Source organism: Gobius niger, assembly GCF_951799975.1.
Source record: "Gobius niger genome assembly, chromosome: 16".
NCBI lineage: Eukaryota > Metazoa > Chordata > Actinopteri > Gobiiformes > Gobiidae > Gobius > Gobius niger.
Genome location: NC_136867.1, coordinates 18,343,371 through 18,631,728, shown reverse-complemented (window position 1 = coordinate 18,631,728; position 288,358 = coordinate 18,343,371). Strand labels below are relative to the sequence as shown.

The 288,358-nt window shown below is 40.4% G+C and overlaps 14 protein-coding genes, 2 long non-coding RNA genes and 1 gene segment (V, D, J or C); 5 read left to right on the top strand and 12 right to left on the bottom strand.

The window, feature by feature from the left end:
* Positions 1-8,486: 8,486 nt before the first annotated feature.
* LOC306975545 lies at positions 8,487-10,168 on the bottom strand. The gene is made up of 3 exons (XR_013793712.1): positions 10,031-10,168; positions 8,834-8,940; positions 8,487-8,748 (listed from the first exon to the last, which is right to left on the bottom strand). It is a non-coding gene; the product is annotated as an uncharacterized lncRNA (long non-coding RNA).
* A 50,317-nt stretch (positions 10,169-60,485) lies between these two features.
* On the bottom strand, positions 60,486-60,867 carry LOC306975547. Its single transcript, XR_013793713.1, has 2 exons — positions 60,754-60,867; positions 60,486-60,655 (listed from the first exon to the last, which is right to left on the bottom strand). It is a non-coding gene; the product is annotated as an uncharacterized lncRNA (long non-coding RNA).
* A 123-nt stretch (positions 60,868-60,990) lies between these two features.
* LOC306975541 (M1-specific T cell receptor beta chain) lies at positions 60,991-76,553 on the bottom strand. 3 transcript variants are annotated; one of them, XM_079573114.1, is made up of 4 exons: positions 71,030-71,093; positions 70,665-70,955; positions 62,674-62,730; positions 61,025-61,411 (listed from the first exon to the last, which is right to left on the bottom strand). In XM_079573114.1, the coding sequence occupies exons 1-4, from the start codon at positions 71,067-71,069 to the stop codon at positions 61,050-61,052; spliced, it is 750 nt and encodes a 249-aa protein (XP_079429240.1). In that variant the 5' UTR covers positions 71,070-71,093; the 3' UTR covers positions 61,025-61,049. The 3 variants fall into 3 exon arrangements, 1 of the variants encoding a protein (XP_079429240.1); XR_013793710.1 differs by lacking the exons at positions 62,674-62,730; positions 70,665-70,955; positions 71,030-71,093 and adding exons at positions 63,573-63,619; positions 76,308-76,553 and having other exon boundaries at positions 61,031-61,411; XR_013793711.1 differs by lacking the exons at positions 62,674-62,730; positions 70,665-70,955; positions 71,030-71,093 and adding an exon at positions 63,093-63,149 and having other exon boundaries at positions 60,991-61,411.
* Positions 76,554-81,638: 5,085 nt separating this feature from the next.
* On the bottom strand, positions 81,639-81,995 carry LOC306976375 (Ig kappa chain V-VI region NQ2-48.2.2-like). The segment is given in 1 exon: positions 81,639-81,995.
* A 4,174-nt stretch (positions 81,996-86,169) lies between these two features.
* On the bottom strand, positions 86,170-91,831 carry slc2a1c (solute carrier family 2 member 1c; the record flags this gene model as incomplete). Its single annotated transcript, XM_079573102.1, has 9 exons — positions 86,170-86,349; positions 86,439-86,642; positions 88,441-88,542; positions 88,633-88,734; positions 89,342-89,526; positions 89,701-89,863; positions 90,101-90,341; positions 90,453-90,613; positions 91,739-91,831. 9 exons carry the CDS (start codon positions 91,829-91,831, stop codon positions 86,170-86,172), a joined length of 1,431 nt encoding a protein of 476 aa, XP_079429228.1.
* A 5,402-nt stretch (positions 91,832-97,233) lies between these two features.
* On the bottom strand, positions 97,234-148,079 carry smoc1 (SPARC related modular calcium binding 1). 3 transcript variants are annotated; one of them, XM_079573098.1, is made up of 15 exons: positions 147,699-148,079; positions 127,885-128,050; positions 127,731-127,808; positions 122,707-122,819; positions 122,439-122,538; positions 119,542-119,589; positions 119,225-119,251; positions 117,321-117,410; positions 115,475-115,555; positions 109,538-109,730; positions 109,287-109,375; positions 107,274-107,379; positions 105,645-105,889; positions 105,268-105,309; positions 97,234-97,745 (listed from the first exon to the last, which is right to left on the bottom strand). In XM_079573098.1, the coding sequence occupies exons 1-15, from the start codon at positions 147,798-147,800 to the stop codon at positions 97,729-97,731; spliced, it is 1,497 nt and encodes a 498-aa protein (XP_079429224.1). In that variant the 5' UTR covers positions 147,801-148,079; the 3' UTR covers positions 97,234-97,728. The 3 variants fall into 3 exon arrangements, with proteins under 3 accessions (XP_079429224.1, XP_079429225.1, XP_079429226.1); XM_079573099.1 differs by lacking the exon at positions 119,225-119,251 and having other exon boundaries at positions 97,234-97,766; positions 109,293-109,375; XM_079573100.1 differs by lacking the exon at positions 119,225-119,251 and having other exon boundaries at positions 97,234-97,766; positions 109,293-109,375; positions 117,321-117,377.
* A 6,196-nt stretch (positions 148,080-154,275) lies between these two features.
* On the top strand, positions 154,276-158,657 carry ccdc177 (coiled-coil domain containing 177). The gene is made up of 2 exons (XM_079573092.1): positions 154,276-154,678; positions 155,501-158,657. The coding sequence occupies exon 2, from the start codon at positions 155,507-155,509 to the stop codon at positions 157,961-157,963; it is 2,457 nt and encodes an 818-aa protein (XP_079429218.1). The 5' UTR covers positions 154,276-154,678; positions 155,501-155,506; the 3' UTR covers positions 157,964-158,657.
* Positions 158,658-162,096: 3,439 nt separating this feature from the next.
* plekhd1 (pleckstrin homology domain containing, family D (with coiled-coil domains) member 1) lies at positions 162,097-170,947 on the bottom strand. Its single transcript, XM_079573097.1, has 14 exons — positions 170,872-170,947; positions 170,129-170,309; positions 168,905-168,998; positions 168,748-168,837; positions 167,345-167,421; positions 166,218-166,309; positions 166,091-166,143; positions 165,722-165,816; positions 165,273-165,366; positions 164,824-165,050; positions 163,997-164,129; positions 163,304-163,448; positions 162,484-162,627; positions 162,097-162,320 (listed from the first exon to the last, which is right to left on the bottom strand). Exons 2-14 carry the CDS (start codon positions 170,281-170,283, stop codon positions 162,163-162,165), a joined length of 1,557 nt encoding a protein of 518 aa, XP_079429223.1. The 5' UTR covers positions 170,284-170,309; positions 170,872-170,947; the 3' UTR covers positions 162,097-162,162.
* Positions 170,948-172,281: 1,334 nt separating this feature from the next.
* slc39a9 (solute carrier family 39 member 9) lies at positions 172,282-176,241 on the bottom strand. Its single transcript, XM_079573113.1, has 7 exons — positions 175,694-176,241; positions 175,358-175,466; positions 174,837-175,037; positions 174,675-174,743; positions 174,486-174,571; positions 174,270-174,404; positions 172,282-173,908 (listed from the first exon to the last, which is right to left on the bottom strand). The coding sequence occupies exons 1-7, from the start codon at positions 175,787-175,789 to the stop codon at positions 173,672-173,674; spliced, it is 933 nt and encodes a 310-aa protein (XP_079429239.1). The 5' UTR covers positions 175,790-176,241; the 3' UTR covers positions 172,282-173,671.
* A 716-nt stretch (positions 176,242-176,957) lies between these two features.
* On the bottom strand, positions 176,958-186,639 carry rbm25a (RNA binding motif protein 25a). Of its 2 annotated transcripts, none has more exons than XM_079573088.1 (18): positions 186,502-186,639; positions 186,220-186,314; positions 185,578-185,627; positions 185,149-185,316; positions 184,903-184,960; positions 184,648-184,808; positions 184,264-184,449; positions 184,074-184,157; positions 181,477-181,820; positions 179,715-179,826; positions 179,547-179,636; positions 179,400-179,473; positions 179,169-179,319; positions 178,512-178,920; positions 177,957-178,258; positions 177,777-177,875; positions 177,657-177,704; positions 176,958-177,322 (listed from the first exon to the last, which is right to left on the bottom strand). In XM_079573088.1, the coding sequence occupies exons 2-18, from the start codon at positions 186,311-186,313 to the stop codon at positions 177,230-177,232; spliced, it is 2,523 nt and encodes an 840-aa protein (XP_079429214.1). In that variant the 5' UTR covers position 186,314; positions 186,502-186,639; the 3' UTR covers positions 176,958-177,229. The 2 variants fall into 2 exon arrangements, with proteins under 2 accessions (XP_079429214.1, XP_079429215.1); XM_079573089.1 differs by having other exon boundaries at positions 186,498-186,626.
* A 426-nt stretch (positions 186,640-187,065) lies between these two features.
* Positions 187,066-189,142, top strand: LOC306975528 (nucleolin-like). The gene has a single exon (XM_079573101.1). It carries the CDS (start codon positions 187,273-187,275, stop codon positions 188,758-188,760), a length of 1,488 nt encoding a protein of 495 aa, XP_079429227.1. The 5' UTR covers positions 187,066-187,272; the 3' UTR covers positions 188,761-189,142.
* Positions 189,143-190,265: 1,123 nt separating this feature from the next.
* Positions 190,266-197,250, top strand: arg2 (arginase 2). Its single transcript, XM_079574114.1, has 8 exons — positions 190,266-190,483; positions 190,563-190,635; positions 193,757-193,931; positions 194,765-194,924; positions 195,107-195,201; positions 195,274-195,378; positions 195,563-195,699; positions 196,186-197,250. The coding sequence occupies exons 1-8, from the start codon at positions 190,370-190,372 to the stop codon at positions 196,377-196,379; spliced, it is 1,053 nt and encodes a 350-aa protein (XP_079430240.1). The 5' UTR covers positions 190,266-190,369; the 3' UTR covers positions 196,380-197,250.
* Positions 197,251-199,441: 2,191 nt separating this feature from the next.
* vti1b (vesicle transport through interaction with t-SNAREs 1B) lies at positions 199,442-202,769 on the bottom strand. The gene is made up of 6 exons (XM_079573177.1): positions 202,539-202,769; positions 202,396-202,454; positions 201,815-201,997; positions 201,353-201,526; positions 200,535-200,596; positions 199,442-200,461 (listed from the first exon to the last, which is right to left on the bottom strand). The coding sequence occupies exons 1-6, from the start codon at positions 202,633-202,635 to the stop codon at positions 200,362-200,364; spliced, it is 675 nt and encodes a 224-aa protein (XP_079429303.1). The 5' UTR covers positions 202,636-202,769; the 3' UTR covers positions 199,442-200,361.
* A 545-nt stretch (positions 202,770-203,314) lies between these two features.
* rdh12 (retinol dehydrogenase 12) lies at positions 203,315-211,751 on the top strand. Its single transcript, XM_079573112.1, has 7 exons — positions 203,315-203,461; positions 204,671-204,789; positions 204,941-205,096; positions 205,180-205,284; positions 208,166-208,375; positions 208,725-208,914; positions 210,431-211,751. The coding sequence occupies exons 1-7, from the start codon at positions 203,388-203,390 to the stop codon at positions 210,531-210,533; spliced, it is 957 nt and encodes a 318-aa protein (XP_079429238.1). The 5' UTR covers positions 203,315-203,387; the 3' UTR covers positions 210,534-211,751.
* A 2,431-nt stretch (positions 211,752-214,182) lies between these two features.
* Positions 214,183-239,319, bottom strand: zfyve26 (zinc finger, FYVE domain containing 26). The gene is made up of 43 exons (XM_079573328.1): positions 239,147-239,319; positions 238,300-238,579; positions 238,107-238,182; positions 237,889-237,975; positions 237,639-237,788; positions 237,220-237,553; positions 236,378-236,502; positions 236,094-236,258; positions 235,715-235,803; positions 235,160-235,320; positions 234,866-235,069; positions 234,031-234,573; positions 233,369-233,533; positions 232,730-232,878; positions 232,327-232,570; positions 231,846-232,109; positions 231,419-231,538; positions 231,166-231,333; positions 230,701-230,934; positions 230,383-230,488; positions 229,288-230,099; positions 228,220-228,419; positions 227,698-227,802; positions 227,499-227,621; positions 226,891-227,067; positions 225,002-225,251; positions 224,686-224,784; positions 224,403-224,590; positions 221,988-222,124; positions 221,784-221,816; positions 221,548-221,677; positions 220,992-221,212; positions 220,734-220,881; positions 220,001-220,210; positions 218,659-218,874; positions 218,372-218,569; positions 218,211-218,291; positions 217,280-217,407; positions 217,026-217,197; positions 216,114-216,173; positions 215,696-215,878; positions 215,564-215,614; positions 214,183-215,409 (listed from the first exon to the last, which is right to left on the bottom strand). Exons 2-43 carry the CDS (start codon positions 238,485-238,487, stop codon positions 215,197-215,199), a joined length of 7,707 nt encoding a protein of 2,568 aa, XP_079429454.1. The 5' UTR covers positions 238,488-238,579; positions 239,147-239,319; the 3' UTR covers positions 214,183-215,196.
* A 587-nt stretch (positions 239,320-239,906) lies between these two features.
* On the top strand, positions 239,907-255,314 carry dnaaf9 (dynein axonemal assembly factor 9). The gene is made up of 37 exons (XM_079573262.1): positions 239,907-240,078; positions 240,846-240,922; positions 241,009-241,134; positions 241,215-241,339; positions 241,413-241,509; positions 241,632-241,738; positions 241,819-241,896; positions 241,977-242,078; positions 242,225-242,280; positions 242,358-242,493; positions 242,690-242,771; positions 242,918-242,954; positions 243,027-243,111; positions 243,191-243,267; positions 243,356-243,400; positions 243,484-243,529; positions 243,736-243,847; positions 244,087-244,157; positions 244,235-244,282; positions 244,378-244,468; positions 244,529-244,632; positions 244,719-244,862; positions 245,364-245,449; positions 245,570-245,671; positions 246,002-246,119; positions 246,207-246,295; positions 247,940-248,074; positions 248,557-248,682; positions 250,544-250,581; positions 250,758-250,893; positions 251,420-251,506; positions 252,306-252,412; positions 252,641-252,715; positions 253,125-253,315; positions 253,505-253,570; positions 253,663-253,756; positions 253,892-255,314. Exons 1-37 carry the CDS (start codon positions 240,023-240,025, stop codon positions 253,996-253,998), a joined length of 3,459 nt encoding a protein of 1,152 aa, XP_079429388.1. The 5' UTR covers positions 239,907-240,022; the 3' UTR covers positions 253,999-255,314.
* Positions 255,315-260,593: 5,279 nt separating this feature from the next.
* ky (kyphoscoliosis peptidase) lies at positions 260,594-272,819 on the bottom strand. The gene is made up of 7 exons (XM_079574063.1): positions 272,786-272,819; positions 269,414-269,958; positions 266,901-267,015; positions 266,235-266,352; positions 265,124-265,315; positions 264,624-264,814; positions 260,594-262,517 (listed from the first exon to the last, which is right to left on the bottom strand). The coding sequence occupies exons 2-7, from the start codon at positions 269,936-269,938 to the stop codon at positions 261,181-261,183; spliced, it is 2,478 nt and encodes an 825-aa protein (XP_079430189.1). The 5' UTR covers positions 269,939-269,958; positions 272,786-272,819; the 3' UTR covers positions 260,594-261,180.
* Positions 272,820-288,358: the final 15,539 nt, after the last annotated feature.

Below are 288,358 nucleotides of genomic sequence, written 5' to 3'. Positions count from 1 at the left end.
TATTCATAAGAGCAGAATAGAATCCAATTTGCTTTCATCCCTAATCTGTACAAAGTCTGCTTAGTCTAATATTTAAAAAAATGTGTTTATTGTGTTTATTGTGTTGTCCGATTGTCATGTCCAGATCTGACGAGGTGTGGGAGCTCGGGTGAGAACGCCCCGAGCCTGTATGGTCTCTAAATATGAAGGTCATAGTTGACTTAAATCATGCATAGAGACGTGTTTGACAAGCGTGGCGACTTGTGAAGCTGTTTTACGGAGCGTATGGGGTGGGGGCAGTCCCAGGTGCTGACGGGGCCCCCCCCTCCCGCTCCTCTCACTACTTTAATGGAGGTGAGAATTGGCGGGTTGGACTTTAACACTTGACCCATGTTTACACTTCCTGTGGATGTCAGGGCCTGCCCATAAAGCGCTTTTTTCGAGGTCCGAGCCGGTCCTGAATGCACCACTGCCCATTAGGACCAGGCCATTTCCTCTCCTCTGTTTGCTTATGTTACTGCCACTCTTCCTCCTCCCCCCGGGCGCTCGCTCTCTCCCCTTCGGAGGGTCTGTTATGGTGGAACGATGAGCCGGCTGCTTATTGGGTTTGTGTGGTAATGGAGACTAATGCAGGGGTTAGGGAGGAGGATGCAGTTTCACCTGAGAGAGAGAGAGGGAGAGACACCTGTGGCATCAAAGTACAATCTGGTCTACATATAGTGGCTGGATGACTGTGGACTTGTATAGAGGGCTCAACAGTCCAGACTCTCCCTGGAGCCAGAAGTAAAAATCCCACTCAAAATCATTTGAAGCCCATAAAGCAGAGAATAGGATTGAATAAGTTTGAGTGCAATAACAGGGTCAAAAATATTTTTTTGTCCCAAGGTATTTTACTTGTATAGACCCTGAATATTGAACAATGACTTGCTGATATCTGCGTAAACCCTGCTTGTATTTAATATTTTTGGTACAGTGGTGTTTGTTGCATAAACAACAGCTGCTAATCAGTATTTTCAAGTATTTGGTATTTTCTTTCTTGTAAAATATCTGCACTATTGTCAGAAGTTAGCACATAGGGGACACAAAAAAGCATATTTTATTGTTCAGCTTTTTCATTGATTTTTATTGTCGCCTCCCGCGGGAGGTGTTCCAGGCATGTCCTAGTGGGACAAGGCCTTGTGGAAGACCCAGGACACGGTGGTGGAACTATGTCTCCGAGCTGGCCTGGTGTCGCCTCGGGGTCCCCCCAGAACAGCTGGAGGAAGTGTGTGTGGACCGGGAAGTTTGGGCATCTCTGCTGAGACTGCTGCCCCGCGACCCGGCCCCGGATAAAGCGGAAGAAAATGGATGGATGGATGGATTGTTCAGCTTGCACTTGTCTTTGTAAATGACCCCCTAATTATTTTAATGTTTTGAAAAGTCTGTGCGGATATTAGATTGACTTGACCGCTGAGCTCCACATGCACTACGGCTCAAACAACTAATCGATTATTGAAATAGTTGACAACTTCTTTTTTTTAAAACTTTTTCTATTAATCGTTTTCTAGTAAACACAGACTCAAATGGAACAGAAATTATATGAACTTTTCATTTTTGATGGAAATGTACTTTTTTCCCCCCAAAGTTAGGGTATGTAGTGTCTTGTGCATTGTACATTTCACAAATATCTGTCTGTCTCATCCAATCAGAAAGCAGAATTGGCACCAAGAACCTCCAAAAACACACACTTAAAAGGAACAGGCCACCGTTTGTCCATACTGTTATATGTTCTTACCTGAGCTTAGACGAGTTGATACGTACCGGTCTGGTCTTTGTGCGGGCCCATGAAAAAGCATGGTTGCTTCTAACTTCACCCCCGTTTGGAGCTATAGGAATATACTGTGAGAGGCCAAACGCTAAGAACATCTTACGTCGTTTTGCGTGACTGAGCGCACACACGAAGACCAGACAGGTACACATCAACTCGTCTAAGCTCAGGCAAGAACATATCACAGTGAGTAAAAACAGTGGCCTGTTCCATTAAGTTTACTCCATCAACATGTCCTCAAGTGGTACCACTTTAGCTTTATGTGTAAGAAAAAGAAGAAAGAAATGCAATTTTCATACGCCTTTCACAGCCAAGGTATTGGATTAATCATAAAATTAACCGGAAGATTAATCGATTACCAAAATAATCGTTCTGGCTTCTGTTGCCATGGTTTTGCCGCTCTGCTTATCCCTTATTCAGTCAGTTTCACGTAATTTATTTTTGCACCTTTTGCTCAAACCCCTATTGTTGACTTTTGTTCAGTGAAAACCTGTTGGCCTTTCATAAATAAAGTTGCAAAACATTATACATTGCCATGTTCCCATTTTGGCAGTACACTTTTTATTGCAAACAAATCTCTGTATCTGCATCACTTTATCAACAATATGACTGTAAACCTGCACTGCTAATACTGACATTTTTTATTATAGTCTGTTTAATTTAATTTTTTACAGTGTATACTTTTTGCCCCCTTAAAGTTTTTGGTAGTCATTCACTATAAAATACCTCTATTTACTATTTAATTGTTGGCACATTTCCTGTCTAGTGTTTCTGAGAGCTTAATGTAACAAGTGAATTTCTCCATTGTGAGATCAATCAAGGCCAGCCTATCTTATCTTATCTTATCTTATCTTATCTTATATCTTGTAGTCCTATTCTGTAGTGTAGGACTCTTACAAACATGTATTTGTTTTGCACTCTATATTTCAGTCAATTAATGGGTCTGTGAACTGAATCTTACTTTTAAACACAAGTGCAAAATCTAATCGAAGGTATACTCTACACTCGTGTGGCTCTAGACTCTTCTAAAGCTTCTAAAACCCCAGCAATATGAACAGTGACAGTGAAAGTTTGTAGTCAAATTAAACCAGCTCTCTTTATCATCCAGCTGCAGCGGAGTCCAAACCGGAACAGCTCGGGACAGGGGACACCAGCAATTACCCCCCCAGCCGCTCGGACCGATCACCTGTGGAGCAGCGAAGGTAAAAGTCCCTCAGGTCTGAACACGCCTCACAATGTCTGCTGTCACTCACTCTGTCTGAGCCCGCGGGGTGGTGTTATTATTATGGGGGGTTTAAGGATGTCTATAAAAACAAGGGGCATTCTGGATTGGGAAACAGGCCACATCAATGAGAGCGTCTCTGATTCCTGTTTAAAAAGATACAGTATGTATATAGGAACTTCAGGTCTTTGTTTCCCGCCATCTCCATTTTATAGAGTCTGGTCTGGTGTGTTCAAACTTACCAACTCTCACCCCAAACCTCGCCTGATTTGTGTGGTGGCCCTATAGTCTGAGTATTTGAGGTGTATGTGTGACGTTTACTGTCGCTGGAGTTTATTGTGCGCTGGGGCCGCTCCAGCCGTGATCAAAGCGTCCGTTTCCCTGGAGAAAAGACAAACAAAGACACAGGCCACTGATGGACACATTAAAGCACATTATGGCTCACTTTCCTGTGCTTTAACTCGCCCAAAGACAAAGGCACACAATGGATAATTCACTGTTTTTACAAGAGGAGTGAGCCTGGGACAGACCACACACAGATGGAGCAGGGACGGGGGGGCTCTGCTGACCCCTTGTGGAGACAGAGGGAAGAGCTGCTGGCATAAAGCAAATGTGTATAGAACAATAAGCTGAGATAAAAATAAACCATCACTGATAAGAAACAGGGTGTAGAACAGGGGTGGGAAAGTTATCTTTCTTTCTTATCCACAGTCCAGGGGCCGAACCTCTCAATTGTGGCCCAAAGTATAAAACCAATGTCTCCAAATCCCAGTGTGGTTCATGATGAAATTGACAATATTTTCAGCATTTTTAGGGCACCTTAACTTGTAAATGATCCATGATTTGTGGTCAGATTTTGCCCCTACCCTGGTGTAGAATGTAGATCAATCAATCAATCAAAACTTTATTTATAAAGCGCTTTTCATACAGAGTTGTAACACAAAGTGCTTTACAGATTAAAAGCAGTTCCCGCCCACCCAACCACCCACTCTTCCAAACAGACAACAACACTGCTCACCCCACCCCCCTCCCCATAGCCACACACACAGCCACACGCACACACGCAGCCACACACATACACATACACGATGAGATAATGGACGTAATGCTGAGTCTGGGTACAGATGAACCAGGTAAGGAAATGCCATCAGAGGAGCCGTCTGCACCAGGAGCGGTACATCAGCCACAGCCACAGGGCACCACCACTGGACACCCAGCGGAGGTGCAGCAGAAGCACCACACCTCCATCCGGGCACCCAGAGGACAGTGCCCACACAGCCACAGCCGACCACCGCTCCCGGGGCAGAGGGCTCCCTCAGAGGAAACACTGGAAATTCTAAAAATGCAAAAATGCAATATACAAATATATACATAAAATAAATAAAAATAATAATAATAATAATAAATAAAATAAAATAAACATATATATAAAACTAACTAAAAACTAGTATAATAAGATAATTATAAACATAAATAATAATAAAAATAACTGAAAAAATAAGTAAGTAGAAATCAGCTAAAAGCTAAGCTAAAAAATGCTAGCATGTTAATTTCAATAATCTAAGAACAAAATAAAGCAGCACTTTCTTGTAAAAATATGCATTAAATTATTTGAAAGAAAATAAGTATTTACTTTGCATTTCAATAATTGTCCACCAGATGGCACTATTTTTTGCAACAATCAAAGTATTTTTTAGCAATGGGGCAGTCATTGTCTTTTTAAACTTGTAACCCCCGCCGTAACCGAGTGCATTGTCTTCAGTTCGGCTTTACCCAAATCGGAAAGCTTCTCGACTGAAGAGCAACAGTGTAATGCCTCATTTGTCAAAGTTTTTTTTGTCTCGTCACTGTGTTTTAGTCACATTTTTTGTCACTTTTTAGTTGGTCAGGTGGGGGTTGGGAGGTTAAGAGGTGACGTCCCAATAGTTTGCCTGTAGATCTATGACCTAGAGTCCGATCTCACAAGAAACTATTCTTGTGACTCAAACAAAAATAAGCAAATGATTTTGGGCTCGAACCAAAAGATTCTAAATATCTGTTGAGTTACGAGGTGTGTTCCTACAATCCAAAGTAATGCATATTATGTTATCATCGCTGTCCCCCACACACCCACTTGATGGCGCCAGTCATAATTCTATCACCAAGACACACCTACTGCTTCTATCAACCAGGCAACTGCGCATATTTCTATAGGTGATACACATTTTGAAATGTCTGAAAATCAATCTGTTTATGGAACATGAATAGTACTGTAGAAAGCTGTGTCCTAATGAAAATCATATGGTTCAAGAGCGACAAAAACTTGTGTATCACAGTGAAATATCAGAACAGAATAGTCAGCAAGCCTTTACCTTTAACCCAAGTTTTTTTTTTTTTTAAGAATAAACTGCTTCTCTCGGTACAGGCCATTTTAAGTAGAGGAGCTTGTTTCCTCTATCTGTCATTTATAAATTATATGTCTCTGCTTTGGAATCTGATAAAATATTCCGAGATGCACCATTTTGAGTGTTACCATACTAATGTACAGGCAATAACAAGGGGAACAACATACCCTCAAACTGACCCAGATTACCAAGGACATATTGGTCTCATCTGTAATTCTGCCACTAATTTCATATGAACTATTGTGCAGTCATTTATGGATGTTTATTATCAGCAATGGCCAGTGTAATTAATGCATGTAGTGATTTACCTTACTTTAAACTGATATTTAATCCAGTAAATCTGGACTCTCACTTGAGTAAAAATAATTGTTACTTTTTCCACTGTGAGTAAATATTTAAGTGGCAAATGCATCATTTTGATCAATAAATCGATCATCTCTTGAATTCTTATTCTTATTCTTTAGAATTATGTTGTTTTTTTATAATCTTGTAATTTTCTTTGTAAATATCATGATTTCCACATGATTTTATGTTTTGTTTCACATTTATGGCATCTTTGAGAATACAGCAGACTTTTTCACAGTTACTCAGCACTCACAGTTCTCAAGTAACATTTTCACTTTTTACTTTTTTACTTTTACTTGAGTAATTGTTTGGGTCAGTACTTTTTGCTTCTACTTGAGTAAAATTATTTATTTCATTTATTTGACAGGGACCTTGTACAGTAGCATTAATCAGCATATGAAAATGTCTTTTATACCACTAATTTCCATCTGCAGTCCCGGAGACGGACAATTACAAAACACTGTACAAAAAGCCCAAAATAATGCAGTTCATAATATTTACACACAGTGTTATTATACATTTTATGAAAAAGTACATTTCATCAACAGGAAAACTTGTTCCTCTATATTCTATACCCCCCTTACCCTTCTCTGATTTTTTTTTTTAATGCTGACATGTTTGAGGTCCCAAAAAATGTTTTTAAACATCCTTAGACTTAATCTTTTTCGGTCTTTGCATAGTTTTAGTGCAGTTGGAAGTTTGTTCCATTCTGAGACAGAGATTGTCCTATTGCTGTTTTCGTTTTGATACATTGACTGTTGACCTTGTTGTTCTTTCCATCTGATCAGAGGTTAATTGGAAAAAAAACCTTTTCAGGGGTGGAGGGGCCACATTATTAATAATCTTGAATTATAACTTCAGATTGGCTGACTTTATTTGTCTAGAATCTTAAATTATGCCAAGGTATCTGAACTCCTTTTGTACATTGGAAACTCAAACGTTTGTGGGGAAAATAGTGTGGATCAAGTTACAGAACATTTTTATCAATATTATGATATTTCAGGCTATTTTTGCAGCATTTTTGTGAAAGTGACCCTGAAAAGTGACCCCGCAAGTTGTGAAATGTGCCGATAAACTTGTCCCTGTAAAGGAAAGGAAAGTTAGGAAAGTTCCGAATGACTTTGGACCACAACTAACTTTATAATTTAGTGGCTTCCACTTTCATTATTTGCAATCAAAAAAACAGGTATAGGGCCTTTAAGGGGTACGTTTCAAAGTAATGTTGCTCTCGTGTTAATACTTTGGCTACTTTAACCACCTCTGAGTAAATGTTTCTGGCTGCTTCATCCATAATAACTAAGTGCTAAAATCCTCAGTGTCAAAGTAGCATAAGGGTAATGTAATGTTCATAGTCTCAGCCTCAGACGTGGCCCTCTTCTCATTACAAGTTGACTATTTAGACTCTTTAGATTGCTTATAAAGCTGTAAGCTCTGTATTCACTTGTCAGAAGTCGTGCTCATTTGATGCACGTTTCCCATCCATTTTGTTCTTGCTGAAAGTTGCACTAGATGCTTGCAGCGGTTGACGCATAAACGTCATATTTTCCAGATGTTTGTTCAGAAACCTGCTCTGAGCCGTAGTCCGCCTGCACAGACCGGGTTAATGCAGGTTAACGCGGGTGAGGCAGGTGGAGGCGGCTGAGTTTGTGGTCAGAGTCGAATGTCGTCTTTCGCAGCTGCTGTGACCACGTCCTGTCTCCTCTCACTTCAACGACCTGCTTCAAACGTTTGTTTCTTCACCGTGCAAGCTTTTCCTGTCAGTGCATGACACATTTTGCAATCATCTCTATGTTTACTTGACAGACAGTTTTTACATTTGTAGGCAGTAAAGTAAAGGAACGGGAAAGAACAATGTGCTCTGTATTTAACAGGATCCAGTGCACGATTACACAATTTACAATATCATTATGTTTGATATAGTTTACAAATAGATTTCTGCAAAAAAGAAACATCAGCTATAAATAACTGTTAGTGGAAAGTGGTGCCAAAGCAGATAGGATCATAGGGGATAATCATAGTGACTTGTGTGGTACGATATAACTGTCCGGACCCCAACTCTTCTTCAACAAATGTTTTCTTCATGTTCATAATATTTTAGTTTCTTCACCCCAAGCCTAAAGTAATATGATGTTTTTGATTTATTCTTGAACTGCACAGACATTATTTGTGATGGTAAAAAGGTGTTGCAGTAATAAGTGGTGGTGTTTTGTTGAAGTCTGGCCCATACGCCAACAATAAACTTAGCCCTATATTCAATAGCACTTTAAGATAGGATAAAAACATTGCTATTCTCCCCTTTATATCCCTTTTTCATATATTTTGTTCATGGTTATGACTTTGCTGCATTCTGCTATTTTGCAAAATATATAATTTTCCGCTTTTACACTAGCAGGGGTCTCCAACCTTTTTTAACCCGGTGACCTACTTTTACACAACAAGAAGGTTGGAGAGCTGCTTATGCTTATGGAGAATTATTAACCAAGATAGTATTTCAAAGAAAATGACTTGAGTTTAGTCCTTACACTTCACAATATTGACCCAACTGTTTGCAGATTGTGTTTAGCATGTTCAGAAACAAATAGAAAATCCATATAAAATTTGAGTTATCTGCCTATAGAGATGTAGAAAGTCTTTGGCGAGCCACCGAGACAGGCCTGGCGTGCTACTGCTTGGAGATCCCGGATCTAGAGCAATAAATATTATTTCACTCAAAATCATAACATCACAAGTAAGATAACAAGTGCCTTTATTGTAAGTTTATTTACATATAATCATTTTCAGGTATACACTGTTGACTAAATCTTTATACATCTAATCTCTCACCACATGAATAACTTTGGAGAGTAAGTATTTTTATTCTTTAAATCACACACACAAGAAGCAATATAACGACAAAACTTGAATAAACTCTAAATTTATGAAATAGACAGAACAAGAGACATTTAATTCTTCCATTTACATCCACGCGACCTGAACCTCCGTCTGACTCAGGTGTGCTTCCCATTTGTGCGCTGGAACAAAGCAAGACAAGGCAAAGTTACTCTCTCAAACACTTACAGAGTCGTGAATTATTTAACAATCCAATTTTACACCGACCTGGATCTTCCAGAGCAGGAAAGCCACAAAGAGCCCATAGACGACACCTTTGACGATGAAGACGACGTAGGAGAGTTTGGCATGTTGTGTTATCTTCACGTATTCCTCTGTGAAAACAACACTAACATTTGAGAAATTGTTCACCCTGTACTTTAGCATCCTTCTATATCCATACATTCTCTAGCCCTCCACTAGATTAATACAATCATTCCAATCAGGATCTCTCACTCAATCTGTGGAATAGCTGTCACTTACCGGCAAACATTTTGACATTACTGCTTTCTAATTTGGTGTATTATCCATTCACTCGAGTACTTAAGTCCTACTTTTTGTAGCATGTCCTGTCTAAGGATTGCCTTACACACAGATCGAATCCTAAACCTTTGGGTTAGTAGACAAAGGTATCACTGGTACATTGGCGCACTCTTTTATGAACTACTATATGCAATAATTGATGACTGTCTTTTCTTTCTTTCCTCTCATGAATTTGGTGCCAGTACAATCCTCTCATAACAAAAGTAATATAACAAAGGTTTATACAAAATATCAAGATTTCAGAGGGACATTATTTGACAACTGCGATGATAGAATGGACTTTGGAAGCTTAAGTTTTCAAATACTTTAACAACTCTCTTAAAACCTCTTACTCCCAGCCTGAACCGAGCGCATTTTCTCCAGTTCAGCTTGACCCAAATCTAAAAGCTTCTCGACTCACTCCGCTTTTGTCACATTTTGGAAGTGTTTTTATCGTGTTTTCGTCACGTTTTCGTCACGTTTTTGTGTATTATTTTATTTTTTATTTCATTTTTCATTGGTTTATTTGGTCGGGACAGTGTATGTTAATGAACCCACATGGGTCTCATGAAAACAAGCCACACTGAATTGTAGTGATAGTGTTTTTGTCACTTTTTTGTCGCGCTTTCGTCCTCGTTTTCATTGCTACTTTGATGCTTTTTTAAGCTTTTAGATTTGGGTAAAGCCAAACTGGTGAAAATGTGCTCGGTTCAGGTGGGGGTTAAGAGGTTATAAACATCTAGATTAATTATTTGAAACATTGCGTTCTTATACCACATCAGTCTCCCATAAAGCAAAATACATAATCTTTTTGATATTGTAATGACATTATGTCTATGACCATTTTCCAGCGTGATTAACACGACAGATACAATACAATACAAGATACAATGACATACGCACCTCGTGACATGCCGCCTTCCTCTTTGACTTTATCGCCTAAATATAACAAGACATAACATCAGATATGTTCTCTTTGACGATAGCCTTTTATAGATTTATAATGCACATACCTTCAATGCCACAGACTCTGTCACTGTGATCTGTTGTGGTTTTGTTCTCATGGTAGAAGCTGACTGTACAGTCGAAACAGTTATCTGAGTCGGTCCACTCGTCTTCATCCACCACGAGTCGGCTGCTGATGGTGTAGGTTTTATCAGTCTTCTGCTGAGCGATGAGGTCCGTGGATACGTGTTTGTTACGTTGTGCTCCATTGACCTTCCAGGACACTTTCACATGATCCGGGTAGAAACCACTGCCCACACACACCAGGGTCTTAAACTTGGTGTCACCTTTCTTCCTCGGACGCTCTTTTTTGGAGGGTGGATAGATTTTCACTGTCGGTGTCGTGATGGCATAACCGGGTTCTAGAAAGAAAAATGATAAATGGCCATAGTTTTGCATCACATTTCAAGAAGGTCACTTTTGCATCTTCTTTGTATTAGTTTTGTAATTTGCAATGTGTTTTTAACCAGATATGCAGTTCCTTTGTCACACACAGTTGGATTCTTTGTTTTGGCTTCTTATAATTTCACTGCAGTTTTAGATTTGTTTTTGTTTTTTATGTATCTGTGTTTATAGTATCTATATTTAATTACACTGCTTAATATCAGGCTATTTCAAGATACATTTTACACAATTATATTTCTAGGACCTCACATAAATATTTAGCTAATACATCAGCTTTTCTACATTACACACATGCACAGATTTACTCTTAAATGATCAAATTAATGCCAGTTTTTTAGACTTACCCAATACAGTCAGTTTGGTTCCCTCTCCAAAGTAAGCCTGATCCGTGGTTGTTCACACTGATACAACGCTACAGCCTAAACCTCAGCCTCTTTCCACATGTGCCTCGTGCTTGTTAACAAATAAGCCCACAGCCAGTACAATGTTCCCACCAAGTAATTCTTTATGAAATAGAAATTATAACACAATCCTACCTTCGAAAAAAGCCGAGAAGTTGAGCTACTTTCCTCCAAAAATTCTAACATCTGCCAAGATTTTGCCTAATGTTTCTTTTCACTGGTGAAATTTAATGGAAGTGCTATACAGGACTTACCCAATACAGTCAGTTTGGTCCCGTCACCAAAGTAAGCTTCGCTGTTGCTGTTCACACTGATACAACGCTACAGCCAAAACCTCTATCCACACATGCCTGATCTACTTGATAATAAATATGCCTATAACAGCACCATTCACCTACCTATTAATTATTATGCAACAGCAATAATGTCACAGTCCTACCTTTGAGCTTACAAGTTGAGCTACTTTCCTCCAAAAAAGGAAATGTCTTAAAGATTCTGCCTCATACGTCAGAAAGTTTGTCTTTAAGATTGTGACATTTAAAGGAAGTGCTATACAGGACTTACCCAGTACAGTCAGTTTGGTCCCTTCTCCAAAGTAAGCCGGCTCGTTGTAGTTCACACTGATACAACGCTACAACCAAAACCTCAACATCTTATAACTTAACACAAATGTCTTTACCCGTCAATAAGTAAATACTGCACACAATTGTTACCAAGTTATTATGCAAACACACATGAATATTTTTCTACTTTTTGACTTTTCTGCTGCTTTGATTCATTTTCAACATGTCTCATCTTTGAATCAAGCCTTTAGACCTTTGCATAGATATATTTACAAAACATTTGGACCTTAGCTACTTACCTAAAACAGTCAGTTTAGTTCCTTGTCCAAAGACAGCCGGATCGTAGTTGTTCACACTGATACAACGCTACTGTCTAAACCTCGGCCTCTCAAACTCAGCACTTAATTTCCTGCATAAAGCGAATTACCTCCACCAATAACTTTTATTCTGATTAAATACGGATCAGTGTCGCCAGATCTATGTCAATTCTGCACAACGAGATCAAGAATAAAAGACAATTTTTATTCTGAATGCAACTCTTTCCGTAGCTAATTACAAAGCATTCTGCCTCACAGCTTTTCAACACTAATTATTTAAGAATAAGTCACTTTCTTACCTAGAACAGTGAGTTTGGTGCCATCTCCAAAGTAAGCCTCGTTCTGGTTGCTCACAGTAATACACGGACATGATAAGAACCTATTGCTGTAACTCTAAATTTAGGCATAAAGCCACAAAGTTACCAACTTTTCTTCAAGCTATATTTTTCAGCAGTTTTTGAAATATTCAATTAAGTCTCATAAAAGTCTATCGTTCTTACCTAGAACAGTGAGTTTGGTGCCGTCTCCAAAGTAAGCCTCGGTCAGGCCGCTCACAGTAATACACGGACATGATAAGAACCTATTGCTGTAGCTCTAAATTTAGACATACAGCTACAAAGTTACCAACTTTCTTCAAACTGTATTTTTCAGCAGTTTTTGAAATCTCCAATTAAGTCTCGTACAAGTCTGTCGTTCTTACCTAAAACAGTGAGTTTAGTCCCAGCTCCAAAGTAAGCCTCGTTCTGGCCGCTCACAGTAATACACGGACATGATAAGAACCTATTGCCCTAAATTTAGACATACAGCTACAAAGTTACTGATTAGGTCCAACTTCTTTACAAACTATATTTTTTCCATCTTCAAACTACTCCATGTAGTTAGTACAGCCAGTTTTCTATTGTTATTTGTTGTTTGAGCTTGTAAAAGTCTATCTTTCTTACCTAAAACAGTGAGTTTAGTCCCAGCTCCAAAGTAAGCCTCGTACTGGCCGCTCACAGTAATACATGGACATGATAAGAACCTATTGCTCTAAATTCAGGCATACAGCTACAAAGTTACTAACTGGCTCCAGCTTCTTTACAAACTATATTCTTTCCAGCAGGTTTTTTTTTTCATCTTCAATCTACTCCATGTAGTTTGTACAGCCATTTCTCTACTCTTATTTGTTGTTTGAGCTTGTAAAAGTCTATCGTTCTTACCTAAAACAGTGAGTTTAGTCCCAGCTCCAAAGTAAGCTTCGTTGTACGAGCACAGAGCGGCAGAACTGCGCAAAAACGTCCTGCCTTTTCTGTCTCTCCTTCTGCTTTATCACATCTTCACAACCGTTGCACCTGCATGGGACCGATTTTTATCCAAGTACTGCGGTTATTTACTTTTTAATGCCACCATTATTCTACCTTAATGTCAAGAAGATGCCACGATGATCTCACTTTTTCTTCCCTGCATCAAATAACTTCATCCATACAAATGACTGTTCACTGCATACCATTTAAACACATTGTTATTCCTGCTAGTTTAAACACTTTCCAAAGGATTTCTTACCTAAAACAGTCAGCTTTGTCCCTCCGCCAAAGAAGGCTTCGTAGGTGCCAGTCACAGTGCGAACGTTCAGTGCTCAAACACACCTGCAGAACTTACCTCAACAGCTACTGCTTTTTAATACTATTGATGCGACTTCTGTCACCGCTGTTACTTCAAAATGTCTTACCCACAACAGTCAGTTTGGTTCCTTGGCCAAAGTAAGCTTCACGGTCGTTGGCACAGCATCACCACTTGGTATAATAACCCAACAACAAGCGAATACACAATACAGATGTGCTAAAATGGTGTGAATGTTTTGGTCTCTTACCTAAAACAGTGAGTTTAGTTCCCCCACCAAAGATAGCTTCAGTTGTAGAGTCACAGTGCACACGGTCAATGCTAAAATCAGCTTTGCACGATCTCTGCTGTACTCGGCAAACCTTTACCTCAATCCTCACCTTATAGTTTACAGCCAGTGTAGATACTTTTGAGAACACTTAAAGACACGCGGAGTCAATAGTTTTAAAACAGTGCTTACCCAAAACCGTTAACTTGGTTCCTCCACCAAAGAAAGCCTCGCTGCCAGTACCAGCACAGTGCAATTGAGCAGTGCCTTAACATCGAATGAGCTGCTTCTAACTAATGCTTTTACAAATAGTTTTTTTGTACATTTTCCACCAAAGACTAGTCCTTTCTCTCCATTGAAAATCTCTACATTTCATTGGTTTCGCTTACCCAGTACAGTGAGTTTGGTTCCTTGGCCGAAATATGCTTCATAGTTGGCACAGCGCTTGAGCTCGATATCAAAAAGTCCTCAACCTCAAACTTCAAATGCTGCAAGTGTGAGTTTTGTGCACCTGAGTACTTAAATATATACATTCATGTGTTATATTTACTTACCTAAAACAGTCAGCTTGGTTCCTGCTCCAAAGTAAGCTTCGTTCGCATTGTCACAGTGAACAATTACTCAGCAGAAAGGTGATGTGATATTGCCCACACATTACATGGACTTAAACTCTACTACGCTCTTAATATAACAACCTTGTCTGTCACTGTGAGACCGATTACCACCTCCAACGTGATTATTTACCTGTAACTGTGAGTCTGGTGCCTGGTCCAAAGACAGCAGGTTCAGTGTTGGTCACAGTGTTGTCGCTGCAGCTCAAAACTGACTCTTCAACTGTCAGTCTTTCACAGGACTTTTATAAAACATACCCGCAGACAGACTCAAAACTGTAGCTTTAGTCCCCGCTCTGCAAAAGGCTTTAACTCCAGTCACACGTCCATCTCAGCCAGTTACATTAAACCAGTTGTTAAAAGATATTTGATTTTTACAAATTAAATCTTAATGATGTCCTACTATCCTGAGTGAGGGGTGTCCCATGGAGAGAAAGAGGAGTGACAGATTTAGGCCTTGCTGTGCCCTGTCTCCTCAACTCCTGTCCTGGTACAGTCAGTGCAGCTCTTTGTGAGGCTCAGAGGTTTTTGTACGACGCCTCTATAGGAATGTATCACGGTGCCCCCTGTCCCCACGATGAAATGACTTCATACAAAAAGCTCAGCGAGAGAGAAGAGAGAGAGGAGCAGCTGCTGCTGCACTCATATCTGTTTATCTGTCTTTGACAGATCTACACTGACACTGAGAGAAAGAGTTTTTAAAGAACAGGAAGATGATTTAGGACATCACATGAACATCTGTGTGGTACATACATGATGTGTCATATGTGCGTCATATGACGTGTGTCAATGGATATAGTAGCCTACTGTATATAAGAAAGCATTCACAGTGAGTGCAGTACTGCTGATTGAAACCTTTGCAATATTGTCCATATTTTTTCATTTTTTCTAATATATTATTACTGACAATACAATACTAGTATAATGGATGCTAGTGATAGAAGTAATTCAGGAAATAATATATCAAATTAGTACTTGTAGTCTTACTTTAGGATGTAAACACAGACTTGAGTTTACACATTGTGGTATATTGTCCTGAGTGGTGGTTTTGGGCTTTAAATGTGTGGTAAATACAGCCCTGCACTACATGACATACATGTCTTTATCATTGTTACACCTTAAGCTGAATCATATGTTTATGATGAACATTGAACACACACAGGAGTCATTTACTAAACGTTTTCCCATGTGCAAAATGAAAAGCATAAGCAAAAGTGGATCATTTGAGCATTCTCTCATTTTCTTACTGTAATACTGTGATACAGGCCTTTTGGTGCAACATGCCCACAAATGTGCATATTTAATTCATCACTAACTAGAACCAGTCTTGATTAATGACTCTCACAGTGTGGTAAATAGGTGTTAAATGTGTAAATACATTAGAGAATTGTTTGTTGGGTTTAAGTCTGGATCTTTATGTGCAATGACACATGAGGCCTGTAGAGGTCAGTGTGGGACCGTATTATGTCTGAATAGTCCCTATTTGTTGATACTAACAAATCATTCATAGGAAAAGAAATTACTTTTTTTCTGCTCTCTTCTCAAACTGTAAACACAATAAGGAAGCACCAGTATCAGGGTTTTTGAACTGCGCTGTGGTTATAAGCTCCACTGTGAGAGGCGCAGTAGTACATGGCGGTATCCCGTACAGGGTCCACTTCACTGATTTGGAGTGAGAAGTTGTTCTTGGCGTTATCAATAAATGACAGTTGTGGCCCTGTATTATCAAACTCATCACTGATTGTGTCAAGCTCTGCTCCATAGGTTCTTTGTCTGATCCAAAACATCCAGACACTGCTCATTGAATATCCTTCAATACTGCAGTCAATCCTTATGGTTGAGCCAATGTCAGCAATGAGATCTCTTCTTGGCTGGATAACTTTAATGGAAAGGCCTAGAGCACAAAAAAAACATTAGGGTTTTTGTAAAATATATGATAGAAATGTTCTTAAGACTGACCTGAATGGAGCAGCAGAGACAGAGAGAGGAGCAGCATGTTGTTGATGGAGCATTGCTGGCGAATGGTGCTTAAAGTAAGATGTGGTCTCGTCATGATCAGAGGGTTGGGCATTGATGCAGGAAAAGAGTTTCATGATGGGCTTTAAACAAGGACTGGACAATATATATATAATACAAAAAATCCAACTTTATTCATAGAGTGCTTTAAGAACAACATAGTCGAACAAAGTGCTTTACACAAAACATAATACAATTACATGAGTAAATATAAGACAGTACAGTAAAAGTCAACTCCCCAGGGGGTCAAAAACCAAACGGAAAAAATGTGTTTTCAGGAGAGATTTAAAAGCAGGAAGCGAATCAGTCAGTCTGATATTCAAAGGCAGCTCATTCCAAAGTTTAGGACCAGCCACCGAAAAAACACAATCACCTCTCAGCTTTTTCTTAGTCTTAGGAACCACCAGTAGAGCCTGATCTGCTGACCTCAGTAAGCGAGAGGGGACATAGGGAACAAGGAGGTCACACAGGTACTGGGGGGCCAGGCCATGCAAACATTTAAAAACAAATGAAAGAATTTTAAAGTCAATACGGAAGCGCACAGGGAGCCAGTGAAGGGATCGGAGAATGGGAGTAATATAATCAAATTTCCGTGATCCAGTTAAAAGGCGAGCGGCGGCGTTCTGAACTAGTTGCAGTCTTGCCAGTGAAGTTGTGTTAAGTCCTGAATAGAGAGCATTCCAATAATCCAGACGGGTGGTGATAAAACCATGGATTAAAATATCAAAGATGTGACGAGTTAAAAAAGCCTTTACTTTGGCAAGTTGCCTCAGATGATAAAAGCTAGACTATTTGGGCGTCCAATTTAAAAACAGAGTCCATCGTTACGCCTAAATTAGTCACGACAGGGCTGACAGCTTGGGATAAGGAGCCTAGTTCAGATATCATAACATCAAGATATTTAATGGAGTCCCGGTCGGTTATCATGGACTTTGTGGACTGGTGTGAGCGCAACCACCTGTGCTTGAACACCAGTAAGACGAAGGAGATGGTGATAGACTTCAGGAGGAAGCCACAACCACACACACCACTGAACATCCAGGGGGAGGACATTAAGGAGGTGGACAATTTCAAGTACCTGGGTGTTCACCTCAACAATAAACTGGACTGGTCCCACAACACCAACGCCATGTACAAGAAGGGCCAAAGTTGCCTCCACCTTCTGAGGAGACTGAGCGTGAGCAGGCCTCTGCTCAGGTAGAGTGGGACAAGAACAGACTGAACAAGCTGGTCAGGAGGGCCAGCTCTGTCCTGGGCTGCCCCCTGGACTCTGTGGAGGAGGTGAGGAACAGGAGGGTGTTAGCCAAACTCACCTCCATCATGGACAACACCTCCCACCCACTGCACGTGACTGTAGAGCAGCTGAGCAGCTCTTTCAGTGGCAGACTGAGACACCTTCAGTGCAAGAAGGAGCGCTACCGCAAGGCCTTCATCCCCACTGCTGTTAGACTGTACAACAAGACTGTGAAGTAACATGTGACCCCTTTGCAAAACTAAGTGCAATAATCTATGTATCAGCTGCACTTTATTCCCTGTACCAGCATCACTTATTGACAACCTGCAGAAGTGTTCCCTGAATTCAACTGTAGCCTTGTTTTTGAATCAAGAAAGCTCTGAGCTCTGAATCAAGAAAGCTCTGAGCTCTGAGCACTGAACACTGAACACTGAATTGTTCTATTGTGACTGGGTTAAACGGCAAAAAAAGGTTTATAATAAGTGTGGGGTGGGGGTCATGGCTTGAACTCACCGGAACCTTGTGTTAAAATTTCACAACAGTTATTCTACCTCTTATGTGCATCATGTATGAGTGAGTGTGTACTTTTATGGTGTATAAGCAAAAGCTGCAGTGCTCTTTAATGGATGTTGTAGGAAAAAGGAAAAGTTCATATGTGTGTATTATATATACAGGCTTTATGGAGATACTATTGGTTGATTATCTGGAAATCAATATTCTAGATCATTTTTATTTATTTATTTATTTACGGTTTATTTGGTAGGGACAGTGCAAGTTAATGAACAAGCCACACCGGATTGTAGCCGTAGGCTAATTTTCATCCGTCGTCCCCCATGCACACTCTCAAACACACTCTCATACATCCTGGCCTATTGTACATGTTTTTAGTGGTAGGGGAAACCGGAGTACCCGGAGGAAACCTACGCAGACACGGGGAGAACATGCAAACTCCACACAGAAAGGCCCCGTCCTTGGTGGGAATCGAACCCGGACCTTCTAGCTGTGAAGCACGAGCTCTAACCGCTGTACTACCGTGCCGTATTTGGAGGAATAATATGATATTGTATGCTTTTATTTGACAGGGACAGTGCACAACAACACAAATCAAAGTCAGGAAAGATCTAGCTTTTGTGAAAGTATTTCTTTGGCTGCATCAACTGTGTGTCTTGTCTCGTTGCTGCACCAAAATACACTCCGCTGTCTGAGGTCGTCAGGTTTGAGATGTAAAGATGAGATACGTTCACTCTTTTCACCCAAAGAGAATTTTCCTTCAAAAACACCTTCGACTTTGACCATTGAGTAGTATGCACAACCTATTAGTTTGAGCGAAGAGTCTCGATTTAGCTGCAGGTACCACAAAATAATGTTGTAATTTGTGATGTTATGAGACTTAGTAAGTTTTAGTTTTTCTTCGGCGTGAAAAAACACATCTGCAGGCGATTGGACGACCCTTTGTTCATTTAGACTCACTGCTGCAAAAAGAAAGTATACAAAACATAATGCATAAGTGTAAGTCTTTTTGCTGTAGATATACTGTATTTTAGAATTGAAAATGTAGATCCATACTTGTAATAAACACTAAAGTGGTGATCCAGAGAATGAGAAGTTGAGTCGGTGTCATACTGAAAATATGACTCTAGGGAAAAGTAAAAATTAGCTAAGGACTGCAGTCAATCCGGTAGAGTTAAGGTCAGCACATCAATGTCTTCTCGGCTGGATAGCTACAATAGAGATACTAGAACAGAGAGGAACAGCATGTTGTTGCTCTTTGCGGCTGAATTATACAGTAGTGAGTAGTTTTCTCATGTAAAGCGCTTTGTGACCATGTCTGTGAAAGGCGCTCGACAACAAAGTTCTTCTTCTTCTAGTTAAAGGTGTGGTAGTGTCATCTCAATGGACCGCCTACGAATATAGAAATGACTGTGTATCTACAGATCACAGATTGTAGACATGCCCTTCAGTAATTAGGCACCTGAATTGTTACATGTGAACAGTTTGAGTCTATTTGTCAATGACTTGTCAGTGTTAGTGGGTGCACTATGAGAAATAGGGATAATTGCAGGGCTCAATTGCAAATACTATACATTGGACTGACAAAAATGACAGTGTTCAGTTTGTTTATTCAGGTTAGTTGAAGCTATATGGAGTTGTTTCCTTTTTTCTTATCACACAGATCATTTTGGAGGTTTTTGTGAAAGCGTTTCTTCGGTTACATCCACTGTGTGATTGTGTCGCTGCGCCAAAGTAAACTCCGCTGTCTGAGGTCGTCAAGTTTGAGGCGTGAAGATCAGCTGACTTTGTCCCATCTCCAGTCACTGAAAATTTGTTCTCAAATCCAATTTGAACAGTGTCAAATCCGTAGAACACAAAAGCTATAAGTCTGAGCGAGGCGTCTCCTTTTAGCTGCTGGTACCAAAGAATAGTGTCATAATTATGGATTTGGTGTGAAAGAGTCAGTTTTAGTTTATCCCCGGGATGAAAAAACACTTCAGCCGGAGACTGGAAGACCTTCTGTTCATTTAGACTCACTGCTGCAAAGAGAAAGTACAGAAAATAATATGCACAGTTAGTTCGGTTTAATTTATGTAAATTAGCGGTATTTTAGAATTGAAACAGATGTGTTTGAAATTAATCTATACCTGTAATCATTAAAGTAGTGATCAGGAGAATACAACGTTTTCTCAGCTCCATATTTCAAATATGAACAGACTACAATGTAGAGAAGTTAAGTATAGGTGATGACAGACAGGAAGTGACTGTGATGAGGGCTGTTCTTCACCAACCGCAGCTCCCACTCATTTGCATAAAATACAAATATCAGTCAATCAATTGTTTTGTATAGTCCAATATTATAACAGGAGTTGCCTCACAGAACTGCACCATCATTAAAACAAATAAACAAAGCAAAACGATGTCCGACAGAGGTAGTGTCCAAATAAGGCACCAGGTGGCAACAAGCCTCAGGGTCGCCCCCTGTTCTTAGATTCTCTAACAACCAGCCATCTGAAACAGAGGCACACCCATGGGCGAGTGGGACAGGGTAGACCATGTGAATAATGATGAACAGACTTCAGATCAATAATTGAGAATACTATGGACTATAATGCAATTTTTAGTAACAGTTTCATAGTGAATCTTTTGGCTATGGTTCCATCTAATTCCACTGTAGAGCTGAAGACTAAAACATTGAATATTCTGTACATTATAAATATATTAACCATAATTAAGCAAACCAAGAATTATGATGTTTCTGCCCATATTTCCAGACAATAAAAATGTATGAATTAAAATGTCAAATTAGATATTACTATATCATTGTAATGCTCATACATTGAATTCATGTCAAGCCTCTAAAAGATTGTGGTTTTCCTGGATAACAGATAATTGGCTGGTAATGCAGCTGCTTTTGAGCGGAGTATATTTCCTATATAAAGACTGTTATTTGTACAGTGATGTGGGTGAATTCTCTACTGTGAGAGGCGGCGCAGTAGTATATCCCTGTATCGTCTGGGATCACCTTACTTATCTGAAGCAAGAAGGTGTCCGTATTGCTGGTTTTCTTAAACTCTGACTGGAAACGGCCGTTACTTGTTTCATACTCTTTAGTGACCATCTCTATCTTGGCTCTAATGGCCTTCTGTCTGTACCAGTACATTGTGGCACTTGTCATTGAATATCCCGAGAGTCTGCAGTCCATCGTTACATTGGAGCCAGGGTCAGCAAAAAGGCCTGTTTGACTTCCTGACTGGTCAACTATTATCGACAGACCTACAGCACACAAAATGATTAGGTTTATAGTTGTCTAGGAGAAATGTTGAAAATGAAAGACCGACCTGAGTGGAGCAGCAGCGACAGAGAGAGGAACAGCATGTTGTTGATGCAGCTTTGGGGCTGAATTATGCAGAGTAGTTAAAGGTGTGGTCACGTGATCAATGGGCGTCACCGCCTACGAACGCACAGATCATTATGCAAATCCAGATTACAGATTATAGACGTGCTCTGAGTCTTCTGTAATTTTGCACCTGAATTGTTATAAGCAAACAGTTTGAGTCTATTTCCCCAAAATGTACTTGGGACAGTTACTTGGAGGATAGCACCAGTGAGTGGTGCTATGGGTTGTGCTATATCTAGAAAAGCATGTTGTTTGTTCAAGGTCAAGGTCAAAGTTTATTCATATAGCACATTTACATTTCAGCTGACACTGCCAAAAGTGCTGTACAAGCTTCAGATAAGAAAAAATATGGACAATATACATTACAAGGTACAAAATATATACATAAATAAGCTAAAAATGAGAGCAATAATGAGAAATATTATTGCTTAATAAAGCAGTTGTATTTTTGTCGAATTTGCCTCGGTTGGATTTGCATCGGAGCGCACAGTCAAGTACTTTTATCTGGATCTGCTGCCCACATCGGTCTAAATGGGATTTAACCGGAACATTTACTGTAATCACACTGGACTAACAAATTATGAACTTGTGTACGCGCTCAATCATTCAGGAATTTCACATAAGTTGTCATCTGGACTAGGTTGTTTATTAATGTTAGTTGTACATACAGCATTTACAGCACAGGCTTTAAGTTGATTCCCATAATGTTTTCTTATCACACAGATCATTTTGGAGGTTTTTGTGAAAGCGTTTCTTCGGTTACATCCACTGTGGGCTTGTGTCGCTGCGCCAAAGTAAACTCCGCTGTCTGAGGTTGTCAAGTTTGAGACGTGAAGATGAGCTGCCTTTGTCCCATCTCCAGTCACTGAAAATTTGTTCTTAAATCTAACTCGAACAGTATCATATCCGTAGTACACATGTGCTATAACCTGGAGAGAGGCGCCTCCTTTAAGCTGCTGGTACCAAAGAATAGTGTTATATTTCTGGATTTGGTGTGAAAGAGTCAGTTTTAGTTTATCCCCGGGATGAAAAAACACTTCAGCCGGAGACTGGAAGACCTTCTGTTTATTTAGACTCACCGCTGCAAAAACAAAGACAAGACAGACAATAATATACATAATTATTTGGGTTTCAAATATGGAGACTTTATTTTAGAATTAAAGATCCAGATGTGTTCAAAATTAATCCATACCTGTAATCATTAAAGTGGTGATGAAGACAATCGTCGACTTCATGTTTCAAATCTGAACAGACTTTATTGGAGAAATGTACATATGGTTTAGTTGATGACAAACAGGAAGTGACTGTGAGGAGGGCTGTTCTTCATCAACCACACACAGCTCTTATTTGTTCACTCATTTGCAAAATACAAATATCATTGACAATAATGTGGAATATAATGAAATGTTAAGTGACAGCTTCAAAGAGTTTGGAGCCTCTCTTGGTATTTGTAATTTCACACGACTACAAATACTGAATGGAGTTAGCCTACCCAGTTTAACCACATGTATATTTTTCATTGACAGACACAACATCCTTAGACAAACTTGAATTATACCTTTGATAAAGCCATCCCTAAACCAGAATAAACCCACAGTCGCAGGTGTATCGCCGTATGCTTCCCTTTCATTCATTGAAAACCACTAATATCTAACAGTGCTTTAGTTTTTGTTCACTTTGTCACTCTGTTTGTATTGCTGTGCTTGGCTGGCTGCACAATAGTAGACGCCGCTCTGCTCCACACTTTCTAACTTCATGGATAGTGACCCATTTTTGGCACCGGTTCCCCCCAAATCACCAGTAATGTTAAATAACCCTTCATAAGGCTTCTCCATTGTCGTGTCTTTATAATATAAGTATCCAAGTAAGTTCATGGCGGTTTCTCCGAATGGCTGCTTGTACCAGAGCATCAGCCTGTAGTCGGACCTGTCGTGAGTGCAATGGATGTGGACTACTTCTTTGGGGTTTTTGATCATATTTGTGTGAGACTGGTCGACTTGAAGACCGCGGCAGCAACCTGGAAAGACAAGAAAATCAGCAACAATGGCAGCCCTTTCATTGTATTTAAAAATTAAGACATATTTAACATCGCAAACCTCTTAACAACCAAATATTCAACCTCAATCAACTAATTATGAACCACAACAAATATCCGATTACCTGTCAAAATGCAAAGTAGGCAAAAGTAGATCATCCTAATGCTAATGTTAAACGTTGAATTCAAGTGAGGGCTCTATATGTGGTTTTCCTCAATACACACTGGAAGCCACGAGAAATGGTTGGCAATGCAGCTGCTTATGGGCGGAGTTTCTATAATGTATTTGCAACATGCTATAGTTTTGGATCTAAAGATAAAGCATGTGCGGTCAGTGTGTGTCTCGTGTTCGAGCTGCACAGTAGTACATCGCAGTATGCTGTAGACCTGCCTTTTTGATCAATAGTGTGGATTTCATCACGCCATCGCCGCTTAAATCCCCCTCTAGGCTAAATTGTTTTTCCTCAAATAGTCTATCCACAGAGACATAGCTGTAGCTGACATATCCTACATGCATCAGCCTATGCTGAGCATGTCAAATCTGGTACCACAGCATCACCCTGTATTCGCTTTTATTGTGGTGGCAAGAAATTCCCACTTTTTCTTCAGGGAGAGAGAAAACGTCTTGGGGTTGGTGGATCTCAAAACACACGCAGCAACCTGGAAAAACACATGATATAGTTATTACTATTGGCGAGAGAGGAAGAAAAAGTGGTTGAAATTACCTGCAATGCAAGACAAAATCATAAAGGATATCATTTTGGTTATGTTTGGGAAAGTAGAAAGGAGGTCTTCGTCTTGCACCTTATCGTGAGTGGAAATGTGAAATCTATGGGTGGAGCTTAGTTTAGACCCTGCCATAGCCCACTGGAATACTTTTTGATACAACACCACTTTTACTTTACTGTAGGATATCATCACCATCATGAAGTTATGGTGATGAGAGGAAACATTGTGTGCGTTACAGATACAGTATGTACAAATATGTTATTACATAAAAATAGTTGGAAGGAGAAGGAGAAGAAGGAGTAGAAGGAGGAAGAACAAGGAGAAGAAGGAGGAAGAAGGAGTAGGAGGAAGAAGAAGGAGAAGATGGAGAAGAAGGAGTAGAAGGAGGAAGAAAGAGAAAGAAGGAGGAAGAAGAAGTAGAAGGAGGAAGAAGGAGGAAGAAGGAGTAGGAGGAAGAAGGTGAAGAGGAAGTAAAAGGAAGAAGAAGAAGAGGAAAAAGGAGAAGAAGAAGGTGGAAGAGGGAGGAGAAGGTGGAAGAAAGTGGATGAAGGAGGAAGAATAAGAAGAAGGAGAAAGAAGGAGGAGAAAAAAGTAGTAGAAAGAAGAAATTCTGTCATGGGACCTGGATACAGTTTATTTTAGGGCTGCATGCGATAACAATATTATTTGACTATTTTTTCCATTAGATTTGATAGTAATTTGTTAAGCAAATTGTGCCAAAACAAGACTTCAAAAACACAGTAAATCAGCACCAAAACAAGGCTACTGTAACATATACCTACCTTATGTAAGAAAGCTATCATATACTGAGTTTGCTTGAGTTACAGCCCCATCTGCTGGCAAAGGCCATTACAAATATTAAGTGAATATCATCTGATAGACTCATTTTATTCATTCCAAGTTGATCATTGTTTAGCTTGTTGAACTTATGTTGTCTTTTTCCATGAAATAAACTCTCATAGGGTCTTGCTGTGTGACCTTTTGGTGTTAGCTGTTTTTGTTGCAATTATTGAGCAAATTATGCATCAATGACTGGACATTTTTTACCCAGAATAATGAAAACTGATACAACTACTACACAACCTTGACATTTCACTGATAATGTGATATTTTGCAGGTGTTAGACATTCCCACGTGTGTTTTTGGTTAAGTTTAATTCAATATTTCCTAAACTTTCTTTCATATCAGATTTGGCTGAGCTTGTCGTGCCTCAGGTGCAAATGGCTGTGAGCCCATTTTCATCATTGCATTTTTGCATTGAAACAGACCTCTTTCTGTCACTGTGCTACTAGCGGCGCAAAAATACTTGGCGCTTTCGATGTTGCTTTTCACAGTTAAATCACAGGTCTGGTCCTTCAGTGCTGACCCTTCGATCAGCACGTCCACTCCTTCCTCGGGATATCCATCGTTGACGTTCATGTATCCCAGAAACTGCAATTGGCCTGAGCCTTTGAGCTGCTTGTACCATAGTATACGGTTGTAGTCCTGGATCTTGTGAGAACAGTGGAGTTTACTTTGCTGGCCCATCTCGACGAACATTTCTGATGGAGTTTGTTGGACATTGGTAGAAGAGCCTTTAAAATAATGGAAACATCACAACCATCAAAAACATGTCATTTTGTGAGTGTGCATTGACAGTGTGTGCTGTTTCAAATATAAATACCTGAGGTCATTATAATTTTGATTGCTATAACAATAATATGGAGGCCCATGCTTTGGCATTAGCCCTACGCATTATGTTACATAAGATCAATCTCTGACCAATTTTATACAGGGGCTGAAATAGTGGGTGGCGACATACAGTCTGACTGTACTGTGCTGCTGTAGAGGGCGGGGGCTTGCAATTTACAATCATTCACCCTAGACTTGTCACAAGAGTTTGAATGCAAGACAAAGGTTAATCAGCAATGACGAACTTATGAGCAGACCATGATTCTTCTTTCATCCAAGAAAATACTAAAAACTTAGATCAAAATAACTTAAAGGTGTATTATGCAACTTTTTATGTGTGAAAAAGAAAGTTAATATTTGAGTGTATTTGACCATGTAGTGTCCCAGCGGCTGTATGAGTAGTAAGCGTGCCGCCTTTACTTTCAGTCACGTTGTTGTATCATTTATCTGAGCTGAAACAACCAAGTAACTTCTTTTAATGCTGTCCTTGGACCCAACAGGCATCAAAACTTTGTCTCTAAAGATATCTTTTTCGGGACCTCTTGCTTCTTTGCTCTCATACTGTAATATGTGGCCAAACAACGCCCCCCGATGGCCTGACTGCACACTACATTTCAGTGTTGTCACTTGAATGAGCCTCTTCCAGGTGTGTGAAAGCTGTTATAACTTATTAATCAGTTTTATGTGGTCGCTCCAATGTGAGAGTCAGGTTTTTGTTGAAGTTGTTTCCTTGTTCTGCTCACTGTGGCTACTGGCGGCACAGAAAAACACAGCGCTGTCTGAGGCGGCACCGGGCGTCAGAACGTGAAGAGACGATGGGCTGGAGCCACTTCCACTGACATTGAATGAGCTTTTGAATTTATCCTCCACAACTAAATTGGTGTATCTGGCGTATCCCACGAGGGCCATGTCGGTGTGTCCTGGAGTGCGTCTGTACCACAGGATCATGATAAAGTCTGAGTTTGAGTGTTTGCAGTCTATCGTCACCTCCTTATCCGGGTCTTTCACGATGATGTTTTTGGGACTTTGGTCAACAGTGTATTTGGATTGATCTGTAGGAACATACAACAAAAAGGCAAATTTAATTAAACTCAGCACTTAAAAAACAATGAATGACTGACTGTTATAGTAGTAATCTTACCTGAGAAGCACAAAGGCAGTGCTGTTAAATAAATAAGAATAGGTCTGAACATGGTGCGACCTGAGGAGGGAGTGAGGGACATTCTGACGTTGAGAGAAAGACACAGGAGGAGGATTGTGTCAGAGGATGTGTGGCCAAATTGTTTTGCTCTTTCCTGAGTCTGCTCTGTGTGCATGTGTCAAATTCCAGTTCACAAACTGTTCCACACATCGAACACAAGGGTCATACTGTATTTAGTGATTTTTTTCTTTTTCTAAGCTTTTGAATTCATGTAAATATACAAAAATACACATACATGTAAATATACAGACTGAGATCCAAAGTTGGATTAATATTCATTCAATACAAAAGAATTAATTTATTGATAGTTTGCTAAATGATGTACATTGATAAGCAAAAAGGCCAACAGGGTAAATGTTGTTGGTGAAAGGCAGACAGGGACATTTAGCAAACTGCAAAGACCCGGATTTGAACTCATGACGCTGGAGTGGGCTTGTCCCTCTTTCCTTGACCTCATCCAGAGCAGATAATCAAAACCTTGACACACAATACTTCAGTACTAGACTCATGTACTTTATTTTTTGGTAAAAGGTTTGAACTAGAAACATACAGTCGATGCACTGGTTGTATCTAATAATGCCAGATGTTTGAAGGAGCTCATTCGAACATGTGGTTTAATATCTCACCACCAGCCCTTGTGTTTTTGCCAAATGCAGCAGGTGCCGTTCACTCTCTGGGATCTTTTCTGTGGAGTTTTTGTTCATGTTTCAAATGAGTTTGTCTCACTGTGTTCACTGACAGCACAAAAGTACACTCCACTGTCTCCAGGCTCCAGCTTTCCCACCGTCAGTGTCCCACTCGCAGCATCTGGCTTTGTCGCTTTAAATCTCTCATTTTTAAAATCCGCCTCAAAATCAGGTGGACTTGAGATCCTTGTGAACACAATTTGTCTCATGTTTTCTCCAGGTCTCTGTCTGTACCAGTACATATAGAAGAAATTAGTGCCCTTTGTGTGGCTGCAGTGCATTGTGGCATTTTTTCCTTCAGATTCCCACAAAATGTCTTTCTGGTTCACACTGGCAAAGCTCACACCTGAAAGACAGAAAGAAACAATATATTCATTTTTCTGTCAAAATCAGTTTATTTATTTTTTTAATCCAGAAATAGTAACGAACTTAGATCATTCTTACCATTAAACAGAATTAAAACAAATAAGCTTCGTAAATCTCGTTTCATACAGTCCATGTTGTCAAAGCTGAGACTTTTGTTGCATCAAAGCAGTGAAGCATCCATATACTGTCTTTGCAGATGGGCGTGTCCTTTACTTTCAAACTCTATGGTTCATGAGTTCCCCCTACTGTTCAAGGTCTCATTAGGTTTTTGTTGAGGTTTTGCATGACTTTAATCCACTGTGTTGACTCACGGCGCAGAAATACACTCCACTGTCTCCAGGCTCCAGCTCTCTCACTGTTAAAGTCCCACTCTCAGTGTTCGGCTTCGCAGCTTCAAATCTCTTAGTTTTAAAGTCTGACTCAAAATCAATGTTGCTTGAAGTTGTAAAAACGATTTGTCTCATGTTTTCTCCAGGTCTCTGTCTGTACCAGTACATCTGGAAAAAAGTAGCGTCCTTTGTGTGGCTGCAGTGCATTGTGGCCTCGTCTCCTTCAGATTTCCACAAAATGTCTGTCTGGTTCACTCTGGCAAAACTCACACCTGGGAAAAATTAATAAGGTAAATAGACGTTATATTTCTGTCAAAAGTTTAGATTTTGTTCGTTTTATATTTAAATATGTGGACGCCTGAATTATTCTCATTTCAATTTAACATGTTCAATGATTAAATAAATCCTGCAATATCATTTCATTCTTACCATTAAAGAGAATAAGAATGAATAGGCTTCGTAAAACTCGTGTCAAACAGTCCATGTCGTCAAAACGTTTGTTGCATCAAAGAAGTGAAGCATCCATATACTGTCTTTGCAGATGGGCGTGTCTTTTATAGTGAAGCTCTGTGGTTCATGATCATTATTTAGCTTCTTGAACTTATGTTGTCTTTTTCCATAAAATAAACTCTCATAGGGTCTTGCTGTGTGACCTTTTGGCGTTGGCATTACTGAGCAAATTATGCATCAATGACTGGACATTTTTACCCAGGATAATGAAAACTGATACAACTACTACACAACCTTGACATTTCACTGATAATGTGATATTTTGCAGGTGTTAGACATTCCCACGTGTGTTTTTGGTTAAGTTTTAATTCAATATTTCCTAAACTTTCTTTCATATCAGATTTGGCTGAGCTTGTCGTGCCTCAGGTGCAAATGGCTGTGAGCCCATTTTCATCATTGCATTTTTGCATTGAAACAGACCTCTTTCTGTCACTGTGCTACTAGCGGCGCAAAAATACTTGGCGCTTTCAATGTTGCTTTTAACAGTTAAATCACAGGTTTTGTCCTTCAGTGCTGACCCTTCAATCTGCACGTCCACTCCTTCCTCGGGATATCCATCGTTGACGTTCATGTATCCCAGAAGCTGCAGTTGTCTTGAGCCTTTGAGCTGCTTGTACCATAGGATAAAGTTGTAGCCCTCTATTACGTGAGAACAGTGGAGTTTACTTTGCTGGCCCATCTCGACGAACATTTCTGATGGATCTTGTCGGACATTGGTAGAAGAGCCTTTAAAATAATGAAAACATCACAACCATCAAAAACATGTCATTTTGTGAGTGTGCATTGACAGTGTGTGATATTTCAAAAGAAATAAAAAATACCTGAGGCCAATATAATTTTGATTGCTTTAAAAAGCAATATGGAGGCCCATGCTTTGGTGTTGGTTCTACGCATTATGTCAAAATGGATGCATCTGAACTTGAACCACTTTTATATAAGGATTGAAATAGTGGGAGGTGCCGGACACTCTTACTGTGCTGCTGTAGGGGGTAGGGGCTTCTGGTTTAAAAAAAAAATTGCATTCACCCTAGACTTCTCAAAAGAGTTTAAATGCAAGACAAAGATTAATTATCCATCCATATATATTATAAACTTTCGCTTCGGCCCACTCCTTTTGAGCAGAATTTCTACTGCTCAAATCTCTTATAGAAAACGCTATCTCAATGGCCGCCGCCTGGGCGCCGCCATGTTTATTTCCCATACCGACTTTGAAGCTAAGCAGGGACGGGCCTGGTTAGGACTGGGATGGGAGACCGTTTGGGAACACCAGAAAGCCGCGGTGCTGCGGTGCTGCTGTCCGAGGACAACCCACCGTCACAAATACGCGAGTGCACGAGATCTGACTGCCGTGCGTGTGCGCGCCTTCAACCTGGGCGCTGTGTGTGTGCGCGCGCGTTTGTGTGTGTGCGCGTGTGAGCGGCCGTGCGTGTATGTGTGCGCGCGTGCATCCAAACAGGGCTGTGTGCGCGTGCGTGCGTGTGTGTGTGCGTGTGTGTGCGTGCGCAGGCGTGTATGTGTGTGCGCGCGCGCATCCAAACAGGCCGCTGTGTGCCATCGTCACTCACCCTAAACTGCAGCTGTAGACGCTCCGCACAGGTACAGGTACATCCTCCACAACACATCTGCGTGTCTTTGTTTAAGTCTCTCCTGCCCAAAACCTGCTCAAACACGAGCCTCTAATCAAACGCGCTGCTCCGACTGATTTCTCCTCCGTGTGAGTGAAAGCGAAAATGAAACTACTACTTAACGAGCGCATGGCCTGCACTGCGTAGTTTTTTTTCTTTTTTTTTACTTTGCTGCTGTACCATTTGTTTTCTATTTTGCTCTCACGTATTGTGAGCCCAGAGGTACATTTCATTCTAAAGCAGCTTTGAAAGCATTGCCAATTTTATTGTAAGGTTATAAATACTGTCTAACAACGATCATTAGGCTATTTCAGTTCAAAACCTACTCATTATTTTTCTTTTTGTACACTACCGTGATGCACCAAACCACGGGTCCTGCACCGTGAACCAAACCGTTAGAGCTGAACCCCTAATATTTATCCATAATTATTCCACTGTCTCTTGAATTCTATTCCCTGAGTTTAGCATATAACATAGCATATTGTCGTTGTAGTTAATAAGAAAGGAGTACGGGTGCATCAAACTCTCCAATTGCTGTTTGTTTGAAATTATTTTTTGCCTTCATTATTTTAAACATTTGTCGTGGCCATAGTTTTTGGAATGGGTTGGGAACCACTGGTCTACAGCTGAACTGTGTGACGGGTTGGACATTTCTTTGTAATCACTCATAATCTCAGAATATCAAATGTGGAGACTAGCGAGGCCCGGCCGAAGGCCGGGTCTCAGCTAGTAAACAAATAAACTAAACTAAACTAATATGTGGCAAAACAACGCCCCCCGATGGCCTGACTGCACACTACATTTCAGTATTGTCACATGAATGAGCCTCTTCCAGGTGTGTGAAAGCTGTTATTAATCAGTTTTTATGTGGTCGCTCCGATGTGAGAGTCAGGTTTTTGTTGAAGTTGTTTCCTTGTTCTTCTCACTGTGGCTACTGGCGGCACAGAAAAACACCGCGCTGTCTGAGGCGGCATCGGGCGTCAGAACGTGCAGAGACGATCCGCTGCCACTGGAGCCACTTCCACTCACATTGAATGAGCTTTTGAATTTCTCCTCCACAACTAAATTGGTGAAACTGGCGTATCCCACGAGGGCCATGTCGGTGTGTCCTGGAGTGCGTCTGTACCACAGGATCAGGTCAAAGGCCACGTTTGAGTGTTTGCAGTTTATCGTCACCTCCTTAACCGGGTCTTTCACGATGATGTCTCTGGCTCCAGTGGCATCGGGCGTCAGAACGTGCAGAGACGATCCGCTGCCACTGGAGCCACTTCCACTGACATTGAATGAGCTTTTGAATTTCTCCTCCACAACTAAATTGGTGAAACTGGCGTATCCCACGAGGGCCATGTCGGTGTGTCCTGGAGTGCGTCTGTACCACAGGATCAGGTCAAAGGCCACGTTTCAGTGTTTGCAGTTTATCGTCACCTCCTTAACCGGGTCTTTCACGATGATGTCTCTGGGAGTTTGGTCAACAGTGTATTGGGATTGATCTGTGGGAACATACAAAAAAAGACACATTTAGTTAAACTCAGCACAACAATGAATTCATGACTGACTGTTAGAGTAGTAATCTTACCTGAAAAGCACAAAGGCAGAGCTGTTAAATAAATAAGAATAGGTCTGAACATGGTGCGACCTGAGGAGGGAGTGAAGGACTTTCTGAGGTTGAGAGAAAGACACAGGAGGAGGATTGTGTCAGGGATGTGTGGCCAAATTGTATGAGTTGTTTTGCTCTTTCCTCAGTCTGCTCTGTGTGCATGTGTCAAATTACAGTTTTCCACACATTGAACATAAGGGTCATACTGTATTTAGTGATTTGTTTTATGTAAAACATAGTTATTTTTGTTTTGTTTTCGCACATTTTGTGTTTGCCCCCTATAGCTGTGGATTTCATTGGTTTGCTTCATTAGAATCATTTTTAATAATCATGCCTGGCCAGTAGAGAGCCGCTATTGCTTAAAGCCTGAATGATCTATAGTTACAATCAAGTTCATATACAGTACTGTTTGAATCGAGCTTTTAACTCTTTACCCCATACACTTGGTTAAGATGTTAATAATATACTGTAGATACTTAGAAGTAAATGTACATTGATAAGCAAAAAGGCCAACAGGCTTTACTTTTTGGTGAAAGGGACATTTAGCAAACTGCAAAGACCCGGATTTGAACTGATGACGCTGGAGGGGGCTTGTCCCTATTTCCTTGACCTCATCCAGGGCAGATAATCAAAACCTTGACACACAATACTTTAGTACTAGACTCATGTAGATTACTTAATTTTTGGGCAAAAAGTTTGAACATATACTGTCTTTGCAGATGGGCGTGTCCTTTACTTTCAGACTCTATGGTTCATAAGTTCCCCCTACTGTTCAAGGTCTCATTAGGTTTTTGTTGAGGTTTTGCATGACTTTGATCCACTGTGTTGACTCACGGAGCAGAAATACACTCCACTGTCTCCAGGCTCCAGCTCTCTCACTGTTAAAGTCCCACTCTCAGTGTTCGGCTTCGCAGCTTCAAATCTCTTAGTTTTAAAGTCCGACTCAAAATCAATGTTGCTTGAAGTTGTAAAGACGATTTGTCTCATGTTTTCTCCAGGTCTCTGTCTGTACCAGTACATATGATAGTAAGAAGCTCCATACGTGTGGCTGCAGTGCATTGTGGCCTCGTCTCCTTCAGATTTCCACAAAATGTCTGTCTGGTTCACTCTGGCAAAGCTCACACCTGGGAAAAATAAATAGGTCAATAGACGTTAGATTTCTGTCAAAAGTTTAGATTTTGTTCATTTTATATTTAAATGTGTGGACGCCTGAATTATTCTCATTTGGAAATGATGAGTGGAAATGTTCAACGATGAAATAAATCCTGCAGTATCAATTAATTCTTACCATTAAAGAGAATAAGAATGAATAGGCTTCTTAAACCTCGTGTCAAACAGTCCATGTCGTCAAAACGTTTGTTGCATCAAAGAAGTGAAGCATCCATATACTGTCTTTGCAGATGGGCGTGTCTTTTATAGTGAAGCTCTATGGTTCATGATCATTATTTAGCTTCTTGAACTTATGTTGTCTTTTTCCATAAAATGAACTCTCATAGGGTCTTGCTGTGTGACCTTTTGGCGTTAGCTGTTTTAGTTGCAATTATTGAGCAAATTATGTATCAATGACTGGACATTTTTTACCCAGAATAATGAAAACTGATACATCTACTACACAACCTTGACATTTCACTGATAATGTGATATTTTGCAGGTGTTAGACATTCCCACGTGTGTTTTTGGTTAAGTTTTAATTCAATATTTCCTAAACTTTCTTTCATATCAGATTTGGCTGAGCTTGTCGTGCCTCAGGTGCAAATGGCTGTGAGCCCATTTTCATCATTGCATTTTTGCATTGAAACAGACCTCTTTCTGTCACTGTGCTACTAGCGGCACAAAAATACTTGGCGCTTTCGATGTTGCTTTTCACAGTTAAATCACAGGTCTGGTCCTTCAGTGCTGACCCTTCGATCTGCACGTCCACTCCTTCCTCGGGATATCCATCGTTGACGTTCATGTATCCCAGAAGCTGCAGTTGTCTTGAGCCTTTGAGCTGTTTGTACCATAGTATAGTGGTGTAGCCCTCTATTACGTGAGAACAGTGGAGTTTACTTTGCTGACCCATCTCGACGAAAATTTCTGATGGAGTTTGTCGGACATTGGTAGAAGAGCCTTTAAAATAATGCAAACATCACAACCATCAAAAACATGTCATTTTGTGAGTGTGCATTGACAGTGTGTGCTGTTTAAAGAAAATACCTGAGGCCAATGTAATTTTGATTGCTATAAAAAATAATATGGAGGCCCATGCTTTGATGTTGGTTCTACGCATTATGTCAAAATGGATGCATCTGAACTTGAACCACTTTTATATAAGCATTAAAATAGTGGGAGGTGCCGTACACTCTGACTGTGCTGCTGTGGAGGGCGGGGTCTTCTGATGACGGATTTAAAATGAGCAAACATTCACCGTAGTTTTGTCAAAATTGAATAACATGATTTTTTTTTTCATCAAAGAAAATAGCAAAAAATTAAATCAAAATAACTTAAAGGTGCATAATGCAACTTTTTATGTGTGAAATAATAATGATAATATTTGGGCGAATTTGGAACTGAATAACTTCTCACTCTTTGAGGCATAATTGGATCTTTATTTGGATGTTAAATAGTATTTTTTTGTCGATGTTGATAATACTGAGGCGTGTTTTTGTTGTTTTTATGAAGCCGTATGGAAACAACAGGTGATTACATTGGATCCTTCACTTTCACCATTGTGCGATTTTTTAATGTACAATCAGTGCAGTTGCCTTTTCTCCCTTATGTTCCTCTGTGAAATGCCATTGCCTGAAATAAATTAATACACGGGAAAAGGAAAAATACATATTTCTATTCCCCGCATGCTGAAGTTCTTCTTTCTCTCATACTGTAATATGTGGCAAAACGACGCCCCCCGATGGCCTGACTGCACACTACATTTCAGTGTTGTCACATGAATGAGCCTCTTCCAGGTGTGTGAAAGCTGTTATTAATCAGTTTTTATGTGGTCGCTCCGATGTGAGAGTCAGGTTTTTGTTGAAGTTGTTGCCTTGTTCTTCTCACTGTGGCTACTGGCGGCACAGAAAAACACTGCGCTGTCTGAGGCGGCGCCGGGCGTCAGAACGTGCAGAGATGATCCGCTGCCACTGGAGCCACTTCCACTGACATCGAATGAGCTTTTGAATTTCTCCTCCACAACTAAACTGGTGTATCTGGCGTATCCCACGAGGGCCATGTCGGTGTGTCCTGGAGTGCGTCTGTACCACAGGATCATGTCAAAGTCTGAGTTTGAGTGGTTGCACTTTATCGTCACCTCCTTAACCGGCTCTTTCACGATGATGTCTCTGGGACTTTGGTCGACAGTGTATTTGGATTGATCTGTAGGAACATACAACAAAAAGACACATTTAATTCAACTCAGCACTTAAAAAACAATGAATGACTGGCTGTTGTAGCAGTAATCTTACCTGAAAAGCACAAAGGCAGTGCTGTTAAATAAATAATAATAGGTCTGAACATGGTGCGACCTGAGGAGGGAGTGAGGGACTTTCTGAGGCTGAGAGAAAGACACAGGAGGAGGATTGTGTCAGTGGGTGTGGTGGCTTTGACAGGCCAAATTGCGTGTGTTGTTTTGCTCTTTTCTGAGTCTGCTCTGTGTGCATGTGTACATTTGCACACATTGAACACAAGGGCCATATTTATTTTTGGTTTGTTTTCACGCATGTTGTGTTTGCCTCTAATAGCGGCTGATTTCTTTTGTTGACTTCAATCAGATACATTTTCAGAGTTTTAGCATTGCCTTCTTTTAAATCCCCCTATTAAGCATGCCTTGCCAGTAGAGCTGATATTGTTTTGAGCCTTATTCTTAATCTTAATCTTTATCTCTTTGCCAGGAGGTGTTCAAAAGGACTTTCTAAAGCCTGAATGATCTGTGGTTACAGTCATGTACAATAATGTTTGGATTGAGCTTTAATAATATAGATACTTTGATCCAAAGTTGGGATAGTGTTCATTCAATACAAAAGAATGAATCTATTGATAGTTTGGTAAATGTACATTGATGAGCAAAAAGGTCAACAGGCTTTATTTTTTGGTGAAAGGGACATTTAGCAAACTGCAAAGACCTGGATTTGAACTCATAATCAAAACCTTGACAACAACAATACTTCATTACTAGACTCATGGACTTTATTTTTTGGTAAAACATTTGAACAGGGCACTGGTTGTGTCTAATAATGTCAAATGTTTGAAGGAGCTCATTCGAACATGTGGGTTAAAGCTCACCACCAGCCCTTGTGTTTTTGCCAAATGCAGCAGGTGCCGTTCACTCTCTGGGATCTTTTCTGGGGAGTTTTTGTTCATGTTTCAAATGAGTTTGTCTCACTGTGGTCACTGCGGCACAAAAGTACACTCCACTGTCTCCCGGCTCCAGCTTTCCCACCGTCAGTGTCCCACTCGCAGGATCCGGCTTTGTCGCTTTAAATCTCTCATTTTTAAAATCCGCCTCAAAATCAAATTTGTCTGAAGTTGTAAAAGCGATTTGTCTCATGTTTTCTCCAGGTCTCTGTCTGTACCAGTACATTTGATAGTAACCATCTCCATACGTGTGGCTGCAGTTTATTGTGGCATCCGCTCCTTCAGATTTCCACAAAATGTCTGCCTGGTTGACTCTGGCAAAGCTCACACCTGACACAGAAACAAACACGTTACATTTGTGTTTGAAAACAGCGCTAATGAATGTGTCCAATGGCAAACGCTGTTCTGCAATCTCAGGTCATTCTTACCATTAAACAGAATTAGAAAGAATAAGCTTCGTAAACCCTTTGTCATACAGTCCATGCTGTCAAAGCTGAAGGCAGGCTCGTGTTGTTTTGAAGAGACATGCATGTCATCCATATACTGTCTTTGCAGATGGGCGTGTCCTTTACTTTCAGACTCTATGGTTCATGAGTTCCCCCTACTGTTCAAGATCTCATTAGGTTTTTGTTGAGGTTTTGAATGACTTTGATCCACTGTGTTGACTCACGGCGCAGAAATACACGGCTTTATCACCAGCTGTAACGCCGTTGACTGTAAATGTCCCGCTTTCAGCATCAGGCCGGTGAGCTGAGTACTTCTCCTTGCTGAAATCTCCAAAGTCGTGGTCTTTTATCCCAAACCGTGTCAAAACTACGAGTCTCATAGTTTCTCCAGGCAACTGTCGATAAAAGTACATTTGAGTGTAGCTCGCTCCTTTAGTGTGACTGCAGCTCAGCGTAGCATCTTCTCCTTGTTTTGTCTGAATCATTTCATTCTGTGTAACATCTGCACCATGACCTAAAAAGCAACAAAATAACCAAAATTAGTCAAATTATTCAATATTATTTGCTTGACAGTGAGTGAAGTGGATCTTACCTTTTCCGTTTAGCCAATATAAAACAACCAGAAAGCAGAGAGTGTGTTTGACCATGTTTCTGCCCTGTGTTAAAGACATGAATGTGAAGATGCTGAAATACTGTAGGTTGTAAAGCATCACTAAACAACCTTTCTTAAGCAAGGTTAGAGCGCCCCCTAATGTACATGCCATGATATTCAGGAGACAGGATATGAAGTTAAGCCTAAATGCAGGGCTTGAAAAGACGTTCAAATCATCATATTCGTTCTCCCACTGTTAACCTCTTAACCCCCGCCTGTTTTAGTCTTTTTAATCACCTTTCTTTCATCTCATTTTTGTCACATTTTTTGCACTTTTTTGCCTTGGGATTTGGGTAAAGCCGAACTGGAGAAAATGCACTTGGTTAAGAGGTTAATAATATAGAGACTTAGATCCAATGTTGGGATAATGTTTATTCAATACAAAATAATTTTTCTACTGATAGTTTGCTAAATGTACATTGATAAGTAAAAAAGCCAACAGGGTAAATGTTGTTGGTGAAAGGCAGACAGGGACATTTAGCAAACTGCAAAGACCCGGATTTGAAGTCATGACGCTGGAGTGTGCTTGTCCCTAATATCTTGACCGTGCAGGCCAGATAATCAAAACCTTTAAAAACAATACTTCAGGACTAGAGTCATGTACTTTATTTTTTGGTAAAAGGTTTGAACTAGAAACATACAGTTGATGCACTGGTTGTATCTAATAATGCCAGATGTTTGAAGGAGCTCATTCGAACATGTGGTTTAATATCTCACCACCAGCCCTTGTGTTTTTGCCAAATGCAGCAGGTGCCGTTCACTCTCTGGGATCTTTTCTGTGGAGTTTTTGTTCATGTTTCAAATGAGTTTGTCTCACTGTGTTCACTGACAGCACAAAAGTACACTCCACTGTCTCCAGGCTCCAGCTTTCCCACCGTCAGAGTCCCACTCGCAGCATCCGGCTTTGTCGCTTCAAATCTCTCATTTTTAAAATCCGCCTCAAAATCAAATTTGTCTGAAGTTGTAAAAACTATTTGTCTCATTTTTTCTCCAGGTCTCTGTCTGTACCAGTACATTTGGAAAAAAGAAGTGCCCTTTGTGTGGCTGCAGTGCATTGTGGCATTTTTCCCTTCAGATTCAAACAAAATGTCTTTCTGGTTCACACTGGCAAAGCTCACACCTGAAAGACAGCAAATATTAATATTTTTTCTGTCAAAATCTGTTTAGTTTTTTACAGAAATGAATCATAACTAACTTAGATCATTCTTACCATTAAACAGAATTAAAACAAATAAACTTCGTAAATCTCGTTTCATACAGTCCATGTTGTCAAAGCTGTGACTTTTGTTGCCTCAAAGCAGTGAAGCATCCATATACTGTCTTTGCAGATGGGCGTGTCCTTTACTTTCAGACTCTTTGGTTCATGAGTTCCTCCTGCTGTACAAGATCTCATTAGGTTTTTGTTGAGGTTTTGCATGACTTTGATCCACTGTGTTCACTCACGGCGCAGAAATACACGGCTTTATCACCAGCTGTAACGCTCTTAACTGTAAATGTCCCGCTTTCAGCATCGGGCCGGTGAGCTAAGTACTTCTCCTTGCTGAAATCTCCAAAGTCGTGGTCATCTTTGCCGTATAAAGTGAAGACTACGAGTCTCATAGTTTCTCCAGGCAACTGTCGATACCAGTACATTTGAAAGTAGCCCGCTCCTTTACTGTGACTGCAGTGCAATGTAGCATCTTCTCCTTGTTTTGTCCAAATTGTTTCATTTTGAGAAACATCTTTGCAGTTAACTTGACCTGCGAAACATAAAACAACAATAACAAGAAGTTAAACCATTAAGTGTGGGTAATAATAGGTGAAACTGACCCTACCTTGTTCCTGTAGCCAATATAAAATCACTAGAAAGATAATAATGTGTCTGACCATGTTCATGCCCTGAGTGATACACATGAGTGGGAAGAAGCTGGCAAAGCTGTGACCTAAAAAGATCTTCCTAGTGTGAGGTTAGAGCGCCCCCTGTTGTACATACCAGGAGTGGCCCTATTGAGATGGTTTGGACATGAACAGAGGAGAGGAAATACATTTTATTACCTATGAATTCATTTGATATAAGGATGCTGAGGGTTTTACACATTCATTTCTCACCATTAAACTCGATTAGAAAGAATACACTTGGTCAGCCTCATTTATGAAGTCCTTGATGTGTTAAAGCTGGAGTTAGTGATTTATGTTTGCTTTGTTTGTGGATCTTTCTTTCATATTGTGCAAGAGCTTCAATAATAATAATAATAATAATAATAATAATAATAATAATAATAATAATAATAATAATAATAATATTAATATAACATTGGTTTTGCATTATTTGTTCAATGGAAATTGTTACGGCAGCGGTTTTGACCTGTTCCCACAATCACACCAGTTCAAAAGTGTCCCTGGAGTTACGTACTTGCAAATCAAGCACTTAAGAGTTACTTAGCATCACAATTGCTGAGTTATTTCAGTTTATTTTATTAATGCATTTGTTTGTCAACTGCTCGATGTGTACTTTCTACTGCACTCTGCCACACTGTGTATTGAGCACTTGCCAAATGTAGGAGGTGTCTTTGAGCTGCTGTATTAGCTGAATTTTTGTTAATGTTTTAAATGAGTTTTTTTCACTGTGTTTCACTGACAGCACAAAAGTAAACTCCACTGTCTACAGGCTGCAGCTCTTCTACTGTCAAAGTCCCATTCTGAAAGTTTGGCTTTGTTGCTTTAAATCTCTTAGTTTTAAAGTCCGACTGAAAAGCAGGGCTGATGCTGGAAGTTGTAAAAACAATTTGCCTCATGTTTTCTCCAGGTCTCTGTCTGTACCAGTACATTTGATAGTACAAAGCTCCATACGTGTGGCTGCAGTGCATTGTGGCCTCGTCCCCTTCAGATTTCCACAAAATGTCTGTCTGGTTCACTCTGGCAAAACTGACACCTGGAAAAATAAATAAGGTAAATAGATGTTAGATTTCTGTCAAAAGTTTAGATTCTGTTCTTTTTATTTTGTTTTCTTTGAATGCCTGAATTATTCTCATTTGGAAACAAGATGTTCAATGATGAAATAAATCCTGCAATCTCAAGTCATTCTTACCATTTAACAGAATTAGAAAGAATAAGCTTCGTAAACCCTTTGTCATACAGTCCATGCTGTCAAAGCTGAAGGCAGGCTCTTGTTGTAAGAGACATGCATGTCATCCATATACTGTCTTTGCAGATGGGCGTGTCCTTTACTTTCAGACTCTATGGTTCATGAGTTCCTCCTGCTGTACAAGATCTCATTAGGTTTTTGTTGAGGTTTTGAATGACTTTGATCCACTGTGTTCACTCACGGCGCAGAAATACACGGCTTTATCACCAGCTGTAATGCTCTTGACTGTAAATGTCCCGCTTTCAGCATCGGGCCGGTGAGCTGAGTACTTCTCCTTGCTGAAATCTCCAAAGTCGTGGTCATCTTTGCCGTATAAAGTGAAAACTACAAGTCTCATGGTTTCTCCAGGCAACTGTCGATAAAAGTACATTTGAGTGTAGCCCCCTCCTTTAGTGTGACTGCAGCTCAGCGTAGCATCTTTTCCTTTTTTTGTCCAAATCATTTCATTCTGTGTAACATCTGCACCATGACCTAAAAGGCAACAAAATAACCAAAATCAGTCAAATTATTCCATATTATTTGCTTGACAGTGAGTGAAGTGGATCTTACCTTTTCCGTTTAGCCAATATAAAACAACCAGAAAGCAGAGAGTGTGTTTGAACATGTTTCTGCCCTGTGTTAAAGACATGAATGTGAAGATGCTGAAATACTGTAGGGTGGAAAGCATCACTAAACAACCTTTCTTAAGCAAGGCTAGAGCGCCCCCTAATGTACGTACCATGATATTCAGGAGACAGGAGATCTATAGGGAAACCCAAAGAGGACATTTGTGAAGGTAGAGATGGAGGACATGAAGTTAAGCCTAAATGCAGGGCTTGAAAAAGGTTCAAATCATCACATTCGCTCTCCCACTGTTAACCTCTTAACCCCCGCCTGAACTGAGCAGATTCCATCCTGTTCGGCTTCACTCAAGCCTACAAGCTTCTTGCCTTTAGAGTTTACAGCCTATTGCCCAGAGCAGTGGTTCTCAACCTGGGGGTCGGGACCCCCAAGGGGGTCGCGAGACAAATTTGGGGGGTCGCCAGATCATTTTGATAAAATATACATATTTTCATTAGCATATAATCAAATGTTTTATTGTAGCATGTGTTTGCTACTTTCCCTGAGTACCATTATTGAATCATACTTTGATGAATTTTGTTTCAGCCATTTGTTTTTTTTCTTTGTTTTTTAAGAATTATGTAGGCTAATGTAGGCTATTTTTCACGGTAAAACCTGTGCGGGGGGTCACAAACCCCTTTACGTGTTATAATGGGGGTCGCGGCTCCAAAAGGTTGAGAACCACTGGCCCAGAGTAACGCCTCATTTGAAAGCTAAGACCTACAAAACAGTTTGTAACTTTTTTGTTCCATTTTTTAAGGGTCTCTATTTTTTTGTACTTTTTTTAGTCACTATTTGGAAGTTTTTTGTTGTGTTTTCGTCTTTTTTAATCACTTTTTTGTCACATTTTTTGGCATTTTTTGCTTTAGGATTTGGGTAAAGCCAGACTGGAGAAAATGCACTTGGTTAAGAGGTTAATAATATAGAGACTTCGATCCAAAGTTGGGATAATGTTTGTTCAATACAAAATAATTCTTCTGTTGATAGTTTGCTAAATGTAGGCAGACAGGGACATATAGCAAACTGCAAAGACCCGGATTTGAACTCATGACTCTGGAGTGTGCTTGTCCCTATTTCCTTGACCGCACCCAAAACCTTGATAGACAATACTTCAGTACTAGACTCATGTACTTTATTTTTTGGTAAAAGATTTAAACAGGGAACATACAGTCGGTGCACTGGTTGTGTCTAATAATGCCAGATGTTTGAAGGAGCTCATTCGAACATGTGGTTTGATATCTCACCACCAGCCCTTGTGTTTTTGCCAAATGCAGCAGGTGCCGTTTACTCTCTGGGATCTTTTCTGTGGAGTTTTTGTTCATGTTTCAAATGAGTTTGTCTCACTGTGTTCACTGACAGCACAAAAGTACACTCCACTGTCTCCAGGCTCCAGCTTTCCCACCGTCAGTGTCCCACTCTCAGCATCCGGCTTTGTCGCTTCAAATCTCTCATTTTTAAAATCCGCCTCAAAATCAGGTGGACTTGTGATCCTTGTGAACACAATTTGTCTCATGTTTTCTCCAGGTCTCTGTCTGTACCAGTACATATAGATGAAAGTAGCTCCCTTTGTGTGGCTGCAGTGCATTGTGGCATTTTTTCCTTCAGATTCAAACAAAATGTCTTTCTGGGTCACACTGGCAAAGCTCACACCTGAAAGACAGAAATAAACAATATATTCATGTTTCTATCAAAATCAGTTGAGTTTTTTTTTTTTAATCAAGAAATCAATCATAAATAACTTAGATCATTCTTACCATTAAACAGAATTAAAACAAATAAGCTTCGTAAATCTCCTTTCATACAGTCCATGTTGTCTGTGACTTTTGTTGCATCAAAGCAGTGAAGCATCCATATACTGTCTTTGCAGATGGGCGTGTCCTTTACTTTCAGACTCTATGGTTCATGAGTTCCTCCTGCTGTACAAGATCTCATTAGGTTTTTGTTGAGGTTTTGCATGACTTTGATCCACTGTGTTCACTCACGGCGCAGAAATACACGGCTTTATCACCAGCTGTAACGCTCTTGACTGTAAATGTCCCACTTTCAGCATCGGGCCGGTGAGCTGAGTACTTCTCCTTGCTGAAATTTCCAAAGTCGTGGTCATCTTTTCCGTAAAAAGTATAAACTACGAGTCTCATAGTTTCTCCAGGCAACTGTCGATACCAGTACATTTGGGAGTAGCCCGCTCCTTTAGTGTGACTGCAGCTCAGCGTAGCATCTTCTCCTTGTTTTGTGCAAATCGGTTCAGTTTGAGTAACATCGTTGCCGTTAACTTGACCTGAGAAACATAAAACAACAATAACAAGAAGTTAAATCATTAAGTGTGTGTAATAATAGGTGAAATTGACCCTACCTTGTTCCTGTAGCCAATTTAAAATCACTAGAAAGCTAATAATATGTCTGACCATGTCCATGCCCTGAGTGATACACATGAGTGTGAAGAAGCTGGCAAAGCTGTCACCTAAAAAGATCTTCCTAGTGTGAGGTTAGAGCGCCCCCTGTTGTACATACCAGGAGAGGCCCTATTGAGATGGTTTGGACATGAACAGAGGAGAGGAAATACATTTTGTTAAATATGAATTCATTTGATATAAGGATGCTGAGGGTTTTACTCATTCATTTCTCACCATTAAACTAGAAAACTAGAAGAATACACTTGGTCAGCCTCATTTATGAAGTCCTTGATGTGTTAAAGCTGGAGTTAGTGATTTATGTTTGCTTTGTTTGTGGATCTTTCTTTCATATTGTGCAAGAGCTTCAATAATAATAATAATAATAATAATAATAATAATAATAATAATAATAATAATAATAATAATAATAATATTAATATTAACATTGGTTTTGCATTATTTGTTCAATGGAAATTGTTACGGCAGCGGTTTTGACCTGTTCCCACAATCACACCAGTTCAAAAGTGTCCCTGGAGTTACGTACTTGCAAATCAAGCACTTAAGAGTTACTTAGCATCACAATTGCTGGGTTATTTCAGTTTATTTCATTAATGCATTTGTTTGTCAACTGCTCGATGAGTACTTTCTACTGCACTCGGCCACACTGTGTATTGAGCACTTGCCAAATGTAGCAGGTGCCTCTGAGCTGCTGTATTAGCTGAATTTTTGTTCATGTTTTTAATGAGTTTGTTTCACTGTGTTTCACTGACAGCACAAAAGTAAACTCCACTGTCTCCAGGCTACAGCTCTCCCACTGTCAAAGTCCCATTCTCAGCGTTTGGCTTCGTAGCTCCAAATCTCTTAGCTTTAAAGTCTGACTCAAAATCAGGACTTGTGTTTAGAGTTGTAAAAACAATTTGCTTCATGTTTTCTCCAGGTCTCTGTCTGTACCAGTACATTTGATAGTACAAAGCTCCATACGTGTGGCTGCAGTGCATTGTGGCCTCGTCTCCTTCAGATTTCCACAAAATGTCTGTCTGGGTCACTCTGGCAAAACTCACACCTGGGAAAAATAAATAAGGTAAATAGATGTTAGATTTCTGTCAAAAGTTTAGATTTTGCTCTTTTTATTTTGTTTTCTGTGAAACAAAATAAAAAGAAACATGGTCAAACATGTTTCTTTTGAATTATTCTCATTTGGAAACAAGATGTTCGATGATGAAATAAATCCTGCAATCTCAAGTCATTCTTACCATTAAAGAGAATAACAATGAATAGGCTTCGTAAACCTTGTGTCAAACAGTCCATGTCGTCAAAACGTTTGTTGTGAACTGAAGCATCCATATACTGTCTTTGCAGATGGGCGTGTCCTTTACTTTCAGACTCTATGGTTCATGAGTTCCTCCTGCTGTACAAGATCTCATTAGGTTTTTGTTGAGGTTTTGCATGACTTTGATCCACTGTGTTCACTCACGGCGCAAAAATACACGGCTTTATCACCAGCTGTAATGCTCTTGACTGTAAATGTCCCGCTTTCAGCATCGGGCCGGTGAGCTGAGTACTTCTCCTTGCTGAAATCTCCAAAGTCGTGGTCATCTTTATGATATGAAGTGTAAACTACGAGTCTCATAGTTTCTCCAGGCAGCTGTTGATACCAGTACATTTGGTGGTAGCTCGCTCCTTTAGTGTGACTGCAGCTCAGCGTAGCATCTTCTCCTTGTTTTGTCCAAATTGTTTCATTTTGAGAAACATCTGCACCGTGACCTAAAACGCAATAAAATAACAAAATTAGACAAATTATTCCATATTATTTGCTTGGCAGTGAGTGAAGTGTATCTTACCTTTTTCGTTTAGCCAATATAAAACAACCAGAAAGCAGAGAGTGTGTTTGACCATGTTTCTGCCCTGTGTTAAAGACATGAATGTGAAGACGCTGAAATACTGTAGGTTGTAAAGCATCACTAAACAACCTTTCTTAAGCAAGGTTAGAGCGCCCCCTAATGTACATACCATGATATTCAGGAGACAGGATATGAAGTTAAGCCTAAATGCAGGGCTTGAAAAGACGTTAAAATCATCACATTCGTTCTCCCACTGTTAACCTCTTAACCCCCGCCTGTTTTAGTCTTTTTAATCACCTTTCTTTCATCTCATTTTTGTCACATTTTTTGCACTTTTTTGCCTTGGGATTTGGGTAAAGCCGAACTGGAGAAAATGCACTTGGTTAAGAGGTTAATAATATAGAGACTTAGATCCAATATTGGGATAATGTTTATTCAAAACAAAATAATTTTTCTACTGATAGTTTGCTAAATGTACATTGATAAGTAAAAAAGCCAACAGGGTAAATGTTGTTGGTGAAAGGCAGACAGGGACATTTAGCAAACTGCAAAGACCCGGATTTGAAGTCATGACGCTGGAGTGTGCTTGTCCCTAATATCTTGACCGTACCCAGGCCAGATAATCAAAACCTTTAAAAACAATACTTCAGGACTAGAGTCATGTACTTTATTTTTTGGTAAAAGGTTTGAACTAGAAACATACAGTCGATGCACTGGTTGTATCTAATAATGCCAGATGTTTGAAGGAGCTCATTCGAACATGTGGTTTAATATCTCACCACCAGCCCTTGTGTTTTTGCCAAATGCAGCAGGTGCCGTTCACTCTCTGGGATCTTTTGTGTGGAGTTTTTGTTCATGTTTCAAATGAGTTTTTCTCACTGTGTTCACTGACAGCACAAAAGTACACTCCACTGTCTCCAGGCTCCAGCTTTCCCACCGTCAGTGTCCCACTCTCAGCATCCGGCTTTGTCGCTTTAAATCTCTCATTTTTAAAATCCGCCTCAAAATCAATGTTGCTTGAAGTTGTAAAAACTATTTGTCTCATGTTTTCTCCTGGTCTCTGTCTGTACCAGTACATTTGGAAAAAAGAAGTGCCTTTGTGTGGCTGCAGTGCATTGTGGCATTTTTTCCTTCAGATTCAAACAAAATGTCTTTCTGGTTCACACTGGCAAAACTCACACCTGAAAGACAGAAAATATTAATATTTTTTCTGTCAAAATCTGTTTAGTTTTTTACAGAAATCAATAATAACTAACTTAGATCATTCTTACCATTAAACAGAATTAAAACAAATAAGCTTCGTAAATCTCGTTTCATAAAGTCCATGTTGTCAAAGCTGTGACTTTTGTTGCCTCAAAGAAGTGAAGCATCCATATACTGTCTTTGCAGATGGGCGTGTCCTTTACTTTCAGACTCTATGGTTCATGAGTTCCTCCTGCTGTACAAGATCTCATTAGGTTTTTGTTGAGGTTTTGCATGACTTTGATCCACTGTGTTCACTCACGGCGCAGAAATACACGGCTTTATCACCAGCTGCAACACTCTTGACTGTAAATGTCCCGCTTTCAGCATCGGGCCGGTGAGCTGAGTACTTCTCCTTGCTGAAATCTCCAAAGTCGTGGTCATCTTTATAATATGAAGTGTAAACTACGAGTCTCATAGTTTCTCCAGGCAGTTGTTGATACCAGTACATTTGAGAGTAGCTCGCTCCTTTAGTGTGACTGCAGTGCAATGTAGCATCTTCTCCGTCTTTTGTCCAAATTGTTTCATTTTGAGAAACATCTGCACCGTGACCTAAAACGCAATAAAATAACAAAATTGACAAAATCAGTCAAATTATTCAATATTATTTGCTTGACAGTGAGTGAAGTGTATCTTACCTTTTCCGTTTAGCCAATATAAAACAACCAGAAAGCAGAGAGTGTGTTTGACCATGTTTCTGCCCTGTGTTAAAGACATGAATGTGAAGATGCTGAAATACTGTAGGTTGTAAAGCATCACTAAACAACCTTTCTTAAGCAAGGCTAGAGCGCCCCCTAATGTACGTACCATGATATTCAGGAGACAGGAGATCTATAGGGAAACCCAAAGAGGACATTTGTGAAAGTAGAGGCTTAACTTCATCTCCAGGAGATGAAGTTAAGCCTAAATGCAGGGCTTGAAAAGAGGTTCAAATCATCACATTCGCTCTCCCACTGTTAACCTCTTAACCCCCGCCTGAACTGAGCAGATTCCATCCTGTTCGGCTTCACCCAAGCCTACAAGCTTCTTGCCTTTAGAGTTCACAGCCTATTGCCAAGAATAACGCCTCATTTGAAAGCTAACACCTACAAAACAGTTTGTAGCTTTTTTGTCGCATTTTTTAAGGGTCTCTATTTTTTCGTACTTTTTTTGTCACTATTTGGAAGTTTTTTGTTGTGTTTTCGTCTTTTTTAATCACTTTTTTGTCACATTTTTGGCATTTTTTGCTTTAGGATTTGGGTACAGCCAGACTGGAGAAAATGCACTTGGTTAAGAGGTTAATATAGAGACTTCGATCCAAAGTTGGGATAATGTTTGTTCAATACAAAATAATTCATCTAGTTTGCTAAATGATGTACATTGATAAGCAAAAAGGCCAACAGGGTTTATTATTTTGGTGAAAGGCAGAAAGGGACATTTAGCAAACTGCAAAGACCCGGATTTGAACTCATGACTCTGGAGTGTGCTTGTCCCTATTTCCTTGACCGCACCCAAAACCTTGATAGACAATACTTCAGTACTAGACTCATGTACTTTATTTTTTGGTAAAACATTTAAACAGGGAACATACAGTCGATGCACTGGTTGTGTCTAATAATGCCAGATGTTTGAAGGAGCTCATTCGAACATGTGGTTTGATATCTCACCACCAGCCCTTGTGTTTTTGCCAAATGCAGCAGGTGCCGTTTACTCTCTGGGATCTTTTCTGTGGAGTTTTTGTTCATGTTTCAAATGAGTTTGTCTCACTGTGTTCACTGACAGCACAAAAGTACACTCCACTGTCTCCAGGCTCCAGCTTTCCCACCGTCAGTGTCCCACTCTCAGCATCCGGCTTTGTCACTTCAAATCTCTCATTTTTAAAATCTGCCTCAAAATCAGGTGGAATTGTGATCCTCGTGAACACAATTTGTCTCATGTTTTCTCCAGGTCTCTGTCTGTACCAGTACATATCGTAGAAAGTACCTCCCTTTGTGTGGCTACAGTGCATTGTGGCATTTTTTCCTTCATATTCAAACAAAATGTCTTTCTGGTTCACACTGGCAAAGCTCACGCCTGAAAGACAGATAGAAAAAATATATTCATGTTTCTGTCAAAAACAGTTTAGTTTTTTTTAGAATCCAGAAATCATTAATAACTAACTTAGATCATTCTTACCATTAAACAGAATTAAAACAAATAAGCTTCGCAAATCTCGTTTCATACAGTCCATGTTGTCTGTGACTTTTGTTGCATCAAAGCAGTGAAGCATCCATATACTGTCTTTGCAGATGGGCGTGTCCTTTACTTTCAGACTCTATGGTTCATGAGTTCCTCCTGCTGTACAAGATCTCATTAGGTTTTTGTTGAGGTTTTGCATGACTTTGATCCACTGTGTTCACTCACGGCGCAGAAATACACGGCTTTATCACCAGCTGCAACACTCTTGACTGTAAATGTCCCGCTTTCAGCATCGGGCCGGTGAGATGAGTACTTCTCCTTGCTGAAATCTCCAAAGTCGTGGTCATCTTTGCCGTATAAAGTGTAAACTACGAGTCTCATGGTTTCTCCAGGCAACTGTCGATAAAAGTACATTTGGGAGTAGCCCGCTCCTTTACTGTGACTGCAGCTCAGCGTAGCATCTTCTCCTTGTTTTGTCCAAATTGTTTCATTTTGAGAAACATCTTTGCCGTTAACTTGACCTAAGAAACATAAAACAACAATAACAAGAAGTTAAATCATTAAGTGTGTGTAATAATAGGTGAAATTGACCCTACCTTGTTCCTGTAGCCAATATAAAATCACTAGAAAGATAATAATATGTCTGACCATGTTCATGCCCTGAGTGATACACATGAGTGTGAAGAAGCTGGCAAAGCTGTGACCTGAAAAGATCTTCCCAGTGTGAGGTTAGAGCGCCCCCTGTTGTACATACCAGGAGAGGCCCTATTGAGATGGTTTGGACATGAACAGAGGAGAGGAAATACATTTTATTACATATGAATTCATTTGATATAAGGATGCTGAGGGTTTTACTCATTCATTTCTCACCATTAAACTCGATTAGAAAGAATACACTTGGTCAGCCTCATTTATGAAGTCCTTGATGTGTTAAAGCTGGAGTTAGTGATATATGTTTGTTTTGTTTGTGGATCTGTCTTTCATATTGTGCAAGAGCCTCGATAATAATATTAATATTGTTGAGGTTTTGTATTATTTCTTCAATGGAATTTGTTATGATCGCGGTTTTGACCTGTTCCCACAATCACACCAGTTCAAAAGTGTCCCAGTAGTTACAGATTTGCAAATCAAGCACTTAAAGATTTACTTAACATCACAATAGCTGGGTTATTGAACTTTATTTTAGTGTGTTTATCAACTGCTCGATGTGTACTTTCTACTGCACTCGGCCACACTGTGTATTGAGCATTTGCCAAATGTAGCAGGTGCCTCTGAGCTGCTGTATTAGCTGAATTTTTGTTCATGTTTTTAATGAGTTTGTTTCACTGTGTTTCACTGACAGCACAAAAGTAAACTCCACTGTCTCCAGGCTGCAGCTCTTCTACTGTCAAAGTCCCATTCTCAGCGTTTGGCTTCGTAGCTCCAAATCTCTTAGTTTTAAAGTCCGACTCAAAAGCAGGGCTGATGCTGGAAGTTGTAAAAACAATTTGCCTCATGTTTTCTCCAGGTCTCTGTCTGTACCAGTACATTTGATAGTACAAAGCTCCATACGTGTGGCTGCAGTGCATTGTGGCCTCGTCCCCTTCAGATTTCCACAAAATGTCTGTCTGGGTCACTCTGGCAAAACTGACACCTGGAAAAATAAATAAGGTAAATAGATGTTAGATTTCTGTCAAAAGTTGAGATTCGGTTCTTTTTATTTTGTTTTCTTTGAATGCCTGAATTATTCTCATTTGGAAACAAGATGTTCAATGATGAAATAAATCCTGCAATATCATTTCCTTCTTACCATTAAAGAGAATAAGAATGAATAGGCTTCGTAAAACTCGTGTCAAACAGTCCATGTCGTCAAAACGTTTGTTGTGAAGTGAAGCATTCATATACTGTCTTTGCAGATGGGTGTGTCCTTTACTTTCAGACTCTATGGTTCATGAGTTCCTCATGCTGTTCAAGTTCTCATTAGGTTTTTGTTGAGGTTTTGCATGACTTTGATCCACTGTGTTCACTCACGGCGCAGAAATACACGGCTTTATCACCAGCTGCAACACTCTTAACTGTAAATGTCCCACTTTCAGCATCAGGCCGGTGAGCTGAGTACTTCTCCTTGCTGAAATCTCCAAAGTCGTGGTCTTTTATCCCAAACCATGTGAAAACTACGAGTCTCATGGTTTCTCCAGGCAACTGTCGATAAAAGTACATTTGAGTGTAGCTCGCTCCTTTAGTGTGACTGCAGCTCAGCGTAGCATCTTTTCCTTCTTTTCTCCAAATCGTTTCATCCTGTGTAACATCTGCACCATGACCTAAAAAGCAACAAAATAACCAAAATCACTCAAATTATTCAAAATTATTTGCTTGACAGTGAGTGAAGTGGATCTTACCTTTTCCGTTTAGCCAATATAAAACAACCAGAAAGCAGAGAGTGTGTTTGACCATGTTTCTGCCCTGTGTTAAAGACATGAATGTGAAGATGCTGAAATACTGTAGGTTGTAAAGCATCACTAAACAACCTTTCTTAAGCAAGGCTAGAGCGCCCCCTAATGTACATACCATGATATTCAGGAGACAGGATATGAAGTTAAGCCTAAATGCAGGGCTTGAAAAGACGTTCAAATCATCACATTCGCTCTCCCACTGTTAACCTCTTAACCCCCGCCTGTTTTAGTCTTTTTAATCACCTTTCTTTCATCTCATTTTTGTCACGTTTTTTGCACTTTTTTGCCTTGGGATTTGGGTAAAGCCGAACTGGAGAAAATGCACTTGGTTAAGAGGTTAATAATATAGAGACTTAGATCCAATATTGGGATAATGTTTATTCAATACAAAATATTTTTTCTACTGATAGTTTGCTAAATATACATTGATAAGTAAAAAAGCCAACAGGGTAAATGTTGTTGGTGAAAGGCAGACAGGGACATTTAGCAAACTGCAAAGACCCGGATTTGAAGTCATGACACTGGAGTGTGCTTGTCACTAATATCTTGACCGTTCAGGCCAGATAATCAAAACCTTTAAAAACAATACTTCAGGACTAGAGTCATGTACTTTATTTTTTGGTAAAAGGTTTGAACTAGAAACATACAGTCGGTGCACTGGTTGTGTCTAATAATGCCAGATGTTTGAAGGAGCTCATTCGCCTCATGTTTTCTCCAGGTCTCTGTCTGTACCAGTACATTTGATAGTACAAAGCTCCATACGTGTGGCTGCAGTGCATTGTGGCCTCGTCTCCTTCTGATTTCGACAAAATGTCTGTCTGGGTCACTCTGGCAAAACTCACACCTGGAAAAAAATAAATAAGGTAAATAGACGTTAGATTTCTGTCAAAAGTTTAGATTTTGTTCTTTTTATTTTGTTTTCTTTGAATGCCTGAATTATTCTCATTTGGAAACAAGATGTTCGATGATGAAATAAATCCTGCAATATCATTTTCTTCTTACCATTAAAGAGAATAAGAATGAATAGGCTTCGTAAACCTCGTGTCAAACAGTCCATGTCGTCAAAACGTTTGTTGTGAAGTGAAGCATCCATATACTGTCTTTGCAGATGGGCGTGTCCGTTACTTTCAGACTCTATGGTTCATGAGTTCCTCCTGCTGCTGTACAAGATCTCATTAGGTTTTTGTTGAGGTTTTGCATGACTTTGATCCACTGTGTTCACTCACGGCGCAGAAATACACGGCTTTATCACCAGCTGTAACGCTCTTGACTGTAAATGTCCCGCTTTCAGCATCGGGCCGGTGAGCTGAGTACTTCTCCTTGCTGAAATCTCCAAAGTCGTGGTCATCTTTATAATATAAGTGTAAACTACGAGTCTCATAGTTTCTCCAGGCAGCTGTTGATACCAGTACATTTGGTGGTAGCTCGCTCCTTTAGTGTGACTGCAGTACAATGTAGCATCTTCTCCGTGTTTTGTCCAAATTGTTTCATTTTGAGAAACATCTGCACCGTGACCTAAAACGCAATAAAATAACAAAATTGACAAAATTAGTCAAATTATTCCATATTATTTGCTTGACAGTGAGTGAAGTGTATCTTACCTTTTCCGTTTAGCCAATATGAAACAACCAGAAAGCAGAGAGTGTGTTTGACCATGTTTCTGCCCTGTGTTAAAGACATGAATGTGAAGATGCTGAAATACTGTACGTTGTAAAGCATCACTAAACAACCTTTCTTAAGCAAGGCTAGAGCGCCCCCTAATGTACATACCATGATATACAGGAGACAGGAGATCTATAGGGAAACCCAAAGAGGACGTTTGTGAAGGTAGAGATGGAGGACATGAAGTTAAACCTAAATGCAGGGCTTGAAAAGAGGTTCAAATCATCACATTCGCTCTCCCACTGTTAACCTCTTAACCCCCGCCTGAACTGAGCAGATTCCATCCTGTTCGGCTTCACCCAAGCCTAAAAGCTTCTTGCCTTTAGAGTTTACAGCCTATTGCCCAGAGAATCGCCTCATTTGAAAGCTAAGACCTACAAAACAGTTTGTAGCTTTTTTGTCGCATTTTTTAAGGGCCTCTATTTTTTCGTACTTTTTTTGTCACTATTTGGAAGTTTTTTGTTGTGTTTTCGTCTTTTTTAATCACTTTTTTGTCACATTTTTGACATTTTTTGCTTTAGGATTTGGGTACAGCCAGACTGGAGAAAATGCACTTGGTTAAGAGGTTAATAATATAGAGACTTCGATCCAAAGTTGGGATAATGTTTGTTCAATACAAAATAATTCTTCTATTGATATTTTGCTAAATGATGTACATTGATAAGCAAAAAGTCCAACAGGGTTTATTATTTTGGTGAAAGGCAGAAAGGGACATTTAGCAAACTGTAAAGACCCGGATTTGAACTCATGACACTGGAGTGGGCTTGTCCCTATTTCCTTGACCGCGCCCAGGTCAGATAATCAAAACCTTTAAAAACAATACTTCAGTACAAGACTCATGTACTTTATTTTTTGGTAAAAGGTTTGAACTAGAAACATACAGTTGATGCACTGGTTGTATCTAATAATGCCAGATGTTTGAAGGAGCTCATTCGAACATGTGGTTTAATATCTCACCACCAGCTCTTGTGTTTTTGCCAAACGCAGCAGGTGCTGTTCACTCTCTGGGATCTTTTCTGTGGAGTTTTTGTTCATGTTTCAAATGAGTTTGTCTCACTGTGTTCACTGACAGCACAAAAGTACACTCCACTGTCTCCAGGCTCCAGCTTTCCCACCGTCAGTGTCCCACTCTCAGCATCCGGCTTTGTCGCTTCAAATCTCTTAGTTTTAAAGTCTGACTCAAAATCAATGTTGCTTGAAGTTGTAAAAACTATTTGTCTCATGTTTTCTCCTGGTCTCTGTCTGTACCAGTACATTTGGAAAAAAGAAGTGCCCTTTGTGTGGCTGCAGTGCATTGTGGCATTTTTTCCTTCAGATTCCCACAAAATGTCTTTCTGGTTCACACTGGCAAAGCTCACACCTGAAAGACAGAAAATATTAATATTTTTTCTGTCAAAATCTGTTTGGTTTTTTACAGGAATAAGTAACTTAGATCATTCTTACCATTAAACAGAATTAAAACAAATAAGATTCGTAAATCTCGTTTCATACAGTCCATGTTGTCTGTGACTTTTGTTGCATCAAAGCAGTGAAGCATCCATATACTGTCTTTGCAGATGGGCGTGTCCTTTACTTTCAGACTCTATGGTTCATGAGTTCCTCCTGCTGTACAAGATCTCATTAGGTTTTTGTTGAGGTTTTGCATGACTTTGATCCACTGTGTTGACTCACGGCGCAGAAATACACGGCTTTATCACCAGCTGCAACGCTCTTGACTGTAAATGTCCCGCTTTCAGCATCGGGCCGGTGAGATGAGTACTTCTCCTTGCTGAAATCTCCAAAGTCGTGGTCATCTTTGCCGTATAAAGTGAAGACTACGAGTCTCATGGTTTCTCCAGGCAACTGTCGATACCAGTACATTTGGGGGTAGCCCGCTCCTTTACTGTGACTGCAGTGCAATGTGGCATCTTCTCCTTGTTTTGTCCAAATCGGTTCAGTTTGAGTAACATCTTTGCAGTTAACTTGACCTGAGAAACATAAAACAACAATAACAAGAAGTTAAATCATTAAGTGTGGGTAATGTTAAGTGAAACTGACCCTACCTTGTCCCTGTAGCCAATTTAAAATCACTAGAAAGCTAATAATATGTCTGACCATGTTCATGCCCTGAGTGATACACATGAGTGTGAAGAAGCTGGCAAATTTTTCACCTAAAAAGATCTTCCTAGTGTGAGGTTAGAGCGCCCCCTGTTGTACATACCAGGAGAGGCCGTATTGAGATGGTTTGGACATGAACAGAGGAGAGGAAATACATTTTATTACATATGAATTCATTTGATATAAGGATGCTGAGGGTTTTACTCATTCATTTCTCAACATTAAACTAGAAAACTAGAAGAAAACACTTGGTCAGCCTCATTTATGAAGTCCTTGATGTGTTAAAGCTGGAGTTAGTGATTTATGTTTGCTTTGTTGGTGGCTGTTTCTTTCTTTCATTTTGTGCAAGAGCTTCGATAATAATATTAATATTGTTGAGGTTTTGTATTATTTGTTCAATGGAAATTGTTACGATCGTGGTTTTGACCTGTTCCCACAATCACACCAGTTCAAAAGTGTCCCAGTAGTTACAGATTTGCAAATCAAGCACTTCAGAGTTACTTAACATTTGCTCGTTTTTTTAACTTTATTTTAGTGTGTTTATCAACTGCTCGATGTGTACTTTCTACTGCACTCTGCCACACTGTGTATTGAGCACTTGCCAAATGTAGCAGGTGTCTTTGAGCTGCTGTATTAGCTGAATTTTTGTTCATGTTTTAAATGATGTTTTTTTTCACTGTGTTTCACTGACAGCACAAAAGTAAACTCCACTGTCTCCAGGCTGCAGCTCTTCTACTGTCAAAGTCCCATTCTGAAAGTTCGGCTTTGTTGCTTTAAATCTCTTAGTTTTAAAGTCCGACTCAAAACCAGGGCTTATGCTGGAAGTTGTGAAAAGTATTTGCTTCATGTTTTCTCCAGGTCTCTGTCTGTACCAGTACATTTGATAGTACAAAGCTCCATACGTGTGGCTGCAGTGCATTGTGGCCTCGTCCCCTTCAGATTTCCACAAAATGTCTGTCTGGGTCACTCTGGCAAAACTCACACCTGGGAAAAAAAATTAATCCACACACACCTGGAGGAGGTGTGTGTGGATCGGGAAGTTTGGGCATCTCTGCTGAGACTGCTGCCCCCGCGACCCGGCCCCGGATAAAGCGGAAGAAAATGGATGGATGGATGGATGTTTCTGTCAAAAGTTTAGATTCTGTTCTTTTTATTTTGTTTTCTGTGAATGCCTGAATTATTCTCATTTGGAAACAAGATGTTCAATGATGAAATAAATCCTGCAATATCATTTCCTTCTTACCATTAAAGAGAATAAGAATGAATGGATTTTGTAAACCTCGTGTCAAACAGTCCATGTCGTCAAAACGTTTGTTTCATCAAAGCAGTGAAGCATCCATACACTGTCTTTGCAGATGGGCGTGTCTTTTACTTTCACACTCTAGTGGTTCATGAGTTCCCCCTACTGTACAAGATCTTTATAGGTTTTTGGTGAGGTTTTATGTTCATTTGTACCACTGTGTCGACTCATGGCGCAGAAGTACATGCCCTGATCACGAACTGTAACATATTTGACTTTAAATGTTCCGTTTTTACCATTAGGTCTTTTTGCCACGTATTTCTCCACATGGTAATCTAATAATTGGTGCACCAGGAAAGCCACCAGTGTCATAGTTTCTCCTGGCGGCTGCTGGTACCAGTACAAATGAGAGTAGCCTTCTCCTTTTGGATGGTTGCAATACATATTGGCCTCCTCTCCTTCCTTTGTCCAAACCATTTCAGTCTGGGTCACTCCTGCATTTGCTTTACCTGTGGATATAACAACAGCTCATCAAATAATGTATACTTTAATGGCCTTTATTTTGTAAAATTAACTTTACCTTTATCTTTCATCCAAAGTAGAGCGATCATAAACAATAGAGAAATCCGGTTGGCCATATTTGTGTTTTGAGTTTGTTCAAACGCAGCAGAAACGCCACAATGTCCTCTTGTAACATGAGTCACCTGGTATGACCTTTTCTACTCCTGCTGCTGCTGTACCGTATATAAATGACTGAGCGCACCCTGGAGGGCATCACATGAAACAGCCATAAATCTAGAACCATGAAGGTAAATACCAAAAAGCATTATGTGATCAAGGTAACATGATATGAATGTAGAATTTGTAGAGCAATTAATTAAAAACATGTATAAAATGCTTGTCTTTATTGTGCAATTTGTGTAAAATTTTAGAAAAAAATAGATTTGTTGTGTAACCATGTTCTCAGGGTTTCAAGGTGACTGTATTGTTTGTACAACCTCAGATTGTAAACGAAACCACACAAAAAAAAAAAAAAGAAAGAATATGATCAGAGTTTGCGATTCACTCGTCATTGACATGGAAAGAGTGGCCAAACTGTTATTCACGTAGGATTTACTTTTCTTTTCAATAATATCATCCATAAAGTCATCCAAATATCTACTCAAGTAAGAGAACTCAGATTGACCTGCGGAGAGTAAAGCACATTTTAGACTTTGCATGATTGTATTATTATATTCGTACTGATGATCTTAGCCGAATAAGACAAGTAAATAAAAGTATCAGTTTAATAATGTCCATAGTAAGATCTCCTTAAAAGGACAAACTACATTAAACTATACATTGTTTGCCAGACAGGTCTTTATTGCAGCGGTAACAAAGAAAGATTCTGATTGGATGAACAATAGAGGCTGGGTACGAAATAGTGATTGGCTGAGAGATGGGGGTTTGTGAAAGAAGCAAAAATCTGCATATATTGAACCTTATCCTTTTTGACGTCAAATTTTGATTTATTTTTCTCTTGGATTATGATTGCGAAAACAAAAAGACTCACTTCCATATAGAAAACATTGTTGTCATTATTGTAAGTTGATATTTGTAGCCATTCAGATTGTATTTTCTCAGTTTGTCGTCAGCTCTCTGTTTTTGTTCACCTGCTCGGCGTCTCTGTCTCACTGTGGTGGATCTTAGCGCACCAGTACACAGCCTCATCCTCTTTGGTTATGTTGTGCACTCTTAATTTCAAGTTATTGTGGCGGTCATCTGATACTGAGTATTTCATATTAAATCGATAATCAAAAGAACCATCACGATCTGAAGAGTCTGCTATTAGTGTAATTGTTTTGTCGCCTGGCCGCTGTTTGAACCAGGCAAGCCAGAGAAGCTCTTTGTAGTAGCAGTTCATCCCTTTACTTTCCCCAACTGATACGAATTCAACAGCTGTCCTCACAATCTGACCTGCAAGGAAAAAAAAAACAGTATTTTAAACAACATTTTTATGTATCAAGTAATAATCTTGCATGATGTCTGATTTACTTTTCCAGAGATTAAAAAGTAAGAAAATACTGCAAAGTTTGGAAAAGTCCATTGTCTGTTCCTAAAAGAAGTTTAACCTGTATCTATCAGAGATCTTGGTGGAAATGTTTGTTGAGAGGAGGCTCTCAGGGTTCTCGAGTGACTGTATGAAGCGCCATCTAGTGACACCCTCAGATCACAAAACAACCTATTCAAGGTTTTGTGGAACTGCCTGACACAATGTTTGCTACTGTCAAAGTGCATTGGCATGTTTTTTCCACATATCACTGACGGCTTGGATCTTGCAAGATTATTTTTTTGTGAAGTGACAACACTGGCTTGAACAGTTTGCTTTTTTCAGTGGTGACATTTGTCATCTAAGTGCACCTGAAGTAATATATTAAATTAGCTTTCATTGCTTCGTCTGTTTCACCAGTTTTATAAAAGACCTCCCATTAAAACACTATTGCACTTCTGTAGTCCACTTTATATTGCACAGAATTAGTCATATGTTATGAACTCACAAAGAGTACGAATGGCAGTATGCATGGAAGTGTAAACATAATGGAAGTACTTACTTACTAAACTAAACTCTGTAATAACAATACAACAATATAGGAATAGAGGTCACTCTTTATTTCACACTACCTTGATACATTGTACCAAACTAAATTTAGTACATTGTAATCTACTCTGTAATAATCTGTAATAACTTGTACCTATGCAGTACATACACAATAGTACTTTGGAGGTACATAATGTAATAGGACATAAGACCCTGGGAGGTAGCACTTTATTTTACACTATCCTTGATACATTGTACCTAACTAAATTTAGTACAATGTAATGGGCTCTGTCACGATGAGTAATAAGTTGTACTTATGGGTTGGATACACAATGGAGTAATATGTATTTGTAGTTTGTAGGTACATAATGTAATAAGACTAAAGTCTATCTCTAACCCTTACCTTAAGCCCTAACCCTAAGGGTCTTTTGTCTTATTACATTATGTACTTACAAAGTACTAATGCAAGTTATTCCATTGTGTACATACTACATAGGTACAAGTTATTACAGATTGTTACAGAGCAGATTACATTATACTACATTTATCTAGGTACAATGTATCAAGGTAGTGTAAGTGATACCCCTTAGGTAAAGAGCTTAAGGTTATTAGAGTTTGGGTCTTATGTCTTATTACATTATGTATCTCCAAAGTACTAATACACATTATTCCTTTGTGTATGTACTGCATAGGTACAAGCTATTACAGATTGTTGCAGAGCAGATTATAATGTACTAAATATGGCACAATGTATGGCACAAAGTACAATTTATAAAGGGTAGCATAAATCAACATCATTGCCCTTGAACTTACTAGACATTTGTAGATAAATGTGAAATTTGCAAAAATTGAAAAACATCATTTGGTCTGTGCTACAAGCTCCTATACGTAATCACAGTTTGTTGCTTCAAACTCTGCACTATATTGAGAGCTCTTGTGCACTGACGACTCACATATAAAGGCAATGTCACCGTGAAGTTAATTCTTACAATCTGTGGTTTCATTTTTGTTCATTCATTTTTCATCTCTAATAATATGGAGAAAAGGAGACATATCCAAAAAGTTAGGTTGCCCGCTGGAACCGAGAAATAGACAGCAAACTGTGTGGATTGTTCATTTTATTCAGTAATTTCTAATAATAGCCAACCTGAGAAGCCAAAGCATGTATTTTCTTGATGACTGCATGTATCTGTAGTTTGTTTTTTCGGCGCCGCTGCAGTTTGGGGGTCTTGGTTATAGCTGTGTGGGTGCAGCAGGTGTTGGAGGCTGAGCTGGTGGTTGAAGTGGAGTGTTGCTTTTTGCAGCTGCTCTCACCACGTCCTGTCTCCTGCACTTTTGCAAAAACGCCTCTGCACCAACAAACTGCTTCAACCGGGTTTCTTTCCGACGCCACAAAAGCTCACTTCCTGTCATGATCTGTGACTTTGCATACGATGTCAAAACGAGCTGAAATGTTGAACTCTGCCTTGTAAAGAAACGTGTTTGGAGACATACAGACTTTAGGGTTCAAAACTGAAAGTCTATTTATTTAAAAGCTTTAAATCATTTGAGTTCAGCAGTTTTTACAGGCAGTGGACAGTTTCACAAACACAAAGCAAAAATGTGAACAGTTAAATGTAAAATATCAAATCGTCGAGCTCAGATTAACTCAGACGCCCGGTTTTCCACCTGAGCCCTGAAACAAAACAAAAAACATGTATTAGTGTCAGTACATTTTTTTTTACAACTTTTTTTTATTTTGAAAACTTTATTCTTCGTGTGACAAAGACAAACCTGGAGTTTCCAGATCAGAGCAGCCACAAAGACTCCGTACACCAGACCTTTGACGATGAGAACAGTGTAGGACAGTTTGGCCGTGCGGGTGATCATGAGGTTTTCTGGAAAGATTACAAACAATTCACAGAAAATGTCCTTACATCTTAATTCATGTTAGTCCTTGATAGTAATAATTCTAAAACTTGAACTGAACTAAACCAGGTCATACATACTTTTCGAGATGCCTGTCTTGCCTGTAGAAAACAGAGAGAACTTTAGAACCAGTTTACAAATGTGTCATAACTTTAATGTATTCATCTTCTTTTGACATGTTTGGACTTACCTTCAATGCTATGAATTTCCCTGTGGTGATATGAGTATTCTGTCCCATTGAAGAACGTGACGTTACATGTGAATGTGTTGCCCGGCGTGTACCACTGTTCCTTGAGGACCGTAAGTCGACTGCTGATGGTGTAGGTGCCGTCTTCAGTCTTTAGCGCGGTGGTGTCCTTAGATACTCGCTCCTTGACCTCGACCGTATTGTTGTACCAAGCCACAGTCACATGGTCGGGGTAGAATTTTCTGGCCACGCACACCAGCGTCTTAAATTTGGGACCCTCTTCCTCGGATGGTTCAAAAATGTGCACTTCGGGTTTAGTGATTGTGGCGCCTGGTTCTGCAGAGAGACAAGAAGGATTTGATTTGATTTTTAACAAACATGACCACAATTGTAGCTGGTGCTGCTGGTAATTTGACAAAATGTTCACAAAACAAAGTGCTATTTTCTATTACTCTGTCACTTGTGTTATTACACATGTGAGCGCTCAGATTTCATTTGCAGGCGACCGATAAAAAGGGGAAACATTATAATAATGGGTAATGTTACGCTGACTTTGTCATGCACTTAGTTTGTGAAATCAAGATCACATCAAAAGTTTTTCTGCATTTTTCACTTTTTTCATGAATTTGCCTTGTTTTAAACACTGTAGTTAAGGTGAGCCTGTGGTTTGTGAGTAGAGCGGTGGTTTGGGAGTTAATTTAAGAGCTAAAATCTCTGTGTTTCTTCCACATAATATACATGATGCCTACATGGCTGTGAAAAATATTTTTGGAAATTCCATTATCACATCAGAGCTTGTTTTGCAAGTTCTAGACTCAACAACAATGACGCAAAAGCATAAAACATACATATAGCCCCAAGTAGCCTGTATTTATTGTATGTTTTACAAAACAAGTAAAACTTCAACCATAAGATTTTGGTGTTTTGGTGAACATTTTGAATCTCTGCTTCCCACGTTTTATCTACAAACCATTTTACAGAAACTAGTCTTAAAGTCTGACCATTAAAGATATGTTCATGTACATTTATCCACAGTTGGAGTTTGTATATTCTTACCTAAAACCGTCAGTTTCGTTCCCGCTCCAAAGTAGGCAGGATCGTAGTTCACACTGATACATTGCTACTGTCAAAACCATTTGTCAGATCAGCCTTTACTTTTTCCAATACATTAACAGCAGATTTACCAAACACTTTCATTGCAGCAAAGAATATAACAATTTCTAGAAATCTAAACACTCAAAGATATTTTATTATTATTTGTAGTTTTGGTTGTTCTTACCTAAGACAGTGAGTTTAGTCCCTGGTCCAAAGTAAGCCTCTGCCTGAAAGCTCACAGTAATACACCCGAATGAGAGGAACCTGTCTCCTCTACGCGCTACCCCAAAAACTGGGCAATGAGCCAGATTTATCACTTTTGCACAGGCTTCACAAAACACAACTGCATTTTCCTGCTCATACTTTTGCAACTCAAATTAACTTTTAAAACTTGAATTTGGAGATTATTTTACCCAGACAGTGAATAACTATCACAGCATCACTTCATTTTTTGTAGTCATTCACAATATTGCAGTTTGAACAGGAGTTTGTGTAGTTCTTACCTAAAACAGTGAGTTTAGTCCCAGCTCCAAAGTACGCAGGAGTGTATGAGCACAGAGCTGCACAACTGCTCAAAAACGACCTGTTTTTTTTGTCTCTGCTTCAAGTTTTTTCTGTCTTATGCATAACTTGTCAACTTGTCATATTAGGCATGTGACATTTTGACCAATACAGAGCACTAGTATTTAGTACAAAATACAAAAATGATCTTCTTGTTATTTAAAGATGATCTTACCTAAAACAGTTAACTTGGTTCCTTCACCAAAGTATGCTTCACTCGAGCCAAAGTCACAGTGAGCCTCGTCAGTGTCTTAACTGGCTCGCAATATACAGATAAGCTTTTTATTTTAACCATTTACCAAATCATAAACTAGATGCATTTAGGACAAAGCTGCTATCAACACACAGTCGTCTTACTCACCTAAGACGGTAAGTTTGGTCCCTTGGCCGAAATATGCTTCATAGTTGGCACAGAGCTTAAGCGTGATATCAAAAAGTCCTCAGACCAACACCTCTGTCGCTCTAGACTTTACACTCAATGCTTTCCAAAAATATAACTCCACTACTGAAGCACTTACCTATAACGGTGAGCTTTGTACCCGGGCCAAAGTAAGCTTCAGCGCCAGAGTCACAGTGAAGGAATACCAAGCATGAAACTCACCATTTTCTGAACAAATGGCATCTTTTTACAACAAAAAACTCAAACATTTACTTAAAGATGTATCATTTTGGCTCTAAATGTCTATAATACAATGTTAAACTTACCTAAAACTGTCAGCTTTGTCCCTTGCCCAAAGTAGGCTTCATTCAAGTTGTCACAGTGAGGATTTACAGAGCAACAAACCTCACCATTTTGAAGCAATGCACCAGAATAGCAACAAATTATGTAGTGTAAATTTACCTAGAACAGTGAGTTTGGTGCCGGGTCCAAAGTAAGCAGGTTGAGTGCTGGTCACAGTGCTGTCAGTGCAGCTCAAAACCGACTCTTTTCTAAAGCATCCACTTCAATCTCTTCATTGCAGGCTGTGGTTCCTGCTCATCCAAAACTATGACTTCTCGAAAAGAAGCTGCAGTCTCAATGGCATCCTCCACCAAAACCTAGACATTACCAATGATTTAATATGGCCTAATGTCAGAACAAGTCCAGAGTAATCCATGCTAGTTAAGCATCAGTGGATTGAAGTTCCAGATCCAGATGCTTTGAGTAATTGTTGCCACAGTTTTTATGCTGAAGAGGCTTTGACCCAATTAGATGATAAAACAATCATCTTTAATAAAGCCCAGTGTCTTCAGAGTTAGAGGTGTGTCCCATTGAGGAGAGGCAGATGTCAGATTTTAAGGCCTGCCTCCGCCCTGTCTCCTTTGGCTCCTGTCCCGGTTCATTCAGCGCAGCCCTGTGTGAGGCTCGGAGGTTTTTGTACGGCGCCTCTATTGGAATGTATCACGGTGCCCCCTGTCCCCACGATGAAAAGACTTCATACAAAAAGCTCAGCGAGAGAAAAAAGAGAGAGAGGAGCAGCACCTGCAGCGCCCCTCAACGCAGCGTGTCAATCAAACAGACACGTGAAGCGCAGACACTGACAATAGTTAAAGACATATAGAGGGGGGCTTTTTAAGGAGCAGGAAGTGACACGTTATCTGCCACACATCAGATCCACTCAGATATGAGAGGCGTGATCGACATTTTGGGAAAGAGAAGATGTCATGTTATGTAAAATAATGCCTCATATTGATTCACTGATTCGGGTCAAGAGTTGGGTCAGATGTTTCAGTAGTTTTCAATCTGTGGTACTTGGGCTTCTTCAGGTGGTGCTTTAGAAATGATTTAGTGCTTGGTGTGAAAGGTTTGCAATTGTCTATGTCGTCTGTTGAGATTGTGACAAAGAGGCTTTAAAGGTTTTTTGAGTCTTTATGGTCTGCAACTAGAAAGTTAAGTTTGGACATACACAGAGAAAAGACATTTGCTTACACTATATGAAGCCTTATCAAAATGACTTAACCTCTAACCCCCCCACCTGGACGGAGTGCATTTTCTTCAGTTTGGCTTTACCTGAATCTAAAGGCCTAAAAAAAAAAAAAAAACATCAAATAACGATCAAAAGAGGATGAAAACACAACAAAAGGTGACAAAAAAAGTGATGAAGACGCAGCAAAAAAGTGACAAGAAATGTGCCGGAAAAGCAGCAAAAAATCCGCCAAAAATGTAGCAAAAAAGTGACAAAAAAGCAATAAAAAAAGCAACAAAACACAACAAAAAAATGACAAAAAAAAGCTAAAAAAAAAAGTGACGAAAATGCAACAAGAGACTAAAACAGAGACAGAAAACGTGGCGACAACGTGACAAAAAAGGTACAATCACTTAGCTTTCAAATGAGGCATTACACTGTTGGTCTCCAGTCAAGAAACTTTGAGATTTGGGTAAAGCCGAACTGGAGAAAATGCTCTTGGTTTAGGCGGGGGCTAAGAGGTTAAACTGATTGTTCAACTATTCAAAACAAGCAAAGTAAACTAATATTATGTGTAAGCTGTGGCTGTTAAAACTTAAAAAATGCAGTTGTGGAGAAGTCATTATGATTATAGTTACAGGCCTTTAGACTTAATGTAATCCTGCTTCTCCCCAGCAGAGGTCAGTGTCTCCTAACTCATTATTGTTATCCTTTCTCATTAATCAGCTTATCTCAACCCAATCCATATTATTACATAGGTTGCACACATACACTTATATCTGATATTGAACCAAGGTAAGTGACAGTGGGCGATATTTGTGTCTATTACGTGTGAACGCCTGGGGTTATAGACACTAATCTGACACCTGCTCACTTATCTGAAACTTGTGGTGAAAGTGGGTGTTCGTTTTTTTTTTTAATGTTATTTGACATCAAAGCATAATATAAAAAGACGTATGGTTATAAATTTTCTATACATGCCCAGTATTCACGTTTATATTTAGCTCATATATATCAGAAATACACAACCAATTCCAGATCCCATTCATTTATTTCACAGTTATTGTTAGGCTTTTGTGGGCTCTGTGTCACTGTGCTCGACTTGTAGCGCAGAAAAACACAGCTGAATCCTCTTTGGTCACATTATTTATGTTCAGATAAAATTCAAGGACTGCCGGCCGAGATAAAGAGAACTTGGATTTGTCAAAGTTGCTCTCAATGTTCGAGGTGCCTTTTCCGACTGAGAAAGCCACCAGCTCCATGTTGGTATCCGAAATCCTCTGCCTGAACCAGTACATGTAGTGATGCTCATTCTGGGAGTGAGTGCAGTTTAAAGTTACAGCAGATCCAGAGCGGCTCAGCACATCTCCAGCTTGTTGGATGTTCACAGCAGAACAGGAATCTGAAAGACCAAAAAATGTGTCATGAAGTAGAAATATTGCTAATGCTGAACTTTATAAATGTACTTACTTATGAAGATTAAACTCAAAATAAATATGAATGGAAAAGTTGCCATTGTTGAATGTTGTTGCCAGAACTGAACAGCGAACAAAACGCTGAAGCCAAGATTGTGCTGCCTTATACTGAATGCTCCTCTCCTCCTATTCGAGCTGTGGCTGTGTAAACAGTGCCTCCTACTGGATATTTGTGAAACTGAACAGAGAAGTGAGTGAAAGTGGGACAGGTTGTGTGATGTGGTGAGACATGGAGGGACAGACATGAGAAATTACTCTAAAATCAAATGAAGACTAGCATAATTTCCGCCCCAAATCACACATAATCAGAAAGTCTGGACACAATATTGTACATTTTATGCAACATTAAGGTTTTCTTTTCTTAGGTTTTCAATTACTTAAATGCATTTATCATATCGAAACATGTGGAAATATTAGATTAATCAAGAATGGAGTAACATTTGGATATTTGACAAATTGGACAAAATAAATATTGAAAAAGTCATCAAAACATGCAGCTAAATGTGCTTTTTTTTTTTTTTTTTTTTTAAATGGTGGCCTTCCGTTGGCACAATTCCTTTAATTATTCAGAAAGGGGTTGATCTAATATAAGATATGGCGTACCCTCAAGATAGAATCTCATTCCCTCAAGATAATACGCAGTTAAAAAAAAAAAAATCTAATATATATACTGCACTTCATTCCATAATAATATTAATAATATTTGTTTTGCTTTTGTCTGATGCCACCATCCAGCTGTGAGAATCTCACTGCAAAGAGCATTCGCACAACAAAAACTGAACACACTTCAGCTTGTGTAATTTTGAATGCAATCCAAATGTAGGTTTTAGTATCAGAGCGAAATAAACCACATCACTGTGTACTGGCAGCACAGTAATACGTTGCTGAGTCGGAGCTTTTCACACTGGAGATGGTGAGAGCTCCTTTCTGTCGTTCTTCTCTGCTCATCTCAAACCCTGTCGCAAAATCTTTCTCAAAGTCGGGTGTACTGCCAAAGTAGTTGTAGATGATTAACTTCAGCTGTCCGTCCTGTAGCTGTTTGTACCAAAGCATCACGTTCATGCCCTTGTCATCGTGTTTGCAGTTCATCACTACTTTAGCGGTTTGGCTCACTATCCTGGGGGACGATGGGTCAAATGTTATGGCTTCTGCATCTGCAAACACAAAGAGTAATCAACAATACAATACAGTGCAATGTCAATACAATATGTGGTATAATTGTTACATTACATGAAAAGGCGAGAATGAATCCAGTCACAGCCAAAGACATCTTAAACGTGCCCATTTGAATGTGAAATAATGCAGTCAGTAGGCCATGAAAATGCAGAGACCAAACCCTCAGTCGGCCCCTCCCACTGCTCCTCATTAGACAAATGAATGAGCACATTTATCTTTTGCAGCAATTACATTTTTCTTGTTATTGTACTGTACATGTAATGCAAGGGGAGCTAAAGTTATGTGGATTTGATCGAGAAGTGAATTAATAGTTTTATTGAATACATATTTATTATTTATCATAGTGCTTAAAAGATCTGGTCGATTAAGACAGATTACAAACATTCATTCTTCATTTTGCAAATTCCCCCTGTACAAGTCTCATAGCATAGGATTACATTATTTTCTAGGTATTGTTTATTTTTTAACAGATTCGTCAGCTTGTCTTTACACAAATGGACATTTATGTAAATTACAAATTTAATAGTTACTTGTTACTCAATAGTTACTGAAACCAATTTTTTTTTTTATGATCTGGTCTATAATATTTCACCCCCAATGTTGATGTATTTATTATTATATTTGTATTTTTTTTATTTATTTCAAATCAGTAGGAGGGAAGAAAGATGGTGGTGGCTCCAGTGCACTCAGTGTTGGCAGCACGTGCACTTGCAGCTTGAAATCTTCCTGTGATGGGTTTTGAGCTGGGAGTGGCCTTGTCCCACATCACTGTGTTCTCTGGCAGCGCAGTAATACGTCGCGGAGTCGTTGGTTTTCGCACTGGAGATGGTGAGAGCTCCTGTCTGTCTGTTTTTCCTACTCATTGTAAACCCCGTCCCAAAGTCTTTCTCAAAGCTAGAATCACTGCCGTAGCTGTAGACGATTAACTGCAGCTGTCCGTCCTCTGGTTGTTTGTACCAAAGCATTACTTCCATGTTATCGTCATTGTGGTGGCAGTTAATCTCTACTTTAGTGGATGGGTTCACTATCCTGGGGGACGATGGGTCAAAGGTTATGGCTTTTGCATCTGTGAGAAAGCAAATCAAAGTTAAAAAGAGATTATTCTGCTGTTAAAATTGTACAAAAGATAAACTTTGCATTACATGAAACAACGAGGAGAATCAGTTCAATCGAAAGCAGCAACATCCTTCACCAGGTCAAAGTACTTACAAGAATGAACCCGTCCTTCAAATGCAAAATCCCCAAATCTTTCTGACTCCACCCACTGACACTTTTAGGTAGATGTACTGAGATGTAAATATTATCTGGAGCTGCTTTCACTTAATCCTCTTAAATATGAGTAAATGGTTTTCTGGCTGAGTAACAGAAATACTGTATATTAAGAATATGTTAAAATTGAATATTATAACACTTTTACCCATTGCTTCAAGATTTCACTTTTCTTCCTGTGATATGCGTTTCCAGTTCCAGAAACCACTTTTCAAACGGTTTCTTGCACTTTGGCGGGGTGCCAACCCAGTGGTGTGCACTTTATCAGGCTGCTCTTTTACTATTAGAGTCACTTTTCTTTTTTAGCTTAACATCTTAACTCCCACCAGAACCAAGCACATTTTCTCTAGTGTGGCATTACCCAAATAAAGGCTTCTTGAAAAAAGCATCAAAATAGCAATGGAAACGTGGATGAAAACGCAACAAAAGAGCAACAAAAACCTACGCCAGGATCCTGTTTGTGGACTTCAGCTCTGCCTTCAACACCATCCTCCCTGGACTGTTGCCAGACAAGCTCTACCAGCTCAGCGTGCCCAACTCCCTCTGCAGGTGGATCACTGACTTCCTGACGGACCGGAAACAGCACGTGCGGCTGGGGAAGATCGTCTCAGACACTCGGACTCCAAACACCTCAGGGCTGTGTACTTCCCCCCTGGCTCTTCTCCCTGTACACAAACTACTGCACCTCCAGTCACCAGTCCATTATCATGGGGCTCATCTCGGACAGTGATGAGTCTGTCTAAAGGAGAGAGGTGGACCGGCTGGCGTCCTGGTGCAGCCACAACAACCTGGAGCTGAACGCCCAGAAGACAGAAAACTTGTGCATTTGAAATAAAGAAATATGTGGTGCTTATACTTGTAAATCCAGTCCACTCCACTGTGTGACAGAGATTGAGCATCTTTCACTGAGACTGTGGAGGTTTTGAGCTGGGAGTGGCTTTACCCCACAACACTGTGAGACTAGCAGCACAAAAATACACAGCCGAGTGTGAGAGGTTTGCACTGAGCACTGTGAGGGAACCAGCCTGGCCATTCTTTGCGTTGGTTCTACCCATCTTAAACTGCTTCTTCATTTCACCCTCGTAGTTTTCAGAGCCAACGTAGGAGTATCCAATCAGCGTCATAGAGCGTCTGTCCAGTCTGTGCTGGTACCAAAGCATAACCGGAAGACCAGAGTCGTCATGTTCACAGTTTATTAAGATTTCAGCACTTTGGTTTGCTATGATGGGGGGAGATTGTTGAAATGTAGCTGCCTCTGCCAGACCTGAAGACAGAAAAACACACAAGTTATTACAAAAGTATAGATAAGATAAACAAATTCTAAAAACATTCTTGCTTTGGAACTAGAAATGTTCCTGTTGTATTGTTAAGTAAAGACAAAACAGAGATGAACTATGTCTAAACCAGGACTAAACCAAGCCAGCATTTTTCCAAAGCAGGATTTAACTGTTAAACCTTATATCTGAAAAGGACACCAGGGCTAAAACTTAAACTGCATCTAAACCCTCCACTGTAAAGTATCTTAATAACCTCACATGAAAAATAGAGACAGAAAGCAGCGCAGGTGAGCCAGGAAGACGACATGACGAGTGAAAAGCCTTTGAGGAGGTGCAGTTTGTTATAGTGGTTTTATTCCACCTCCTCCTGCATAAGTGATGATCAGTGTTATACTGCCCCCTAATGGTTTAATCAGCTCAAATTTATATTTATACAAAATGAAATCAAATGTTCACGTGCATGGCCGTATTATGAACTCACTTTGAACATAGGATGGTAGGTCCTTCTGTTGTTCTTCACATTGCGCTTTCTCTGATTTAGATATGGCTTATAATTATAAATAATATAATACACTTTATCTATATAAGATAAGATAATCCTCACATCGAGAAATTCACTTCAGCTCTCAAGAAAACTTCATTCAAATAATAATAAAAAATAATTTACCCCACTCCTTTTTTTGTTTGTTTGTCTGATGTCCCTTCCAGGTACCAAACCATCCAGCTGGGAGAAGCTCTACAAAGAGCATTCACACAACAAAAACTGAACACACTTCAGCTTGTGTAATTTTGAATGCAATCCAAAGGTAGGTTTTAGTATCAGAGCGAAATAAACCACATCACTGTGTACTGGCAGCACAGTAGTACGTCGCTGAGTCGGAGGTGTTCACACTGGAGATGATGAGAGCTCCTTTCTGTCGTTCGTCTCTGCTCATCTCAAACCCCGTCGCGAAATCTTTCTCAAAGTCTGGTTTATTACCAAAGTAGCTGTAGACGATTAACTTCAGCTGTCCATCCTGTAGCTGTTTGTACCAAAGCATCACATACATATCATTGTCATCGTGTTTGCAGTTCATCACTACTTTAGCGGTTTGGCTCACTATCCTGGGGGACGATGGGTCAAATGTTATGGCTTTTGCATCTGCAAACACAAAGAATAATCAACAATTAAGCCAATGCAATTTGTGGTATAATTGTTTGAAAAATTAACTTTACATGAAAAGGCGAGAATGAATCCAATCACAGCCAAAGACATCTTGAACTTGTCTTTTCAACGGCCTATTTGAATGTGAAATAATGCAGTCCGTGAATAACTACAGTGCACAGTCGGCCCCTCCTACTGCTCCTCATTAGACAAATGAATGAGCACGTGCATTATCTTTCGCTTAAAGGAGGAAACATTTAACATCTACCAGTGTCATAGTGTGATTGACCAAGTAGGGTTGAGGTTTTCTTTTTACTAAGACGGTGGCATACTGACTTTAGTTGCAGATTACTATATGTACAAACAGTTATTACATTGTTCTTGTTATTGTTCTGTACATGTAATGCAAGGGGAGCTAAAGTTTTGTGGATTTGATCAAGAAGGAGTGAATTAATAGTTTTTTTGTGCTTAAAAGATCTGGTCGATTAAGACACTGCTTTGCAAAGAGACAATTATAGTATAGGAGTATCTGCGACTGCATGTACACAAAAGGCCATTTATGTAAAATTTGCAATAGTTACTTGCATGAAACTAGTTAGATTTTTTTATGATCTGGTCCACAGTGTTGCGCATCCAATGTTGATGTGTTAATGGATTAGTGGTTCTCGTGAACTCAGTGTTGGCAGCATGTTGCACTTGCAGCTTGACATATTCTCTGTGATGGGTTTTGAGCTGGGAGTGGCCGTGTCCCACATCACTGTGTTCTCTGGCAGCGCAGTAATACGTCGCGGAGTCGTTGGTTTTCACTCTGGAGATGGTGAGAGCTCCCGTCTGTTGGTTTTTCCTGCTCATTGCAAACCCAGTCGCGAAGTCTTTCTCAAAGCTAGGATCAAGGTTGACGTTGTAGCTGTAGACGATTAACTGCAGCTGTCCGTCCTCTGGTTGTTTGTACCAAAGCATTATATCCATACTATTGTCATCGTGGTGGCAGTTAATCTCTACTTTAGTGGATGGGTTCACTATCCTGGGGGACGATGGGTCAAAGGTTATGGCTTTTGCATCTGTGAGAAAGCAAATCAAAGTTAAAAAGAGATTATTCAGATGTTAAAATTGTGCAAAAGATAAACTTTGCATTACATGAAACAACGAGGAGAATCAGTTCAATCAAAAACAGCAACATCCTTCACCAGGTCAAAGTACTTACAAGAATGAACCCGTCCTTCAAATGCAAAATCCCCAAACCTTTGTGACTCCACCCACTGACACTTTTAGGTGAATGTACTGAGGTGTATATATTATTTAGAGCTGCTTTCACTTAATCCTCTTAATAATGGGTAAATACTTCTCTGGCTGAGTAACAGATCGATATTAAGATTTTTTTTTTTTTAAGTTAAATTATTATTACCATTACTTCAAATTTCAACTTTTCTGCCTGTGATACACGTTTCCATTTTGCAATGTTTTGCAGTTGTGGCTCAAATATAGAAACCACTTTTCAAACGGTTTCTTGCACTTTGATGCGGTGCCAACCCGGTGGTGTGCACTTTATCAGACTGTTCTTTTAATATTAGAGTCAATTCTGTTTGGTTCATACAAATCTAAGTTTTTATGTAGGTCAACCTCTTAACACCCACCAGAACCAAGCACATTTTCTCCAGTGTGACATTACCCAAATAAAAGCTTCTTCAAAAAAGCTTCAAAATAGCGACGGATACGAGGATGAAAACACAACAAAAGAGTGACAGAAACCTGGCAAAAAATTATGAAAAAGTGACAAAAATATGACGTAAAAAAGCAGCAACAAAGCGGCAACAACACAAGGAAAAAGATCCAAACACAGTGGATGAATTTTGTCGGTCTTAGCTTTCAGATGAGGCGTTACACTGACCTATAGGCTGTATGCTTTTAGATTTGGGTAAAGTTGAACTGGAGAAAATGCGCTCGGTTAACAGGTTAAAGGGCCCTATACCAGAGTTTTTTTTTCTAGCTGTGGAAAACAAAACCTCTTGTTCCGTTTATTGTGAAAGGAGATATTTGTGGGAAAATACATTTGTGCATCTAAATATCTGTAAACTTGTGCCTTTGAAATAAACGTGTAATGCTTATACTTGGAAATCAATCAATCAATCAATCAAATTTTATTTGTATAGCGCCCAACAACAACCAGAAGGTGCCCAGAGCGCTTTCCAGGATAAAAACAAGAATCATAGTAGACAACAAAAAATACAAAAACACATAAAAACAGCAGTCGAGTCGGTGGCTATGTATCGAAGGCTTTCCTGAAAAAATGTGTCTTCAACTGTGATTTAAAAACACTCAGCTCTGTGATGTTACGAAGCTGGACCGGAAATCCAGTCCACTCCACTGTGTGACAGAGATTGAGCATCTTTCACTGAGACTGTGGAGGTTTTGAGCTGGGAGTGGCTCTAACCCACACCACTGTGATACTTGCAGCGCAGAAATACACAGCTGAGTGTGAGAGGTTTGCACTGAGCACTGTGAGGGAGCCAGCCTTGCCATTCTTTGTGTTTTTACTGTCCATCTTAAACTGCTTCTTCATTTCACCCTCGTAGTTTTCAGAGCCAGCGTAGGTGTATCCAATCAGAGTCATAGAGCGTCTGTCCAGTCTGTGCTGGTACCAAAGCATAACCGTAAGACCAGAGTCGTCATGTTCGCAGTTTATTAAGATTTCAGCACTTTGGTTTGCTATGATGGGGGGAGATTGTTGAAATGTAACTGCCTCTGCCAGACCTGAAGACAGAAAAATATACAAGTTATTACAAAAGTATAGATAAGTGCATGGGAAACTCAATAAAATATTTTACTTTGGAACTAAAAATGTTCCTGTTGTATTGTAAAGACAAAACAGAGATAAACTATGTCTAAACCAGGACTAAACCAAGCCAGCACTTTTCCACTTTTCCAAAGCAGGACATAACTGTTTAACCTGATATCTGAAAATGACACCAGGGCTAAAACTTAAACTGCCTCTAAACCCTCGCTGTAAAGTATCTTAAATAAACTCACATGAAAAATACAGACAGAAAGCAGCGCAGGTGAGCCAGGAAGACGACATGTCGAGTGAAAAGCCTTTGAGGAGGTGCAGTTTGTTATAGTGGTTTTATTCCACCTCCTCCTGCATCAGTGATGATCAGTGTTATACTGCCACCTAATGGTTTAATCAGCTCATATTTATAACCGACAGCAACTAACGATTATTTTGGTAATCGATTAATAAACCAATTATTTTTAATGATTTATTGATTAATCGCTTGGCTGTAAATGGTTTATGAAAATCTGCTTCTGATTGGTTGAGACACAGACAGATATTTATGATTTTTTCAATGTACAAAACACAATATTCCTTAACTTCAAAAACAAAGTAGGTTTTCATCAAAAATGCATTTTCATGTCATTTTTGCTCTATTTCAGTTCAGTTGTTTCAGCCCTAAGGTTAAGACACTGCTTTGCAAAGAGAACAAGTCTCATGTTGTAGGAGTACTTTCCTTTACACAAACGGCCATGCATGTATAACACATGCACAATGTTGCACCTCCAATGTTGTTGTGTTTATGGATTAGTAATATTTTTAAAAATTTCAAATCATTTGGAGAGATGAAAGATGATGGTGGCTCTAGTGCACTCAGTGTTGGCAGCATGTTGCACTTGCAGCTTGACATATTCTCTGTGATGGGTTTTGAGCTGGGAGTGGCCGTGTCCCACATCACTGTGTTCTCTGGCAGCGCAGTAATACGTCGCGGAGTCGTTGGTTTTCACACTGGAGATGGTGAGAGCTCCCGTCTGTTGGTTTTTCCTATTCATTGTAAACCCCGTCACAAATTCTTTCTCAAAGATAGGATCACTGTTGATGTAGCTGTAGACGATTAACCTCAGCTGTCCGTCCTCTGGTTGTTTGTACCAAAGCATTATATTCATACTATCGTCATCGTGGTGGCAGTTCATCTCTACTTTAGTGAATGGGTTCACTATCCTGGGGGATGATGGGTCAAATGTTACAACTTTCGCATCTGTGAAATAAATGAAAAAACAAATCTAAGTTAAAAAGGCATTTTTCTGATGTTTGAATAATGCAAAAGATAAACATTGCATTACATGAAACAACAAGGAGAATCAGTTCAATCAAAAACAGCAACATCCTTCACCAGGTCAAAGTACTAACAAGAATGAACCAGTCCTTCAAATGCAAAATCCCCAAACCTTTGTGACTCCACCCACTGACACTTTTAGATGGATGTACTGAGGTGTAAATATTATTTAGAGCCGCTGTCACTTAATCCTCTTAAACATGAGTAAATACTTTTCTGGGAAACAGCTCCATATTAAGACTATTTTTAAAGTTCAAATTATGGTCACGATTATCCAACACTTTAAACCAGGAGTGCCCACACTTTTGGTCTCTGAGGGCCAAAATGAAAAAGTGCCTGTGGGTCGCAGGCCAAACACAGTGATGTCAAGCATGAAACACATAAAACTGCAAAAAGTAATAATTACTTAATTTTATTTTTCAGTAATCATTTGCACTTAATTCTATCTGTGCAAATAACCTGTGATATTAAAACAAATGTTAACTATGGCAAAAGCCTAGTTTTTGTAGAAAAAAAATCAACAATTGCAGCAATGTAGTGCAAAACGTAAACTACAACATCTGTATCTACGTGCAGTACCTACAGTGACTTTACCTCATTCATTTGTTATCTCAAAGAAAATGCCACACTAGATCATTTTGTAAGTGTCAGTTCAGCGTACATTCTTTTATAAGTCAACTTTTAACACGTACCTTTGTTGAAGTCAACAACTATTGCCATAGAAGTTGCAGAACTGGGAAAATCCATATGCTACGACCAGTGTGGGGCAAGTTGCTTAGACATTGTAATATATTGTATATTGGTGATTACAGCTCTAAAAATGTAATATGTTTGTATTACACATTACAGTTTCAAAAATGATGCTGAGTTACACTACTTTGAGTTACTTTGGGCAAAATATAAACTGAAAATAATAACAATGTCACCGAGCAAAAGTGCAGTCAAAGATTTCCTTTTCCTTCGCTTTCCCCCATTCTCTTGTAATTTGTTTTGACGACATTAACTACACGCAACTGCAGATCTTAAACACCAGGAAAAAAATCCTTGTTCAGTTTATTGTAAAAAGAGACTTTTGTGAGAAAATACATTTGTGCATCTAAATATTGGTAAACTTGTGCCTTTGATATACACCTGTGATGCTTATGCCTGGAAATCCAGTCCACTCCACTGTGTGACAGAGATTGAGCATCTTTCACTGAGACTGTGGAGTGGAGGTTTTGAGCTGGGAGTGGCTTTACCCCACAACACTGTGATACTAGCAGCGCAGAAATACACAGCCGAGTGTGAGAGGTTTACACTGAGCACTGTGAGGGAGCCAGTCAGTGTTGTGGGTCTGTCCATCTTAAACTGCTTCTTCATTTCACCCTCGTAGTTTTCAGAGTTAACAAAAGTGTATCCAATCAGCGTCATAGAGCGTCTGTCCAGTCTGTGCTGGTACCAAAGCATAACCGTAAGAGTAGAGTCGTCATGTTTGCAGTCTATTAAGATTTCGGCATTTTGCTTTGCTATGATGGGGGGAGATTGTTGAAATATAACTGCCTCTGCCAGACCTGAAGACAGAAAAACACATTCGTTATTACAGAAGCATAGATAAGTGCTCAATAAAATATTTTGCTTTGGAACTGAAAATGTTCCTGTTGCATTGTTAAGTAAAGACAGAACAGAGATAAACTATGTCTAAACCAGGACTAAACCAAGCCAGCACTTTTCCAAAGCAGGACTTAACTGTTAAACCTGATATCTGAAATGGATGAAATGAAACCAGGGCTAAAACTTAAACTGCCTCTAAACCCTCCACTGTAAAGTATCTGAAATAACCTTACATGAAAAATACAGACAGAAAGCAGCGCAGGTGAGCCGGGTAGACGACATGTCGAGTGAAAAGCCTTTGAGGAGGTGCAGTTTGTTATAGTGGTTTTATTCCGCCTCCTCCTGCATCAGTGATGATCAGTGTTATACTGCCACCTAATGGTTTAATCAGCTCAAATTTATGTTTATGTGAAATCAAATCAAATGTGCTCGTGCATGGCAGTATTATAAACTAAGTTCCTTCTATTGTTCTTGATGTTGAGCTTTCTCTGATGTTGGTATGGTTTATATATAACATACTAAACTTTATTTATATAGCACCTTTTAAAACAATACATTTTACAAAGTGTGATGCACTTTATAGCTCTTTTATTTTACGTCTATGGTTTGTTTTTGTTGTGGATGTAGGGGAGGTTTGAATTATTTAGTTGCAGTTTATGGCTTTGGATTACTACCAGCTCAGTGGATTAGGGATCTATATCAAAAATATTTATTTATTGAAATACTTCATACAAAGATGCTTTGCAAATTAAAATCCTTCCCTTGTGCCCACCATTCACCCTCATGCAGTACTGGCCATGATTGATGAAGTTCAGAAAGTATCTCTGGACTTGTGCTGATCAGTTCAGTGCTCAATTTGGTTCTACTACAGTTTGTGTTTGGTTACAGTTATTGTTTTTTGCTTTATTTAAACCACCATTGCAGAGGATGGAGGTTTTTTGTGTCCATAAAGATGTTGAAATCATATCCTTTCTCTGTTTGTTTGTAGAAAATGTTATAGTTGCTTGAATATCAGACACGACTCCTGCATGTGACAAAACCAGTTCATTTAAGGTGAGCAGCTCCTGTTTCGGTTGTGGTTTCGTGGTCGTCTGCAGTTTTTGCTGAAGAAACTCACTAATGTTGATACTGTGGTATTCGAGCGGCACCAAAATACTCCCCGCTGTCTTTGAGTGTTGGTTTCAGAATGTGGAGACTGGCCATTTTCTGTCCATCACCGCTTACATTAAACTGATCCTTGAATTTATCCTCAACAGTGACACTTTTGTAGTATATGTAGCCCAGGAATATGAGCGACGTGTCCCCTTTGAGGCGCTGGTACCACAGGATCGTGTCGTAGTTGGGGATGTCATGCTTCAAAGTCAGTTTTACTGGAGTTTGTGGATTGATCAGTACATCAGGGGGGGATTGGAAAACCTGCTTGTTGTCTTTGAGAAAACCTCCTAGAGAGAGAAAAAATATAATAAAGTTGGTATTTTTGGCAAGAATGCGTATAAAAAAGCCATACCTTTGATGATGGACATGACAAACATCAAAATGAAATAAAGTGACGGCTTCATGTTGAGCTGAATGAGTCAGTGCAGAGTGTTTCTTGGTTTTATTTGAATGACGAACAGGAAGTGATGACATGACATTGTTTTAGAAACTCAGCCAATAGGAGAACTTTGCCATTCAATAGGCTCTGAACAAGAAGCTACAATGCTATGAAATGAGAGTTTGGCATGAATAATGTGATGTTATGATTTGATGGTTTTGCATTTTGAATAATTGGAAATAATACTGTACATAAAATACAATAATAAATCTGTAAAAACTATTTTAGGTGCCAGAAGTTTTAGTGAGTTGATCAAAAACAATGAGAAATAGTCTAAATAAACTCGCTTGATGGTAATTGTAAATATTGACCATATGATTGATCTTCTCTTCTGCTCCTTTTTATTTAAACTGTGTTGGCTTGGCAGTTTTGTTGTAAACATATTAAATATCACTTTTGAATGAAATGAATAAAATAAATTAAGAAAAAAACGAAAGGACTTCATGACTTCAGGACTCCTTGATTGTGTCAAAATGGGTCTATTGGAAATTAACTTCATCTTTGTCAGAAATATAAATGTTGCTCAGCCTGAGATGCATTGTTTTTTGTGATTTGTTCTTATAGGTTGTGACAAAAAGTGACAAAAAGACAAAAAGCGTCTATTTTTTTTAAATGTGGCAAGAAATGTCCAAAAAGTGACAAATAACATAGCAAACAAAGACAAAAATGTGGCAAAAAATGACAAAAAACGTCAAAAAATGACAAAAAAAAAAGTCAAAAAGTGACAAAAAAATGTACAAAAATTGGGCAAAAAAACGTGATTTTTTTTTTACAAAAAAATGTAAGAAAAAATTCCAAAAATGTGACCAAACAATGACAAAAATTGGGCAAAAAAGCAACGAAAAACACAACAACACTGTGCCAAAGTGACGTAAAAATAATAATTCTTTCAATGAGGCTGTTGCTCTTCAGTCGAGAAGCTTTTAGATTTTAGTGACAAACAGAAGAAAATGCTCTCGGATAAGGCGGTGGGTAAGAGTAAAAACATTTATTCATTGCCCAGATGCTTTTTGCTTTATTCAACACTTTTCCTTTGGTTTGGCAGCCGCCTGTATCAGATAAGGCCTCCCGCAGTGAGGAGGTTTTGTGCTTTGGCTGTGGGCCTGTTCTCTTGCTGTGCCTCTCGTGCTGCGCAGTAGTACGTCGCTGTGTGCTCCCGTGGCTCAACATTTGTTATAATAAGTGAGGCGTTTTTAACAATCCCCTTGAGATCTCCTTTCAGCTCAAAGTGTTTCCTGAACGCCGTTTCCACACTCTCGCTGTTGAAGTCGTTGTATCCGTATCCGATGAGATCGAGAGCGGTGCCTTCCTGGGGCCTTAGGCGGTACCAAAGGATCACTCTGTATTCTGTTCTGTTGTGGGAGCAGAGTAGATGGACTGTATCGCTAGGGTTCACAAAAACAGCTGGAGGAGTTTGACGGACATGGACAGCCCAGGACACACCTGCAGTAAAACAAATCATTAGAAAGATGAAGAAATTAATTAGATATAACATGTACTTACCTGTGAGACAAAATAAACTGAAGTAGAAGATCATTTTTGTGAAGGACTTTAGGCTGTGTTGTTGGGGCATGGCTACAAAGGAAGACTGCTTGACTAAAGAGCAATTTGAGCTGAAGAATTGACAGGAGGAAGTGATCTCATAGTCACATGACCCACTGGTTTAGGGTTGGCAAAATGTAGGATTTCCAACAAGGTTTTACATGAACAAAGACAAAACTAAATCACTGGCCTGCTCTGATTATGATAGGAATGCTGAACTCCATTTGTTTCTTCTCCTTTTCATTCGTAATATTGAACTTTACTTTAATTGTTTCAAACTTTATATACATTATGAGTAACAGCATGACAGTATTTTTTTATATGTATATGTACTGTCTGTATACACTAAGGGCCCATGCAAAAGGTGATCAACAGCTTTGTCTTATTGTCTTATATGAAATTTGGGGCCCTAATACTGTAATACAAGCAAAACATGTAATGGTAAATTAGATGCAACACGGCGACAAAATATTTTATTTTTCAGCTTGTAACCACTTTAGCACCTGCCTTAAAAGGTGTGTAGATTAGCCTGGTGTGTTTCTGAAGCTACAGCGCCACCTATAGCATAAACTATAAAGACTATCAAAATATTTCTTAAAAGTGATAATCAAGTAACACTTCCTATTAAACAAAGCTACCACATGAAGCCTGCGACTTCTCTTCTGGCACCTGGCTCATATCAAACTGATAATTGAGGTTTGTGTATTGAGGCATGGGCCCTTTTGTCACTGTGAGAGAAGCTGCGCAGTAATACACCGCACTGCTGGGTTCCTCTATGGTTAAAATAGTTGTCTTGTCTTTAGAAGCATTCCCTGTTATCTTAACTTTGGCCCCGGACTCTGGGTTTCCCATAGTGCTGAGGATGTAGCCGAGAAACTGCAGCTGTCCATCATGTAGCTGCTTGTACCAGAAAATTCGGTCATAGTTGTCAATGCTGTGTGAGCAAATTATTTCGGCACTGTTTCCCTTTGTGTTGTATATGTGCGCTGGGGTCTGTCGGACCTGGTCATTCAGAGAACCTACGAGACAAAGCCAAATGGAGCAGAAAGGTGAAAAATGACATCAAACTAGTTGAGTAATAATGGAAAATGTGTTGGTTACCTGAAACTAGAATGAAATTGGTGGCTACAAGAAAGGTTATGAACATCTTGCCGTTTTTATGATGAATGGGTTTAGTTGTGTGGAGTCATACTAAGTGCACAAATAGATCGTCCAATCAGGGAAGAGGGAGTGGGAATTGGGTGTGGTCAAGCGTGTTCTGACGTTGTCGTATTTTTGCATCTAGGCAAATGGGACGGCCTATGTTCAGATATAGAACTAGACAGTAGCATTGTCACATATTAATGACAGTTTGAAAGAGCCTCACATCATGTAAATTCTCTGCCAAAGGAACAGTTCTGAGATTTGTTCATGTGGGAGAAGCTCACTACAAGTCCTCACTACAGAGTTTTCTTTTAAATGGAGATGGAACAAACTCAAGAACCAAAGCAGGATTAAAACAGGACAGAGCATGACCAAAAACATTATCTGAACTGATGGAGAGCTAAACATAAAAAAAAAAAAAAAAAAATACCTGTAAAGTTACTCAATTATTGAATTCCATATATAAACTTGAATCTAATCAATCATGACTGTAATAACAAGCTGAAATTGTAGTCACCTGTTAGATATAGCAGATACAGGCATTTCATATTGGCCACTGTTGTTGTTGCATCTAAAGATGATGAGCAATGAATAAGAAGTGGTTTCAGGTCCATGGCAGCTGCGATGGGAGGAGTCTCGTATTGGTGTGCATTTCTAATCCAAAACCACTTGGTATGTTTTTGTACAATGATTAGATCATGTTGCTCAATGTGCATCGCTTGCTGCACAGTAATAGACAGCACTGTGCTCCGGCTGTAAGTCTTTTATATACATGGAAGCATTTTTGGTTGTCTCTCCGCTCAAATCTCCCACAAACTCAAAATGCTTCTGCAAGGCATCAGCGTAGTCTTTGTTCCCATAGTTTATATGCCCGATGCGTTTGAGGGACAGGTCTCCGTGGGACTTTTGGTACCAGTGCATCATAGTGTAGTCTGTCTTGCCGTGGCTGCAGACCACTTGGACCTGCTCTCCGGGGGTTTTGACGGCGACGGAGGGAGACTGGGTGACCTCCACAGACAGGCCAAAGCCAAACAGGGAAAACAATAATAATAGTCTAGACATGTTGACTGATCCGAGAGACTGAGTCTACTGTCACATTTATAGTCTGCAGGTGCCCTTTCTAATGAAATCAAGGAGGTGTGTAGATTAGCCTGGTGTGTTTCTGAAGCTACAGCGCCACCTACAGCATAAACTATAAAGACTATCAAAATATTTCTTAAAAGTGATAATCAAGTAACACTTCCTATTAAACAAAGCTACCGCATGAAGCCTGCGACTTCTCTTCTGGCACCTGGCTCATATCAAACTGATAATTGAGGTTTGTGTATTGAGGCATGGGCCCTTTCGTCACTGTGAGAGAAGCTGCGCAGTAATACACCGCACTGCTGGGCTCCTCTATGGTTAAAATAGTTGTCTTGTCTTTAGAAGCATTCCCTGTTATCTTAACTTTGGCCCCGGACTCTGGGTTTCCCACAGTGCTGAGGATGTAGCCCAGAAACTGCAGCTGTCCATCATGTAGCTGCTTGTACCACAAAACTCGGTCATAGCCGTCAATGCTGTGTGAGCAATTTATTTCGGCACTGTTTCCCTTTGTGTTGTATATGTGCGCTGGGGTCTGTCGGACCTGGTCATTCAGAGAACCTACGAGACAAAGATAAATGGAGCAGAAAGGTGAAAAATGACATCAAACTAGTTGGGTAATAATAGAAAATGTGTTGGTTACCTGAAACTAGAATGAAATTGGTGGCTGCAAGAAAGGTTATGAACATGTTGCCGTTTTTATGATGAATGGGTTTAGTTGTGTGGAGTCATACTAAGTGCATAAATAGATCGTCCAATCAGGGAAGAGGGAGTGGGAATTGCAAATGGGAGGGGCTATGTACTGATATATAACAAGACAGTAGCATTGTCACATATCATCATGTCTGTAGTGTTTGTGCGTGGGATTGTGGAATAAAGCATTTATACTTGTATTCTTCTAAATCTAAGCAACATCACACAATTCACATTCATTGATATATTCAGCATTTCTTTTCTCCAGCAAAGCGGTAATAGCATTATATTTCCGTGTCATCCCAAATTTGTCAGTTTTGGAGATTGTTATGCTCTTTCAACAATGCTGTCTGTTGTTTTTTCTGATCTATGCTACAACAATGTGACCTCGTATGTCTCTATTACAAAATGTCTTCCCGATAAAACCGCTGTGGTTGAGTTTCCCGCAGGTGTTCACAAAGGCACATTTCCTAACTAGAAATTAGTTTTTGACACAAGACGAGGGGTGGCTACATCACTGTGCATACTAGCAGCGCAGTAATACACGGCGCTGTCTTCTTGTGTGGGATCTGACACAGAGAGACTTGATTCTGAGCGTCCATCCCCTCCCAAAGTTATCTTATCTTTGACGTCGTCTTCAACATTTGCAAAGTTAAGATTCATGTAACCGAGCAGTTTGAAGGCACCATTTTTCTCCTTTTTATACCAAAACGTCCGATCGTAGCTTGGTATAGTGTGAGAACATGTCAGCTCGCCCTTGATAGATTCATTGGTGATCTTTATGAGGTCTCGAGGGCTCTGGGAAATGAGGTCTTGAAGGGAGGCTCCTATTAGAGAGAGGAGAAAATAATGATCATATAAGATGCTAAACTGATGTCTAATATTTTGCGATACTTACCTTTTATGCCAGGAACCAGCATCACAACTATAATAAGTATCATACTTAAGACTGTGTTTGCATGTGTGTATTTGTCTCTGGAGTGAAAGCACTGAAGTCACACAGGGAGGTGTTTCTTGATAACCGTGGGAGTGCATGTTGATAGGAGGTTTATTGGAAAAAGACTGTCTCCCTCTCGTGGTGTGCTCAAACATTTGTTGCTGTAAAACGCTGGTAATGCACTGATCTTAAAATGGTGCTACAAAATCAATATATCCAGGACATTTGACAAATTGCATTACATAAGTAAGCTTCTCCGATGTAGAATAATGGAAATATGCTCTTCTGCGCCTGTAGCATTTTCAACCCAACATCACCCATAACACCCTTATATATGCATTCAACAGGGTGGGTGAAGTGTCTTGCTCAAGCACACAACAGCTGTATGTAATGCCGGCAGCAAGGATGAAACCAGCTTTCAGGCTAGTTGGCGGACAACATCTCTATCAACTAAGCCCCATGTGAGTCTGCAGCCAAATTAATGTAGACTTCACTGTTTTGGATCCAACTCCCCAGTATTGTCCATTGGTCCATAGGCTTTGTTGGTGCAGATGGTTTGCTTCATGCTTTGCCCTGACCTCAGTCTGTTCTCATTCATGTGAGAATAATTGTTTTTGACCATGTGGTTCATCTTTTTCACAGACTGATTTTACATTGTGTTGAAGTCTGAGACACAAGATCTGTAAACTAGAATTATACAGATATGTTTATCATTGGCTATAGCATTGATTTATTTAGACTTCCTAATGCTGCATACCTATATATTCACTGTCGATTCATTCAACATTCACAGTTTTGTCTCTTGGGGCATGTACATTTATTTTTTATTGTTTATTAAAGTGTAGACCTAGGTTATGTATCTGCTTCTTACTAATGTCCTGTAGGGATAAGCTATACCACTATAATTTTTCGATCCAGTATCGGGTGATGCAAAGGCGATATTCATCTGATACCAATTTTATATTGAAAAGCACTGACGCTTGTGAAGCTGCTCATCTCTTAATCTCAGAAAAATGAGCAGTGTAGCGCTACATTGGCCTAAACTGTTGCACACATCGAAGCTGCCTCTTTCTCATTCGGGTCATATGAGTTGAGCGGTGTGGTTTTCCTGTCTGTTTGCAGGTGTTCTAAAATGTAGGTTTTTGTGTGGGGTTTATAAGGCTCTGCAGCACTGTGGCGCCTTGCAGCGCACAAATACACCGCGCTGTCCTCCACGGTGAGGTTTGTGATGGAGAGAGTGGCAGTCGAGGCTCCATCTCCTGTGAATCCGACCCGATGTTTCACCTCATCCTCGGGGTAGGCTCGTTTGAGGTTCAGGAAGCCCAGGAGATGCAGTTTTCCACTTTGGTCCTGCTTGAACCAGAGGATGTGCTCAAATTTAGTGGCTTTGCCGTCGTGGGAGCAGCTCGCCTCACTGGTTGATTCACCAGCAAATTTGATCACTTCAAGCGGAGTTTGAGTCACGCTTGTTGAGCTGGCTTTAGAAAAGAAAATAACATTGAATTACATTAGGCCAGAGGTTTATTTTATTTTTCTGTCTGCTTACCTTTAGTTGCACAAATGTAAAAACTGAATAAAATGAAACTGAGAAACATTTTGTGCGTATCAGATTTCCGTCTCTGTATCTTGACTCCTGAAGAGCTGTGAGCTGTGTGGGACGAGTGAGGCTCATTTAAAGACTGCCTTTGAAACAGTACATGCTTACACATCCTGTTATCTGAAGTTGATCTCCTCCTAGTGACGGGGTTGAAAACAGCAATGAAGCCTTTTTATTTTACAAATGCCCTGACTTGTAGTTCCATATATGTAAATCTGTAGTTCAGTGTGGATTATAAAGTAACTAGACGAGGACTACACTTTGAACTTATTAAAAGTATTTTTAAAGCTTTAAATCATCTTCTGGGTCTGAAAGCTTTGAATAACTAAGAATTAAAGCAGGATGAACCCTCCAGAAATCTATTTGCTCACAGACTCGGCTGCTTTCCCGGACATGATTTCGGACATATGTGAAATTTCACAGACTTGTCATGTCCAGTTCAGGCCAGTCCATGAAGTGCAAGCATGTCAATCAGCGGACAGTTTGCTGAGCACACACTTCTGCTATAGGATTTGATACACAGAGAGGTCATCAGCTTTATACAACTGTATTTTTTTCCCTTAACGAAAACTATCACAACTAATAGTAGGCTTATTCATGTTACAATGACAAACAAAGCAAAAAATTAAGTTTTATTGACAGATATTCAATGTAATATTTACAGTGAGGTGAAATGATTTGGTTAGGCACATCTAAAATGTATATAATCTATTCTAGGCAAATTGCAGATTAATGTGAAATTAGTGTTCCTGTACAAATGAACAATTGTACAATATCTATACATTTCAGTTGCATTAGCACAACTACTTTCCAGAGTTTTACTTGATTCCTGTGTGCCTGCTTGTTAGAAAACTCATGAGAGCTCACTGCGATCATTTTGTCACTATAGGATCTTTAAAGTCACAGGCCCTGGTGTTTTTTCTGCCAGTTCAGCTGAAAGTGTTGAAGTCAGCCTTGTTGCCGAGTGGGATGCCCTCTGCTCCTCTGAACTCCTCCGCGATGTCGTCGAACGTCCGTCCTCTCGTCTCGGGCAAACGGAACAGAGTGAAGATAAAGGCCACGACCGCCACCAGCATGAAGAGCAGGTACACGTACGCGCCACACAATTTCTGTTTCAGGAGGACATTGCACTACAACTTAGGCACATTCTTGAATTGAACTAGCTTTGTAGACACGAAAACAAAAAGCTCGCACTCACAAGTAGAGGAGGGAATAGGAGAGCCAGGAGGAACTTGCCGCCCCAGTTGAGCAGGCTGGTGAAGGCCATGGCTATGGGACGTCCCGGCTGGTCGAACAGCTCAGCCGCGATGAACCAGGAGATGGGACCAGGGCCCAGCTCATAGGCCGAGATCAGGCAGAAAACCAGCAGCACCTGCAGGCTGCGAAGCTCCGGCACCAGATGCTACAGTGAAGACAGGAGAGTGGGTTTAATGTTGAGTTTGTGTTGAGTTGCTTCTATGCTGGTTATTATTCTACACTGCGTTCCAAATTATTATGCAAATTGGATTTTTGTGTCAAAAAGGTAAAAAAAAAACAATAATAATGAAACTCATGGATGGTATCGTGTCTTGGGGCTGTATGAATCACTGACATTAATCTCAGAGACCTGGGATAATTAGTTTTCAGGTTAAGCCCAGTTAAGGGAAAAACTACTGAAAAAGGGTGTTCCACTTTATTATGCAGATCATCATTTTCAAGCAATATGGGAAAGAAAAAGGGACTTTCTGCTGATTAAAAGTGTGAAATAGTTGAATGCCTTGGTCTAGGCATGAAAACCTTCGATATTTCATGAAAGATTAAGTGTAGTCATCGTACTGATAAGAGATTTGTGGATGATTCAGAGCACACTCCGGTTTGTGCCGATAAAGGCACAATATGGACGGTTTCTGCCAGACAAACACATCAGATTAGGAGAACAGATGCCACAAAGCAGCATACAGGTATTTGAAGCTGCTGGTGCCTCTGGAGTCCTCCAAACATCAAGGTGTAGGACCCTCCAGAGGCTGCAGTTGTGCATAAACCTTCGATCCGGGCCTCCCCTAAACGGTTAATTGAATGTTCATGAACAACAATGGCTGCTACGGGCTGAGAAATGCATGAGGACTCATTTTCAAACAGTCTTGTTCACTGATAAGTGCCGTGTAACCCTGGATGGTCAAATCAATGGAGTAGTGGATAGTTGGTGAATGACCACAATGTCCCAACAAGGCTGTGACGTCAGTAAGGAGGTGGCGGAGTCATGTTTTGGGCCAGAATCATGGTGGGAGAGCTGGTCGGCCCCTTTAGGCCCTTTTAGGCTCCCTGAAGGTGTGAAAATGACCTTTGAAAAATATGTGGAGTTTCTGACTGACCACTGTCTTCTATGCTACAAAAAGAAGAGCCGTGCTTTCCCTGACAAAATCCTCTTCATGCATGACAACGCACCATGTCCTGCTGTAAAGAAAACCTCTGCATCACTGGCTGCTATGGGCAAAAAAGGAGAGAAACTCATGATGTGGACCCCCTCCTCCCCTGACCTCAACCCTGTTGAGAACATTTGGAGCCTCAGCAAAAAAAACTTCTATGAGGGTGGGAGGCAGTTTTCCTCCAAACAGCAGCTCTGGGAGGTTATTCTGACATCCTGCAAACAAATCCAAGCAGAAACTGTCCAAAAACTTACAATTTTAATGGATTTAAGAATTTTGAAGCTGCTATCACACAAGGACTCCTATGGTAAAATATAACTTGACCTGTTAATATTTTTTTGATTGAAATAGCTTTTGATTTCAGTAAATATGACCTCCTAATGCTACAAATACAACAAATGACCAATTTCAGTTAATTACAAGCTTTAAAATGTATTGAAACGATGAGTTGCATAATAATTTGGAACAGTGGATTTTGTGGTTTTTACTATATTTATTTTTGAAAAAAATACTGTTATCACTAGGAAATTTGTTCCACCACATTTAAATGATCCTCTATCAGTTAAAGACTTGAAAATTATGCTGAATCTCATTTGAGTTGACAATTTAGAAAATCTTAGAAAAATTTCATTTGCATAATAATTTGGAACGCAGTGTATATGTGCCCAGTCCCTGAAGAGCATCAATCTTCTCAGAGAACCTCAAGACCTCAAGACCCTTAGAGACACTTGCCCTTTTCAAAATAATGTTGTGTAATTGTGTGTTATTTATATTGGCTCAGCTGAGATACATTACCAGTACAGAGTCCACGATGGTCATGAGTAAGTTGCACACAGCAATTGAGCTGAACCCAGTGAGCAGGAGTTTCCTCCGACCCGCCCGCTCCATTAGGAAGAACTGCAGGGAAACAAAACGGTCACACCTTATTTGTATTTTGTCTGTTTGGCTGAAATAATTAAGTGCACTGCAAAAAATTAAAGTACTCACTGCGACAAGAGTGAAAAATACATTGACAGCTCCCACTCCCAGAGTCAGATATTTGGCCTCTTCAAACTTGGCCTGAAACATCCTGGTGGAGTAATTAATGATCTGTAAGACACAATTATTCTTAAATGTTGCCCCAAAATGACACAAAGAGTACAACTTAAAGCAGTACTAAGTAACTCATGTCCCTATAGGCCATAAGCATGTTGCGTTTTTTTTACACATTAACTTGTCTGTGACAGTAAATACTACGCTGACAGAAAAGACAAAGGGAGAGGGGGATATTGTACATATTGTAGCCCAAGCCTGAAGTTAGCTTTGCCCATTAGCCTGTTAGCTTGTTCTTCGTGATTCCATTAGTGTGTATTGGGGCCTCCGACCTGGAGGCAGCGAGTTGCAATTGTGGTTTTCTGGCCAGAGACACCAGGGAGAGATGAAAGACGCCCCCAATCATCCCATTAACACTTGTATTACCCCCAGAGGAACTACGAAAAGGATTTATTAAGGTAAACAACTTACTTAGTACTGCTTTAAATTGGGTATTTCTGTATAGTAGCTTGAATCTACTGTCGTTAGAAACTGCTTCAACAAAATATTCAATCATCTTTCATTGAACATTGGTACGTAAAGGTGTTTTGTAGCATCTATTGGTTTTAGAAAGTCTAGCTGTTTCTTGATTTCAACCATTGGACTGACTGCCTTATCAACCTACTGCATTAAACCCAGAGAGCTGGCTGCCCAGGTTGACCACGAGTACGAGGATGATGGGCTGCTTGTATCTGCGTTTCTTGAAGAACTGTACGACAGTGACTCCGGCCTGGGAGCGCCTCGCCTCCTCCTTCATCTCCTCCAGCTCCACATACACCTTATCCGTGTGGCCGCGCAGCTTCACCAGGGCTAAAGGTCACAACAGATAAATTAGATAAGCTTTAGTCGAGCTTTACATGCAATTTTACCCTTCACTCAATTGACAGAGAGGGAGACTAGAACTTCTAAAATAGAACGTCTACAGGACTATAAAATAATGACAGAACCTACACAGATTGGAATGTTGTTTTCGTTGAGACTCACCAGCCTCTGCCTTGTCCGCGTCTCCCTTGTTGATGAGGAGGTAGCGTGGGCTCTCCGGGCAGAACGGCAGGACTAAGTACTGAAGCAAAGCGGGTATGAGGGAGAGAGACAGCATCAAGTCCCAATGGCGCTCGGTCCCCAACACTGTTTCCAGACCAGCCACCTGAAGAAGAGTGTAATAGTTCATGAGCAAGTTTGCTAATTTCCGAACACCCTTTGCTACTACTTTTGTATGCCATAATAAAAGAAAGTTCAATTGACAGAGCAGATGTTTCACTTTTTGTTTCATGTGCGTAGGTCAAGTAATTACAGCGATATTAGCCATAAACCAGGACAAAACATAGGTTTAGGGGCAAACACAACCTGAGATTTTTGCAAACATTTGAAGGTTTGTCCTCACCATCCCTATGAGTATTCCTGAGGCGAAGGAGACCTGGTTGAGTGTCGCAAACGCCCCCCTCAGATTAGTGGGCGATACTTCCTGGATGTAGAGGGGGTTCAGGCTCATGACCAGTCCACAGAAATGACCGAAAACCAGGCGTCCCATGATCAGGACCTCGAACGACTCGCTGGATTTGGAGGCAAACATGAGGCAGGCTCCCACCACCGACAGGCAATTCACGATCAGGATGGAGTTACGTCTGGAAGGAGCAAATCAAAAAAGAAAAATCCTCAAACACAGGCTTATGGCAATCTAAACCTAAAGTACACTTCTATTGCTGCAGGCGTAACACATAACAAGGCATTTTCACCTGCCATAGGAGTCTGCGAAGTACTTGACTCCCAATGAACCAATCAGAGCCCCAAAGTCCTTGATGCTGACGGACAGAGACCAGAGCAGAGTCAGGCTGTGGTCCGGCAGGGACTGGTTGTGCCTGGCCCTCCAGGTGTGGTTAAAGAACTGCTCGATTATCTGTGAATGATTAGCAAAAAAATACACATTTGTTTGTGTAAAAGCATCTACCTTGAAAGTTGTCATTATCATGTACATCCTTGTGCTGCTCCAGTATTGTCAACAAATCAGATAATGAATAATGGTCCAATAGGGCAAATGTGGTATTGATTAAAAAAAAAAAACACTAATGTGCTATGACTCTATACAAATAAAATGTGATTAATTGATTGATTTGAAGACAAAAGCACAAGTTTCATTCTTGACATATCATACCTCATTTGAAAGCCAAGGACCTCTAGAATTCAGTGACTGAGCTTAGCTCCTGGAGGACTCCACAAGCACTAATCATAATTTGTTTGAGGAGAAGTGCTAGGAAGTGCCTGTATTTAGTCATAGGATCTGGCAACCCAAAGCATGGGGCTCATTCTACTTGGTAACTGGATAAAGGGGTTAGGGGCAACCCTCAAAATAATCATCTTGAGAAACAAAACAAACGACTTTTGCAGCATTTAAAAAGTTTTTGTAATTGAGATGGGGTCGGGATGTCATATCACAAAGCATTATGGGATTTGCAACAGACTTTTTCCATCAACTTATAGACTTTTAGCAGAAATACTGAAGCATATTAAAACATTTGGACTATACAGTGTGTTACATGTAAGGCAGCTAACAGAGTTGTTCCACAGCTCTTTTTATACGGTTTTCTTTTTTAGTGTACAAAGTGCTAAATGAACAATGTTTGCTAGTACCCACCAACACAGCGGACCATGTTAACAGTGAATTTATAACATTCCATCCCAAACGCAATCATTAGGTCTGTTAAAGAGTTGTGAGAAGACATGGAGAATGTTTCAGTCTAGTCGAAAGTCGATGAACATGGTCAGTTTTGGTACAAGGCTGTGAACCAGGTCTGAGCCGAGATTTCAAGCAAATGTGACTTTATCGACTGTATCTCGGAGATGGTGTGGTATTTGAACAGGAGACAGAGTAAACTTATTCCTCTCCCCTCACTCTCTGCCTCTGCTTTGTCCTTTGTTCCACAGAGCCGCTGCAGACGTTTCATTCAGCTACAAATATGCATGATGTTACCGCTGTATGTGAGATTTTGATCTTCGCTGTGATTTAAGTAGCCTGTCTGCTCACCTTGGCCGGAGCGTTGACATTTCCCGTGTGGTACCCGATTTGGAGAGACCCCAGGACAGCAGCTAGGATGGAGACCAGTAGAGGCAGTGTCATCTGACTCTGGGATATGGATAATGAAGTGTTACAAATGTTCACATTAAATCACTCATTAAAAGGTATATAAATGTTGAGAAGGGCAGCATAATCTTAGAGAAACAAAACTTACATGGTTGGCAAAACAATACAAACAATGTTAATTTTAGGCTCTACAAGTTATGCTTACAATCCATATCAATATCTTTGGAGGTGTAAATTGCATTTGATTACAAGCCTGAGACACAAACATTTCATTTCAAAGCTTTGTAAACAATCCCTCCCGTGTGTCTCCATGTGACAGTCTAGTGGCAGTGTGATGGCAGGGACCATAGCATTTTCACACTTCCACAACATGGACACAATGTACTCGTTTAGAGCTGCTACTCACATGTTACTAATACTGTATTTGTTTGTGGTGTGAAATCTTACCTCTGGACTCGCCATTTGTCTGGGTCGGACAGATTTCACTCGAGATGAAAGTGCATCGAGTTTCTCTGCAGCAAAGAAACAAACGTGTTTCAAAATATGAATTCTATAGTCTAGCTCATATAGTTCAGGTCAATATCTTGAATTGTTAATTCTACCACATGCAAATCACTGACAGAAAATTGGAATGGCATGACTCTCAAACCTTTCATACAAAAAAACAACACCACAGCAATAGTTCACACTGTATACCAGTGGTTCCCAACCTCTTTTGTCTTGTGGACCTTTCAGTGGTAGTCCTACCTCAAAGGTGTTGCAGTTTATTTTGAAAGCAATAACTTAAAAGCGCTATTTATATGTAATAAGGTTCAAAAGAAACCTAAAATTCTCCCAAAACTACACATTTGACTGCACAATATAGCTTTTCTCATCAAAATAATGTTCAGTTTCTCCTTTTTTTTTACCTGAAATTGTTCCAAGTACCCCCTGCTATATTCTCGAGTCCCCGTACCCCTGGTTGGGAAACACTGCTGTATACATATCAAAAATTGTTTACAAAAGGGGGCATAGTGTGGGTCTAGTATTTGTTTTTTCTACAGAATAACCACAAATAAATGTTGACTTTGGAGAGAAACAATGGACACAGTGGCTTCAATACAACACTGCTATATACTGAATTATTTACAGTATAAAATAAAAAAGTAGACCAGAAGTACTTTAGACTTTCAGTCCAAAAAGTACGACTTTCAATACTTGCATTTAATTTCCAATATTTTAGATAAAGGAATTGTGGTTTTCTAATGTCACTACAAGCATCAACTATAAAGTGTTAAAACAATACCAGTGACCAAAACCAAGCTTGTTTTGAAAGAGAAAATATATCTACTTACCTGTGATTCCTCCTGTTGAACATTGAGTGCATCCACTTCAGCGGGTCCTCTTCTCTGTGGTCTTGTTCCTGGAGAGTCCCGTGAGCGCTGCACTCGCACCTGTCTGCTGAATTTGAGGCCACTCTGACAGAATGGATCTGGTGGAACAGCTCATTTACATGCTGCGCTCCGACAGACTCCAGATCAGTCTCAACACCCATTATAATGAATCCTCCATAAAAGAATACAGCTTCTCCTCTGTGATTGCTGGACCATTGGGGAAAAAAACAGTATTACATCTGATCCGGTTCAATTGTGGATTTTACAGCAACTGAACAATCTGCTCACTCTTCAATCATGCATCATGTCATCACATTTAAACATCTTCACCTGGTTCTGCAGGTGGTGCTGATCAAAGGTGCCCTTCAAATGTGGATTCAGAATTGAAGTGCTCTCTTAACTTAACTTAAGTCAGCCAAACAGGAGAATTAAATAGGTTAGGTCCTCACCCAAACCCATTCTTTTATTACCCACTTTAAATATAGCATTTTCTGTGTCATTAGGAGCATGTTTTGTATTGCTCGCAATATAATACAAAAATGTTAAGCAGTGTTCCTTTCATTTGATTTGATTTTTTAAATCAGTTGACAATGTGGACAGGAAGTAGCTGTTACCGTACACTGGCCAACAGAAAAGCATTGCTGTTGTTTTTTTGTGTGTAAATTTATTGTAATGTTTAAATCATGTGACACCCTGTCTTATACCACCTTTGCAACTGACTGTGCACTTTGTCATTTTGGGACTTGATAGAAACCTTCCACAGTGGTGTTATCATTGCAGCCTGCACAGAAATTCAAGGGGATAATTATATATTACATACATAGACTTGTTATTATCATCATGCTTACTCACCGCCATCTGTTTCTATGGTAAGTCCAGTCTTGGTCAAACTATAAGATGCACCTGCATCCACACACAGCATGCAAAAAAGAGAAAAATGAGACAGAGATGTTTTTAATGAGTGAAGACCAGCTATTGGAGAATGGGTTGTGTAGCAGATTGCTGCAGATTTTTGTTTCCACAATGCACAACACCAAATTTGAGAAGTCACTGCGTCAGAGCAAAACGGCTCCTGCAGCTGAGATCCCCATTATGGAGGATACGCCTGTCAAGGCCATGACCTTTAACCCTGTGCCCTGGTCTCCTGAGAGATGACCCCAATGACCCTCTGTTCAAACAGGTGCTGCTGGGGCTAACCACAGCATTGGGAACAAATGGTGGGCAGTGTACCCCCAAAACCCCCACTGCTAATGCTTAGCCAACACACAAGCTAATGGCCCTCTCCAATTACCTATAATGGTGTTTGATCTGCTGCTAAATGTTTCAGTGTACACAAAGGTTGTGGAAAAAACACACTAAATGGCTCATCACAACACATATGGCAAATAGCTTTCTGTAAGGAACACATTTGTATACGTGTGTCTTTGTTTTATTATTAGTTTTACCAAACTAACAAAGATAGTTATTGGCCTGTCATTTACAAAATGTTACAGTTTTACACATTAATTAGTTTGATATGCATTGGGTCTACTTTCATATGTTGTTAGTGCTGTACTATTGACGCAGTGCTATTTGAAATGGCCACCACTAGGAGGAGGAGTGAGTCTTTACCCTGTCTGTTTTACTAATTCCTACACTGGCCCTCCCCTGTCCCCCACCTGTACTGGACACACAGAGGCCTATAGGACTTTGAGCAGCTGCGCCATTATGAAGCTCTTTTGAACTTCACACCGGAGTCAAACACCACATGTTTCTCAACAAGACAGATGTGCTGCAGCTGCCTGTGCTCCAGTTTCATCTGTGATTCAGCTCTAGTCTAAACCCCTGTATCCCCCAAACCTTTAATGCACTCACATTTGCACCTTTGAAAGACCGGCAGGATCTTCACGTAGATAAACTCTGAAGTGAAGAAGCCAGAAACAGAACAACTGTGAAAATATAATGAAGTCACCATCCTGCTCTCAGTGCAATAATTACTGTTATTCATTATTTAGGTGAACGGTGTTTTCAGTTTGACAACTTCAGTCTTTGTACCAATCAGAGGTGGACCTATAGGTTTGATCATTATTACGTTAATATTCGGGATTTGTAAATTAGAACCGTTTGTCTCAGCCAGGGGGCGCTGTTGCACTTTTTCTGCACCTGTTTCGTTTCAGTGAAATGGACATTTTTATATTGGAAAACTGTTAAACTCCTACATTTTGTATGTTTTTTTTTTTTACAGCCATTCTTGTTTGCTCGTATTATTCTGCAGGGGATTGTGGCAGCATTCGAATATTGTTCAACTACTGCTTGTAAAGGTAGGTATCAATGGAGGAAAAACCAGTTGGATAAAATGCACGTCTCCATATATATTTTTTGTGGTTAGACAAAACCAACTGTATTCTGCAGATTGCAGATGAAGCTACTTTTATATTTTTTGTATACAAATGATATAAACCCACACAATGAATTTTAGATTGCATTGATGCAAATCAAATGTGACACTCACTAATCTATTCTGCTCACTGTGGCATATTGAGAAATTGTTCCTTTTTCCAAACAATTCCTCTCTGTGTTTTGCTCCAGACAAACATTACGGTCCATAATAGACAAGAGCCGTTATCATGGCCACTTGATCTGAACAAAACATGTAACAATTGCTTTTCACCAAATTAGTCTCAAATGCCGAAAATCAGAAACAGGCACATATGCTGAGTTATTTCCCGATTATTGTCAGACCACTGTCCCGTGTTTTAGGTGATAGAAATGCTTATATAGTGGTCAATGCAGGGCAGTTATTCTTTTATAAAACTTCCTGTATTTGTATTTTAACCTCTGTCCCCACCTGGGATTATCAGTGTCACAATATGCTCTCATTAACAATAAGGAAACTACTGGTACGGGTCAAGTAATGGGTTCACATTGTTTATTGTAGAAATGTGATTCAGCTCAGCACTGGGACTGGACCCTGACTGAAGACATTGTGAGAAATAGACTGGTGATAAACAGAAATGTTGTGTTTATTGTCAGACAGGAAAAACAACCAAAGGGGTCACTGTTGAATCTGCATTTTAAAAGGAAGTTAAATATTTACAAAAACAAGATGTGTGCCCTTGTCATGAGCATCAAGTACAAGTATACCAATAGGCACATGTGGTTTCTGTGAAGACGTGTGAAGCAGTGAGTTTGTGGATGATTTCAATGCACAGAACAGTGTTGTGTTGTATATCTGTGTGTGTGTTTCTGCTGTGTGTACTACTGCACTACAGTTTACAGTTGATTGCTACTCTACATCACAGTAATAGCATAGTAATGGAACGCAGTATGCAGCCTTAGTTACATATTATTGCCAATACCACTCTTGGCATGTTTTTTTATTTATTTTATTTAACCTTTAGTCCCATTTTTAGATTTAGATTTTAGATTGTCCTTTTTAAGGGAGTCGTAGCTTTAGAGGAGAACAAATTCCATGTGTTTTTAGTGGTAGGGGAAACCAGGGCTCCCAGAAACAGTCACATATGAAGCCTATGCGTAACTTTAACCTGGGAGACTAATTTCAGCATCACCCACCTCCAGCCAATGATCATGTCTATGAGGGTCACGCCTCCATCTCAGCCTATCAGCGCAGAGCCACGCCTTCATAGAAGCCAACCATTGCCCTCGGTTCTACTTTTAAGCCTCCAGCATTTATGGTTTGTTCAGTTCCCAGCTGTGCTGCGACCCGCCTCCACCCCGTCTCCGGCTCTCCCTGCTGCATCCTTCACAGGCCTCCCATACCACCACCAGTGTCCAGGCTCTGGGGAAAGACATGTCTAACTCTAGCATGCCCATTCATACTAACTTGACTTAATTCGTATATCAATGTCTACTACCCGGATCTGATCACCAAAAATATACATATGTCAGTAAATCTTTCTAATGGCTGCTTTTGTCTGTTTCAGTCTATCCAGGTTGAAATAGGGGAACACTGGCAACCACTGAGCCATCATCAGTAACAGACAGGGTTAGTGTAAGACTTCTAAATCTTTACCATGAAATAAATGATGTGCGCGTCCATCATTTTAAACTTGTTACGTTTGTAAATACTATGCTATTACTTGCTGTAAAGTGCGACCAGGTGCATACTGTGTTCTAAAACAGTCAGTTTGCACTAAAAGTACTTCTGAAAACATCTAGGCTATTTTTCATGTGGAATTCCATTGTGGCCAAAACGGAAAGCTCAAGTTGGTCCATTTCTTACGGGACATTTAAACATTTTATCATCCAAAACATTATTAACAGTTGCGTTTTTTACAATACAATACATCAAGACAGGGGCATGTGTCACAATCAGCTCCAGTGGTGAGCCTGTCTTCTTCACAAATATATTCTCGTTTTAGCCGATAGACCTTCAGTCACTTCCATAAGGCGTACAGTACATACAGGGGCGATGTCAGGCGTGGGGGAGGAGAAAGTGCAAATATTTTGGCGCCGTTTTCGCTTCGTTTCATAAATCACAGGCTTCGTTTTTCGGAGCTCCTGTTTTGAGTTTCCCTCCAGCGCTCGGTGTGGCAGGTGTGGTTCCTCTTGTGCTGATCCTCACACCAGGCGACCGACTGCCAACGCACACACACAGACAGTAGAGAGAAAGAGGACACGTTAACTGATGGTGCTCAGGGCAACTGTGGCACTTTACATCGTCTTTTTAGATGTCAAGGTGAGGGCAGAACTAGAAGCAACAGACTTTGTACCCATTATACATACTCTTTCTTTAAGTCGTTGAGACATTAGGCCTCTGAAGATCATGTCTCATCTGATCTTCATCCCCATTTGTGCTAAAACTCTCCACTCATATACAGCAGGTTGTCAGGGGTGTTTGATAACCTGGCTTCCTGCTATGCGACATCAAATATTACATAATGAACTTCCAATCATTATGTGTCTATACCTCTTCTCTATAATTCACTAATATGTTGCAGAATGGTCCAATAAGTCAAGTTGTTTTATGTTCCATATGCTTCCATCAAACTGGACAAAAGATGGACTCCTCATGAATCTGACCAGTGAGCTTAGGGCGAAGATTTCAGCAGTCCAGATTCAAAGAGTAGCCTGAGAGAGGTCACAGAGACAAAAGATCGAAATTGCTTACAGATGGTGGTTTGAACATTCAGTCTACAGGGTGTTTTTGTTATACTTTCGCTGTTTTCTTGCATTTGAGTTATCCTGGCTAAAAGCAAAGCAATGAGACGGATCTTAGGGCCTGAAAGTCTGCAAAGCTACACACAGAAGTGCTAGCGTTCTTGAAGGGCATGTAGGTGGTATAGGCTACATGGACCAGTCGTTTGTTCCCGTACTGACCCACATGTCCTGAGCAGTGGGAGGTGTCCCGCTGCAGGTGTGTGCCTGTCCGGGCTGCTTATGTTGCCCGTGAAACTGAGCTGCAGCTGATTTCATTGGACTCAGACAGGGCTGAGGGTCCGGTCTCCTGCTCACCGTGTCACGCACCGCACGCCTTTCACTGCCCCGTAAATCACACTGGACTCCACAGACAGGAGCTGCGCCGCTAAACCTGTTCTCGCATATACTTTAAGTGTGTCAGATAAAACATTACAGCCCACTGAGCGAACGTACATTGTGATAACACTATGATAGTATATATAGAGTAGGCATGGAAACTGGATATTCAGAGTCAATTTGAGATTTTGTTCTGTGTAACATTTTGGGAAAACAAATATATACTTCTGCTGTTTATACTGTCACACATTAATGCACATAATATGCTGGTGATAGTTATAGGGTCACCAAAACAGTGTGTCCTCACAGCACAATTTTTAAGGGAGGTTTCATCATGGACGCTAAGCAGCTGTGGCAATAGTGTAAAAAAATGCACACGGCTACATAATAACCCAAAGCTCATTATAGTATTTATTTCCAACAAGTAACAATTAAACTATCTTATCAATGTGATGCCATTTTTCCCCCCAGCAGCATTGTCCCGGTCAGATCTAAACTGTCGGCCCGGCGCGTCTTGCCAGGTCGCTGTTAAGTGAGACCGCGCCCTGACATTTTAATGAGCCCTCATTTAGCGCTCAGATAAACCCCTTTGTTGTGAAGATCATTGTAATTACTGCTGCTCTGTCCGGCCCAGTCACTGTGGACACTGTCTGCAGGCATTACCCGCACAAAGCCCGCCCGCCTCTCCCTGGACACTTCGGCCCCACTTGAGATAAAGCAGTGAAAGCAGACCCTGTCCTGCCGTGAATCACCTCGTCTCACATGGGACGGTCCCATACAGGAGCGCTGGCTTTGGGGCTGGGAATAAGGGACATGGCTTATCGTGGTGGCAGTGAGGGCACAGGACTGGCACACAGACTCTCTGAAGTGTAGGAGAGCTCAGGCTGAAAGGATGTTCAGTTATAAGACAGATAATCGCTCATTCATAGTCTAACTAACAGAGTGTGATTTTCTTAGATTATTGCTGTGGCCTGTAATGTGTTTCAAATATGTTTCAGTCCAATGCAACAAAACAATGCTGCCAAATGGCTAAAATGTAGCAGGTGTTCTTCCTAGTTTCCAAAATGTGAGGCCTTATGATTTTTCTCATGTTTACTATTGTTGTCTAAATTGATTACAAAATAAACACTCAAATGGTTAGTTAGCAATAGCATGTTTGACCTGCTTTATTGTCCCTAGATATTTTTTATTTATTTGTCAAAATGTAAAACTAATTTACAAAAAAAAAGTCACAGCACGGACTTCACATCTCTGGCTACTGTGGCTGTTATTCTTTTCAAACGGTACAGGCCAATAAGTGCTTTCAGTATCCAAATTGTAATTACATCCATCCACTTGAACATGTCACACTTCATCATCTAAGTGCATGTATTTATTGTGTTCATTTTTCACATAATGTGTAAAATAAACACTTTATATTTCTTTTATATTTTTCTCATTTTGTGTACTTACAAAATGAACTAACATGGCTTCAGAATCTTAGTTAAAATCAATGCATAATATGTAATTGCTGAAAGTAAAAGTGTTATTAATAATCCGATTAGGTTTATTAGGCCTTCTTTCTTCTTTCCCACACCTGTAATACATTTCTGAAGCTGTCAGACTCCTGATTGTATTGTAGTTCTGATCCCGCAAGATGACAATGCCAAAATCTTCTATTGTACATGTACATATATGAAATAAAACACACAGGTCTGGCTAAAGGGATTTCAACATCAAAAGTCTTACTTGTAGTCACAACAAACCTCCCCAGCATTCCTAATGTTAATCTTAAGACCTGTATATATAAGCAGCGTCTCTCCCAGCAGCAGGTAGTGGCAGGTTGAACCCCTCGTCCCCCGCACTGACCCGTCTGTGTTTACTGCTGCCTGATGTCAGCTTCATTAAACACAAGTGTGAGTGGAGTCATGCTCTTGGCTCAGACAGACAGGACTTTAACTGAGCTCTAGCGCGGTGCCAGCCTCATAATGCGCCCCATTCATTCCAATGGAGTGACGGGGATGAGCGGGACAGGGCACAGAAACCAGCGCGCTCAACTGCTAAACAGGTTGTAAATAATCACCGTCAAAAATAATTAGTATTTGTTTTGTGCATCAAAGCTGTACAGTGTCAGTAACTCTGTAAATTCTCAATAAACGGCCGTGATTGTGATTGATGTTGCTTTGCATGTTGTTTCATACGACACATGTTTGTACTTAAATCACTTGTTTACATCTGTCTTAATGAAATTAGCATGTTTGTAGCCAACACCATAAACTCCGCAGTGATTTGTTTGGTTTGCTACAGGCTACTGGTCCAGGTCCCAGGCCTGGATTCTGTCTCTCTCCAACGACATTTCATGCGTAGATCTGATGCCTTGTTCTGCTAATGACCTAATCCTTTATATAAAAGTTAAGTGGGTCTTGAATCCCTTCCTTTTAAATCTATTATTGCCAAAATGAATCCTACATGGCCAATCATAACAGTTTCTCTCAATTAGAGTGGACTCTGGTCAGTGCTTTTATTATAATTGGCCATATGGTCAAAACAGCATCAATTATTACAGGTGAAACTCGGAAAATTTGAATATCGTTTCTGTAATTCAACTTAAAATGTGAAACTAATATAGGATATAGACTCATTACATGCAAAGTGACATATGTCAAGCCTTTATTTGTTATAATTTTTTTGATACTGGCTTACAGTCCATTTTCAAAATATTCTAATTTTATGAAATATTTACTTTAGGGATTTTACAAACTGAGCCATGAAAATCAAAATATCTCACTTTGCATGTAATGTAATGAGTCTATCATATATTTGTTTCACTGTTTAAATTGAATAACAGAAATGAATGCACTTTTTAGCGATATTCTAATTTTCTGAGTTTCACCTGCATATTGGTACGACCGCTTCATTTGTAATTAAATGTATTTATTTTATTTCCTTTACATTTTCTTTGCCCCACAGTTGTTTTTTAACAAGACCTTAAACAATGAGGCAAAATTGAATGAAGAAAGTGGAAAGACAAGCTACTATTTACTGTGTACTTTATGTTTTAAAGTTTTGTGCCTTCTTTAGTCATTCTAAGGCTTGATTTTCATGAGGCAAAGCAGGGAAGCCTTACTGTATGATAATGTCAGGGGATGAATATAATAATGATAATGGCTTACACATGTATTGCGCTTTAAAAACCTGTATTACCAAGTTTCTCAAAGCGCTACACTGTAGACATTATTCATTAACGCCATACTCGGTGGTGGTAAGCTCATTACATCATTGTAGTCACAGCTGCCCTTGGGCTAGACTGACAGACTTGAGGCAACCAGTCTGTGCCATCAGCCCCTCCAACCACCAACCACTCATACTCTCATTCATCCTGGTATCATGTATCCTATTGTACATGTTGTTGTTTTTTTCCCGGACAAGGACAAGAGGAGAACATGCAAACTCCATACAGAAAGGTCCTGTCCATCTGGGAATTGAACCCGGGACCTTCTAGTTGTGAAGCACAAGCGCTAACTGCTGTATCACTGTGTCGCCCATGCAAAAGCAGTTCAGTCTCCCCGTCTATAGCAGTTTAGCCTCATCATAGCTCCATGAACTCATCCGTTCCCTTTGCCAGCGTGTCGTAAGCTTGGCCTCTCTCACAGCTGTGCTTCACTTCACCTTTACGGACCCGAGATCCTCGCAAAAGCACGTACCGTACACTGTAAATATGTCCAACTGCGCTCCTGTGACCATCCTGAGCTAACGCCGCACATGATAAGATTTAAAACCTGGCAACGTTAGTGCAACTTAAAGACATCCAGCCGGTCATACCTGAACAGCTCCACAGTCTGTCTTAGTCAGAGCAGAATGGTGCCATATGTGCAGCGCTGGACTTGTTCATCTCTGTTTATGCGTCAATCAGGGCTCTCAGATAAAGAGTCAGATAAAGCTGTCAGCACAATGGCATGAAGGTAGTAACAGTCATACTATTTATTATCAATTATGCCAATTCAAGTTGGATTTACAGCGTTGTCTTCCATTGTTTAACCGTGGGGAAACTAGGGCTGAGAGATTAATCAAATTTTAATCAAATTGTGGGTAAATCTATGGTCGATCACACTAATCAAATCGACAGGTCTACAGCCAATCGCAGCAACAGCACATTGTTTGGAATAAAGTTTGGACTTATAGAATAAAATGGAACGTGTTTATGTGTTAAAATGGTACAGGAGAAGCCTTCAGGGAGGACACTCTACAGACCGGATCTGACTGTATCTTCATCCATTCAGAAAGTTGGACTCTCTACCTTCCCTGCCCTCTCTTCCTTCACTTCCACCTGCATTTACAAACTGTCCACTCCAGTCCCTCAGAGTCGCTGAACTTTAACCCCCAGTTTTGTATATTTTGTGAACATATTTTAACATTTTATTCAATTTGCACCAAGGGTTTGCGAGTCATGGAAATTCAATTCCATGTTTCATGAGGATGAGGTCACAAAAAAGCTTTCTTTAATCTTACATCTTAAATTCAGGTTTATTTTTGAAACGTTCTGTATCTCGTTAACCTTTTCATAAAAGCCTTGATTTTAATTCTAAATAAAATCTTTTTTTCTTGTTGTTTTTCCATCCGCCCAAGGAAAATGCTGACACAATATGTCAACAATTATCCATTATTCTGCCATGCTCTTGGATGCCTGTTTCGTCTGAATTTGTCCATCTGTCCTTGGGGAGACTAACACTGCCACAGCCATCTCTCACTGGCACCAAACCACCACAAAATATTACTAGATGAAGAATGTTGCCCACAAATGGTAAATGCTCTCAACTTATACAGCGCTTTTCCACCTACATTAGCAACCAAAGCGCTTTGCAGCAAGGAACCAGTCACCCAGTCACACTGTAGTTTACACAGACAATAGGGGCAAGGTGGGTGAAGTGTCTTGCCCAAGAACACGACAACAGTATGCACCTTCAGGAGGCGGGATCAAACCCCCGACCTTCCGATCATGAGACGACCCGCTTTACCAACTGAGCCACTGGTCACCCCAATGGAATGGAATAACCGACTCTCTGAAAATATTATTTTATGAGCGTGTTACTGATTAATAAATGGATTCCTTATGCAAATCTTGATATTTGATCGGCTATATAAAGCTGTCATGCCAATTTTCTGTATATATCTTCTCTAAAAAGGGTTGAGTGCCCAGAGGGAGAGCAGCCTCCTCTCTGCTCCTCCAATACCTGCTCCTGTTTACCCTGGCATCAGCAGACAGACCCTGAGAGCTCTGACGTTATGCCCAAACCCAGCCACCGCTCACGGCCGCTCAGAGCCCGTGCCTGTCTAAACACATGACCTCAGACAAGAAGTGGAGCTGAACAGACCATAGCGCAGAGTCAACTGCACCGACGGGACTAATAACACACATCAAAATATACAGGAGCTCACCAAAACAGAGCTAGATAACACACTGTGAACAAGCTTGATAGTATCTCGAATTGCAAAAGCCACGTCTTACGGTGGTGAAATAAATCTGGGCTCAAAAATGTGTTGATTTGGGGGAAAAAGTAGTTTAATTGTGTTTTATGACCTAAGTGTAAACGGCTCATAACACACCATTACAACTCATATTTTCTCAGTTGCCTCTAACAGCCTGTAAATCTGTCTGTACCTGTTTTGGTGATTTATGACACTGAATCAAGAATCAAAATACCTAAATTACACAAAATAAAAAGGTCTTGCCTGCAATAACAATATTTATTTTTAAAAAAGAGGGGGTGTTCTGCTTTTTGATATAATTTTAAACACATCTTAAATCTTACATCGTGTTTGTTGGAAAATGCTACAAAGATCCTTATGTTGCAGAATCATTAGAGGGCCCACAGATAAACTGAGGGAAAGTGGCACAACTTTACTTTACTTTACTTTACTTTATTGGTTTATTTGGTAGGGCCAGCGCAAGTTAATGAACAAGCCACACCGGATTGTAGCCTTGGGTTAATTTCCATCCGTCGTCCCCCATGCGAACTCTCAAACACACTCTCATTCATCCTGGCCTATCGTACATGTTTTTAGTGGTAGGGGAAACCGGAGTACTCGGAGGAAACATACGCAGACACGGGGAGAACGTGCAAACTCCACACAGAAAGGCCCCGTCCCTGGTGGGAATCAAACCCGGACCTGTATAACCATGCCGCATATCACTCAAATATGCAAGAATGGCTCAAAATGAGGGTGCAACACTGCAATGTTCTAGAACCGGCAGACCTGTGTCCAGATCCAGACCTCCAGAGGCTTTAGTCCGGACCCCAAAGCTTTTTCATCCTCTCAATATATCTAATTTCTAAGGCTAAATTAAAAATTATCTGAACATTTTGAATAACATTGAAATAAGATGGCAACATTTTTGATCCATTTATCAGTTCTGCTTTGTAAAGAGACATTTTCAAGAGCTGCATATGTCCGGACCATGGACATATGTCGAAAGTTACGAAAGAAAAGTTTGAGGACCTCGAGCTGATTTAGTTTACTTAGAATGTTCTAAAAACGTGCCCTGTAAACAATGACTTATTATCAGTGACATGAATAGTCTGTTTTGCGTGTTGGACACATAAAAGGAGCAGGACACAATAATGAAAACAAAGTAAAGTGCCTTACTGAATAGATTTGTCCCTTGCCTTGTCCCTTGGTTCCCATTACCTGCAAAACAGAAAAATGCGTTTCGGATTCACGTTTATCAGAAAAGACGCATTGGCCAAAAAGTGATCCTCCATCTTTTTTTTCCAAATTCCATCATTCTCTCCCTTCTTCGCAGACACTTCTACCTGCTGGCTTCTAAGCACCAAAAGTTGATGTATTTGACAAACTTCATTCGTCTGTGTCTGTTTAACTCTCCCGGTTGAAATGGTTTTGGTGAGACAAGCATGACTTCCCAGCTGGCCTCGTGTTCACACCGCTGACGTGACCTTTGCCGTGACCCCTCTATCAATTACCCACTGACTCCCAGCTCCTTGGCTCCTCTCCTAACCCCTTACCATCTTTGCTGACTCCCAGGCAGCCCTTCAGCTCGTGCAGGGAGATGGCCCGGTCCTTGTTGAGGTCGCAGTAGTCGGTGAACTTGCGCGCACATTTCTTGGGTTTGGCCTTTTTCTTCAGGTATCTCTTAAAAGGCTTCAGTTCTTTCTTGTTAATCTCGTGGCTGCCGTTCAGGTCCAGCTGAGCGAAGTACCAGTGCACCACCCGCTCCTCCAGTGTGTGGCTGGGGTCGGGCTCCACAAACCTGGAGAAAATCAAAGACAAGATGAACCGTATTTTAGATTATTCAACAAGCAAATGAGCGGGATAACACTGCTGTGGTAGATTTCCTGTTTTGTGAACACGGACCATACTTTATGGCCAAATAAATGAATGAAACATTATCTGAGTGCATGCAAGTGTGTAATACAAGGCATATTTTTGTTCTCAGAAATAGTATCTAAAGACACATTTTTTTGTAGTGAAGTTAATTTTGTTTGACGTCTTGTGGGATGTTGCAAAAGCTGACATTTGTGAAAATAAAACAACAGACCGCTGTGCAACACTCCACATTGTATGATGAACCATTTTATCAAGCAAATATAACGCTGTGCTGTTTGCAGGTTAGTTGATTACATTGATACCTCACCTTCCCCCTGAAAGGTTTGAAATATACTATAAACTCATCCCCATAAAAAAAAAAAACATGTGGAGAAATGCAATGTTAGTAATGACAGGAATTTCTCAGTCTGCAGTGGTCAGTATTTGTCAAAAATAATCCATGAAGGAGCCTAAATTATGTTTTGTTCTGTAAATAGTTACTAGTTTATGCCACAATTAGTTTGTTAATTTTGTATTTTTTTGGCAATTTTGTTATGGTTTTTGGTTAATGGTTATTTTGGCCTTATTTATTGTTCTTCAAATTATTTGGTTAAAGGGGCTAGATGCAAGTTGGCCATTTTATACTCACTACTGTCACCTCAGCTCTTATGTGTAACTGCAGTCTCTATATCAAGCTCGTGCATGGCGGTACTTTGGACCCGAAGTAACAATTTTTTGAGTGACAGTGCAGGATTTTAGAGGCAGTTGTGGTGAACAGGTCTGGCCTCATTCTACACATTAGGACATTGCTGGAACATGTAGGGAGAGGAAAATACACAATTTTAACATTTTTAAACTCTGTATAGTCCATTTAAGTAATTCATATCCATAATAATACATTTTGTATTTGGAATTTCATTGTTCTATTTTGGTATGGCGCACCTGTATTATGACGCTGCACACCGTGGCGCATTCATGGGGAGCACAGTTTGTTTTTTTTACCTCTGCTAGCCCTTTTATGTAAGCCCCTGTCTGTCTTGTAATGTAATTTTGGTCTCCATGGATTTTATTATTGACATGGACATGGTATCAGATTACGAAGTTTGGAAATGCTAAGGGCGCAGAGAGTCATGCTGGCTTCATATCATTATAGAACCTACACTCCAAATGCCAGCTGTAGTAGGCTACCATTTGCCTGACCTGAGAGGTACTGTTCTCCTAGTGCTGGACCTGAAAAGAGCCAACATGTTGGGCGTGTCCACCAAGAAGTTTTGTAAGGGACCAGAACTTTGTGCTACATTGATGGGCACCACGTCATGTGTACTTACCTCCCAGCACCAGAGGGAGCTGGAGAGTTTATGGCGTGGACCATATCTGTGGTGAGGGCATCTAACAGGCTTGTAATGAATTCCACTTTCTTTCCGTCTGGGCAGCCTGAAGACAAAACAGCACAATTACCTTTCCACAACTAATTTAACCCAATAAAGCACCTCCAGAGACAGATGGCACTGGGGCGGTAATAAAACGCATATATCCGCTGTATAGCTGTATAACAGGTGAATCAGACAGTGTAAGAGGAGGAAGTGCATTGTTTGGCTGTTTTGTAAGGCTTCAGTGGGGCACATGCAGAGAAGTGGAGCAGAAAGTGTGCAGCGGCCCAGACCTGTTAACTTTTATGACACGATTCGAACACCTTGGGTAGCTCACTTTAATTGTCCAGATGTATGGCTTTAATAGCACGCTAAAGCAGTGCAAATTTTTCCCTCCTAATTGTGTCTCTTAAAGCTACACTTCAAACGCAGCTGCATAGTTAACTCATTTTCTTGTTCTATTTTGATCCCCTCTCCCCCCTCTCTCCCACCACATTGGTCCATTTTGACTCATAGCTCAATGCGACTCTTGTAGTGCATGAGGTGGTCCGATGCCCCTGCCACCAGGGGAATCCAATTAACTTGTCCAACAGCAGGGCCAACTCGCTGTGCCTCAAACCAAGTGTTAAATTGGGGAGTTATGACGCCCAGAGCTTTGTTTTGGAGGAACTAATGTGGCTATTATGGGCAGGTCTTGCTGTGGATCACTGGCAACATCATCTCAGAGGAGACTCTACAGGAAATAGGATGACCTAACTATTTAAATCTCATATTTGGCTGCCTTTAGTCAACATCTCCATGGAGACGAGCAGGAGACGTCCCGCTCCCGGTAAAGTTACAGTCAGGTCACAGCAAAGACACCTAGAGTGCATCCACTGACATGGTGTGAGCCCTGGAGGTGACGTCATAGCGAGCACTTGTATAGCATGACTATCTTAAACCTACTGGAGATTTGACTAAATGCAAGCTTTAACTGTCACTCATTCATTTGACTGTACAATACTCCACATCCCAAAACCAAAGCTTCAGTGTAGAACATCTCTCCTGCACATAAACCTCAGCTCCGCTTCTCGGTCTGTACCACTCAGAGCCCCCTCCCTCCCCACGCCTTCAGTAAACCACAGCACATCTGCCTCTCAGTCAGGAGTCATGCTCCACTCTGTAAACTCGCCAGATGGGAATTGAGTTACAGCCTGGGCTTGAACACAGGGGCAACACCAACCAGGGACGGGACGGTCTCTGACTAAACGGCGCATTGAGTTGCCTTGACTGTGAAATATGTGGTATAAATAAAGTTGTCACTGCCTAATATTGAAACCATACTTATTGACTAATCTATTTTGTCTACATTCATCATCATCGTCATTATTCATTCACTCCATACTCGGAGGTGGTAAGCTACTGTTGTAGCCACAGCTGCCATGGGGTAGCCTGACGGAAGCGAGGCAACCGGCCTTTGCCATCGGCCCCTCCGACCGCCACCAACCACTCACTCATTACATTCACCCAGGCTTCCTGGTGTTCCCAAACGGTCTCCCATCCAAGTACCAACCAGGCCCTTCCCTGCTTAGCTTCCAAGATCTGCCGGGATTTCGAACAGCAAAGGCGGTAATAATAACAAGCAGAATGGAATAAGCAATAATTTACAATTTTATGTCTCCCTAGTCAAACAAAGAGACCACATCCAGACAAGTTTGAGTATACTAGACCTATTTGTAACACTTTTAGATTTAGTTGATCGAATTGACTTGATGATTTGAAACAACTAAACTTATATTAAAACTGAAATCATTTGAATGAACCTTGACAAAAATATATAAAAATGACATTTTAGAACCGCATCATTACAACCCACTCATTAAATAACATTTATTTTATTTTTTTCTCCACATAATCTTTGGATGACAAGTGCACAAGCTCTGGACTGAAGAACGCTCATGTCCATTAAAAAAAATGTAAATAAAACACTACCTCTACCTGTGATCTCTCTGCCTTGGAAGGGGTCCTCTGTGTCTGAGACTCGAGAGCGAGCAGCGTTGTCACACTCCGGTGTCTGGTACCTGTAACAAAAAACATAAACCTGATAAACCACAAAGATGAATGTACAATTATTCTGCAACACACGGAGAACATTCAGTGATGATGCACACGGCCCTTAAAAAAAGGCACGACAATGATAAACTAAACAGGAGATACTGCCCCAGATGATAATGCAGCCTGACCTGGTGGAGGTGCCTGGGATGGGCCGTCCCGTGTCGACCAGTACACACCAGCAGTAGCCTGTGGACTGGTGGCACTGCACGGGTTGGTACAGTCCCCCGGGACCGCAGTCCGGGATGAAGGCGGCCTCGCGAGGGTTCAGCCGCGACTCGTCCAGAGCGCTCTGCCTCTCCTGGTCACAAGAGGGGACCTTCTCTACAACCACAGGAACGCACTCAAAATGATTACTCCCCAAGGCCTTTTCCAGGAGCTCCACAGACTTTACATTCCCACAGGAGCTTTTGGTGAAACAACTGTGTATCAGGTCAATCTCTTAACCCCTGATCGCATTTTCTCCAGTTCAGCTTTACCCAAATCTAAAAGCCTATAGGCCAATGTAATGCTTCATTTGAAAGCTAAGACTTACAACTTTTGCATTGCGTTGTCGCCGCTTTTTAGTCGCATTTTTTTATGTTTTTGTAGGGGTTTTTTTCCCCCCGTATTTTGGTCACTTTATTATCACATTTTTGTCACTTTTTTGTCACTCTATCTTGGTTTTCTCATTGATTTTTTTTTGTTGATTTTTCATCACTCTTCAATTGTGTTTTTGTTGTGTTATTGTTGCTTTTGTCACATTTTTGAATCGCTTTTTTGTCAATTTTTTGTTGCTTCTTTTCGTCACTTTTTCCATTTAATTTTGTCACTTTTTGTGGCTTTTTTGTCAAGTTTTTGTCACTTTTATTGTTGCTTTAGTCATGTGTTTTGGAAGCTTTTTTATGGTATTATTGTTGCTTTTCCAGCACTTTTTTGTTGCTCTTTTGTCTCTTTTTTGCTTTTAGATTTGGGTAAAGCCAAACTGGACAAAATGTGCTCTGTTCAGGTGGAGGTTATTGCAAATTTAAATATTTGTTTTCTTATTCCCCAAGATAATGAACACGCTGAACACAATCTGCAAACCTTAAGGCAACTATAGTAAAACATGAAGAGGAAATTCAAACTAGAACAATACAATGTTTCTGCAATTGTACGTTTGTGAATGAGGACAAAAGTATCTGTTTATGCACCTTGTTCTCACTGTATTTACATTCACATCCATTACCTCCACGACTCTCACTTCAGGCTCGAAACAACATGAGACTGTTGTCATGGAGATGAAGTGTTCTTGGACCAATTAGGAGCTGGTTAAGTGCAATATCTACAATAGCAGCTCGACACTGAGGAAGAGGACACAGGGGGGGGGGATAGGAAATAATCTAAAGCATGTCATTACTATACTATCATTTATTTATATAGATTTATTATAAGACAACATATTCAAGAGCAGTAGTTTCCACTTTTGATCTTTGCTGCAAGTAGCAAAGCAATAACTCAACCGATTTCTTTTCATAGAAGAAATATTTTAATTCCTAATGACACAGGCTTGCAATTGATATGATGTATGCATTCCTGAAATACCTTATTGTCTTCAGTGCTGGCAAAAGAGAAAGAGAAAAAAAAAGACAGCACAGAGGCACATGACTACACATCTCCTGCACAACCTCATTCTCAAGTGCTTTAGCTCCATTATTTAGCGCTGTTTATTTTACGAAGCTTATTCTGGCGCCAGAATTAGCAAAAGGAAACTGTTTTGATAAATATAAATGGAAAATGCCTTTTGAAACCCAATATAATTATATGCATTCTTTCTTTGTATCACTATTTCGGTGCTATTTATTTTAGGTTCATTCTTTCCCCTTTAATTTAAATCACTATTGTGTTTGGCAGAGGCTGAGTGATCGGAAACCGCAGCTCTTTGAGAACATCGTCGGGAAAATCTAAAAGGGCTGAAGTGAAGCCACACACAGAGCGCGTCATGAACCATCAGAATAATTAGTTCCTTGTTGAAGATGTCTCCTCAGGGAAGGCTGATCATGGAATATAGACGACACAGGTATAAAGTCACAGTGGAGCAGGATCATTGACCATCTGCAGATCGTGGAAATGTTGCTTTATTGTACAAATGTATTATTTATTATGTCACTTTTATAAACACTTTGATGTTTCTCCTTATTTGAAATATAACGTATAATAGAAGCGCTTGAATTTAGGCTGTTAAATATGCAAATTACATGTTCAAATTTACAACAGGTTTCTCTATCGGTCTTTATTTCATTTGGGTTAGTCTCTCTTTAGAACTATTTAGACCTGGTTAAGCCCCAGTTTAGACCTGGTTTAGCCACAATTTAGGCCTGGTTTAGCCCCAGTTTAGGCCTGGTTTAGTTCCAGTTTAGGCCTGGTTTACCCACAGTTTAGGCCTGGTTTACCCATAGTTTAGGCCTGGTTTACCCACAGTTTAGGCCTGGTTTACCCACAGTTTAGGCCTGGTTTACCCACAGTTTAGGCCTGGTTTACCCACAGTTTAGGCCTGGTTTACCCACAGTTTAGGCCTGGTTTAGCCACAGTTTAGGCCTGGTTTACCCACAGTTTAGGCCTGGTTTACCCACAGTTTAGGCCTGGTTTAGCCCCAGTTTAGGCCTGGTTTACCCACAGTTTAGGCCTGGTTTAGCCACAGTTTAGGCCTGGTTTAGCCACAGTTTAGGCCTGGTTTAGCCCCAGTTTAGACCTGGTTTAGCCCCAGTTTGGACCTGGTTTAGCCCCAGTTTAGACCTGGTTTAGCCCCAGTCTAGGCCTAGTTTAGGCCCAGTTTAGGCCTAGTTTAGCCCAAGTTTAGGCCTGGTTAAGTCCATTTGTGGGCCAGGTTTAGATCTGGTGCTCGCAGACCAATTTCTGTTTCTTACTTGGTAAAAGTTGAAACAGAATACTTCGTCCACACACTTCGGGTTCAGTCTCAAAGCAGTGTAATTGTATCCACAGTCCATGCTAGTTGGATGTATTTATTGATCTTAAGGCTGTTATTTGTCTACTCCCTCTCTCTCATATTGATAGTATCAGTAGTCAACCTCTTTTGCAGGATGCATCAAATCAAATGCATCACTTTTGCATCACTTTGTTTTGCATCACTGCCTGTCAATCAGGTTTGGTTTATTTATTTCATGCCCGGTATGTTGCTTGTATCTCCTGTGTCGCAATGTTTCCACCATTTTTTCCCTTTGTCTCTGCTTTGCCTTCTTTTGCTCTCACCAATAGTTTTCAGCTGTCGGTAATCACTCCAACATTGTTTCTCGCACCTTCCCCACAGTTATACCAGTAGAAATGTTAGCATCGAAAATCAAGCAGTTTTTAGTAGCATTCAATCAATAAGCAACTGCAGATATACGTACCTAAGACTGTAAGTTACAGGTGCATAAGGATTTAGAGGGATAACTTCACTTTATATGGAGTCATGCTTGGCTGACTTAAGTTGCCCCTATTTGCTATTGTTTTTCCTCACCACAAGAAAGGATGATTTTTTTTCAGTTTGACAAAAGAGCAGCATGACAAAGTTAATCTCAGCCTTTGAACAGCACATCGTCTAAATCTGGCAACAGCGATTTCGTCTGAGAAATAGTCGAGCAAATCTTTCCTTCCTAAACAAACATTTATTACAAACGCAATCCCAGCATCACTTTAAATCACTGTTATGGCCCATACAGAGACGCAGGCCGTGAAGGATTGTGCGCGCAGGAGACCGGGCCGTGATGGATTCCAGGCAGTGAACAGATCAACAAGTTTCAAATAGTTTCCAAACATCTCAATAATGATTTAAGGTCGTTTGACTATTATTCGTTTACCCTTTTGGTCTTGTGTATTTTTCGTGTGATCTGTCGGTGTCAGTGTCACATTTAAAAGCCCGGTTAAAGAGCACTGAATAAGGATGGGCAGACTGAAAAGATGGATGGAGATTGTTTATAAGGAAGTTATTTTGACTGTGAATAACACATTTTTCTCTAGACCAGTGGTTCTCAACTGTTATGGTGTCGGGAAGCACAGTCACCCTGGGATGACAAGCTGCAACCAAAACATGACTTAGACTTAGACGTAAAATGTGACGTAGTGGAATAGGCATTAACCCCTTAACCCCCACCTTAACCAAACACATTTTCTCCAGTTCGGCTTTACCCAAAATCTAAAACGTTCTTGAAAAAAAAAAAAAAGTGTCAAAGTAGCGTCGAAAACTAGGATGAAAACACAACAAAATGACATAAAAACCCTGACAAAAGCAGCAATAACACAATAAAAAGGTGATGAAAAAGCAACAAAAAATTAGGACAAAGGGGTCAACAAAAATGTGCTGGAAAAGCAACAATAACACAACAAAAAAGTGACAAAAAAGAAACGAGAATCCAACAAATCACTTCAGAAATGTGACAAAACCACGGCAACAACGTGACAAAAAAGTTAACATCCGTTTTGTAGGTCTTAGCTTTCAAATGAACTCCTGTCGAGAAGCTGTTAGATTTGGGTAAAGCTGAACTAGAGAAAATCAGCTCGGTTAAAATGGGGGTTGAGCCAAAAAAGCTGAAATTATGATCAAAACAAAGAGTCAATTGAATTGAAAAAAAAACCCGACCCACCAGTTGAGAACCACTGGTCTAGACGGTGCTGTTTTATGTTTTCTGCATTATTAAGGTCCCAATACCCCTCCATTTACCCAAAACTTACCTACAACATGTATATGAGGGTTGTGACCCTGCTGATCTGCTTTCATCCTACATGTTTTTCTTTTCTGTCATCTTTCACCACATGATCTGTATATCAACTTATCGTTCAATAAATGACTGATAAAAATTACACAATATTTTTTTGGCCTCAATAATTATCGTCAGGGAAACAGAGTGTCAAACCAAATTGTAACAAATCTCATCAGTAAACATTGACACTCATTAGGCTTCTGTTTCAAGGCATCCCCTCTATATCTTTTCAATCTCTTATGAGCTCTTACTTATGTACTCTTTTGAAAGGTGAATGTTTCCAAATATTGAAAAGGTTAAAAGTGCCAGCACCATCTATAACTCATCTACCTGTTGTTCCTTTTAGAGCCACAGAGGCTCTAACAGGGGCGGATTGGCCAAATGTCCATTCTGGAAGAGCACAGAAGGGCCACTGGCTCTTAGGCCACCGGTCTGGCCTCTCAATTTCCTCCTTAAAGGGATATTTCAGGATTTTTGACATAGGGCCTCATTTCCTAGTTATCCAGAGTGTTGCTAATTTTTGGAGATATTTTTTTTGTAATTCTTGCAGTTCTTATGTTTGAAGTGTTTCGTGGCGCTAGGCTAGTGCAAGGCTAGCGCATTTCTAAGATGTCAGCTAGCCTGCATTAAAAACAGTCTGACCCACTCCACAGTGCACCTGAGGCAAATCACTTATAACACCAGACTAATGATTTAAATCACTGTGTCGATAGAATAATTTCAACCATTTTGCATTTAAAATACCTTATATTTGAGCAGCATCTGCTTCATGGTTGTATAAGCTAAGCGGCGGCGGAGTGATCTGCTAGAAAATAGTCCCTCAAAATGCGATCATTCATCTGATGCAAGGTCAGTTATATTCCAAAAATTATTCTATCGACACAGACATTTATATGGTTAGTCTGGTGTTAAAAGTGATTTTCTTCAGTTGTACTGTGGAGTGTGTAAGACTGTTTTTAATGCAGTGTAGCTGATACCATAGAAATGTGCTAGCCTTGCACTAGCCTAGCACCACGAAACTCTTCAAATATAAGAACTGCATGAATTACAAAAAAAAATATCTCCAGAAATCAGCAACACTCTGGATAACTAGGAAATAAGGCCCTATGTCAAAAATCCTGAAATATCCCTTTAACATAGGTCTTTGTGGAAGTGCTGCATTTCCTCTAATTTGGGCCAGGCTAGTCAGAGTCCAGAGCCGTTTTTAGGTCCCTGTCCACCCCTGGGCTTTAATGCGGTACCAGATCCTAATCAAAAAGTATAAATTAGAATCCCACATCAAGAGTATGTTCACCATTAAACATAAACATTTTTATCCAACTTTTATCAATACCACACATTGGCTCTCACCTGGCTTTCTGGCCGAGGAGCTGTTCTGTTTGTTCTCTTTATAGACCAGCTGTTTGATCCACAGAGTTGGCGCCGTGATCTCTGAAAGAAAAAGACACAAATATCTTAAGACTTCTCCGAGCTTTGTGCTGCTTTGCCAACCCGACTGCTTCCACTTTTACACAGAGAAAACACGTGCCGCAGATCAATCCAGGATCAAAATGCAACATGAATCTATCTGTCACTGGGCTTTGACGTCCGGGCTTTGCTTTAATGCCACAGGGATTAAGAAGATCAGACACATCAATTTCTTACAGTTCCATTTTTCCAAGTTTGAGAAGAGATGTTTTATTCAAAGGTCTGTACCCATTTTTACTTGTTTTTTGACAGAGAACAGAACAGCTTTTCGCAACATTTCTTTATGGGGGCATGTTTATGAGCATGTTGCACAACTTTCAGAGTGGAGCTTTACCTCCATAGTAACGCTAACAAATTCTAGCTGGTAAACAGTGAATCAGTGTCACTTGTGGGTTTGCAATTCAAAGATAATAAGCTTTATAATTAGATGCAGGCAGCGCACAATAGTTTTACGATATAGGCAATTTCACTCTCCTACTTATATCGACACTCGAGGACCCCAAAACATCCTCCACACTCAATCAATGTGACGTTCCCCAAAACCACATTTAACCTCTTAACCCCCGCCTTAACCAAGTGCATTTTCTCCAATTCAGCCTGTAGGCCAGAGTAACAGCTCATTTGAAAGCTAAGACCTACAAAACCAATTTTTCCTTGCGTTTTTGTCGCCTTGCAGTTACTTTTCTTTTTCTTTATATCACTTTTTTTTGTCACTTTTTCATCATATTTTCTTCACTTTTTCATCAAATTTTCATCACTTTTTCATCAAATTTTCATCACTTTTTCATCAAATTTTCATCACTTTTCATTGCTTTTTTGTCACTTTACTGTTGTTCTGTGGTTGCTTTTTTTATGCATTTTCATTCTCGTTTTTCGTCGCATTTTTGTCGCAAACTTTTTCAAGAAGCTTTTAGATTTGGGTAAAGTCAAAGTGAGGATGTGATTTTTTTTATTGGTATAGTTGTTTAGATTAATAATAAACATTTAAAAACATATCAGGTAATGCTTTATATTAAGGTGTGCTCATTAAAGGGCCTATAAGGAGTTTAAAAATGTTAAAATTATGTTCCAACAATGTCCTAAAGTGTAGAATGAGCCCAGACCTGTTCACCACAACTGCCTCTAAAATCCTGCACTGTCACTCAAAACGGTGTTACACCTTCGGGTCCGAATTGCCATCAAGCTTAATATAGAAGGTGCAGTTACATGTATGACTGAGGTGGCAGTAGTGAGCATAAAATGGCTAACTCCCGCTGGCAGCAGAAACTTATGCAACTAGGCACAGTGATCAATCTTGCTTGCGTTCCCAGGAAAATGAAAAGTGACTGTTATATATAGCCTTGTTATGAACCAACAGCAGCACGTACTAGGCTTTGCGTCAAAATCAGCATTGAACAACAAACATTTTTAAAGTGTAGAATAAACCCAGACCTGTTCACCACAACTGGCTCTAAAATCCTGCACTGTCACTTAAAAAGGTGTCATTTCGGGTCCGAAGTGCCGTCATGCACGGGCTTAATATAGAAGGTGCAGTTACACATATGGCCTGCGGTGGCAGTAGTGTGCATAAAATGGCCAACTTGCATCCAGCCCCTTTAAGATATGAAGAAATCACAACATATGAGCCACTAGCTTCTAAGTTGCTTGTTAGTTAAAACCGGACAATGTAGGACACTGCACCGACTGACCGAAAGTGCCGACATTCGTAAAGGAGGTGGTTGAGCCTTACCGTCTCCCTCGGGTGGGACGTGGGTCTCCATGGTGGGGGTGGGTTTGGAGCCATCGTCTGGGTTGAGAGTGAGAAAGAAACGGAAGGAGACTACCATTATTGAGGTTAATACAATCTACTCTCCAGAACTGTTGAATGGTTGGGATTTGCACATGGCCCGGCCACAACACACAAGACGCACAGGAAACATTGAACAAACAGATAACACAAAGTCGCACTCTTTCATTTGTCAACTCCACACACTCGCATTTTCACGTTCAACACAATCCACACAGTCAGCACAGACACAGGTTTGTACATGTACACTCATGCCTTCAGGAATCCACCAACACCGCACACAATTAAGGGTCGGAGTGAAATTGGCTACCAAAGAAGTGGAAATTTGACTTTTAGCATATAATAATACTAGCGCTAACTGAATTTATCCTGATTTGGGACTGGCAAAATGTATTCCATGCTGCAGGGGTTCCAGGTAGGTATTCTCTTTATAAATGAAACCCTCAAACCTCAACTCCTCAACTCCTCAACAAGGAGTTTGTAAAAAATAGTTGTAATATCAATAGCTTAAAGGTACATTATGCAACTTTGTATGTGGAAAAAAAGTTGATATTTTTGTGTATTTGACCTTGTAGTGACTCAGTGGCTGTATGAGTGGTTGCCATGGCGCCGTTACTTTCCATCCCAGTGGTCTCTGGGTGCGTTCATGTGGACTGGGGAGCTCGTTTTCCCGAAGATTTGACATCATTGTGTTCATGTGGACCACATGAACGCACCATCTGAGACGCTCCAGGATCAATTGTTTGGAAGGTTTTCACTGCAAACTCTCACTAGAAAACCTACAAAACAATTGATCCTGGAGCGTTGTAAAAACCACAGTGATTGAAAATAAAGGCGCCATGCTGACCACTCACACAGCCGCTGGGTAACTACAAGGACAAATATGTACAACTTTCAGCCTTTTTTCCAAATAAAAAGTTGCATAATGTACCTTTAAAGAATGCCAGCTAATCAGCCATGTGGACAATAAAGCTAAAAAATTATCCCAAAACTGTATTACCTGAAAACTTTTAACATCATTTTGCCGTATTTTAAATTCTGCAATGGTATGGAGTTGTCACTCAGGCACTGTTCATATTTAACCTCTTAACCCCCACCTGAACCGAGCACACTTTCTCCAGATTGGCTTTACCCAAATCTAAAAGCAAAGAAGTGGCAAAAGAGAGACAAAAAAGTGCCGGAAAAGCAACAATAACACAATGAAAAAGGCGACAAAAACACACGACTAAAGAGTGAGGAAAAGCAAGACACAAAAGTGAACGAAATGAGATGAAAAACATGACAAAAAAAGCAACCAAAAAACCCAATTAAAAAAGTGATTAAAAAAAGAGGAAAACACAAAAAAAAAACCTTCCAAAATGTGACGAAAACATGGCAAAAGAGTGATGAGAAATCAACAATAAAATCAACAAGAAAGCCATGACAGAGCGACAAAAAGGTAACAAAAATGTAATGAAGAAGTGACCGAAAAACAAAAAACGACAAAAACACGACAAAAAATGCGACAAAAGGTTTGTAGGTCTTTCAAATGAGGCTGGCCTGTAAGCTGCAAGCTCCAGTCTAGAAGCTTTTAGATTTGGGTAAAGCCGAACTGGAGAAAATGCGCTCTGTTCAGGCGGGGGTTAAGAGGTTGATTTTTGATTACGATGTCTACTTCCAAAAGCCTGAGCTATATTTGGGACTGTTGTGCTCCACTTCAGATAAAGATATTGATTGAACGTTCCAACACTAATTGGTTTAAGATTGTCGATTAATTACTTCTTGAGAGTCAAATGTCTCGGAGTGAAATCCCTCACTGACGCCTGTTGGTGTAAATAGTGAAGGCACGGCACCCATCACATACTCACCAGAGTGGAGTTTTGAAGCATCTCCAACTTCCCTTAAGAAAATAGTCAAATCACATGCAGGCCACAAACAATATTGACAAACAGTATGTTCATGTGCATGCGTCCACTTTTGATACTCTTACACGATTTAGTTACTGACACAGGACATGTGCCGGGTAAGATTTAGTTTGGTCGTTTTGCTAACAGACGATATTTATTGAGGATTGAAAACCGTGCAAAAATCGAAGTCAAACTATCACAACGAGACGTAATTACGCATTTGATTCAGTCACAAACACATTAGTCATGCACAAATCCTGCAACAGATCTCTGCTCACCTTTTCTGCCCGAGTTCACAGGACCGGGCGGTTTGTCTGTCACCGACCCTGAACAAAGCACATCGAGTTATACACGTCTGTAAGAGAAACTGCACTCAAACAAAAGTAATGGTACATAGAGGCAGGTAGTACTCTGTTACATATACTCAACAACATGTAACTTTTTGAACTGCGCTTCTCCTACTGATCAGTGACAAAAGCTTCATGTGACAGATAAAAAATAATGTTGTGTTTTGTGATATTGATGTTTCAATGATCACACCTGAGCTTTTGTAATGTGATTGTGCTTCACGTGCAGTGGGCGGGGTCAGTCACCTCCAATATTGTTTGCCTAAAAAATTTGCTAAAAATAACCTTTGACAACATAAAAACATAGTCTTAGGGTTTATTGGTATGTATGTATGTATAAGTATGTGTAAAAGCTAATGAACTTTAGGTTTAAGTGAACAGGGCATATGATCAAATATGGTGCCTGCCTTTTTCATGCTGTAATTTCACTTATTTCACTACGTCCCCCAAAACCAACACATATATCATCACTTAGCACAATTATTCACCAATATAAAGTTTGACTTTCATCAACTTACTATGGTTAGTTTTCAAGTTATGTAAAGAAATTAACCATTAATTTAGCCAGACTTGGGTCTTTTTCAGACTTCAGAGAAAACAGGAAGTTGAGAGCGTGACAGGTCTCTGCTGATTGGTCAAATGCCACAGTAGTGGGATCTGTGATGTTAGGTGATCTCTTCTGATTGGCTGAGTGAGGACCACATGCTTCTTTACCTTATACTGATGTGCAGCAGGGAGTCCATATGTAAAGTGTGAGGAAATTACCAAATATAGTCATTTGCCTTATAAAGGGTTGCCTTGCCTTGCTTTTCTTGTACTTTTTATGGCGTCATTTTTACTTGACTAATCATTCGGGTCACTTCTTTTTACTTCCACTAGAGTAAATCTATCTTAAAGCTACGTTTCTCTGACTTGAGTAAGTATTTTGCCGACTTTACCCACCTCTGTTGGTACACACAATCAATCTGCTCAGTCTGTTAAACTCGAGTCCTCCTTAAAAACTGATCGTATGTAATGAAGGCCAGGTGCTTCCTCGGACCCCTCTGACGTCAAGTATTAGGGTTATTTCCCGAGTTTATTAGAGTGCATTCTGTTAGTACTTAAGGTGGACACATAGCGAAACACATTACCCCAACCCTGACTAACGCAGACGCGAGTAATCTGCCCCATGTGTGAGGGTTTTCAGAGCTGGCTGATACATGCAGGTACAGGGGATGCACACGACAACACGTTAGGGAAATGTGTAGTCATGGTTTGGGGAAAAAGATGGGGGTACTTGCTCTTATTCTCCTTCCTAATACACGAACAAATAAGAAAATTAAAATGAAATATAGAAAAACTGTATTGCGACCCATTTCATTCAAAGCTGTACTGTTTTTGCACGTATCTTGCAAATTGTATCCATTCCCCATAATAATGAAAGATACAGCTTTACATATGGGTTGCACAGTGATATACCATGAGTTAACAAAGAATTCAATATAAAATATTAGAAAAAGTAATGTGATTTTAACATGTTTTAATTCTCAGACCAACATAACAACAGAGAATACCTGACAGCGCACTTGTCCCAGCATGAGTTCCCATAAATTCACAGTAGTTTCCTGCAAATGTATGCAACTTTATTGATTTTACCAGACAGTTTGGACGGTGCCATTAAAAGTTAGAGTGACCACAAAAAGAGTTTCATACCTTTGCAAGAAACAGTGAACCGATGGGATCTTATGCAGGACATAGGGAAAGAGAAGAGGAGGGGAATCTCTTCATTTTTCACCTGACCTTCACCAATTTACTTAATAGTTACATCACGTACTGGGTAATGACCATCCTACTCACAGCTTTAGGAGCTTATTTGATAAAGATATTGCCATATGTTTGCCACAACTAAGACAGCTGTGATATAGAGGAAGAACACAATGTGTGACACAAGAGTTAACTGCTCTAATGTAACTAATGTAACTATTGTATTAGAAAATGTGTTTTTTTCAATAGATCTAAAATGTTTTCCTGGCGACAACTTTAGGAACCATAATGAATGCTTTTATCCTGCCATAATAATCTGGATAAATGTACTGTGGCAGAGGGGACTAATCTGATAAAAGCACCATTTCCAATAATAAAATTCAGAAAAACATGCCCGCCTGGATTCCCTTAAGCTGAGCTAAAACAAGTCATCACAAGTGGCTGATGTGGTCCCTTCCACTTAATATATTTTGTTACTCCACAGCCCCTGATGAAACAGTCCGGACGCCTCTGCTATGGTCTGTTTATGCACTGGACTGTGATGCTGGAAGGGGATAAAGTGAAATGAAACTATGCGGTACGTCCTGGTGAAAGACTCATCTGTTGCGGAGCAGCGAAGGGCATGCGACCACTTTCACCACTCTCCCTCAAAATGTGCTCCATATGTAGCTCCGGTGACGCTGCAATCCCGCTCTGGCAAAACGCCCGAGTATTATCTTCAGAGGAAAATGACTGTGATTATCATAAAGTGTTCCCATCCCGGACGGACGGAGGGCTGTGCGGGTTAGACAGCTGGAGAGGGAGCAGGGGCCCGGGACGGTTGGCTATTAGCCTCCTGTCTGACCTCAAGCACCTGCTGCATGCCACATGAACTACACATGTGCCACGGATCAGTGTTTACAGACAGGCTCCTAATTGTATCTCAGTGGCCTCATTCAAACTTCTCACGCTCAGACTTTATACATCATTTCTATTTTTATCACAGTGAGCTATGACAGGAAGCAGTGTGAAAAACAAGACATTATGATTCATTTTGTGATTAATCGTGTGCTTGTATTTCCCCATATTTGTCTACCTACTACTACCTGAGCACACGGGCGTCCTGTTGTGCACCGACGAGCCGCTCACTGGTTTCCCATCACTCGTGACGCACCAGCAGTATCCTGTCAGCGTATGGCACTGGACCTGGGATCAATAAAACATGAAGCAACACAAATAAGGCGATATTTCATTAAGCTTGCGTTAAAACAACAAAACAAGAGGAATCGAGGCCAAAACTCGCTAATGAGGAACAGTTATTGGACAGAAAAGCCATTGTTTCATGAGCTGGGAATGGTGAGGCGGAGGAGGGACCTGCGCAAACGTCCCGTCTTCGTTGCATTCGGGGATAAACATGGCCTCCTGCGGTCTCCGGGCCTGTTCCAACGCCTGCGTCCTCTCCGAGCGGCATTTGGACTGACCTGCATCTGCAACACGCCAAACATTCACAATGGGGTTGTCATTGCATTTTAAGTTTACGTTTTCTCTTTACATTTAAGAGCATTTAACCCCTTAACCAAGTGCATTTTCTCCAGTTCAGCTTTACCCAAATCTAAAAAGTTACAGCCTATAGGCCAGAGTACTGTCTCATTTGAATTTTTGACCCTACAACACTGATCTTTTTCCTTGCGTTTGTAGTCCCTTTTCTGATATTTCTTTTCATTGCTTTTTTGTCACTTTGTTGCCACATCTTTGTCACATTTTCATAAATTTTCATCACATTTTTGTCACATTTTCATCCAATTTTTGTCACAGTTTCGTCAATTTTCTGTCACATTTTTGTCACAGTTTTGTCACTTTTTCATAATATTTTTGTCACATTTTTGTCAATTTTTCATCACATTTTTGTCACATTTTCATCATATTTTTGTCACATTTTTGTCACATTTTTGTCACAGTTTTGTCACATTTTCACCACATTTTTGTCACATTTTCATCATATTTTTGTCACTTTTCATCATATTTTTGTCACTTTTTCATCATATTTTTGGTATATTTTTGTCACAGTTTTGTCACAGTTTTGTCACATTTTCACCACATTTTTGTCACATTTTCATCATATTTTTGTCACTTTTCATCATATTTTTGTCACTTTTTCATCATATTTTTGGTACATTTTTGTCACATTTTTGTCACAGTTTTGTCACAGTTTTGTCACAGTTTTGTCACTTTTTCATCATATTTTTGGCACATTTTTGTCACATTTTTTCGCTTTTTTATCCTAATTTCCTTGTCATTTTTGTCGCTATTATGTTGCTTGATTTTTCAAGAAGCTTGAAGATTTGGTTAAAGCCAAACTGGAGAAAATGTGCTCGATTCAGGTGGGGGTTAAGAGGTTAACAAAAGGGTCCGAGCAGCACCTTGAAGTCATTAGCTCATAGAAATGCTTTTGCTTGTAAATTTGTGTCAGGCAATTACAATCACTTATTACCGGGAAATTAAAGTGCAAAGAAAAAGTACATATCGATATCAAGCATGTTTTTATTTGTTTTATGTTATCCAAAGATCACAACCAGCTGAACCTTTTGAACGGTAAAAATAGAAGGCATGTCAATACTGTCGGCCTCTATAAGTAACTGTAAAAATAAGAAAGGGTTATTTTTGGCAGGGGCTGGTTTCTCCGTCCGGCCTAATTTCATTAATCTCCTCGATCGCTCATGCCAACGCCGACCGCCGCTATGTAAGCACACACCTCTGTCCTGCTACTACTGTGCATGTGTCTGAAACAGCGTGGAGGGGATGAAAGGTTGAGTAATACAGGCTGATGTTTTCACTGAGCAGCTTTAGTTATATACATTTGAACCCCAGGGAGGAGAGCGGGACCACAGCCCTGAGTCCTGCCAGAGACCGGCTCGGAATGAGTAGCAGCTGATTAAAATATTAGAGGGTGTCTCTGTTTGCCCAACAATAATCCCACTAAAGGACAATACATTTCTATATCTGTGCCACTTTATGATCACAGTACTTAAGTAGAGTTTTTGAGAGTCTGTACTTAAGTTGAATAACCTATTGCTTTTATTCCACTACATTTGAAAGATTCTTTCTACATCACCGCATTTACATAAAGGCTTTGACCACCACTGATCCTCCGTCTGCTTTAAAACACGGGGATTTCAAGATTGGGGGTCGCGACGCACTAGCCTGCACATTACACCTTTGTGAATTGGGGTTTTTAATAAAGAGTCCAGTTGTTCTGTGCCAGTTAGGCTTTGCCCAAATCTAGAAGCTTCTTGAAAAAAGTGTTGATATAGCGAAAAAAATGAGATGAAAACGAGGAGGAAAGTGCAACAAAAACCTGAGAAAAAGTGACAAAAATGTGACAAAAACGTAACAAAAGAGCAACAAAAACCTGACGAAATGTGACAAAAATTGTGAAAAAGGGCCTAAAAAAGTGTGACAAAAGCTCAACAAAAAAGTGATTAGCTTTCAAATGAGGCTTTACACTGGCGAGTATCAAAACTATACATTTTATGAAAATTTTATTAAATAATCAATCAGAAAAACAATGTTTCCATTTGGTCTGATATGTAAAAAAAAAAAGGGAAAAAAAGGGCGAAGTGCGAAAGTAAATGAAACCCTTGTCATATTTCATGGCGTTACCATAGCGATGCACAAAACTCCCCACTTACTCTAATGGAAAAATGGTATAATTGCACAATTTAATCAAATGTCATGAAAACATTGCTTACACCATAAGGTTTCCAAAAAATATGTAGTTTTCATACTCTCCACAAAAATCCCACAAGAGTTGAAATCTAAACATAGTGAACCAGACTATAAGACTATAAGAGATTAATGTTGGATTTCTAATGTTGCAAAAAAAGTGAGAGAAAAAAATGCAAATTGTCCAACTCCAGACAGCTGACAAATCACCACAGAATGAAATTGAAGCTAAATAAGCTTGTTACAGGACAAAGGGACAGCTACGGCTCACATGAATGTATTTTAATAGCACACTAAATTATAGGTCATGAGTACCTCTGACGTCATTGCTGGTGTTAGTATTTGCGAAATACATCACACTATATTGGACATTCTGTCAAGAGCTCATGCTGACTTGGAAACAGGTTTGGAAATTGGATAAGGAATGGCATTAACACCTTCTCGCCCCTGTCTGCCACTAAGGTGTACCGAAAATGTCTTCGAGGCGAAAACTGCATTGACTCTTGTGCTGTAAATCACTGGTTCCCAACATTTTCTTTGTCTTAAATAATTTCCTGCACCCAAAAAATCTATTAATTTCAGATCATATAAGTATGTTGAATAAACGTAATCATCGCAGTCACATGTTCCAGTCCGAAGTCTAAAATATAACACTGAAATCATTTTGAGATGCAGATAGATAATGACAAAGCATTCAGGCTTGTTTCACAGGTCAAAGACACTGCACGGAGTTTGTGGAAGTCTGTAATAGTTTAAACATCACAAGAACCACAGCAGTCTGAGTCAAATGTCAACACAATATCAAATCTGTGTTCATATCCACCACAGAAATACCTTTTGTTGCTGCGAAAGTAGAAAAATCCATCCATGCTAATCTGTTTTTCAGACTTTGTCCCTGTTAATTTGTCTCTGGTCTGGGGATGCCATTACTGAAAGTCTAGCTTCACACATCCACACTTCAGACGGAGCCAATCGTCGCTCAACTATTTCCATTTCACGACTAAAATCTCCTTTTAATGCTCCTTATTATACATAAGTGTGTTCACAAAGCTTTCAGATATATTGCCACTTTGTAAAAGACTGATGTAAAAAACTTTTCTATTGGGAAATATCCCCACTGATGACCCATATTAAAATTAGAAATACAAAGGAAAAATATGAAAAAATTCCATAGTGACACCCTCTCCAAAGGAGAAGTACCATCAAAGAAAAGAAATGGTTCTCCAAGTTCCACCAGATCTATAACAATACTATAATTTGTACCACAGTTTGAGAAGGAGCCGTAATGTTGACGTATAAACAAGCAGCAACCCCCCTCTCTCTCGGTACAGCTGCATTTTTTGCCCTTTTCTGCATGTGTGGTTTCTGTGTTCCACATTGTTTTACTGATGCTTTTGTACGTCTTTGCCGTGTTCTTGTGGAGATCGTGGATTTTTTTTACTGCAAAGAGTCAGATTATGATTATTATTATTATGATTATCCTGAAGAAAGCGTTTTAAAAGTAAACAGCTAGCTTATCAGCTAAACCCATCTAAGACCTACACATTTCTTCTTCTGAGACACTGAAGAGGCACCGAGAGCCCTCCACACCTGCAGCACCGTGGAGGCATCACAAGAGGAGCTACAGGAAACAAAGAAGGGACAAACAAGGAGGTATCCGGGCGAGACTCAAAGCTAAGCCACACATGCCTTCTATTGTTCTGGCTACACTGAGGTGCAGCTTCCATACGTGCCAAAATGTACATTATTTTACAGAATTAGAAGCCAAAATTTGAGTATCTCAGTGTCAGACTTCACAATGATGCTAAAAGAATAAAGGGAGTGGGATGAATACGTCCTGAAGTAATATGACTGCTATACATTACTGTAGTACTTGTTTAGCTATGGTCATGCATTTTATGGCTTGAAATTGCTTGTATAACATTCTCTAAGTGTAAACAACACATTAACAAGCCTGACATCTGCAATCATGTTTTTTGTTAATTGCGGTTTTCTTGTCGTCCAATCAAATTCACACAAGCTTGACTCTGCCAGAAGCTGTAAACTGAGATTTGTACAAAGCCGTATTTTGATCATTAAATGTGTAAAAACTATGAGCTTGGCCCGGCTCAAAGTTCCCTGGAACGGCACCATGTTATGAAATGAAAACACGCATATGCAGAGAAACTAGGCTTTAATCCAGATATGGCTTCAGTTTCTGTTTTCCTAACAGACAGTGGGCCGGGAGAAGGAGGGGGGGAAATGCCAAGCTCCAACCTTGACTCTAAACCTATCAATCTCTGTGTTGTTGAGTGGCTGGCATCCCGGGACTCAGGAAGTAACTGCTGCAGGTCTGGTTAGGCTTACACGGAGACACGGAAGCGGAAAATCAAAGACATCTTCTCGTGCGGCTTCACGCAGACCGGTGTCCACCTGCAAAACCCCAAATGTTGCTTCTACACTTCAACTTTTGCATAGAAATCACCTACAATAAAGGATGAGATGAGGTTTTCAAGCTGCAGGGCGGGTATAAGAAGTGATAGACTTCCACTTAATAAGTTTCACAGCTCAATTGTTTAGGATGTCATTCAGACCAATCCACATGCATATTCTCAACAAAAGCCTTCCACTCCAATAAAAGATTGTACTACCTAAACTATTCCCCAAAAAGTTATTTAAGATATGATTTTGGTTACCTTTAAAGTCAATGTCTCTTCCCACTGAAGCTGACGTTGGGGCGGCAGCCGACTGATCGATTCTTACCCAGTTTTTACCTGGACCGCAACGACAACAGTGTTTTTTTTAGGATGGATTTCTGGATTATTTCCATGATGTGAATCGAATCCTCACCTCGACACCTCCCTCGATGCGCCTGCGTGAGCGTCTTGTCTTTGCAGCGCGCCCTCTGCAGTTCACAGCTGTTCTCGTAGCTGCGGCCGTCCGAGCCACACACCGGTTTGCCCTGCGTCCTGGAGCAGAGCAGCCCACAGTGACTGTCCCGGTCCCCGATCAGCCACTGCAGCAACAGACACATGTGAGGATTATCAGCAACATGCGGTAAAAGAGGTGTTATTACACACGTTTCCTGCATAATTGACAACAGGCATTTTTTTCTGGGTCAAGATACTACAACGCACAATAGATTAATGTTCCAATTTGCCAAAAAAAATATAATTTCACGAAATCTGTCCATGTGGCATTTTTTTATACACCAAAAAAGATCTCATCGCACTCTAAATTAGCTACAAATATTGATAGCAGGCTCGTCTCCGTGGAAACGCCGACTAAAGGCAGCCAAACACAAGATTTAACCTCTTAAACCCCGCCTTAACCGAGTGCATTTTCTCCAGTTCGGCTTTAACCAAATTCTAAAAGCTTTTGGACTGGAGCTTACAGGCAGAGAGACAAAAGCAACGCCTCTTTTGAAAGCTAAGACCCACAAAACTGATCTAAGCTTCTTGCTCGTTTTGATTGCCACATTTTATTTCCTTTTTTGTTGCTTTATTTGACATGTTTTGGTCAAATTTTTGTGGCGTGAACTCAGTTGCAGTATTAAATATGGCCAAAGCACGAACAAAAAAGCATTGAAAAGGTGACAAAAAAAACGTGACAATAATGCAACGAAAATGCCACATAAAAGCAATGGAAATGTGATCAAATGTGGCAAAAAATGCGACAAAAAAAGCCATGAAAACAAAACCTTAAAAACGACTAAAGCGTGAGAACAAAAACAAGGAAGAAGCTTAGATGAGTCATCTCCAGTCCAGAAGCTTTTAGATTTGGGTAAAACTGGAGAAAATAAGTTAAGGCAGGGAGGTAAGGGGTTAAATAGGTTAAGACTTCCATTCTTTGATTGCACACTGTAAAATTTTGATTCTCTGTTTAGATGTTTGTTAGGAGCATCTGTTGTGTTAAAAAGTGTTGAAAAAAAAACTTGCCTCATGGATATATTTCTTGAAAATAGTCAATCAAATCAGGGTTATGGGTTATGAAGTTATGAAGCTGCACTTTCCCCTGAGCAATCTCATCTACAGACTTATTCAGACTGCCACTGGTATTTTTTAAGTATGGTTGACTTTGATCATAATGGATTGTTTGACTAAAGCTGTAATATTTCAACCAGACTGAATGTCAGTCTAGTTATACATCTTTGAAACCTTTATTTCACAACTTAACTGCTAATAATGTTGTCTTTTTATGTCCACAATATTTTACCATGTTTAAAATACAGACAGGTTCTGCTTCATTATTTTCTATCTGTTGGAATATAAATGTTGCAATCATTTGGAGTTGTGCACTTTGATTGCTCAAAAGCCTGAAAATCCACAATCCCATCATAGTCTTCTCAAACACAGCAAATGTATCCCTTGTTTGTCTTTCTGACTTCTGTTTTGCTCTGGACAAAAGCTGTATTCATGTTTTGCCAAACCAGCACAAATTGGACGCACCTCTCAGTTGGCCCTTCCTGCGCGGCCTCTGTCTGTCCCTGTTAGCGCCGCGGTAACGAGGGCGTGTGCTGCTCCGTTATGAAGTCAAACTCAAAGTCGTATTTATCTAATTGATCTCTGGCTGCAGATGGGTCAGATCCAGATGAACAACACTCAAAGTCTTTAGTCGTTATGGTTTCTGTGATTGGATCAAGCTTCATGGTTGGATTACGGCCTTGTTCTGACAGCGGTAATAGCACTTGGCCGTAGATTCTAGCGAAATGAAACTAAAGCCTTAAGGATTTGAGGAGAGAGCGGGAAATGGTGCCAAGAATAGTTTGTATCTTGTATCGCAAACAGCAAAGGTGTGCTCTGAGCAAAACCGGGATTTAGAGATAAAATATTTGACTAAACAAAGTAGCATACACTTTGGAAGCTTATACATGCATTTCCAATGGCCATTTTGAATACCGAAGTAGCATTATGCAGAACTACAACATGTAACAATCTCTACTCAGGATAAAAATGAAAGACAACTGATTGACAGTGGCATTTTTATGAACTCGTAATCATTTCTCAAGAAGAAAACAGTAAAAACTGTGTTTTATTTTAACAACAATTTACAAACAAATTGGCAATTTTCAACAAATTAAAATGAAAGTAACTTGATTCGATCAACTGTCAATGGCTTCAACATGACAAACACATGTGTGTCTCACATCTATGAACCCTGAGGAAATACTGCACTCAGCTCTGGCCTCTGTCACCTGTTGTATCCAAGTCTAGATGTTTGGAGTGTGGTTCAGGGCTTTCTCTTGGAGAGGTCGGAGCTGAGATGTTGAAGCTTAATGCTAACCGGTAGGATGCTAACATCTTAAACACTGACCCACTGGTTTCTTCACATAAAAGTGCGCTATCTGCGGCCATGTTTTTACTGTTATCTTACAAGTACATTAAAATGCCACTGTCAATCAGTTGTCTTTTTTTTAATATCCTGAGTAGAGATATTGTTACATGTTGTAGCATTGCATAATTCAACTTCTGTATTCACAATGGCCACCATAACAACAAAAGTCACATGAAAATTGTCATACAAATGTATTGACAATTAAATTAAATTGTTTACAAAATCGTAATTTCATAAATGTGTAGAGAGAGATGGATGGTCGAGATTCTGCCTTATAAGCCAAAAGGTTGTGTTATATCTTCATGGTGTGTGTGCCCGGTAATCCTGGTTTCTCATTCAGACTAGTAAAATTGGCTCCAGATAGTCCAGTGTGTTTTTGTCAGCTCTATAGCCTGAAAGCATAGGTCTCAATAAAGCAGGTAAATCATAAATAGTGGAAAAAAAGCTACGCCGCCAGCAACAAATGACATATTTTCCATTGACCTGATTCACTTGTATCTACAATCCAGGCTCAGGAGCACAAGTTTTACGTGTAAACCTCTTCTTCATTATGAAAGTATTTTGAACAACATCAAAACAGTTGCTCAGAGACGGATTTTCCTCCGACACAAAAGCAATCAGACCTGTGTGAGAGGAGATGGTCAGGCAGCCAAGCCACTGATGTCATGAATAAGCTGCATAAAACTCAAACAATGAATCATGACGTTTTAAAGTGCTCCGAACAGAGAGGGAGAGGTTTGTCTTCTGTCCTTCTCACAATCATCTGTCTGATAGAGCTGCCAAATAACATCATGTTGAAAATGTCCATGACACGGTTTCACTGGAAAAGATGATGCTGGAAATATTAATAATCTATAATTTATCACTAGCCAAGTTAGAACTGTATCACAAAAACTTCAGTAATAAAAATCTTGCTACAGAATCAGATTTATTTTGAAGTAATTGCGCTGGCTACTGGTTTCTGCTGTCATTTTTATGTTTATTATGTTTATACATTAAACCCAACAGTGCCATGGTTCACTTTTTCTATGTAAAGTTACCGTAATCAATCAAGTATCAAAAGCCACACGATGGTTAGACGAATAAGAACATTTTGGCAGCGCTTTACAGCACAGAAATAGAACGATAATAGGAGGGAAACTGCATGGTAATTCCACTCTTGTCATGGTATTTTATGTAATGGTAATATTGTAATCATCCAGGAATTTTTCATCATAGTAAAGGTTTTCAAAGCAACTCCTGAAGGGAAGAGTCAGGACTGCTATAGCCCCATCATTAGACAAACCAATGTTCTGATCTGGGGGCGATAACCCAAGCATGCTAACAAATAAAGATTAATACTTCAGTGTCAAATCCACTCTGAAGCTGCTCCAAAAAGTCATCTCGTGTCAAGCGCAAGGGCTGTGATTGGTGGATCCATATGCAATGCGACAAACTCGTTCAGGCTCCCTCTTCCAAACTATTTTTGATTAAAACACTGCTCCTATGTTTTAGTAGTTTTGTGTTTTCACTCTATACTATATTTTTTTACTTTTTTTTTTTTTTTGAGAAAATACATCAGGCCTTAGATCTGGGGTTCCCAAACTTGTCAAGCTGCGAACTTCATAATCATTCAACCAACAGCTTGGGACCCCCATCTGTAAAATGTCATCAGCATTTTTAATCATTGCAGTTGCAAAACATTTAAAATCTGGTTCAATAATGCTAATTCGGATACGTACTTTGATATTTGGCCTGATTTCACTAAAATTAGCTGCTTTTCAATCAATAATCTCATAAAAATGTCAGAAATACTAAAAATATTGTTACAATATGTGTGTCCCGCAACCCTCCCTTTGGGAACTACTACCATAGATCAGTCTAAGAAAAGAGGTGTTCCATATTCAAACAACCTCGATTGAGTAGAAGTCAATTCGGAAACATTGTTTTCTTGGTAATGAATATGAAACAGTGCCACAAAATAAACTATCACAATTTCCATCTTGTTACCGTCTTAATACCGTGTATGCCAAGAAAACATTTATATCCATTCAGTCAAATCTGATCAAACTTAGCTTGGTGAATTGTAATAATTGGTTAGCTAATATAAGTGTTTTGTGATGACTGATGGGAAATAATAAAACACGTTCGTTGGCGGTAATACATTCTGTCTGCTTTCATTTTGTGTCACACTTTGGCTTGCATCACTCTCTGGCTATAATGTTGAGTTTGTAAGGATAATAATTTCAAATGGAAACAAGGAGCGGGTCAGAAAAACATCAGCTATTTACCGTCCTCTGTGGGATTTTACCATTTTAAACAGCCCTGCCAGCGCTGACAGACTTGGAAGTCACGTCTCTATCTATCACATGATATTTTAATCAACCTGCCAAGAGCTGAGCAAATGCGACCCCAGTCCAATACAAATTAACTACATAAAATACTACTGGGACTGATAATAGTGAGGCAAAAACTTGTTCCTCTGGCTTCTTCCAATTTGTAAGATGGAAAATATGGAGCTATTTCAGCCCCAAAGCATTATATCATAGTAGCGACTGAAATAAAAAGTTTACAGCCGAATAAACGTTGAGGTCAATGGTGCAGACAGGATGTAATATTAAACTAATTATCGGCTGTCAAAGCTATCGGCACTGGCAGGGCTCAGTGTGGAAAAACAAGATGGATGTCAGGCTTCATTCAGAACCGAAAAAGATTGAAATAAATAATGCCTGACCACAGAGGCACATCATTAACATAACTGACTAAGTGAAGTGTTCGCCAGGTCATTGTTTTTATGCTTATGTCTAGAGAAGTTTGTAATTTTATATAAATATTAAGCTTTGATCTGTTCACTAAGCGGAGAACGAGGGAAAATGTTTGCTGCTAAAATATGATGCACAGTAGATTGATTTGTGTAAAATGTCCAGTGTTCATTTGCACCAACAAGTCAACACTGCCCTGTTTATGTGGGCGGCCTGAAAACGGCTTTATGTCTGTGTAGCAACTGATTTTTCATGGCAGTGCCCACGGGAATTTACGGAATAAGGTGAATAACGACAATAAAGGACAGGTTTCATAAACAAATTACAAAAGGTACAACAGTCTGGGGGCGACTGTGGCACAGTTGGTAGAGCAGGTTGTCTTGTGATCGGAAGGTCATGGGTTCAAATCCCAGCTCCTGAAGGTGCACACTGTCGTTGCGTCCATGGGCGAGACACTTCACCCTACTTGCCTCCAGTGTCTGCGTACAGCGGTGTATGAATGAAAGTGTGAATGGGTGACTGGTTCCTTATTGTAAAGCACTCTGGGCTTGATAAAGGTAGAAAAGTGCTATATAAGTTGAGTCAATTTACCATTTACAATTTTGCCAGTCTTTTTTTTTTTTTTTTTTTATTGCCACAGGCTCAGTGTGTCATTACTCACAGCTTTGACAATTTCCTGAATGTCTCTCTTTGTAGCTGTTTAACCTCTTAACCCCCCCTTTTCTCCAGTTAAGCTTTACTTACCTTTCATCAATTTTTGTTACTTTTCGTTGCTCTTTTGTTGCTTTTCTGTTGGACTTTTGCCACTTATTTTGTCATTTTTTTGTAAATTTTTTGCCCCTTGTGTCACTTTTTTCATCACTTTTTTGCCACATTTTTGTCACATTTTTCTCACTTTGTCATCATTTTTTTTGCTCTTTTGTTGCTTTTTTGTTACATTTTTGCCACATTTTTGTCACTCGTTTGTTGTATTGTCATCCTCATTTTCCCTCATTTTTGTTTCGCTTTTCTCAAGAAGCTTTAGATTTGGGTAAAACCAAACTGGATGAGATGTGCTCAGTTAAGGCAAAAAAAAAAATCATCACTATTTTGTTTTCTTAAATTGATCGATTCGATTTTTGATTACATTTTATTACTTCGTACTTAAAAATTAATTAATTCATGTATCTGATTCATGAACTCAGACGGACGTTTTATACAAACTTCATTTAACACAGAAACATTTTCCTGTCTCCTTCCAAAGAAATGGCTGTAACCATGACGATTTTAAAGCCCCATGACGATTATTGAGATTGATAAAAGTAGAAAATGCAATTTCAATTAAATTTCAATTAATTATCCAGTCTTATGTATCTTGAATAAGGAGTCAATTCTATTACAGCTAATGGGATTTAAAAACGTATCAGTAATACAGATGAATATAGAGATGGAAACAGCAAAACAGGTCATAGATCATCTCCAAACAAGTTTACCTCGCCCTTTGTATTGCAATAAAAAATACCAGAAGTTATGATCATCAGGGTGGTCCTAAACGTGGAGCCCTAAAATGATTTTCAGCCAAATACTAAAAACACAGCTGCCTCCTATTTCTGAAGTGAAAAACTGATACTTCCTTTGGGTAAACACCATTTGAATACAACATGGACGTTATTTAAACAAAAGACAATAACACAAAGGGATTCCAATCCAAATCCCCATGTTCAGGGCAAGACGGTTTAATGTGATTTGAGTTTTGGCCTCGCATCGCTCTGTTCCCGGTGGAGCGGTGGAGTCGATCCTGAAGTCTTTATGAGCAGAGTGCAGACAGGGAGGACACACGTCAGTTCATTCTATACCCGGCACATCCTCCTATCCTTCCTATCTAGGCATCAACGGACGGGCACATTTAAGCGAGAGAAAAGTCACGAATCGAGCGTAAACAACATGAATGAGGGTTGTACTGCACGTTTAGGCCACTAGGGGAAATATTAATGGTATTTAATTGGGCTGCAGCAAATATGAGATGAGACATAAAGATAGACAAATGCTAAATCAATCAAAGAGTTATGTGGTATCAAAAAACAATTATGCTTCTCTTTCACTGCATCTGCGACAGGAAGATACTATTTGAACTCATTCGTACTAGTTCTAGATGGTTGAGTCCAATGTAGACTCTTGACAATTCCAGCAGCCTCACGCATTTAATTAAGGGCTCGCAAGACAAACTACAAACTAGTTCTCCCACGGTGAGTTAAACACTGTCTATCACAGAGAAATGGGCGAGGCATGGCTCTGAGAGTAGAGCCGTATTTCCAAGTTAGGTCTTTCTAATGATAATTATGTGAAAACACAGCTCAGGCTTTGGCTTAACTTCACTAAACAGTGTTGACAACGTTGACACTAACTGTGCTCTTTGACCTCCAAGAATCTCACATAAAAACAATCTATAGGACAGTAGTTCACGGTAGAATAGTTCTATATGATACAAACCCAAATGGGACCAGCGTTTATTCAGAAATTTAATAAGGTCAAGAGCATGACTTGGTCCTGACTCACAGCACTAAAGGACGTCCACCTTCACAATAACACCATAAATCATGACATTTGGGCTTTGCATCGTCCTAATCACTCCCACGTCTCCAAGCCAGTGCATCCCACCCACACACCTTCTTCCCGTAAAGACAAAAACTGATTCTACAAGATAAAACTTTCAGAAGAACTTGTAAAATCAAAAATGTGACTGTGTCTTATCTGGGGAAGGAATTTATGGGATAAAGAGAAACGGGTGGTAAACAGATAATAGGACACATGCTGTAAATTACACGTAAAACACGATATTTAGACAGGACTGCACTTAGTTCTTCATTCAGAAACACGTTGGCTACTCATGCAATATAGTATTTATTGCAATAATGTTGTAGTCAAGTCACATTCAAGTTCACACTGTTCAGTCCGAGTGCAAGTCACAAAAATTCAGCCCAATCAAGATATTTTGTTTTGTGCCAAGAACTTGAAAGCTGAATCAAGTCCAGGTCTTAGTCCTTGGTCCATGAGTTAAAGTGACCCATGAGTCGGATCTAAGTCATTTTCTCACAGAAACTGAAGTGTGAGTCGAGTTCCGAGTCCTCGATGAAAAACACACTATAAACACTATAAACACACTATAAAGCCACAGTAACCTATCTTAAGTTCAGCAAGATATTACATGTATCCCATTTTCCTTTCAGACCTCATCATCTTCTCTCTCATCAAACAAACATATGACATAAAAATTCTCTTTGGTCTGAAGTGTATCTGTAATTTCCAACCAAAACTTTAAGGAAGCTTCTGATTTAATAATAATAATAATAATAATGCATTAGTCTTATAAAGCGCATTTCCAGATGCTCAAAGATAGATAGATAGATAGATAGATAGATAGATAGATAGATAGATAGATAGATAGATAGATAGATAGATAGATAGATAGATAGATAGATAGATAGATAGATAGATAGATAGATAGATAGATAGATAGATAGATAGATAGATAGATAGATAGAAAGATAGCAGTGGTGGTATGGCCACTACAGAATTATTTTGTTTTTTCTTACTGTTTTCTGTACTTATTTGTTTTTATCTATTTCATTTCTCATTGTTTATAATTTTTTGTGTAGCTAAAACACTTTTGTTGCTCTTGATTGAAGTGTTCAATGCACAGCACTTAAGAAATGTGCTTTCTGATGAATGTTGATGTATTCGCAAAGGGTTAATTCATTTAGTTCATCGCATGTTTGAAGAAGAATTGTTTGGCGTCAGACTTGACATAATCCCTGTTTCCCTGAAGCTGCTGACTCACTGAACTGCGTCACACTCACTTCTGCCACATTGTGCTGCACAGCGCTGTGCACCTGGTTTGCCTCCGCACACTACTGAAGCTAAAGTCACGGGCAGTAGGCACGCTCCCCAGCTGTCCACGACCTTCTACACCACCAGGCAGGGGCACTCAGATGTGGTCAGACTTTTATAACCAAATGAAATGGTTTGGGGAACTTTCACTTTACTGCGGTTAGCAGACAGTGACCATAAAGTGACAAAAGAAAAGTCCACTATAAAACTTATTCAATGTAATAAGCTGCTGGAGACTTGGCCAGGACAATCAGACCTGGCAGGAGAGAAAGCACTGGAAGAGACCGGAGACCTATAAACAAACTACCAAATATAAACCACTTAAATTTAACCCAAACTTGATCAGGAGCTGCGGTGGTAATCGCTACTCGGATAACATGACCTAATGGCTTAATGTTTGTTTCTCAGGGCCTGTAAAATATCTCCAGTGTCCTCAATAATGGGTTTTAAATTGATCTAATGGTTGTGGGAAGTACACAAGGAACTACTTGGTTCAAACAGCCTAGATTATAAAACTAACTTTGTCTGACCCCAACATCAGAAAGACACTGGCTCCAAGACATTGAACCCTCAAAATGGGTCACTTCAGCAATAACGATCAAAGGTCTTAATAGCTTTGAAAAGCCAATCTACAGCTTTATATTTTGAATATGTCTCGTTGCAAGTTGTGGCTACGCTAGTTCCTCAGACATGGAGTTGTGGGCGCCAGTACTTCCTGTCCCTATTAATTTCCTTTGAGATTAGCTTAGGCCCGTTCGATAAGCATATTTTCCTTCCATTCATGCATTATCAAATAGTGGCACAACTGTTAACTAATCTGCATAAAAGCAACTATCTTGTCTATAGTTATATTTTTATGCACCGTATTTTCCGGACTATAAGTCACACTTTTTTCATAGTTTGGTTGGGAGTGGGTCTTATACTCCAGAGTGACTAATATGTGATTTTTTTATTATTATTTTTAATTCAAATATACAATTTCACATGCCACTAGAGGGCAGTGCAGGCTAATCGAGCAGCAGAAAGAAAGTTTGGAGTGAGCGAGAAACTTGCTTCACTTACTGGTGAAGAGAAAGTTACTCTTACCGCAATGAAGAAAAACAATCACGGGCTAAACGCTAGATGGCCACAGCTAGAGGAACGAGTTTGCGAATGAGAGCTTGAAAAATGTGCTGCCGGGAGAGGCTTGTCAATGGTGCAGTTACGCCTCCGTGCCCAGGTCGTTGCCAAGGCAATTGTTCAGAAGTGACACTGAGGATGAAGATTTCAATGGATTCAGTGATTTGGAGTGAGATCGAGATTTCGGCATGTTCTGTATACTACAGTTCAACTCATGCCCCTAGAGGCTATAAGAGCCACTACAGGTCAGAATCAGAATAGTTTTTTCTTGCCGTGGTTTGAGAACAGGTTCACAAACTAGGAATTTTTCTCGGCGCATGTGTCGTAGCATGTTGCGTTTTTTTTAACTTATTTATTGTCCGTGAGAGTAATTACTACGCTAACAGAGAAGACAAAGTGAGAGAGGAATATTCTACATCCAATTACACAATGGAGATTTTTTTTGTTCCACTCAAACTTGGCATTAAAGACTGTTTAAGTGGTGTTAGCCCACAGTTAGCTTTGCGTTACGTTAGCATACCGTACACCTATTCAGCCTGTTTCTTTTTTCTTCATTAGGCATTTTTTGGCAGGTGGATTTTATTTCGGAGTGACTTATAGTCCGGAAAATACGGTAGGTACTTTTTATTGCATGTTAGCCTTTAGCTTCAAGACAAATTATCCGACCACTGCTGAACTACTTACATCCTGCATCAAGTTTTTAGCATGTATAAGTGATCATTTACCTTAACTCACTGTCCACCACGTATAATTTTGAGAAAGTATGATTATTTGAGAGGCTCCAAAGGAAATGACTACAGACAGGAGGTACTGGTACTCATGACTTCAGGTCAGAGGAACTAGCGTAGCCACAACATGAAACAAGCCATGATTATTGATAGTCCGCCTTATCCTCAATGCTGTAACCAGAACTTTGTGAGGAAAAACCACATTGTTTTAAACAGGGCCAAACAGCAAATTGTTTTCATAAGTTGAAATGAATATCTTTATTTGGGTAGCGGCTTGTCAACACTGAAAGTAGGTCCCGGAGCTTCGCCTGCTGAGAACCACTGGTCCTGTCTCCAAGTGAAGGACTGACTGAGAAAACCGCAGCTGTAACAAGTCAGTGAATGCCACACACCAAAGTCATCTCTAAATCTGTTGTTACATACTTTTAACAGCGTGAGCTAACGACTTTCGCCCCATAATTGGCATCAGGAAATCTATAAAGCACATGCCATGGCTCATACCGTTTCAATTACTTCACGGCATAAAAAAAGGGAAGTTTGAAAACACACCACTGAGTCCCCTCTTGTTCGTTACCCTTAAAAGCCTAATTGGGTTTTGTCTTAAAAGGAAACCTGCAATTAACTGTTTTCAAAGTGGCTCTTATAGACGGATGGAGGATTTTCACACAGGAGGCGCAAAGTGTGTGTGGTGCAGAGTGGGAGGTGATGGGCCCAAAGCCTGTAGCGTTACAACCCTGACATCATGTAATCGCCGCATGTGCCTCGGCCCTACGGTGAAGATGCACTGACTTCACCTGTTAATAAACTCTGCAGTAAACAATGCATTAAGAAACCTGTAAAATGCACCGGGGGGAAGTGATCTTTGGTGGTCGGACTTGGAAAGGTATCGAGCCGTGGTTCTCAATGGGGCAGCTTCGACTTTCGACTTTTCAACTTTGTACGCAACATCGAAATACAGCACTTCCTCAGAGTTCTGCTGATAGAAGCTGATAATCAGAAACAATGAAAACAATTTGTTATTGACCAGCTTCATACAACCTCAGCTAACTCAAGCAGTGTCAAACATTGAATAAAAGATCAAATTTTCAATCATGCCCCGCAGTAATTCACGAGGTGAGAGCTATTATTGATGGCCATCAGGGTTGCATAATCTGGGGCGCATTTTTTTTGTGATCAAGTTTTTATCGTGCAAATCAATGGCATAGTTGTACATTCATATGCAACAACATGATATCGTTCCATTTTTGTTTGGCAAAGCTGTTTTGTTGTTGTTTCTTTATCCGTCCTGTGAAGTGGGGAGCAGAAGTCACGAAGAAAGTGCGAGTGGCGGTGGGGCACTTCCTTTTCGGAAACGGCCCTAAATCTGATTAACGGCATTCCTCTTATGTCACTAATGCTACGTTTTGGCTCCGGAACAATCGGTTCCCTGGAAGCGTGGCCCACATTACAATGGACCCACACCATAACCAGAAACATGGAGTCGGACCACACAGTTGCTGATATCAAAGGGAAGTGAGGTGGAAACTCTAGTGGAGGGAAAGGTTCTCAAGAGATCAGTGCTGCAGATGGCACTCACCCCTCCTCTGGTGGTACTTTTTGAATTAAAGTTCAGTTTATGCATAATTTTATCTAAGTTTGGGCAAGATGAGCATATCAAATCAAGCTACCCCTCTCCATCAGCCCTGGGCCCATCTAAAGTTGAGCTGCACAGTTTTGGAAAAAATAAAGTTGCTCAAAGGTTTACATACCCTGGCAGAATGTGATGAAAGAACATGAAAGATAACACAAAAGTTTTTTTTCACTTATAGTTAGTGGTTGTATGAAGCCATTTATGGTGAAACAAACTGAGTTTGCTATTTTTTAATCATAATGGGAAAAAAAGGACCAAAATGACCCTGATCAAAAGTTTACATACCCCAGTTTTTAACACTGTGTATTGCTTCCTTTAACATCAATGACAGCTTGGAGTCTTTTGTGGTAGTTGTGGATGAGGATCTTTATTTATTTTTTGACGGTAAAGCAGCCCATTCTTCTTGGCCTCTAGTTCCTGTAAGTTCCTGGGCTGTTTTGCATGAACTGGACATTTGAGCTCTCCCCGCTATGGTTTAATGATATTGAGGTCAGGAGACAGAGATGCCACTAACGGGACCTTCACTTTATTCAGCTGGAACCATTGGCATCAGCGAACCAGCTCCATATTTCACGGTATGGTGCACTTTTTTTGTTGTCAACAAGGCCAATGTTGGCCTATGATGAAATTCTGCAAGGGTATGTAAACCTTTGAGCACAATTGTACCTGATTGTAATTTTTGTGATACGCATCACAAGGTCAAAGTACACATTTTAAACATGCGTAGTTACATTTACACTTAAGAGAAGACTGACACATGAGCCACTAATAACTAATATCAAATACATTTCAGAACATGTTTGCAGAGGGCTAAAGTACACAGACAGATGCTTTTGTACTTGATGAATCCAAACGGAGACAATGGAAGCCTTTGCTATCTGCTAATTGCACTTTTGATTCAGTTGCAATTAATTGTGCAGATTCTTTGCCTATAAGTGAATCTCTCCTTTTATGTGGCTTTCTCTAAGGTTTCTTTTCTTCCCTACAACTTATGTTTGTTTTAGTTTTTGAGTTTTTCCTTGCCAAGACGCCTGGCAAACTTTAAACCTGACTGATGGACATTTGGACATTAGATCTGCTCGTCTGTCTTGTTTGATATGCATCTCATTGTTCATTTAAAAAGCAATCTTGGTGAAGCACTGGGGCAATTCATATTGGCAACTGACACCACAAATAATGAACTGAATCCAATCTGTCAATAGAAGAAGGCTTTCATGCATTGGGACCAAAATTGTGTTTAGGCTCTAAGAAAACTGCTGGGGTCATGTTTGTCTTGGTTCGAACCGATAATCAAATCCAGTAAATTAGGTCTGTTTTATACCTAGGTTTATTTGAGACCCAATCCAGGTTGGGTCTCAAACAATTCTATATTAAGACCTGATTTAAGACCTGTTTTATTTCTGGAATATTCTTTTTTCTGGGTTTGTTTAGTCACATTTATATCTGTTAAAATCCTGAGTGAACCATGTTAGTATTCATTTGAAGGACTCGATCAAGCTGTGTCTCTCTTCGCATGCTGTATACCCGGTGCATGTGGTCTGCAAAGTGGAACAGACAGTTATATAAATCCCTCTGTACCAGGACAATCTCGAGGGGAAGGGAAGGTTGACTCTGCACTGATCCGTGAGCAGCCTGAAATCACAGCCTGGCTTTAATTACACTGATTAGACGGAGCTGAAATTGAGCATGAAATCCAGGCGCTGATCTGGGGTCAGCAGAACAGACGACATGTGGGCAGGACTTGATTGGCTGTTGCAAGAGACACTCTCTGCATCTAAAAAGTGGCAAGATAGCTCTTTTCTCCTTTCCCTTAACCTTTGAGGCAACGTCATGAGGTCGACCTTGAGGAACCTTTTACATTTAGGACCGGGGGTTCCAGCTGCTCCTTCTGCCCGCTAGGACAATATGAATCTTCCTAACCCAGTGAAGGGAACAACTATATGCTCCATATCCTCCTGCAGTGCAATGAATGTAATGTTAATACATTTTATTTGTATAGCGCTTTTCAAGACACTCAAAGACGCTTTACAGAAAACAAGAATAAAATCACACATAAAATTAGCACATTAAAATAGAGGGCAGTTACTCGATATTAAAAGCCTTTTTAAAGAGGTGAGTTTTGAGTTCTTTCTTGAAGGTGAGGAGGTCAGAACAGGCACGGAGCGGTGGGGGCAGTGAGTTCCAGAGTGTGGGGGCGGCGATGGAGAAGGCTCTGTCTCCCCAGGTTCGGCGCTTGGTCTTACAGGGGAGGGACAGGAGGTTGGCGTTGGAGGAGCGGAGGGAGCGAGATGGAGTGTGATGGTGGAGCAGGTCGGTGAGGTATGGAGGGGCCAAATTATGGAGGGCTTTGAAAGTGATGAGGAGGACCTTGAACTGGATGCGTTGAGGGACGGGGAGCCAGTGGAGGTTCTGAAGGACAGGGGTGATGTGTTCACGGGAGCGAGTGTGCGTGAGGAGGCGGGCAGCGGAGTTTTGGATGTACTGGAGTTTATTGAGGGTTTTGGATGGTGAGCCGTAGAGGATGCTGTTGCAGTAGTCGATTCTAGATGTAATGAAGGCATGAATCAGTGTTTCAGCGGCAGAGAAAGTGAGGGATGGGCGGAGTCGTGATATGTTTTTGAGATGGAAGAAAGCAGTCCGGGTTATTTGCTTGATGTGGGGTTCGAAGGAAAGGGTGGGTTAAAGTGATAGTCTGTAAGTTTGCAAAGTGAGGAGAGATACAGTGAAATTTAAAGTAAACAATCAAATAAAGAGAGGCTCTTTATGCAGAAGGCCCTTCTTAGTTTGCAAAATGAGGAGAGCAGGAACAGACTTTTCAAAAGTAAACTATCAAGCTCCTCCCCCTTGCAGGCTGGTTCACAGGAAAAGCTTGTGTCATTGGTCAACGCAGGAGGATTCTAGACTCTGATTAGTTGCTGAGATCCGCAAAGGAGGGACTTTCTAAAAATTTTGCACATTTTATAAAATCTTATGCAAATTAGCAAGTTTTCGTTTTGTTCTTGAAAAATGTAAACAAAAGTGTGTAATGTTGCCATATGTTCATAGCCTCTAATAAAACTTTCAGATGCTGCTGTGGCTCTAACACTGCATTACACGCTTTGTACTTTCCCTCATATGTCTCATAATTATAAAATTGCAGCACTGACCTTCCATATATAGTATTGTATGACAACAGTTACGTCCATTACAAAGACTATACAATTCCTTTCACTTTTTACTTTTTAAGTCCTGATTTTTCTTTGTTATCAAGAGGAAAGACGCAATAACTGGCTGAAGCAAAGAGAATTCCAGTGGTGTCAATCTCTATGTGGCTGATCAAAAACTGCTGCAGAACAAGTTAATCTGAAATGTTTGTGTTTCCAGACAGCAATGCCAAACTATGACCGATCACGTTGCCAAAAACATTTTCCAAATCCAAATATATGGCAGCATGGATATTCTCAAATCTTCTTTCAAGTGACACGGCTGCATTAGCTTCCAATAGTTTCTCACACCATATGATGGTCCTAATAAGCAAACGCACGGCGCGAGTTGCTCTTGCTTGCAATTACGACATAAACTAAATTGCTAACGGGAACAGATAGGAAAGATGGCGTAGGACTATTCTTAACATCCTTTAAAAGTGGCAAACCAGAGAAATATGATTCAAGTCCTAGTTCCATCATAGCAAAAGTCTTAAGAAAGTAGGCGTCTATTAGTGTCCCCTGGTGTGATCAAAAACGTAAACTCCATCAAGTGTAAATTGTAGATAGTTATTTCAGGAAGGGCATCTGGCATAAAAAAGCCATTGTAGACAGAGCCACTGTACTATATCAATCACTCAAAGTTTATTTCTATAGCACTTTACAGCAAAACACTAGGCAGACTAAAGTGTTTTACATAAAAACACAGGGAAAAAAACATTCAGCAGAAAATAACAGCTCAAACAAAAAAGCAAAAGGATACGTTTTTCAACAAGCCAAACTTGTAAATATCAATTTATCTTTTCTAAAATGAAATAATAACATGCCATTTAAGATCCTTCCTGTCTCTCCACTCAGAATATTAAAAATGCACTAAAGACCACTGTGATGGAAAATAAATGTGCCATGCTGACCACTCATACAGCCGCTGGCCCACTACTAGAGGCCAACCGATATGGGTTTTTCTCAGGCCGAAGCCGATATTTTGGGATGTTAATTGGCCGATGCCGATATGCTGGCCCTGTATTTTTGGTCGATTTTTCCAAATGTCTGGTCTAATCCTGTAAAAACAAATACTTGGCCGCTCCAGCACAGGCCGATTTTATTTTATTACTTTAAGTGACCCAATCATAGTATCTGTCCCAGCTTTGATTTGTCGCATATTGTTTCAAGCCGCAGCATTTTGCGCGGCGATCAAAAATACAATAGTGGAGGTTAAACTCCACTCAACTCAGCGATTGAATTCTCCAGATTCTGCACTTCAATATGACCTGCAGCAGAGGTTTAGTGAAACTTGTGTTTAACAAACTTGAAGCTAACAAATTTTCATTGCGATGTTTCTCACCTCCCCTGAGGCCTCGGGAGTTGTGGGGGGACTCGTTTTAAAGCCCTGACTTGCTCTTTCCAATGCAAAAAACAGGAAGTCTCTATTATTTTCGGTCCCAGAAATATCGACTTTTTTCGGCGTTAGATCAGCCGATAGCCAACATTGTAAAATCCCCACATATCGGCCCGATCGGCCTCTAGCCACTACAATTTCAAAAAGGAACAAATATCAACCATATAAAAAGTTGCATAATGCACCTTTAAGGCTGATGCACATGTGTTCTGGCGGCATGGGTTCAACTCCTGTCCTGACAATTTGCTGATTGTTTCTCCCTGCTCGTCACCGTCTTTCGCCCTGAGCTGTCCTGTTCTTTTTAAAATGACTTTTTAGCATCTGCCCTGGACACGTCACGATGAAGGTTTATTAATAATGTGTTGTTTATCGCTGTCACCTACTGCCTCTCTGTGACTCCTCCTGCTCCTGCATGGCTTAGACATGGCATCACTGGTCAAATGTAGCCTGATTAGGAGGAGACACCGTACACATCAGTGCTTAAGAGGAGCATTGGTAATTTTCGCATTGACTTTTTGTCTTTTATTTTCCAGATTGCCAGTGTGAACATGTGCCGGTTTCTGAAACATGTTCCTCGTTTGTCGCAACCAATTGCTCAGTGGCAGGAATTGGCAGTGTTAAGATTTAAGAGTAATGCATTTTTTAAGAATTACAAATCTGAACATCTGAAGCCACTTCTAGTTATTGGAAAGGGGTGTTATAGCTACTGCTTTGTTCTCTTGCAACAGAAATAATGATGCATGGGTTTTCCTTAATATTTAGCGGTCCTAAATCGCTCAATATTAAAAGCTTTTCCGTGCATGAGATGATCTTGACTGTTGTAATGGAAAACGTATCCATTTGGGTTTTTAATACTTTCAAGTTGCTGCCCTGCTTTGAGAAGGTAGGAAATTCCATGTTCACATTTATGACCGAAGTGGATCCCATGTGTCTTTTTTTCTGAGATGTTTTGTTTTATCTGTGACGTGTAAGAGAAAATTCTGACATTTTTACAACTTTATGAATTGGGTCATACTACACACAGCGCCATCGTCACTGGAGCAAAACTGTAAACATAAAACCAGGAGTAACCCCAAAACCGCAAAGTGAAAATGAAATTAGCGAAACATGACCACACAGCCGACATGCTTTGCTTTGATCTGACCCGAGCTTTATAAGGTCCCATTACTCATTTACCCGGTAAGAATGTGATGCATCATCCTGCCTTTAGGGAAAAGGCTCAGCGGAAAGTCTTAAAACGGTTCTGAGAAATGATCAAAATATTTACAAGAGTGGATATATAACTTTACACTCAACTCTTTTGTCGTTTACTAATGTTCTATCAAGTAATTTGACATCAACTTGAAAAATACTGATTTTGAAATACCAGTATATTTACAAATTTGCGCACTTATACCATCCTAAGTACAAGAATAAGATTCAGAGAGGTCTGTTTTAGTAATAGAGCATTCATCTGGTGGAGAGGAGTACTCGTGTCATCCTCTCTGCACTGACTTTGAATAAATGGCTTTATTTTCATCTCTAAAGCACACCTTGTTCCCGGTGATAGATTTGTAAATCAGTAGTGACAGGAGCGCTTTTTATTTGGACTGGTGTGATGGGTTTGGGGAACAGGCTAAAACAGCCCAGCAGGAACACTCCAAATGAAACACTATATGATGCTGTCTAAAATAATTGCCGGATCCCCCAATACTTAAGCACTTCTTCCCTTTAAGTGAGTGGATCTTAACAAGGAAAACACAAAACATCTCAGTATTGAGGGTTTTTAGGGAGAGACAAGTAGAGAATGAGCTAATAATGCCGTTATATTTTCCAGAAATTACATAAAATTAGATATATTATTATAGTTGAATAGAAGACAAATTTACAGGTGTATATTTTAACCCCTTAACACCCACCTGAACTGAGCACATTTTCTCCATTTTTTTTGGCATAACTCAAATCTAAAAGCTTCTTGAAAAAAGCATCAAAATGAGGATGAAAACGCGATAAAAAAAAGCGTTAAAAAAAAAAGTGACAGTAAAGTGACATAAATGTGACCAAAAAAAGACAAAATGTCCTGAAAAAGGGGTGAAAATGTGCTGAAAAAGAGACGAAATAAAGACAAAAATGAGGCAAAAGAAAAGCCACAAAAGAGAAACAAAAAGTGACATGAAAAGCGATGGGAAAAGTGGCAAAAATGTGATGAAAAAGAACGTCAAAAAAGTGACGACAACCCGGCACCAATGCAAGGAAAAAGATCCATTTACATCAGTTGTTGTAGGTCTTAGCTTTCAAATGAGGCGTTACCTTGGCCTATAGGCTGTAAGCTCCAGTTAAGAAGCTTTTACATTTGGTAAAAGGTAAGAGGTTAAGCACGTATAATGAATATATCATGTAGTATTAATGCTTTGTTGTAACAGAGTCTAATGAAACTTCCCTTTACAGATGTGATGCTAAATGCTGCTGCTTTCACGTGCCATCACAAACTGTGGTCCACTCCAGACACTGACACTGAACTCCTTTAGATTTCCAAAGCTTTCCTCATGACAGCCTGTTAAATCTTGCAGCATTGGAATGATGAGCAGCCTATTAGCCCACTTTTTCCCCCCTGAATATTCGCAGCATCACCACTTACGATACTGTAAAAACCCAGCTATGTGAAGCTACTGTAAAGTTACTCACCCTCGAGCCGGGTTTCTGTGCGCACGCGGAGCGCAGGTGACAGAGGAGCAGAGGCGCGAGGACGTGACACGACGTGAACAGGACGACCGTGGACAATAACATACTGCGGAGTGGAGCAAGCAGGCACGAGCTGGTGACGTTCAACAGGTCCCACGCGAGGAGACCGGAGAGAGCTCCAAAATGTCAGTCCACGAGAAGCAGTCTGTGTCCCCCGAGAGCGTTTATTCACATGTTGGCACGCGCGGGTCGAGGAACTTGGCGCAAACCATTTCAGTGACTGTTTCATCCACTGCGTGCTCGAGAGTCAGCCGCACATCGCATCCACAAGTGCCGTGCCCAGTGCGCACTGAATTTAAACGCTAAGGTGGGAACAGCGGCGCTGACGGACGGACTGGACGGTCCAATACAAATAGCATGTTTAAAACCACGCCCAAAATGAAGTTGGATGAAGTTTGTGGGGCTGCTGTGGTCAGTTGGACAAGAGGGAGAGAGAGGGAGAGGGAAGGCAGCTGCGTGACCTCAGTGTAGGACCGTGGGAGCAGGACAATGGCAGAGCGATTGTAAGGGTCAGTTTGGAGTTTCTTACCCATTCACAGACAGAGAGTGGACTATAATGGACCAGTGACATTTAACCTGCACTTCTAGGGAACGTCTATTGATACAAGTCAATAGCTGTTATGAGGGCACACTTAAGAGATCTGAGGCACAAAAAAAAAGACCAAAGAATCATTTGAAAATCACATATAAGTGCTCTCTAATTACTAACCTGTACTGTGCAGTGCTATACCCTGCAGCTAGCATAGGTTTATACTTTTTTCTTTAAGCGTATGTTTACAATATCAGAGAGAAGTCAATCATCTAACAAAAGTTTAAAGGCCACTGTTTTATGAATCAGTCCCGATCAGACATTTTTGATCATTTGAATCTCTGTTGTTCCCATGATTGTCTTTCATGGACAGATTCTGCCTTAAAATGAGCTTTTACTTACAAGACCAGTTTAGTTTTTATTTGGGTGTGTTCATCATCACACTTGTGATTTTTGGTTCACTTTAAGACACGCCTTGTGCTCTTTCACTGCTTTGTTGTGTGCAGTTCAGAGCATGCCTCTTGGTGCAGACGAGAACAAGCTCACAGGGATATTGAGTCGTCAAACTAACAAGTGTAATGCACTATCAGGCTTGTGAGGAGATTATTTGTGATATACTATAGTACAATGATTCTAAACTGGCCAGTCGAGACTCTAAAAGGGTTTGTGGTAGTGTCATTCAGTGTCTTTGAGTTTTTATAGTTTTGGATTGTGAGACCTATTGATCTGGGCCTGAAACAACAGAATACAGTGATACTTGATATACTTGATATTACATATAAAAAGTCAAACAGGGGTGATTTTCTATACATGTGGTGAAAGTTGTGTTCGCTATTCCAAATCTTTGTCAGTTGAGAATCACTGTCGTTGCCTGCCCAGAATTGAATAAAATTGAAGACAGCTAGTGCAGCTTGAATTTTCCACTTTATATTTCAAACTTTCTCTCCTTCTTCTTTTCTATACATTGATAATGAAGCTCTGTAAGAATAAGTTCAAAGGAATCTGCCTAAAAGAGTGAAGTGCCTGTGTCTCATCAGCAGAACTCTTTAGAAAAAGGGTCCAGTCACTCTGTGGAGGAATGGGTCTGCTCCCCCGTCCCAGCTCCTGCGCCCTCTGCTTTGTCTCTGTGGATATTTTTGAAGAGCACCCGATGACAGTTGCGCGCCTTTTGGAGTGGCCCATTGAAGAGGCTTGTAATTAGAGCTATTGAGCTGCGGGAATTGGCACAATTAGGGTCAGCATTAATGATGTGTGAGCAGCGCTTTGAACCGGAGCTTTCACACAGAGAAGAGAGAGGGACATGACCGGGACAGAGAAAGTCTATGTAAAACAGTGGAATACTGAAGGAGAGATCGAAACAATGGTAAGATTAATTCTAATGGGACTGAAGATTGAGGATTGGTGACTCCTAATTCTCTTTGTCCTGTCAGTGTGGGTCTCGGGTGCCACACTTTGTCCACTTGAACCATCTAAGGCCCATTGTTGTAGGAATAGCCTTTAATATTCTCTATAACATTTGGTCAGTTGCACAGTGTGGTTTCTCATTCAGTCAAGAAATTAACCAGTGCATCAAATGAATCACTGCATCCAAGTGAAAAGAGAACATTTTGTGCCTGAAAAGAGAATGATGTCAGTGAGGATGATACTGAGGGTAGATGGTTATGTGGTCCGTGGTCCAGAGGTGATGCTGAGGAGAGTGAGGGGCACTGGAGGAATGTTAACGAGACGCGTTTATATCTGCTTTCATTCAGCCCTTGCTCAACAAAGAGGGCAGGTTTGTGTGGGTCTGTTGTAGGGAAAGCACTGTTTGACACTTTAATTCTGTTGTCATTTGGCTGCACATCAAAGAAACCCTCAACAACATAAAGGACTGAATGGACACACTCAATAGAAGTGTACTTCCCAATTACTGCAGCGGCTCATCTATCTGCAGAGGATTACACTCTCCATATACATACAGACTAAATTAGCAGGTGTCTGTGCAGAACTCACGGGACAAGGGCCACCCAAAGACGGGACATACACTGTAGGGGAACCAGATGTTCAGCACTAATATCCCATGGACAGTGCGCGTACACACACACGCACACACACAGTGCACACAATGGGGAGTAGACACTAAATGATGAGGATAAATTAGTTAAAATTGTGCATAGACACTTTTGAATGTGGTACTGTGGCTTTGTGTGCTGCTATAAAGCAGGTCTGGCATTGTTTGAAGCCTGTGAAATGGCAGACCACATTTTTACTGAGCTCTCTCTTGGTATTTGTCCAAGGAATTGATGATTTTCATTAAATTTGGCATTGACTTCATAATGTATAATTTATCATACCACAGAATCTAAAACTAAAAGCTGCTACACATACTGGGCCTGCAGTTGTTCATATACACTATTTATACAGGCTAAAAAAAAAGTATTATTTCCATTTTAGTCCCTTTTGAGCCCATTGCTGCTCCTTGATAGAGTGGTTGCTGAATGAAAAAAAACCTAACCTCTCCTTTAAAGCATCATCTGGATTTCATTTCATAAATTCCACATATTTTACATGTACTGGCTGCAATGTTCACTAGCTCCTGAAACAAAGTGTACATATGGCAGTAAAGAGTGGCCACACTAAGAGCCTCTACAAAGGCTGAGCGCACAGCGCTAAAGTGACGAGGACAAGCTCAACAAACAAGCAGACACCGCTCTACGCCCAGAGAAAGTGTGAAAAGGACCATTGAGTCTGGTCTGGTGTCACACACCTGCGAGCTCCATTCACGCTCTGTTTACACACTGTCATACACAATTACAGCCGCCGGCCCTCCTCCGCTACCCCCTCCATCACGGCCTTTATGGCTGTCTAATTGAGCAAACCGCTCTCCTGATTGAATTAACAGCTCGGTCTCTGGGACCTTTGGGCTGAGAGGGGTCTGCTCCACTACGGGATGTCCCACACAGGACAGGTCCATGAGGGAGGGGGCTGTGTCACAGGGTCAGGAGGGCAGGTGTTGAAAGTGTCTAGAAAACGTGGTCTTTCTGTTGGCAAACTAAAATTGGAGATGTGAAGAGGGGGCACCCAAAGGTCCCTATCTTCACAGGACCAGGAGGGCACTGTACACACAGATGCACAACGGGCTGGACTTTCTCACACTAGCTCCAATTAGAGAGTTACCTTTCAGATAAAGTTTTCAGGGTGTTCACTGGGTCCAATTTAACAGTGCACCTTATGTAAAAATGAATCCTCTGATCAGACATACAATAATAGAATGGCATGGGGCTTAATATTGACCCTGTCAATAGCAGTGAAATGTAAAAAGTAAAACGTGTTCTTCATGATGTTCTTATATCAAGCTGCATATGTGAAATTAAATGGATGAACTACTTTCTCTTCAGGGCCGTAGTGTTTTGGATGGATATTCTACAGATGGGCCGTGAATCGACCTACATTTATATTTATTTTTTGTATTACTGTGTAAATGGTTTGTACCATCCTCAGTTGCCAATAACAGCAATATATCAGCTGTTTTAAATAACTGCGGAGCACGTTCTGTTTGTATTCTGCTGGGTGTCATCCAGTTTTTCAGCGTTCGCCAGCAACTCGTCCACTTGGTTCCCAACTCGTCGTGGTTCAATCCCAGCTATGGATATGGATTTCCTTTTCAATTTAACATGGTTTACTTTGTCAAATATTTGAAGTTGCTGTCAGATAATATATGTCTTTGAAGCCTCATTACATAGTAATTCTCACCTCTCGATGAACCCATATCCATCTATCAAGGGGAGGATGCCAAAAATACAAGCTTTCATATGTATGTGCGCCCATGCCTGCAGCCGGACCAGCACGTTCCTGTTGTCACTGGTTTCACACTGTCCCCCAAACGCGGCTCACGGGAGGGGCCAATTAAACCAGCACTGCCCCCCGTCCCAACACCACTGCGGGTCAGGAGTTTAGTGGGTCAGCAGAGCACTTGGGATACAGTTATCTAATCCTGGTTCAGATCTGAGACTGGACCAAACTGGACTAAAATCAGTCCTAATGCATTTATATGTGACATGCTATTTTGCACGGACTGGGCTAATGCTTGAGTCATGTGGATTTTCTGCATGAGTTCTCCATAGGCTTCCCACAGAGTATAAAGACATGCACCTCTGTCTGCGGCTAATATATAAAACTCGCAATAAATATAGGTCTGTTCTGTTAAGATACGCTTATCTTGAGTTATATAGGATCTAGTTTTTTTTTATTTTTAATCTTTAATCTTGGCACCTACTCTATTTTTTTACATTTGTTTATATGCCTGCTTGATGTTTTGCAAATATTGTCTTTTTATTGCTCTGTTTTCTCTCTACACTGAGCATTTTAGCCAACTCGAGTATTTTGTAGATGTGCTTTATAAATAGATTTGACATTGAAACGGTCGCTTTACAATGACAAACATTTGCACATCGACAGCAAGGCTTTGTAAAACAGAAACATAAGCTTATATTATACAGAGTATAGGCATATTCACTATGATTCTGCCTTTAACAATATTACATCATTGTCACCAATCCAGGTCCTGTTCTACAGGGGTGCAAGAGGGTACCTTTCAACATGATTTTAAAATGTTAGCTTATCTACACGCACAATTGATTAGCTAATTGTATGCTTAGATTCGTGTGTAGACTACATATTTATATATTTTATCAATTTATTTGCCGTATCTATAGCCTACTTCAGGCAAAATAAATTGCCTAGTCTAAAATGATCAACTCTGAAATAGCAGGATATACATATAGGGCTTTTGCTTCCAAGCAGCGGTTTGAGTGCCATTAGTGCATCATTATATATTATATATCAGTTGAACTTCTGGAGCTTTTGCATTTGTTTGGATTGATAGGTATTAAATATTAAATATCAATTATAGGCTACACAAGCATTTAACATATGCCTACTGCTGAAAGTGCGAGAATAATGTAGCTGGTAAAAAACAATTGTCACATTTATCAGCTCTATCAACCCACCAGTCAGTCAACGCAGGATATTTTTTGAGTGTGGAGCAGCATAGATTATGACAGAAGTAAAACAAACAAAAACATATTGTTTGCGCCATTTCAATCTTATGACCTCATATGTTAACAAAATTGTTGGTTTAACTGAACAAAGGTGTTCAATTTTAATAAAAATTATCATTACCCTGAACCAGTGTTGGGGAGAATATTTTTAATTGCATTTAGTTACTGATACTTGCCTTATAATGAATTTGTAACGTATTCCGTTGCTTTGTCTAATCATTGTACTCTACTTTTTTTAGGAGGAATAACAGGTCAAAATTAAAAGTTCTTTCTTAATAATGTTGTGCAATATGGAGCTAAAATGTAATGATGAGTATTGGGATGTATTTGGAAAGTAACTGTATCCTAAATACTCTCAAATGAAAGTGTAACTTTACCAAAATACAGTTACTCAAATTTAGTAGGCTATCATCAATAGCTATGTATTCTAAATACATGTAGCCTATTTAGCTACTCCCCAACATTGCCCTGGACCATAAAACCAGCCGTCACTTGCAGTTTCCCCAAAATTCTTTATGAATGCAGCGCCGCGCAGTGGATGAAGTCGTAAATAGCCACGAAAACGAACTCTTTTTGATGCAGTTAAACACAAGATACAAATGATCATTTTAATAAACAATACAACAAAAACAACAAATGTTGCTTTTGTTTTTCAAATTGAAAAGGAATATATATATATATATTTTTTATTTTTTTTTACAGAAATAGGCCAGAAGCCATAGAATCCGGAGCAAAAGAAGACAGGCGGACGGTGACATTAAGATTTTTGCTCCAGGGCCATCACCATTAAGTCAATTAGCCGCATGTTCTTAGTGGGGTGGACAAGCATGCGCGCGCTTAATTGCTCGTGCAGACCAAAGGCGCTCCGGACACACAAGCGCACATGTACGCGCACATACGGCAGGCTGACATCTTCCAGAAGGGGGCGGAGCTACGGAGGCTGGAGGAGGGATGCTGAGCCTGTGATGCTGAGGCTGAGCAGGTGGGGACCGCGGATGTTTACTGGGCGCTCTGCTCACAGCGCGACGGGATCCAACGCACCTGCTTTTCTTAACAGCGATAAATCTACACATATCACTCTTAGCGGCGCGTTTATTGCGTTTTAAGGGACGTGTCGAGGTTTCGCTGCTGCATGCATTGACAGGCTGTGAGCTTTCGCCGTCTGTCGCGATGCTTTGCGGGATGTGATGCTCCCACAGCGGCTCCGCGGCCTGGGCCTCTCCGCTTGATGTTATTGTTATTATGCGGGAAACACAAGGGGCAGTGCACGGAGACCAGGGGAACAAAGCACCCGACACCAGCACCAGCAGCAGCAGCAGCAGCAGCAGCACTGAGACGCACGTAAACACTGGCAGGTTAGTGGCCTACGTATGTTTTTCCGGTGGATAAATTTAGCTCAGACGCCCTATGCTGACTTTATAATGGCGAGAGGGAGGAAAAATCTATTCCTAAGTGATGTCAAGCCTACGTTCACAGCAAAATGTCCACAAAAGTGTTTGATGATTGGCGAACATTTTAAGCACCTTATCCTTACGTTATAAAAACAAAAAGTCAAGGCCAAGAATTATTATAGTGGGTTACGCATACCACGCCTTTACATCATCCGTTCCGGGTTAATTAATGTCATCGTTTTGGTTAAGGAAGCGTTTGTAGGTTGATTGGGTGATATAGAGTGAGAAAATACGTCTGCGCGTAATCAAATCGTCTCAGCCCAGTAACTTCGCCAAAAATAGCGTCTCTATTAAAGGACAGTGGTGTTGCCGTGCGTTATGTCACTTCCCTGGAGGCCAGATATGTCTCATCTGGTATACGAATCTGTGCTTTCTGCATGCATGAACTTGTGTTTGGACCATCCCCCAAAGACTTCACATAGCAGTGAAGGGGTGGGGGGAAACGTTTACCAAAAATGCCCAAATTAAAATAATTTATTAGATTTAGGGGGTATAGTTTTAAGACTGTAGCTTTAGTCAATGGACATTTCCTTTGGTGTGGCCTACAATTGATGTCCCTTATCTGTAATGTAGGATACTTTTGAATTTTGATCGCGACATTATTTTACAGATACTGCTACTTTTTATATTGCATCACTTTTCACTTTTTCACTTTTCCTGCTGCCTTAGTAACTGTTCATTCATTGTTTCTTCCATGTGTGTCCCATACATCACTTCCACGCGCAGTCAACCATGGTCGACCCTTCGGAGGCGGACGAACAGACCAAGTGCAAAAGCCCGAGCGTGGCAGCTGAGGACCCGCGCCTGTCCGACTCCACGACCGACGATGGCGACGGGACAGCAGAGGAGGATGGGGACGCCTGTTTCCAAACTCCTCCCACTGGCAGTGCTGAACCGAGCCCCTGCCACACTATATCCATCCCGGAAACCCCATCGCCTCAGATTGTCCCGTCTCCACAGCCCCCACCTCAGAGCGACCTAGCGCCCAAACTACATCTGGATTTGTATAATTTCGACTCGCCAGCTGCTGAAGGGAGTCGCTACGTCCTGACGAGCCCGCGCTCTCTCGAAGCGTGTGCGAGATGTGGGGTGAAGCCGGTGGAGCTGTTGCAGCGTCCCTTGGCTGACTTCGCCAGGGAGGCCCCAGGGAGGTCCATGCGGGTCGCGACGGGGTTGTTCGAGGTCTACGAGCGGGAGAGGCACGGCAAGCTGAGGCAGTGCAGAGAGGAGAGGGAGCGGATAGTCCGGGAGGAGAAGCGGAGAATCCTACAAGCTGCGGTGAACAGTAGCGCGCCGCCTTTGCTAGAGCAGAAAGCCTCTCCGCCCAAATCCGTCTTGGTGATCACACCTACCGACAGCGAACCAACTCCGAAAGCGGCAACTCCCGCTCCAAAGTCCGCTCTTTTGTCCAAGCCTTCGGTCAACAACCTCAGCACTTCTCCCAAGTCGTCTTGCAATGGCTCGTCCTCCAAGATCGGATCTACAAGCTCTCTGACATCTTCGAAGGGAGGTTTCCAAAGATCTCGAACGAAATCTACGGAGCAAGTCAGACTGACCCGCCAAGGCTCCTCAGGTCCTCCCCCGGTGACAAGGAAGTCCTCAGGGGGGAAACCTGCAAACACATTCCCTAGATCTACGCCCAAACCCCCTGCTTTTCCGAGAGCTAACACAACACTAGCGTCCTCTGTGTCTAAACCAGCTCCCGCCCATCTTAACGGGGTAATAGGAGGACACTTTGGCCAGCATAATGGACATTTGAAAGTACGAGGTAAAAGCCATTCGCTTGAGTCTTTACAGAAGAAAATAGACCCAATTTATTCGTCAACCTCTACAAACACTACCAATACCTGCACCTCATCGGAGTCAGGCGCCTCCTCTTCATACAGCTGGGACGGTACCAGAGATCATTGGGCGAAAGTGTCCAGTCCCAGAGCGCGCACCTTAGCGACATTCAATTCCCTAATGGGACGAAGTCTAAGTCTGGGAGACCTCAGCCACTCCCCTCAGACAACTCAAAAGATAGAGCGCATCGTGAAGGAGGTCAAAAGACGAGGGCTGAAAGCGGTCTCGGAGCGGGACAGGAAGATTGCCGCGTTGATGCTAGCCAGATATCAAGAAGAAGATATAATGAGCCAGACCAGATATGTGGCACACCTGCAGTGGGACAGTGAGAAGAGGACGGAGGAGTTTCGGCGAGAGCTGGAGGAACGCGAGAAGCAGAGAGCTGTGCAACAGTGTCAGCGAGTTTGGCACAATCAAGTATCGATAAGGCAACAGAGACTGAGCCAACAAGAACGGCAGTCGGCAGAAGCCAAGCTCAAGCAGGTGGAGGAGAGTGAGGAAAAGTGGAAGGAGTTGTCTGAGCAGCAAGAGCGAAATAGGTTGTTGAAGCTGCAGCAAGCGGCCCGTGAGGAGAAGCACAAGAAAGTGTTACAAGAGCAGAACCTTAAGGCCTTAGAGGAGGAGCGAGCGGCCATGTTAGAGCAGGAAAGGTTACTGTTGAAAGAGAAGCTGACCATGGCGGAGCTGAAGAGGCAGGAGAAGGAGCACCAGGCGCAGGAGGAGAGGCGAGGTTTGAACAAGGCGGAGAGGAGACGACACGCCGTTATCACGCAGGAGATCGCTCGCAGGGAGGAAGAGGAGAGAGAGGAGGCCCGGAGACAGGCGGAGGTGAAACTGAACAGGTCACTGGAAAATTACGAGCAGATTGTCGAACGTAGGGGGCAAGAGTTGAAGGAGAAAGCCAAGCGAGAAGAGAAGCAAATCCAGAAGGCACGTAAGGCTGCAGAAAGGCGGGAGAAGCAGCAGCAGCAGCAATATGCGGCCAAAGTAAAGGAGGCGGAAAAGAAGGCACAGCATGCGGCGTTGGTGGTGGAGGAAAGGGCGAAGGAGAAGGCTTTAAAGGCCGTTCAGAGCCGACAGGAAAAGGAGCGGTTACAGAAACTAAACAGGCAGAGAGTGGAGGAGGAGGAGAGGCAGAGGAGGCTGGAGCTCATGCAGTCCATTGAGAGGAAGCTGGAAAAGAGCGAGCAGATTTTCAAGGAGAAGAAGGCCGTTTTGGAAAGCGCCCGGTCCGTAGCGCGGGCCTCCTTCCACGTGCGGGACAAAGTCAGAGAGGAGACCAACATGCGAACGTTCGACAAAATGGCACTGGAGGCGCAGCTCAAAGCAAGTCTGGATGAGAAATAAACCACTGGTCACGAGACACCTGCCTTCATTGCCAAACAGCTTTACCCCATTTTTTTGTGTTTTTACATACAGTATATCAACCCTTAATTTCCTTATTTTTTAACATGCAAGTCAAGTCATATCACGGATGTAAAGCAGACAGCTGTATAAAAGCCGATGCGGGACATACTGTACTTCATAATGGATGAGTGCTTAAAAGGAACCGTCCAATAAAAGACACTTTCACTCTGCCCACTCCACTGCCTCAGCCACTGGACTGAAAAATGCTCAGATGAAAAGACCTATTGTTAACTAGGAAGCACAAGTCCGGGATTGAAAGCTTTTAAGACAGTCCTCCCGAGGGGCACAAATCAGCCCAAAAAGGAGGTGGTGCGACGAAGCGCCCTTTAGCAATGCTTTTGTATGCTCCATGACGTGATGCAGTGGGCAGCCTCTGCAGAGAAACAGCCTCCAGCCACACGCGTGTAGAACCTAGAGCTGACGGTGCAGAGAAGCCACGTGCTGCTGACCAATCAACACGGGATTTCACTTTGTGCACAATGCCAGCATCACTCAACGCTATACGAACTCTCCCTGCCTCCGCTCCACACGAGACTGCAGCAAAGGAAGGCCCACAATCGCTCCGATACCAGGGAAATATGTCAAGGTGAAAAAAAGGTAGGAGTGCTCTAGATCAGCGCCATTCCCCAAAGTCTGTGTGTGAAATATAGTGACGCAAGTGAAGCACACCACTCACTTTTCACAAATTATTATTATTAGACCGCTAAAGTCCAGCTATTTATTCAGAATCTCTTTGACAGGAGAGTCGAAGCACCTGAGAGGACCCTATTGTACATGTTGTGTGCTAGATTTAGTAGTACTGGAACTGCAACACCTAAAGGGACAGGGAGGGCAAGAGGGAAACATGCAAACTTCACACAGGAAGGTCTCTGAGGACTCTCAGTTCCTCACCCAGGAATCAAACCTGGGACTTGAGAGTGATCACCTCTGTGCCATCTTGTATCTAAACAAATTCAATATTGCGAATATCACTTCTTCCGTCGGTCTTTGAACACCTCACCCCTGTGTGACTTTGCAGCGTGACCAAAACTCTACCTCATGCAGTGGCCATGGCCGGGTTTTTAATGCTGTATCTGCATTAATCCTGCACTGTCAGATTGAAAACAGAGATGCTCGTTGGTGGGGTTTTGCCCTCCGCCGTTGCCATAGTGACAAAGGGATAAAGCAGCGGGTGGGGATTCGCAGAGAAAAGGAAATGACCGAGGATTTGAATATCGTACATAAATGTTGCATGGCTGCAGCTTTATGTAAAACAGCAATCATTTTGAGATTGTCATCTGGTATACGCTCATTACTTTTTCATTGCTCGATCATGCTTTATTGCAGAAAAAGCTGCGTGGGTTATTGCCCAGTGTAGAGCTCGGGATTGTATGTGAAATACACTCGAAGCCAGACTGGATGGAGTGGAGGCATTATATGAGCAGACAGGCTCAGATGGATCACAGACTCACGTTCCCAGATTATCTCCGAGATGATGACACAATGACGCGCCAGTTCAACCATAGTCAGACAGAGCAGTTCATATTAGGTTTGTAGTAGTTTTATTGGGCATGGTTGATCCCTGCAGCTTTTAGTGACACGGGTGAATGAATGAAGTCTTTTCTATATTTTCCTCTAATCACATTATTTTTGCATTGACCATAGCTTTGTATTGTACATGTTAAATATTATAGAGGCAAAGTCCCCTCATTTTGAGTCCATTTTGATAATACATAAGAAAGCTCCTATAGTGTGAGGAGAGGCTTAAAGGAGTTTTACCGAGTTAAAAAAAAAAAAAAGTAATTTCCAACATGTTCCAACAATGTCCTAAGGTGTAGAATGAGCCCAGACCTGTTCACCACACTGACACTGGCACTCAAAAGGGTGTTAATTCGGTCCGAAGTATCTATCTATCTATCTATCTATCTATCTATCTATCTATCTATCTATCTATCTATCTATCTATCTATCTGTGTTCATTTGGATAGGCCCAGTAACTATAGATATTAGCCATAAACCAGGAAGTCAACACATCTGCATTTTATAGCTAAAAACCAAATACCTTTAAACCCCTACGCTCCAGTATGACTATGTGTTTTGAGAATGTTGACATGAACGCAACTTATTGCAGATAAATGATACGTAATTCTGTTTTCTACAGGTCATGGCGGTCATCGAACATATCACCCCGAGTCCCTCCAGATCACAGCTTTTCTACCAACACCGAAGTGAACTCGTCCCAAGTGAATCTACGTTCAGATTTTCTGCCTAGATACCATTTTCGTACCATCCGTTCTGCTGCTATTACCAACACGCTGATTCTGACTCACCCCAGAGTGAACCTTAAGCCTTCTACCTACAGAGCTGACATGTACTAGGGTCAAAAACAGCTTTATGAGTATTAAGGCATGTTTTCATTGCAATGTAGGCTCTTTGTCATTGCTCCTCTCTCCTCATTGGTTGATGTTACTTGTATTATTTGTACATGATCATGAGATGTGCTCACTGCTTGCTTTTAGGATTTACATACGACTGGGATCATCAAAGAAAAGTTGTTCAGGTTGTCAGTGTTAAGATATATTTATTTCAATTTCCCTTTGTTGCAATCCGGATTTACAGTTTTTTGCTCGTGTTAAAACAACAGAAATAATACAATTGCTTGACACTGTAGCGTTTTGGCCAATAATTGTGACCCAATGAAAGCTTATCAGTGTTAAATCAGTGCGATAAATAATGTGCTGTTTCATTTTTATCTCAATCTGAAATATGGAGTTGGCTGACAAATGTGCAAGTAAATTTAATGACCCTTGAATTTCTGTCTGTTTTTACAATGAGCATGAAAACTGTGAACAAAACCTGTACAAAACAATCTGTGCTTACAATCAAAACCAGAAAAATAAATCATTTTTGAAGATACACTTCTATTGTTGGTTTTCTGCTACATTCCTGCTATACATCAATGTTACAACTATTACATACATACAGTATATACAGTACATCATATGTAGACATTAGTGTGCCACATTTCCTTGTGTGCATATTAGGTTATTATAGGGGTCAGAGAGCTAATTCTTCTTGAAAACACTAAACTTTTGTGTGTTAAAGCTTTGTTACCTGATCTTCCCTGTTCAAACTGACATTTTTAGTTTTGTCCCAAAACTTGTTTCTAACGGTCACAGTCCCTCCTGCACAACCGGAGTGTTCAATCAAATAAATCATATGCACATGTCACGCCCGTTTACAGCTTTGAGCAGTGGCAAAGTGAAGCAAGGGGGATCAACCCCATAAATTGCAGTAACTTAGATTCTACTTCTATCTTCTGCTACTCAATAAATATTTAGTTGCAGACAATGCAACATGATCTGTTTTTGTTGAGGTGGCAATAATACATTTACTAACAACAAAAAGTCAGGCACCCCAGCTTTAAGAGCCACAAACAGTTTTAATGTTAAGTCTTGTGTGAGCACAAAATCAGAATTAGGTCTAAATTTAAATTTGAAGTATAACCACTTGTAAAGAAAGTCACACCAAGCTTTGCTGAACCACGTTTATCACTGTTATACATAAATGCTGCAATGTTGTTTTTCTTGTGGTTAAGTTTAGGGTATTACATTTGTGTAGTTGTTTGACCACCCCCAAAATGCTACTGGGCCAGCCACTAAAGGTTTGCCTGCATCTGGTTTAGGCCTTACTAACAAACTTATGTCAACTCCGAAAATATCTGTTTATCATAGAAAAGCAGTTACCAATTAGTAGTTTTTGTATCTCCCAAATATTGATTAACCTGTTTAAAGGGGCTCAGTTCCCAAAAAGATTATGCGCATATTGATGTAGAAGTTATTGGAGCTTCTTTTTATTTATATTTTATTATTGTTAAAAATTGAACTCTTAAGATTAATTTCAGTGGTTCCTAAAGTGGGGCACCCTGGTGGGCCTCAGAGGCACTGCAGGGGAGCCCCAAAGCCTGTCTACAAAACAAAAAGATTTAGTTTGAATGGAAACATATATGCCTTTGTTGAGATTTACTGCTTTAAATCATTCTTTCACAGTCACAGTTATTTGTTTTTTCATGTGTAGTGTAAAAATTCTTTATAATAGAGTTAATTATTGTTATTGGGGGCCCACACGGGACTTTAGGACTTTTGTCAGTTTACTCTTGCCTAAACATTGGTTCCATTGGTGCCGTCTTTGCGGGCGATGATCTTGTACACACTTTCTCTGAAGCTGCTGTCAGACGTGAGCCTTCGGGCCGTCGCCTTCAGCTCCTCCATCTCACCGTCGTCTCCGTGGGCAACCGCAAACGACCGGGAGTGTTTCACTGGACACCAGGGCAAGAGGAGAGCAGAAGTAGAGCAGAAAAGTAGATTTAAGAATGAGAAAACCTTGTCTATAATATCATTCTTAACTTGGGAAATGAGCCTATTATGATATGAAAAATAATAATGCTGTATCAACGAACATGTGCTTTAAGATAGACTTACACCAGTGTCGTCTGGAGGCCCTCCTCTGGATGCGGCAGCTCTTGATTCTTCGCGCCGCAGCTTTGTGGAGATACACCGCGTTTTTCATGATCGCCGGGAGCTTGGCCTCCACCTCAGCAGCACAAATGCACTCCTCAAAGAACTCTGCAACACCATGCTTTCATTAATATTTCCACATGACTTACTCGGTCCGTAACATTGTGATGGGATTTTTGGGGGGGCATTTTGAAACTTTTTTCCTTCAAAGAAATGCCAACTCAGAGCATTTAGATATCCTGTGCTATTGTTTATCTCATTGGAGCCAAATTTGTAAAAATGTAGGCCATGTTTTAGCTTTGCACCTAACCTGTGAGAGTGTACACTGCATCTGTATGAAAAAGTAATGCGTATTGTGTCCAGCAGGGGGCAGATTAATTGTAGAGAGCAGTGGACTGTATACTGCAACCTCAGATTAAAGATAGATGTACATTTTGTTGGTATATGTGTCCACAAACTTTTAACATAATATCGACGGCAGTCAAAAGAAAGTGTTTATCTGCACATTGTTTGTTTTGGTTCTAGAGACAATTATGCATTATTATATAGTAGAAAGAGCCCAACCCTGGCTGTGGGATAGTTTATAAACCACTAAGAGTAAATGTGACCTAAACTGCCTTAAAGTACTTGGAACAAGCACTTATTTGATGTGTTCATGCTTACATTTGTACTCAGAATAAGTTAATCTGCTTCTATATTTAGCACCCTTAAACACTTCTCTGTAATGTGATGCCAGTGTTACATAAATCCCTGTTATGTTATATCAAACCGTGGACCAACTCACTCCGGAGCTGAGTCACGTCTCCCTTCATCTTCTCATCTTTCTCTTTGCTACGGTCCAAAGAGTTCAGGCCTTTCTCCAGATTCTCCAGAGCCTCCTCTGCAGACTTCAGCCGCTGCTCCAGCTGCACCCGGGACTCAATCTCAGCCTGGAAATATAGCATATAGCTTTCATTAGGTTTGGATTTGGATGTTTTTGTCCATAGAGGGAAGTTTGTCCTTTGCATTTGATCCTATACTGCCCACATCATCACAGGGGGAACACTGTATATTAGTGGAGCCATTTAGTATAGTCTGGAAATCATTTGACCTCGTTTTGAAGGGGCATGATGTTGCTGAACATGCTGCATTTATCCAATGGGAGGGTTTAACTTTTATTTTTTGTACCCAACTAAATCCAGGCGGTGTTGTTTTTGGCAGGGTAGAGCAAAAGCAAAGTATGACCATGTTTTGGGATATATATATGAATATCTTTGATTGTGTTTTGTCTGCAAGACGGAACAAGTCATTTCTAATGACCCATTTTGGCTTAGAAACTTGGAAATGGGACAAAAAATAAAGTCTGTGCAGGCTCGATTGAAAGATAATACACAGACAAACAATGGTAACATGAAGCCTTTGTGAGATCTGATATGCGCAAGAGACTCAATCTATGACCTGGAATTTTAAAAATCATTTTCCCGTCGGTGTTTAGTACCTTGAGCTCGGCCTCTGTCTGCTGCTTGTCCACCGTGAGCTGAGAAAGAGACTGCTGCAGAGTTTTGGCCTGAGACGAATAAAACTCTCGCTCTTGCTGCAGCACCACTGACCGTTCCTCGTTCTCCAGGAGTCTGAAAGAAAAAAAAAAAGTCTCTGAGTAAATCTAAACCTGATCTACAGCAGAACTATACCACGGTTTCCTTGGGCTAAAATTGAACCATAATAAACCATGGCTATGCAGTTCTAAACATAAGACTATCCCAAATGACGACAAAGCAGCACACATCACTGGTTAATGTCATTTTGCACGTTCTAGATTTCAACTTATAACAACAGCTGAAATCGAAACCTAAAAAGTACAGTGCTGCGCATGGAAACAAATGATATAACTGCGTGTCCTGTGACGGTATCTGAACATTAGTGCTTCACAGTCAATAGGGTGCTGTAAAAATCCCTCTTTTGGAGCTGCCCGTCAATGCACCGCTTGTTCAGGGATCAATACACATTTCCACTCAGACCTCTGCTCTTGTACCATTAGCAAAGACCTGGCCGGACCTCTCTGCACGGACTAACATTATCAGATTGTTATTGATCTTTGGAGTCTTTTGAAATGCATGTACTGTATGTGAACAGTCAGGGTCAACATATGGGGAAATTGTCTTTTGCATTTGGCCTGTGGATTGCAGTGCTCAGAGAGGGAGCAGATTTTGAGCTAGATTTTGAGGGAGAACATGCAAACTCCGCACAGAGATTCCCCACATTGTCCAGCAATCAAATCTATAGGGCCTTCCCGCTGTGATTGTTCCATCATTTCGGGCGACTTACTTCTGCGCAGCCTGGTCTTTCTCTTTGAGTAAAATTTTCATCTGGTCTTCGATGTGTTTGAGGTCCTGGAGCAGCACGGTGTCGCCCTCCTCTCCTCCTCCTCCTCCTCCTTCTTCTTCATCTTGCATCGCGGAGCTGTCCTGATCCTCAGTGTTGTTCTCGTTATTGTCCTGATTCTCTTTCACCCCAAGGAGATCCAGAGTCCGCTGTTTCTCAAAGGAAAGCTCCTGGAAACAATAAAAGTAAGAGATTGAAGGGTGAAGTGTCTTGCCCAAGGACAAGACAAAAGTATACTGGGAGACAGTTACAGAGCGAAAGACAGATCCAGCTCCTTCAGTTGATTGGACTTTGAAACCATATTATATTTCATTTGTTTTTTATTACACGAAATGGCCTTATGTTAAGCGGCTAATCTAAAATCTACAGTAATGCTAATAGGGAATTCATACCTCAATGGACTTCTGTAACATGATGGTCAGACTGCCCAGCTCCGCTTTCTCTCTCTCCACTCCCTTCAAAGAATGAACCGTTCCCTCCAGGTCTCTGTAATGGATACGTACAGTAAATAGGCAGCAAATTCAATATGCTAGACCAGTCATTATTCATACAGAGTCGTTATAAGTGTTATGTACTGGAATGGTCTTAACATTATTAAAATGTTTCCCGGTAACCTCTGTTTTGGAGGTTTTGATTCAAAAATGATGTGTTATGGCATGTACTACAGCTTGTATACACATTAAACTGGAAATGTGGTCAATTATTCATGTGTAGCACTTAAGTTCCGAATCAAACTCCAGGTAAAGAATGGATGGATGGATGGATGGATGGATGGATGGATACATACATACATACACATAGTAGATACATAGATGGATAGATGGATAGAAATAGTACATACTGCTTAATATGATCTTGTTCCGCCTTCAGCTCCATCACCACCTCCTCATATTTCCGCTTCTCCTCCTCCAAGATTTGGTTTAGACGCTCCAACTCCTATCAACCATAAATGCATTCATGTTAATACACTGTCTGACCAAATAAAAAGTCGCCACAGGCTTTGGTTACAGCACACAATTTTTCAGCAAGATCTTGTGTTGATGATGGGAGAGGGTGACCACTGTGCAAAGCCTTCTCCTGCACATCCCAGAGATTCTCAATGGGTGTGAAGATTTGGACTCTGCATCAGTTGATCTTGATCTTTTGGCAAATAGTGCAGCAAACCCGGTTAGTTAAATCCAGGCGTGTAATTCAGTGTCTCGAGCCTAACCTCTCTCTGTGCTCTTTGATGGCTCAGCTCCTCTGTTTCCTCCATCAGTTTATCTGAAAGAAAGTTGTACTCACATCAGCAAGGGCGTAGAAAGCACAATAATGTAAATAGTGTACACTTCATATACCCAGATACTCCTGCTTCTCTTTGGCGAGCTGCAGCCCCTGAGCCTCCAGACTCTCGATCATGGCCTCTCCGAGCTGAGAGTTCTTCCATGTCCTGGAGGTCGATTAACAAATGATATCAAAACAAATGAGCCTCAGACAAAGGACGGCAAATCAATGGCAATCCTTGTTTGGACAAAGAGGTATAGGAGCAGTTCAGAGTACAGCGCAAAAACAATTCATGTTGTTATTCATCACTAATAAATGCAAAACCAGAGTTGTATGCTTAACAAATCTGTCTCTTTTGACTTTAACTCAAGTTTATGTGATGTCAGGATTGTGCCGTGTTCATTTCTCTAAATTGATTTGATTTCTGTGTGTTATACCACTTGGGCTGGGTACCATTAAACGATACCAATACGGTATCGGAAAAAAAGTTTAGGAGCTACGAAAAAATAAAAGTACTGAAAGCAGGTACCGAAAGAACGATCTTCTACTGTATCTTTAGATCAAAGTTTTGATGCAGTTGGTCCAGGGAACGCATTAAAGGGAGTGACTCAGTAGTTTCAGCTCAAAGAAATGATTTTTCAAAATTTTCACCATTTCTGCTCATTTTTTTCCCTCATATTTTTTGCCAAATGTTTTTCTATTTTTTTTTACACATTTTTTTTCTGTATTGTTTTTCATTTTCGCAATTTTTCTCTCAAATTTTTGCTCATTTTATATTTATTTTTTTACTAATATTTTTCCTATCCCCCCCCACTTTTCCTAATTTTTTTCCAAATGCATTCCTCTTTTTTTTTCCTTATTTGGCCCCATTTTCCCACCAACTTTTACACAATTTTTCCTTATTTTTACCACAATTTCCCCCCAGATTATTCCTAATTTTTCCATGCATTTTTTGACATTAGAGATGAACCCAATATTGTAGATTTGCAACTCTTCCACTCATTATTGTTTTGTACTCTAGTTCTTGGTGACAAATATGTTAGTATCGGTATCGAAAACCAAGTATCGTTAAAGTACAGGTATCGCAAAAAATGTAACGGTACCCAGCCTTATATACCACACAGCAAGTGTCATAGATATGAAACAAACAGCAAACATTTAAAAGTACATTTTAGGTTATTTTCACACTGTATTTGCTTACACTTTTCCCGACTCCTGAATCATCTCCATCCACTGAACCTGCTCCCCCTCGGACTCAGCCGCCAGCACTATGGTTCCCTGCAAAAAAACATTTTACATGATCAGCTACACACCTGAACAGCAAACGTCAACAAACATCTGTCTCAAATATTTAAGTGGGTGATCTAATAAACTCATGCTCCAGAAACATATCTTTTTATTTTAATTACAGATGTTAGTGCGCCATAACTGTCCCCCATGGGAATCCCTGTCTGCGGAGCTAGTCCCTGTCTGATGCATCTGGGACGTTAGGTGCAGTCACTGTACATCACCAGGGACCTACTCCAGTTACAAGACCCACTTTCTTCCAGTAGCAAAATGTGTCACAAAGCTGATGACAATGGAGGATAAACAGCCACTTTAAATTCATGACCTACAAACAATATTACAGTAGCAGTTTAACACTTCTACACCGTTAAGGAAGAATTATAATGTACTGTATGTGAAAGATACAGAATGGAAATATAGTACCAGGCTTTAAAGTTTTCAAAAACTGCAACAAAATGATTCAGGTTTTACGTCTGGCTCAGCACGTGAACAATCCAATGATAGGATTGAACAGTGGAACATATTTTGCCAATACAAAAATATGATACATTTCTATAGGGAGATCCCTCTGTAAATACCATAGACAAAGGCCACTGTTACTCAACTGTTTGGTAGCGCACACTTTATTGAATCATGTGTTGTTTATAATTCTGCCTATCACTACCATTCTCTACCAAGTGTGTCATACTCAAATATCCAGTTTAGTTAAGGGTTTAGTTAAGGGTTGGACTAGTTTGGACTGGTTTATGCTGGTTTGGATTGGTTTAGACCTGACTTGGATTGGACTGGTTTATGCTGGTTTGGATTGGTTTAGATCTGACTTGGATTGGACTGGTTTATGCTGGTTTGGATTGGTTTAGACCTGACTTGGATTGGACTGGTTTATGCTGGTTTGGACTGGTTTATGCTTCTTTTGACAACTTTTAGACTGATTTAGATCAGGTTTGGACCCGGTTTCAACATTTGTTGTTTGTCTCCCAAATGGTTAGAAAACCTTTTTTTTTTCTTTTTTTCTTTTTTTTTTTATCGTTGTGGGGAAACATTAAAGGGATAATCTATAGACGTGATTCTCAACCTGAGATGGAAAGACAGGCTTCATTGCGGTTCAAATTAAGACATATTTTTATTGTTCTGTCCTTTTTGTCAAGGCTCAGTCCTGTCATAGACCTGGGTTAGATCAGGTGGTACTCTGAGCCCCATTTCTACTTAGTTTAGAAAGTTCAAGGTACTGCACTAAAATGATAAAATATTCTGCAACTCCTTGTTTTGACTCTTGTTGTATTATTTGAATGCGAGTTTACGGGTGTGTTTTCTTACACAGAAGTCTTCCAGGTGGATCTCGATGGCGAAGGGCATCCCCATGTTCTCACTGGCTGACACCACACATCCGCCCAAAGGAATGACTCCCTAAAATCACAGAATATTTGAAGTGCCGTCTTCACCAAATGAATGTGCCCAGTCATTGTTGACAAACCTTTGGATGGATGTTGAGGCACCTGTTGGTCTCAAAGTTTCTCTTTTCGTTTTCAGCATAGTAGAGCAGAAAGCTGTCTTTGATTATGAAGAATCTGAATCAGGAGAAAGTTCATGTTTAAATGCAAATGCTTGATGTTCTTAATGCAATGACAATAACAACAACAATGTAATGTTATGTTATTCTGTAAAGCTGACAAATGGGAGAATTTTAACAATGAACTATGACATAATACACTAAACATCACAAAATCTCTTCCATCAGCTGAGATTTACACTTTTGCAGACACATCATGCAGACTTACTGCAAACCAAAAGCATTTAGTGAAGTGACAAAGCTCATTCAGTCATAGGACCTTTATGACATAAGTCAGAATTGATCTGACAAATCCAGTGACCCAAAAATAGATGTTGTGAAGGATGTTTTGTTATATAAACTAAGAGCATCACTATGACAGAAGGTGCCAATTCAGGTATTTGTGCATCCAACAACATATAGCTTTAACTTATGATATTGTAGTATTCATTTCTTTTAGATTATTAGTGATCTTTTAATACATTTTCAAATCTGATATGGGAACAAATATGTGTTTATTTTATTCATCTATATGAGCGATTATACTGAAGTAAACAGTTTTATGTGATTACATTTTGCACTAATACTTCAAACCTGAGGGAAACACTTCATTTTACACTACCCTTGTTACATTGTACCTGCCAAATTTAGTACATTGTAATGTGAAGTGTAACAATGTGTAATAACCTGTAACTATAACTAGTGTTACATACAAAATAGAATCATTTGTATTAGTTTGGAGGTACATAATGTAACAACACATAGGACCTTGATTCTAATCCTAACCTTAAGGCCTAACCCTAAGGGTCTTATGACTTTTTTCATTATGTATCTCCAAAGTACTAATACACATTATTCCATTGTGTAGGTACTACATAGGTACAGGTTTTTACTACTAGCTTGTACTAAATTTAGCTTGGTACAATCATGTATCAAAGAAGTGTAAACTAAAGTGTGACCTACTATTTACGTCCATGTGTGTTTATTAACATGCACTATCCCAAACAAATAATTTTATTTATTTATTTTTAAATAAAAATATATTAGAAAGACAGATTAGTTTGCTTTTATGTCCAAAAGTGATCACACAACAGTCAATACTAATCATTTTTTAAATTAGAATTGCAGCATTTCCCATCTCTCACTCACCTACGGGACCACTTTGCTGAGGGGCGTCCGAATGGCCTCTTCCACAGCACTCCGTGAATCTGCACTCTGGTGCTGATGTCCAGCGCCTCCGAGTCCGACTGCTCCATGGACGACCAGGGCGAGTGTAGAGAATTTCTGGACGAAGAGGAGAACATGATCCAGGGCGGCTATCCTTCCTCCCCTGTCCCGCAAAGGGATGGTGACAACAATCAATGGGGAAAAAGAGAGAATCAGTCAATAGCAATTAGCCCCCTGTAACACCAGATAGTGCACACCCGTATGGAGAGAAGAGGTGCATCCCAGTGAGTCGGTGAAGTGGAAAGATGCAGAGGTCAATAGCTGGCAGTGCACTGGACGCAGGAAAACACCAGGGACAGAGGGAGGATGCGATGGGGAAGGGAGGGAGGAGATTTAGGAGTGAAATGCCAGGGTCAATAATACATCTGAGCTTGTAAAAATCCTTTGTTGAGATTACTGTCGCCGTCTCCAGCTTTGGCAGGTAGTTGATATGGAGAATTAAGCAAACCGTCTGCCGCTTGGTGTGTGTTGGAGGCCGGCATCAAGAGGGGAGCGGGGATAAACAGTGCGAGTGTATCAGATTAATTTACAGGACATGTGTCAGAGCGAGTGGACCATGGATTAGAATGATGCGGAAAGCTCAGGCTCAGCTCCCAGCGGCGAAAGCACAAGAGATCAGCAGCAATGTCCTGCCTGAGAGAGAGAGGATAGATGAGTATACTTACAGCACGATATTTACTGTAATAGGATTGCAGGCTCATTCAGATTATGAGAGAAACGGCGCTCTTTAAATTGTGGTTCTCAAGTAGTGGGTCACGGACAAAAAGCGATGCGCATACCTCCAATTTGGAGAAGAGAATTCAGGGCTTTCTGAACAACACAAGAACAAGACGACCCCTTAAATATATTACCCTAGTGCATTGTATGTGACATATAACTAAACTAGTGTCCTTTCCAAGAGCATCCTATTCTGTTTGAATTGATATAAAACAATCACTATAAATCTAATCTTGTTGTTTTATGGCCAGACTCAACTAAAAAGGGGAAAACAGCAAAGGAAAAGCTAAACATATGCAACAATATAACAAAAAGTAAAAGCTCACAGTGTTACACAACTGCTGAAAGGGCATAGAGGGGACAGGAAGGAACGACCTCATCTAAATGACTGACAACTTTTCCGGTGAACTTCCTGACTGATCAATAATTTGAATTGTGGAGACAGATAATCAATTGAAATTAAAATGCATAACTAAAATAGGATAGACTATGTAGTTGAAAGTCAGTCGAAATTATTATTTTACTAATACTATCTGACGTAACAAAAAGAAAACGCAGTGAAGTCACTACTGTAATCACAGTTATTGTAGCTGTAAGGCATATTTTGTATTGTTTGTGTAAGACATGTCGGCCAACCTAGAGTACTCGCATTTTAATTGACCCAATCATTACATCTCGCTTCACCAGTTATAAAATGTTTAATTTAGTCATCATAAAACACAATGCTTTACGACTTATATTAACAATCAAGCTGTGGAAATAAGGCAGACTCTTTCAGGAATGACAATAAATAACTGTGTGCGTTGAAACAGATACAAATGTGAACAGCTATTGAAAATGGACAGCCCCAGCTTGTGCCATTAAAATGCAATGGCAAACACTAAATGAAGGCTACGCTCCTAAAATGTGTTTGGTCTATGTACAGGGCCAGTATAAATTATGATAAAGTGGAGGTCTTCCTGAAGATAAGAGAGATAAGTCTAACAATGCTCAAATCCAGGAGGAATACCTTTGTAGCTAAGAATACGAAAACAGTATTTTCTCTGCACTTGTCGCTTTTAATTATCATATACAAGTTTTATGGATTGATTTTCTTTTTTTTCATGTTACTTTGTAATGCGCTCTGTCCGAATTGTGCTCTACAATAAACTTGGCTTACCTATTACTAGCATAAATATTTATAAAGTTGACCTTTCCATGACGGTACAGTAATAACTTGCAAACACGATAGAACTACGAAGTAACAAGTAATGACCGGCAGCTTCTCTGATGAAGAGCCAAACTCTTTCCTGGCGGTGCAGATTCCTTTTCTTTGTTGTGCTTCACAATTAAGCACAGAATTGCATTCATCTAGTACAACTGTGTTTCCAAACATCTCTAGACATTATTCTAGTTAATTTACAGTCCTTACAATAGGTTAAGGTGCAGTGGGGTCATAATTGTTACCCTACCTGTCAAAATATAGAGATTAGGTGAGTTTCTAAAATTATTACCTTGTTTTGACTTTCTTTTTTTCATTAATGTGCTGTAAAGCGCTTCCATGCAGATATTTTTTGCCAATCTTTGTTGGACATAGTTCTATATAAGAGACAAGTATCATAGATTCTGTAATAGTGGCATACTGGTATATAAACATGTATAATGGCACACAATGAAGCTGTCCTTAAAATCCCTTTAACCCTCGTTTTACCAAAAGTACACCAAGCTATCCGTCCGAAATCAGTCAAATTTGAAACTATGAAACAGAAATAAAACTTGTAATGTCGACATAAAAGAATCACATTTGCTTTGCACAGACACAGTACAAAATGTTCCGTAACAGAAATTCTTCAAACAAAGAAAAGAGTTAGCAGTCCATCTCAGATGAGTTCCTTTTGGAAGAAAAACGTTTTTCTGTACAGTATAGACACACATTTACATAGAGCATCATGAACAATATCCATCTATCCTGATAAAATAGTAGTTTGTCTATTGTTTGACTTGTGTTGAAGATCTTGATATGTCGACCACACACACAATGAATCAACTGTGTCCCCATTATTGCTCAGGTTTGGTCTATAGACTTTACGAGACATAATACAGCTGTACTCCTGAGCCACTGGTCCCTATGGGGAGCTAATGCCCCTTTAAAAGGCAAAGTCGTTCATTCACACAATAACCAATGATTTCTTTACAATCAAGTCATTTCTGTACATGTCTCTGCCGTATTATTCTCTGAAAGAGCAAAGTAACCACCACCAAAAAAAGGAAGGTACTGTATTCCCAAAAATTGAAGCTGGTGGATATATCAACTTCTTGTCACAAAGGTATCGAGCAAAATGCATTTCTTTGACAACTGCACGTGGCAATTTTTTAAGTTGACGAGCTCTAATTTTGTTTCTACATCATGAGAGGCTAATATGGCACTTCAATATTGTTAGTCTTAAAATTCTTCATCACATACACTGAATGTCGATGTGCAATCTTGAAAAAAATGTGTTTTTGTATCAAGGATGCTCTCCTTCACTGACATTAGACAAAACAATCAAGCCACATCAAAGAACCTGAAACTAGCTCAAGTTAAGCGTCCACTTTTGTCTTGTGTGGCAGTTACGGAGACCTTTTGTACGTCTTTATCAGCAGAAAGCACATCCAGAGAATCCTTATTGTCGCAGCAATAAACTACATATACGTAATTTATTAACTTTGCACAGCACATTTCTAGTGGTCCATCCATTTTGATTGACATGTCTGTTTTGTGTCCTGTATTTAATGTTGATGGCCAATCGACAGCACCAGGGGAATGAGGCACCCGAGAACCAGCGCGCCCACCTCCACTTTGCTCAGTCCCTTGCCTCCGCTTGGTCCGTTCGGGGCATGAGAGTGACCCCCGCCTCCCCCCACCTCGGGCAGGACGTGAACAGTGGCGACATAGAGAAAAGTGCCGGCGGAAAACAACATGGCAACTCCAGTGGCGTTCACGTCTGACAGGGCTTCTTTACTGCTCTGTGAAAAGAATAGAAATATTAGAGAACTTGCCACATGGTTTCAGGTATCTAGGTTGGTACCGTAAATAGTATATTTGGTATAGTTCTGTATTCTAAATTTGGAGCTAAAACAAAGTGTCCACTGGCATAATGAACCTCAACAACAGGATGGAACCCATTATTAAAAAGTCAAAAAATATGGGAGGAATTGCTCAGAAAACTGATAACCGGATATTCTGAAAACACATTCTATACAATCATAAAGTATCAACACATTTTAGAACAGATTAGTTAAGTTAGAATTATTGCATATGCTGATTCCCATCACATGCATCATGTTAAGAACACTAAAATGACAAGTTTGGTCAAAGACAATTTACCTGACTGAGGCCAACAAAGGTGAGCATAGCGAGGACAGGTGCTGCCAATGCAAAAACCAGGAGGTGTTTGCGAATGCGATTTCGCTCGAGACCAGCGTGCATCAGAAATGACACAAGGCCAAATGCTGCAGGAGCCTGAGAAATATAGGACAGTGGAATCTAAGCCTGGGCACATTTAACACAAATCAGAAAATGAGAAGTTAAATTGATTATTACCTTATGAAGCATAATAGCTACGAAAACGATGAGCTGAACACTGGTTTGAGAAGTGGAAGCTGCAGCTCCCAGGGCAACTCCGTCAGCTGCCAAGTAAAAGCACAGTGAGTTTGTAACACATAACATGATCAGTAAATCAACATTTTCATATCTGTATTTGTTTTCTAAACAGATTCACTTTGAATCTACCTGCAGCGTGGACCACAAGTCCCAATGTCGTTGTGATTTTGGAGGAAGCAGCTCTGCCAGACTCTGGATCTAAACGAGAAAAAGGTAATGGGAATGCAAATGTAACACCAAATCGTATGCTTCATTTGTCAACTCAGCAGCCTATTTAAGCAAAACCCTTACCATCAGAGTTGTGTATGTGTGAACTGCCGATCTGGTCAACAAGCAGCATGAAGACAAAGCCCAGGACCAAAGAGACTCCGATGCATGCGTGGAGCTGTTCGTGGCTGTGGTCGTGTTTCACTACAGCTCCAAGACCAGCATCTGTGTCAACCTTTGCCTCCGAGACCTCCACCACTGCAGACTGTCCATGACTGTGGTGCCCTGTGGGTACAAAGACCACAGAAATCAACTACATGTAAAACTTTTCTTATAACAATCATCATTCAACAAATATTTGTTACAAACATAATACACTGGCTTTTGAACTTTGCACATTGTGTGTCCCATCTTGTGTCAACAATTAATTTCAGTGTTGTCATTCTTTTTGTTACTTTTTCCAATTTACAGTTTGTAGCTGTGCTGTAAATGCATGTCAACAGAAAGCAAGCTTTACTTTTCCATTCTTTGTAGTGAGTATAGTAGACCAATAAACTCAGGCATTGGAAAATAAAGCTTTGGGTGTACAATCTACTCATTTGTACCTTCAAGGATTTCTTCATAAAGTGCATGGACACCTTCAGGAATGATAACAGCCAACGCAGTCCCACATAGCAGCCCTGCTCCCAGAACAGTGACAAGCTTCAGCCTCTCCTGAAGAAAAGAAGACAAAGTTACCAATTCACAATGATTAAGGCATTTAACAGATAGAAATGAGCAATTAGATAATCTTTAACATTCTCGTGTTCAGGCTAGGGATTTTAAGGAGTCCACTGATAACACTAAACTATGACCCCTGATCGATTGGTAAACAATGGGGCAACAAAGTGACAACAATACGTCACACGTTTAACATATGTGTGAAATAAAACAAATCTCACCTCAGAAAAGTTGACAGCCAAAGGTATTGTCCCGGCCACATAACATCCCACTAACATCGCCAGTGAGAGCAGGCTGATCGAGCTGAAGTCGTCCATCTCCTCTCTTTCTTTTGATTAGCTGCTGCAACGACGAGCCAAACAAAAGCATCCAAAACAGGCTCTATTTGCGCTTCAACAGAGCCTAGATCCGGATCACGTCGAGTTTAAAATCATCCCCGTAAATATAAAAACCGACAATAATAAATATGCACGCAATTAAGGTCCTTGATTGGGTTAACTTCGATTTGATCACATCCGCGTTAGCCAAACACCAACGCAGGGCTCGGTGCTCAAGCTAAGCTAACAAGTCTTACTAAATCAACCAAAACACACGTTGCTGGTTCATAAAAATATTGCGTTATCGTCTTCCTGCAATGTGCAAACTCCTCGAATAATTTGTTTTAGACAGCTGTCAAAATTGGAGAAACTTTGAGAGTTGATTAGGAGCTAAACAGTTAGCAGAAGAAGCCAGCCTGTTTGGTGCTGTGCGAACTTCTTCCGGGTCACGTGTCCTATTCAACCTGCCACGTCTCTCAGTTACACGTCTGTTATAAAATAATCGTTCATTAATAATAATAAATACATAAAAACGTCTTCATACATACATATCGTATTAACCACTCCATCACAATGTTTATTTATTCATTTCTAGCTATTTCAAAGCTTGACATTATAATAAGATACCTTTTTTAAAATTAATGTTTCAGTATTACCGTACATTGTTTTTTGTCTTTTTTTTTTCCTTAGACCATATTTACACCCACCAATATCACCTTGAGCAGCCAGCCCCTTTCCAACATGGATTTGGTCATGGGTTTCCTGGTGATTCTTAGAAAACTAGATATTTTATAAAGTGGTTCTTCGTTGAGACGCACTGCCCAGCTTTTATATGTCAGTTCAAGAGAAAAGACATCACACAAGAATAGGCTACAAGAATGTATAGATTTTATAATAGCTCTATGGCTGGACGGCAGCCCTACCATGGTGAAAATAAGAGTTAAAATGAACACAAATGCTGGATCCAGCATATTTAAATAAATCCAAATTTATTTAACATGTATAGTTTGCTTTGATAGCTACACAATGACTTCGCTGCCAATCTAATAAACGATTACATATACCTGATCAAAACAGTCCTCCTACATAGAGGTCAACAACCCCGCCGAAATTATATCCAAATGATTATTTTTTAACAATTCAGTCATTTGGCGTATCACACATAATATTTGTAAAAAGAATCATTTTTATTTGTCACATTGAAGCAGTGCCTCACGATGACCAGAGTAAATACAGGCAGAATATGTCAGACTCAACATCGTCCTCAACATGAAAAATAGATTCATCATGCTGTTGTGCAAATATGTTCGGTTCAGACTGTCTCTCTCTCTCGACTAAACACATTGCAGCAGGTCCACAGAAGTGTGAGCTGTGTGTTGAATCAGGACATTGCAGAAAACTAAAGATTAAAATTTAAACAATGAGTGCTGACTGTAGAAGTTATTTCGCCAGTCCGATTTTCTTTGCCTCTGTTTCGTAAATCAACAGCCTCCACATTTTGATGATGAACACCTCTGCTTCTTCGTCAAGAACCTGCAGATAAAAGCACTGGTTACACAAGAAATTGCAGACATTAACTCGAGATATGATTTATGGGGTTAATGGGAGCCAAATCTTTGGGTCATTTGGTAATTGTTTTCTTTCTTTTACCCTAAGAAACCAAATATACAGTGTGACTGTTTTTTACCTGTATGTGTATGTAAATGGAGCTTTGTGCCACATTTGAAAACAGGTAAAACCAAAAAATGTTTAGGTCAAATAATTCTCTCTGTTGTTGCCTACTTTGCTGTGTTATACCCTTGCCATGGGCATCGCGAACAATGACAGAAATGTGGATTGTGGTATTGTTTAGTGATTGTTAACTCACCGTTGCCACATCCTCGAGAATACTCTCCGCAGAGCTGTGTGCCTTTAACTAAGATATAAGAACAATACATTTATTAAGTGTCACAAATAATTTTCTTGCATGCAATGCATTAACCCTTACCTTTGTACAGAGAAAATCAACCAGAGTAGGTTCCTCTTCTCCGATGTATTCAGCTATTTTCTTACTAATCCACGGTCGTATGCAGCGACCCATTAATGTCTGTTAATAGAAAACAAATTCACATAAAAATGCAATGCATTTTTCAGTAATTAAAAATGTTTATCTAAACAAAACAATTACCGAATCCACCATAGACCAGTCCAGCGGGTAAGAGAACAGCTCAGCTCTCCCTGTGGGGATCTTCTCGATGAGCTTTACTATGTGTTTGCGTTTCTCTTCTGTGTTGATGCTACTTTTGGACGCCGAGTTTTCCGCCCCATCCGGGCGCTTGTTGTTGTCCTCTTCATAGTCAAGGGGCACCAGTTTTCTTTTTCGCGGCTGTTCCTCTGTCTCCTCATCATCAAATTTGTTAAAAACACTATCTACAGCTTCCAGCTTCTTGCGTTTTCCTGTGAGCTGGCTAGGACTGTTAGTGGCACCTCCTAGAGGTCAAAAGAAGAAATTATTGCAGATAATTTTTACTTGATCAACAAATCCAGAAACACAGGCTGAAGGCACTATTCTGTCTGTGCAAACAAGAGGTCTCTACATAAATAGAGCAATGGCATCATTTAATTTTTTAAAGACCTGGCAATCAAAGAAGCACATTAGAACTGTAATTTGCTACCACAGAAAGACAAAAAGAGGTAAAAGGTTTAGAAATATATAGCTGTTGTTTACATCATCAGAACTTACCAAGTTTTAGGCTCAGTCCAATCTTGGGTCTGTTTTCATCGAGAGGCTGGAGCTCGCCCGTCTTCTCCCCAGGAATAATGATGCCAACTGGGGATTCATTTCCCGTGGAGTTGGGCGACACATCTCCGGACGACACGGAGGGGGCGATTGTGATGGGCCGCAACAACGGTTTGGGTTTAGTCTCCTGAGAGTCCTCTTTGTGGTGATTGTGGTCCTGCTGTTTAACTACTTCTTTGTCTTTCTCTTTCTCTTTGTCTTTGTCTCGGTCTTTATCTTTGTCTTGGTCCTTGTGTTTGCGAGAAGACGGTTCTGGAGAGTGTTTTGATGATTTCTTCTTCTTCTTCTCTTTGTGTGGCTTTTCGTCAGAGTCGAGCTTCAGCGGGGACTGTCTGTAATGCTCTTCCTCAATCTACAAACACAATGTAAAAGTTAGTTGTAGCTTTTTATACCAAACGAAAACACAAGAGCAACCAGGATGAAATGGGGGCCAAAACTTCTATGGATCAGTCACATCACTTTTTTCAGTTATGGAAACTTGATGACTTAATTATATTGCATTGTAAGAAATCTAAAACATTCATATTGTACTATGATACTGTACAGCAAGACATCACCCTGAAAAATGTAAAAAAAAAAAAAGAAAGCCCTAGCACTCACCCTCCTCAGCTCTGCGTCCGGGTCAGGGTGTCCTTCAGCCAAAAGCCTCTGTCTGAGCTCCTCCATCTCCTCCTTCTCCTTCTTCCTGTCTCGCTCATCCATCTCCACCTCCTTCTCTCGGTCACGTTGTCGTTTCTGGAGAGCGCTGCCCCTGAAATCAGTGAGGGGCATTTAAAACACACTACAATATATGCATCATCTTTGAACATTTGATGGTGATAAAATGGTCACCTGTAGTATTTTGGGTCGTCTCTGTTGTCTTCATAATCTTCGAGAAATTCTTTTAGCCTCTTAGCCTCCTTCACCTGAAAATAGAGAACTAGAGTATTCATATATGAGAGACAGAAGAACATCATTGTGTTCATTGAGTGTAGGTACCCGTTCACGGCGTCTCTCTTTCTCACGCTCCGTATCCTTTTCATAATCGCGTTCTTTCTTTTTCTCACGAATCTCCCAGTTTTTAAGGCGCTACAATGACATCACAAAACAGACACTGTACAGGAGACTAGTCATATGAATGCAGTACATTTAAATGCTTCCACACACCTCCTGGTAGGCCGCCTCTTTGTCTCGAAGTCTCCGCTCAAGTCTCCTTCGCTCGTAGACATCTTCCATGTCCTCATTGGGATCGATTTTTTCATCTTTTCTCGTTCTTTCTCTGAACATAATGTGGTGAAGATACAAAATTGATTATGAACAGCATGTGAATCGGCAAATGTGACAAAGTTAAATCATCTTTGGGAACTGCAGTTAACTCAAAAAGAAAATGTATCTGTACATCTGTGATGGCCCTAGAATTTGACCAAGCAGGTCTTCAGTTTCATCTCTAAATAGATGAAAAATATATGTATAAAGAGCATACAGATGTACTGATATGAAATATGTACGTAGTTCAGTTTCACAAGAGCCGATGGCCCTCATAGTGTCTGTTGAAAAGATTTTGGGCCTGTAGGTATATGTTGCACCTACTACACTATTGATGTCAATTTCAATTGTTTTCATAAGGGTTAACAAATTTGCTTGTAAACACAAATCAATGCCTAAATGACTGAGTTTTAAGCGACATAAAATTCCATAGGTCGAGGTAGTATTAAAGGAACAAGCCACTGTTTTTCCATACTGAAATATGTTCTTAGCTGAGCTTAGACAAGTTGATGTGTACCTGTCTGATCTTTGTGTGTGCGCTCAGTCACACAAAAAGACCAAAGATGGTAGCCTGGCATCCAGACTAATGTCCGATGTTTATTAATTAATAAACAGGAGACTAGTCTGGCGGCCCTGTCGTAGAAAAGCTACTGCTTGAGGCGGGACTAATGTGAGACAACCGAAGCGCATAGCAGCCAATGAGAACATAGCAGATGTGACAACAGAAACAGCGACAAGAAGGTTGTAGTCATTCGGACATTAACAATGGCGCTCCCTGCCACACGGAGTTCAGTAAATGACTTCTGTCGTTTATGTCAGAAAAACTTAAGAATACAAGCATACCGGAGCATTATGTTAAGTGGTTGCTTGTGTTGAAAAACTACAAAACAAAGGCGCAACAACGTGACGCCCGTTCAGGGAGCTGCTCTGATTGGTCGGTAGGCTCCATATCGCTGCGTCACTTCCTTTGAAAGCGCGCAATGGAGTGTTGCCAGATCCTCTGCTGTAAAGAAGCGAAGTCTGGTTGGCGAGACTACAAAGATGGCCCCATAGAGGCCAAAAGGGGTGAAGTTAGAAACGACCAAGCTCTTCCACATTTCCCCTATTTAAATTCGGTTACATGAGTAGTTACATGATCGAAGTATAGTTTCACAAACTTAAACATGTTGTTTTTCTAAGTGGATAAAAAGGGGTACTATATTGTAAGGCGTAATAACAGGACGTCAAAACTTAATCCGCTTACAAAATCGACATGTTTAATTTTGTGTAACTATACACAAGACTACTCATGTAACCGTATTTAAATAGGGAAAAAGTGGAAGAGCTTGGTCGCTTCTAGCATCACCCCGTTTGGCTCCATAGGAATGTGCTGGGAGAGGCTAAATGCTAACTGAGGGCACGCACAAAGACCAGAGAGGTATGCATCAACTCGTCTAAGCTCAGGTGAGAACATCTTTAAGAACGGTGGCCTGTTCCTTTAAAAAAACAAAAAAAACAAAAAAAAGTGCATGTTGATATTCTGCATTTTGATCTAAACTGTAGTGAGTTTATGATGGGCAAAACTGTCAATATAAATTCACATTTCTTTCTTGCTTTTCCTGTAACATTTTTTCATTCCATGCTCACATATTAGAATATAAAAATGGCATAATTCTCAACAAACCTGGATTTGCGGTCTTCACTGACTTCTCGACTCCGGTCTCTTTCTCTGTCCCTCTCCTTCTCTCGCTCGCGATCCCTCTCCCTCGTCCTCTCTCTGGTCCGGTCCCGTTCTCTCTCTCTGTCTCGGTGTCGGTCTCTCTCCCGTTCGCGCTCCCTCTCTCGTTCTCTCTCACGGTCGCGCTCTCCATCTCTGTCCCGATCCCGCTCACGGTCCCGGTCGCGGTCTCGGTCTCTGTCGCGGTCCCGTCGCTCGCCCTCGTGTTCGCGCTTCTTGTCTCGCTCTTTCCTCTCCTTTTCCAGATCCAGGCGTTCCTTTTCCCTTTTTCCTTTCTCCTCCTCCAGTTTCTGCCAGAAAGAAAATAAAACTGTTACGTCAATACAAAACCAACTAAAAGCATAGCAATTGCTTCAGAGTTCAACAGTCCTGCCTACTGCAAAAACCTCCACGGAATAAACAAGGGAGGCTAATCAGCTATGTGAAAACTACTGACCACAGCACAAATATATTAAATGAAAGAAAATACCAAACACACAAAAATAATAAAAAATACACCAGCCTCGCATTTTCACTTCACATACATTCAAACAGCCTATAGATGAAACAGATTAGATTTTTACTTCCTAAACCAAGAGGATGTTTAGAAGTAGGTGGTGCTGTTGATCTTCATAACCTTGACAGAAGTGTCAGGAGAAAAGCTATAGAGGCAGATGAATAACTTACAGTATATTTGTATATTGTAAATAGTTAAAACATGCCTAGCTGAGTTTCCGCATTGGAAGTTAAAACTGTAATGCACGGATCAGAGCTGTTTAAGACTTCAATTGTAAAGCTCTAGTACAGGGGTGGCCAACTAGTCAGAGACCAAGAGCCGAAATTTTCAACCTTGATCCTGTGAAGAGCCACAAAGGCATCGACCATTAGCGAGATCCCGGGGCGGTAGTTTATTGTGATTAAATAGAATGTGACCGTTTTATTGAATCACAATAAACTATAACTCTATGCCTTTTGCTTTTTTTTGTTCGATAATTGTGCTAGATTTAATGGTTTTACTCCTCACCAAGATTGAAATACATGTATATTAACTGAAATTTTGTGCTGTTCTGCTCTGACTGAGACAGAATTAGATTTTTTTTTTTTTTTAATGCTTGTATGTGGGGCCCTGCCCACTGAGCCCCCTTCTCTGATTCGCCCCTGGCCTGTGCGCTCTGTGCCTGCAGCTTCGTCCTGACTGGACTGTGCAGAGAACGCACTCTAGGCTGCACAAAGTTCATAAACTTTAATCAGGAGCCTCTGGACGTCTGAGAGTCTGTTTTATGTTGCATTTGTTACAGTTACAGTCACATGTGAAAGAAAAGTCAATGACTTTGCGTATTTCCACGTTACGATGTCGCATCATACGCTTCAAAAGAGCTCCGCTTTTTTCCATTTCCTAATTTTGATCTTTTCTGTGAATATGACGCCAAATGACATCAAATAAAGAGTAGGCTGATCAGAAACCTGAAAAGCACAGAAGCTGATCCAGTGCCACGATCTGCCTGCCTGTTGTTCAACCTACATCCCGCTGTGAGTGAAGCTGCTGCACGGGCTCCTTTTACACGCCGCCTCGAAAAGGAGGGAGATACAGACTCTCATTCATGTGTGTAGAGAGGAAACAGGGTCTGTAGGACTATGGTTGGATTTTTGGTCAAAGACTGTTACAGTTTATGGAAAATATTTACCTATTATTTTGCAAAGAGCCGCATTGTATTAAACATATCCAATCATGCAAAGAGCCACACTCCGATTGGCCGAGAGCCGCATGCGGCTCGAGAGCCGTGTGTTGGCCACCCCTGCTCTAGTATCTTCCAACAAATGATAGCTTTGATAAATTGCATTCTAATATACGGCACTTATCACTACAGAGCTGTTAGACAAGATAAACTTTATTGTCCCACAGGTGGGATATTTATCTTGGGCTATTCATCCATGGAGCTGCCAAAAATAAGTGCACATGAGACGATCTAATTTTTCTTAATTATAAAATCTAAAACATATAACAGCCATACTACATTCGATTGGTGTGTAGTCACAGTTTGTTGTGTGCTACGTAAGAGCAGAAAATGTGTCTTTTTTAGTAAACACAGTGACAAACTTTTTATCTATATTTGTTCATTTGGTTGGGACAGTGCATGTTAATGCACACACATGGGACTCGTGCATGTAAACACGCCACGCTGGCTTGTAGGCTAATTTACTGTACAGCCGTTGTCCCACACTCAAACTCTCAAAAACACTCATTCATCCGGGGCTACTGTACATGTTTTTAGTGGTAGGGGAAACCAAAGTACCCGAAGGAAACCTACGCAGACACTGGGAAGAACATGCAAACTCCACACAGAAAGGCCCCATCCGGAGATTGAACCTGGGACCTTCTTGCTTTGAAAAACAAGCGATAACTGCTGCGCCACCGTGCCGACCAACTCTACAATTCATCAAACCTTTAGCAATTTGAAATGTAATCCTATTTGTGTAGCACTTTGTTGCACATGACACAAATCACCCAAAGTGCATACATTTGCTCCAACAAAACAGAAATAGAACTTGAAAGCAATACCTACCTTGTGTGTATCTCTAAATTTACTGATCTCTCTGGAAATCAAATCTCTTTTATCGTCCTCTACCTCAATGCCACTGATATCCACCTGTACAAGCAACAGAAATCAATCAGATAAGGTACACAGTCTGGATCATGAACACATTTTAACAGACAGTGACAAGACTTGTATTCAAGTATCACACAAACGCTACCTCGTCTTTCTTCTCTCTCAGTTTCTTGACGCGAGATTGACTGTCATCGTCCTGTGAGGTAGCACTGTGGTCAGTTGCATATTCTCGAAGCAAGGCGCTAATTGTCACTTTCACTTCCTGGTCTCGGCGCAACGTGTCTTCATCCAAGACCTCTTCCTCTGTGTCTTTGGATTCACTGGCTGCTTGCTACACAATGGGAGAGCATTTTAGAAAATAAAGAATCAGAGAACTATGCAAAATATAAAATGTCATTATATTGGATTCTGTAGCACAAAACTACACATACACCAAAAGTACAATTAACACACTTCATAGACTTTTATTCATAAACTATTAAGATAAAAAAAAGGAAATGGCAACATTGTAGATATAGAGACCACATACCCCATTGACACCTTTTTTCTTGGCTTTCCACTCGTCCAGCTGGGCCTTTGTCTTGGCATCCACTTTCACCAACAGCTTTTTGTCTCCTAAAAGTAGCTCATGCAGAAGTCTGAGTGCGCGGAGGGTTGATTCAGGCTCTTTGTATTCACAGAACCCAAAACCTTCATGATGACAAAACATTCAATATTACACTTAAATCATTGTGAGGCCTATTTTTTACTTAGTTAAAATTGAAATGCTGCAAAACAAGTTTACCTTGTAGTTTCCCTGAAGCTCCTTGCACACGTTTCCAGTTTAAAACAACACCACATTTCTGCAGTAAATAAAGAAAAGTCAGCCAATACTAAATCTATGAGCATGAAGTTCTCCACCCTCAATAGGGTAGACACAGCGATACCACATCAGACATGAACAGATCATCCATTCCCACTGGCATCTCAAGAGTATCCAGTTCACCAGCGTGCATATCTATTGATGGTTTAAGACAATGGCCATACTCACCGCTAGCAACTGCCTAACCAAGAGGTCCGAAACCTTATCCGAGATGTTTCCAACAAACACAGTAGTTGTAGGAGCGTTATCGTCTGCATCATTCGACTTGGCTGTGTCAGCACCTGGCTTGGTTATTATTGGTTTTTGGACAATAGTAACTGGAGTTGTTATCAAAACCTGCAACAATATGTGAACAACAAATAAGTAACCATGACAGTATAATAACAGGTGGATCATATATTGCCGCTTGCCAATATAAGTTATGTATGCTATATTAACAAAACAAGATTTTAACGTTATAATAATGTACATTTTTGACCACCCTCTTTTTATAAGGGGTTGCCAGTAACAGTACTTAAGAGACAGCTAAGCAGTTCTTATATCAGATCGACTGTACAAAAACATACGTATTTTACAACAAATGTTAGGGTAACTCACTGGGGGTGCAGAGGCTACAACGCCCATGTGAACAGGAATCATGGGTGTACCTAAAAAAGTACAATTATCACATGAATGAAATAAGAGAAGATAAATACAACATACATGGAGTCAAAGCAGAAAAACATAAATGGTCATTATTAACAGTTTCAAAGGCCTGACATTGGGGACCTTATACCTTGATGACCTTTAAAATATTAAATAAATTGAGATGAGTAATACGGAGTAAAAAATTAGCTGTTGCTGTAAACCCACAAAATATATCATTAAAACCAATGAATAGAATAAAGGCATTTATTTCAGGCTAGGACATCACCAGCTCGTCTCCATGGAGATGATGTTACTTGGCTTTTGACTACAGGTTTTGTTCTTGTAACTCACCATTAGCTAGCATGAATTTGTAACATGATATAACACCCTAACATTTGTACAATTAACGTTGAACAGTATAACTTCAAGTGTTTCATATAGTAGCCCCTGAACAGCTCAAAGCTCTGGAAGTAGCCCTCAACTCCATAAAGGTTGACCCCTAATCTTTACAATATAAACTTATTACGGGGCTATGAAAATATAAACTGAGAGTGAACATAAACATTTTAACATATATAAAACGGTTGTAGAGTGTACATTGAACATTGTCACCTGGAGGGATTGGAGCAGCATATCCCCCAAACTGGGAAGGTGGGACCCCCGGCGGTAAAGGCTGGATGCTAATCTGCTGGGGCGGGAACGACATCCTGAAATAAAACAATTTCAGTGACTATTAACACAAAATATCGGTTTTATTTAAAGACTAGATTGATAGCGGCATTGTCAAACATCCTGGAGTCTCCAAGCGTTAGCATAAAGTGGCTAAAAAACTAGCTCATGTTAGCATGCTATACGGCTTTGTTAGCGCAGTCACAGAATGTTACTTTTACCCACTTGCTTCTTAGACTGAGTCCGGGAGAGAATTATAGCGTAGCTTGTACAGATACGAGTTCCTTATAGACACTTTAAAACCATTGTTAAAACATTAAACTTCTTCACAAAGGTGCCATTTCGTTCGAAGTGAATTGTGGGAAATGAGTACTGTTTACACGCGGCTTGTGCCCAAAATTTGGTCTTAAAGGCAAAAAGAATGTATGGTGGAAAAATATATAATTCAAACAATAGTAAATCAAATAATACAAAAGTGATTTTATTCTAAATAATAGTATTAATAACATTACCCCAAGATAGACAAAAAAAAACCTGAAAGTACTGAATGCCTATTATAACTATTAAATAAAGAGAACTTTTCAAAGCCAAACATTATCTATATGCAAGATACATGTAATTAATAAGCCCTGTCCTTGGATTGTAAAATTCAGGGAGACCAAATATGTCTATAGAAACGAACATCACGGTTTGCCTTTACTGGTTTACTTTGGGGAAAAGGACAAATGCGATAAGCTGTTGTTTTTCAACACCAGAGGGCGCTAGATATCGTCGTGTGAACCTTCCCTTTCTCACGTTTCCTGACCCCGGAAGAACATCCGGACAGAGGTTTCTCTTTTACGCGCAAAGGTAGCAAATTTAGCAGACGACCTGTGCTTGTAAATCTTTATTGTTACCGTGTTCTTTGTTAGGCCGAGCAACGTGCTTGCTCTAGTACCTATATTAATCGTCCAAGTTTGCGCATTAACTTGTGTTTTTGAATCAAATTGCGGCATCATGGTAAGGCTAGCTAAGGCAGCCAATAAGCAGGCTACACAGAAGGCTGCCCCTCCAGAAGAACTGGAGGATGATTGCAAAGAGGACGAAAACTGTGAAGAGCCGACAGATGAATGCGCCGCTGAGGATTTGGATCTTGGGGAACCGTCTCCTGAGGAGAGTGCAGTAGTAGCAGAAGAAGAAGATGAAGAAGCAGCAGCAGCAGCAGAAGCAGAAGAAGAAGAAGAAGAAGACGCAGAAGAAGAGAGTCCATCCAAAAACGACGACAACGACGAGGAGGAGGAGGAAGATGGAGATGGAGAGGGAGAGGACAACAACCACTCTGCAAAGAGGAAGGCTGAGCCCGAGGAGGACTCCCCAGATGCAAAGAAGTCAAAGACTGTGGATCCAGCATTTTGTCTCTTTGTGGGAAACTTAAACACAAGTAAAGAGCCCGATGAAATTAAAGAATCTCTCAAGCAATTCTTTGGGGAGAACAATCTTGAGGTTGTTGATGTCCGATTAAGAGACTCCAAAAAGTGTGGATATGTGGACTTTACATCAGAGGATGATGTAGAGAAAGCACTGGAGCTCAATGGCCAGATGCTGATGGATCAGGAGCTGAAGCTAGATAAAGCACGCAGTAAAGACTGCACTTTGGAGGACATAAAAACGAGAAACGCCCGCACACTATTGGCCAAAAATCTTCCCTTCTCTGCAACTGTGGAGGAGTTGAAGGAGGTCTTCAAGGATGCTGTTGACCTGCGTTTACCACCAGGAGAGAAAAATAAAGGTCTGGCATATATAGTGTTTGAGTCTGAAGCTGTGGCAGAGAAAGTGTTGGAGGAGGTCCATGGAACTGAAGTTCTCGGAAGATCCGTCAGACTGGACTTTGTTGGAGAGAAGAGCAAGAGGAGGAGGGCAGATGGCAAATTCTCGGGACAATTCAGAACCCTATTCGTCAGTCGTCTTTCAGAGGACACAACGGATGAGACACTCAAAGAAGCGTTTGAAAAGGCAGTTTCAGCCAGGATAGTATCAGACCGGGACACTGGGGTTTCAAAGGGGTACGGCTTTGTGGAATTTGAAAATGAGGAGCAATGCACTGAAGCTATGAAGGCCATGGAGGGTGCAGAGATTGATGGTAGCAAGGTGACCCTTAATTATGCCAAGCCTAAAAGCAGCAAGATTCGCGGTACTCGTGGTGGAGGAAGAGGAGGAGGAGGAGGAGGGGGGTATGGGGGATTTGGAGGGTTTGGGGGCCGAGGTGGGGGTGGAGGAGGATGGGGCAGAGGAGGAGGCTATGGAGGGGGTTATGGAGGCGGTTATGGAGGAGGCTATGGAGGGGGGTACGGAGGTGGCTATGGTGGTGGTGGTGGTGGTGGCGGTGGTGGTGGATGGGGTGGCAGAGGAGGCTGGGGAGGGCATGGAGGTGGCCCAGGGGGGCGTGGAGGTTTCAGAAGACGAAGTGGATTTGGAGGTGGAAGAGGTGGTGGGTTTTATTACTAAACGCTTAGTGTATTTGTATGATTTCTTTATTTTCAGAGCATTTGGGCATTCCACATAGCATCAATGCTTGTCGACATTTAATGGGCATTTTATGCCTATATTTTGTACCTTATCTTAATGTGCTCAATGTGACTGTAATCGGATTCGCTCTATTAAAAATGGAGATTTGAGTCTAAGGTTTTTGTGAAATATATTTTGTTTGAAATATCTGCATTGCATTTGTCCTTTTATTTTACATGTTTTATCTCTTCAATCCGTGGTCTCTTTATTAGTCTAGGTGCCAAGTTTATTACTATCTTATAAAACCTTTTGACTTTTGAGACTCTGAGTTTGACGATGTGATCATCTGTGCATTTTGTCTGATGGGCACTGCTGTCTGTCAGAAGACTACACAGTATTTGTAGTGCACTTCCTTTTTTCAATAAAAAATCTCAAGGTCCAGGTTAAATTACTGTTACCTGTTGTCATTTTGGGAAAAGGTTGAATTTAATCCTTAATTTCAACAATGCACTGACTGTCTGATTCATAGGCGAACCAAAGGACTTAAGCATGATTTAACTTCAAATAACCTATAGAACATAATGAATACTAACCAGAGAAATTCAATCCTCTGTTCGAGTTACAAATATTTCCTAATACACCAAGGCTACCTTTAAAGACGTAAACATGACCTACTTAAACATGTATATAGGACCTAGAATATCAGCCATTTGAGTTGTAAAAAAAATATATATATATATATATATATATTCCTGCACATGCGTTTTTTTTTTTTTTTTATATAACCCCAGTCATTCCAGCGTGGCAAAAGAAAAAATAAAGAATTACAAAATTTTACCACATGGGCCACAGTTTATACTTAATTTCGTCTTGTTGCTGTGGACGAAATGAGTTAAACTGCGTCCTTATGCCTAAATGATACCAATGTCGTGTAAAGCGCACGCGCACCGGTATACAGTTGTTGGTGTTTACTGTGTTTTCAATTTGACCTGAAATCTTAGATGTGTTGAAAGAGGGCTTGCTTCATGGGCACGTGGTGGACGCAAACATACCGACCTAGCCGGTATAATGTAAACAAGCGTATCTATGCCGCTTGGCTGCGTCCTCGGCACAGCTGTGGAAAATTCCAGGTTGCACCGGCAGCAGTATATAGAGATCCATAACAAACATTTGGAAAAAGGAACACTGGCCAACATGAGCGCCCAGGACCCATACCACGCCCACTGCACGAACCCACGCTTTTACGCACTCGCGATTGGCTGGGCTGAAGGTGTGTCATCAGACTTGACGTCAGAGTCCCAATATAGAACTCCTAGTACGAAAGCGAATTAAGCTTCAAAACACAGATAGGATGATTATTACAACTTTAATGTGCATACAACATTATATAATTGTGTCTAGTTTGTTGGTAAAATGTTTGTAACACCTTCCCCATTCATCGTGCACTTGCTTTTGAACAGCTCATGAATATTTAAGTGGCTTTCGCAGCCATAAGACATGCCCCCTGCACCAGAGCGAACACATTCAGCAGCATCCACCCGCGCAACATCTCACTGGGCTTTCGTCAGACTTTAGGGACTCGACAGACAGTAATCACAGAGAGGGAAAGATGGCATTGAGAGGATCCTTATCCCGACTGCTCAAAACTCAACTAAACCACACTTGTCAGCAAAGCAGGGCGCAATCCGTGGCCGTCCTTGGTGCTCCTTTCTCGGGAGGACAGGTAAGACGGATGTTTGGACATTATTTTTACGCAGCATCTTTTACTTCAGCTAAATGTGCTTTTTTTGTATGTGACACAGAAAAGAAGAGGTGTAGAGCACGGACCCAAAGTGATACGAGATGCCGGGTTGATCGAGAGACTGTCCACGTTAGGTGAGTGCCAACGAGCCAGACAGGATGATAAAGAGTGGCCGCCGGTGCTGTTGCCGCGTTACATAACAATCCATGGGTGTAGCCTGTAGTGTTTAGCGCAGATTTAACCTGTAAGTTCTGTTATTAGATCAGGCAGTCGGTTGCATCACCTAAGCACTGCGTGAAAAATATTAAAGCTACATCTTACAGAAAGAGATGAAAGATGGGCAACTTCGAAAGAGAAAGCGCATCCGTTTATAACCCTGACTAGCTTCGTGATAAGCAGCTATATTTGTGACCATGATCATGGTTGGATTTTCATTTTTCATCTCATCTTAATGCGTCTCTTTGAGACTGCAACCCAGACATAAAATTAGCTCCATGAATATGACGGCTCTTGAACTCAATGGCCCGAGTGTGAGAATAGGAAGTAGCCTACCAAAATGTATAATAGGCTTAAGTTACACCGTCAGAGTGCAATCACTGCAGGGCAGTCCTATTTTGTCCAGACCTATGGCATTGATTATTTTTAAACTTTATGTATGGGAATAAAATGTCATTTGTGAAATACCTAGTGTGGAGGAATTAAGTTAACTTTGTTTGCCCAAGGCGGTCTGAGCGGTAAATAGTTTCCATATTACGCGCATCTCCATTAGTCTACATGCAAAAGTAGCTACATGAGGAGTACAGCAGCCTAATGGCGGATGTAAATTCAGTGCTCTTCAATGAGATCGGTGTGCACGATGTAGCACAAATAAAGGAAACTGATTAATCTGATTCATTGTCGGTTTCATCATGTCTGGTGGGAGCCACATGTTTGCCACTGTAGCTATTTCTTCCCTTGTGCCATGCGCACATGCGCTGAGGAGACTGGCGTCACATGTGCGCTGACTGATAATGGGCTCCTCCAGAGTTTGGTCACAATGGAAATGTCCGCTGTGACCGATGGCGTGAATGTGAAAGGCAACACCACCGGCGGAAATAGGAGTGCTCTGTCTGCGTAAAAGCGGGTTCACGGGGTGTGCTTTGTTGGTGAAATTCCACGCGCGGTGAATCATGACAATAGAGTTTTTGGTGTACTGGCCAATGGCAGCACTGTCAGGAAGGGATCTCTGTGGGAGGTGAAGGACTATAATCATGTCAGGTCAAGGAGTTTGTGCTGGTAATTAGGTGCGTTAAGAGTCACTTTGTGGTTTGGATTCACAGTAACCCCTATTATAGTCTTTAACCAAATCCAAAATATCTTTATACAGTATGAATGAAGAGCCTGCCATATATTTGCTGCTGAAGTGATGATGGCTTTTCCTAAAATTAACCACCTGCCTGGAGATATATAGCCAGTCAGGCATATGCCTTGTAATACTGTCAATAATAACACTAATGTCTAATTTGAAGTGGCCTCTATATGAAATGTTTTAGATCAGCCAAATGAAAGTCTGGCCAAGTCATCAGTGTGACAGTATGATTTATAAGACAGGGAGTATATCTGAGACGAGTTTGAAATATTTGATCGGTATCGCAGCTTGTGTGTCTGTGGATCATCCTGCCGTTGTAAACATTAGTGTGTTATGTAAGTGACCGAAGGGGAACTCCTCAGAGCCAAAGCATGTCTGAGCAAGGTCAGGCAATGCATAGGATTAGTAGGAGTGATTCATATTGTAAATGTCATAATAAAGTATAACCAGAATTAGTTTTTACTACATTGAATTTGCTCCTCCAGAAAATATTCTTAACTCAAATCACTCAGGAGATCTAGAGGAGTCCCTATATTGTCTTTATACCTGGCTTAGAACTGATGGGTCTCTAGTTTAAGGTCAGACCTTGCTTAGTCATTATTTACTCATGGTGTAGTCGGTTTAGTCGTTGCATTTTTGTTTCCTCTTAACAACCCCTTCAGCCCCTTAAGACTGTGTTGGTCCTGCTTGAAGGCCACACTGTAAATTATTTTTCTGTGGTGATACATTGCACTAGCAGCATTGGATACATCTGACTGAGAGTCCAACAGAGGAAGAGATATACTGGGGCTATCATTCTGTCTGGCGAGGCCAATGAAACCAAACACTAATGGTCTAAATTCCCGAACCGTGTTCACTCATCAGGGGAAGGCAACGTCAGGTTCAGGGGCCAAATCCGGCCTTCCAGCATGTATCCTCTAGCCGTTTTCTGATCGTTTTGAGACATATAAACCTTCAAAATTTTCCAAAGGGAAGACTTCCACACCTCCTTGCTTAGAAAATATAGCCAAACAAAAATAATTACCATTTGTAAAAAACAATGATTGAGTTTGGGTCAACATGGGGAAGCTCAGCCCCTCTGTTATTTGAAACCACTGAAGAAATATTCAATCCATTTTAAGTGCACAAGTACTAAATGGTGCGCGGGACAACTTGAAGAAGCACAGGTGTTCTCGCCTTGAATTGTCCAATATTAATTGCCTGTGAAGAGGAGGGCTATTTCTGTCTTGTCTACTAATAGTAGTTAACTGAAAGTACAGCAGTTGCGCATTGGTTCTTCCCGATCGCCTGAGTAACTTTACCTGGACATCAGGGCTCAGATTGCCAGATGAGTCCTCAATATGGGAGCTCAAATCACTTGTTTACCCCACACTACCCAATTAAATGGAAAGTGTTCTTGCGGTTACCTTTTTAGTTATGTGAACCATTCAACATAGCGTGAAGTGCCATGACTGCAACCGGATACAAGCGAGAGAGGGGCCCGTCGTTGGAAACCGTCCCGTCACGAATGTTCCCTGTGACTAAGCTAAAAAATACTTGTCGTGTCATGCTTCAGGGGATTAGAGACACCAACAGACCAGTCCAAGGCGACACTGACTAAGTTGCATCCATAAATAATCTCTATGTCCTTGAGCAACGCAATAAGCTCTTACAGATGACACTAATAGGTGACTCTGAATAACAGCATTATATTCCTTGTGCAGACCTGTCTTTTTTATCATTTAGTCTAGTTAGGTGTATTTACTAGACCTTGTTTATTTTTGAGATTACCTCCTCTTTGTCGTTAATTATTTGCCAACTTTAAACTAACAATAGTACTTTGCAGGTGGTACTTGTTTGAGAATAACTTTTTCTCTTGAGCCTTTAAGTGCAATTATTTACCATCTTTAGTGTGTGTTTTTCTTTAGATTACTCTGTTCACGACTTCGGAGATCTCACCTTTCCCAAAATTGAGAATGATGACCCGTACATGGAGGTTAAGTCCCCACGCACAGTTGGAGCAGCCACAAAGAAGCTGTCCGGGGCAGTGAGCAGAGCCATCGGCGCGGGTCACACTCTGGTTATGCTCGGAGGGGATCACAGGTGAGCAAGAAAAGTGACCTACAGAAGATGGATGTATAAGTCACGTCACTTGTAGCAGTCGCGGTTTGAAAGGTATCAATCAGCAATCCCCAAAGAAAGGTCTAAAATGTAAAGCTTTCCACTTCCCATGACCATTTAACAAACAAAACGCTTACTGCTTGGCAATGATCCTATGCATCCATCGGATCATTGGATGCATATGGAATTTCTGGTCTAGTGGTTAAGGCTGCTGCACACATGTTGGAACACCGCTTTGTCATTAGGGTTGAGGGTTTGAGTTCTGGCTGTAATCTTCGTAAATCCTTAAAAAAAGCCCCATGATGAGACTGAGATAGAACAAGTTTGGGATTGCAATATCGATTCCATTTTGAATACTTGTGGCCATACTGCCTCTGCTATGCCCAATCCATCAGATCTCGGAAGCTAAGTAGTGAAGGTGCTGCTTAGCTTCTGGTCGGGAACACCATGAAGCCGGGGTGAATGTAGTATGTGATTGGTTGGTGGTGGTCGGAGGGGACGATGGCGCAGATTGATAGCCTCGCTTCCAATAGTAGGCTGCAATAGTAGCTTACCACCATCAAGTACAGTGTGAATTTGAGCGTCTGGAAAAGCGCTATAGGACTAAATCATTATTATTATTATTACTTGCACAGCCCAACTATTATGTAATATTTGTCTATCTTGGTGCAAAGCAGAATGTGCTCTATGCAATGATGCACATAAACTCCATGCGTCATAAAGCACTTGTGCATTTCTTCCATACCATGCCTCCTCAAGTCACACGGAGACATAAACACTTGTTATTTTTAACAAACCCTCATGTACCTATACAGTCTGGCTATGGGGTCGGTGGAAGGCCACGCCCAGCAGTGTCCCGACCTGTGCCTGATTTGGGTGGACGCTCACGCAGACATCAACACCCCCATGACCTCTCCTTCTGGAAACCTGCATGGGCAACCAGTGTCCTTCATGCTAAAAGAACTGCAAGACAAGGTACGGCAACAGCACAAAGACCTTGTAATTTTATTAGTTGTCTGAAAAGTACTTTCATCTCAGCTAAAAGGTGAATGTGAATACAATACATATTGCTTTTGTTGTTTTGTATCCTTTTTCAAATAGTGTATTGTAAAGCCAGCATACAACTCGACTAACATGGCTTCGTGTGGTTACTAAAGGTCCCAGATCTTCCAGGATTTGGCTGGATCAAACCGTTCCTCACTTCCAGAGATATTGTCTATATTGGATTGAGAGATGTCGACCCAGGAGAGCAGTAAGTACATGTAATTTTCTTGTTTGGTCGGTATTTTAGACACATTACTCTAAATATGTTGTATTATTACAGTCACATCCTGAAAAACCTTGGTATCCAGTACTTCTCCATGAGAGACATCGACAGACTTGGCATCCAAAGGGTCATGGAGGTCACTCTTGACAATCTGCTGGGCAGGTATGTTCAGTTCGAACTTTCAACTATTGGAATGACAGCACAACATTTGATTGACTTGTACTCAAGATATGAGCATGTTTGGAAGTGTGGTTGGATAATATTTTTATATATCAAATGGAAAATCTAATTGTAGACATCACATTCCCCGTTCTTAAAACTGCATAATTTATGTCTTTATCAACAGACAACAGCGTCCAATCCACCTGAGCTTTGACATCGATGCGTTCGACCCCTCCCTCGCGCCTGCTACAGGGACCCCAGTGAACGGAGGGCTGACTTATAGAGAGGGAATCTACATCACAGAAGAGATACACAATACAGGTAAAGGCGTTTGCGATGGCAAAACTACTGCACTTGGTATATATAATTGTAAAAGTAAACAAGAAAATTTAGGTCTGTATGAGGTTCGAAGACTCAGAATTCAAATGTCTATCATACATTCTCTTCACGATCACATCTTGCCCTGAGGCAGACTGATAAGCGTTTGGCCTCCCCAATCCAGCAAGCTCGAACACACACTCAGGCTAGTACAAACATATACCACATGTACATACACCAGCATGGAATGAGATCGCAGTGGTGAAAACTACCATTAAAGTAAATGAAGAATGTATGTGATCGCATAGTGTTCAGCTCGCGCTAACTAAAGCGTGTTCATGCTCGCAGTTTGGAAAGAGTTTTTGGAAAAAAATAGGACCATGTGTTAAGACAAAAACACATTCACATATTAGAAGCTACACCCTTTGTTATGTTACTGAGTGTTACAATAACGCCTTCATGCCTAATGTTTTGTAATGTTTTGCTCAGGCCTGCTGTCTGCCATGGACCTTGTGGAGGTGAACCCTGTTTTGGGCGCGACGCCTGAGGCCATAGAGGCCACTGCATCTTTAGCCGTGGACGTGATCGCTTCTTCCCTGGGGCAGACGAGAGAGGGCGCACACGCATCCCTCGACGAGATCCCCGCAGCCAACGCAGAGGACACAGAGCAGCTCAGACTTTAACTTAGAGCTTAAAAAACAAACTGCAATGTCCCTGACCATTCCACACTTCAAATGGAGACTGCACAGACTGAACTAAGAGCATTTTTAATATGTGCTTTTCTCTTTGTCATTTCGAATCATGTGAAAGGACTGTGGAAGATATGCCACGCTGATAAAGCTTAAATCTAATTTTGAGCCACTACAATGGGCAACAAGAGGAATGTAGCAATGCACTGAAGTAACAGCTCAATGCAATTTTTCTGACGAGCTTTACTCCAATGATGTTTTAAACGGTATTTGGTGTGCATCATTTATCAAATTAAATTCAATGAAGCTATGCAGCCAATTATAACAACAGTGCATCTGAGTTTGAAGTATGCAAAACAATTAAGGTTTTGTAATACTCTACTTCCTTGTACCATGTGGCAAGTCTTTATGCTGTTTTTTCTTTTTAATTGCAATACAGGATTCAGACTTTTTTTGTGACTTCCCTGTTGTTACATTGTTATTAATGACATGGACTGTTCACTTTTTACTAACTTATTTTGCTGTATTTTATGGAAGTGTTAGTCCTCACAGCTGCCACATATTTATTGCGTGTTAATTGTAAGAGCGGAGTCTGCCTCAAAGGTATGACAGCCCTTGTCCGGGCTCGTTTTGTGGCTGTGCCAGTTAGAAATGTTGAGGAAATTTGTTGCACTTTTGGACCAGCTGTGGTTACTGTATTTTCTTTAGAGTTTACTTTTGTATTTTATCTATAACGTGTCACTGTAGGAAACAGATCAACAGTATTAAGTAATATCTAGATTTGATTGAACTGTGTTTCTTTTCACCCTTTAATATAACACTCTCTTCAAAATAATGTAGCCACTAAATTAAGATCTGTTGTGTTTATACTGTATTTTGGTCTTCCATAAATGTCATAACATGTTATACCTGTCGGAATTTCTTTGTCTTCCTTTATAGGCATTTATATTTTCACTTTTTAAGATGTATTTACTGTTTAAGATGTTTTGGCCCATAGGCTTTATTAGTTAGGGGTGAATATTGGGTAGAGATTTTTAGCAAACTGTTAGAGCCAGGAAGCAATCTTGTTTACAATATTTTGTTACATACAGTCAGTTCCATAAATATCGACTTAATTCTTATGTTTTTGGCTCTTTAAACCACCGCAATGGATTTGAACGGTGTAGGAATTACAGGCGTTTTTATGTGTGACTCCCACTTTTCAAGGGACCAAAAGTAATGGGACGAAGAAACAACTGTAAATCTAACTTTTTCCCTTATGTATTTGGTTGCAAATCCTTTGCAGTCAATTACAGCCTGAAGTCTAGAAGGCAAAGGCGTCACCAAGCACTGGGTTTCATCCCTGGTGATGCTCTCCCAGGCCTCTACTGTAAATGTCTTCAGTTCCTTCTTGTTCTTGGGGCATTTTCTCTTCAGTTTTGTCTTCAGCAAGTGAAATGCAGCTCATTGGATTCATGCGAGGTGATTGACTTGGTCATTTAATAACATTTCCCTTTTTTGTTTCTTTGGTGACTTTGGCAGTAGCTTTGGGTCACTGTCCATTGCGGCTTTTGTCAACAGTCACATCATCAATAAATGCAAGGAAACCAGTTTAATTTGGCAGCCATAGAAGCCCATGCCAGGATGCTGCACGTCCATGTTTCACTAATGAGGTGGTATGTTTTGAATCATGAGCAGATCTTTTATTTCTCCATACTTTTCTCTTCCCATCACTCTGGTACAAGTTGATCTTTTTATGTTTTTTGGCAAACTCTAATCAGCTGTTCCTGTTTTTGAGGCTTACCGGTTAATCATCTGTATCTGTATTCTGTCTGGTGAAGTCTTGTCTTGATTGTTGACTTTGACACACATACACCCACTTCCTGGAGAGTGTTTTTGATCTGACCTATTGTTGTGAAAGGGTTTTCTTCCCCAGGGAAAGAATTCTTTGGTCATCCACATTTGTCATCCGTGGTCTTCTGGGTCTTTTGGTGTTTTTCAGCTCACCGGTGTGTTCTTTCTTTTTTACAATGTCTTTATAATGTTGATTTAGCCAGGCCTAATATGTCTGCTATCTCTAATGGGTTTGTTTTGATTTTTCAGCCTCATGATGGCTTGCTTCACTGATAGTGACAGCTCTTCAATTCATATTAATGATTAACTGCAACATTATGTAAAATGCAAATATCACGCTTGAAATGAAGTCAGACGTCTCATCTGCTCCTTATAAATGGGATAATGAGGGAAGAGCAGACACCTTGCAATGAAACAGCTGAGCAGCCACTTGTCCCATTACTTTTGGTCCCTTAAAATGTTGGTTGTAATTGGTTGGTTGTAATTCCTACACCGTTCATCCAATTTGGCTGTAAATAGCCTCAAATGGAAGCTGAAACTCTGCAGTTTGTGGTTTCATTTTAAATCGGTTGTGGTGGTATATAGAGCCAAAAATATAAGAATGGAGTCAATGTCCCAATATTTATGAACCTGACTGTACAACCAGAGTCAATAGTGCTCTTGCGTCAGAGCAGGAAGGGTCCAGGTTCATTTCCCACATCGTGAGGGGTCTTTCTGTGTGGTTTGCATGCTCATTACCCTCAAGCCCAGTGGTTCAAATCATGACCCTAGCTCAGGATATACAGTAGAGATAATATTTGCTACTTACATTTTTTTTATCACTCACATGTAGTCCATTTATTTAATTCCATGAAATTGCCATCAAGCTTTTTATTAACAAAACACCTTTTCCCACCACCTCTGCACAGTGTGGTGGCGGTGACAGGGCCATGTTTTTATACCTGGCATCACGCCAAGAAAGCGTGACTCCTCTGCTGCAGAAAAAAATAGTGACAGATGTGCTGTGCACAGCACTGAAAATATCCTTATCGTCTTTTTATTTGAGAATGAAGTCCATAGTACCAGATGCTGCTTGTCCAGCATTAACCTGGACTGGACCACTGCCCTCACTGACGTCAGCTCCACTGCGGATGTTTTTGTCGACTTTGAGCCCGTTTGGCTTTTGGCCCAGTTCTAACTCTATACAAACAAAAAAACAAAAGCTACATATTTAAAATGCATTTATTGCACAAAGGCGAAGTAGTCTTTTTGTAACAATTATTTACGAGGTTTACAGTAGACAGACACCAACCAGGTATAACATTATGACCACTTGTGAAATATACATCCACTCTTTTTTTTTCCTTGTTGTGTTGTAGTACCATTTGAATAAGCCAGGGTTTGCAGTCACTTCTCCTCTCCTCAGACCAATTTTGATTAACACAGACAACAACAAACAGGGCCCACAAGAACTGCGGTTTTGAGATGCTTTGACCCAGTTGTCTAGCCTGCACAGCTTGGTCCCAAATTCACTCAAATCCTTATGCTTGTTCATTTTCCAGCTCACACTTACATTTTTGGAAGACAATGTTTACGGTGACCTTACCAAATGCATATTCTACTTACAAAAAATGCCATGATACCTGTGGTCATAATGTTATCTTCTGGAGAACACTGCAGTTTGTATTATTAGTTTCCATTATTCACATTCACAGACAAGTTTGGCTTCAAAGGCTGATCTCAATACAAGCTTATTAAAATAGGATATAAGCTTCAAAAATAGACCTAGTTTTCATGGCATATTCTGATCATTCATAATACCACAGTACAATAGTGTTGAATAATAAAAGAAACAAAACATTGACACCACTGCAAGTTTCACAATGGAAGGAGTGAGCAGCAGTTTAAAATATAACATTATTAATCATTTCTTCAAAGCCGTCAACATCGGAAAATTCATCCCATTGGCTTCATCCTCATCCGTGTCAATTTAATAATCCTGTTTCGGAAAGTTTCACCAGTCCTCTGTTTTTGCTGGAACAATCCCAAAACGTCCAAAACCATTTCACTGGCCTCATTTAGAAAATAAAACAGCATTATTGCTACTGCAGAGTCTGGGACGACTTGAGATCCCCAAGGTCCATCTTTCATTGTCTCGACAGTCCTACTTTTTACCACTGAAGAACTTTAGGTAAACAACACCACCCAAAATGGCCAGCTCCATCAGAATAATAACGACCAACAGCAACTTGTTTGTCATAAGCCTGCAGCAAAAAAACATTTATTTACATTCATGAAATTTACACGATGCATGAGATATTAGATACAGTCACTTACCGTCGCGCCATAGTCCGAAGAATCTTTCTACTCCGACTCAAGTTTTCACCTGTATTCACTAACTAGGAACACAGACAAAAGACTATGTTGAGCTATCATTGTCTGTATAATAACTGGATGAATGAAGAAATTATTGCGGCTTGAGTTGAATACTCAAACATGCAGTGATTCGGAAAATGTATTTGGTCTACCTTTTCTATGAGATGTCCTTGGACACAGACAATCATTTAGCTGGACTTAAGAACTAAGTGACTTGTTTACCTTAATAAATCCTTTTCGTAGTCCCTCTGGGGGTAATATAAGTGTTAATGGGATGATTGGGGGTCTTTCATCTCCCCCTGGTGTCTCTGGCCAGAAAACTACACTTGCAACTTCCCTGCCTTTGGGTCAGTGGTGCAATACATACCAATAGAATCACGAAGAAGAAGCTAGCAGGCTAACGGGCAAAGCTAACTGCGGGCTAGCGCCACTTAAACAGTATTTACAGCCAAGTTTGAGGATGAGGATGTACAATATCCTTCCCTCCCTTTGTCTTTTCTGCCAGCGTAGTATTTACTCTCACGGACAATTAACGAGTAACACCTGCAGTGGCACTTATGGCCTCTAGGGGCATGAGTTACTTAGTTCTGGTTTAAGACCAGCACAAGGGTAACCTGCCTTGGTCATTCATAGATACAGTACATAGCATTTAAATAACACGTGTTCTTTGTTCAAACACACCGAATTTATCACATGATTAAGGCTCTTTTTTCTTGACTTAAAACTACTAGGAAAACAGCCCTCTGATAGACAATTTTTATCACTTGGACCGCACTTACTCTGTCTCTGGCCCGGTCCAGTTGCTCCCTCTGCTCTCCCAGCTCCTCGATGATGTCTGTGCCGATCTGCTCCGTCTCGACTGCGATGCGTTGACTGCGCTCGATGCTTTGAGTGGCGTTGTTTAGTGACTCGTGCCCCTGTAGAAGCAACGCTCTCTGCGACTGTACGTGAGTCTGCACAGGAAGATAATGCAGATATTCAATACTGCAAGTATTCAACTAGAGAAATGTCAGTTTTAAAATAAAGAAAGTTGAACAAAAAGTAAATTGTCGCGGGTCTTATGTTTTAAAGCTGCAAACCAAGACCTCTTCAAACATTTTCTATTTCTAAGTATTTCAATTTTGTCACAAACATTAATGCTCGTGGAGTCATGGATACATTTAACATCTGCACAAAGACAACATCAAGTGCCATCGTTTTTCGTTATCATATTATTATCAAAGTCTAAACATATCACTTACACTTTGCTGGTTTTGTGATGAGTAGATGCCATAGTTGCCTCCTTCTGACGTCAGATGCGAGGAGTTGTTCTTCATCTCTCTCTGTACTTTGGCCAGATCACGTCGATAAATGCGCAGCTTTGTGTTCATGCCGTTTCTAAAGGTTGGTGGGGCCCCACGCAGCTCTTCCTCCATGCCTTGCAACTAGGACACAATATAAAAACGTAACTAAGTGTGCGGTCAAAATTTCATACTGAAAATTGGGAATTAGTACTTGTAAATGTAAATAAACAATTTAGGCATTACAGATCAATAAACAAATTCCCTAAATGTGTCCTTAAACTAATTTAAAATGTTAACTTTATATTAGTGCAGGTTAAAATGGCCCTAGTGCACATGATGCGGATACTGCAGGCAACAGGGCAGGTGTTTTGCCCAAAGACACAACAGAACTGCCAACCTTATCAGTGAGCTAACACTCTACCACCAGGGGAAATTGTTCGTGGGTAATTCATATATATGGATTACAATCAAAGAGAAATAAATGACACAAAACAAGTTCGAAACTAAACAAGTGAAACAGCCATAATAGAGACGCTCACCACTTCCTCAGCCTCCCCGTGCCTCTCATCGAAAACTCTGACCAGCTTCCTCCTCTCCTCTACAAAGGCAGTCGAAAGTTAAATGGACGTGTTTGCACTCAAGAGAATTAATCTGTACTGTGCATGATTCTGTAATTGTTTACCTCCGTTGCAGTTGAGGGCTCTCTCTGGAAGCAGCTTTAGCTCGTCATACAGTGATCTGTACATTTCGTGCAGCTTCTCAAACTCTTCCGACGACATTTTGTGTGAATTTGTGCCTGAAATGATAGTTTATATAACTAAATAGTCGCGTTAAATCAATTAAAAAGAGAGTGAAGTGAAGGTTTGCTTTAGTTTTAATCAGATCCCCGGGACTTCCTTATGATGGACCTCGTGATGAGGTGTCTACAAGATGCCTGAATAAAAAGAAAATAAATATAGATTTTACAAAATGATTTTTATGATGCTTGAATGGTTTTAAAATGTACACTGACAGATAAAGCCGTAATGTGAATAAAGTTGACCCATGTTAAAACATTGACCACATTTAGTTGCTTTTTTGTTTGGGCGCTAATTGGACTACTTTAATTTTTCTGTAAATGTAGTTTCTGTAGAATTGTATGAACGACCCCACATTAGATCATTTCAGCCAGATTTTTCATTTTCATTTTAGTATTTAGGCTAATGTACATGATATAAACCTGTTATGAAACAATATTATGCAACAAAACTACCTGCTTTGAATTTTGTTTTACACTTTAGCCAAAGACATTGCTATTTAGATGTCACTAACTATGGAAAAAAAAAGGATTATTCGTGTCCGAAAAATATAATAACGTAAATTGTTGTTTATTATACGTTTATAATCTAGTCACGGCAAAGATAGAAAAACTACTAATCCCATGATGCAGTGCGGGGTATGTTTCACACACCGCTTTATGCTTTGACATCAGCTGTTCTGCCTCCAGAGCAGGACAGAGGCAGCAGAGACGGACCTCCTTATCCTTTTCATTATGCTGCTTTTGTGTGTTTTGGCGAGCCTCTGCATCGTCGTGTTTTTAGCCATCAGCTTTTCAGCGCAAATAAGGTAAGTGCCATTCTCCTGTTTTACATAATTGATATGAAAAAGCGGTGTCAAGCGCGTCACGGATGGGTTGGCTGCTGCCAGGGCATCATAGTGCAAAGATTATGACATTATCATAGGCGTGTGAAGACCTTGATTTGCTATTGTGGGAAACCAATGGGTATTGTTTCCTATTTCTGGTGATTTTCACTGTCCAAAGCGAGGCTGAACGAACGGCCTATGGAAAATCAATGAAACATAAGAGTGATGGAGAGGTGGTGCTGGGATCTTTTTTTCTCTTGCAAAGATGGGATGAAGCGGCTTTCTTCCGTCTAACCTGAGCGCGCCAATCGGAAAGCAGCGCGTGGGCGGAGCTATATTTACATGCATCATTCCAGCAAAGTCATTGGGCAAAAGCAAAACTCTGCTCACTGCTGTGGCTCGTATGATTTACTCACTGCGAAGGCTCATTATCCAAGTTACACACACAATGTGAATTATTAAACCAGGCTGTCCATATGTCCGTGTTTGTCAAATGGGGGCAAGCTTCAGACGAGAGTACTTGCCATCATTGTGAAGTCAAGTACAGTAGTAGTAGTAGTAGTAGTAGCAGCAGCAGCAGCAGTAGTAGTAGACTTCAAGAGATCAGGCTCAATGTGAATTTTGACATACGTTGAAATATATACCCAGTATAACGCGTGGATGCAGTCTCAGTGCCCTTTAGCAACACACTTCATTTGCATTTTACCCAGATATGATGGTGGCTATTGCACTTGTATTGGACTTTAAAGGCCTGAGTTGACTTCTCACAGTGCCACACTGTAATTATTATGCAATCCCAAGACACTGGTGTAGCCACAGCAGCCAGGGGGTAAGCCCACGGAATCGAGGCCGCCAAACTGCACCATCAGCACCTCACACACCACATTCACACTGGGCAGGGCGGGTGAAATGTCATATTAATTAGTATCACAGTTAGCGGTCATATGTATAACAGGAATTGTTTTTGTAGGTCGATTTTTATTTATTTTTTTACAATAGGCAGCACCAGTGTAAAGGGGACAATTTTGTTTATTTCAGGCCCTAAAAAGTGCATTTTCATGAAGAGGTTTTCATGAGTAAATTGAATGAAACTGAGCTTTACCATCGCTGTACTTCTCCTAATAGGGAGTGCATATGCCATGGGTGCACTTTTCCCCTGTATATCCTCTATTTATTGTTTGTTTTGTATAGAAAATATGCTGCTGGGGGAGTGTGTTCGATGGCAGTGCGGCTCGATGGGAAAACAGTCCTCATCACAGGTGCCAACACGGGTATTGGGAAGGAGACGGCGCTCGACCTGGCAACAAGAGGTGAGACTTCTCGACTTACGCTCCAAGCTCAAAATGCTCACTAATGTGTGTTGCTCGACAGTACACGCATGGGCTGCTTTACACTAAGGTTAACAAGACTATAGCGGTTAGGCTAAATCATTTTTTCTGGTTATCGTTGTTTTTTTGGCAGGTGCCCGGGTGATCATGGCCTGCAGAGATGTCGAAAAAGGAGAAGAGGCGGCTGCTAGTATAAGAGCGTCGTGTTCCAAAGCTGACGTGGAAGTTCGAGAGCTTGATTTGGCCGATACTTGTTCAATACGAGCTTTTGCACAGAAATTTCTCAGAGGTAAAAAAACAGACAGATGCAGATAGTAGACATATGGACATAGGGCAGAGGTATTGATTGATTTTGAATATTTCTGTTTGCAGACGTCAATCAGCTTCACATACTCATAAACAATGCTGGAGTGATGATGTGCCCCTACACCAAAACTGTGGATGGGTTTGAGATGCACATCGGAGTCAATCACTTGGGTAAGACGAGCATGAAATGTTTGCGGCAACATGAAGCCCACGAATTAAAAGGATGATGGCTCAATCACAGCTCCAGTCAATGCATATTATCACTGAGTCCTTGGGTAAAAGGCCTTTCCAAACCTTTCAGGCGACAAACCTCCATGTACAGTATTTGCCTTTTTTAATAAGTTCAAGCAGCAAAACATTTCGGTTTGATTTAAAGGGACTAGATGCAAGTTGGTCATTTTTATACTCACTACTGCCACCTCAGGTCTTATGCCTAATTGCAGGTTCGATATTAAGCTCGTGCATGACGGAGTGACAGTGCAGGATTTTAGAGGCAGTTGTGGTGAACAGGTCTGAGCTCATTCTACGCTTTAGGACATGGCTGGAACATGTAGGGGGAGGAAAATACATAATTTTAACATTTTTAAACTCTATATAGTCCCGTTAGCAGTTCTCATTTAGTTCTCGGTCAGTTATTTGAAAGTAATTCACAAATGTAATTCTTTGACAAAAATCAATCAATCAAATACTGTGTCAAGAATGTTTCCTTTTTAAAGAGAGGAAGGGAGAAGCGCTTCCTGGACCCCCTCAGAGTGCGATTGTTCGTTCGTCCCCCATGATGAAGGCCTTTTAAGCTGAAACGCGTCGGGGCTGTGTAACAACAAAGGCGTTTTAACTTCGCCAGAGAGTGCCTTGGTTTTTCTATTTTCTGAATCTTTCAATTTTGTCTTGAAATCATCTTGGTAGCTATAGATACAGGCGGCATCTCGTCATAGAAGGGGGGTGGCCTCGCCGAGGGGGAAAACGGACACAATTTTTCACTCTTTTTAGCCATTTTCTGTTGGAATATGAACTTATTTATCACATAGGGCCTACAAATAAAGTCAAGTGTAAATCGGGCCCATAAATAAAGTCAAGTGTAAATCGGGCCCATATGGATATTTTCTCACAGCAGATTGTTCAGTAGAAGTGAAAAAACGGCAGTTGTAGCTAGCACTAGCTAACCGTTAGCATTAGCCCGATGCTAACATGTAGCATCATGTTAGCATTCTCAGTTTTTTTAAGTATTTATGGGCTGTTGAACCACTTTGCTCCTCTCCATGTCTTTGTATCTTTATTTAGTAAAAACTATGTTCATATTTCAGCATTTGTTAAAGTAGTTTTTGAATAATTAGAGAAAGTGCAAAATTGTTTTCCCCCTTAACAAACATGACCATATATGGGCGATTCCAGAGATGCCGTCTGTATCTATAGGCCTTTCGGTTTGTCCAATAACCCCCACTTTGAGAACAAGGGCTTAGCTTGTGGCTACAATCCAATGTGTTTACATGGGCCTCATTCACGTTCTTTAACATGAACTTTTCCAGGATCATTTTAAAGGAACAGGCAACCGTTTTTACATGACTTAGATATGTTCTTGCCTTAGCTTAGACGAGTTGATGCGTATCTGTCTGGTCTTTACACGTGCGCTCAGTTACACAAATAGACCAAAGACGTTCTTAGCGTTTAGCCTCTCCCAGCATATTTAAATACAGTTACGTGAAAAGTTACACGATCCAAGTATCGTTACACAAAATGTCGATTTTCTAAGCTACTATATTGTAAGGTAATAACATCTTAGGAGCACTTCGACTTTACTGCGTGGACGTCAAAGTGCTCCTTACAATATAGTACCCATTTTTATCCGCTTAGAAAATCGCCATGTTTAATTTTGTGTAACTATACTTGGATCGTGTAGCTTTTCACGTAACTGTATTTAAAGGAATAGGCCACCGTTTTTACATACTAAGATATGTTCTTACCTCACTCTAGACGTGTTAATATATCCCCGTCTGGTCTTTGTCCGTGCGCTCTGTCACGCAAACGGAGCACATACGCAGCCTCTCCCACATGTCATATAGCTCCAAAAAAGCTCACGATAGAAGCTACCAAGCTCTTCCACGTGTTCCCTATTTAAATAAAGTTACGTGAAGTGTTTTCATGCGAAGTATATTTACACAGAAATGTAGCATGTCGATTTTATAAGCAGATAAAAAGGGGGACTATATTGTGAGGCGTAATGATACGAGGAGTAAAACGTCCGCGCAGTAACTCCTAAAGGTTATTGACGGAAGTGAGCGGCGAAGTCTTTAGGAGTTACTACGCGGACGCTGTGCTCCTCGTATCATTACGCCTCACAATATAGTCCCCCTTTTTATTTGCTTATAAAATCGACATGCTACATTTCTGTGTAAATATACTTCGCATGAAAACACTTCACGTAACTTTATTTAAATAGGGAACACGTGGAAGAGCTTGGTAGCTTCTATCGTGAGCTTTTTCGGAGCTATGTGACATGTGGGAGAGGCTGCGTATGTGCTCCGTTTGCGTGACAGAGCGCGCGGACAAAGACCAGACGGGGATATATTAACTCGACTAAAGTGAGCTAAGAACATATCTTAGTATGTAAAAACGGTGGCCTATTCCTTTAAATAGGGAAAATGTGGAAGAGCTTGCTCGCTTCTAACACGCACAAAGACCAGACAGTTACGCATCAACTCGTCTAAGCTCAGCTAAGAACATATCTCAGTATGGAATAAGGGTGGCCTATTTATTTAATGGCTGACGTGGCTTTTGCAGCTCACAATAGTTATGCTGATGAACTTCCCAATGAAACGTCAGTTCAAACACCGGACAAATATATTATAAAACATACAGTACTGCATACTGCTCTAAAGGTGGGCTAGTATTTAGTGTCCAAAGAGTGCCACATCTAATATACTTGGTCTAAGTGGAAGAGAATTCATGTAAAGCCCTCAAGTATATCAAAAATGTTCCTCAATATTGTTAAAATAAAATGTCTCTTTTCTGTAAACCTTATATGTAAATAACAAACGGTCACTTTCATCCGTAGGGCACTTCCTGTTGACGTACCTCCTGATTGGTCTGCTGAAGCGCAGCGGTCCGTCTCGCATCGTGGTCGTCTCGTCGCTGGCTCACAACTTTGGCTGGATTCGCTTTCATGACCTTCACAGCCAGGGCAGCTACAACAGCGGATTAGCTTACTGCCAAAGCAAACTGGCCAATGTGCTCTTTACCAGGGAGTTGGCGCGCAGACTGCAAGGTACAAATACCCTCAAATCAAGCACAGGCCATGGGAGAGCGCACAGGTGACTCCGTCTGGGTAAACAGAGTATTGAAGATTGAAGATTAGGGACTGATATTAAGTTCAGTTTGACCTGGAATCATGTACACAGATAGTGGGCCAAAAACAGATATTTGTGGGAGTCTACGAACTTGAAAACATGTTTGTGAGAACTTCGAAGCACACAATTTTGACTTGACATGAACTCACTCATTAAGAGATAAAGTCATTTTCATTACCTGTTTGACACCATAATGTGCATGTAATACAATCTGATCCATAGCCAATCATTTTCAGATAATTTGATTTATCTGTGATATTCAAACAGGTTCTGGTGTGACGGTGAATTCGGTGCACCCCGGGACCGTGAACTCGGATCTGGCGCGGCACTCGACTGTGATGATGATCCTGTTCACTGTGTTTTCGATGTTTCTGAAGACGCCTCAAGAAGGAGCTCAGACCAGCATTTACTGCGCTGTGGCCGAGGAGCTGCAGTCCATCTCTGGGAAACACTTCAGGTACTTGAGCTAACAACATTGTCCCTCTCGGTCAATATATTGTGATCTGTAGCTCAAACATACAAAACACTCTTATCTTTTTGGAAGTGGTTTGCATTGTCTAACCCAGAGCAGTGTGAGATGATTCATTCATAATTTAAGTGGTGCTTCTGGCGCAGTTTAGTTTCCGCCATCTGATCTGACAAATTACGCTGTGACCGTCAGAAGACATGAGAAAAACAGAGCTGCATATTTGGCCTCAAGGAGCTTTAAAAAGGAAACAAGACTGAAATAAGAAAAGAAAAAAACAAAATCCTAGTTGTCAAGAGTTTGCCATGAGTAAATTGGATTCGTTAGATAAATGACTTGAGTACTTGAGGCTGCCTCCATTGTCTCTCTACATTGGCGTATGTTTTTTGTGAGGGCGAATGTGGAACCGTGAATGCAAATTAGCCTATGACTACAAGCTCCAGCTGTCCTTACCAAATAAACAGATACTGTAACAGTGCCTTTTCCTCCAAGAAGCTATATTTGTCATAAAACAGCTTCACAGGCTGGAGCGCACAGCCTATAGGCCAGGGTAATGCGCCTGATATGAAAGCTAAGGCCTACAAAACTGATCTAAGAATTTTTCTCACGTTGTTGCAACTTTTTGTAGTATTTGTGTTACATTTTTGTCACTTTTTTTCATCCTTTTTGCTACGTTTTCATCCTCATTTACGCCTAGTTTTAATCGCTATCATGACGCTTTGGTAAAATTAATTTAATGACTTAAAGGGATATTTCAGGATTATTGACATCGGGCCTCATTTCCTAGTTATCCAGAGTGTTGTTGATTTCTGGAGATTTATATTGTTTTTAATTTATGCAGTCCTTATATTTGAAGAGTTTAGTGGTGCTAGGCTAGTGCTAGGCTAGCGCATGTCTATGGTAACTAGTAGCCTGCATTAAAAACCTCTTCAAAATCATGGGATAGTCCTCCAGATATTTCCATATCTGTTTTATAGAAAGCTCCGTTGTGAATTCAATGTGCCGCAGGTAAACTAACTACGGTAGATCCGGTAACCTAGCAGATCACTCCGCCGCTGCGTAGCTTACAACCAGGAACCTGCTGCTGCTCAAATATAAGTTATTTTAAAAGCAAAATGGTTATATTACAAAAATTACTCAGTCAAAACAGACATTTATATGGGTAGTCTGGTGTATAAGTGATTTGCCTCAGGTGCACTGTGCTTGGGTGAAACTGTTTTTAATGCAGGCTACTAGTTACCATAGACATGCGCTAGCCTAGCACTAGCCTAGCACCACTAAACTCTTCAAATATAAGGACTGAATGAATTGAAAATATATCTCCAGAAATCAACAACACTCTGGATAACTAGGAAAATGAGGCACTCTGTAAACAGCTGTCCTCACTGTGCTTTGTAATATACTAAAAATAGTCTTCAAAAGCATGTAAGATTCTCCACTGTTGTAGATAACGGCGCAATGTTTTTACCACATCATTACTTTTTAATCTGAATTCGTTCTGTTCCAGTGACTGCGCCCCTGCCTTCGTGGCTCCCCAGGGCAGGAGCGAGGAGACGGCCCGAAGACTGTGGGAGGCCAGCTGTGAGCTGCTGGGCATCGAATGGATCTAATTCTTTCTTTTTTTATGTACTCTATATGAAATCTCAAAGGAGGGCTTAACCTTCACAAATACCATCAAAGTATCTCAATTGTTTTAGTCCTCATCTGACTTTGAATACAATCTTTATATCCAGGTAACAAGCTGTACCATAATGTGAATTTGCTTATTTTGTGTGATATTGCTGTTAAGTATTTAGATACACAGTGCGGTGCAAAAGTTTAAGCTCTTTATGTTATTAATTAGCAACTTTTATTGCAGATCAGTTGTGAGGATATGAGAGTGTTTTAAAAGAGACATAACATGCAAAATCATCTTTTTTTTCAATGTTGTTTCCTCTCATTCCCCCTTCTACTTCTGAAGCATTCAATCAGAATTTCCTGGATTTAGTTACGCCATAAATGAAGCATAAAACTGTCACTGCAACTTTTTTTTTAAAAGCCCATCACAATCAATCATCACCGTAGCTGCTCTGAGCAGTTCTGTGCTCGAAATGTGTTCTTCCTGGTGCCAATGCTAACATTTTGCTAGTAGAAAGTGAAAGCTTGTTTTCACTGTTCTAACAGCATGTCATTCCCACTGATGCCTGATATGTCCTCTTTAAAAACATAGAATGAAGACTTAGTTCATGAAGTTATTTTATTCATTTTTCTTAAGCCAAAGTGGAATATCTATTTTGCCTCAATATAAGGAGCATTTACCCCTGAACAAGAAGAACTTTGAGTCAAGGCACTATATCTGTAACATTGCGAGAAAGGGCCAGTGCCTTGTTTGAGGTATGCATTTACACAGTGCATCTGTTTTTTTTTGTACATAGTTTATTAATTATTTCATACTTTTGTTTTACATTTGAAACTGAAGACTTTTGCACAGTACTGTCGATACTTGGGGGTTTCTTGCACAACAACAGGCAAAAAGCCAACCTCATTTGACGGTATTACTCTGTAAAGAACAATAACTTTTTAAACTATATATTTTTGTGAAACAATGTGAATACAGTGTAGGCAAAAAGCTACTTCTCGTGTACTGCTGTAGGATACTGTGAAGGGTCAAACCAGGGTAAACAACCAGCATATTTCAACGCCGTATTGCTTTTGTCTTTCATTACAAGCTTGAGCTAAAATACCCGAACGTTTTACTAAGATTACACTTTATAAGATGCCATATTGTAGAACTTAGTTTAAGCTTAAATTTTTGCTTAAATCGTGTCAGTAAGCAGGAGTGTCCAGAATATCTTCAGTAGGCTTTCCCTCAGTTTTTATTTTAATGGGTTCAGTTCATCAAGTTGTAACTTTGGATGACTGTGGGGGTTGGGAAGAGAGAGAGAGAACCATTATGATAAGTGGAATGTGGATGTTTTGATATTTGATCCTTGGTGACAAAAGTCTGGGCACTCCTGTTATTGCATTTAGGCCACAGGTAAACCGGAGTTGCTCGTAGTTTGGAGAAGCACGCGGAAGCTCTAAAGTGAAACTAAACACTATGCTACCTAAGTATTTTTGAATCCGAAAATTAAGTACAGGGCTGTATTGCTGCTTCTCCTCTCTCTGCAACATCTACCTGTTTAAGTTAATACTATATTCGCACCAATTATTTACGCTACTCCTCACATAAGAATTTGTATTTAAGAAATGTAAGTTACCAAGAATAATACCTAATGAGATGTGCCATTGCTGTGTTAATCCCATTGCCAAATTTAGCACATTCCCAGAGCAGGAATATTTTCAGCATCCACACGGCCACAACAGTACAAAATTTGCCAAGTTTATATTCAGTGTTTTATACAGAAACTGACTCATGCCTTTACTACGTTTCCATCATGTTCAGAGTTGAATGTTTACATTGATGTAAATAAAATTAACTATTATTACACAGCAATACTTTTTTGTATTTATTAAATGTTCTCGAGATTGCCTGTTTAACAGTTGAAGAGCTTTGTACTGAATTAATCAATACATAAGTGTTGCTAGAGCTGCACCATATGCTGCTAAATTATTTTTATTGCAATTTTAGCTGGCAATTTCAATATCACAAGAAGTCACAGTAAATAAATTGGCAAAACCACTGATGTCTTCCATCCGATTTTACAAACACAGCAAAAACACACAATTTTGCTCATTGTTATTTTGATCCTGATTTAATCGTTTTAAAGACCATATAGCTATTTGTTGCTTTAGTATATTATAAACTCTGATGCGTGTGTGTGTTCTTGTACTTACGACATTGAGGACCAGTGTGAGTTTTTAACCACAGGGTGAGGACATTTTTGGTAAGTGAGGACATTTTGGGTGGTCCTCACTAACGTATTTGAAGGACTGTTTTTAGGGTCAAGATGTGGCTTTAGGATTAGAGTTAGAATTGGGTTAAAATTAGGGTTAGGATTAGGATTAAGGTTAGGGGTTTAGGTTTTAGGGTTAGGGTCTGGGGAATTCATTATGTCTACGAGTGTCCTCACTAAGATAGCAGTACAAGATTGCGCGCATGTGTATTCTTGTAATTACGACATTGTGAGGACCAGTTAGAATTTTTCACCAACAGAGTGAGGACATTTGTGGAAAGTGAGGACATTTTGGGTGGTCCTGTGGTTTTAGGGTTAGGTAAGAATTGGGTTTAGGTTAGGATTAGGGCCTGGGTAACACATGTCTATGAGTGTCCTCGCTGAGATAGAGCCACAAGGGCGTATGTATGTGCGTAAGTGTGTGCATGTTTACAAATGTCTACATTAAAAAGGAACATAAAATATCACACTAGTAGTTAATGCAATATTCAAGATCGTTACCAAATACAGCACAATTTTTCCTCATATGTACAACTGTAGTTGCCACTATACTACCAATACTCCCCATTACTGCTCCCACTATTGCTGCTGCTGCTACAATGGATTTAAGAGCTCAAAAATACAAGGCAGAAAGCACTCCAGTCTATATACAAAAGTGGTGTTGTACAATCACTTGTCTCAGGCAAAAACTTTGTATGAATTTGATATTTTTTATTATTTAATTACATCATAAATTACAAGAAAGAAGTTAATTACATTTCAAAAAACATTTTCTGCCTTTTTATGCAGTACATAAACTTTATTTATTTTTTGTACAGTTTTCTTTAAATTCTCCAGTATTGTAATAAAGTATAAAGTGCGGCAGTGAAGAGACAACAGTCGAGAAGAGCAGAGTGCAATAATGTCAAGCGTGCCTCTCAAAAACTGGCTTTTTCTGTCTCATGATCACGTCTCATTAAGGATCTCAATAAATGTTTACAAATGAGGGAGGAATAGGAAAAAAGGATAAACAAAAAAAGACAGGATGTTGTATGAATAAGTGGTTCTCAGTTTGTGCGTAGCCAGATTTAACCAGCGTCCCTATTATTATTATTATTATTATTACAGGACTGCTTTTCATTGTACTTACTGAACTTGTACTTACTGTACTTGTGTTTACTTTGTATTTACTGTACTTGTACTTACTGTACTTGACAGCATGTTTGGCACTTTTAAAAACCAGTTCACCAATTGATGTAATTAAAACAACTTTTAAATTTCCTTATGGCGCACTTTTACACAAAGATAAATCTAGATTCATTATTATTAGACAGATAGCAGTGAATTTAAAAAAAGGCAACTTAAGTAACTTCAGGTAAGGTTTCAACAAGAAACTTTGGGCAATTTCCCTTTTTTTAAACAATTACCACATTATTACATGAAATATTGTTTACCCAAATAATTTTTTAAAACTATCTAAAAACATGAATTGTGAGAATGTCCCTTCTGTAACCCGTTGTAGCAAAAGGTAATTTGAAAATAACTAAATGCCCTTAAATACTTTATACAGTGCTGTTGGCAAAAGCAAAAATACTGACATAACAGAGTGATAAAATGTGCGACGCTAAAACAGTAAAACAATCTGTTTGGAAACATAAGGCAAAGGAAAGGCCTGTGAGGATCTCAAAGAGGGCACATCAGAAGGTTCACAAATCCATACAATTAAACAGTGCAGACAAAGACATAAAAGATTTACGTTACTGTTGTGTTTCTGCTCGTTTCCCTTTTGGCTGAGGTAGCACACACGTGTACGGTGAACACAAACACAGCGTTTTTTCTGTAACATTGATCCTTCCTTTAAAGTTTAATAAAGCACTGTGGTGATTCGTGCAGTTTACAGAGACAAAAAACAGTTTTTATCCATGTATGGGCTCTATGATCTCTATGCTAACTCTTTTTCACTTGAGTGTCCATGCTAACAAATCAACATCTCGCTGATTCGTATGAGCTTGATACTAAATTCTTATGAAAGAATTTAAGATGTCAATGCTGTAGTTTTCTGTCTATAATTATATTATACACATTTTAAATCTAAAAGATGTCAATCTGCATGAAAACTAAAGCCAAAATAAAGAAACAAAGAATCACTTTGTAAAGGTACAAAGCTAGAATGAGATGAAAAAACACTCTGTAGCTCTTACATTAATGTGTTAGCATGGTGTCACACTCAAGTCCATATCAATTCAGTTTAATTTTCATGATATCTGAATACATTTTTATTCTGTGTGTGAGATCTAAATGTTACTTGCTGCATCCAACAAATTAAAAATAAGAACTTTATTGTTTTATTTGTTTAAATTCAAGTTATGTATTTGATACAATTTTATTTTTGTTACCTCACTTTCAGTCTCTTTGGCCTTCACCTGGCATTGGGTCGGCCTTGGTGCTGCTGTGATGGAGACTTGAGGCGCTCAGAGAGCCACTGTTGACAGATGTTTTTCATCACAGAGTCTTTGGCCTCGTCTGCAGCCTGTAAAACGTCCTGCACCAGGGGGCCCGCGCGGCCCAAGTCCAGCTTCACTGCCAACAGGTAAGCAGGCCGCAACTTACTGCACGACAGGTAGGCCTTGATCTGAACACAAAGAGCAGCACAAACTGTCAATGCAGTAGGATGTTACCCAGCATGTATGATATTACATTCACAGGATGTTAAGCTTAATTTATAAAGGTTATGTTCGTAAAGAAAGCAATGAAAGTTTTAACCATCCATTCAAATTCAACTATACCTTGCTTTCTGTGCTCTTGATTTCCAGAATCAGACTCTCCAGCTCCTTCGCCTGGTGTTGACATAACAGGAAAAATATTAAATCAATCTAATTATGTGCATATACTGTATATGTGAAGTTGTTTTCGCTCACATCGGCCGGGGCTTTGTCAGCGCTCGACACGCAGCTGAGGATCAGGGAGTCACAGTCGTTCTTTGTGGCAGTGCCAGATTCACCGACGCATTTCAGGAGCTGCTTGACCGCGGCGTATTTCCTCTGCCGGATGAGGAGCTGACTGGCCCGAGTGTACACGGACTGGGCCTCCAACTGGAAGTCCTAAAAGAAAGTGAGCGAAATGAATTAAAGACAGCCAGAGTCAGTCTTGTAGGTGCAAAAGGCAATGACTATGACTAATGTTAAGCAATATATACTGATATATATATTATTTACACCATTGGAGCAATATTTTAAGACTATATGACAACTTAAGATTAAAGTATATTTATTTTAACTATTACTTAACTGATTATACTCTGCTTTTTTATAATACTATGAAATATTATCTACAAACCTGTACAACTCGGTATGCAATGCCAAATCCCTCCTCTATATTTTTTCCACCGAGCATCACCTAGAAATAAACATACATTGGATTTCAACACATTTATTAAAATAATCTAGAAACGATTTAGATTCTCAGTCATCCAGGGGGTTACTTGCACCTTCAAACATCGAAAACAAAACAACTGGAGTGAAATTTAAAAGATATGCCGAGGTTTCACTCCCCATCTAGGGCTCATGGCTGATTTTTGTGACAGCGACGACTACCAGATATAGTTGTGGGTTGAGACATCCCCGTGAGGTCACCAAACCAGGAGGAGGCCGTATATGAAAGATAAATGTGCACTGGGCTCAATAAGCACGGGGGACCACTTTCCAGCCATCCCTTCCCCTGGGATAGATCCGTGCGGAGGATGTCCCGGACACCGTTTGAAGATCAATGGGTTTCACCACACGCAGCTATATCTGGGGGGCATGGTGGTCACAACCATCAGCCATAGATGGGGAATGAAATGTCAGCGTCGCTTTTAAATGGTTTAAAGTGGATGCAAAACAACTTTCTCCAGCTAAACTTGGACAAAATTGAAATCGTCTTGGCCCACAGAAACAAAAAGAAAGTCTCGCTCTCTAAAACCAAAAAATCAGGTTAGAGATCGAAGAGTAATTATGGACTCAGACCTAAATTTAAACTGCCACATTAAATTAAAATCGCACTGTAAAATTGCCTTGAATATGAATTGTGCTCTACAAATAAAGTTGCTTGGCGTAAATGTAAGCCCAGTTATTTTGTTTTAATGTTAGACCGAAGAATTAATTGGTCATTACAGGTCTAAAAACTCTCATATGTCCACACATTAGAACAGAAAGATAAAGACTTTTTCACTGCTGTATACGACATATTCAATATCAGAATGCTTTTCACCTTGCAAGCAACTTCAATCTTCATTGCGTTCCCACCGAACAGTGTAGGAGGCGAGTGTGATCCCGGCTTGGCAGATACTGTGCTGGTTTGTTGTGTCTTTGAGGAGGCCATTGTTTCACAGCGATGAAGGAAGCGGGTCACCTCCAACTGCAGCTCAATTGTGTTCATGTGTCTAAATAAAATCACATTATTAAGAATAATTGGTCAACCATGTCGCAGCTTTGTAATATTTTATGTGGGAAGAGAACATCAACCTCGATACATCACTGGCCGACATAGTTTTCCTGAATGAATTGACCTGGGACCTTCGCCTGCCCGCGCCCCTGCCCTGCTGCTCCTGGAGGTAGGTCTTTAGGTGATCTTTGGCTTTGACCAACCAGCTCTGGAGACACAAAGGAACAAATATGTACTTTTATTTAAAGGACCTTCTTTGTAATATAACATTTGGGTCGTCCATTCACATTAGAGGTCGACCGATAGAATGGTATTTTTTAATATCAGCTATTGGCCGATATTTGGCTGATATCTCCGGAACCAAAAGTCAGAGACTTCCTGTTTTTTGCATTGGATAGACCTCAGTCAGAGCCTTAAAATACCTTCCTAGGCCTCAGGGGAGCTAAGACACATCACAGTGAATATTGGTGCAAGTTTGTACACCTCTGAGCTCTGATTGTATTGTATATACTGAATTTTATGTTTGTTTAGAATCTGCAGATTTTTTTCTTTCAAACAAGCTTCCACTGAAGTATCCATATCAACCCTATGCCTATAATAAAGCGCTGACACATTTTACAGCTTGGAAGCATCATACTACACAGGATTATCTACCAGATCTGCCAAAAATATCAGCAATGCATATCAGCTAAATTCATGTTGGAAGCTACTAGAGAGCAGTATGAGCAAATAGGTGAAAATCAAGTTATATTACAAGAATTATTATGTATATGCATAGATCATTTAGCTTGCATTGCGCTTACTGAGAAACAAAAATGCACACTGATTATGTACAGGCATTGTAGGTGCGTGACTGCACTTGTAATTTGGATGGGCGGGGAAAGACATGATGACGTCAAAGACAGGCACATACTTGAGATGCTCTGCCAATCTGTCAATCTATGTTGTTTTGAAGTTCCATCACAGTGAATCCAAGTGACTAAATTCTTGGACTGAAATACAATGATGCACCTGTTGTTCTCCGAGCTGGTGGTATGAACTGGCTCCGTGCGTGAAGAAACGAATACAAGTCATGGCAGCTCGCACGTGATCCTAAACAGAAAGCACAAACATATTACAAAACTGTGCCCCTCCCAGGTTGCGCACACATGATGCAGGCGACATATTCTCACCGTCATGAACTGCTGCAGCTGGTAGAGGGTGTTAAAGTGTCCCCTTCGTTGCATGAGTTGACAGGATGCGATTAAGTAGCGGCTGCATGTCTCCAAACCGGGGTCCAGCTTCTCCAAAACTTCCTCGAGCGATCCGAGACGCCCCTGTTCCAGACTGGGCTGCAACACCCCTTCCAAAAACACCTCATCTGGGCATTCCTGAGACAAGCACACAAACGCAAGGCCACCGTGAATTACCGTTATGCAACAATAGCAACATTTTCTTTCATTATGTAACGTATTCTCACCTTATTGAGCAGGTATTTGAGGGCCTCCAGGAGACAGTCGTGGCGCATGTAGAAACTGATGAGAGCCAGGTGCGTCCCGTACGTGTTCAGGTAGAAAAGACTCTCCTGGTGGAAACTGCTGTTACGCATCTGTCCGTCTGAGCGCTCGATGGGACCACTGTCGCTCAGGACCTCCTCCAGCTCATGCAACGATGCCAGAATATCCTCAGCAAAAGACTGTGGAGGAAGAAATAAAAAGAAAATGCATAATAAATGTGAGAATACCTGTTAAAATGATGCAAGGTTCAAAAAACAAATCCTCCAGGATTCGTCAAACACATTTTTCTTTGGGACAAATCTTCCATAAATCACTTGGTTATGAGCGGAATCATTTTACTTTTATTTGTCCTCAATTTTAAATGTCAGGTAAAACTGTATTGCACAACAGTCACCTTCATGCACCTGCAGGACATGTGTACCCACTCAACATAAAGCACCACTACATGTACCATACAGTTAGTTCTATTACATAATAGTCATGATAAATTGACTTGGCAAAGAGTAATGGCATTTTTGTCATGGGTTTTCCCAGTTCCCCCTGGCTGTTCCCAAGACAAATCGGAAGACAGAAACCCTTTTCAAGGCTTACTGAAGACAAAACTTTCAGCCTTTTGGCACCAGGGTTTTCTTTCTATTATACATTTGTTATTGTATATTGTTGTGCAGCACTTTGGTGAGCTTCGGCTTTTAAAAATGTGCTTTATAAATCCATTTTATTTGATTTGAATATACGAAATATAAGAAAATGATTAGACAAAGCCATCTGTCATTTGAGTTCCTTGAACGATGTGAAATAAACCTGTCCCTGCAAGTAAAAAAAAAAAAGAAAAAAAAGAGAACGCTCCGCTGCCAAGAGACAGATTATTATTGTTGTGTAACAAGTTTTTTCTGGCTCACTCCTGCGTGACCACACCTTTATCTTCCAGATCCCACAATTATGTGGTTGTTTTTTAACCCGATTGTGAGGTCAAATTCAGTCAAACTTGTTTGTGCTGGAAGCTCTTTTGTCAATCAAGTCATTATTGTGTTATAAAATATACTTGTATAATACAAAAATGACTTTGATTGATAGAGCTTACGGCACAAACAAGTTTGACTGAATTTGACTTAACAATCGAGTTCAAAAACAACCATGTTCCAGGCTGTTCATACAGCACTATGTAATAGTTCAGTTAGTGGCTTTTAGATTTACTCATATGGGTAGATGATGCTAAACAATCATTTATCTTTGCCATGCCCCAATCCTGGCTTATTTAAAATAATAAGGCTTATGAAGTAGCTTGAAGATTAAAAGTAGTCTTACAGCAGCCACAGTGGGGCGAACGCTGGTCTCCAGGTGCTGAACGATCTCCTGCAGCAGAAGCGGGCCTTGGTTGAGCTGGTTTCGATCCACTGGGGGCTTCAGGCAGCGGGCAAACTTCTCCCTTGCCCCGGAGAGGTGTCCTGCTTTCAGACAGGCCATGCCCCACGCCTGCCACACACCACCAGGGTCCAGGCCACTCTTAGTTGAAACCTTAGGAGCAAAACAGAACAAAATGTAAATATGGGGAATCACTTCAAAGTGGCAATACATTTTAAGGGAGGTATGTAATAAAGAGTCATTTAGCTATTTTCACAATTCTTTCCGTCACTTAAGAAACACAGAGAATTTCTTTCATGCTTTCTTATTTTTATGAGAGACTGAGAGAGAAGAAAGGATTTGGTAATGTCATGAAATATTCTCTCTCATTTCCTTGAGGTCGAATGTTTACAAACACACACACAGACCGACTGAGTTAAATAACTTGGAAGCTACCAGGCAGATGCAACTTGAGAAGGACTCTGTGTATTTCCAAGTGATAAACAATGTGGCCAAGATCCAGCAAAGTTGTGCAAAGTGCTAGTGGCTAGTGTGCTCACAATTTAGGCCAACTTCTACTAAAGTTACCAGAGGCAACTCAAGGTCAGACCAAAGAGCAACACAGCATAGGAGTTGTAGGCGGAATTATTTTACTTTGCATGGAGAAAAAGTCTAAACAAATACTGGCAAAGCATACCTCCACAGCAAGTTGGTAGTGCTCAGCCTCCAGAAGTTGATTACGAAGTCGTGTAACTGCGGGCGTTTCCAAAATATCATCCAGAGAAGGAATGTACTTGTAATTGGCCAGCACCAAAATCTTCAGCACATCCACTTTGCTAATGTAACTGTCGACACACAGAAAAGCATTACTACTACAGACTTTTACCTGTTTGATATACATTTTCCAAGTATTTGAAAACAGTTGAATGGTATCTGTCTCGTTCTAACAATTCACCTGTCACACAAGGCGAGGTCATGGCTACGTCCGACCTTGACGAACATAACTTTTGCGCTGAAAAGAAGCTGCTTCATGATGTCTGTGAGGAGGCAGGCGTCCACCTCTGGGTTGGTCAGTTTACGGGACAGCGTGCGGCAGTGGGCGATGAGCTGGTGACCGCAGAACTTTTGGTCACTGTGTAGAGACAGGATGGCCACGCAGAGGGGTGCACAGGGAGCCTGGCAAGAGCAAAACATACATACATTGAACCTATTATACATACAGTATTTAAAGCGCTTCTGTCTGGTTATTTTGGCATTTTGATTTGTTTTGTTCGTACACAGTTCATTTCATATGGAAAAAGCTCATTCTAAATTTTCTTAATTGTATCCCAAAACTGGGACTCTTGCAAATTCAGCATTATATATACACTTGAAAGAGACTCTACCAACTTGGAAACACCATGCTCTTGGAATAAAAATAAAATAAAAAAACACTAGCTGATTATGGTTTAGTGTGTGGGAATGAGTGGTATTTATGTATAAAATCTGAGTGTAATTGTTACTATAATAACCTGTTCAAAGTAAAATTCACTCCGCAGCTGCTGGTTTTCTGCCGGGTTCGTGCACAGCTGTATTTGTTGATGTGTGACTTCAGGAAGTTGCAGAGTCCCATCTAAACTGTCCTCTGGGGATAAAGGGCCGCTGGGATCTACACAAACATAAATGAACAACTTAAGGAATACACAAATGACGCTACATTGATAAAATGTCGCGAATGCCAACAATGTAGATCAAGAATAATGGACACTTGCCTTCATCTGCTTCCTCCTCATCGTCAGATCTGAAAACAGAATGAATTCAATTTGATTAGTAATAGCCTTTGTCTATTTTCAATTCAGACTCAAAGCATATCTATTGAAGCTGGATTTTAACACAATGCAATGGCAATGTAAAGGCCTTCATGTGTTGACAGTGATCAAGACTGCGTAAGAAAGCCTTGATGAAATATTACTCTGGGTGGAAGAAAGCGTAGCACTGGTCACAGACTCGGACTTCATCTCCGGGACATCCCTCCACTGCCATCTTCCTCTCAGAGCAGGCCTGACACACCAGACGCCCACACCTCCGACAGTGATGCCTCCTGTTGAACTGAAGAACAAAAACACAAACGCAGCATCATATTAGTGACATTATCTTTCTTCTAGTAGTAATAGTAATAGGTATTAGGCTAATAACTGTTATGACAAATTTAGTCAGTTAAGTTGGTAACCACACTGGCGTCCTGTTGCTAGGTCCCCTGCTGGGCCTTTGACTAAACCAGGTAGAGAGACCGGCCTCTCCAGACGAGGCCCTCGCACCTTTAGACAAAGGTCCCAAATGGCCCATCTCCCCAACATCACAAGTATCTCCTTCTGCCTCCAAACGCGACCATGATTTCATTCCCATGCAAAGTGCCTTTTGGTGGCTGCATTAACATCTCCAACTGTATTAGCATTTCTATGTGTTTCTGGGCTTCCCTTTGTTGTGTATGACCCCTGTCCTGCTGCTCTGTCTGTGGCGCTCACCTATAAAGATGATGCCAGGGCTGAGCAGAGCAGAGCTTACCATGACCTCGCCGTCATGTGTAACCCTCTCCGCAGATGCATTGTGTAATAAACTCCACATCTTGACTAGACAAACATCTCTTAAGCTTTATTAAGCAAGAAAATCCACAACACTTTAGATCCTTAAGCCTTGGCATGTATTGCAGTGAAACTTAAAATAATGTAAGTGTCAAGTCAATAGTAGACTCGGTTCTATGGTGCTAATGTTAAAGAGGGGGTATTATGCTTTTTTCAGTCACATAGCACCAGTCTATAGCACACTACAATGATGACGAAACCTTCTGTTGGTCTGTAAATGCAGTAAATTAAAATAACTGCCTTGTATGACATTGCTCTCTCAAAATGGCTGAAGCGAATGTCTTGAAATAGGCCTCTGTCTCTTTAAGAACCTCTGACCCTTTCAGACACGCCCCCTCCATACGCTGTCTGTGGCATCAGTGGGGAGGGGGTTCTGCTGAGGAGCAGTGGTTGGTTACTCGGCTGATGATGATAGGTCGGAGGCGTCTCCAGGAGGTGGAGGCATTCCTAGGAGGACTCAGGCAAAGCTATCCCTAAAATGGCTGCCATCAGAGTTTTTACAGATTACTCAAAAATACGTGAATGTGCCAAGGCAACACTTCAGGCATGTTTTTAATGAGGGAATGACATAATAACGATTTTGCATAATACCCCCCCTTTAAAGGAATAGGCCACCGTTTTTACATACTAAGATATGTTCTTACCTCACTTTAGACGTGTTAATATATCCCCGTCTGGTCTTTGTCCGTGCGCTCTGCCAGGCAAACGGAGCACATACGCAGCCTCTCCCACATGTCATATAGCTCCAAAAAAGCTCACGATAGAAGCTACCAAGCTCTTCCACGAGTTCCCTATTTAAATAAAGTTACGTGAAGTGTTTTCATGCGAAGTATATTTACCCAGAAATGTAGCATGTCGATTTTATAAGCAAATAAAAAGGGGGACTATATTGTGAGGCGTAATGATACGAGGAGTAAAACGTCCGCGTAGTAACTCCTAAAGACTTCCCCCGCTCACTTCCGTCAATAACCTTTAGGAGTTACTGTGCGGACGTTTTACTCCTCGTATCATTACGCCTCACAATATAGTCCCCCTTTTTATTTGCTTATAAAATCGACATGTTACATTTCTGTGTAAATATACTTCGCATGAAAACACTTCACGTAACTTTATTTAAATAGGGAACACGTGGAAGAGCTTGGTAGCTTCTATCGTGAGCTTTTTTGGAGCTATATGACATGTGGGAGAGGCTGCGTATGTGCTCCGTTTGCCTGACAGAGCGCACGGACAAAGACCAGACGGGGATATATTAACACGTCTAAAGTGAGGTAAGTACATATCTTAGTATGTAAAAACGGTGGCCTATTCCTTTAAGATTTCATAAAATGCAGTTACACAACCGGCCAGCAGAGGGTGCGCTTCATCTTGTGTTCTCAGATGACTAAAGCAGCAGTGCAAAACATAAAGATGTACTGCCAAACAAGCTAATCGGTACTGTGAAGAGCGTTTGACCATGGACAGGGTCAGAACATGTTTGCAGACTTTAAAATTCTCAGGAAATCTATGTGTGATGTACACCAGAGTGTGGGCTGGCGTTTTCAGCAAAGAATATGACACTGAATGAGCAGGATTACTGAAATAAGCGTGAATGAAACAAAACACCACTCCTGGTATGTTTGGATGAGGATATAACATTATAACAATTAATTATGCATGATATTAATTTTGCATGATAAATAGACCCTCTAAAACAGTGTTGTAATCGCATCTATAGTATTCTAAGTATTCATGAATTGCACACTCACCATAGTAAACCTCTCTCTCTGGCAGACCATGCATATGCTCTGTTGAGTATCTGGGACCCAGTCTTTTTGAGCAGGAGGCTTCTCCGGAGGCTGAAACTTCACGGATGACCGTCGCTTTTTACCGACCGACACGCGATCTTTGTCCCTCTCTGTGTTGTTTGAGTGGGACGTGTGGGTCGGTGTACTGTCTGCGGAAATAAGTCGAGAAGTTGTTTTATGAAGTTGTCCTACTTGATTTCTATTGTACATATATGCAAGTCTACTGAGACTAAAATGTCCTCACGAGTGGAACCGTTTGGTGATTCAAGGCGACTGGATGAAGATGAGCTGGTGTCTTGAGCTGGACACTGTAGTAAACCCTCCTGGAGACTAATCACAGAGTCTGAAATTAAAAAAAAAAAAACAGACACATTAAATCACTTCATATGTTCATATGATACCAATAGATTCCACCAGATTGACCAGAATGGCTGCTTTACACTTTAAAGTTTCCTTGAGAGCTTACAATCCTATTACCATAAACCATTGCTAAAGATTCAAGAGAAATGCTCAGTTAAAGGTTGCTTTTGGTGATGAGATATATTTGTTTTGTCACGTACCAGAACGGGACCTCTGACTGGGAGCACAGGAGAAGTCCAGAGCCTTAGAGCCATATTCTGATAAAATCTTGTCAATGTCTTCAGCGTCAAATCCTGCCTCCTGTCCCACCAGGAGGCTGCGGAGAGTTCCCACGGCCAGCCCTGCCCAGTCCACCTTCAGGTTCATCAGCAGCTGCTCCAGCATCAGCAGAGGCTCAGACAGCAGCGGGAAGTAATCCTGCCTCGCAGCTGGAGGCAGCGTCAACAACACCTGATGGAAATAAACATAGCATAGAAGCCTGATAATCAACCAAAAGGGAAAAAATGCTAAATGTATGATGCTACTGTGAACACTTCATAACAAATTTGTGTAAAATACTGCAAAGATAGAAGGAGGGACATTTTATTATTTTGCTTTTGAATGGACCTTTTGGCTGTATAAGTACTTACTCATATAGCAGTACTATATGAAAACATAAAGCACTTGGATTCAATAACTCGCAATGAGTTGGTCAATAACCACATTAGAACAAAATTAGGGTCAGTTAATTCCAATGAATTAATTACATAAGGTTTAATGCGATTAAAAATATGAATCAAACTTAATCACACTTTACTTAAGCTGTTGCAACTTTATGTTGCCTAGAGACCAACGGAGCACAAAGCCAAAAACTAGATTGCTGTCAAACTTGAGAGAAAGTTAAGCCGACATAAATTTATTTAAAAAGATCTCAGATTTCTCCTATGCCTAGAGGCAGGGCAAAATAAATCAAAGTGCTAATGTCTTTGAAGTGTTTGAAACGCAGGCCTCACATCTCCACTTAAAATAAGTTAAAATGTCAGAAAAAACAAAGAAGCCTCTAAAATATACCTCTAAAAAATAAATACGACCCCTAAATAAATGATGCTTAAAAGGAATAGCCACCGTTTTTACATACTGAGATATGTTCTTACCTTAGCTTTGACGAGTTCTTTAGGACCTGTCTGGTCTTCACCCGTGCCTTCAATCACGTAAACACAGCGCAGACGGCGTTAGCATTTAGCCTCTCCCTCTCTCCACTATAGCTCCAAAACAGGTCAAGATAGAAGCTACCAAGCTCTTCCACGTTTTCCATATTTAAATATGGTTACGTGAAGTGTGTGATTGAAGGCACGGGGGAAGACCAGACAGGTCCTAAAGAACTCGTCAAAGCTAAGGTAAGAACATATCTCAGTATGTAAAAACGGTGGCCTATTCCTTTAAATGTGATTAATTGCGATTAGTTAATTACAAAGGTCATAATTAACATTTTAATCGAGTATCACCACTAAATAAAATGAACAAATTTTAATCATCGAAAAGTTCTTGGAGAAACCACTGGATTAGTCACAGGATAAACTCAGCAGAATTAGATGTCAAACTCTAACCGCAAAGCAAACCTCGATTCTACGAAATGTATTGTAAGGAGCAGGTGAAGGGAGACGAGACGAAACATGCAAGTCACCTCTGGGTATGCAGTTCTTCAAAAGCAAAATAAACCTCAATATAAATGCTTGTCTAAACACAAAACACAAGACTGTGGTTGCGGCTTAATCATGAAACCTTATCTTCTTCAGTTAAATAATATTTAAAAATTAAATACAGGTGAAACTAAAGAGTGCATTCATTTCTGTTATTCACTGAGAAACTAATATAGACTCATTACATGCAAAGTGAGATATGTATATCCTTTATTTGATTATCATGGCTCACAGCTTAAAAAAAAAACAAATTAAAAATCTCAGAAAATTTGAATGAAATAAATGAACTTTTGAACAATATTCTAATTTTCCGAGTTTCACCTGTATATTTTTATATATTTCCATAATATTATTATTATGGCACAGTTTTTTTTATCATTATAAAGTGACTGCAATAAGAGTGAACAAACCTTTGAGCCCAGGTGAAGAGCGTGTATGTGCCGCCTTCGGGCCGGAGACACCTGTCTCTCAAAATGTAGCGTGAGATAATCGGCCAAAAAATGACAGGCCGAAAGCCCAGGACGTCTATCGAGTGCCCGTTCACAGACATCCAGCCCCACTGAGTAATCGGAGAGGCCCTCCAGCAGCTACAAGAATAAGATATGACAAGAGAGAATAAATTGACTATACAAATAAGGAAAAATGCAAATATAGAGAATGGCATTTATGGTTCTTAAGACATATTCTCCATATTGCATTATGAAGTATCTGCTAAGATGCACTTTGTACAATGACATACAAAAAATATCTTTAGGAATTTGAATAGTATGATCTATTTTTCTCATTTATACAGCCTTCCACATGTCCTTTTTAGACACAATATTTAGATTTTTAGACAATATTTTTTTCTCCAATGTGCTCTAAAGCAACAGTCAAATAAGCAAAGAAATAAAAAACAAAAAAGCGGTAAAGTGTCCCCACCAATAGTAACACCAAACCTACGCCCTTGAATTCAGGGGAGGTATTTCACTTGCCCAGAATGTTACTGAGTAAATCACATAAAAACCTGAAAAGTGACCTGAAAAGCTTCATCAGTCTGTCCCTTTTCCAAAAGATGAAGCAGATGTTCAGTGGTGAGTTTCAGTCTCAGCTGGTCAGACACAGGATACAGCTCTACCCACTGAGCACAAAGGGCAAACTCCTACAAAAATAAAAGGATTATTATTGAAATCCAGGCTTTGCTAGCTAATCTAAAGTATTACATGGTGAAGACACACCTTTGCCTCCAGTATCATAGATAACAAGTACTCAGCGTTGGTTCGTGACTCGACTTGCAGCTCTTGCCAAGTCTCCCAAGGCAGAGGTGGCTGTAAGTTTAACATCTGGCAAAAGAATAAAAACATTTCTATGTTAAGTCATTGTTGGTTTTTGATCACCCAAACAGCAACAGAATAAGATACATAATGAACAAGATTCAGAACAATATAGCAAGCAATAAATATCAAGGATTTTCAGGCATTATTTAGGTGTTGAACTGATAAGTTGCCAGTCACAATTTGTACTGTTTAATAGACTAGTGTGTGGCTTGGGTCATCAGCCTGACTCTAGTTACTGTATTGCTTTGCTGGATCAAACTTTTACAATGGCAAACTAGTTGTTTCAAAGCGTACCTTAGAAACAACTTACAACAGCGACCGACAAAGACAAAAGGTCAAATTACTATCAAAGTTATCACCGGGTTGTCTTCTTGAACGAGCCTTTTTCTTATAATTAAATCAAAATGGGGTCATTTCTATTACCCAGCGGTAGATGTCCAGCTCCTTCTTTCTGAGCAGCAGGTCCGACCGCAGAGATGGGTCGGTGTGAGGGTCGTTGAGGCAGAACTCCAGCAGCTCCAGGCAGGACGAGAGAGGCCAACGCTCCAGAGACTTCAGGGTGACACGAGCCCGAAGGAGAGAGTCCTGGACACGGAACAGGTGACCAATGCCACTGTCCCTTTCTGAGGAAACACCAATGTTAAAATGTTGCAACCCGTTTTGATACAGATACAAATGTGAGTCCAGACTAAAATGCTACAAAAGTATATAAATAATAACTATTTCCTCATGTGCAAGGTGCAAATTAGAATATCAGACAGTGGCAAGTTGTAATAAGACAAAAATACCTCGTTGAACCACTTTATATTGTTATCTTATAATACAACAGTTTGGCTCAACCACGAATTGCAAACACTATTCAGTAAATACCTTTAGTGTTGCAATCAGTAAATCCCATAGTCTGCATTTATTTGGGAAGTACAGTATCCTTCGCAAACAGCAAAATATATTTTCTCCATGAGGTCTTATTAACATCTTAACCCCCGCCTTAACCGAGGGCATTTCCGCATTACCCAAATTTAAAACGTTACAGCCTATAGACCAGAGTCACGCCTCATTTGAAAGCTAAGACCTACAAAACTAATCTAAACTGATCTTTTTCCTTGTGTTGTTGCCGTGTTGTCATCACTTTTCATCACTCTTTTGTCAAGTTTTTGTCACATTTTCGTCACTTTTTCATTGTTTTTTTGTCACTTCTGTTACTCTTTGGTTGCATTTTTATTGTGTTTTCGTCTCATTTTTTTCTCTATTTTGTGTATTTTTTTTCAAGAAGCTTTTAGATTTGGGTAAAACCAAACTGGAAAAAATGTGTTCAGTTCAGGTGGGGTTAAGAGGTTTACAAAATCATGCAGCCTTAGAACCGAAGATAAAAAATTTAGACTATTCCAAAGTTACACTTTTAAAGTTTTTTTTTAAATTTACCAATAAAAAGCACTATTTTAATCCTCAAGAACATAGTGTACTTTGAATATGTTTACCGTCTATGTTTACCTTCTAGTGCTGCGCAGGCCAGTAGTCTGTCTCTGAGCGCCCCCTCCTGGCTGGTGCCTTGTCCATACAGCTCCAACAGGCTCAGGGCCCTCTTTAGATCTTTGGTGATGAGGGCTTGTTTGAATGCCTCGGCCGCCACAGTTTGGGCCATCTCCTCTTGCAGTCCTGAAAACAGCAAACTGACCAAGGGTTTCCCACAGAGGACTGCGCCCAATCCGACCTCTTCCGCCTCTCCTAATGGGACGTCCAGGATTGGCTCGACCATAGAGTTAATATAAGAGCGTAGTATAGGGGACTCTTTTAAAAGGCTGTCAACCTCTTTGCTGATTTGCTCCCCATCTAGGACGACCTCTTTGCGGCCACTCCAAAAGTACGTTTTTTGGGCTTTCGCTGGTTCCCCTTTGCTAGCGCTGAGGCAGGCTAACGTGGCTAGTAAAGGGGAGCGAGACATTAGGAAGGTCAAAGCTGATGGTGTAATAAGAAAAGCTGATGGAGACGATTGCGAGGATGCTAGAGACAGTGTAGAGTTCGAAATGCTGCTGTGAGAGGTCGACTGGTCTTCCACTGAGTAATCAGATTCAGAGCTCGCTTCAGATCGACAGTCCCTCGTTATACCCAAAATGGACATGTGCTCCCGGGCGTGTTCTTCCAGCAGGAGAGACAAAGCGGCAACATCAAAAACACCGTCTTTGTTGAAGTCCGTCTCGGATCCTGGAGTTGAGGTCCAAATGGGTAAAGCCTCACAACATCTCTGAACAATCACCTCCTGAACGCTGAGCTGCAAACCCTCCTGCTGCAGCAAAGACCGCACCCTAGAAAATAATGGGACTTGTTGAAAATTCTTACCTGTATTACGTCTGTGAATAGCAACCCATTATCTAAAGGCATATTATAGCATTTATAGTAATAAAATAAATCATTGGCAAATATATCACATTTTTTGCTTTGAATCCAATTATATTTAATATTTTTAATGCATATTTCTGTATATGATAAATCATCTCAAGTTGTATAACGCTTTCCCACCTCCACAAGGTATTCAAAGTGCTAGTGCAAGTAAAAAATTAGCATATTACATTTATTTTTTGTATATACCTGTCAGGGGACACTTGTCTGTCGAAAAGCAGGTGGGACAGAAGCTGAGAAGGATCTTGAAGAAGCACCAAGAGAGGATTTCCAAGTTTTGCACCTCCACTTTGATCTGCAAACAGTACATTATTCAAGATACAGTCAAGTTTAGAAATAAAAGAATGATGTTACAATAGCAAAAATACATTCATATATTTTTTTCAAAAGACGATCCATAAGGTTCATTTCTACAATAAAATACCTGGATGAAAATAAGTAAAATCCTTTGTCATTCTTTGGATTGGTGGGATTTGGTCATAGGTACAAAGTGCTGATAAGACCTACCGTCAGAGCCCAGGCTGCGCACCAGCACCGAGGCCAGTATGTTCACATAGTCAAGGAAACTGCGGACATAGTCGGGCCTGGCGAGTGCTCCGTCAGGCTCGAAGGGGCAGAGCTGGTCCAGAGACCTCAGCAGCTGCTTCATGTTGGACCGGACGGGGTGAGAGTCCAGCTCAGCCTGCTTCAGACGGGACTGTTCCACCAGGAGGTCCAGGAGCGGGCTGCCCACTGTGCCCTCTGATGGAGAAGTGACAATTCAGAGGTTTGTTGGAGGATTAGCATTTCTGAACTATGGATAATTTCTCATTTCTGTTGCTTTAACTTGGATTAAAGGGGGGAACAATTGTGCAAAAAACTTCAGAAATCAGAAATGATCATTCAGATTCAGGGGCAATATTGTCCACTTCTGTACCACTACATTAATTCGTTAAAAAAATAGACTTATACAGTATATATTATCTTTCTCACCTGCGCTCTTGGTGGCCGTGCTGAGGATGTGCAGTGTGTTCTCCAGTTTCTGAGCCAAAGTTAATCGAGACGAGATGGACTCCTCGCTCAGCGTTGGGTGACAGCAGAGCAGCACCTCCTGAACGCAGCAACTGAACGGGCTCGAAAACACTTCATCCACAGGAGAATCTGAGAACAAGGGTGAAACAGTGAAACAAAATGCAGAAAAGACATGACATCATTTACAAAGGCAATCACCATAATCAAACATTACCTGTTTTAGTTGAGCTCTTATTACTAGAAGTATGATTCAAGATCTTGTTTATATGGTGTAAAACCATTGGAAATCCACAGATCCCTTCTGAATGAGGCAGTTTGGGGTCCACTCTCACTCCTGAGAGAACAGAAACAAAAACATCTTAATCTCTATCTCCCTGAAATAATACATGGATAGAATGGGATACAATTTTAAGTCTATATTAGTACATGCATTGGAAGAACACTTTTTTTTTTACCGGCAACAGCAAAATAATAGAAAATCCAGAATGAAAATTAATTAAGTATTTGTGTGGCATAGGAAATGTAGCATATTCATCATTCTATGTTCAGATGAAACAGAATGCTTTTATTTCATCCGTTAGGTCTGTTGCCTATACTAACAGATTAGCAGGATGCTACCACTTATAGTGTCAATCTCATACCTCTGTCCTCGTGACTGGTGCTCTGCCTCCTCTCGGCAGTGTCAAGCAGCTGCCGGGACGTCTTCCAGAGCTGACAGTGGCAGCAGGCCAAGTCAAAGGCTGCCATCGCCGCGGGACTCAGCTCCTCCAGCAGAGAGTAGAGGAACCCATCATCATCAGAAGGACACTGCCTGAGCCAGTAGTCCTCGTCCAAACAGGGCATGGGGTGAGCCGCTGTGCTCAGGAGGCGGTCCGCGATGTCCGCGATGGAGTAGAAAGCAACACCTAAAAGAAAACATGTTAGGGAATCTTTGAATCAGATTAAAATGGCAAACATTGGAAAAAAAATAACAGCCGTACATAAAAAAAGACCCTAAAAGCATTGCCCAAAAATAATATAAAAAGAAATTAAACAAATATATATAAGTTTCCAGAAAAAAAAAAATATGAATATGAATAAAAATGAGGAGAACGATACATTTCTATAATAAAAGCCTATTACCAGCAGCAGCAGCATTTCCAATGGCCTGCAGTGTGGTCCTGCCACTGCTGCCCAGTCTGGTCCTCCCTGCTACGGCCGGGACCACAGACCCCAGTCCCTCTGAGGAGGAGGATGATGATGACATGGACTGGCTCTCCATCTTCTGCTCCACCTGTTCCAACTCCACCAGCACCTTCTTATAGTGCTCCATGAACAACAGCTCTCCACAGCAAGAGGACGCCTCCAGGTTAAACATCTGAGACACCTGGAAAGACAATTTCATATCTTGATCCTGTTGCCAACTATTTCTTGTGCAACTTACACCATGCATTGGGTCATTGTCCAGGATCAGGGTGTGTGTGTATAACCTTTTGAATAGACACCACTTTAACGCACAGTTTTTGTAAAAAAAAGTGTTTCATACATGATGTGCCTCCATGAAGTTTCCACGCCGAATGCAGGACATGAGCAGAGACTCTGGGGAGGACAACATGGCAGGAACCAGCCAACTGTGAGGTCCTCCGCACGGACACACTTCCAGGTCAGGGGTAGACGCTGATCCACCATTTCCATCTACAACAAAATAATAGAGAATTTAAAAATGATAATGGGCCCCTCACGACTCGACTAGCTCAAAGCCCCTTCATTGGAATTATTTGGTATAACTAGATATGAAATTAAAACCAGAATTGACTTTTTACAATTGATCCACGCGGAGAAATTATTTTTGGTACAGACAACAAAAAAGAAAGGACCATTTTATTTGGTTACACCATCACCTCTTGCAAATAAACACAAATCAATGTTCCCTCTGAGCTGTGCATATATTAAATCCGACAAAACAAGAACAATTTCTGATTTACAGTGTTGGCCTGTAAAAGAAAATCTGACCAGAAAATAGCTGATAGAAGCTTCTTAACAGTTCTTAGGGGAGTCGCACATTGTCTAATCTTTTTGTTTTTCAATGTCTAATGCTGCACGGGTTTTGAGAAATCTATTGTTTTGCAATAACCTTATGCACAACGTATTTCCCTATAGAGGTTTACAATGTGTTATGTCTCACCTGACGCACTTGTGCTCACTTCTTCGTTATGTTTCTCCACAGAGTTTTCCCTATCCAGAGAGTGTCTGACATGTCGCCTCCTCCTTCTAAGACTCGAACTCTTACTGCGCCCCAGGGACGATGACGGAAAACTAAATGTTGGTGTTTGATATGGGCTTTCCATTCCTAAAACACAATAGAACGATGGATAGAGAGAGAAAATCAATAACGTCTGTTAATGTAATCAAGGTTAGTCTATACCCTACCAGTAATAATAATAATAATAGTACACAGCCTGACCAAAAAAAGAAAAATTGCCACCTGGACTTGACTAACTGTTATAACCTGGGGTTGCTGCAGTTGCTCAGGTCTAGGATCAGCGACACCCAAAGAATGAGATCAACCGACTACTTTAACATCCTGAATGACCAGGTTATTCCATCAATGAATTTCTTCTTCCCTGATGATATATTCTAAGATGACAAAGCCAGGATTCATCAAGCTCACATTGTGAAAGAGTGGTTCAGGGAGCATAAGACATGGGATGTGCTGGAAAAGGCTTTGTGCAGTGGTCACATTCTCCTCTTTGGATCTTTTGACATTGATGAAGTGAACGCGTGTTTTTGTGTTTCCACTGTTGAAGAACAAAAAAAATGTAATAGTCAACACTTTGTGCCACTCACCGTCGCCGCTATTGTGATTGCTGTTGATGATTTGTAGTCTCCATTGGGCCTCTGCAGTGCGTTTGGACAGCCTCTGGAGACGGGCCACGAAGGTGTCAGAGGTCACTGAGCAGCCAATACTTTCAGCCAGCTCTGTGGCCACAGGGACGGCCTCATGCTGACCCAATGCACTCATGCCATCCAACCCCTCTTTCAGAAGCTTCAGAAGCCCTTCCATTGCACCCGCATCCACCAGAAAGCCCCTGCAGCCCTGTACAAAATGTGCCAAGTCCAAATGATGCCCTGCAGTAGAACAAGATGGCGGCATACTTTGAGCCGCTCTATAGCCTTCCTCCGTCTCCTCTGTCCTCTCTTTGGTTGAATTTTGAGTATTTGATTCCTGGGAAGTTGTTGTGTCCTTGATAACTGGCAGGGAAAAGTCTGTGCTTGATAAGAAGAGCAGCGAGAAGATATTCTCCATGAGCTCCAAGCGAAACACAGCAGGAACAGCCTCGAGGTAACGCTGGCATTCGGAGAGGGAGCGCTGGTAAAGTACTTGGGAGCCTTGTTGAGAATGAGGAAAAAAGTTATTTCACATTTTGGATTATACTGTATTGTAATGTCTGGCACTAGTTACACATGTTAAAACGTGCTTGAATACTTTATAGACTTCAATTTGGTAAATATAAGGAAATAACTTAGCTTCAACATGCATCTATATATTTCAAAAAGTGTCTTGTGACCTACTAATGTGCTTTATCAACAAACTCTATGAAATAATTCTGACGTTGAGTTTTTATCATGTGTTTCTTGGTCACATTAAGATCACAAGGAGGATAAAGGCCAGTTTGCAAACCTTCAGAGGAAGCTGGGGTTTGGTGGTTTTCTGCTTGAGACATTTCGCTTTGCTGCTTGGACCCACACGCAGAGCAGTTGGAATATTTATGGGCATTTATGCACAGAGCGTAAATGGCATACTTTATGGCACAAAAACCCTGGAACAAAACAATGTTCCTTTTGGCTCCAGAGTTCACAAGACTGTGAATGGATTCTGTGTCATCTAGAAATAGAAGTTGATGGGGGGGGGAAACACATACATGAAGTCATTTTTTAAATTAATACATTGCTATGCTGGCACAAATAAACTGACCTGTTGCTTGCAGTTTCTGTTTATTTGGCAGTTGTTTCAGCAGATCTAGTATCCTGTGCTCTTCAAATTGAGCCAGTGGAGTTAAGGAATGCAGTATGTATAGAGCTGAGTGATTGTCCAACGTGTGCAGTTGTGTCAACAATGCCTCAGTGGAAATCTCTCTGCAAGAAATACATGACATGTTTTTTTTGCAATAGATGCAACAACAAAAAAGCATATCATCATCTATTATAAAGAGTCTATTCAACATCACTCAAGCAGTCTAATGTTGATTCTTTGATGATACTATATAATGCTGTATTCAACTTCAGGACTTCCCACACATTTCTGATCAGACTGTGGTGGAACATGTGATATGCAAGAAGCTAAATGTATGACTTGTTATTTCTAGACAATGGAGGACAAAATGAGACCAAAGGGAGCCATTGGAGTCTCCTCTGCAAATGGAAAAGCTGGCAACTTTCTACTTCCTGGTTGGTTTATTGTGAATAGAAAGTGAAAGAATATGGAAATGATCGCGTGCAACAAAATTGAATTGTAAAAAGTAACGCTTACGGGTTGTTGTTTTTACACCATTCAAGCATTCCAAGTTGAGATGATAAAATATTAGTAAACTCCTGTAGAACTGTATCATTAGCAGCTGCCTGAAATGACAAAAAGACAAAAAGCATACATTGCGTTAAGAGTATAATCACCATTCAAGCAGTCTTGTGTTGATTTTTAAAGCTCAAGGTCAATTTATCACTTATCGCTACAAATATTGGACATTGGACAGTGACATAAATAAGTCTGTATTTAACTTCAGGACTTCCCATGCATTTCTGATGTGTGTGGTGGCACATGTGATTAATGTCATAAAAAAGCGGATGTAATAAATGATCGAATGTAGTAAAAAGGCGGATGTTCATGTTTTGGCAGACATTATTGTGCTCACCTGCTCATTGTGGAGGGTACCGAGCAGAGTTTGACCCGAGTTCAGGCTGCGACACTGAGTCCATCCCAGCAGCAAAATAAGGCGAGACAGAGGCTGAAACTCCAAGTGAAGCAAATCTTTGAGCAGCACAAACTCCTCATGTTTAATCAGGTCAAGGGCAGTAATCTACAGGAAACAACCAATTACACTGATTATTGAATTGTATCACATGAAGATGCAAAAACCCTTATGGCAATTACAGCGTCCAAGTTCAAATGAGAAAAACGGAAAGAGTGACTGTTTACCATAACTTGCTCAAGGAAATGTTTTCCGCTACTAAGGCACTCAAAATAGATGGTTTTCCAAATGGAGGGACGGTCTTTATGGTTACACAGACTGAGGGTGAGTTTCTGGGCTTCAGGGAGGTCAACTATGGGGAAAAAAAGAGATTGCTGATCAATATTACAATGCTACTACATATTCTCATGCACATTCAGGTTACTAAACCAACAGTAAAATTGATCAATAAACCACTTGTTGTAAATAATGCAATATGACAGCAGTATAATTGATACAAAAAGTGTACATCCTTCTTAAACTAAAAATAACTAGTTCCATCAGAGCTCGTTACAAAATGTCTGACCACATTTAACTCAAATGAGGAAGTAATAATTGTCAGCACATCTAGCTTTATAATACTTTCATCTGAAAACATACAACAAATGGATAGAGAATAGCCAGCGGTTCATTCACTTCCATCTCAATAGATCATTTCGCCACTGACGCTTATTTTATTCTATAACATCAATTTTAAAATACCTTTTGGATGATAAATTTAGCTTTAAAAGGGAAATGCGAATTTCAAAATCTAAGTGCTACAACACTACAATTTCAGAATAAAGAGGAAAGTAATGAAATGCTTTTGCCAATTTTTCAGCATATTACTCAAAGGGCACTGACACTACAATATTCCACTTAATAAATGATGCAAACGATTATTACAAGGTGTGTAGAGTCGGCGTCAGTTCATCCCGCACAAATTTAATTCTAATAAACAATCCATATCCACCTTTACATTCATCCAACTACATTTTATGTCAGCTCCATTCAATAGGCTAAAACCAAGCCTGATGCAGTGTATCCTTACTTTGTGTTATTGGTCCCGTCTGAAGGATATGATCCCTCTGGAGCCTCACAGCAGTGGAGCAGTACACAGAGACCAGCGTGTCACAATGGGGACGCAGCAGTGAACTCAGGACTCGCTCTTCTTTAAGCGGACCGTGTCTGGCCGCCCATAAAGCCTCACATAAAACTTCAAACTGGCCACTGTTTGTACTTGAGCTCCATGGCATCACTGATAGAGTGGCATAAACGTCCTTTACCCACTCCCCCGTCTTATCTGGCCTGGTCTCGGGTGTTTCAAGTTTCTTTATGAGGTGCTGGATGAATGTGCGCTGAAGGGCAGATTCTTCTGTGCATGGCTAGGGACATTCACAAAAGGCAAAATAGACCATTTACTTGAAAATATTTACGACACTAAAGTCCTCGACAAAACATGCAATATACCTCTAAGAAGAATGCTAAGGACTGTGCAAGTCTTGGCTTCTTTTTGTCCAGTAATGTATGAAGACAAGACTCAATGGTAGCGTTTGTTTTTCTTGTAACATCTGGGGTCCTTTGATCAGTGTTGAAGTCTGTAAACACCTGGTGTAATTCCTGGTAAAAAAAAAAATAGAATATAGAAAATGCTTCATTGATATCTGACTGAAGATCCTACCGCATTTTTTTCTATTTTGTGCTGTTTCTCAAACTTTACCTTGAAAAGTGTAGCCGGTATGCCCTCTGACCCCAGTTCCTCCAAAAGCAGCAGAAACTCCAGCTCTCTTCTGACAGTAACAGACACCTATTAAAGAAGACAGGAGAATGTAATCATCAGTCATTTTAGGTAGGATCTGAATTACCCAGGACCAGAGGATTGTGTATAAATATGGATCACATGATAGGCACATTATTGTTTGGATGTTTCATTCCAACCTTTTCTTTTGTCCATTTCTCCAAAACCTGAAGCCAGTACCAAGCAAGTTTGTGTGGACTGCCCAATGACTGCCATCTACACACATTTAAACAAATAAAAAGATCTTAACTACAGGTGAACACAATTTACAACGGCATTCAAGATTTATACTGCAATTTACTTTAGGGTAATAAAAACTTTTACAGCACTCACTTTAAATCATATGGATGACAAATTATTGACTTGATTATGTTACAAAGGTTTTCTGAGAGACTTCCAGAGTTCACCAGTTGAGGCACACAAGCACTGGCCAGCTCCCACTCTCCATGCTGCAGACACTTCTTAAAGTAAACAAAAAGGTCCTCAAGTGAGGTTTCAGCCTCTCGCCCAAATGGATGCATGGCTTCTGTTCACGGCGGCACTCAGCTGAGCAGTGGTCACACAAGAACCTTCACCCTGAAGAGTCCACAAAGCATTGATGAGCATTCTTCACCTGAAATAAAACATTTAGCTTTAGAGAACATTTCTCAACGTTGCAACATTTCAACAACATTTGCAAATAACAACAAATCAATAAAATTACTTCAACAATAATTTATGTTTTGCACTGTACTGTCATATTTCATTGATTAGATAACAAAAGCCCTAATCCAAAGCAAACACTTTGATTCAATCAAATGAAACTACAAAAGGAGCTATGTGTTTTACTATAACACATGACTAAACAGTGAAAGAAAGAATGTCAACTGCAAATGAAACTGATATCTAATAATGCTGAACAAAATGTTCTGAGTACTGTATAGTTAAGTTACTTTATGCATGCAGTTTATGCATTACACTCCAAATACATTAATTTTTCTACGAGAAAAGTTCTTTCACAGACTTGTTCATGAAAACTTAATAATTTTAATCTGATCATTTATCAGTTGCATGCGTTAGCATTAGCTTACATTTTGCTGACTTACTGAAGCTGAGAGTAAGTATCTTTGCCACATGTCATCAATGGCCGTTTTCATGCGAAGCAAAATAGCATTTCAAGTTTCACATCTAAGTTACTCACGCTATTACTTGAGTTGTATTCCCCATATCGGGAGCAACTGTACCCGAGACACCCCTGTCTCTTGATCGCTCTTGAAGTGTTATGCTAGGCGGCTAGCTGCATGTTAGCTAAGGTCATGTGACAGAATCAGCTGATTTTGCAGCCCTGATTGGTCAAAGGTTGTCCCGAAGTGGGCGCGTCAGCTTCTGTGGAAGCTGCCTGCCTCTGCCTGCCTCGGCGTTATACTTATGTTCTGTTAAAAAGAATAAATAGTTATAATTTGTCCCGCAAGGTACATCTACCTCTTCCTCTCCTTCTTTCTTTTATTTTTTTTCTTTATTTTTTGGGAAAACCAAGCAAGCAAAATGGTTAGGCGCAAGAAAGACTCTGAACATCTGTATTGGTCTTTCTAAGCGTAACTTGTCTGATTTCCAACAATAAATACAAAGAAACTGCAACTAATAGGCTATCTGTGTGTGCCATCTCATAAATATTAAGTATCAAGAACAACGTGATTCATTGCCTTGGATTGCACCATCGCCTTGACACAACTGCCAAAACAAGACTAGACTAAAAGCAAAATAGGGGTGTTCTGTTGGTCTTGACATATATCTTGATTATGGTACAGGAATTTATCCTTGATAGATAAATCCATGGTTATCCTGAACTAATGCTATAGAGTTTTATAATATTTGTTTTATTCACAAGATAGTGTTGTCTTAATGTTACAGTCCAAGCACTGCAGCTACACCCCTAAATCTGAGTTGGCCTGGCCCGTTGCTACCTTATTTGTAGACATTCTCCAGGGTGATGGAGAAGATGTTGCCAGTTAGCGGCCATGAAAATTAACATTTGTCTTTTTACACTTTGATTTTGATAAATTATAGCGGTGACATTATGGCCGGTATAAGGAGGATGAATGCAAAGTTTCCTGGTGTCAATCCAGCTGTAAGGTAATGCCGAACACTGCAATCATCAAGCTTTGGAGCTAATCTTGTGCTAGCGTTAGCCGAACAGCTGTATCCGCTGTTTCCTGGACCTTCTGACAGCTAACGCTTCTTACAACTAATGTAAAGACGGAGTCGTTTATTCTACTCTTATTACACCGTTATTAACCAGTGGGTCGTCGTCAGAAAGTGAAAGTGCACACAACACACGTTACATTGAGTCTGTCATAATGTAAATTCATCCGCGACAAATGCCTTGTAAAAAAATCCATGTCTGTTTTTGTAATAATAGATAAGCTAATAGTAATACAACTTAAAAATGCCAGGATCATGTATGTCCTTCGCACTTACAAATAGCACAAGACAGTATATTATAATTCGTCCTAGCCCTCCCAAATAGACTCAGGGATGCTTGATTCTTGATTAAATTGATTACTTCCATATAATGCAGAGCTGTACTTGATTTCTATGCGTGCCTGTATTGACATTTATTATCTTACTGTGTGACCTAAATAATCTGGGTCAATGCAGGCCTGAATAGGCCAAGCAGCACTTTGATTGAACTGTCATGTTTAATCTGCTGTCAAGTTATAGGTTGCAATGTACTTTGGAGCACAGTAGTAAATAAGTAGGACATTACATTGAAACTTGCAGCCCTGTTTCCTTATTATTATTTTTTACCATTAATATACTAACAATGTTTCCTGATGTACCATTAGGTAAAGTGCTGCCAATTTATTATGCTGTAAATAAAATAACGTATTTCCCTTTAGTTGTTGTCGCCTGCGTCAGATCCAGTCTTTGCTCTGTGGTGGCACAGCATCTCCAGATGGGATACTATGCTCTCTTGGTATGCTTGGGTTTGTCAGCATATTAAGATACCCATAGATCTATACATCTAAAAAGAAAAGCTGATGTTGTTTTTGTTTGCTATAGGGATTGATAGTAGATATAATGAAGGGTGCACTGAACTTGCCAAATACCTGTTTTATGGACTTTATGGGAGAAAACAACTCAATATTGGTCATACCGGTGAAGATTTTCCTGAGGAGATGCTGGATGGTATGTTGCGTGTTCTCTCAATTCTTTTCCTATAATCCTCAACTTTGGCTTTGGTTTATTTTACATATCCTTTCTTTCAGATGTGATTCTGCTGATTAAGGCTGAGTGTGTTCATCTGTATTGCAATCCCCTGAACTACAGTTACCTGTTACCCTACGTCTCCCACTGGAGGAACCTGCACGTCTACTGTATGACAGAAGTAGAGGTCTGTCCCCAGTGTTACACTGACTGAAGGCAATATGGTATCATGCTCCTGAACTTGTAATTTATTTTCCTAGTATGAAGATGAGGAAGCTGCAGAGGAATTTAAAATCTCCAGTTTTGTCACAATGGTGCGTGGCTGTTACAATATTGGAGTACCGTACAGCTCCCAAGGTAAATGCATTTTTTTTTTACAACATAATCTGCAAGAAAGTCATAATCTGTTTTTTATTGATTACAACTGTAGCATAAATGTTGCACAATTAATAATATTTGGGGGGATATTTTTGTTTTAGGACATGTTCAAAAGTTTGATATGTTTATGGTTGAAAAATGGCCTTTAATTCAAGCCTTTGCTCTGGAGGGCATTGGTGGAGGAAGCTTTTTCACCTTAAAATTCAAGGTACAGGTTTTTTTTGCTTTACTTACACCTGTTTTCGTTGACTGCTACAACATGATGCTGCATGTGCGTTTGTATTTTAGCTTATCGACATGAGTGAGAAACTATGGCATGTGTACAACAAACTGGACCCAGTGTCTCTTGAACATTTTCTCTCCGAGGTAACACATCTGTCTCATCCACTGCTGCCTTCCCAGCCGTATATAATATAACCATTATGCCTGCCATGTTTGCCTTTTAGGACTTGGTCACTTTCGAGAAGCAGTGGAGCAGTTTTTTCTCCAGCATGGACCTGGAGAGCCATTTGTCCATCCTGGAGCTGTCTGAAGCTCAGGCTGGAGAGGTCAGTTTTGAACAGACATTATATGATGCATAACACCAGTAGAAAACAAGAATTTTTCATAAATATCCAAGATGTCTATACCTATTTGACACTATTTCAACCATGTAAAAAAAAAAAATCTGCTCCTTATTTTTCTTTATTCGCAGTCATTTCGGACATACTACTCCCATGGACTTCTCTCAAGTAATATTACAGACAAGAGGTAATAAACAATTTGTAATGCACAAAGCAGGGGCCATTTTATACATCTTTTGCGTTATTTTTTTTCTTTCTTTTCAGTAAAAATCAACAGCCTTTTGTGCTGTTTGGAAGACACAGTTGCTCTGAGGATTTGGAAAACTATTCATTCAACTTTCCCTCAGAGAGTCACCAGGTCCGAAACACTGGGCCTCAAGCCTCCACAGTCAAACATATGGTAAGCAGAGGAGACTCAACATTCTCAAAAATAACACCACAAGTAAGGATTAGGGATCCTACATTCAAATTCTTAGCTTTTGATCCATTTTGATTCAGTCAATAGTAATACCCTAGTGATATCAAGTTCACTTAGAATATCTGGTGTTGCTTTTGCCGTTCATAATAAAATGCCCTTAACAAGACTATTATAATAGGTTCTGCAATGTGTGGCACCTAAAGGACCTCTGTCCTGCTCAAGAACTTACTTCTTTGGGATGACACACACCCCGTTTCTTGGTAAGTGATTGTTCATTATGCTGTGTCCTCCGGTAGCCCGAATGTTTCCGTTGTTGTGTGTTTGATATTAGTCTATGGATAGTTTTCTCTTTCCTTATCTACAACTGCTCGGGGTTAGAGACTTCATAGTTTTGTTGCTCCCACAGGATACGAGAACACACAGCAGAAACACTCAGACGTTTTGTAAGTGGCCTCTGTTTGATCACTTGTTCATTCTTTGTGAAGCCAGTACTGAGAGAATAATCTTGTTTTCAGAGTTCTGTCACAGATATATTCAGCAGTTGTTCAGGCTGTGCTTTCAGGAGTCAAATGCTACTCTTCCACTGCTAGTCCGACAAAGGTAAGCATCCTAACAGTATTGTATGTACTGAAATCATATTCTCCAGTTTGTGAACTTTTAACATGTTGTTTTGTTTTAGGCTAAAGATGTGGCACAAAATACATTTTTATTGACCTTAGACTCCATGAATTTAGGTCAATATCGCAGTGCTCTGAGGTAATAAAATAATTGTAGTCAATCAATATGTGTCAATATTGTAGTATTTTAGTTTGAACGGTTGAATGTTTTTTTTCTGTTCTTGCAGGTCCAAATGTGAATTCTGTATTCAAGCAGTGGATAACCAAGGAAGGTAGAGGATAAACGCTTTTACTAATTTAATTCATCCACCATAATGAATAAAGATTTCTCAAAGTAATTATTGGCCTCTTTCAGAGTGATACCACTGGATGATGATGACAGTCGTTACTTAGTGAAAACGGTAATGAGAGTTTATAATTTAATAATAATAATAATAATATACAATGTGATTTGAGATAAAATTCAAAATGTCTCCACCAGAAATAAATTGTTAATTTATTTTATTCAACACTTTTTGATAAGTCATAAGAGGCCACGTTAGCGTTCACTGTGTTTTTCAACAGTTATGGTAAACTCACTGGTGTCTCTCTGTTACTGTGTGTGAAGGCCTCTATGACAGTCCATAACATCCCAGACCTGCAGCGTGACAGGGGCGACTTGGGCTCTGTTGTCTTCTCTGAGTCCTTCCTGGAGTCCAGCATCAACATTCAGCAGAAAGGTCCCGCCCTGATATGATCACCTTTGGACAATGATGAATACATTTTTTTTGTATCCCACTCTAATTTACTTAACCGCATAAATCCTTATATCTCATCATATGTTATTTGGAAAGAGCAGATGCTAAAAATATTTTTGCTGCGAGTTTTGGAGGTTTTGAAACATTTGTCATTCATCATCTCTGAATAATGTGATTGTTGTTCTTCTCCATGTCAAAGCATTCTGTTTTTCCTCCTCAAGATGGCACTGTGTCGTCGGATAGCTGCTACACTGTCCTGACAACCTCTGTGCCGCGCTACGCCTGCTGGCCGGTATGTGTTTGTTGCATCTGGCTGTTTTTGTCCATTGCATATATTTTACAAAATATACTTTTATCATTTATGTATAGCTGGAAGCTGATGTCAAACAATCTGAGGAAGCACAAAATCTCACAAAGGTAAATGTGCGAGTGCCAGGAAAACAGGAATATTAGAATGTAGATGTATGTAAATGAAAGCAGTTGATCAAGACATTTTTGTGAATTTTGAACAGGAAGAAGAAGGCTCATGTTTGGGGTCTGCTCTAACGGCTGCAGATGCTGCCTGTGTTTTCTCAAGCAGTAATCTCTCCACACCTGAAGAAGGTAATAATATTTCATATAAATGTGTTCGAACATGCGACTAAGACTTTTCTTGTCTTGTAGGGAAGATTGTTTTCTTCTCTGAGGGGCTCTTGTTTATTCATTCGCAATATGGAGTCTTCACCATTTCCAGAGATCATATTAGTTCAATCAAGTTGTATGATTCTGTAGGTTTCCTGTGTAAACTACTAATATATTTTTGATCAAGATAAAAACTACACTTTTTCTCACTATTGTTGTTGTATTTCCTTAGGACTCAAGCTCTTTAGCCTCTCTGTTTGTGGAGTACGATAAAACCATGCTGCCACATTTACCGTTTCCCCTGCACAGTTCAGACCAGTGCCTCGTGTTTGCTCTGCAGCCTCGATCCAAGAGTCACAGAGCCTTTTATTCCAAGGTGAGACATTCTGGGAACTACCTCAGAATAAAAACTTAACGAGAGGGTCCCCTTCCCTCTGGGCCACAGGACCATCTGTGAGCAGCAAAATATGACTCTTAGCTTAATCCTTCTCTGAGATCAGGGACTAGATCAGGCCACAGTCTAGCTACTGTCTGGTCATTAGATTTACAAATATTAATTCATTTTATTATTTAAGGAATCTTAAAATATGATTAATGAAGAATCAGGTGCCTGTTGAATGAAGTAGCACAAAACCATATGTATGTACAGGTATGTTTTTGAAGAGTTTCTGGCAGTGGCACATTGTAGTGTTCTGTTCTGTTATTTGAATATTGATTTGGGAGAAGTTTTCATTCAGGTTTTGTGGGAATATTTGGGTTTACTGGGTGTATAGCTAGGTAAAGGTATTGATGGATTGATGCTTCTAGCAAAAGAGTTTTTTTTTCTTTATTTAGCTCTATATTATTGTACATTCAATAACATATCTTTCTGTTGTAGGTTTTATCTGTCTGGCAAAGCTCAGATTCTGGGCTGACTTTGCAGATTGTGGACCAAGAACAACTGAGCTGGAACCAAACAAACATGTGAGTATATCTATTTGCAGTACATTAAAAAAAATCCCATAGCAGTAAAATTGTATCAATGTCCTTTTATCTGTTAGTATGCTATGGTTGATGTGAAGTCATTTAAACATGCGTCTTTAGGCACTGCAGACTCCAGAGGTTGCACGACAGCCAGGAGCCTCCGGTGGCCAAACGCAGAGGAAACATGAAGACCTCCTACTCTCAGCTGCCAGAGCTGGACATGTCAGTTCAATCACGTCTCTCAATGCATCCACTTATAAAACATGATGCTGAGCCTCATTTAGTTGTATGCATTTCTACAACAAATTACATGTGTATTTTTACATTTTGGTTGGCCTGTGTTGAACTGTGATGTTTTTGTTACATAAGACTTAACAAGGGAGATTGAGCTTAATCCTGCTTGTATTTGTTCTTCCGTTAGTTTAACATGGAGGCTATGCCATGATCTGTTTTAGTAATCGAATGCACTTTTTATATAGCCATGCCAAATAGCTTCCTGTAGAAAACAGGAATCCTCTTCTCTATGCTAATTCCCATATCCTGCTCTCCCAGGTTTCTCCAGCACTTTGCCTTAAGTAGCATTAGTCATGAGCCCATTTTGAATGATCACCTGGGGGCACTCTTCCCCTCCACTGAGCTGAGGAAACCAGTCAAGAGCCAAGGAGACAAGGTAGAGGACGGCCTTTTCTTTTTATTATCCGTGGAGTCACTGTGAAGCTTTACAGATCTGATGTGGGCTTCTCTCTGTGTGTTAAAGGTTGTCACTACCATCATCACTGGACTGCCCGGGAGCCATAAAGAGAGACTGAGGGAATTTCTGGTGAATTTCAGCAAAGAACATGGAAGGTGAGCGATATTACATAAAAGTATCGATGTGTGCACATAGCCCAGGGGTTAAAGCTGCAGCTCTCATGCAGGGCAATGTGCTGTGCCACAGCATCTTGAGTTCAGACCCCGGCTCTAACAGTTTCCTGAATGTCTCTCACCACTATACACCCATTTCACACCCTTCAGTGCTGTCCACATTTTTTTTTAATAATAATGATATATGATATATTAAAGGGGGGGTATTATGCAAAATGGACTTTTTCAAGCTTTACATCATGTTATTGTGTCATTCCCTCATTAAAAACATGCCTGAAGTGTTGCCTTGGCACATTCACGTATTTTTGAGTAATCTGTAAAATGATGGCAGCCATTTTAGGGATAAGTTTGCCTGAGTCCTCCTAGGAACGCCCCCACCTCCTGGAGACGCCTCCGAGCTTTCGTCACCAGCCGAGTAACCAACCACTGCTCCTCAGCAGAACCCCCTCCCCACTGATGCCACAGACAGGGTGTGGAGGGGGCGTGTCGGAAAGGGTCAGAGGTTCTTAAAGAGACAGAGGCCTATTTCAAGACATTTGCTACAGCCAACAAAAATGTCAGCAACAACTGCCAGGAAAATTGTCCAGGATGCAAAGAAAAACAAATAATTAGCTTAAATACAGGACTCCCTGATAAAAAAAATTGTGTAGGTGTTTCAAAATGCACAATAAGGAGGCACTTGATGAAAAATGGGTTGCATGGTTGAGTCGCCAAAAGAAAGCCATTACTTCACAAATGCCTCAAAGTACCGGTGTCCGCTTACAATACACCAAACAGCACAGAGATAAGCCTCAACATATCTGAAACAATGTCATTTGGAATGATGAAACCAAAATTGGACTTTTTGGCCATAACCATAAACGCTGCATTTGGAGGAGTCAACAAAGCCTGTGATGAATGCTGCACCATTCCTACAGTGAAACACAGAGGTGGATCACTGATGTTTGGGGGATGTGTGAGCTACAGGGAACTTGGTCAAAATTTATTTCAGGATGAATGCATGAAAGCATTTAATAAGCATGTTATTAAAGAAAGTGGAGGAAAAGTGTCACTCATCAGCCTGGAAGCTGCATATGGGACGCACTTGGACACAAAATAATCCAAGCTGTCATTGATGTTAAAGGGGGTAGTGCACAGTATTAGGAACTGGGGTATGTAAACTTTTGATCAGGGTCATTTGGTATTTTCTTTTTTTTATCATCATTTAAAAAGAGTAAACTCATAGTTTGACATAAATGGCTTCGCACAACCACTAACTTTGAGTGAAGAAACACTTTTTGTGTTATTCATATTCTCTGAAAAATGGCCAAAGAATCAGCCAGGGTATGTACACTTTTGAGCACACCTGTACATACATATACATACATACTTTAATTGTTTGTAAATGGTCTGAAAGATGTTTTTGCTTTTAAATACAATAATAGTTTTCTTGTGAATCTTGAATAATCACACAATTAGATTGCGGGTGATAATTGTTTTACATTTTCACCCATTTACACTAAAAGTCTTAAAAAGATGTTGCAAAGTACTCGGCAGACGTGTTTTATGTTCTAAATGTTGTTGAATCACTGTTAACTTATTAATACTGACACTCGCAATGTAACGCGCTCTGTGGTGCCCCTTTAGGTGGGTGGTATATGAGCCTGGTTCTGACAGCTGCGACAGTTTCTCAGCCTCTCACCTCCAGCAGTTCTTGTCTGGTTTCCTGGAGAGCCACAGAGGCCTGAGAGGCAAAGCCCGTCTGCTGCTGCTCTCACCTGGGTAGGGACGCCTCGGGACCCGCTTCACGCTGAGCACAAACAAAACACGAACATTACACCACTTTAGCAACAAACAAAACAGTGGGCTGAGTGGAGAAGTCTACTGTAGAGCATAAAAAAAGAATTATCAATCTGCTAAAGCTAATAAATCTTGTCCATCTTGATTTTTTGATAGTTAAACGGTTGGTTGAGCTCGGAGGGGCTTCTTTTGAATGCAAATGATTAGATGTGCAGCCAGTAAGAACGCACATAAAGGACCATTTTAGATTTTATTTCAGTGGGTTTTTATGCATTGTGAATTCTGCCTAATGAAAATGTATAAATGTGTGTTGTGCTAATGGATTATTTTAAACATAAAGTACAATTTAGCAAGTTAATACAATATGAGAAATTGTCACAATATCATTAGACAGACATTTAAGTTGGGATTATTTCCAAGACTTTATTTATTCATTATAAAAAAATGAATGCTTTAATTCACAGACACACAGACGTTTTGGATGTGGTACAGGCCCTTCTCTTCCACCCCGATCCAGCCGTTCAGGCACATTTCACCATTGGCGCTGTCACCGCCTGCATCGACCCCCTCGCCTCGTACATGGAGCACAGGTAACTTAATGAACATCTGCTTTGGTTCTTCCCATTCGGTCGGCACAAAGACCCACTCACAACAGCTCCAGCTTCCCATTGTGTCGTAAGTAATGGATTTCTGCACGGAGAGAGTTCACACCTGGATTAACACTGGCCACTCCTGATCCAATCTGAAGAAGGCTTTTTAATTTCACTTCTGAACAAGCCCATAGATCTGTCGCTTTTATAAAGGAAACTCTGCCCCTGTCAACTGTAATTTAAACTTTTTGAATGGACATTATATTACAATGATAGAACGTGAAACACTTAACCCATATTAAAGTCTTTGTCACGTAGAACCGTTGAACTTGAAAACAAAGCTACCGATGGTTATACGTACAGTATATATATCTTGAAAGCTGACTCATTTGATGAGAGTACTGCTTTTAGCTGCCAGAAAAAAAAGTATAGTAATAAGTAATCCTACTATTAATGAGTGGATGGACCCGCTTAGAAGATTTTCACTGTAGAACTGTATTAGATGAATTTTGGTTACATAATACATACCAGCTGTGAAGCCTGACTTTGTCTGATTGCAGTGATATTATTTTCTGTATGTTTGTGTTTTTAACAAAAAGAAAAAGGGGGAAAAAAATGCATTTGCATTTTTGTTTGTTATAGTGACCCAAGCAAACACTGCGATGACAGACAGGACAGGATGTTGATAAATTGCGAAAGCACTCAAGGTTTCCAGGAGGTTACGTGACACTTTTGGTTATTAAAACTCAAGGCAGAGGGATCAGGTCTACATTTAATCTGACTCCACTTTTGTTATGGGCTTTGGCTGTAGCTTACTGAGCTTCTCACTGTCACAGACTGACTCTTTTGCTCCACACAATACGACATACCACTCTGACTAATAGTGTTTTTCACTGCACTGTGGGAATCAAGGTCAGCAATTTCACTGAAACCAAGGGATGGTTGAAAATGTTTCTGTTTTTTGGATAGTTTTTTCGCTGTGGATTCCTTTGCCCTCAGTGAAGACATTATGTAATATATGGAGTGTCTGGCGTTCCATGTTTTGGAGGATTAGATGAAACCTGTTACGATGATCCTTAAGACTGACAGCTCTGCTCAACTCTGCAGTGGAAAAATGTGTAATAAGAGCGTTAGTCAGCTATGCGGTTAGTATTGACTTTTCCATTCGAGACATCTTCAACAAGCCCCCTGCCACTTGCTGTTGCTAGGGGCCACGCCATGGACGTCCCTGGACCCCAGTGTAGCGCTAATTGGGTGTGGTTAGCCCAGCTTAGACCTGACCCGCCTGTCACCCCAACTGCATAGCCAGCTAATCTCCCTGATCCACATGAGCAACCTACTCTGCCTCCTCATTGAAGCTCATCAGTCAGTCATGAGCCATTCTTTGTGATGGATGTGGACAGTTCATTACATCAGGACACAAAGATAAATGCCTTTCAAAGAGCTAGATCCCCGCATGCAGGCTTCCTAAAAGCTGCTCGATGCTGGTGCGGCTTTGATAACGTGAAGCCTCAACTCCGAATGGTTGTTCAGTGGCCAACTGCTGATCGATTTAAAAATATCTCTGGATAAATAGTGCTTTTCCTAATACCCAAGAAACTTAGTTATAACATGCTTTTTATTAGTCACTTACGGCTATAGTAATGATGTCATATGAGAAAGATATCGCTTGCCAAATTTAACATTACTGAAGATGAAATACAGGTAGCATTCTATTTGTTCTATACTTTATTTGAATTTTTTAATTTTTTAATATATATATACATATATATATATAGCAACAATAAAGGACCCAGCGTGGCATTTTATGTACAATGATGTTTAGTGTAAAATCTTTGTCTTGTGTCTGTTTTCTCTTTAGATTTGCCTTCCCCAAACTGTTGGAGCAGTGCAGCCAAGGTACGCCCTGTCTCTCTGAAATCTAAATGAACTTCAGTGCTGCACTATACGTGCTACAGCTACAGCTATATTATTATATAAAATAGGCCTATATTTTTCAAGACTTTTAGAAGAGGGTGATTTTTTTTTCTTTTTTTTTTCCTATTCTTTTCGCTGCTCCTTGCTGCGTATGTCAGGTATTGTGAGTACAGTGGTGTTCACCGGTCTGACAGCAGAGCAGAAGCATCCTCTCATGCAGCATGTTCAGCAGTTGGTACGCTCTGCCAACCCCACCGCCGCCTTCATCCTGGCAGAGAAAGGAGCTGTCACCAGGTAGGCGCCCACTGAATTATGATCAATGCCACAAACAGTCACTTTACCGCCTTTTATCATTCCACAAAATATGCACTACAGGCTACAACTACCCTTTTTTTTCCCACCGGCGAGTGTCTAAATCCGTCCAGTCGAAGCCTTGTGAAATCCTTTCAGAGTATATTCTTTGCATAAGTGTGATGTACAGGCCGGTGTGAAGGGGGATTTTTCTCATTATTACCTCTGATAGGGAGGTTAAGTTTTCACCATTTGTATATTCAAGGATCTCATTCAAAGGTGGAAGCCATTTTGAGGACCTTTTTGTTGTTGTTGTTGAATAGTTCATTGCTATGGCATCGCTTCTACTTTTTCATTATCTGAAACCCATGTATTGGTTACTTTGTTTGTTGGGGGAAGCTAAAAATAATCCACATATTTAAAATCCAGTGGAAGCGTTGCCAGGATTCTGTTGTTTGTAGTAATAGTTATTTTACTGTCCGAGCTTAAATACATGTTACAGGTATTCATGTTCTCCTCTGCCCTATAGGAATGAAGATGTGAATGTGATATTATCCGACAGCAGCTTTAATGAACCCCAGATGCTGAGGGCGCGTTACGTCCTTTATCCCGGCTGGTAAGGCTTCCCAATGTGACCCCTGTGCGCTGTCCACTCAACCTTCAAGCAGCAGATTGGTCCTGATTCCTGTGCAGTGTTGGTACCTCACGTGTGTCGGCCCCGGTTCCTCCCCGCGGTTTAATTGCCTGGCGGCGGCGGTGCTGGCGGTATCGGGGGCTGATTGCTGTAAAGCCCACCGGGACGGCTTGTGCTTTCTCACCAGCTGAAGCACAGTAACAAGCAGCAGGCGCGGACACACAGGGGGGCCTTCTTCCCCTTTTGCTGGTCTGCGCCTCAGTGCTCAGCCTAATATGAACCTCGGCTAAATCCCACATACTGTATCTGGCTACACGGGGCTCTAAATTTACTCACCTGTGAGCTTTAATTGATATGAATTTGTGGGTTTTTTAGACAGGAAAACCACCTTATTAAGACGTGACATCTTTGTTAAAGCGGGTTTACTATTGTCTTTGTCTTGTAGCACTCATATCTATAATACATAATAGCTATGATAATGGTAAGGTTTGTCATTCATCATCTTTAGTTTCCGATTAGGACAAGAAACAGAAACAATTTTGTTCTAGACAGTTTTACATAACTTTAACCAGCACGAGAAATAACCACATATACCAACTCCAACCACAAGGGGTCAATAAAGAAGCAAACAATTCCTTTATGAGCTCTCAGTGGTTTGTGCCTTTGTGCATATAGAAGTGGATCCCTCTTTTAAACACTATTTATAAGTGTTTTTCTTGATAAATTTCCAGATTCCAACAAGATTAAACTTTGTCACTCTGTGTTTTGTGTTGTGTTCCAGGTGCAAAGGCCGGTACTTCACTGGAGCCGAGCCTCTGCTCCTCTCGCGGCGGCGGGTGGCATTCGCTCGGCCCCTGGAGAGGCCTTTATTTGTGGCGCGCTGCAAAGGTGAGATGGAACGAAAAGCCTGGCCCCTTTTCTGACTTTTACACGTGACAGAAGCCTCAGATACAAGTTGGTACACAATGGTGAGGGTTATATAAGCAGCCACTCCACCAAATATGGAGATAACTCGACTACAGCACAGTCTGAGATGGATTGTAAAAGCTTGCATTGATATATACTGTCTGTGTATGTATAAATGTATTTTAATATTACTCTTTGATTTTTATGCAGCATTAAAGTCATCATTGAAGCCCAGCCCGTTCCACGGAAATGTTTACAATATTTCAGGCAAAGTGCATTTTTCTGGTAAGGGACCGACTTTACTGTTATTTAATATCAACAGACTTTGAAACTTATAAGTAGAAGAATATTACAGCTACAGGATTTCTTTCAGCCTAAGTTTTATTGCTTTTGCTTTTCCTTTTTTCGGAAATAGTTTGTGAAAAGCCTGAGAGACTCACTGAATATTGTATTAGGAAAGCCATAGCCCACTAGTGTCGTGGAAACTTTCACTGTGCATGTTGTCTTTGTTCCTCCACTTTTTCCATTTAACACATGCAAATTCTTGGTGCCACTTCGGTCACCGAAAGGTTATATGTATGTAAAGACATAAACACCCACCAACAGCCTGCTGGCAGCGTTTACAGCTGCTACAGCAAGTGTCTCATGAGGTGTGAACCCCTTCTGAGTAACTACTTCTTCTTTGCGGCTTTAGATTCGGACCAAATCGTGGAGGTGACATACAGCACAGCGAGCGGATCCCTGACCATTGTTCCCGTCGACAGCCATGAACTCCTGACCCCAGAGCCAAAAGCCATGAAGACGGCTTCCTGTTTCCTAGTCTTTGATGGTGTTGATCTCACTGAAGATGGACTGAAGGACTGGCTCCGTCTGTGCGCCAAGCAGGTAGACGTCTAAATAGTTCTATTGTATTAAGTCAGTTTCTAAACATTTTACACAAAGGAGGAATGAATCATGATTACTGTACACAAGCAACAGGTTCAGCAAATTTATTGAGTACAAATGTTGTTGGACGATAACAAAATGATTGTGAACTGTTACTGTGTTTATCTTAAATATATATTTGCTCCACAGAGTCCCGTGAAGAAGACCAAGAAGGCAAAAGTCCACATTACTCCACAAGAAATCAATCAGATACATGTGAGTATTTTCACCGACCCTTGCAATCTATCTACCCACTAATTTTTCATGTAGATATATATTATATTAAGTATTCTTGTTTGTTTGAGCAGGAGGTAAGGCACTTGGATCCATTACCACCAGGCTTCTTCTATAATGGTTACCAATATGTGAGCTTCTTTGGCGAGAAAAGAAGCTTACATCCAAGTATCCTTTGCTTTTTAGTACCTCAAAATGGTCGCCAGGAGTCACTTAACACTTGATCTGAGTTAGCATAACCCTTAAAATTCAATATTCGTGTCATAGTATACATTTATTTCTCTTACATCAGTGTTTCTCCAGACATCGACCTGTTCATTGATGAGTACATCGCTGAAGTCAACAAGGAGATTGAGCGTTTCAACACGGAGCTGGATTTACACAGACAGCCCGACCTGTTCGACCCCTGAATGAACTGTATGTGCATCATCTCAATGTCTTCAACCAGCATTACTCAGGGGAGGGGGGTACAAGGCAATGGCGGGAGGGCATGGGGCTGGTATTTTCTACTCCCCCCCCCCCCACCCCAAATGTTCTGTGTGCATTGGCAGCTGTGGCGGCTCGATCCATTATTATCAACTGTGTCACTTTGTGTTTCCCTCTCGGTGCCGCAAAAAAAGTTAAACAGCGCTTAGTTTCAATTACATCACCCTTCAAGAGGCAGCTGACAGATTGAGATTGCATTTGTCGACTTGAAGAGGGGAATCGATGTAGTTCTTGTAGGTACAGACAATTTATGAGAGGCGTAATAGTGGAGACAACTTTAATGAAATGAAGTCCATAGCTCAATGGTTACACCGGGGCTTAGGTAACAAGCAGATGTTGGTAATAAAAAAAAATAATCTAAAGTAGGGTATGATGTTACTCAAGTATATTTAATAAAGCAAATCTAGCTTATTTATTTTAGGATTCAAATGTTGCACAATTGAGGGGAATTTCCAAGCACGTACTCGCTGCTTTCTGTTTATCGCAGTTGGCAAATTAAAGCCTCTATTTTGGTCCTGGCGTGGATGACCGTGTGATACTCGTGGACTCCCTCATGGGTTTTCTCAAGAAGCACTCCTCCTCTGTTGTCACCCAATCCGGGGCCCACCTGTTAGCTCGTCTGCGTGCCACGGCGGAGGCAGCGCTCGGGCCTTCGAGCGCGGTATAAACACCGGACTGGCTGCTGCTGCTGCTGCTTCTGGATGACAACTGACGAACAGTGCCATTAATCACGTCGCTATGAGCCGTCCCGCCCAGTCTTTATTTTAAGGCCTCTAAAGTGAATCTAATGAAAGTGCAATAAAGCAGGCGCGACTCCCCGAAGCAAAAGTGTCGCTGTCAGAGCAGCTGCGTCCGCCGAGACACGGGTTACATCACTTAGGGCCTTCACAAAAGAGATGTTAGCAACTGGCCAAATATTCAGTCTATAAAAAAAACAACATCACTTTAACAAGGCTTTTAAATCGCTACATTGATTTATTGCATTTAGTTTCAGTCTGTCAATTATTTACTTCAAATTTGTTCGTATTTGTGATGTTTCTTGTTCTGGTTTGGCCCAAGGTTGAATTAAATCTGGATGAGTTTTTGTGGGTTTGGAGCGTGTATAAAGTTGGACTGCAGCGTAGCAACTGGTGCAAGGTTAAACAGAGCCTGTGTGTGTGCTGTGGAGAAGATGCTGAATTTTGCTGTTGTTCCTCTCGCAGATACTACAGTAAGGTTTAGGGTAAAACACAGCACAAGAATTGTCAGAAGAGCGGCTGAACATTTATGAAAAGTTTATGTAGAAGCCAAGAACCAGAGAGAGGCTGGTTCTATGTCCACCTGTAGTGTGTTTCAACTTCGCCTCTGTGTGTCTATGTGACCTTCCCAGTGAGGACTGTGTAATGCTCATCTGTCAACAGCCCATAAAGAGAGAATAATGAATACTTTTCTGTCTGTTGGCAGATAAACAGTTACTGCTGGCCTCATATCACCCAATAGACATGTCACGTTAAGCCATAGCCACATGTCTCACTGTCTTCTACAGAAAAAAAGATTAGCATGTAGGTGTAAAATGTTGAATTGTGGCAGGTCTCACGTGTCCAGCTACAGAGGGTTCCACTCAACTGATACCAGTGACCCCCAAAGCTCATTTTCATCATTTTATTTTTATTTTTAAGTATCTTTTCAAGTGCAATTGTATGTTGTTTATATACTCCTCTCCTTACTGTACCCTGGAATAGATCTCTAAGGACAAACAGACAAATGAGCTGCTAGATTCCCAGTCTTTCACAGCTTGGAGTTTGGCTTCAATGACAGATCCTATAAATATTAAAGCCATTTTAAACAAGTTGCGATTTTGCACAAAAGACTGACACTCGTATCACAAACAATTGAGAGATATACTTAAAATGTATGTTATACTATTCAGATTATAAGTATAGCAGCCATGGATGCTGTGTGTGGCTTTCTATCCAGCTGAGGGTGTCTCAGCTATCAGCCTCATTGACCAAAATTGAAGTCCTTAAAGTGTACACAGGGTTATGTAAGATGACGTTAACACGTACTATATACTGTAGTGTATCCTATGAAATACACAACTACTTCCAAGATGTACACGAATAAGGCTTAAGATTATGGCTGCTGACTCGTGAAGTAAAAAAAATCTCTCTATTGAGTGAGATTTTAAAGAAAATTACGATGTCTAGACTCAGGTCAGGGCATCACCACAACTGCAGCTACTTGGGTGTGTTTTGAGGACCTTAAGGGGCTTTACAGACGGGTGGCTCTAATGTTATGCCTTATAGGTCGAAACTAGTTTGCATGTTAAATAAATAGAATAAATAATACAGTACATTATATACAGTATGTACTAACCTTTGCCTTTCACCAACATAGAGAAAACGCGTGTATTTTAAATGACCTCGAAACAGAGTATTTTTTATAAAACTGTGAATTCGCGCTAGTTACAAAAAGAAGATGCAATTTTGTAAGTTTAACTCAACAAGAGAATCTGATTGGCTCATGTCAGGTTCATGTGATCCACAGTGCCTCTGCAGCAGACTGAAGGATCATCCTGAAAAAGTGTTGGTGAAAGGACACCATGCAGTTGTGTGTTTTTTTTTATTTTGACAGAGGGTCAAGTAGACCAGGTCACACAGGGGCAGCTGGAGGACTCATAACTATTCAGGTACTTAAACAAGGTAGCTATATATACCCTATAAAGGACCAAGTATGGGCTGGAAGTCAAAAGTATTGAAGATGTCCTCATATTTATCTCTATATTTCATCTCAGTCTTCTAAAGGACCTATTTTAGTGTTTCCTATTGGATAAATTGTAAAGAAGATTGCAGCCTGTAAGTTGTTGGACCATATTTCTTCCAATAGTAACATCTTAGAAAATGCAGCCATGTGTTATGTATGTATGTATTATTGCTCCTTTCAAACTGGAGGAGTCTTTTACAATCATATACTTTAATGAATTAATTAAATGCATATGGTTTGCATTTAACATTCGAATGATACTTTTAATATCCAGCCCTCTTGAGATTCAAAACCAGCTTTAGATAATTATAAATATGTAATTAAAATGGTCTAAAGTTGAGGGTAACCCATATTTAAAACAGACTGGGCCTCTTTGAGCCTCCTGTGCCGCTGCACTACACCACTCTCTGGCAAACTGCACCTTTAAACTTCTTGAGCTGATGTTATGGGACTAAAACAAGTTTGGTGAAGAATATTTATAAATGAAATACTGACATTTTGTATTGCATCTGGGACAAAGCAGTAATATCTATTGTTATAAAGGATATTTTTCTTGGTTGTGTTTAATGGTTGGGTACTTCACAAGTTGAAATAACATGGAGTTTTGTTAATATTGTGTTTTAAGGTACTTTTTTTTTAAATTTGGTACAAGAAGATGGTGGTTTATATAAGAAATGACCAAATATCTCTCCAGCCTCAGGGGACTGTTGATTGTAAATGGCTGCTCCGTCCTGTTGAGGTTCAAAGGGAAAGAAAGAAATATTTTATTCCTGATGATTGAAATAAACAGAAACACTTTTAAGTATTTATTTCAAGGCGGGATTAGATTTGGGACAAATGCTGAGGGCTCATTTCTTCTCCCCGATATCTTCAGGCCGTCCCAAAATACCGGGTCAAATATCACTTTTAATAGACTATTGTGAAGAACATAAAGTGTGCCAATCTTCAGAGGGAGGGAACAAACTTTAACTCTTTGCACAAAATACTGTAACTTGTGTTTTTCCTGTGACTGAAGCTTTTATAATCTGTCGTATTTATTGACACACATTAATCCATTAAATATTTATATATGGTTCATTCATTATGTTTCTTGTTTCTTTATTTAAGATTGTAGACGTTATTCATGTGGCTCATGCAATTAGAGAGCAAAGTGATCTTATTTTCACATCTATATAGGTAGTCACATTATTACCTATACTGCAAAAGATCTATCACAATAAGTTAGTGCACAATCAGGTTAAATATTGCAACCCTGGCTTTGGGTTGTGAGATTAGGCAGATGAGTTTTAGCTGAGCCTAGTTACTGGTGATAAGGGGACCGCACAAGGAGCTTCTAATGATAGCACATACATCTCGTGTTGTGTAATTGGGCAATACACTTCACTCACCCTTGTATTTAGCTGCCAATACTCCCCTCAGCAGAACAACCACTGCCACTAGTATATACAAATCCTTTTATGACCCTCTTTTAGCGTGCAGATATTTTCAGTTTGCCTAAGTTAAACCGGCAGCTGGACCTCACTTCTCAGAGGAATCCCACTTGACACTGTCCCGCTGTGGTGCACTTTTATTTCGGTTTGGGGGAGCATAAGGAGCGCTCGTCCTTGTATTGTTGCCAGGCAGATCCAGCGGCCCGCGTGGCTAACCTCTGACATCAGTCTCTACCCAGTGACTCAAGTCAGGACCACTATCCCTTTTAGCATCCCACGCTGGCACCGTGTCTGTTTAGTTTCACATTTGGACCCCTCCCCGTTTTGTTGTTGTGTTTTAGCAGGGAGGGCTATTTGCGGCCCCATTATGACAGCCGCATGTAAACACATCACTCTCACTGGCTGTGGACCAAAGCCAGGTCACTGCATCAATGGTGGCCTGTGCAGGAAGGGGATTTGTACTTTCAACTCAATGCAGGACATTTTAATTCTGCATGAGCCATAGATTATAATGTGAAGTCACCATTATGTTTAGTCTAGTCTGGGAGTTAATGTTTGTGAAGAGACAGGTTTGTCAGAGGCGTAAAGCAGACTCTCAAACTAGTTCCCTGCAACACTTAAGACCCACTGGGAAAGCCTCCAGCAGAAAAGAAAGTCTGGTTGTAGCTTGATCAGCATGGTTTTAGTTCTCATGGGGCGACAGTTGGCAGAGGGGATCATCTCGGAAGGTTGTGTTCTTGAGCAAGACACTTCACCCACATCGCCTCCAGTGTCTGCGTACATTGGTGTATGAAGGAGAGAGTGAATGGGTGACTGGTTCCTTGGTGTGAAGGGCCAAATGAAGGCAGAAAAGGGCCATATAAGTTGAGTCCATTTACCATTTTAGTTCTTAGTTTAGTAAAAACAGTCACAAAAATCAGATTTCGCTGCTGGCAAACTGAACATCTGTTGGTCCATACACTATATAATTTAAAGACTTGCAACCTGTTGTTTTTAATCACTGTTCTTGTGCACATTTTCTCAATTTCTCTATTGTGGTACAAATGAAGGTTTTCTTATCATACCTTAATACACCTATATTTATAGCATCAATTTTACAAGCCAGTATTGTCACATTGTCTGCAACATCTGCAACATCCAATTCGGATTTGCAGGATGGGTTTCAATTTAAGTGCTGTAAACAGTGTTTGGTATTATAATGAATCATCTTCAATATGATTTGTTCGTTCTTTATTTTGAAGTTGTGCGTGCAAACTCAATGGGGAAGAGCAGAAGCAGTGACCTAACATAACCTTCAGTCCATCTGCTGCTGCCACTACTACGATCGATATAAATGTGAACTGGACAAAATACTACACTACTTACTTTATATAATTCTGCAACTCATAAAAGGGTGAAATGTCTTAATTTCTCCAAGCAGCCTGGTTAAATGAATGCATTAAAAATAAGGTAATGGCCATAGCTTCAACTATCCAGCTGTGGGGATGGCCCTGGTGCTCAGCAGGCGCTCCTAATACGCTGTTAAGTGCACTGTATGTTGAATATAAAGTATGTAACAGCCAAGTAAGGCATGTTTTGTATTCAATTAATGATGGCATGCTTTTCCATGCTTAGCTGTTTATATAGACCACAAAACCTCAAGGGACAATAGATGGCTCCAGTTAACCTCATTTATATACCAACTACAGCTGCAACAAACAGAGTCATAGAGCTATAGAATTGCTGTCTTACAGTTATCTGTGGTTGGTTATGGTTATCTGTGGTTTCAATGTCCAAATGTGGCACAACCTTTATGTATAGGGTTTACAAGTCTAGAGTGTAGGTTGTATCACATAACAGACAGCTCAACACTTGTTATATCAAGTTTATTATGTTTTCACATTTCAAAGCAGGTGTCAGTGACTTTCCGCAGTCGTTGCCTTTACATTGATGTTGAGAAGCATCCTGTCATTATGAAGGCATGAATTACATAATGCTGACCACTTGTACTATATCATGTTTAGCACCACGGCTGAGCACCATCAACAAGCATTAAACACTCGGGATTAGACAGAAGCTTAAACAATAGCTTTCAAATCATCTCTGATCTAATCAACGTGCTACTGTTAAAAGCATCTAATTTACAGGAGCAATCATTTAAGTGTACAGCCATTAGTAATGGGACAAAATTACATATTTTTTTTTTCCCAGAGTTTGTCGTACAGTTGCTGAAAGTGATTAGTAAATGTAAACCTGAGGTAATCACAGCGTATTTTGTGTATTATCTTTTCCATCAGCCTTGTAAGGATGCATCAATGTGACACTATGGATGTTAACAATACTATCGATTGTTTTCATTTTGTCCTGATCTTGGTACAAATCATTTCATAATATGTCAAATTTGAAGAAAGTTACTTCAGCAGCTACAGCAGTCCTGGGGCTAACTACCAGAGACACGGCTGCTGTTTCATGCCTACGGCTTCTGCCACCATCATTCACCGCACTCCAAACAGGGTGAGTGAAGTGTCCACCGCCAGAGCCTCGTTTGCCCAAGAAAAAGTCTTTCTTTACACTTTTAGCATTAGCGGCAAAGATCCACAAAACTCAAACACAATTTGCTGCAGGCGATTCAACTGATATCAATATACATAAAAAAAACATAACAGAAACTAGTTTAACAATGTCAAAGCAACCGAAAAACGTATGATAAAATACATGACTCTGAGACTTCAAACATAATATTTACCCGTCATCTTCTCGTTTGATAAGGGCATGAGGGAGTGCCTTCGAGCCTTTATAGAAATAAAACACTTCAGTTACGGATCTGCCTGCATCCTGATACATTCAACTTCAGTAATAACTCACAAATGCTAATTGCTTATCAATCACATGTCATTGATTTATTGGTGCATCCTTACTGTCCATCAGATCATATTAAAAGCCTTCATTTCTCCTTCACTCTTCCTTCCCTGTTGACCTGATGTCAAAGGTCATCATCACGGCCATATCTGCGCTCTCCCCTGATGCGGCGGCCAGTTTGAGTTGCTGCACCCCTCCCCCGGTGAAAACATCTGCCTCCCAAACTCTGCTCTTGTTTAGCTTCAGGTCAGTCCTGGTCTGTCCCACCACCACACACACTTTCTGGGCTCCCGGAACCCTCACCCTGAACCTCACCCAGGATTCGGACTCTAAAAGTCCCATTCTCGGCTCGAAGAGAACACAACCTTTCCTCCAGGCAGAGTAGACGCATGGGAAGGGCGCCCCGGGTTGATTGCCGGTGTTCTTTAAAACAAAGTCGCACATCGGGTTAAAGCTGTCTCCAGGGGTGGTCCTTGCATACAGTCCCAACCGATACACCCCTCTATCCGGTAGGGAAGCGCTGACAGTCACCTTGCTATCTGTATATGTGCAGAAGAGGTATCGGGACAGCGGGAGCCTGCTCTGTTTCGTGATCTCGTCCCAGCTCAGCACAGTGTGAAGTTCTAAGTCCTGCTGGTTGTGAAAGGTGATGTTGCATTTGCCCTGCTGCGTGCTCACTACCCCTGTCGTGTGGCTGAATTTTGATAGCCCGAATTCGGATGTGCGTACCCCGGGACCGCAAGCCGAGCCTAAATTCGGTGGAAACAACTCATCGAGGCTCGTCGCTTTCCCTTTGCAGTGCAGCAGGAAGTTTGCCACGTTGTGAAATTTGACATCTGTTTTCTCATAGTCCCGGACAAACACTGACAAGCGGTAAAACCCATGAATGGGGCATAAGACGTGGCAAGTTAGGGCATCTGATTGAATTTGAGTGGCCAGGCAGCGCTTGGCTACACCTGGCTCTAAACTGGGGTGCACTAGTTCACACACGAGCATTAGCGGACGCGACGTTTTGAGCACAACTTCGCAGGATCCTTGCTCCACTTGAACTACCTCGCTGCCAGAGCTGCTCCCGGACACACCCTGGGCCTGTGCGTTGGGCTGGAGACCCCAGGACAAGAAGGGGTTCTCCGGGATCTCCTCCATCGCTCTTGGCACGGGACACTCCACCGCGAACGAGCAAACCCACATCAGAGGAGTGGTGGCCGCCTCGGGACGGGCGAAGATTTTGACGTCGTAGGTGCCGCAGGCGGGAGGCAGGAGCTGGAGCTTCATGCTGCGATGGGACACGGTTAGGAGCCCGAAGGAGGATTTGGAGGTGTCCCGTTGTTTTTCCGAGGACCCCGAGTGGAGCAGGTCCTGGTGAGGTGTGGTCTCGAACGTGAACACGGTGGGACGGGAGAAGCCCAGGGAGATGTTCGCCTCGCCGTCATCTGGAAAGATACACATCGAAATGCTTATTGGTGAGTTTTAGGGATGGTTTTCATTGCCAACACACTGAAGGTCAGTAACCATGGCAACACACTGTCAATAGCCATATAACAGCTAGCAGATGAGTTTTTCTTGAATAGGGCTGGGTACTATCATTTTCCCAATATTGTTACTTTAATGATACTTATACCATACGCTACCAATACCTGAGCAATACCTTTTCAATACCTATACTATACCATACGACACTGATACCTGAGCAATACTTTTTCAATACCTATACTATACTATACTATACGATACTGATACCTGAGCAATACTTTTTCAATACCTATACTATACTATACTATACTATACTATACGATACTGATACCTGAGCAATACTTTTTCAATACCTATACTATACTATACTATACGATACTGATACCTGAGCAATACTTTTTCAATACCTATACTATACTATACTATACTATACTATACGATACTGATACCTGAGCAATACTTTTTCAATACCTATACTATACTATACTATACTATACCATACGACACTGATACCTGAGCAATACTTTTTCAATACCTATACTATACTATACTATACGATACTGATACCTGAGCAATACTTTTTCAATACCTATACTATACTATACTATACTATACTATACGATACTGATACCTGAGCAATACTTTTTCAATACCTATACTATACTATACTATACGATACTGATACCTGAGCAATACTTTTTCAATACCTATACTATACTATACTATACTATACTATACGATACTGATACCTGAGCAATACTTTTTCAATACCTATACTATACTATACTATACGATACTGATACCTGAGCAATACTTTTTCAATACCTATACTATACTATACTATACTATACTATACGATACTGATACCTGAGCAATACTTTTTCAATACCTATACTGTACTATACTATACTATACGATACTGATACCTGAGCAATACTTTTTCAATACCTATACTATACTATACTATACTATACTATACCATACGATACTGATACCTGAGCAATACTTTTTCAATACCTATACTATACTATACTATACTATACTATACGATACTGATACCTGAGCAATACTTTTTCAATACCTATACTATACTATACTATACGATACTGATACCTGAGCAATACTTTTTCAATACCTATACTATACTATACTATACTATACTATACGATACTGATACCTGAGCAATACTTTTTCAATACCTATACTATACTATACTATACGATACTGATACCTGAGCAATACTTTTTCAATACCTATACTATACTATACTATACTATACTATACGATACTGATACCTGAGCAATACTTTTTCAATACCTATACTATACTATACTATACGATACTGATACCTGAGCAATACTTTTTCAATACCTATACTATACTATACTATACTATACTATACGATACTGATACCTGAGCAATACTTTTTCAATACCTATACTGTACTATACTATACTATACGATACTGATACCTGAGCAATACTTTTTCAATACCTATACTATACTATACTATACTATACTATACTATACCATACGATACTGATACCTGAGCAATACTTTTTCAATACCTATACTATACTATACTATACTATACTATACGATACTGATACCTGAGCAATACTTTTTCAATACCTATACTGTACTATACTATACTATACGATACTGATACCTGAGCAATACTTTTTCAATACCTATACGATACGATACGATACGATACGATGCTATACTATACTATACTATACTATACTATACTATACTATACTATACTATACTATACTATACTATACTATACTATACTATACTTTCGTCCATAGAATACAATTTCTTTTACATCTGTATCTTATACTTGAGGTGAAACAACCTAATAACTTCCTTTACAAAACTTGGTCTATAGATATAGTATTTTTTTTCCGGTACCTAACTTTTTTTTTTGAGACCATACTGGTATTGTGGTGCCCAACCCTACTCTTGACGCCTCCAGAGAAAAGTCAACGTAGTAAGCATTAACATCACTATCACTTCTCAAGGTCTAGCGAATTTTGGGGGACACACAAATCTGCACTAACCCGTGATCATGTGACACTGGTGTGGCTGTATGAGCCTCAGTCCCAGAGTGAAGAAGGCCGACGTCTTGAAGACTCTCCTCTCAAACTCCTCGATGGAGATGGGCGAGTCCAGCAGCTGCCACGTCTCCTCATCGGGGAAATGCGAGTGGATAAACTCCTCCGGGTCAGTCAGGAAGTAGAAGTCGTCAAACCTTTAGCAGGAAAATACAACACCGTATTGCATGAAAATTGCAGACATTACTATTTGCAGTTTTAAAATGCCCATGAAAGAAAGATACTGATAATTAAACCACTATTATCTACCTTGAGTTTTCTATGACTTGAAATGAGTAAGATAAATCCCAGAATAGTGTAGTCAAGGATTAGGTCAAAAAAATAAATGTTAACCTAAATTGAATAAATATTTATTTATTTCTACTCTATAAAACAAGATCACTTGTCTCTCTACACATGGCTGTATTTTACAAGTGCACTTTCTATGTTATACACAATTACCAGACCTTTTGATGAAGCTCTCCTGCTCCATGTTGACCCGCCCCGCTCCCCAGCAGGCGTCCAGCAGGAACCACTGTCCCGAGAGCAGCACGGCGTTCCACAGATGGTCCGACTTCACGCCCTTAAGGCTCTGGCCCTGTCTGTACCCCACGCCCTTACTGTGTCCCGGGACCTCCTGGCACTCAATACCCACCTCCCTGCAAAAGTGGAAAGTCAGCATGTGTCAAACAACAAAACGTAAAGCTTTTCACAAATACAGGGCTGTATTCATAATAAAGGCCTTGGAACATTTTACATATTTAACAGAATAGAATAAAATTAAACAGACGCATTTTATTCAATGGTGTGACTTGACTCGTAAATTCACTCCAGCATTGAGATGCTACTGCTTTGCTTTGATCACAGGCAGCCAGATATTGGGCTTAATCATGTTAACTCCAAATGCTTTGTCATGACAACCCACAGGAAAAAAATGCATGGGAACGCAAGTGATGTCACAGCATGGGAGCAGAAGCCAAAAGTGTGTCAATTCTACATTATTTGCTTTGACACTCTACACTGTTAGGAGCTCTGTCTTGAAAGTAAAATAGTATTCTTGTTTGTCTATTTGAGTAATAGCGTTTTTAAACTACATTTACTATATTACTTCTGGCCACTTTATACCCAACACAACTTTTTTTTTAAGTCAATGCTATTGAAGTGCTGTACTTAAACTCAAATATCCTTAGACTAAAAGGCTCTGAGAGCAGAAAAGAAACATGTTTCCAATGAATGACGACAGTAAATAGATTTTAACTGCAAATGCACAAACACTTGAAGCACAAAGTAATGTTAAGAAAGTATTCATGAAAATTCTTTATGGGCACGTTGTCGATAAGAGAAGAGTGCGCTGTTTGTTCCAGTAGAGGAACAAGCCGTTTGTTGTACTTCACAATAGTACACTAAGCTCAAGAGGATAAAAGTTTTCATGCTACAATAGGGTGAGTTTTTTTTAATGAAGATTTACTGAACAAGACTCCTTTCTTTTTATCCATGCCCATGCCATGTGCAGGGACAAAACCAGTTGTAGCATGTACAAGGTAAAATACAGTAAACCCCAAACATATAAAAGGTCACCTGCACATCTCGGAGCATAGACTGGAGTATCCACAGCACACCCCTCGACCTGCAGCAATCACCTCTTCAGGAGAACTCAGCTTTTCAGAGCGTCCCAGGAACCCACTCACGTCATACTCTGAGAAGAAACGTGTCAAAGTATCCACATAGTAACCACATAGGGAAAGACTGATTTGTTCTCAGTTATATTGCTACGTTAAAATTGCAGTCTACAGAGGTTGACCAAAACTGTGCATAAACCAGCTGGGACAAAACCTGGACAGGACGTGGCTAAGTGGAAACACGGGTCTTCAATCTGGAAAGCTGAGCTACTTTGAGGATACTTGAGTCACTAAGAACATCCTGGACACACAGTTGCCAAGATAATTTCGACACAAAAAAGGAAAATGACTCTAGCTGCCACTTTATACAGATTACGTTCAACATAACTCAAACATTTGGTGCTCAAGGAGAAAATGCACCTACGAATGTGACTTGGTACAGCTGATAAGTTGGAGAGATGGGGGTGGTACAGCAACATATCATATTTATTAACATTTTAAACATGTTCAGAAATGGAAAAGACCGATGAGACCCACGCCGCAGCTTGATACCCCCTGGGATTTTAGTCATTTAATCAAATAATACATTTCACCAGACATTGGGGACATTTAGTAACTCGCTCACCGATGTTGTGACACAGCCAAACCCAGATGGCCCTGACTCGCTCCACCTCCGTCCTGGCTCCCTCTGTGATACTGTGGGCAATGGTCTTCACATCGTAGACACGCTTCTCCTTCAGCTGCATTTTGATCATAAAATATAAAAACAGAAGAACAACAAAAAATTTCAGTTTCAGCCTTCATTCTTTGCACTTTTATCCCTTTTTGTAAGAGTTTTTTCCCGGTTCAATTGAAAAATCCGCATTACCCATAAGCCCCAAGGTTGTGAGCTCTGAATGGGAGCTGCTATATTTGTAACTGAGTGGTTCATTGATTATTTTCTGCTCACTTCAGGATCACCATGACCCAGCTCAGTACTGTGCTACTAATGCTCTCCCTTTCCTGTTTGCTAACATAAAGGATGTAATCTTACACTTTCAGATCAACAATAACATCCACTCTTGTAACCAGTGCCCACATGAGGAAAAAAAAAAACATGTGTGACTAGTGGATTTTCTAACAGCAGAGTTTGAAGGTGTGTTTGTTTGGAAAAATTCATAAAACTGAACTCACAAAAGAACTGACTCACTTGCTCTTGCAGCTCTGCTTCTTTAATATTACAGAGAAAATACTAGCCATGTTTGCTGAGACTTTATATTTACATTTCTGGTCTTTGTACTGGGGTTAAGGTAAGGGTAAAAGGAACAGGCCACCGTTTTTCCATACTGAATTATGTTCTTACCTGAGCTTAGACGAGTTGATGCGTATCTGTCTGGTCTTTGCCCGTGGAAGAGCTTGGTCGCTTCTAACTTCACCCCGTTTGGAGCCATAGGAATATATCTCAGTATGGAAAAACGGTGGCCTGTTCCTTTAAGATTAGTCTTATTCCATGAATGTAACTTGTTTTCCATGTTATCACACCTCTTGGTACCACACTATACTATTACTGCGCTGTAAAGTAAATTGTTATCAATGTAATTTTGCAGAATTTGTATTACATACACATACCCATTTTACATTCAATTAAGTCCTCACTTTAAAGGAATAGGCCACCGTTTTTATATACTAAGATATGTTCTTACCTCACTTTAGTCGAGTTAATATATCCCCGTCTGGTCATTGTCCGCGCGCTCTGTCACGCAAACGGAGCACATACGCAGCCTCTCCCATATGTGACATAGCTCCGAAAAAGCTCACGATAGAAGCTACCAAGCTCTTCCACGTGTTCCCTATTTAAATAAAGTTACGTGAAGTGTTGTCATGCGAAGTATATTTACACAGAAATGTAACGTGTCGATTTTATAAGCAAATAAAAAGGGGGACTATATTGTGAGGCGTAATGATACGAGGAGCACAGCGTCCGCGTAGTAACTCCTAAAGACTTCCCCCGCTCACTTCCGTCAATAACCTTTAGGAGTTACTGCGCGGACGTTTTACTCCTCGTATCATTACGCCTCACAATATAGTCCCCCTTTTTATTTGCTTATAAAATCGACACGTTACATTTCTGTGTAAATATACTTCGCATGAAAACACTTCACGTAACTTTATTTAAATAGGGAACACGTGGAAGAGCTTGGTAGCTTCTATCGTGAGCTTTTTCGGAGCTATGTCACATATGGGAGAGGCTGCGTATGTGCTCCGTTTGCGTGACAGAGCGCGCGGACAATGACCAGACGGGGATATATTAACTCGACTAAAGTGAGGTAAGAACATATCTTAGTATATAAAAACGGTGGCCTATTCCTTTAATGTATCATTATAATGAAAAAGATTTTAAAAAGAAGTTACAAAGTCTTTTAGGATGAAGAAGAAATTAGAAGTTTGTAATAGTTGACAACGTTCCAAACTCAATTGTTGGGCTGTGGGAGTGGATTATCTCCTTCAGTGTGGTTCTCCTGGAGGTTACTCTCATTTTCACTGGGTTTTGAAAATGTCCTTGCCAAGAATGAGGGTCTAATGACAGGGAACGCTTATAGATAATTATCCACCTGCTGCTTCACTGTTGACTGTTGGACATTTGGGCATTACATTTGTTTGTCTGTTTCACTGCTTGATATCTGCCTCATTGTCAATTTTCACACCGTGTTTCTGTAATATTTGGACTGTGACTGCTGTTGTGATATTGGGCTGTACAAAGTAAATACTGATCATCGGTCTACTGCGGGAGAAAGTGGAGCAGCCAGATGCCCTTCCTGAATCCTCTCTTTTTATCCGGGCTTCGGAACAACACTCACTGACCTTGTGGTTGGGATTTTCCTATTTGATGCCCTATATTCCTGGGCGACTGTCAAGGAATTCAATCGCTTCACCAACCGAGGAACTAAAACCCATTGACTCCATTATGTAATATGCATATCATATCATCTCATATTACTGCGGCACAAATATGGTGGCTCACATGGTCCACCATCCAAAACTGCAAAATAATTTAATTGGAAACGGATTACCACTAAATCCCCCATATGTCACTGTCCTTTTGGCACTGGTTGCTGCCCATGTAATAATGCTATAAATAGTGGTCCTAAGTGGGCTCACCTCAGCTCCCACCCGGATGACATGAGAGTCTACCCGGTGGAAAACCTCGAAGCTGCTGAAGAGGTCCTTTCGACGCTTCCTCTTCCCCGTCCCAGCTATGGACAGGCTCGACTTCTGTCCCGGGACGGTTTTGGGTTTGACCCCCTTGGTATTATCCTCCCCATCTGTCCTCACGGCGCTCTTCTTCACCACGGTAATAGTCCGGGCTGCACTCTCTGAGGACAGTTGTCTCTTAGCCACGGGACGCTGGTCTTCTGTCTCAGCTGTGAGCTTTTCAAACACACTCGTCCGGGACAGTACGCCATTCTTGGGGTTGTCCTTCGGTTTGGGACCCCCTTGGACGTCGTTGCACACCCCTATCACTTTAACAAGCCCGGGTTCGCTGAGATTTTCCTGCAGCTTGTGGAGCTCAAGTGGTTTGACCTGGATGCAGGCGTTTGGGGTGGCCTCGCTGTGTTGGGACACGCTGGGACCGCCACAGGAGAAGGGGAACGAGAACTTCTGCATGGCGACGTCAGCCGACATTATGTTTCTACCATGGCACCCTGTATAAAACAACGGGGAAAAATACAGCTCGAGAATGCGCTTTAGGGTTAGGTTTGTTGTTACATGTTGAAGATATAGCTCAACAGACACATGATCAAACACATGCTAAAGTTTCTCACTACATACAAAGAAATATTAAAAAAAAGAACATTGGTTAGGCATTTAAATGACAATAAAAAAATAAAAAAATGGGTTGTGTAACAAAATCAAGCTTCTACTGTACACTAATGACTAGTGTACAGTAGAAGCTTGAAGGGGGACATTACACTGCCTGGTCTGGTCATTCAGTGTAATCAGGTTGTCGGCTGACCTCATTCTTTGGGTAGACAACATTGCTGAACATGTAATTGTTTTTTTGATAGGAGTTTTTTCACCTATTGGTTGTTTTCTGGTTCTAGAATGTGAGGATGTCACACTCCCATTTGGTGGGCAGGAGCCACTTGTTCCTGTTAACTGCATTACACTTACACAAGTGGTATCTAAAAAGACAATATATTAATTACAAAAAGATCATTAATATTATTGACTGGGCCCATGATCTCTCTGTACAATCTCCTCAAAAACAAAATGATTTTACCTGCCCCCTACCTGTATAAATAGGCCTTTAGAACACTGTGATGGCACCTGACACCCAAGCAAAATAGAGGCCAAAATGAAAGAAAATAAATGCAATTTTAATGAAGTATGAACAAATGAACAAAAGCTGGTTGAAAACAGATTAAATTGTCAGTTGTCATATAAGTTTGTCCCGTAGAGAAATTTGACCCATCCTTCAGTGCTACTGGGGCACCCTATCAGGAGCAATGACTGACCACAGTGCAGCGTCTGGGGAGCCATCTAAGGTTAAGGACTTTATTATCCAAATAGGGATATTTGTCCTCTGCATTTGATACCACTGGGGCAACCTGGAAGGAGCGTCCGGAGGGGACCCATCTCCAGATGTGAAGCCAGGCCAAAGGTCAGTATCACCTGGCTGGAGGATCTCCATATGTTGAGCCCACCGTGCATGGCTCTATCGTATGTGTTCATAAATAGACTGATCTCGATCTAAAATAATCAAATGTAATGTTTTCATTTTTTGGTAGGTCTCTGTAGCACCACTCTCCGACCAAGACCATATTTCAGGCCCATTGGTCTATTACTGACGCAGCAGGAAGTACATTGTGTAGTTCTGTTCTGAGCACGGGACAGTGATTAAGTGGTAATTATTCTCTGTCTCTTTGTGACCCAAAATGAACACAGAGGTTTGGATCGTCCATCACTGTCATGGCACAGGGCTAGGCTTTTTACCAGATTAGTGTGACCCTAAAACTTTATGTATGATGAACATACGCTAAAAATAGACAGCAACTGCAGGCCACGCTGTCGTGAGATCACTGTGGGTTGTTTTATTGACATTAGCAGAGTTAAGCTAAAGCTACAACAATAAAAGGCTCTGGGCTTCCATCACGGCAATAAATACCGCGGTCCTCTGCAATTTTCTATTGGAAAATAACTTAAGCGTGATCATACTTAGGAAACAATGGTGATCTGAGGTACTGTAATAAATAGCCTAGTGGCTTAAAATTATGAGATGCATCACTGTGTAAAACTTGTATTCAAATTGTTTTCGCAGAATGTGCAAAAGATCATAAACAGAGTCCACTGAGCTAAAGCCAGAAAAGCAGAACAAATATTTGGTATCTTTACTCTCACAATATTATAAACAATCATGGGAAATGAATTTCTCCACACATTTAAAAGCTGCATTTCAAGAAGTTAGCAAAGTACTACTATACTGTATATGTTTTTGCTTTTGTGTGAATGTGCAAAAAATATATAACAAATTCACAGAGAGCAACTTCTTGGGACTAGTGGCTATGCTTGAAAATGCTGAGCTCTGACCTTTATGAAATAATAATAGTTTTTACTTTTTTTGCTGGATACACTACGATACAGATTTTCCATCCAAAAAATATATTCCGCATTTTTCTTGTACTCGTAACCTCGCATAAACTCCCCATATTCAGGCCACTTACTGTCCATACCTCGTGAAATGAGCACCAAAATCTACTCTGAAACTCCGCTGTCAGCTGAAATCGTCTTTAAATTCTTCACTGGAGCAGCTGTTTGGCTCAGAGCTTTGGTGGAGATCAACTGCCTTGCAACAGGATGACCCACACTCCTGCTTTATGTTGGCACCTATCCTCAAGGCTCAAGTCTCCTTCACAAAATCAATATTTCCTTTCAGCGCTGCAGGAGAAAGTGCCACCGCCGACCGTGAACCCTGATCTTTCACAAAGACAACCGCGGCCAAGATCAAGAGACATCAATCTTGTTAGCTTCAATTTCTATTATAAACAATTAACGCAATAAACGCTGAATTGGCCCTTAGAGCTATGTTTAATTCACTACCATACATTGCTTGTTTTGGGCCTACCTGCAACATTAATTACACAATACAACCCCAGGTTCAAATGTCAACTGTTGGGTCAGACGGGTTGGACCATTGTTCAAAAATAATGCTAAAGTCTGGAAATATTCGTGTATTTCAACACACGTCCTCAGCCAAGTTCAGAGGTCATAGTAAATGCCATAGATTGACCCACAATCAAAATAACGATGCAGATGTGGCCCTAGGATACGTGGCTAATAGTCAGAGGTGAAAAGGAGACAAAGTTTCTGGGACATTAACATTAGCATTACTTGAAGCACAGGGAACTTCTGCTTCAACATTCAAGTTCCAAGGCCAATCTTTTCATGTCACACTGAATCCCAACTTCAACTACACCTGCAAAGGATACTAATAACATTGTGTAACAGAACATGTTCCCTCCCCATTCTTACCTTTGAGTATGTTTTTATGAGGCAGAGATGTGTCCACAGTCAGTCCTGAGTGGCCCCCTATTGCAAAGAGGGGAGGCTTTTATACTCACACATAGGCTTGCCAGCACAGTGCCCAGAATAACAGGCCTAAAAATACTACAAAGCAGCTAAGTCCAGCCAATGGAGTCCGCTGTAACTGAGTAGTGTGATGTACCAGTGTGGCGTTGTGTGAACTTGAATGCTTTTGTTAATGGGTGTCTATGCATACCGCTCACCCCAGGTCTGTGCAACGTGTGAATACATTGTGAGGGGCAACTGGCATGTGTCCAAGTCGGTTTGTGATGTGTGTGTGTGTGCGCGCTCGACGGGCCGGGCATAAAGGGGCAGGTGGAGAAGTTGGCGCGTCCAGCATGTGTTGAGTGCAACAGAGCAGATACAGTGAAAGAGAGAAAGCACATGGAGTGAGTGGGGAAACGACAGCGGGTACTTCAAACTAAAAGAGCAGCGCAATTTCAAAGCATAAAGCACTACAGCCTAATCAGGCTTGAAATATTAGCAATCGACGATACGTAACTTCCCATTGGTCAAACCACACAGAGCACAGTATGGCAAGAAAGGTAGGGGACATCCGCGGACAGGCATCCAAGAAAAAACAGCACTCAGCAAAGGCGGACCTCTGTGTTTTATAATGTAAATCCGAGGAACAAATGAGCAAATAGATATTGTTCAGGTTTTTCCCATTCAGAACTGTTTTTACGAATGTTCTTAAGTTGTGCACCTCAATAGCCTATTGTTCTGGTGCACCTAAATGAAAAACGTAGGTGCAAACAACTCAAAACGCAAGCATCACCTTTTATTTTTGTTTATTTTTAGTATTTTTTTTGTTTATTTTCTAAGGGCCAACAGGACTTCAAGACCAAGACCCAATTCAGGTCACAGAAAGGGCTAAAACAGAAGTAAACCTGGACCAAATTAGGATAAACACCACAATGAGATGATATAATGAAATTATGTCTCATTACAATAAACGGAATAAATTGAATTAAATTTCATACAACCCCGACAACCACCTGAAGAAGCTACAGTTTGAGAATTGCGGTTTTAGAAAGCTAATTTCTAAAACAATCACCACAAAAAAGAAGAAGAAGCATCTTGTCGTTAGAGAATTTACATTTTGGACATATATATTGATATATGGTGTGGTGGCAACAACAGATTTGATGTTCAGCTGGTCTGGAACAAGTTATATCAAAAGACTAAAAAACGCTCAGTCAATACCTTCTCCCCATCTGGCTAACGGCCAGTGAAACAGGGATGAGGTAAAGATTTTGAGTTACAGGAGCAGCAGAGTCTCGAGTGTACCTCTGAAATAGCGCAGTCCGCTGCATCATTTTCCTGTTTATCACAAGTGCTTTGAACCTGAGCCGAACCAATCCCAGGCCTTTCAAGTCTTTCTCCAGGCTGTTTCCGTCGCGTGGTTCAGCATCAAGGTCTCCTCACCCATGTATCACTCTCCAGCCTGAATTCTTCCTCAAGCCTGCAATAAAGGACATTAGACATTACTGCAAGTAAAAGCAAATGGAACGGATATAGATGTGAGGTATGTAGACTAGACTAAAGGGTTGAGCGGTTTTGAAAAATAATCTTAACGATTGGATTTGCAATTTCCATTTTTTTATTGATTCATTTCACAGTGCACCTTTCAAACGTGAGAGACGACTGAACAATGTACTAATAAAATAAGCTCTTACATTTCAGAACACATTTCTAGGTCTAAACTACAGGGTTAGGTTGTATACATAGTCAGTTAGTTTTGTTCTGTGTTTTTGTTTGTGATATGTGTGTGTTATTATCTACAGTAAATCCTATGTAATAGCTGCTTTTTGAAATGGTTACTAAAGACATTATTAAAGGATGAAACATTCGCCTTGTCGTTTGTAATGGTGGTAGTAGACGTTTCTGTATAATGAAAGATTTGACCCAAAATACAATCTGGTTAAAAAAAACTGTTTTGGAAAATAACAATAGCTCTGTGTATTTGACCTTATATTAAATATCAACATCCAACACATTTTCTGTATAAATACATGACAGAATTTCAATGAATGAGAACTAGGGGGACTTTCTTGGCTGGTTCATGGCAACATACCACCACCAGCAGTAAATCCCCGTATTACATAACAGAGCCATATGCCCGTATTGATGTGGAAGCCCAGACCTCATGGTTGGTTCTCCTCCTCTCTCCTCTCCCTGCTGCAGTGGTGAATCCTCGGCAGCCCCGCTCGACAGCGAAACGGCAGAGTAATAATAATGCCATCTGGAACAGCTGTCAGCCCGGCACTCTCACCCAGGCTTATTAGGGAGAGCAGAGGAGCAAAGGGACATCCTCCATCAACGCGCAGGGAGGTGACAGCACATGGACACCAAATGAGAAGTATGGAGATCACGCTGGGGTGGAAATCGCTTTTATAGTAGGTCCTACAGCAAGAAAATACAATAAACTACCTTAGGATCTTTACGATGTCATGGGAAGTACTGTTGTGTAATGTGACAAAAGTGTTGTGTCGACATAAAAGAAAAGATTATATTCAAACTTTAAAAAAAAGAATATCTGTCAGGATTTTCAGATTTTCAAAACAGGCGACAACTAAAATTTAAATTTGTAGCATAAGCTGTCAATTACTGTTTAAAATGTTACTTAATTATATGGATGACAGCATATTTTACTTTGTTTTACTTGAGTAATATCCTGCTCTAAATTATTAGTATTACTAGTGTTTGTAGACCTAATAGTGGCTGCAGATACATGCAACTGTAGGCAAAGAATACAAATAATTTAAAATGGAAGACTAATGGTATAAGGAAACTGCAGTAGAAGCAGCATTAATGGCGGTGGTACAGGAAGCATAAGGGAGCAGTAATGAAGTAATTAATACAAATAGAGCAGATGAAGATATTAAGTAGCTTACTCAAGACATTATAGATTCTACCAACATCCTTCACTTGGCGATGATACCAACCCCACATATTGAAGGTAACCTATTTGGAGAGGGAATATCTTCTCGTGGGTCCAGCTGTGCCGATATGAGTCTGGAGAGGCACAACAAGCCTTTTACCTTGAGATCTGAGCATCTCACTGAATAAATCATCTCAAACACATCAAAAGCATAGCAGCTTATGATGTAGGCCTATATATTTTATTTATGAAACACCGCAATCATTCACCATTCTCCTTACCTAATGCATTGTGCATATGGTGTTTTATGCTTTTGCCATTTCATTATCTCTGTGTGCTGCTACAGAAGTAGGCATTACAGGTCTGAGAGTTATTTCTGATGTCCTGTGTCATGTTCAATAAAGCTGGTAAACTATTCAAGGAACTGGAATGTCCAGAAATGACTAATGATGAACTCCACAGAGCAGCAAGGTCCTCACCTATGGTCCTCACCACGGGTCAAGTCCAAGCTGTTCCCCACTGTCCAGTCTCAATTTGCCGTTGCCCTGGTTACTGCGCTCTTGTGGTAGTAGGCGGAGTTTACGGCACTTTACGGCCTCGTGCTGTCATCAGCAGCTGAAGTTTGTTAATTACAGTAGAATAAAGTGGTTAGCTGCAGCGTGCAAAGTGACTTTTAATTCAGGCAATTTGGACACAACGCACAATGAAAACTGTGAAAGAAGAGGTGGCTGAAGAATGTGTCCGGCTTAATATACCAGGTAAAAAACAACAAGACAAATGGTCGTCTACAATCTGATTATGCGTCTTGTTCTCAGGAACCAGCCGTGGAACCAACGCGCAGACTTTTCCCGAAAATGAAGAGGTGGCGGAGGTTTCATTAGAAGAGGGTTAGTGTTTACATTTTTTTTTTTTTTTTTACATTTTAAGCGTCTCTACAATGTAAAAAGACAAAAAAAGAAAAGAAGTGTATATGGTTAGTTCACCGCGGTTATCGTGCAGAAAAGAGTTAGCTTAGACAGGCTAGTTTAGGCCTAAACGATTTTTGTACAATATATTCCAGTCCCACGCCACCACCAAATGATACATACAGTGTGTGTGTGTGTGACCACTTACAGGTAATAACATTTTCACGCCTTGGGAGCCCAACTAAATTTACAGGAAAGTCAATTTTCATCCAAGAAGACCTTGCAGAGCAATTTTCACTTCCACTGATGAAACTGTGTCTTCATTACACAACTATAAAAGGTTAAACCCGGCACTCACCACTGCAGGACAACTGTTCCTGCCAGGGTGAAAACAGAAAAAAACAAACAGAATAAGCAGACAAGTTTAACCTCAAATAGTTATATAAATACTGCACGTATAAAGAAAGGATATTTCAATTTGGAGTCCCGCTTACTACGCTGCACTTTTTATTTTCATCACATTTTAGTGAAGTGGTTGTAATGGGAACAGTTCACTACCCTGCATACTATTAACCCCATGAACCTTTCTTTTCTTTATCTCCTCTTTTTAATTGAGCTTTTTCAAACCACGGCTTTAAAGTTGTGTGAAATGCGGAAAGTGACCTTGAGTTTGTCCAAGCAGCTCTTTCCTCTTCGTTGTTTTTTTTTACTGCGCTATTTGGCTGGCACTTTGAAGCAGCCCTTGGTGGAGAGCAGAGTGCATGCAGCAGGACATGTTGTTGCGTTCCTTTGGGAGAGGAGGCTCTATCTGTAGTGCTGTTTACACCGCACTACCATGTCCAGAGAGATCCCCAGGGAATATTCCTCTAGACCTGTTAACACAGAATCAGCCAAGGGTCAGCAACCTGTAGGTGTTTTTAAATCTATACCGGCCCGCATTATTATAACTATCGTTTTACTTGTTGTTGTGTTATATATTTGTGGTTATTCAGAACTTCACGCTGTGATCAAAAGAGATTCGTACCACACGCATTGATTGAATATGGTTAAAGGAATAGGCCACCGTTTTTACATACTGAGATATGTTCTTACCTTAGCTTTGACGAGTTCTTTAGGACCTGTCTGGTCTTCACCCGTGCCTTCAATCATGTAAACACAGCGCAGAATAATCTTCACTTTACTGCGTAGTAACCTTCACTTTACTGTGCGGATGCCAAATTACTCCTGGTATTATTACGCCTTACAATAAAGTCCCCCCTTTTATCCGCTTAGAAAATCCACATTGTTTAATTTTGTGTAATTATACTTTGGTAGCTTCTATCTTGACCAGTTTTGGAGCTATTGTGGAGAGGGGGAGAGGCTAAATGCTAACGCCGTCTGTGCTGTGTTTACGTGACTGAAGGCACGGGTGAAGATCAGACAGGTCCTAAAGAACTCGTCAAAGTTAAGGTAAGAACATATCTCAGTATGTAAAAACGGTGGCCTATTCCTTTAATAGAAATAGCTAGAAAACAAACACAGGCAATTTAGATAGATGTAATACAATTTCCAAATCTCTTTGACAGTAAGACGTTTGTCCAAAAAGGTTGCCCTCTGGTGTGTTGGACCCTTGGGACAGAGGTGACTCATTAGCCTCCATTGGTTGAGTTCAGAGTCAAGTAGATGTAGCCGTTAATCAGCTGTGATAGAGCAGCCGGTCACCGCGGCCGCCCTCTGAGGCCTTTTCTCTGACAGGTTAAAGACATTACCAACTCAACAAGACACGCTGCATTACATCACTCCGACACTTAGCCGGGTATTGATTCATGTTGTCTGTTTGCCGTCACAGATGCACTATCAAGACATTTAGCCTGCTCGCTGGCAAATTCCACATTGACCCAGGCTTCGGTTTACACCACTTTATAACCACAATAAATGCTCTTCTCGGAAAAAACAAATTGACATTATCAAGCCCATCGGCTGCAGCATCTTGTTTATTTTTCAGAATCAGTGCAACCTTTTCAATGGGTCTGGGGCGCGGGTTCGTATTTGTCTTGGTTTGACACGCGGCAGTGACAGCTCACTCAGCGCGCAGCTCAGTCTGACAGATAACAAGACGCCCGTGTGATCTTATACTCTCTGAAACATATAGCTGACAGCCTGAAGCCGACGAGCAGCAAACATGTTTAAGGCAGCGGTGCCGGGTCACCTTGGTCGACAGCAGAAAGTCATCCTCGACATAAAATAATCATGCGGCTGCTGCTGCACACCGGAACCTGAATTTATATCACTCACGGCTATAAAAATATCTCCTGCTCCTATTCATGAAAACTTAAATATTGGTATAAAATCACCAAGGCGGTTTGCCTAGGTCAGATCAGAAGCACATCAGTAATTGTTATTGTAAAAAAGCATTGACAATTACAAATTACACAAAAAAAAAAGGCTTAACTGTAAAACACTCAAGTGGCGATCACTAATTTGATAGATTATGGATTAATGAAGAAGAATTAAGGAAGAAAATGCCATAGTAATTTAATGTGGCTAGCATTGCTTACAAGAAGAAAACTTTCAGAATTACTCAGAATTCTAAAAAGGCAACATTTTTGTAACCCACTAGTTGCATTGGACATTTTGTGTTTCTCTGCCTGGAAGTGGTACAGGGTTGCTTGTAAAAGGCTGTATAAATAAGCATAATAATGTTGATGGTTAGACTTGTGCAGGGATGAATCACCTTGGCCCACATTCAGTGGCTATTTATGTCAACAATCTTGTGCCTATACAGTATACCTCTGTATACTCTACACATCCCTGGTTGTTGTTAATGAGCCCTTTTGGCATGAATGTGAAAGTGGACAATGTGGACAGGATATCCCACCCAGGTTTGGTCCCTTCACGGTGTCTGTGCTGTCTTCCTGCCCCGGGACACACAGTACAATACAACAAGGTGCCCTTTGCTGTTTATTGCGCCGTTTTAATGCACCCTGGAGCTGTGCTGAATTTTAAAATGTGCATCAATGACATTTTAAATAGATGCTCTGCTCAGGTAAAGGGGCTGTGGACTTTCTTCTTCCAAAACGGACGACTTAATCTATTTTGATAAAAGTGACACACACTCTTGGGGAATTATTAATAGCACAAAAGAACCATTGTAAAGTGACAAGCTGTAAAAATAAACTCTGGGTCGTGCAAAAGGAATACTGAAAAATAGATCTGAGGCGGTTTCAGACTGCATCCACATGAGGAGCTGAGGATTGTCAACGAAAATGAATGAGATTCTTGATGAATGCTTGTGCCAGTAAAACCTCTGCATATGGCCATTTTCAGGGGACAAGTGGCCAGCTCACTACTGAGAGTGAATGTATGACCACGTGCCAAAAAGTGCATGAGTCCTCAGATTTGTCAAGTGCATCCCATGGGACGTTCCACTGGTTGACTGCCCCCTGCTCCACTGCTGATACTGACCATGAAGACTCCACTGGGAATAACTCACAAGAGAGAAGGGACAGAGGGGACTTAATGTGCTTTGATAACGAAATGCATCGCAGACTGTGCACAATAACACACTCATTGTGATGGACACTTTGATATGGTTGTTAGAGTAGCATACAGTATGTCTATTACAAGGTCACTATGAGCAGACTACAAGTGACATGTTTTGACATAAATGAAACACTTGCGGATTCGGTAACATTTGTGATTTTATTGGAACAACGGTAAATCTCCTTGCGTGGAGTGATGAAGGGGTGAACTCAGAGTCAGAAGTGTCTGTGTCAGCATCTCTTCCTCATAATGCCTTTTGGAAACGTAAAGACAACAAACATTTCCTGCAGACTCGTGTGTGTGTGTGTGTGTGTGTGCGTGCGTGTGTCCGAGCGCTGCACTAAAGAGACAAAACAAGGACAGGAAACACAGGTCAGAGGAGGTGTCTGCTACTTTTGCTTTTCCAAATCACTATGGCAAGATTGGAGTGTGTTCACTGAGATAAAAACAACCTATTTCATCATTTAAAGATAGGGTCCGCTGTGCTGCTGTCTTGCTCTTGACCGTCCTCTTTCCAGCAGAGGGCAGTATCTCAAAAACTCTTAAACTAACGTAGTCTGACTTGCTGTTCATGGAAAACCAAAGAGATCGTTTGCATTAGCAATGAAGTTTGATTGTCGCCAATGTTGATTCGCTTTTTTTTTTTAGCTTTTATTTTAAAAAAAATCTTGTTGTTTTCATGATTTTGTGATTTCTTTTGTGTAGAATGGTGTGGAACATGGTGAACTAGGTACACTGCTTGTCTGTTAAATAATATTTTCCAAAGCCTAGCGTAATGATTTATGATAGTTTGAGCTTATGAAGTCATGATTAAGTGGTCGTTAATGTGGGCTGGAAGTGTGCCATCCTCCTGTGGCTGTGTTGTGTACCGCAGCAAAGTGGGTGCACTGCTGTGCTGTTGTTGTCTGGAGGCTGCCATCCAGAGGACAATGAAGGCTGAAGGGTCACACGTGCTGGCACCAAACAAAATATTGACCACAGAAAGTACCAGACGACCCTCTGTGTGGGACATGCTGGAATTTCTCTGTAGAGTCAGATAGTATGGCTAGACAATACATGAAGCACACATGAAGAATACATTTTTATACAGTTGACTTTCTCAAGCTCTGATCATTTGTCAACATCCTATGCTCAGATTCAACACTTTTACATTCTCACAAGGTGTTTGCTTTTACCATTTGTTGCAGAAATTATGATGCTTTAACATGTACCTTTTGCCAACAGCTTTTCTCTTTATAGTTGCTATGGTTACACATTAAATGTGTGGTTATTTTCCGTAATAACTGATGTTTCAGAAAATACTGTAAGCAGAAAAAGAGAACCAGAACCATCAGACTTAGGTTTTTTTGTATGATTTGAACATTCTGCAAAACCATTTTGTTGCTGATCAAAACAACACAATCTGCAGTTTTCAGTGAAGGTTGTATTGTAGTCTGTGAGTCCAAGTGTGTGTGTGTTCACTGTGTCGTCGCTCTGTCCGTGCAGTTTTTTCTTCAGAGAACCTAATCAAGTTGTTGGTCTCCAAATTAAATCTTGAGCTAGTTTGTGACCTGAAATATGCCCCCATCCCCTCGGCGGTAGTGCAGTAGTGAACGTTGGCTCCTCCAGTGGTGTGTGAGTTGTGTGTGTGGGCACGAGTAAATAGAACCAGCTGCTCCTCGCTCCATCGTGGTTTGGATTTCTTCCATGGTTTCGTACAATTATTAATGAGAATATTTATTTTTTAAGATAAACAAAATCCAAATGACTATAGCTACAAGTGTTTAATGTCAAGGTGGTGTCGTCTATATGTTTGATAGAACAGCTACATCACAATTGTTCAGTATAGTGCATAAAGAAGATTTGGTTTTACCGTAGCACCATCATGACATACTTGACATATTCTTATGCTAAACATTCATGAGTTATACATTTTTCCTGCGTCTGGATTGAATCAAGACAGAAAAGTCTCGTGATGCTTCTGTGAGTTGAAAGACAAATGCTGCCAGTCTCCCACACAGCTCTGGAGAGACATAAGGCCACTCCTTCGCAGGCTTAGTTAAAAGCAGCCCATGCTCAGAGACACATAGGGCTGGCACACACAGCGCACATGCGGCACACACGGCACACACGGCACACACGGCTGGCACTAATGAAGGTTGTTCCCAGTCAAAGCAGCGCAGGATTCCCTCTATGATTGATGACTCACTGGAGCTGTCGCTGCTCCTGTTTGTGCATCATTACTCGCAATGCTGTATTACCGTTATTACATTACAATAGTGTGGCAGACGCCAGTACCTGCCGAACCGCGGCGAGCATACAAACACAGGAGCGCTAATGTGAAGTGTGTCTGGAGCACTGGCATGTTGGCATCCTAATGAGTTGTACGGCACATCTGACATCTGGCACAAGGACAAAGGGACGCAACACTCTGCAGCAGCCGGACGGTCCACGACTACAGAGCAGGCCAATAACTGTCACCACTCGCCAATATTACAATAAGCACATGAATAAATCTCTCTGCATTACATCCTATCCTTCAAAATGATGTGACCATAACTATTAACATAAAATACAGTGGAATTGTACGTTCAGCAGTTTTTATAATAAATCTGGCATTTTGTTATCAGCTGTATTTTGGCCAAACAGCCACATTCTGTTACTGCTCCTTAGACAGTCCAAGCTGCTGTCTGATAACATTAACTGGTATTGTATCGTACCGAATACAACACTCTTGTAAAAAGACTCTAACCCAGAGAACATGACTCATTATCCATGATAAACCACAGTGCACAGTGACTGTGAATCGGGGTGATTCAGCCTATGTTCGGCTTACAGTTTAAAGACTGTGAGGCAGGATAAAGTATCCAATGTATTGTGTACTGTCATTTTTTGAGTTTGAAGTAGATCTGCAAAGGCAACGTCATAGCTGTTCAGGATGTTAGCGATAGCATTAGTCATGGCTATATATGAGGCATATGTGTGTACCTCATTCATGCTACTCAGAGAACCGGGGTTACGAAAGTTTGCCTTTGGATCAGTGAAATGGTTCAGGAACTCGCTGATACCACTCCTGGAAATCTGTGGATACCTGTATCTGAATCTGAACTGCCCTGTTACAACAATATTGATGACGCTGGAGGAATTGCCAAGACAACTCACGCTTTACAGAAAGATTTGCTGCGTATGATCATTGGTTGCACTAGTTCCCGTTTTCTGTTGTGTGGTGTGTATAGGGTTAGCTAGTTTATGTTACGTTGTTTTTTGTGTGTGTCGTATCTATTGTCATCGGAGCTGTGCAGTTGTGGCATTGGTGGCTCTTCACTAAGTGTGACAGGTGGTCAAGTTTTTGTAATTGTTTTTTATCGGATAACACCTGCAGTAAGAAGTTATTATAGTTTCATACCAGGGATGGCACCACTGAGGCACACTGAGTACAGGAGAGAGCAGCACACTATTTGTTGACCTTCTCATCTTCTCAAATGAGAGGCAATTGTGGAAAGTAGTGTAGTATTTTATTATGAAAAGTTGGTTCCACCCATTTACGTGTCATTATTGCCCGACTGACGTGGATTTTTGGGGTCCAATACCGATATCAGGGGGGTTGGCATGGCCATATTTGAAGTAATTTAATTTGATCTATTTTATTTTTCAGCTCTCAACTAGCCTATTATTAAACATTTATTATTATAGTAAAAGTTTCAGTCATTTATATATAGAAATATATCTAACAGAGGTCGACTGATGCCGATATGCACTGCTGATATTTTTGGCCAAATAACAAAAAAATGTCTCGTCTATAATCCTGTGTATGAAGCTTCTAAACATATCAGTGTTGAACTGTCACAGCAGGGGGTGCTGTATATTCATGTTTTGTAGGTATAGGTCTGTGACTAGAAGTGAAACATCCTCAACCAAAACCCAATCCGTGGATACTCCCTGGATGAATGAGAGCCATCACAAACACATAGAATAGGTACAAACTTGTGACCGTTTTTCTCCGGCATGTATCTCTGCTCCCCTGATGCCTAGGAAGTTGTGGGAGGGCTCATTTTAAAGCTCTGACCGACAAGGAGTCGGAGATATCGGCCTTTTTATCGTCCGATATCGTCCGATGTTGAAAATACCCTAATATTGGCCCCCGACATGTCTATCTGTATTTTGGAGAAACAAGTGGAGTATCTGTGCCTCTGCAGCACAGATCACTGGCATGTGATCTCTATTTTGCTGGACAGTGAGAACAATGCACTGCAGATTTCTTTCTGCAACTTTGATGTGATTCATCAGTTTGTGTTTGTGAGCCCTTGGTTCACAAACACAAACATTTGTAAGCCGTGGAGATGGTCATCTCATGTTTGTGTCTGGGGTCTCTCGCATCATCAGACTGTCATTTAACATTACCACCGTCACTAGATCACGTTGTTGTAGATCTAATTCACCACATTAAAGTGGTGTGATGACACTTATTACTGAATTAATCTGCTAGCTTTAGCCAAACCCACCACAAAGCCAGCCCTGACCTTCATTCATTCTCTCCTCTGCTCATCATTTCTCTTTACCAGTGGTCCTTTTTCTCATTTTGTACCAGGCTCATAATGATTTGGTTGTGATTCGTCATATGTTCTCAGGAAAGACAAATTTTCCAGTTTAATTGGATGCGTTGCCCCATTGATTTCAATGGTGGTACTGTACAGTGACCATTTATGGTTATTTATCTCTTCCTACGTCATACTCACTGCCCATATATTTTGCTGCCACGTTTCGGCACATTTGTAAGTTGACTCTTAAATGTAATTATTTTTTACTTTTGGAGAATGGGACTACTCTGCCATAGGCACTTTGAAGACACAGCTCAGAGGTGGTTCAGGCTTGGGCATTGAGCCAGGGTCCAAACTGGTGCTTTTGTCTGTGCACAGGCCTCGTATTGGTGTGGAGTGGTGAATCAGCACTCACTAAACCAGACACACACCCACAGACAGACACAAGCCCGCACTCACCAGGCTGGGAGCTTCCTCAGGCCATTCACTCTGATAACTGCTGCCATAGAGAGGCTGCCCTGGGCGCTCCACATCACATGAACCACAAACCAGATGGATACACATTCTGTCACTGCAGAAGGGGGGCCACATCACTAAGCTCTGGATGTATATTTTTAATCTTATAATTTTTCAAAAGATTTAAGTTTCTAGAATATTTTGTCACACTTCTATTTTGTCATGCTTTATCACATTGTTTTTTTTAGCTGAGTTTTTAGCTATATTTGTCACTGGAACACTAAACAGATATAATTATTCCTATATGACACAATATTTACATACTGGCAAAACTGGCACTGGCAAAACAAAGACATCAGCATCTCTACTTTCTCCGCAAATTAAAAAAAGCCGGAGTCCCGGTGGCCCCATCATGTGCAACAGACGGACAATACAGAGCATCTTGACCAGCTGCATCACTGTGTGGTGCGATGCCAGCACTGCGTCCTGCCGTAACAGCCTCCAGCGCATAGTTACGGCAAGGCAAGTTTATTTGTTTATTGTTGTTTATGTTTTTACTTTATTTATTTCATGTACATATGCCCCACAGCAACAACAGGCAAACACAATAAAACATGCATTAAAAACACACACACACGCACGCACGCACGCACGCACGCACGCACGCACGCACGCACGCACACACACACACACACACACACACACACACACACACACACACACACACACACACACACACACACACACACACACACACACACACACACACACACACACACACACACACACACACACACACACACACACACACAAAAACACTATAAAATAAAGTAATGAAAGTTACATTAAAAATAAGTATATGTATATTAAAATTTGTTAAAATACAATCAATTGCAGCAGTAAATAGGTGTCCTTTCCAGCAGCTGAGATCATCAGTGCCCCTCTCCCCTCCATTCAGGACATTTAATCCAATTGCAAAGCCTTCAGAATCGTGGGTGATGGAAACTGTGGAGTCTACTGGCTAGGTCCAGCCGACTGAAGAACATTACCTACCCTTCCTTCTTCCGCTTCCACCTGCTTTCCCAAAGTGTGGTCCATTCCAGCCTCTCAAAGTCACTAAACTCTAACCCCTTCCCCATTTTTGATTTTGTTTTTTACACATTTTTTATGTCTTTCAATTTGCAGCAAGGGTTTGTGAGTTTGTCAATTTCCATTTCAATCAACCAACTTTGATCAGTTGGTCTATGTTTATGTTTTTTTTTATCATCCAATTTGTATCATATTTTGCCCTCACAGACTTCATTATTTATTTTATCACTAGTTTGTGTTTCATGTTGCACAATTGCACCAAAAACAAAAAAAGCAGGTAGAGACTCAAACCGTTGATGCTGAAGTCATTTTGCCATGTGTAACAGCTTTAAACATGAGACTATCGGCTGCACAAACTACTGTACTGTATATCTTACTACGGTTTGTTATTGCCAACAACTTCACGAGAAGATATGCATCTCGATACAGAGTTCATGATAAGATACGTATCGTGATTCAATCACGATCACGAGTGTCCACAATACAAGATCTTCCAAATTTTTAGGTGCCCAAAATGAACATTTTTATTATACTGATTAAACTGAATAAGCTCAACTTGCAATTTAAGCCTTTTTTTGGAGTAGTTAGATTGCATGTTGTGATACATAAATTTGCGTACAGGTGCCGTAAAGCGGTACTAAGTAACTTGTTTACCTTAATAAATCCTTTTCTTGTCCCTCTGGGGGTAATACAAGTGTTAATGGGATGATTGGGGGTCTTTCATCTCCCCCTGGTGTCTCTGGCCAGAAAACCACAATTGCAACTTGACTGCCACCGGGTCAGAGTCACCAATACACACTAATTATCTCCATTGTGTAATTGGATGTACAATATGACTCTCTCCCTTTGTCTTTTCTGTCAGCGTAGTATTTACTCTCACGGACAATTCAGTAAAAAAACGCAACATGCTACGACATCTGCAATGGCGTTCATGGCCTCTAAGGTGCACGAGTTACTTAGTTCTGCTTTAATGCGATACGCGTATTGTCACAAACAATGCAATATATTGAGCACATCCCTATATCTTATGTATAGTGTCATTAATGCACACCTAATTTACATTTTCAAATTAAGATCAAATTAACAAAACATTTTCTGTTTTGTTTATTGTTTTGTTTTTTTATGTGGCTCGGCTGTTTTATTGAACAGTGTTACAGGTAGTAGAGACAAGACACCTAATATAGGATGGTCTGACGGAGTGTGTGCAAATGTAAATGAGCTGTTATAGGCCTCTCTTAAATCGTACGTCTCTATCCAGATGCCAAAGCTGCAGGTTGGTATGGGGTGAGAGGTGTCCCGCGGGGAGACTGTGCTCCTGTGTCTCTCTGACTGACGCATCCAGCCTCACAGAGCCAGGGGCCAAACCGCACACAGCCGTATGCAAATCAATGACCTTTCACACAGCATTTACATCACTGTGGGAAATTAATGCTCTAAACAGCACCATATATGGCAGCAACATTCATCAAATAAATCATATTCTTTTTGAAAACATTACTACTAATTCATAATTTCTGCAAGCTGACTTACAATACAGATCTAGTTGGTTGCTGACACATTAGATTGGAACGATTATTTACATAATGCAGAATATACATATTTATCCACCATATGACCTTTAAGATTATTTAGAAAACCCACTAGTGACTTGCTTTGCAATCTCAGGAAAGATAAGCAGAGAAGTAAGAGATATTTGTATGTAAATATATGAATGAATAAAAAAGCGCTAGGGGCATTTTAAACTCGGGTTGACGAGGGGTTGAGGGACGATGGTGGAGATTTTTGGCAGAAGCTGCAGCATGTGTCACAACAGACTCTCTCCACCAGGAGCCTGTCACTTCAGGTTGGTTTAACGTATTAATCATCACCAAACATGCGACACACAGGAGGAAGCTGACTAAGAATGTGAAATGTTATTTTCTACTACCGACTCTTCAGAGTTGAACTGAGAGCCAAAACACTTCCTGCTGCTAAAGACAAAGGATAGACACCGTATTGTTCTCAGAGAGGTCATGCTGCGTTTGTTTGGATCTACAAGCTTTAGTGTGATGTTGGTTAACCACTTTCTTTATGTTTTGTTTTTATAATTTTTGGCCAATAGACTTTTTTGTCATGATAGTAAAGGATGAAAGGGGTAAACCAGAGCATG

Bases quoted from the DNA above. Each gene is read 5' to 3' on its own strand.
- rbm25a (XM_079573088.1), bottom strand. From the start codon at position 186,313: ATGTCGTTCCCGCCCCAGCAGATTAGCATCCAGCCTTTACCGCCGGGG. The intron at 185,628-186,219 runs GTGACAATGTTC...GTACTTTTTTAG, and splicing joins TGCTGCTCCAATCCCTCCAG to GTACACCCATGATTCCTGTT. The intron at 184,961-185,148 runs GTGAGTATGGCC...TATTTACTGCAG, and splicing joins TGGTTAGGCAGTTGCTAGCG to AAATGTGGTGTTGTTTTAAA.
- dnaaf9 (XM_079573262.1), top strand. From the start codon at position 240,023: ATGGCCGGTATAAGGAGGATGAATGCAAAGTTTCCTGGTGTCAATCCA. The intron at 246,120-246,206 runs GTAGAGGACGGC...TGTGTGTTAAAG, and splicing joins TCAAGAGCCAAGGAGACAAG to GTTGTCACTACCATCATCAC. The intron at 250,894-251,419 runs GTAGGCGCCCAC...TCTGCCCTATAG, and splicing joins GAGAAAGGAGCTGTCACCAG to GAATGAAGATGTGAATGTGA.
- zfyve26 (XM_079573328.1), bottom strand. From the start codon at position 238,487: ATGCATCCATTTGGGCGAGAGGCTGAAACCTCACTTGAGGACCTTTTT. The intron at 238,183-238,299 runs GTGAGTGCTGTA...AAATGTGTGTAG, and splicing joins TGTCATCCATATGATTTAAA to ATGGCAGTCATTGGGCAGTC. The intron at 231,539-231,845 runs GTATGAGATTGA...CTGTTCTCTCAG, and splicing joins CACCAGTCACGAGGACAGAG to GAGTGAGAGTGGACCCCAAA.
- LOC306975541 (XM_079573114.1), bottom strand. From the start codon at position 71,069: ATGTCTTTGGCTGTGATTGGATTCATTCTCGCCTTTTCAT. The intron at 70,956-71,029 runs GTAAAGTTAATT...TTGTGTTTGCAG, and splicing joins ATTCATTCTCGCCTTTTCAT to ATGCAAAAGCCATAACATTT. The intron at 61,412-62,673 runs GTAAGAACTACA...GTCTCTCTGCAG, and splicing joins GACTAAACTCACTGTTTTAG to AACCAGGCGCCACAATCACT.
- smoc1 (XM_079573098.1), bottom strand. From the start codon at position 147,800: ATGTTATTGTCCACGGTCGTCCTGTTCACGTCGTGTCACGTCCTCGCG. The intron at 127,809-127,884 runs GTGAGGATTCGA...GTTGCGGTCCAG, and splicing joins GCATCGAGGGAGGTGTCGAG to GTAAAAACTGGGTAAGAATC. The intron at 105,310-105,644 runs GTAAGGGGTTAG...TCTGTTTTGCAG, and splicing joins CCTGGGAGTCAGCAAAGATG to GTAATGGGAACCAAGGGACA.
- plekhd1 (XM_079573097.1), bottom strand. From the start codon at position 170,283: ATGTTCTCCTCTTCGTCCAGAAATTCTCTACACTCGCCCTGGTCGTCC. The intron at 168,838-168,904 runs GTTTGTCAACAA...CTGTGATTTTAG, and splicing joins GCCTCAACATCCATCCAAAG to GGAGTCATTCCTTTGGGCGG. The intron at 164,130-164,823 runs GTAAGTCGCCCG...TTTTTCTTTCAG, and splicing joins AAAGACCAGGCTGCGCAGAA to ACTCCTGGAGAACGAGGAAC.
- vti1b (XM_079573177.1), bottom strand. From the start codon at position 202,635: ATGTCGTCGGAAGAGTTTGAGAAGCTGCACGAAATGTACAGATCACTG. The intron at 202,455-202,538 runs GTAAACAATTAC...CTGCCTTTGTAG, and splicing joins AGCCCTCAACTGCAACGGAG to AGGAGAGGAGGAAGCTGGTC. The intron at 200,462-200,534 runs GTAAGTGACTGT...TTTTTGCTGCAG, and splicing joins CTTCGGACTATGGCGCGACG to GCTTATGACAAACAAGTTGC.
- slc39a9 (XM_079573113.1), bottom strand. From the start codon at position 175,789: ATGGACGACTTCAGCTCGATCAGCCTGCTCTCACTGGCGATGTTAGTG. The intron at 175,038-175,357 runs GTACAAATGAGT...TTGTACCCACAG, and splicing joins TTATGAAGAAATCCTTGAAG to GGCACCACAGTCATGGACAG. The intron at 174,572-174,674 runs GTAGATTCAAAG...TTTACTTGGCAG, and splicing joins ACTTGTGGTCCACGCTGCAG to CTGACGGAGTTGCCCTGGGA.
- ky (XM_079574063.1), bottom strand. From the start codon at position 269,938: ATGTCGGCTGACGTCGCCATGCAGAAGTTCTCGTTCCCCTTCTCCTGT. The intron at 267,016-269,413 runs GTGAGCCCACTT...ATCAAAATGCAG, and splicing joins TCATCCGGGTGGGAGCTGAG to CTGAAGGAGAAGCGTGTCTA. The intron at 264,815-265,123 runs GTCTGGTAATTG...TTCCTGCTAAAG, and splicing joins CAGGAGAGCTTCATCAAAAG to GTTTGACGACTTCTACTTCC.
- rdh12 (XM_079573112.1), top strand. From the start codon at position 203,388: ATGCTGCTTTTGTGTGTTTTGGCGAGCCTCTGCATCGTCGTGTTTTTA. The intron at 203,462-204,670 runs GTAAGTGCCATT...TGTTTTGTATAG, and splicing joins AGCTTTTCAGCGCAAATAAG to AAAATATGCTGCTGGGGGAG. The intron at 208,376-208,724 runs GTACAAATACCC...ATATTCAAACAG, and splicing joins GTTGGCGCGCAGACTGCAAG to GTTCTGGTGTGACGGTGAAT.
- arg2 (XM_079574114.1), top strand. From the start codon at position 190,370: ATGGCATTGAGAGGATCCTTATCCCGACTGCTCAAAACTCAACTAAAC. The intron at 190,484-190,562 runs GTAAGACGGATG...TATGTGACACAG, and splicing joins CTCCTTTCTCGGGAGGACAG to AAAAGAAGAGGTGTAGAGCA. The intron at 194,925-195,106 runs GTACGGCAACAG...TGGTTACTAAAG, and splicing joins TAAAAGAACTGCAAGACAAG to GTCCCAGATCTTCCAGGATT.
- ccdc177 (XM_079573092.1), top strand. From the start codon at position 155,507: ATGGTCGACCCTTCGGAGGCGGACGAACAGACCAAGTGCAAAAGCCCG.
- LOC306975528 (XM_079573101.1), top strand. From the start codon at position 187,273: ATGGTAAGGCTAGCTAAGGCAGCCAATAAGCAGGCTACACAGAAGGCT.